This window comes from Nyctereutes procyonoides, unplaced genomic scaffold (assembly GCF_905146905.1).
Source record: "Nyctereutes procyonoides isolate TBG_1078 unplaced genomic scaffold, NYPRO_anot_genome, whole genome shotgun sequence".
NCBI classification, from domain to species: domain Eukaryota; kingdom Metazoa; phylum Chordata; class Mammalia; order Carnivora; family Canidae; genus Nyctereutes; species Nyctereutes procyonoides.
This window is the reverse complement of record NW_026575051.1, coordinates 22,683,084-22,971,441: the sequence shown is the minus strand read 5'-3', so window position 1 is coordinate 22,971,441 and position 288,358 is coordinate 22,683,084. Positions and strand designations below refer to the sequence as shown.

At 36.2% G+C, this 288,358-nt stretch overlaps 1 protein-coding gene across 5 annotated transcripts; it reads left to right on the top strand.

Moving 5' to 3' along the window:
- Nucleotides 1-50,336: 50,336 nt before the first annotated feature.
- On the top strand, nt 50,337-253,635 carry HMGCLL1 (3-hydroxymethyl-3-methylglutaryl-CoA lyase like 1). Of its 5 annotated transcripts, none has more exons than XM_055330869.1 (10): nt 89,468-89,490; nt 93,659-93,753; nt 98,173-98,253; nt 98,479-98,586; nt 128,714-128,809; nt 130,755-130,903; nt 140,830-140,893; nt 142,649-142,837; nt 248,595-248,720; nt 252,335-253,635. In XM_055330869.1, exons 5-10 carry the CDS (start codon nt 128,714-128,716, stop codon nt 252,443-252,445), a joined length of 735 nt encoding a protein of 244 aa, XP_055186844.1. In that variant the 5' UTR covers nt 89,468-89,490; nt 93,659-93,753; nt 98,173-98,253; nt 98,479-98,586; the 3' UTR covers nt 252,446-253,635. The 5 variants fall into 5 exon arrangements, with proteins under 5 accessions (XP_055186841.1, XP_055186843.1, XP_055186844.1 ...); XM_055330867.1 differs by lacking the exon at nt 93,659-93,753 and adding an exon at nt 91,290-91,396 and having other exon boundaries at nt 89,474-89,490; XM_055330866.1 differs by lacking the exons at nt 89,468-89,490; nt 93,659-93,753 and adding an exon at nt 50,337-50,545.
- The last annotated feature ends 34,723 nt before the right edge of the window (nt 253,636-288,358 follow it).

The window sequence follows — 288,358 nt, the reverse complement described above, 5'->3', positions numbered from 1 at the left end:
TCAGTTAGTGTTTATAAGCTGTGCTTAGATCAGTTAACATTTATTAAGTATCTGCAAAAGGGATATTCCAGTGAGTAAGGATTGCTTGCTTTCCTTCGGTAATATCATTGTGTAAAGCCTTAGGAAAGACTTCATGCAGGTGCTATAGTTTGTGTGTAATTTTAAGAAATACAACCATTACAAATATTTAAATGTTCAGTAGAAAGGGAGGAGGAAGGAAGGCGACTGACAGAACATTAAACTATAGAAAAAAAAATAAAAAGCTAAAAGAGAGTGCATTAAATAGAGTCAGCTTTGTCCCTGACTTTCTGAAACTGTGCAGTCCTGAATGGCTTGTTAACTATGTAAGACTTACATGACTACTTACTAAATACTTGTTACTTACTAAATATTTTTTGGTCATACAGAAATGTCAGGTGCATTAATGAGACAATTCAATTCAGGAAGTAATTTTTCAGTTGACACCTTTCTAAACTGGGGGAGATCTACCCTGTATGAAAATACTAATGGGTACATTTATATTTGAAGTAAAATTGCCCCTCTGTGCCATTGGGCACTACAATACCCTATGAAAGTAGTGAATTAAAGGAATTACTAATTCTGCAGCCCTGTGGCATGTCATCAGAGAGTGATATTTCTAAAATCTAAAGGAGATTAGTGACTATTTGATCTTGCAGTTACATATAAACTGCCACATCTAGGCAGAAATGCTTTGGTAACTTTATGTTTAGAGAATACTGTAGGGTAATTTACTTCCCAGCTATATTGAAGAAGGAACAATCTATCATTAAATGAAGAAAAAAAATATGTCTGTGGAAGTTCAAGATAATTCACTGTTATACAAGGAAATTAACATCTCAGAAAATGTGAAGAATTTAAATATGTAAGTAAACTAGTCAATGAAAAATTATACTTCGTGTACACCTCTTGAACAGAAAAAGGAAAAACATGATAGATATTTAAAAGGTCTGGAAAAATCACCTATTTCTAATTGCATTTCCTTCCTCTTCAATTACTAGACAACTACCAATTAAACAATTATGCTAGCTATTTTCTTCAGCATTCATTTTGACATCTAAGGCATATGTTTCTGATTCTATCTCTGTAGAGTAGATTGCCATGGGGTGGAGGGAGGGAGAAGAAGAAGGAAGATGCATGCAGCAGGGGTGAAGGTGGGGTGAAGGGAAGAGAAAGGATGGGAGGAAAGGGGAAGGAAAGGGGAGAAATGGGTAAAGAGAGAGAAGGGAAAGGAAGGAACAGAAGGAGAGAAAGAGAGGAAATAAATTTGCTTTTACAATCCTGTGAGTCATAGAGGCTATAGTTGAAGCAATATCCAATGAAGTGATAAACTGCTTAAGTTAGGGGCTATGTCATATAATTCTATTATAGTATTCATTTAACAAATAATCATTTGTGCTTCCTTGCCTTTTTATCCCATATCTTCTCTCTCAAGGAATGACATCCCTATCCACTCAATTAAATAAGCCAGAAATCTAGAATAAAACTTTGATCTCTCTCTCTCTCTCACACAACCTATATACACCCATGTGTGATTGATTATTTCTTCCAAATATCCTTTGCATTTGTCCACTTCTCTTCATTTCTCCTGGCATCACTAAAGATCAAACTCCCATTAACTTCTCTTGTTCCATTGCATATATTCATATTCTATAGCTGGGTTATCGTGAATAATTCTGCAATGAATATGGGAATGCAAATATCTCTTCAAAATTCTGATTTCATTTCTTTTGTGTGTATACCCATAAGTGAGATTGCTGAATCATATGGTAGTTCAACTTTTAAATTTTTAACACAAATATATACTTTTCTCCATAATGGCTGTACCAATTTATAATTCCACCAGCAGTGTACAGTGGCTTCCCTTTTTACCACATCCTCATCAATGCTTATCATTTTTCTTTTGAGTAATAGTCATTCCAACAGATGTGAGGTATTGTCTCATTGTGGTTTGATTTGCATTTTTCTGATCATTAGTGACACTGTATAACTTATCATATACCTGTTGGCCTTCTGTGTGTCTTGTTTGAGAAATGTCTATTCAAGTCCTTTGCCCATTTTTAAGTCAGGTTGTTTTATTACTATTGAGCTATTTAACTTCTTTGTATATTTTGGAAATTAAACTCTTGTCAGATACATGATTTGCAAATATTTTCTCCCGTTCTCTGGGTTGTCTCTTAACTCTGTTAATTGTTTCCTTTGCTGTGCAGCAGTTTTAGTTGGTGCAATTCCACTTGTCTATTTTTCTTTTTGTTGTCTGTGCTTTAGGGGTCATTTCCAAAAAATCATTGCCCAGAGAAATGTCAAGGAACTTTTCCCCTATATTTTCCTGTAGTGATTTTATAGTTTCAGGTCCTGTATTTAAGTCTTTAATCCATTTTGAATTAGTTTTTGTAAATGATGTGAGATAAAGATCCAATTTCATTCTTCTGCATGTGGATATTCACTTACTTGGGATTTATTAGTATGTGAATAGGAATTGAAATCAAGAGTGTATATCAGATTAAGAAGATTAAGAAGAAATGATGTCTAGAACTGAACTAAGTCACAGCAAATTTTAAAGAGGGTAACAGGAGTTAAACCAGGAGAGGTTGATATTATAGGAACAGATTGTTCTGAAAAGAGGAAACTGTTAAAATTTCAAATGTAGTTGAGAGGTCACCTAACATAAGAATGAAGAGCAATTCAATAATGTAGCAAAATAGGTTGTTGATAACTTTGTTAAGAGCATATTGTGGATAAGTATTAGTAATTCTTCAAGTAGCAGATTTCAGTGAATTGAAGAAGAAATTGAGGTGAGTGGAAAAAGCATCATGATATATTTCTTTCAATATGTTAGAGTGATACTTATAAGGAAACTAGAGTGATACTTGTAAGGAAACTTGAAGTCTAGGGAAGAAATTATCAGTCTATCAACATAGGGATCATTTATCTATGTTGGTGTAAAAATACTGCAGTTTATGTTAATGTTGGTGGGAAGAAGCTAGTAGAAATAGACTGTAAAGGAGAAAAAACATGGGTGAAGGGATTTAGCTTAGAATGAGAAATTTTCTCTAATCATAACTGGAATAAGGTGAAGAAATGCATACTCATTAAAGTAAATGTACAGGTTTTGTGGGCAAATTGTTTCAACCTCTGATTAGTAAATTAATTTTTTTTCTGATAAGTAGGAGAAAAGTATAATAACATAATGAAATACATGGAAAGTAAAAGTACATTGATAAAAGTATCATATGTTGAAAAGATATGTCTTTTCATATGTCATAAGAATTGAAAAGATAGATTAGAGAAATATAGAAATATCATTTAGCACAATTGATAACTCAATTTAGGCTGGAGAATTTAAATTTATAATATACTTAATCTATGTGGTTTTGAAAATTTCTCTAAAAACTGCTCAGCGGTTGTGTGCAGGTGCAAAAAAGAACCATTTGATTCAAGGTTGGGATTTGTATATTGGACAAATTGCGAGGTCATAAAATGCCTGATTTATGAGGACAAGAAGAGTTGCTGTAATTAACCATAGAGTCTGAAGTTGATATTGTAGGAAGTGAATCCTGAGCTGAGTTGACAGAGAGGAAGAAATTTGATATATTAAAATATTTGACATCATAAAGAATTTTAAAACAAAATTATATGAGCAAGCCAGAGGATGGGAAGTTGTGATGTTCAAATTATGTGTTTAAATTTAATATTTCAGAGATGGAGCTGTCCTGGGTATGGTCAAGATTTCTGGCAATGTGAAAATCAGAGAACTAGGAAGCTCTGCTGTTGGGCGTATCATCTTCATTGACATTGAAATTACCTAGTGGTGATAGAACATCACTAGATATAATTTCTTCCCATCCCTTCCTTTTCCTTCCCTTCTCCTCCCCTCCCTTCCTTTCTCTCTTCCTCTCTCTCTCTCTCTTCTTTCTTTCTTTCTTTCTTTCTTTCTTTCTTTCTTTCTTTCTTTCTTTCTTTCTTCTTTTCTTTCTTTCACACAGGGATGGGAAAGTGATGGTATAGAATGAACTTCAAAAATCAAGTTGGATATGGATATCATTCTTTCCCCTAGAATCATGAATTTTCCTTTACAAGAGACTTGTCGAAAAAATGGAGATTTTTAGAAAAATGCCACAGTTACTTAAAGTAAGCAAAAAAAAAATAGGAATGTGCTAGTTGTTTTATTAGATAAGCAAAAATAATAAATTTGCATGCAAATAAATGGAAAAAACTACTTAAGAATATATGTGTAAAATCTGTCCTGAAATGTTACAATCCAAGATCTACTTTTAATTTTTGTCCCCATAGCCATGTGCTCATGGGGCTATTTCCTTGCTTTCAGGATAGTTATAGAATGTTTAGAAAGAAAGACAAGATATTTTCTGCTCTCCTAAATAAGCAGAGATTCCAGAAATGACTGATTTGAATATGATTTCTAAAGGCCATGAGACTCTCCTAATGATCATCTTGTGAGTTTGAGTTCAGTTAAGACAGAAGCAATGACAAACTGCAGACCATGGTTGTCTTTGACAAACCTAATTGCAGACACACCTGCTGAACCACATTCAAGAATCCCTCACACAAACACTTAATACCTGTTTTCTATTTGGTGAAGAACATCATATTTTTTATTCTTACAACAGCTTATTCACTTAAATTACCTTTTCTTGATTTTTTTCTGTGTAATGGACTGCAATGTCTAAATTTTCTGTAATTTTGCAACACTTGCTTTTCACTCATATTCAATGTCAAGTCATTATAGATTCAAAGTCAGTTATTTATTTATTTATTTATTTATTTATTTATTTATTTATTTACCTTCAAATGCCTACCAGGTCTCCACTGAGTTTTAGTATATGTGCTACCATAGCAAGCACATGGTCTCCCCTGAATTTTGACAATGATGTCTTAATATTGTTATGACAACATGGAAGACTTCTTCTCTAGAAGAGATTTCATAAGAGAAAGAAGAAAGTCACACATAGTGAATGCTCTGTTAGAAGCACCAGAAACCTGACTGATCAAAAATTTATGCAGGTTGACCCATAGTTTTATATAACCTATCATTAACCAATTAATTAAGAAAGCTATATATTTTCCTTGTTCTGATAGTTTTCTTTTCTTAAGAAAATGATAGTGGAATGCGAAAGCAATTTATTTTTTTGCACAATTACAAAGGATTACTTTAGTCATCATGATAGAAACGTAATTGCAAGTGAAACAAATTCTTTTTTTCTTTTTAGAAAAATCATATTTACCATTTGGTAGTTTTTAAGTTATAGAATTGTCCATATTTATTATAATAGGTTAAGTTATACAAAGTTGTACAAACATACATTTAGCCATCTCTCCCCTTCCTCTCTAATCTCTACCCCAGTTCTATTTTTCTTAAGTAATCAATATTAACCACAGAGGTTATATCTATTATTTCATTCTCCTTGATCAGAAAATCATATGCTTTATGACTGTGCAAATAGCATATATTATACACAGGTATATGAAACATTTCATCATTTATTATTATTTATAGGTATTACCTTTAGCATATATATTACTCTGCCACTTGCTTTTCACTCAATATATTGATCCTTCCTGTATATCAATAGATCTAACTTTATTGTTTTGGTATTCTAATTTATTAATGCATATAGGCATACAAAAGTAATTATACGTAAGGGTTTATACCATATGTGCCAGCTTTAGAAACATATTTAGTCTTTCTCTTTATTCTTTGCTTCCCCTTTCCTTCCTATTTTTCTCAATAACTTAAAATGTATACCACTATGAATTTATAGATTTTTTGCTGTTTGTTAACCCAAAACTTCTCATGTTTTTTTTTCTTTCTCTTCTTTTTTTCTACTCAATTATATCTTATGAATATGAATCTCTAAATAAATTGGCATAGCTCTAGTTTATTTTTATTTTAATTTATTTTTATTTTTTTAATTTTTAAAAGATTTTATTTATTTATTCCTCAGAGACACAGAGAGAAGCAGAGACAAACAGAGGGAAAAGCAGACTCCATGCAGGGAGCCCAATGTGGAATTTGATCCATGGACCAGGATCACGTTCTGAGTCAAAGGCAGACGCTCAACCACTGAGCCACCCAGGTGTCCCTTATTTTTATTGTTTTTAAAGATTTTATTTATTTATTTGAGAGAAAGAGAAAGAGTGAGAGAGAGATATCAGCAGCAGCAGGCAAGGGCAGAGGGAGAAGCAGACTCCCAACTGAGCAGGGAGCCCAACGTGGGACTCATTCCCAGGACCCACGGATCATGACCTGAGTCAAAGGCAAACGCTTAGCCAACTGAGACACCCAGGTGCCCTCTAATTTATTTTTAATAGCTTTGTGATATTTCATGATGTAGATATTCTTTAATTCTTTCAACCATTCCTCCACTAATAAGAATTCATTTATTCTTAAATCTTGCTTTAGAGACACAAGGGTGGCTCAGCGGTTGAGCATTTGCCTTTGGCTCAGGGTATGATTCCAGAGTCCCAGGACCAAGTGCCACATCAGACTTCCTGCATGGAGCCTGCTTCTCCCTCTGCCTATGTTCTGCCTCTTTCTCTCTCTCTGTGTCTCTCATGAATAAATAAATTAAATATTTTTTTAAAAAAAGTCTTGCTTTACAAACAATGATATAATAGCCTTCTTTAACATTACTTAACTCTGCTTTTAAAAAAAATCTTGTTCGTGTAATCATAACTTTGCATTATAATTCCCATTATACAACCAAAAGGTAAACAAAGTTCATTTCATGGAAGTAAATTTTTAAAGTATTTCATTCAATAATGTATGCAATAGAAAATGTAAATTATGTGACATGATATATAACATTGTGAAATAGATAATGCATAATGCATACATAATTTACACATATGATGTGATAAACGCTTGAAGAGTAGCATGTGCCTACCCTGGTGATACAAATCACCAAAGCATTGGAAAATTCTTTTCAGTCCCAATTGCAGTTTATGCCTTTCTTTCTTCCACCTCCTTATAGTGCCAGTGATAGATATAATCTTGACTGCAAAGTTTTTCATTTTTATTAATTTTTTATCTTTAAATAGAACAAGATTCATAGTTTCATATACAAGAATCATGCTCTATGTACTCTTCCATGCCTTGCCTTTTTGTTACACATTGCATTTATACAATTCATGTTGATAGGCAAATCTGTAGTTTATTAGTTTTTGGTATGGGGCATAGTGTTCCATTGAGTAATAATGTATGATAAGTCGACTCACTCTCCTGTTGATGCAAATTTATATTCTTTACTATTTATATGTACCAAACAGTGAAGTTGCCTGACTGTATGATGTGAGCATCTTCAGCTTTGGGAGATATTGTGTGATTTCTCTTCTTCCTTCTCCATCATGACTGTTGTCATTGTTTCCCTTTAACCTGGCTTAGACACCTGGTGAAGGAATACTAGAAGAAAACAGAGAGCAGGAAAGATTTCATGATTATCTTCAGCTGCTCTGAATTTGTGCCTTCACAATTCCTTTGATGTCTTAATATTAAAACATTTAAACCACTCTTAAAAATGAGTCTGAATAAAACAACAACAATAACAACAAAACAAGTTTGAATTCTATGGGCTTATGTGTGGAAAGCAGTAGAGCTGAGTTTGACTCCTGCTCTGCCAGTCTTTGCTGTGTGTTCTTGCAAGGGGTTATTGATCTCCATTAGCCTATCAGTAAATTAGGAAAATATAATTGTGCCTGTCTCCTCCAGTAGAACTTTAGCTCCACAAAACAACAAAGAAATAAACCAGAAATATGAGTATTGGTTCACCACTATATCTTTGGTGTCTAGAATAGTGTTTTCGTGTTGTAGATATTCAAAAAATATTTACAGAATGAATTAAATAATTAAATGATATAGCAACTGGAAAGATCTAAACAAGGTGCCTGGCACAGAGTAAATGCATATTAAATGTTTGCTGGTAAGTCATCGTCCTGCTGGTGGTAGCAGTAGTAGTGGTAGTAGTAAAAATATCATCAGTAAAAGTAGTGCTGGTGGTAGTGCTGATGTTAATGAAAGTGATGTTGCTATTAATAATAATAGTAACTAACAGTTACTGAAATTGTGCTATATTCACACACATGAATTATTTAATTTGATCACTGAACAATTTTTGCACTAAGTATAATTTTCTTTTCAGGAATAAGAAAATTGAAGCAAAGAAAGGTTAAATAAGTACTATTAATTAGAATTTATAGAGTGATTACATATTAACTGAAAAAACTGATCTATCCAGCACATTGGTGGTGTGGTTGGCTCACTGTCTGACTCTTGATTTCAGCTCAGGTAATGGTCTCAGAGTCATGAGATCAAGCCCAGCATCAGGCTCCATGCTCAGTATGGAGTCTGCTTCAGATTCTTTCTGTCTCCCTCTGCGTCCACTTGCATTTTCTCTCTCTCTCATTCAAATAAATAAATAAAATCTTAAAAAACAAAAAACAAAACTGGTCTTTCAGGTGTATATATTGTCATTCTCCGGCCTTTCATTGGATTGCTAGAAAACAGATTTAACATCGTAGTTTACCTTAACAATATTTAGGACCATATGGCATAAATTTAATGTTGATTATGCTCCTGGCTTTGTTCCCCTGTTCTTACTTTCCATTTATCCTAATTTCCTCAGCTATTTAACTTATCTCTTTCATTATATATATTTTTGAAAGCCACCAAGCTACCTAAAATGAAACAAAGTCAAAGACATATCAAAATAAATTTTTCTCTTGTTCTGTTTCCTGTTATTTGCACAGGATTCCAGCAGGTTAGGCAGGCTTATCATCTACATTTTACAAATGAAGAAATTGAGTTTTCAAGGAGTTAGTGTGACTTTCACAAGATAATAAAGAGTGAAAATGAAAAACAAAATGAAAATGAAAAATCCTACAGGTAGCCCAATTCAGGACTTGATCCCAGGACCCTGTGATCACAACCAGAGCCAAAGGCAGATGTTCAACCACTGAGCCATGCAGGAGTCCCTCTAAATTACTTTTTGTTTCTAATTTCTAATATCACCTTGCCTTACTCTGATGTTTTTGTCTGTAGTCCTAGCAAAAATGTGGTAAATTATCAAGAATGCAGTAGTGACATAATTCTATCAGTTTTAAGCATTGAGTTCTAGGGTCAAAGTTATATAGAGGGTGTTTAAAGTAAGCTTTATAGTCTTAGCATTTGGCAGTAGTATGGATAAAACAAATTATGCTTTGCAGACTTAAGCCACTGTACACTCTTCCCTATATGCCTTTTCACTGTCCTTTTTCTTGCATTCATAGTCACTGTCATGACAAATGATTTAGTCCCAATCTCTACTAGACGTTTATGTCAATTATGCCATGTGTGCACATCATACACATACATCAAATCACAGAAGAAAGACAAAGGGACATACGTATCTTTTTGATATTCTTTCTGAGAATTCATTATTCTAATACGAATATGGGAAGCTATATGACCAGATGTGGTCTCTCTTCAGGGGTTGTACACTAGTTCTTTGGTTGAAACATCTAAATTAATACTAACAAAATAGAAGAAATTTCTGTTATGTATACTTTGAAAAGATAATTATCTAGTTTTATTTTTTAATTGACTTTTAAAGGCCAATTTTCAGAAATAACTTTATTGTCACACTTCAACTTTCAAGGAACAATTGAATCAGGGTTTTAAAGTTTGTATCACTGCAGGAAACTCCGTATATCATCCTTCACCCAACGTGGGTCTGTCAAAAGTAAATAATGTTATGGGGGACACTTTTTAGGCCACTTCTTTTACAAAGCTGGTTTCCTTTTATTACATTTGTTAAATTCTTATTACTTTGGTCTTTAAACTTTTTTCCTTATTATTGTCCAGATTTTAAAAATGACACTATTCTGTCTGTAATCATAATGAGAAAAATACATGGGGGACCTGGTGTGAATGCAAGGCACCTCCTTTGTTTGAACTCTCTAGACACATATTACTCATATGTTAGTTTAACACATCCCTACAGGCAACAACTCATTGCTTAAAGTTAAGACATATGAATCCTTACACGAAGCCATAAGCTATTTAGCTTACCAGCAATTGAATTTAAAAGATTTAGGTTGTGAGTACAGCTGTAACACTGGAAACAAAGCATTTATAGTAATAGGGACATATGGAAATATGAATGAGCTACTACTGGCACAGCCAGGAAACTGAGACCCTTTGTTCTTAGTGAGAACATGTTACTGTACATTTTTCTCATTATTTTTATTATCCTTTAAAATTCCACAAAGTTCTAAGTTCACGATTTCTATCTGGATGTTTATGTAAATCCAGTGCATAAGATTTACATAATTTTTTTGACACATCAGCTTTTAAAAATGCTTAAACATGTTTATTTTTTAATTTAATATGTTTTTGATCACTCTCCACTTATAGTCCCCTTGAGATATCCTAGGTCTTACCAGAGTGTGAGTGGGTTCTGTGTGATGTCCTGAATCACATTACTGATGTGTTGTGAAAATGAAATAAGTATCCTAAAGGCCAGTGCTGTACTTGACCATGAGATCTGCATTCTCAGTGCTTCAGAGTGGAGTCATTGTTCTATCCAGGGGTGCAATACACTGTTAAAGGACTTCTGATCACCTCTTATAGACCCCTGTTTGATCAGTTGTAGGCAACGGTAGCAAACAAGCTGGGTTCCCACTGTAGCTTCTGTAATCAGTTCTCTTGACTGCCAGCAATTCTCCAGAACTCTACTTGTCTGATTCTGTTAGTTTGTCTTAATTAAATATCGCCATTTCTTGTGTTCAGCAATGGCCAAGATCAATAAAGCTAGGACAAAGAGTTGGGTTTTTATCAGTTTCTGTCCTAGCTCTTGAACTCTCTTTATTCTTCCCCCGCCCCCTTCCTCTAGTGATATAGCAAAGAAGAAATCCTGCTGTAGATGCCTAGAAAAAAAAAAAATCAACATGATGTGCCTTCTCCATAAACTTAAGCAAAAGTGAAAACTGACTCTCTGTAGGGATGACATCTAAGTGACAACCAGCATACCAGCATGCATTTTGGGAAAGAAGTATATAGTCATAGTAACTTGATACAGTAATCAATTCAACCACAGAGAATTGAATATAATACAATATATGAAATTTAGTTCTTTGTTTTCAGCTGTATATTCCACTAAAATGAAGAGATCTTTTTCTCACCCAGTACTCTTGGCTGGGCCTCAGGTCTGCATCTCTAACTTGACAGTCTCTCGCTCTGCGATGTTTCAGACTAATTGGTTGGCTCTACCTCGTCAACATTTCCCTTAGTTATATAATTATGTATGATTCAAAGCTGGGTCTCAGTTGTCTGTTTACTTTACTATTAGACATGGACAGAGAGATAAACTTTACTAGAAAAAAGTTCTGTGTATATTTCCATTTTTCTATTTTTGTTGTCATGGGCATATAATTTTTTTCTGTAAATCACTCATAGGTCTTGAGAATGACATGGAAACACATCTATTAGAATAAGATTAATATTGTCTATCCAGACAATATAGTTTTAAGTGTTTTGTCTAGGTCACTTTATTTCCAGTTTGTAGGTACATCCAACTCTCAGGGAAGTTTTGAGTTTTTATATTCAGAGGTGGATTAACTTGGAGACTCAGAATGTATATGCCTTAAAAGATAATAAACTGTCTCAGTTATTTTTAGAATATTTAGAAATCCTCATCTTCAATTTGCCTATGTAGAATGAATCTTTCCACCTTCACATTAAGTAGTGTTTGATTTTATTCACAAAAGACCCAATTAGGTGGTGAGCAAGAGAAGTAAAACATATTCCAGGGACTAAAATTCTCCTCTAAGGACTTTTCCCTTTCCAGGATATGAATAATGTACCACATATGGATGAGTAATTTATTCAGTGTGCCATGAGGCTTTTCATTATTTCAACCAAATAAGGTTTTAGAATTTGGGAATGGTATCAACAGATTGATCTACTTGGAAAAGATATGTGACATGTTTACATCCATCATCAGGGGCATTCAACTGCAGGAATGTTGGGAAGAAGCATTTTGGTCATTTTAGAAATGTCATTTATTACTTCTGGCTCTATGGATTAAGATGTTCCATATCATTTCTCCAATTTCTCTTTGTCTTCAATTCCTGCTGGGTTCAGAGTAGTAATCTTAAAGGCAAAGTGCTAAAGTCAAGTAGCAAAAGCTTACTCAAACATTCTGAGGTTTCAGACACAAAGTTTCTCTTTTGTGTCTCTTTCCTTTTCATTATTTCTGCGACCCTTGTTAGAGGTGGCTAAGCAGAAGTTTTACAAGCAAACATTATACACACATGTATATGCGTACACACAAGCACATTTTCAGCAAAGTTCTAAATCTATCAATTTTGTTAATATCTGTCTTCCTACTCTCAACTGCTAGATGACACTTTGAATCAAGGGCACCATTTGGAATCACTTCTATTCTCGACACATTTACTTTGCTTTCTATCCTTGAGATGGTGCTTTGGTGTTATTTTTACAATTTCACATTTCAGCTAATAAAGAGGGTAAAAGTATGATCAGATATGTTCAAATATGATTGTTTAAAAGGTGTGAAAGCATTGACGATAATAAGATATGAGAATATATAATTGATTTGAGTGGAATATTTGCTAAAAGGCTGAAGCGGTTCTTAAAATGAGATGTGTTGATAAGTACAAATTTATTCAGAAACTATTGCCATCACCTGAGGAAATTAGCTCTAACAGAAAACTTTTTTTTTTTTTGGCATTTTTACCTCTCCTCAATATCATCACCAAGTTTTGGCACAAATATAACTTCAATGTCTTTTAGGTTTGTACAGTCTTCTTCACTTCTTACTGTCCACTGTTTATTCATTTTTGAGCTTTCTGAAGATTTTTGTTGGCATACATTTTTAATCTTTTTAGTCTCTTCTGCTCACCAACATTGACTTTCTAAAACATTATTTGCTTAATTCACTTTATCTTGCTGGAAAACCAACCATTGTTCCCTGATGCCTACTGTGTCAAGGCTGAATTTCTCACATTAACTTTAATGTGTTTGTTTGTATGTTTTGGGGTTTTGTTTGGTTTGGTTTTGGTTTTGCATGCTATAATTCCCCTATATCTGAGGAACTAAGGTTTTCTGACCTTATTTTCTATTTTTTCATACATCTACTTTCTACTGGCATTAATTTGTTTTCTCCATTGTTCCATGAATACAGCATTCTCATTTCAATCTTTATTCCTGAATTATGGTACTTTATTTACTTGAAATACTCTCTTTGCCTATTCAAGCACACCCTTCTTTTGAGGCTACTGAACATATATAATAGCTCTTCCATGAGCTATTAATGACTAGACCAATAAATATTGGCTTACTCCTTTTTTTTTTTATTCCTGTAACTCCAGGACACAATTGACCATACATTAGACAATAGGCATTTTCAAGTTTATATTTGTGGTTTTGACCTTTGCAAGATCAGAAAAATCCATGTAATTTCTCTATGTAATTTGGTGAGGCATAAATTTGAATCACATCACACATGCCTTGAGGCTAGTTTAGGCTAATGAGTCACTTGCTAGTGAGCAAATTAGCCAGCACTGTAGTCCCCTGCTTTGCATTCACATTTGCAGTCTTTTGTAAAGTTCTACAATTTATTTGTATGTGAAAAATAACATCTACCACAAATACACATCCTTGCCATTATGGCAAGCCAAACAGGATGCTAGATGACTCTCAGAGATGTCAAGAGCCTGTGTGGTTTCCTCATTGCTTCATGTATTGCTATGTGGTCTTCCCAGCTAGTCAGTAAAATTCACAGAACTATGAGATTCTCTATTCTAAAAATTTTCTAGCAGAGCCCAAAGAAGAGTGTGTTTATGCCTTTACTCAATCAAGGTATATGATGGTCTATCAAGTATCCTGTTACCGTGAATTTTTACTACCTCTCAGGAGCTCACTCTCCATTAGAATATGAAATATGCTATAATATAAATGTGTATAAAAGTCATTGTCTCTCAAATGATGTGAGGATAAGTTCCTTAAGAAGATGAGTACTTCCAAAAAAGTTGAACAATATGAATTTGATTATAAAAGTCTAAAAACCAAGAAATTCAGTAGGTCAAATCAAAATGCTAGGCATGCTCAGTTTTGATATTTTTATATACAAGAATAACAAATTTTGAACTATAAATAAATTATATGACACATAACTTTGTATAAAATGTAAATATAATTATTATTCATTAACAATCAACTATAACAAAAACATATTAAAATGTGTTCATTCAGTTAGTAAAAATGCCATACCATGCATAGATTATTTTAGCTTATTTTGATTAGTTATATCATTCTCCATTTTCTCTCATCAGAATTCTTAAAAATAACTGACTAAAACTTTAGTTCATTTTGAATTGCAATTGTATGTTTCTACTAATGTGATATGTGAACTAAGTAGAAATGGTCCTCTAGGCTTTTTTTTTTTTTTTTTTTTTTTTTATGATAGCTACAGAGAGAGAGAGAGAGAGGCAGAGACACAGGCAGAGGGAGAAGCAGGCTCCATGCACCAGGAGCCCGACGTGGGATTCGATCCCGGGCCTCCAGGATCACGCCCTGGGCCAAAGGCAGGCGCCAAATCGCTGCGCCACCCAAGGAACCCTCTTCTAGGCTTTTTAAAAAATATTTTATTTTAAGTACATCCTTTAATCTTCATCTTGGCTCAAAGGTTGTTAGGCTTTCATTGTTTTGTTTTGTTTTATCTGGGGGCCTCTGCAAAGTATTGATTTGTTTTACTTGTGGCTTCAGTTAAAAATTTTAAAAACAAATAAAACCTCAATGCTTTGGAAACACAAGAGTTCATAGAGGCTAATCTCAGTGCACCTGCCAGGAGTATGTTAAAATAGGTAAGGCTAATAGAATACCTTTCCTTAAAGTGTTCTGCTTTTTTCCTTTATGCTCTTCAGAGCTTCCAAATTACACAGTCAGCATCAGACCTGACATAGAAGGGTGTGGTCTGTAAACATCATTATACCAAACTTAATTTATATATATTTTAAAATGTGTTCATTTATTTGTCATGCTATATTTAGAGTACATGAATCAAACCCAAAGTGAATTGTAAGGTGGTGCCCAGTAATGGTACAGAGGAGATCAATAAATTGGTACATTTTTAAATTAATAAAACAATTTTTTTGAAGGAGAGAGAGAACATTCATGAATGAGAAGGGGCAGAGAGAGAATCTTTTTAAGATTGATTGATTTTAGTTTTTTATTTGAGAGAGTACTCACCTGTGCAGGGAGAGGGACAAAGGAAGAGGGGAGAGAGAATCTCAAGCAGACTCTCCTCTCCAATCAGCATGAAACTGGGTGCCAGGCTCAATCCCACAACCCTGAGATCATGACTTCAGCCCAAATCAAGAGTTGGACACTGAACTGACTGAGCCATGCAGGCACACCTAAAATAACTGTTCTGTTATTGGGGATTTAATAGGTAGTGCATGGTGATGAGGAGTTGAGGAGGAGTGGGCACCAAGCAGGTTCCAGGGTCCCTGCAACAGCATTGCTTCTGAAAGGCTGTCCCAACAGCCTTTATGGCTTTTTTTTTAAGATTTTAAAAATTTATTTATTTATTTATTTATTTGAAAGAGAGAGAGAGAGAGAGCAAGCACACAAGTGGGGGGTGGGGAAGAGGGAAAGAATCCCAAGCTGACTCTACGCCCAGCACAGAGCCTAAGGCGGGGCTGCATTTTATGACCCTGAGATCATGACCCCAGCAAAACCAAGAGTCAGGCTCTCAACTGAGCCACCCAAGCATCCCCCAATATCTTGGCCTTTGTCAGACAACCATGATCTTTGTGTCCTTATAGTATTATTTTTTTTTCCTGGGAAAAATGCTCATGGTTACAATGGTATGAATAATTCATTATAAAGTATCTATTAACTCTAGGATTTGAGGAGGAATCAAATGCATGTAATTGGCCAAATTTAAACACAGATAGCTTACAGAAACTCCCACTCTTTCAATTTTGTTTTGAATTTGAAATATGTGAAAAGATATTAGAATCAGTAGCCTTATTAGCTCCTCAGAGGTAGAATTGACATTTTGTGTCAGATATAAAATCATTTTTTGGAGATACCATTTTATAGGAAGTGTGCATTTTAATGCATTTGAGCACAATCATTTTATACTAAAATATTTTTCATTATGAAAGCTATGTGTATTCAACCTCATACTACATGAATACAGAAGCGAGCATGAAAGTTATTATGCCGCTCTACATGTTCTAAATGCACCCAATATTCTGCCAATTTCATCTTCTTGCCACATTCCTCTTCACATCCTCCATCCTCCTATCACACTTTAGTCAGCTTGCTCTGGAGCCTGCTGATGGTCTCCCTCATCCTGGAACCCACTGTTTTCCACCACTTCCTAGAACCTGTATTTTCCCCTTTTTTTGCTTTATCTTCTCTTTGGAGGAAACACCTCGTCTCATAATTTCCTGAGAAAGGTTGCATGGGCAGTAAAAACTTTAAAAGTTTGCATGCCTGATGTCATTAGCTTCTCACACTTGACATAAATTCACTGGGTGTATCATTCTATTTTAGAATTATGTACCTTTAGCATTTTAAAGGGGTTTAGCCTTTGGTGCTTTTTAATTTTCAATGATCTTTAGCTTTTTAATCTCCAGTAAATTAGAAAAACAACTTTTCTAAAATTACAAAAAAGATAGCTAAAAAATTACTGATTTAGCAGTTCTACTACATTCTTACTCCAGATACTTTGCATATGAATTTTTCTCCTTTCTTCTCTGTATTTCTACACAGTCTTTATTTCTAGAATTGTAAGGTTTCAAATTATATGCCCTATGTCTGTCTTTTCAAAATTATTGTACTGTAATCTGGAATATTAATGTGCTTAATTTATAAAAACAAAACTTAAATCATTTCTTTTATAATTTATTCTTTGTTTCCTTTACTTAAATGTGTATTACTCATATTTAAATTCCTAAACTGATTCATATTTTGTTATCCTTTTCCTCCTATTTTCTTTATTTGCCTCATTATTTTTTATTCTGGCAGATTTTCTCAATTTTTCATCCAGTGTTTCTACTCAGTTCTCTGTTTTTGCTCTCATATTTTATATTTCCAATAGCACCATTTTGTTCTTAAAGATTCTGTTTTTATAAACTTACCTTCTTGTTGTATGGTGAGATACCATCTTCCATCTCTCCAAAGACATTAAATAAGCTTCCATGATGCTTTATTCTTTTATCTTCACTGGTTTTGTTTTCTTTTTATTTTTGGGAAAAAAAGTATCTGTTTTGGTCTCAGTTTTCTAATCAAGTGTTTTCTTCATGTGTGGGTTAGGACTGTACTTGACTTTCCTTTTACTAGTTAAGAATTTATCTTAAAGCTGGTAGGAAGTTTCAGGTTCAAAAGTGGGTCTTATTTCATAGTAGGTGTTATAATAGCTTGGTCAGCTAGTGTACCAGTTAGTTTTGCTGTGAAACTAATCAACCTCAAAATGTGTAACTTAAATTAAACTAATAAGCATTTATTTAACTCATGAGTCTGTGGTTTAGGTGGAGTCTAAACTGGCCCAGCTGATCTCTCTGGGCAAGCACATGCTTTTTTTTTGTTTTGTTTTGTTTTGTTTTAAAGATTTTATTTATTTATTTTTGGAGACCGGCAGAGACATAGGCAGAGAGAGAAGCAGGCTCTCTACAGGTAGCCTGATGTAGGACTTGGGATCATGACCTAAGCCAAAGGCAGATGCTCAACCACCGAGCCACCCGGGTCCCCAAGCTCATGCTTTTTTGACTAAGTTCTATGTTGACTGGCTCCTGAATGACCTAGGATCTCATTTGGGGTGGTTGGTGGGCTGTTGGCTGGGTTATGTCTGTTCTCTTCCTCTCATCTTCTAGCAGACTAGAATGAACTGGTTCACAGGAGGTCTCAGGATTCTCAGTATACCAAGAGAGCATGATCAATGTAAAAATAAAAAGAATAAGTTGCTACTTTTATAGTCTATAACAGAATGGTTCTCAGCTGTTTTGTTGGGTATTTTCAAATCTCAAATTCTATAAATCTTTTCTTTTAAAATTTTATCCAGAAATACATTTTCAAGGGAATATAAGTCTAACTGCTGTTGTTTCAAGTAGGAGGATGGGCTGAAAGGTTCTTAGCAGTTACTATGCTAGTTTTTTCTTAAATTTCCTATCATTTTGATACCTGTCACTCATTTTTGGCTACTGATATTGAATCAAGAAATTCTCTGGTTTAGCCTTCTCAGAGAGTAAGCTTTCACTCTTTTGTCAGTGTGGTGGTTAAGGAGTTGTCTGCTGGTATAGTCGATAGACAAATACTTAACTGGAGAAAAAAATATATCTATGTTGCAGTAGTTAAGGCCAGCAATGAAGTGCCTTTTAAGCAGGACTTGCCTGGTACTATTATTTGGAAATAGTCTATGGATAAATCCTTCCCTGATATACAAATTTCAAATTTTGTACAGTCCATTAACCAAACATTAATGTTAATATGTGTTAAATATAAGACATTCCACAAGTCTTGCCATCATTAGTACAGTAGATCGGGTAATTGAGTTGGGAAATCTTTTTTCTTTTCTTTCTTCTTCCTTCTCCTTCTCCTTCTCCTTGTCCTTCTTCTTCTTCTTTTCTTCTTCTTCCTTTTTAGGTGGGGAGGTACAGAGGAAGAGGGAGAGAATCTTAAGCAGGCCTCACACCCATTATGGAGCCTGACATGGTGCTCACTCTCCCAACCCTGAGAGCATGACCTGAGCTGAAATCAAGAGTCGGACGCTTAACCATTTGAGCCACCCAGGAGCCCCTAAAATCTTTTTAAGATTTCTTCCAAATGTTCCCTCTCTACTTGTATGCAAAGTATGCAAAGTTTCCAGAGGTACCAGATGCTTTATTAGTTTTTGCAGTTCTGCTCCAAATGTTGGCTTTGGATTTACTTTTCACTGGTATGGTGAGGCAGTAATCCTTCATCTGTATGCTTTACAGATTTCAAAACTTTGTTGTTATCATCTTCTTTCTTGTTTTTGTGGGTTTAACTATTTTGTAGTTTTTTTAGGAGGGAGTGGAGGAGATAGACATGTTTTTTTTTTCTTTTACAATTATGCAATAACCAAACATTTACATAAAACCTGCTGTTAGAAAACCACCATCTGTTTACTCCAAAAGCCAATCCAATATGAAATATGGTCTCGGTAAATAGCAAGGAAATATCATTTCACCATTATTATTTGTATTAGTAAGTTTATTCATTAGAATGTGGCATAGATGTGTGGGGATATTTGTTGCTGTTGCTTAGATTGAAGGATATTGTTTTTCTAATTATACATATTCTTTAAGATTTATAGTTATAATTTTAAGATTAAGTGTTAGAAAGTTATAGTCTTAGTAATCTATAGAATTGGAAAATAGTAAAAATCCAAACTTTCTTTAGACCAAGATGGTTTAACAACAACAACAACAAAAATATAAAATCCATAGATATCTCCAAATCTCAAATCAATCAAAAGAAAGAACTTTAACAAACTAGAAATATTATTAGATTGCACGTGATTAGAGTTAGTTCATTTATAAAATATTTTTAAATTATGGTGTCTTAGGGATGCCTGTGTGACTCAGTGATTGAGTATCTGTCTTTGGCTCAGGGCATGATCCTGGAGTTCCAAGATCAAGTCCCACATTGGGCTCCTTGCAGGAAGCCTGCTTCTCCCTTTGTCTGTGTGTCTCTCTCTCTTCCTCACTCTGTCTCTCTCTCCCTCCCTCCCTCTCTCTCTGTGTCTCTCATGAATAAATAAATAAAATTTTTTTAAAAAAAATCATGGTGTCTTAGCCAACTTGGGCTGCTATAACAAAATAACATAGATGGGGTGGCTTAAGAACAGATATTTAGGGCTGTCTGGGTGGCTCAGTGGTTTAGTGCCACCTTCAGCCCAGGATGTGATCCTGGGAGACCTGGGATCAAGTCCCACACTGGGCTCCCTGCATGGAGCCTGCTTCTTCCTCTGCCTGTGTCTCTACCTGTCTCTCTCTCTGTGTGTGTCTCTCATGAATAAATAAATAAAATCTTAAAAAAAAAGACAACAGACACTTATTTTTCATAGTTCTTAAAGCTGGTACATCCAAGATCAAGGTGCCAGCAATTTTGCTGTCTGGTGAAGGCCATTTTTCTGGTTTGCTGACAGCTGCCTTCTTGACAGGTACTAGGTATATATCAGAAAGAAGGAGAGAGAAAGAGATAGAGGGGAGAAAATATCTTGTCTCTTCTTTTAAGGGCACTAATTGCATCACATATATAATTTTAAAAAATAGCATAGAGGATTGTGGATATTTGAAAAACTCTGACTTGCTAAAGTCAATATTTATCAATACTTGCTATTTGTCAGAATATAATATCTTTCTGTTCACTAAAATAGAAACCTTAGTACTTTTTGCCCTGCTTAAATACAACTTTAAGAAGCAGATTTATATATAATACTCTGGGGTTTCCCAGAGTATGAGTTTTAGAATGATTTTAGGTGAGACTGTAAAGGAGACAGTTATTTTTCTTTAGTTTATACACAGGCATTGAATTTTTTAAAAATAGTAAAAGAGGATTTATCTTACCATGATGAATTTTTTTCTTTATTTCAGTGCTATTACTTTGACTGGTCTTCCTCAGTGTCCTAAAATAAGCTTTCTTCAGTCTGAGATAGCTTGCTGTCCTCTTTTTTTTTTAATGAATTAATTTTTATTGGTGTTCAATTTACCAACATACAGAATAACACCCAGTGCTCATCCCGTCAAGTGTCCCCCTCAGTGCCCATCACCCATTCACCCCCACCCCCCGCCCTCCTCCCCTTCCACCAACCCTAGCTGTCCTCTTTTAAAAATGCTTTTTCATTTTTAGTGCCTTTATCTAAAGAATGTTTGACTCTGTAGTAGAAATGCCTAAGTGTCATTAGGGTTTCCTGTCAGTCTGGAATGGGACAAGGGAGAAGCTAAATATTCACAAGCTTCTCTGGAGCCCCTGACTTATTCATCAGTAGACTTAGAATTTATCTCTGACAGAGAGACAAGTGCAGGGTGTTGACTTTTTTTAAAGATGATATATGTAACTGTACATGTAATGGTATCCCGTTAAGGAAATATTACAAGATATGCTATATAATAAGTCTTTTGAAGGAAGATCAGAAGTTAAGTAGTAGCAGTAGATTCTGGTTGACCCAGGAAATGTGTGTAGAGTGGGACAAATTCAGTGTAGTAATTGAGAAAACTGGGGAGAATGCCAAGACTCATATCCTCATATGTTTACTAAAATAAAGTAAATTAATGTGTACTGTGAAGATAGAAAATGGTCTTGGTCTAGCAGGAAGAGGGACTAGTATTAGCTGGATTTTAAAAAGCAAGTACTTTCTAAATGTCGTATTTCATAGGAGAGTAGAAGTCTGAATTAGAGGGGCAGGAAGGTTTACTTTCTCTTCATCTCCCAAATATTTAATGGCAGAAGTAGAAATAGATTTCAAAGAATCTTATCTCTGCAGGTTAGGTACTGAAAAAAAGCAGATTTTTGAGGTAGAGTTTGGCATGCAGGATATGCCATGAGAAAGGGAAAGAAAGCAAACAGAAGTAGAGGAAAAAGTCAGATGTAGTGACAGTCACAGCTGACCGCACAGGGAGTTCTGGTACTAGAGTGACCTTTGACACTCTCCCCAAATGGGCTGAGATGCTAGGCCTTTATATTCAGTTATTTGACATAGAAAAATAGATCATCTTTTTTAGGATGCTGGTTAAAAACTTAGAAAAATTTGTGTTAAGTTTCTTTTTCTAAATGTGAGGTGGTCCATTAGAGACATAAAATATAAAAATAATTTTTCTACATAATTTTAATGGATTATTTGTTACAATAATGGAGATACGTTACATGTATGAAAAAACCCCACCTAGATATCTCTATTTTGTTCTATTTGTAATATCCTTCAGCCATGAGACACCTGGGCAGCTCAGTGGTTGAGCATCTGCCTTTGGCTCAGGTCTTGATCCCAGGTCCTGGGATTGAGTCCTGCATCAGGCTCCCGGTAGGGAGCCTGCTTCTCCCTCTGCTTATGTCTCTGCCTTTCTCTGTGTGTCTCTAATGAATAAATGACTAAAATCTTTGAAAAACAATCCTCCAAACAAAGCTTTAATTGGAGAGATAAACTTCATTCAGTAGCTTGAATTCTAGTTTCTTATTTCCCCTACTCCTCTCTTAGCTTACCATTAAACCTGGGCTTTACAGAGCAGTGAAATATTCAAAAAAAGCAGCAATAGAAGTACATGGAAAGATGATTTTTGTCCTAGATGACTAGCCCTTCAATAACCTAACCTTTTCAATCTCCCTAACAAGAAAATTATAAAATGAAGACTTGATATCATCTCATCTATTTCAAAAAAGTAAACAGTAAAAGTGGAGCTGCCTTGTTATTTTGCTAGAGGAAAATTGCAAAGTACATATGATATTGATGAAAACATAATCCTAAGGTTTATATAATAGGAATGATTTATGAAAAAAAACAATAGTACAACATTTGGAATGGATTTTTTAAGTCAGGGGCTTGGGGAAGTGATTCAGAGGATTACTTCAGTGGTAACCTGGATCACTCATTACTGTAGAAACTGGCACTGTAGAGAATTGATAAGGAGATCATTTATCTTAAAAGATTTACTGTTACAGTTGATGGGAAGATTTACAATTAAAGAGTGATTGTGACTTTTCTAAATCAAGATAGGATAATAAGTCTCTAGGATAGAATATGAAACTGAAGCAAAATTAATGATCAAATAAAAATAAGCCTATCCATTTCAATATGAATTTTTCCCAATACCAATAAAAAAATGTACAAGGATGTTTATTGAACTATTATATTGAATAATTAGACACATATAGCGTAGACACAAATGTATTTTATAATTATGCAGATACAGTGTTCTCTGTTAAGTTCTCTGAGAAGTGGACCCTGAGATTAAGTTTGGTACATACAACGTCTACTAGTAAGTGCCCTTGTGACCAATATCTGTGGAAGGAAAAGAAAAGAAGCAAGATTGGGTGGAGGGGGTGGTCAAGGTGCAATATAAGCCTGACGATAGCTTCTGGAGCTAATATGGCCAGCTAGATATGACCCATCTTGGATGAGATGGCCAAATCTTTTAACTCCATCCCCATTGGCCACTCCATGTAAGCTGCCCAGGGGAGGTGGGGGTCAGCTCTCTGCAGCTAAGGCAGTCTTTGCAAGCACTGCCAGCTGAAGGCTTTTTATCAACAGCATTTCTAGCAGCAGAAGCTATAAACTCTTCATTGGGAGACTTTGGATGGCAGATCTCCTTGTCTACCTCATAACATAGCATTTTATGAGTTTAAATGTCAACACACTAAATAATATAAGCCACAGTACATGATCTTTGGCCTATTGATCTCCATGACCTTTAGTTTCTTCATTTTTTAAAATGGTCATGTCTAAACTAGGATTGTTGAAAACTAATACATGTAAAAGGCTGAGAATATTCAGTGTTACTGTAGTGCCCACTGCATGAATATTCATGATCATAAAACAGTAATATAAACCCCTGCATTTGGAGAGGATAAAATCTTCATAGCTTCCTAATAATTGCTCTGTACATTTAGGTTTTCTGCTGATTGGAATGTTTTCAAGGAAAATATTTCATTTATCATTAATTCAAAAACTGAAAAAAAGAAAAACCCTTAAAACTGCAAGCTTTAGATGCCAGTAGCCCTTGGAAGCTTCATTGGTTTTTCATCATGTTTTCAATATGTCCCTCTGGTATAAGTATCACTATTTCTCCACTAATATTTTTAAAGTTCCTTTGTCTTAATCAAAAGCTATAGGAAACTAATTGCACGATCTTTGAAAATGGAATTTTAAAATTATAAAATATAAACCTAGAAAACCTGAGCAACACAGAAGTTAATTGAAACTAATCTAGAAATATAAACTCCATCTTAAGCCTTAAAATGTAGCTAGTTACATGTGTTTGCCACATCCTTTGGCAGAGGTAGGAGGGGTTTGTTTTGTTTCAAAATAACTAAAGAAGTTAAAGAATGTGTATGATATTCTTTTCCTCCAACTAATTTATATGTAATATTTGTTTTCTGATGAATTGACTTAAAGGTTCCTATTTCAGGGCTTCTCTGTCAGTAGAAAACTTGGCAAAGAGCCCTGCAGATCAAACATTCGTGGGTGGAGGAGCCTGCAGCAACTGGGCCAACTCTCTGCTATCCTCAAGTTTTCTTCTCCTTTAAAAAAAAAAAATGGGAGGAAGGAAAATGTTGGATGAGACAATTTTATGAATGACCTTTCTCCTCACCAAATTCTCTAGACACTCAACAAACTACTTCTCTGTGGGAATAGATATCAAATCAATATAACTTTTGTATGCACTTATGGAACAAAATCAACTTACTTCTTTTTATTGAATGTTTTCACTGAGAAAACAATCTGACCCTGATATGTGATAGGAGCAGGAGGCTTCTTATGCTTCAGCTCTTTAGTTTACCCCATGAGGGAAAAGTAGGACATTCTTGCTGGAGGAATCATAAATTACAAAAGCAATTACTGATTTTTAAAAATAAATTTCAGAGACACATAAACATGCTATATAACTTTTGATTTTTTGAAGTTAAGCAAGCTCGTGTCCTAATAACTTTCAGACTAGTGAGATGTAACAAAAGATTAAAGTTAATAATGGGCCATAGGAAGGATACTACCAGTTTTTCTGCAAAAAAGATCTTTTGTGGTGACACAAATTTGAATAAACTTGGTGGCATGGGCATTTTCTGTCCCCTAAATCATGAAGTGAATAAAGAAAGTACTGAGCGACTGAGAAGAGTCTATAATTCAGAAACTGTGCATTGCTGTGTTGAGTAAACCTGAGATATTATATCAGCTAAAATATCCAACTATCATACTTCTCCCAAATTGAGCAATGAGAATCCCTGATATGAATAGATATGCATGGGTAGCATGAGCACTCACAATTATCTCTTTATACTGGACTGATTGATTGATTGATTTAAGATTTACTTATTTATTGAGAGAGAGAGAGAGAGAGAGAGAGAGAGAGAGAAAGAGGAAGGGCAGAGGGAGAGGGAGAAGCAGACTCCCCGCTTAGCATGGCGCCTGACTCTAGGCTCCACCCCAGGACCCCGAGATCATGACCTGAGCCAAAATCCAGAGTTGGCTGCTCGACTGACTGAGCCACCCAGGAGTCCCTCTTTATACTATATATAAAAATAGAGTTTATTAACTAGAAATAAACCTAAAATAAATTATAACTTAAATAAACTTTAAGTAAAGCAGTTCAAAGGACAGTCCGAGTATGTGAAACTGGCAACTAGGAATGAGTTAGGGACATGATTTCAACACTATATAGGGAAAGTATAAAACTTTTCTTAGTTATATAATCCTTGTCTTCGGGATTTGTTTTTTGTTTGTTTTTTTGTGTTTTTTTTATTTGTTTTTTGTTTTGTTTTGTTTTTATTTTTAGGATTTGTCTTAAGATTAGCACGGGTTGAGAACCAGTTTTATCCAGGTGCCTAGAAAGAAAACAGTTATCCAAAGAAGTATTAGAGTGGAGAGTCATTAATTCTTAAACTATTTCTTCATTTCCTCTGAAGTCAGTAATTTTCAGTTTGGTTTTTAGACCAGCAGTATCACCATTACTTGGAAATTTGTAAAAATGCAAATTCTCAAGTGCACCCCAGACTTAAAAACTTGGGATGGGACCCATCAATCTGTGCTTTAGCAGGTCCTCCACGTGCTTCTGATTCAGGCTAAAGATTGGGAACCATTGTTTCAGAGGAAATTAAATACCTTTTTAAAGAATGTTATTCTACTAAATTATTTGCATGGCTTAATTTTTCATGTTTGTATTTCAGATCAAATGTATTTTAGATATTAGCTGACTCCTTCCCAACTGATTTCATCATGTGGTAATGCCAATAGTTCAATTCTTCAGGATCATTTCCTAAACCAAATATAAGTATTTGCTTGTTTGGTCAATTGTTGAATTTTTTTTAACTTGCTTTTATATAGAAAGAGTGCAAAATGTAAACACCAAAGTACTGATACTACTTATTGAAACAGAACTCTCATAATTTTATGTAAGTGAAATAAAACTGAGATTAAGTGCACCAGAAATGACAGATTTTTAGCCTCTCTTGGATGCTGATGGGGCTTAATCTTATTGATTTTGCATTTAATCATGGAAGAAAATACAAACAAGTTAAGACAATGCACAAAATGCCAGAAATGTATCATCAAAGATTATGATTTAAAAGAAATATAATTTCAGGTTGTGTAAAATTATTTTGGCTTTTTGGGAATGGAAATACTCATAACATATATAGAAAAATCTTATTTTCCTTAAAATTTTAGTTACTGATTCTTTTCATATGCATGTGAACAAATGTAATACATGATCTCAAACTAAGATCTATGAAACTTCTTTTGGTATCAGAGAGTCAAATACAAAAGGCCATTCTATACTATTCCATGCTCTGCAGACTTACTTTTTGCTGATTTCATTATTTAATAAAGGACACCCTTTCCAGGTAATTTTTGTGTATTTTATTTAGCAAGCCAACATATCTAGAGACAAATGAAATGTTTCTCCAGAGATGATGTAGATATTTTATTAATAAAATATTATTTATATTTATCCTATCTTAAAATGGAGAACCTTTCTTTAAAAAAAAAGATTTTATTTATTCATGAGAGACACAGAGAGAGGCAGAAACATAGACAGTGGGAGAAGCAGGCTCTTCGCAGGGAGCTAGATGCGGGATTCCATCCCCCACCATGATCATGTCCTGAGCCAAAAGCAGATGCTCAACCACTGAGCCACCCAACTAGTCCTTAAAAATGGAGAACCATTCATGGAAGGTATAAGGAAAGATCTATAAAGGGAAAAGATTAGAATTGGATTAATCTAGTTTGAACAATATATGTGGGAAAATAATTACTAAATGAATGACAAATATAATAAGCTTAAATCATATTACTTATGGTTTAAGAATTATTTATTTATTTTAGAGAACACACGCAAGTGCATATGTGAGCTGGGGGAGGGGCAGAGGGAGAGGGAGACAAACAGATTCCTGCTGAGTGGAGAGCATGGACATGGAACCAACAAGGGACTCAATCCCAGGACACTGAGATCATGACTTGAGCTGAAATCAAGAGTCAGACACTTACTGTTTGAGCCACCCAGGTGCCCCATATTACTTATGACTTAAATATCTACATTACTTTAGTCTTTATCTAACACAGGAAATTAATAATAAAAAATTAATTAAGAAATTTGGTCAAAATCAGTGATTTATAGCCAACTTGATTTTCTTAAACGTTAATATAGGGCACCTGGGTGGCTCAATGGTTAAACATTTGCCTTTGACTTAGGGCATGATCCCAGGGTCCTGGGATCAAGTTCTGCATCGGGCTCCCTGCATGGAACCTGCTTCTCCCTCTGCCTATGTCTCTGCCTGCCTCTCTGTGTCTCTCATGAATCAATAAGTAAAATCTTAGAAAAAAAACATTAATTTATATCCAATTCATCTTTTAATCAAGGACATCTTACAATGAACAAATGTGCTGACTTGCTAAGAAAAGAAAACAATTTTAGAGCTGCATTGCTTGAATTCCTGTGTGGTAGATTTATTGCAAAAATGGCCATGAATCTCCATTTATTCATATATTTATCCTGTTTTACAATGTAATTCAGTATGTTGAAGGAGTAAAGTCTATATCCTTACTCTTTGAGCTTGTATCAAACTTAGGACTTGGTTTGGCCAATACAATGCAGTAAAATTCATAATGTGTCAGTTAAGAGACCTTGAGTTTCCACTGTTTCTCTTTGAAACCTTTGCAGCTACTGAGTACAAGTCAAGGCTGTGCTACAGAATGAGGAGAGTCATGTGTCCCAGCCATCCCAATAGCTTCAGTCAACAGTTAGTAACCCACTAACTAGACAAATGAGTGAGGCCATCCTCTAACAGCCAGGCCTTAGCCTTCCCATCAACTGCATATAGATACTGGAGAAAGCCCACCTTAGATTAGCCAAATCTGGCCAAGATCAATAGCACCATCCAACTGACCTACAAACTCACAAGTCACAACACAATTCACACTCACAAACGCATGGCACTGAGGTTTTGCTATTTGTGGCCATTTGTGTTGCCAGATTTAGCTAATAAAAATACAAGATGCTCACTTAAATATTGAATTTTTTCTAATTAGCTTTGTATATTGCATTGAGATAAAAGAAAATTTGTATGAGGCATATCTATACTAAAATTATTTCTTATTTATCTGTAATAAATTTTAAGCATTTGAATTACACACTACTTTCTTCAACTATGTTTCCCTGATGAGTTGGCTTTATTTAACAGTTTCTTGATTTGCATAATTTGCTTATCAGATTCCATTGAAACCCAGCTTCTACAATCATTGTAGCCCACTTCTTTGTTCTTTGGTCCATTGAACGCTCATTAACAGGAAAATACACTGAGCATTAGCATTATATACTGGTATACGGAACACTTGCTAGCATAAAGTTAACTCAGAATTGACTTTCAATTTGATTTGTTGAAGCACATACTATTTTTTTTAGTGAAATACACTTGACACACAATGTTACATTAGCTTCAAGTATACATAAGGATTCAACCAGTTTATACATTATGCAATGCTCACCACAATTGTAGATACTTTATGACACCCAGTACTATTTTAATAGCATAACTTGCTTTTGCCTTTTTCAGGATTGTGTTGCATCTCTTGATCAGTAACTTTTTAAAATGTTGTCTGTTAACAAAAAAAGAGAACATTGTTATCAACTTTTATTCCATTCTTCTTCAACACTACACATGATTTCCTATTCTCATCCTGGAAAAAAACATTTACTAACATCCATATAGAAGAATCAAATTCTTTAAGGGGTGAAGTCTATTTTTAAAAATAGTCACAACAAGTACCTTAACCATTATACACTTCAAATCAGAATTTATTTTCTGATTTATAAGTGATGTCTCTTTTAAGAAGAGCCTTGATCCCAACAGAATACATTTTTCACTGATTCTTTCTTTAATGCATTTGAAAAGTTCCTTGAAGGGAGGGAGGTTTTCAAGAACACTGTTAATTCTTTCAATTTGCATAATCCTACAGTTAAAGAGAAAGTATAGGCTTCATTTAATGTCAACAAGAATTGGGGGGTCTTTTTCAGAGCTTCAACTAAAACAGATTTCAGAGCTTCAACTAAATTGAGGATTCTCTCAACTGTATTTGTTAAAGAGAGCCACTTGGTTTTTGTTTTGTTTTGTTTTTAAAGATTTTATTTATTTATACATGAGAAACACAGAGAGAGAGACACAGACACAGGCAGAGGGAGAAGCAGGCTCCATGCATGGAGCCCGATGTGAGATTCGATCTCTGTTCTCCAGGATCACGCCCTGGGCTGAAGGGCAGCGCTAAACTGCTGAGCCACTGAGGCTGCCCATCCACTTGGGTTTTGAATGTGAAGGAAATTAATACCGAATGTCAAAATAATCACAAAAATTCTTTAATCTTTCAGTCTGAATAGGACAAATGAAATAAAAGAATAATTTTATAACATTTATGACAATTGAATGGACATCCGATGATGCTTGAGGAGCATTATCAGAATATGGGCAAGACAGCCAATACCTTCCATAACACCATTCATGCTTTGTTTCAACTTCAAGTAAACACGGTCTTCACCTTTATGCAAACATTTACCAAATTTATATTTGCATGGCCTCCATTAGAAGAGTACTTTTTTCTCCATTAACTACTAAATAAGAGGATTTGCAAAATTTTCTATTATTTCTCAAGTTCCATTTTATAAGCAAGACATTTTTACCAAAATAATATTGAATTGGAAAAGGGGAAATTTTTGTCAGCATTGTGATTGCTTATCTGTGGTTTATGCAAGTTACGGTCTAAAAAGTGAGACATTTATATTTTTATAATCTCTGTAGTAGTAAATGGAGTTAGTACTTTTAAAAATTACTGCACTAGATTTTGTTCTGGCACTTGAAAATTGGCCTGCAATTTTGGAATCAGAAAATACTTCCGATAGGAGTATGTTCAGTCCTTTGAGCTGAAAAAGACTAATGAAAGTATTCAGTATGTTTTCTTTATCTAAATTTCTCTTCATATGATATTTGTTATTTATCTCTCCTTTTGGTCCTAGTTAAAGATTTTAGCTGGAAAATGTTGTTTTGTATCTGATTTTCCATCATTGTCAATATTGAATTAACAAATTAATATTGCTCAAAGAGCTTCAAGAGTTCTTTTTCTTTGTTTAATAAGTGTCCACTATTCAGAAAATGTATCACAAAATTTACTCTTTTATTTTGGGGTACAAATATATACAAATAAAAAATAAATAACTGAGGTCTTGGCCTTAGTGCCATCTTCCTAGAAACCTTGGCACCAGGAAAGCCAAGTGGAGGAAGAAGTGGATGTGCAGGCTGAAGCAAAAAATGAATGAGGCTGAGGTCCAAGTAAACTGCTAACTTGTGTACCCAGGGAAGCCATAGAAGCAAAGCAGCACTATGGAAACCTGGAGGCCAGGGATGACTCTCCAGAACATTCCTACTTTCTAGAACTTGTGTCAATGGATTGCAAGGACCACCTTTGAGATATACTTTGCTCATACCAAAATAGTCCCTTTTGGTCCTTTGCCCTGGACCTGTGACTTTTGGGATTAATTCTGTTTTCATTTGTGGCTGACTGTAACAGATGTATCATACATCTTCTCTTCTGCTATCTTAGCTGAAGAAAACAAGATAGATAATAGAAACCACTGCAAGAATCTAAAAGATTCCATTTGATAATCTCACAAGCACACCAGTGGGTCTGTTATTTCACAAGTACAAACTCATAACTAAATAATCAGAGTTTGAATCATTGGAAGAGTTGCAAACTACCAATAAGTGACTTTGATATCTGGTGAAAAAATGGTTAACTTCCAATTTGCCTGCAAAAGAGAGCTGTATTTTAAGATATGAATACAACGCTAGAGTTAACCTTCCATGAGGTTTAGGAAAGCCTGGAGTTCAAGAACTAATGAACTTCCAGAAGCAGATCTGTTTTCCAACAGACTTTCAGGTATGTTAGTGTGGGTCTTAGAAGTAAGGCTGCTGTTGACTGACTGGCTGACTTCCAAATTCACCACAATGAGGCACTGGCTGATTGACTGCTGTCTAGACTGGTCACTGATGAAGCTGCTGACTTTCAAAGGTGTAAGGTCATCATTCATTTGCTAATTTTCCAAAGTGAGACTGTTGTTGATGAGCTGATTTCAGAGCATGTGTATGGATTTGAAATCATCTCCACTTAATAATGGTGGTTACTTATCACAATTTAGAACTCTGGCCAAAACAGTCTTTTTCTTTCTCTTCTATGAAATAAAAAAAATAAGTACTTTTAATTCTCCGCCCTTCCTGTTCAATTTCCCTTAGTCAAAACTGAAGCAAAAACCATGAGGAAAGGTATGGCTTATTAGGGAAGGTATGGCTTAAGCTAATGTTGGGACTTAATTTATTTAAGCACCAGTTTCTGTAGCAGAAAAATAGGTCTGACATATTTTTGTCGTTTTTTGATGAAAGCTAAAGGTCATTTATTTTTTTATTTTTTTAATAATAAATTTAGTTTTTATTAGTGTTCAATTAGCCAACATACAGAATAACACCCAGTGCTCATCCCGTCAAGTGCCCCCCTCAGTGCCCGTCACCCATTCACCCCCACCCCCCGCCCCTAGTTCATTTTCCAGAATTAGGAGTCTTTATGTTCTGTCTCCCTTTCTGATATTTCCTACCCATTTCTTCTCCCTTCCCTTCTATTCCCTTTCACTATTATTTATATTCCTCAAATGAATGAGAACACATAATGTTTGTCCTTCTCCAATTGACTTATTTCACTCAGGCTAAAGGACATTTAAAGTATCCTATCAGGATGCCTGGGTGGCTTAGTGGTTGAGCATCTGCCTTTGGCTCAGGCCATGATCCCGGGGTCCTGGGATCAGTTCCCTCATCAGGATCTCTGGTAGGGAGCCTGCTTCTCCCTCTGCCTATGTCTCTGCCTTTCTCTGTGTGTCTCTCATGAATAAATAAAATCTTTAAAGAAAAATAAAGTATCCTATCAAAGTTACTGCAGGACACGGAGCAAAATCATTAAACACAGGACATGTTCGATGTATATAGGGCACTTGGCAACCATAATGACAGTAGATAAGAGACTCTTCTACTGCAAAAGTGGGGTTTTGTTTTTGTTTTGGGATAGTGTTTATTTATTTGTCTTTAGCCCTTAATTTGAACACATCAGTGATGAGGACCTTACATGTGCTGAATATGTGCAGATTGGCTGACCATGCCCTTTTTTTGTGGGAAACCTACCCTTCAGTACACTGAACCTTTGTTTTCACCCACTGATCCAAATCTTAATCTTTGTAATCATGCAGAACCAGTCTAATCCTTCTTCCACAATGGATTTCCTCAAACATTTTCTTTTAGTCATCATGCCCCTTTCTGAGTTTAGTCTTATTAAGGTGAAATACTCAGATACTAAGCTCCATTTCTTTGTCTTCCAAAGCTAAGTCTCAAAAAAAAAAAAAAGTTTAAAAATGATTTTTATGAAGTTGTGCTGGCCATAACAATTAACATTTCTATTTTCTTTACTTACAAATTGTCCTATTTATAATTTCAGCGAGGATCTCACCCAGAATATTTTAAGCTCTTTATTTTGAAAATAATTACTTCATTTCACCATTGTCATTGGTAGTTCCTTTATTCCATTTCTCAAAGATAAAGGAATAAATGCAGAGAGTTTTTATTATTATTTATTATTATTATTTTTAAATTCCATAGACTCCAGACATATAATTATCTGGGCCATGAGCCCTGAGCTCTTACAACTTCTTCCTTTTACAACTTCTTAATATATCTTGTATTTCAGCTCCCTCTTAACAACTTCTGTATCCTTTTCAATGGCAGTTTTGAAAATCTGGGATTAATTCTTACATAAGTACTGTTTTGTTATGGAAGAAACTAAGTCTTCGTAGATAGAAGGAGGCTGTAAATCATATTTAAACATTTATTTTACTATGCCATTAGTACTATTGTGATGAAAGGGAAAGTCTTATAGAGGCATTATATTTTGAAGTTTATAAAAGTATGTATAATTACAAGTTTTTTAAAAGAATTTCTTTATTAAAGTATTATTAACTTTATTGACATGATGTTTGTAATGAAAGCCAAAAGTCACAACGTTCATGTTAGGGTCCAAAGAAGATCTTACTTTATTCATAACATCTAAGTGCTGCACCTTGATCTTGAGATAAAATTCAAATGAAATGTGGAAAAGCAAATGATACCCGCATTTTGTTGCTGATCAAGAATCATTGCATTTCACACATAACATTTTACTTTTTTACATATGATATGTTATTTTTCATTTACCTGATAGTATATAATTAAAATATTTTTCCATGTTGATAAGCCAACAACTGGCTTTAGTTACAAGCTAAGTGTATTTTAGTATTTGTCATTGATTTTCAATATCTACATAGTAAATAGAATTGTCATAGCTGTGTTAAATGCTTAACTTGGCAGACAGTAATTTAAAATTCAGCATCTGGTGATATAAACTTCATGATCTAATTGCTAACAACATATTTGAAAGAAAAAAATTAAGTATGTATGTAATTTAAATATATAGTGAAAGTATTTGAGATTTTACAATGCAAACCTATGAAATTCGTAAACTTAGTTTTTTATTCGTACTTTTATTAGAGACTTTGAGTTATATCTGAGTTTTCTTTAATCGTGGTTTTAAATCAAAATCGCACATAAGTTCTCAATAAAAAAAAGTTCTCACTATGTATTCTACTAGCTATTGATGTGTAAGAGACCACCTTGAACTTAGAGTTATGAGCAACAACTATTAGTCACTGATTCTATGGGTCAGGAATTAGGAAATGTCACAATGGCACAGAGGACAAATATTCCCTGCTCTACCTTGTCTGGAGCCTTAGCTGGGAAGACTCCGCAATGTCTGTGGCCTTGAGTAACTGGAGCTGCAGTGCATCTGCACCGGATCTGTTGACTGGATCACCTACACATGACCTCTCCTTGTGATACGGATTCCTTGGAGCATGGTGGCTGGGTTCTGAAAGGATGTGTCCCAAGAGAGGCCTCCAAAGACTGAGTGATAGAAACAAATGAGTGAAAGAATGAAAACTGCGTGGCCTTTTCTGACCTATTCTCAGAAGTCACAACATTTCACTTCCATTGGGTTTTCTGGTTAAAAAATAGTTAAGTAATACTGGCTCTCAGTCAAGGTGAGATGACATAGACACTACCTCTCAAGGTTGGGTTATTAAAGAACTCATGGACAGTGGATCTTAAAACCACTGTACAGTTTGAGTAATATGGGATGCTACAGCAACATGTTCATTTTTTTTAATTTTGAAATATCTAATATTATCTTTGTCACAAACAAATTCTAATCATTGACATCCAATAATTCCCACCTTCTGGGGTTTACATCTCTGAGTAATATTCTTTTCTGTGAGTGTGGACAGATTGTGAACTTGCTTTTAACTGATAAAATAAGGTGACGGAATGTCATTCTTGCAATTATATCACATGAGGTGCTATCTTAGCCGACTGGAGCTAGAGATTCTCCTGTGGGTTCAACGAAGAATGTAGCTATGCTAGAGAAGTACCCACATGGCAAAGAGCTATGGGTGGTCTCTAGGACCTGAAAGCAGACTCCAGCTTGTAGCCAGCAAAAAGTCAGGATTTACAATCATATGGCCACAGAGAGATGGATTCTACCAACAACTCAGGTGAACTTGGGAGTGAATTCTTCCCCTGCTGAGCCTCTTCTTGAGAATATTGTCCATTTCTTTTGATTACAGCCTTGTGAAGCCCTGAGGAGAGAGGACTCTGTTAAGTTATGTCCAGCTTTTTTTCACATGGAGCGATGAGATAATAAATGTGTGTTGCTTTAAGCTGCTTAGTTTGTGGGAATTTGTTACACAGTGACAAAACACCAATACAATCTTATTGTAGGTTCCCAAGTGTGCTGTGGTTTTAATCATATAGAGTGATCACATGATTTTATTGTCCAAACTGAGACTCTTTTGAATTTGAAAAGTGCACAAAAGTAATTGAAATTATGCAAATTCTGAAATATTTATTTATTGACAATATATTAGTGTACCTATAAAATAGCTCTCTTTTTTTTTTTAAATATTTTTTTAAATTTTTATTTATTTATGATAGTCACAGAGAGACAAAGCGAGAGAGGCAGAGACATAGGCAGAGGGAGAAGCAGGCTCCATGCACCAGGAGCCCGATGTGGGATTCGATCCCGGTTCTCCAGGATCGCGCCCTGGGCCAAAGGCAGGCGCCAAACCACTGCGCCACCCAGGGATCCCTAAAATAGCTCTCTTAAACAATATTTTTAGTTTTCTTTCTTTAAAAAATAAAAATATATACCTATATAATAATAGACTTATTGCAGTAATTATCTGAACATTAAAAAAAGCATTACATTTATTCATGAACTTAATCCATTTGTTAGTCATATCTTTCTCTAATAGCAGATCACTGATATATTCTAAAATTTGTGTGGGAATATGCTTTTTCAACGTAGACTTAACATAAAAATTTTCCATAATATTTCTATTTTCTCTCCTGAAGTTATATACTTTATTTAACAAAACTGAAATTTTATAGCTGTATTGGACTCTTTCCTATGGGTGTTTTTAATTGAGAAAATATTTTTATATAATTGCTGAGTTTCCTGGTAAGCTGAGAAAAAAAAATCTAAATAGAAGATACCTCTACTCATATATGTGTGTGTATATTTCTTTTTCTTTTCTTTTCTTTTCTTTTCTTTTCTTTCTTTCTTTTTTTTTTTTTTTGAGAGAGAGCATTCATACAAGTAGGAGTAGAGGGGTAGAGAGAGAGAGAATCTTACGTAGGCTCCATGCTCCCAGTAGAGCCCAATGCAGAGCTTGATCTCATGTGCTGAGATCACCAAATGAGCCAAAATCAAGAGTCAGATGCTTAACCGGCTGAGCCACCCAGATGCCCCTCAATTCCTATATTTCATTCAATATTTTAACCCAAGTAGCTACACTGTCTTTTAAATTGCATTTAGAAATTTCTGCTTTGACAAAAACATTTGCAAGATAAAATTCATCAAGCAAATGGTCTCTATGAATATTTGCTCTTCTATTCAAATTCAATATTTATTTCAATATAAATATCAGTATCCTATTTAATACCTATTTTGTTGAATATTTTTCAAATAAGATATTGTGAAAGTATAAACCTTCTTATTTAATTTCATTCCCATACAGAATATGAATTTATCCAAGAACACATAAGATTTTTATTAAAAGATTCTTCCCCAAATTCAAGATATCACAAAACTCAATTATATAATTCAGACTTAAATCTTATGTATCATTTAATTTCGCTATTTAGTTTGAAGTAGTAAAGATAAAAATTAAAGACTTCTCTTTGAAAACCTTGTTTTCTATAATTACAATTTGCTAAAATTTTCAAAAATTGAAGTCTTGGGCATTCTATTAATTGAACATATATATTAAAGATTTCTAACTCTTTTTGAATAAAATGCCATCACAATTTAGAGGAATCTTATACAAAAAAACGTTTAGTACATATTAGAAACTCAGATTCATTTACAAAGTTGTTCACAATGGCCCTAATATTCTTAAATAGGATCAAGGATAATCGGCGAAGAAGGAATATTATACCATTAAGCTATAGTATTTTTTTCAACATCAGTTCATCACAAAAGATTGTAGTTCAATGAAATATTATTCCCTGATATGTGTAAATTTTGGCATCCAGATCTTCTATTTTGATTAAATCAGCAGAATATTTCCCCAGTTGGTTACATTCATGAATTATTTTTGCATCACAGCCAATCCCAAGTACATTTTTTTCTTTATAGTTTTTTTTAGTAGGAGCATTGCTCTTATTACGTTGGTATGTTACACCAAAGTTTGCATTTGTATTATAACAATAATGACAAAAAATTACCTTCAATTTTGAGCTTTGAACTTACAGTAGCATTCACAGTCAAGTCCAATCTTTTACCTTGGCAGAATACAATTCAACAGCTTTACTTTGATTCCCCAAACAAAACCTTTCTGGTAATTAGCTAAGGTGCTTGTCTACTGAAATCTCTGAACACAATGTAATAAGCAACTATTACTTAGAAGTTCTCTTTCTTATAAAATATATTAGCAGCCCTATCTTTACAATTCACATGTGCACATGCATGTGCACACACACAAATACACAAAAACAAAAACACCAAAATCTTAGAAAGTAAATAGGAAGATTAAGTTAGAATAGTTACCTAACCAAATGAAAAGTCATGCTTTATAAATATATAACCCACCTCTGCCTGTACATGTGGTTAGAGGTTGTCTTTGGGTATAGTCTTCTTAAAATGCTGATGCTTCTGTTGTAGATTTGTCTTTTGATTTTAATGTGATCAGTACAATTCCCAGGGTAGATGGTAAATACTGAAACACATTTTGTTTAAATTACAAGTGCATCATCAACTTTCTTGAGAAATGGAATTTCGGAACTTATTACTCTAAATGCACATTTCTGTTTTCTCATGAGATTGCTATCAAAAGATTTTATTACAAAATAAAAAGTACTAGTATAAGTAAAAATCCAACAAACCATTGTGGATTTATTTTGTATAGTAAAATCTTTAAAAACTCCACAATATCCAGAGCATTCACTACGCTCTACTCTGTGGCAGGACTGCTCAGTTTCTATTCATGTATGTTTAGCTTATGATTCCCAATATTTCCCTCTGGCCCAGAGGATCAGTATTATGTCAGCCTCAGATATCTCACAGGACTAGGAAGGGGGCACGGGACACCTAACCAGCTGGTAAGACCAATGGACAAGAGGGGCTGAGGGGTAGATTTCTTTTCTATCATCACCCAAGATCACATGGAATGAGTTGTCCCTAGCTGCTTCTCACAAAGCACATTTTATTTGATCAGCTGGCATCCTGCATATTGCCCTTGAAAAGGAGATAGTAGTTATATGTTGCATCTGGCAAAGATCAAATAAAGGAACAGTCTTGTTGCTGGTCCTCTTAGAGATTTAACCACGTGTTAAAGTGAGAACTCCATTCTCAGAACAAATGTCTCTCACACTCTGCAAGATGAGATTGTGGCAGAAGCTTAAGGACTACATAACTCATCTTGGCTTATTCTAATGCAATTATTAAATAAAACTCTTAATTAAGGGATTCCCTAGGTGGCTCATTGGTTTAGCGCCTGCCTTCTGCCCAGAACGTGATCCTGCAGTCCCAGGATCAAGTCCCACATCAGGCTCCCTGCATGGAGCCTGCTTCTCCCTCTGCTTGTGTCTCTGCCTCTCTCTCTCTCTCTCTCTCTCTCTCTCTCCCTCTCGGATAAATAAATAAAATCTTTAAAAAAAAAACAACTCTTAATTAAAAATGAGAAATTCAGGAAATCCTAAATAGCATGGATACCAGGACTAGTATAACCTGGGACTGACCCTAGCAAACTGGAAAACCTGTCTCACTGTTTATTTGACTGGTTATTTGACCTGTCACATGACTCTGACAGGTCATGTGATAGAGAGGACCCAGATATTTGAGCTAATGAGATGGGAATAAAGAAAAAAATTAACTAAGTAATAATTTAGAATTATTTAATTCAAAACTATTTTTATAATTATTAATTCATTTCTTCATAAAATAAAATTCTTATCCTCTGCTGCCAAGAAATTTTTTATAGATGGTACAATTTTTAAGAGACCAAGTACATTTTTCCTACTGTGTGTGAGATAGATATTCTAATTTAATTACTTTATCTACTAAAATGATTATTAATACAATATGTAGTGATAATTCCCCCAGTTTAGGAGGGCAGTATACATAAGTGATTCCACTAAAGCTTTGGTGCCAAACTGTTAGGGTTTATAAAACAACTAAGTCATTTCTTATCTATGTGAACTTTGGTCAAGTTCTTTAACTTGGTCATGTTCTCTATGGTTCTAATTCTTTGCTTCCACATGGGGATATTAAAGATACCTACTTAAAGGGGTTGTTATGAGGACTGAATGAGTTAATACATGAAGAACTGTTAATATAGTGTGTGGCACATAGAGATCAATTAGTAAATGCAAGTATAGGTTGTTATTATTGCAAACAACTTTCCTAGAATCTTGGAAGGAGATAATACATATCATGTATTTAATATTATATATATTAACCATGCTTTATTAGATATAAAACTGATTATTAAACTCTATTCCTTATAACATTTTATAGTCAGCATGAAACAAAATAAGGTCTTAGATCAAGAAAGAAATCCTACTTTTTGAAGACCGTACTTACAAAGGCAAAAATCTTTAAAAAGTATGCTGTATGATAGTTTTTATTTTGTGTGAAAATATCAGTTCTGCCACACATGTTAAGATAGAAAAGTGGCAAAAGAAATCTAAGTTTTTCAGGCTCTTATTTGTAAGAAGATAATATTTGAATGCTAAGAGATATAGGATTTCTAAACTAATTTTAATGATTTTGTTTTGAACTAATGATAATACAAATATATAGATCCTCTTAATATTTGAATGATTATAAAGTAAGAAAACATGTAGACAGCTTTAGGATATTTATGGGTCTCATACTCCTAATTATGGTTCTGTCAGGATATGATCCCAGGAATCTAATTCCTTGGACTGAGCTTTAAATCCCTGCCTGGGAAATCTGGTCTTTGATGGAATTTCAACAACTCAATGAACAGGACTAAGGGGATGAGGGAACCTACTTATTGGGAGAGGTTTTACATTCGTAGGAAGTCTATTTTCCATGGGTTAAAAGTTTGAAATCATGGGGAAAAAAATGTAAACCAGAAATGATCCATGATTTTGACAGATTCCATTCTTGCTTAGTGTGATTTCAGCAATGCAGCTATAGCCTGATGATAAAAACTGTGTGCTTTGAAATCAGACTGCTTGGGTTTGAATTCCAGCTGTCTTACTGACTAGCCATGTGATATCATGTGACTTAGTTAATTTCTCTGTGTTCACATTGGCTTATCTGTCAAGTAAGAATTACAGAACCTTTCTCATTAACTACATAATGTGTACTTAAAGTACTTAGGATAGTTCTTGTCACATGATTAACTCACTGCCATCATCATCATTTATACCAGTGATTCTCAACCACTGGTGGGTTTTGCCTCCCAAGGGACTTCAGTGGTACCTGGAGATAATTTTGGTTGTCATGACTTAGGGGAGGCTACTGACATCTTTTGGGTTAGAGCACAGGATTCTGCTAAAATTCCTACAATGCACAGGACAGCCCCCACACAAAGAATTAGCAGGCCCAAAATATCAATAGTGCTGAGGTAGAGAAACACCAATTTAAGCTATTCTGTTGCTGGAAACGAAGTTTAAAGGCAAACATTTTTAAAATGTTGCAAATAATGCTGATTAATCCTAACATTAACTCTGTATTTTCTAAGTTTCTGTTATGCAAACTGTGAGTTATCAAGAATCAGAAATCTCTATGGAGTGGCAAAAGTTTCTGAGGAAATAAAACATATAAGGTGACAAGTGTGTTCCTACAACATAGAGTAAGAAGGTGAAACAGAAGATGCTGGAGGAAAACTAATGGGAGCAGGGACTGAGAAGGACGAAGGGAATCTCAAGAACGTGATTTTAGGGATCCTGTTCTCTTTCTCACTCCCATCTGGGGCTCTCATGGGTCTATAACTTTTTTAGTTAATTTCAAACTTTAAAATAGTTAATGAAAAGTTATCCAAACATTATGAATCAGTTTTTGAAAGTTGCAAAAAATAATATTGCATTATAGGATAGCCATAGATCATTGCCTTCAAAATTCATATAATATTCCATATCGAAGCATTTCCATTTGTGAGCTTAGTGGAGATTTGAGGCTGGAAAAATGCAAAGCATTGAATTATTATTTTACACTTATTATTTTACACTGTTATGATTTTTTACCCTTACAATTTTTTTTTTATGATAGTCACAGAGAGAGAGACACAGGCAGAGACACAGGCAGAGGGAGAAGCAGGCTCCATGCACCGGGAGCCCGACGTGGGATTCGATCCCGGGTCTCCAGGATCGCGCCCGGGGCCAAAGGCAGGCGCCAAACCGCTGCGCCACCCAGGGATCCCTCACCCTTATAATTTTTAACTAAAATGTTCTTGGAGTGATGGCATTCTAGTTAGAAAGGGATTCCATTATCCAATTAGTGATGAACTCTTCAGAGAATTCTACTTCCAGGAGAACACTGGGAAACTGTTGGCATGACAACTACTTTTCCATGATGGAAAAAACTTCCTTAAGTAGTAGAGTAGAACTTCATTAGTTCAGGAAAAAAAAATACCATATGATATTTGGAGAAATAGACTAATGAGTATTCCAGGTGACAGAGAAGGAAAAAATGAAAAGTAAAAAATCATCAAGAATTTAAAAATTATAATTCTTATTATATAGATATTTTGATAAACTTATAGCATAGACATAAGTTTATGGCTTAAATAACTTCTAAAAAGAGAAATATCACCACCACCACACGGGGTCATCAAGATGAAGTATCCATCTACAAATTTTCTTGAGTACTTAGAGCTTCGTCTTAAATCCTCAAATAAGACAGAGAATATATAGATACTGGAGTTGAAGAGAGTTCTTTAATCTTATGTTAACCTTACGGAAAGTACTTTTAATGTCATTAAGCCTGAAAGGTCCTCACATTTCCTACTTAAGACAAAATTGGATTGTATTTGGAACAATACAATGTTCCATGTATTCTCCATGTATTGTGGAAATCTCATAGAATGCAGAATCAGAAGACTGAGCTCTAAAGCAAACAGTATAACCTCTCTGAGCAAAGCTTTCCTTTCCTACAAAGTGTTATGAGGAACAAATGGCTGTGTGTATGAATAATGTCTGTCCATCATTTATTCTTGAAAACCATGACATGAAAAGAGACATGAAAAGAGACACAATTTTGAATCTCTCACATTTCCTTTTGAATTTGCTATAGTTGCTCAAGATCTCTGAGCCTCAGTTACTGCAGCTGTTAAATGGAGATGAGAATTCATACACATAGTTAAAATAACCAGTGGAGTGCTTAATAGGTCTTGTCACTTAATAAATACAACCTTTCCTCCCCCCTGCTCACAAGAACAGGTATGACACACTTACAAAATCTAAAGTTATATATAAAAGTCTGATTTGCAAAATAAATACTTTAAAGTTAGTCTCTTGAACACCTCCAGTGGATTTGTGTGTTTATGTTCATCTCTGTCAAAACTGAAAAGGATCATTATATTTGTAATTTCCACAGTGAAATAATCACGAACATAAAAATATCATTAGATCAGGTGCTTTTATGAACTTTTTAATTTGAGGTTATTTCCATGTCTTGATAGTTCTTGGTAGTAATGTAGTTCATTATCAGTTGATCTTTCTCTTCCCATCCTGCTGCTTCTCTTCATCATGGTGGGCTTGGTCTGTCTAATCCTCTCAAATGTGCCCTCCTTCCTGGTGCCTTTTCTTATGTTCCTAACTGAAAATGGAGTGTGCTCTGCTCCTATGTTCTCAACTTATATTATCATTTGGCACTTATTATAGATATTTAGTGACATATTTCACTAGAAAATTAGAAGTCTCTTTGTTTTATTTTTATTTTATTTTTTATTTTTTTAAAAGATAGATACTAACTTTTTTATTTTTATTTATTTTTTTAAATTTATTTATTCAGAGAGAGAGGGGCAGAGACACAGGCAGAGGGAGAAATAGGCTCCATGCAGGGAGTCTGACGTGGGACTCAATCCTGGGTCTCCAGGATCACACCCCGGGCTGCCGGGCTGCAGGTGGCGCTAAACCACTGCACCACCAGGGCTGCCCTCTAACTTTTTTTAAAGAAGATTTTATTTATTCATGAGATAGAGAGAGAGAGAGAGAGAGAGAGAGAGAGAGAGAGAAGAGGCAGAGGGAGACACAGGCTCCATAGAAGGAGACTGATGTGGGACTCGATCCCGGATCCTGGTTATCACACCCTGAGCCAAAGGCAGATGCTCAACTGCTGAGCCACCCAGGCATCCTGAAGTCTCTTTGTTTTAAAGACTGTTGATCATTACTCCCCCACACAGTAGTATAGTGCCCTATACTTATTATACATTAAATACTCAATGCACATTTAATGAACATGGAAATTATGCTATAATGTTTTTTAATCTAGAGTCTATAACTGTGGCATTTAGTGTTTTACATTCATGTAATTAAAATGCATCTGTTACCAATATCTTAGATATTATATATGTATAATTTTAATTTTTTTCTTTGAATGTCACCACTAGAATGGGAGACCCTTAAAGTCATAAGGGTATGTCTTACATGTTTGTTCATATTTATTTTCCCATTTACTGGGCATCAAAAAAAATCTTTTTAGTGAATTAAACTAATGTTCTATAGAAGTCATTAAATTTAGATTTATAGATTCCCTCTAACTGGAGCAATATCACATATATACATTCTTAACAGTGAATTTGATTTGATTTTAAAAGAGGAGAAAAGGTAGAAACTAAAGATTATTGAACACCTACTATGTGTAAAGCAAAATACCAAGTGCTTTGTACTTGTAATTGATATCAATTTGCTTTCTCATTCAATAGTGCTTGATATAGATTCAAAGGATGATAAGTAAGTGTTCATGGGTAAGAGTTAATATAGTTCACCTATTAAGGTCACATTTACTATAAACCATCAAAATATATCAACTGATTGATAAAAACGTTTTCCAAATAGAGTCTGAGTTTGTAGTTAATGTAATGGAAAAATACTTTTATATCTATTGACAAAAATTATGTGCACTGCAGCCATCTAATCAACTGATAATAATGAACAGTCAATGTCTGTACCTTTTATTTTACAATATAGCTTGCAATGCTAATGCTTTTGGATCCTTCTGAATTAGTGAAAGAAGAAGTAGACTCCTACATCTGGAGAAATGTAGTTTGCAGCTTTGTTCTGATTTTTGTATCTAGTGCCAGGTATCCATCACCTGGGTGGGGTATTATTTTGGTAAAACAGATCTCATTACTTACTCTCAAAAAAATGCTCTATTTCAGAACAATGCTATTGTTAATGGAACTTTGATTTTAGGGACCAAATGCCAAGAATGTTTTTAAACACACTGTTATCCTTCCCATCAATTTAGATCAGCCAGACAAAACATATGTGAGAAGTTATCTAAATTTTTCAGCAATAAAACCGAGATGATGAAAGCTTTGCTTCCCCTTAGGTATCATCCAGTATTGGTAACCAAGTTGTTTTCATTCTTTCTTTTTTATTGTTTAAGGCTGGAGCACATTAGTCTTGTGATACTTGCCAAAGTTCTACAGCATCATTGTTTGAGACTCACCATATGTGTCTTTGATCTCTGCCCAGTAGGTACCTTGGCTACATGCCAGTTTGGCACTTATTACTATTACTATTTTGATTTTTTTACGTGCTTCTGATTTTATCCATGCTGTCATCATACAAACCCTTAAATAGCCATCTTTGGGGCAAAAGGAACTCACAAAATAACCTGTTTTAACTGGACTTTTCTTCCCCAAGAACTTACCACTTGAGAGGATTGATAATGGTCAGTCTACTTAGTTTTGGGTTGACTGGTCTCTGGAACACAAACCCATTCCCATTCTGTTTTTGAGAGGCTTTGTTTAAGATACAGACAATGCACAACTATGTAATTTATTATTGTCATTTTATACGGAGAAGATATAGGGAGCAGGATGGGAGAGGGTATAGATAACATATGACTTATGCCTAGCTTTCTTTCTTGTAGATTAGTCAAAATATCAGAACTCTACAGTAAGTTTCTCAGTTTCTCCAAGTAAAACTTAGTGTTCAGTTCAGTTTGCCATCTCCCAGATTCTAATTTTACTTACCAAGAGGTGATAGGAACTTTGGGGACTGAAAAGTATGTACAAACACAGTAATCATTAAAAAAGCTTCAAGTTAGAATTCTATTTAATATGGAGGACAAAGCTGATGTGAGAGATGACTGTCCCTCCCCTCAGACACTGATATCAAGGATGTACCCAGGGTCTAAATATTGCCAAGAAACCCACAAGGGTGTACAGGTCTTTATAGCCAGAGGCTGGGGCTCTTATCACATGGGAATGGGATATCCAGTGACCATCTGAGAAAGGGAGCTAATGGAACCAAGGTCATGAGTCATTTGGTCTCCAAAGGCAGTTCCATGTATACAAGATGGAAAAGGCTCACCTGACTATGTGAGTGGGAAATGAAATCCCTGCACGAAAACTGAAGCCAAATTCCATTGTGCGTGCTTTTAAGTTCCAGGTTCATAATATCCTTGTGGATATTAAGCTAAGATACTAACAACAAAAAAAAATCCTAGAGCTGTACACCAAACTTATTGGAAACCCCAACCAAGCCAAAGTGTAGCCATCCTTTTGGGATGTACTAATAGCCTATACAGGATTCCCATAGGGAGCAAAAAAAAAAGCCTTGGGATGCCTGGGTGGCTCAGTTGGTTAAGTATCTGCCGTAGGTTAGATCATAATCCCAGGGTCTTGGTATCAAGCCCCATGAGCCCCACGTTGGGCTCCCAGCTCAGCAGAGAACCTGCTTCCCCACCCCCTCTCTCTCTGCCACTCCCCCTGCTTGTGCTCTCTCTCTCTCCTAAATAAATGAAATCTTGAAAAAAAAAAAAAAAGCCTTCACCAAGGATAAACTTATAATAGTAAATTACTAACCATATGAGTAAACACTGTATACATGAAACCAATTTTGTTTAAAAACATAAATAGAAATTAGGGATGCCTGGATGGCTCAGTGGTTGAGCGTGTGCCTTCAATTCAGGGCACAATCCTGGAGCCCTGAGATTGAGTCCCACAAGGGGTTCCCTGCATGGAGCCTGCTTCTCCCTCTGCCTGTGTCTCTGCCTCTCTCTCTCTCTCTCTCTCTCTCTGTGTCTCTCATGAATAAATAAATAAAATATTAAAAAAAGAAATTGACAGAAATACAGCATCATAGATTTCTATTGCTGCACTGTTTTTGGAAGATTAATTAGACAATTATTTACACAAACATTCATATCATATTCTCGCTATTTCCCTTTCAAAAATAAATATGACTTTACTGTAGAAGATTATTAAAATTATTTTGATCATATATATGCATATATGAATATCACATAGCCATTAGCATCATAGTTTGAAAGAATTTAATTCAATGTTATATGAAAAGGGCAGAATAGGAAGCCGAGGTAGGAAAAATTTATTTTCTCTTTGAGAGAAAATGTTAAGGGATCCCTGGGTGGCGCAGCGGTTTGGCGCCTGCCTTTGGCCCGGGGCGCGATCCTGGAGACCTGGGATCGAATCCCACATCGGGCTCCCGGTGCATGGAGCCTGTTTTTTGCTCTGCCTGTGTCTCTGCCTCTCTCTCTCTCTCTCTCTCTCTCTCTCTCTCTCTGTGACTATCATAAATAAATAAAAATTTAAAAAAAGAGAGAAAATGTTAAAATATTTCTTGCATTAGACTGATGGCTGATTTCATTGATATCTTCATGTATCTTTTGTATTTCCCAAAGTGTGTGTATTATGGAACAAGATTCAAATGATAGTACAGCATGGGAGAGCCCTGAAATTTTAAGAACTGCAAATACTTTGATATCTGTGGAGTTAAGAAGTTTGGAAAACCAGCAGGAGATGAGATTGGAATAACTATCTTCAAGAAAAACTGAGTGTCTCATTTTAATAAACTTCTCTGCAAAGGTTATAAGAAATCTCTAAGAATTTTAAGCTTAGAAATATTGATCAGGTACATATTTTCAAAAATTGCTCAGGCTGTACAGTGTGATTTTTGAATACAAAATAAAAAAAACAAGAGCACTGTGGTAGTAATAGCTAAATTTTATTGGGTGCCTACTATGTGCCAGAGACCAAGTGTTGATCACTTTTTATATTCTAGCTCATTTAATCTTTACAATAGCTCTGTCAGGTAGGAAACTTTATCATAATCGCCCTACACATAAAGAAACAGGCTAAAGAGCTTGCTGAAGACCATTCAGTTTGCAACTGGTGGAACCAGGCTACCATCTCAGGTAATCTAAAACCAGTTCTTGGGGTCTCCCTCACTGTGCTACGGTGGTGCCTTTCAAAGAGAAATGTGGCAGAGAGAAGTCAATAGGAGAGCAGAGAGAGACAATAGGTCCAAGATGGCAGTTAACTTCTCTTTTTGGGAGACTGGAATTTTGGTAGGAGCTTAAGGAGGGAAGGGAGTCAAGAACAATTCAGGAAAGACAGATACATGTGAAGGTTTTTTTTTTTAAGATTTTATTTATTTATTCATGAGATATACAGAGAGAGGCAGAGACATAGGCAGAGGGAGAAGCAGGGACCTGCATGGAACCTGATGTGGGACTGGATCCTGAACCCCGGGATCACACCCTGAGCTGAAGGCAGATACTCAACAGTTGAACCACCCAGGCGTTCCATGTGAAGGTTTTCTATTCTTTCTCTCTCTTTTTTTTAAAGATTTTATTTATTTATTCATGAGATTCACAGAGAGAGATGTAGAGACATAGGCAGAGGGAGAAGCAGGATGAGGCAAGGAGCCTGATGAGGGACTCAATCCCAGGACGGGGATCATGCCCTGAGCCGAATGCAGACACTCAACCGCTGAGCCACCCAGGTGTCCTTTCTTTTCTTTTCTTTTTTTTTTTTTTTAAGACCATGTGAAGGTTTTGAATGAAAAGTTACTTATATTCACTGAAGACAACAGGAAATTTAATTCCTTTTAATTTGCAATGATTTTTTGTATCTTCTTATATGTGAATGATTGAAATGCAATGAAAGAGAAATAGCTTAGTCCTGATGCATAATGATAGAACAGAGTGCAGATCATAATATGCAACACACATGGTGATTTTTAACAAGTATTTCCTATGCTGCTCTGATGAAGCCAAGTTTCTTAGCTTGCATACAGGGGTAGAAAGAGCTACATTGTCACCACACTAATTGTATCTATTCTCATTTCATTTAGAGCTTTCTTAATTTGCATTAACAGGAATACATATTGAAATTTCATTCTGATCATGAAAAGAAAAATGCACGCTAACTTAACATTAAATTTTCAGCATTTATAATTAACTTTAACATCAAACCTTACCTTCTAGCAAAAGCCCATCTATTTTACCTCCCTTTCATTTGATAGATTAAACATTCTTAAGATATTTAGTCCTTATTAGTGCTAATGACTTTGGTAGTTACATGAATTATAGTTTAAATTTTTGATACAGCTTTTTCCATATGAAAGGCATTAAGTAAGCCTGTGTCAACAAATATTTTCCTTTTTATAAGGCTTTTCTGAAAAAACAAAACACTATATTACTATGGTGAACTAATTGGGAAATGACATTTTCTGAAGAACTTTCCTATTTAGCAAACTATTAAGCAGTAAAGTTCACTTCTAGGTGTCTTTCATAGCAAATGAACATACAGTATCTGGCTTAGAAGTCATAATCTTCAAAAGTTTAGGCTTCACTATTAATTGTCAAAACTATTTCAAATTTTGAAGGACTGACTCCATTCTGAAGATCACCTTGTTTACTGTCGTTCAAATTGGTCCTTTTAAATTCTTTCAAAAACTCTGTTCTCTGTTAGAGTATTACAGCAGGGAGGGGGAAAAAAAGTAATAGGCATTGGTGCTACCTGAATGCATTACAGTTGTGGAGGAAAAATAATTGACAGTCGAGCTCTGCTAAAAACAAAACAGAGTGGATTTAACCCTAGGAATACACACCTATAAAATAGTCACCTTCAGGTAAATCATAATTGGGATTTTGTGTGTGTGCTTTGGGAGTTTTAAAGACATCCAATAATTGCATGACTTCACTTTGGTAGGGCTCAGGACACGTTCTCCAAGTTAACGCTCCTTGGTCAAAGCTGTGAGATCTATGATCCCCTTATCCTCTTTGTCCTTTCCAGTGCTGTTCCACTAGGATCTATATGATATCTCCCTCCTTCTTTGCCTTTTTCTGTCCTTAACTGCTTTGTTTCTATGGCCAGTGGAAGTCTCACCAGTCTCCCAAGTAGTAATGATTGCTTCCTTAATCTGAGTGTTAAATTACTTCTAAGTATGTTTGTACTATGTTTTACAAGATAATCTTTGGATCCTTTCATCTGGTTGTGCAACATCAGCCAGCTTCTGATTTCTATTTGCTGCAGGGACCAGTAGGGCTGACTGGTATGCCTGGCCATGCATGCTTGGCTGCTCAAGACTCTTCTTGACGAATATCTATTCAGTTGGAAGCTGCTGCACCCACTCTGAGAAGTTTTAGAGTGGGTCCAGGTGATGTAAATACGCCTGTGAAGGAGAGGAGGTAGGGAAAAAAAGGTCTGTTCCAGGGCCATCTTCCCAATCCCCTCCACTCCAAAGATTACTCCTATTCTAATGCCCTAAGGATTTATGTAGCACTTTTAGTTCCAATGAATTTAGCCTTTTTTTTTTTAGGGCTTCAACAATTTTGAGTCGGGCATCTCTTAAGCAACTCAGTCCCAGTTCAGTGCTTAACCTGTAGTACCGACTTACTGACAATTTACTGGCTTACCGAGTTATCTGTCACATCTCTCCCGTTGCAGCACTCTCTATATTTATTTTCCTCTTTGTTAGGGCTGTATTTTACCCTTGCAGACGGGCTCAAGATGGTTTAAAATCGAGCTGATCGTCATCAATCACCTACGCGAGTGAGTCCAACGCTGGACAAACCCTACACTAAGCATGAAATCCTGCAGCTGGAAAGGAGCAAACTCACCGGCACAAAAACGCACGCGCCCTTCCTTTTATTTGCACCCTCTTTTCCGCTTAGGCTCTGACCCAGGTGAGAAGTCGGTCAGTGGGGCGTGTGCGGATAGCCCCGCACGCCCAGCGCAGCGAGGAAGAGGCGCCACACCTGAGCATCCGTGGGCTCCGTTCCGCTTCTCCGCGCTCCGGGCGCCGCAGGTGCTCCCCGCGCTCCCTGCCCGGGCGCGGCCGCCGCCGCCGCCGCCGCCGCCGCCGCCGCCCGCTCCCCACCCTGTCGCGGCGCCGACGCAGTGCGCGGAGCGGGGCTGGTGCTCGCCGCCTGCGCCCGGAGGGGCGCGCTCCGGGCCGGCGCAGCTCGCTCCGCGTCCCTCTCCTCCCGGCTCCCGGCTCCCGGCTCCCGGCGCCCTGCGAACGCCGCCTGCGGTCGCGGGCCGCGCCATGGGGACTGTGCCATCTGCGGTGAAGCACTGCCTCAGCTACCAGCAGCTGCTCCGGGAGCATCTCTGGATCGGGGATTCGGTGGCGGGGGCGCTCGACACTGCGCAGGTACCACCTCGCGGCCCAGGGCGTCCCCATCCTTTTGCGCACAGCCGGCTGCTGCTGCTCTCTCTCCGGGTTATGTCATCCACCGCACCCCGGGCCCTCCCTGCGGCACTTCTGTCTGGCGAGGCCTCACCTCTTAAAAGGTGCCCCCTCGTCTCTGTGCTGTGAACACGTAGACCCGCCTCAATAGCTCAGACCCAGCAGAATCTCTACCTGTGACAGCCTTTTGCAGGACGCCTGGAGGAAACGATTTCTTCTGCTTTTCTCTTGGAGGGGCTGCAGTATACTCTATGCCTGACTGTAGGCATTCCTCCAGGGATAGTGCCTTTATTATCTTTATTTTATCCTCCCTGTACCGTGTAACAAAGAGGACAATGGGTGGCAGGAAAAGGCGTGACGCCGATGTATAAGGCTAGGAAAAACACCGTAGGTGACATTATCTAGCATATCCTTAGTTATTCCTAATGTATTTATGCTTCGACGCACTTGAACAAGCTTGGGGGGGGGTTGTAAGGAACAGCAATTTCGAACCAAAATTTATTCCCGTGTGATTCCTGAATGCCCATTTTAAGACAATAGGCAACTTAATTGTCTACGTGTTTGCAGTTTAATGCATCTCAAACCAATGGCAGGTAAATGAAAAAAGAAACTTGCTTTTCCTTTCAAAGAGCTCAGAATTAAAGATTTCACCAAATAGGAACAGTGGTTATTGTTATGTGAACATTAAAGCATGGAAAAAGGAAGGGGCAGTCTAAGGGTTTGACTCTTTTTATTTTTGCTGGATGCCAAATGTTTATCCGTGATTCATCTCGTGAACAGAATAATGACTTGTGTTAATTATACTATTTCAGTGGGTAAACATAATTTGACTACGTGGCTTTAAGTCAACTATTTTAATACTAGGTATCCATTTTCCTGTAGTTTTACATTTAGTGTATTCTCAGTTTATGAACGTGTGAAATTGTGATCTTTGTTCTGCAAATCAGAATTCAGCATTTGTGGAATTCTTTCAAAATCAGTCAGAAGATACATTTGCAGGATGCGTGGGTGGCTCAGTGGTTTGAGCCTCTCCTTTTGGCTCAGGGCGTGATCCTGTGGTCCTGGGATGGAGTTCCTCATGGGGCTCCCCACAGGGAGCCTGCTTCTCCCTGTGCCTATGTCTCTGCCTCTTTATCTCTATGGCTCTCATGAGTAAATAAATAAAATCTTAAAAATACATTGTTTCTCATTACTTAAAAGATAGCCATGGTCATCTGGCTCAAAGCCTGTTGCTGAGAACGCATGAGAGGGAAAGTTCTCATATGTTCACATGTCTATTTATTTTTTCTACGTTCTAATTTGACTTTTTGCTCTTACAACTTTTTTTTTTCATAGTTTGTTATAGAATCAGGAACCCTCTTTTTATTCCCTGACTCTGAGACTCCATGATGTTGCTGTATTAACATTGTTTTTCTCTCTCTCATATTCTGATTTTTGGACTGTGAGGGCATTGATGGAAGCTAGGCTGCTCTGTGAGGATGTCTACTTTGCCCTGCTAAGATGTGGAAGCAAAGTAATAAAAAATGACTAGGAGTGTGAGAAATAGCTATTCCTTCACTAAATATTGCCATTTTATCCCCTGACTTCTTTGCCTGGAAAACTCTTACTCATTTTTCAAACACGGCTTAAATGTCACTTCTTTTTACCAACTCTGCCCTACCCAGAGTTAATGCCCACATTTCTGTGCTTCCATGGCATTTTATGCATAATTCTGTCTCAGTCCCAATCTTGTTGAATGGTAATTTTTTATATCTTGTCTTATTTGAACTCTGTATCATTGACTTCTGACATTGACTCATTGAAATTGGCCTTCCTTGACTTCCATTAAACAACACTTGTAACTGCTTTAAGCCGTACCTCTCTGGATCCTTGGTCTGGAACCAGACTGACTCAGTGGCCTATCCCTGTCTGGTTAATGACCAGGTTCCTTGTGACTTCCTATCCACACTCAGGGTTTCAGTTGCTATTTATATATATGCGTTCTCTGGGTTTATATTCCTATCTCCCTCTTAGGCTCCAGTTTTATCATTCAGCTGCTCACTGGACATTATCACTTTGGATATTTCGAAAGCAATTCAAACTCAACATTTCCAAAATTGGATTCGCTTTCTCCTTCCTTCAACTCCAGACCTTCTCCAGTATTTCTTGTCACAGGAATACCATCACAATCTGTTCAGTTCTATATGCCACAAGGCAGGAGCTCCTCAGGAGGCAGCAGCTCTTCATTTCCTATTTTCATTTAATTTCATCCAAAGTGTCACTAAGTTCTGCAATTTTACCTCTTGAATTTCTCTCAAATCCATCAATTTCTCCAACTTTATTGCTACTACCAATTTTAAAATGGTACTGTCTCTTGAGGACTACTAAACAATTGGAGCCCTTCAACCCAGGGTTATATAATTAGTTGGGACATAGTCTGCATTTTGAATGGATCCCTGCCGTTGCCGTGTTCCCCCTCTCCCCCTCACTTTACAGCTTTGTACTCCTTTCCACTACTTTCAGGAATGAATACCAAAGGTTTCAATGTGTCTCTGAAGCTTCAAAGGGTGTATTTACTGCATTTCTCTGCAACATCAACCTAAGATATTTTCTTATTCTTGCAACAGTGGCCCTCTTTGAATTCTTTGTAATGTTTCTTCTTTCTCTTTGTTTTCCCCTCTGCTGGGAAGATTATTTTTTAACGAATTAACTTCTGTTCTCCCTGTGGATCTCAACACAAATGTTACTTTCTCATAAAAATCTTTCCTAGACTCTTAAGGCAAGCAACTCCTGTTATCCTAAATGGCTCAATGAACAATTCATTATATATAATATGAATTATATATTTATATTTGTGATTATTTGTTGTGTAGTTCTCTACCAGAATCTAAGCATCATAAAAGTAAGGGAAAGATCTACCATTCTTAGCAACTAACAGAATGTCTGGTTAGTTTTTCATGGCCAGTAAATACTTTCTGAATGAACGAATTAACTAATGTTTATCTGCTGTTTATGAGACCATGAAATTCTTTGTAGCATTTGCCAAATTAGTGATTGGTACATTGTGGTACAATAATAAATAGTAGTTAAATGAATCCTAATGTGATGAGAATGAATACTTGAGATCAATACAGTTTGGTCTTAGTGATAGAAGATGGATATTGTTAACTCTCTTACCTTTTCATCTCACAGGAGCTAGTTAGGCTTTGATGGGAAGAAGAGCTAAAAATAGTTTTTTTTGGGGGGGGTGATGAGATAGCATGGTGCTTAACCAATTACTGTAAAATCTGGCAGAAAGAATCATGAGAAGGACCCCTGGGATTTGAAACAATTTGGTAACCATTGGGGAAGATAGAATATTACATTTTGAAAGAATCCTGTGCTAGATAATGGAAGATTGGAAACTTAGATCTTTTTCTGCTACCACTTCATTGTGTGAGTTTGTGTAGGCAATATCCTGACTATATCTTAAAATTTTAGTCTACAGGTGAGGTAATAATGTATCCCTGATAAATAATTAGGTTGAAAAATAAATACTGGGCATGTGTATATGTAAATATTCATATATTTGAAGTTTAACAATTTATTATCCAATACACAATGGATCAGTATGAATACAAGGTGTACAGTACTACAGCTCCACTGATTAAATTCTTTGAGTCTCTAATTTTTTGCTAATAACACTGATTTTGCAGAAGATTTTATTTTTTTGCAGGAGGTTAAAATTGATGATCATCCTATAGTTCAAGCTATCTCTTAAGCCTATTTTATTTTCCATTTGTCTCTTTTAAAATGCATATGAAGAAGCTGGTTAAATTGGTATGTTTAAGATTTTGATTAAACGTAAGGTAACTAGTAAAGCAATCTCTTTTTGATTTCCAAGTGCTGTTTAGGCAATAGCTAATTTTTTTCATATATTAATACCCTGTTGTGACAATAAAATTCTCCAGGGTCTAAATTCTAAATCAAATAATATTTTAAATGCAGTGATGTATAAAAGCAAAATTATAAATGGACATTAAAATTATAGTACACTATATCTGAATCCTTTAAGTTATATTTGCCTTCAAAAAAATACTATTCAGAAAAAGTATTTGATGTTAAAAGTTCTCAGGAATCTAACCTAAATATATTTCTGCATAAATTTAATAAGAGGATAATGTGACTATATACTTTTTAGTTTGCAGTTATGCAGTTGTTAGTACATTTACTAAATAGGATGACTGGGGAGGAATTTTTAGAAAAGAACCAAGGTACCATCTCACTTTTTTTTTTTAATTCGTCTCAAGTGTACTTTTTTCTCTATTATTCTCCTCCACTTTTACTCCTTTTATAGCTTCTTTTGTAATGGCATATTTTTATTATTCACTTCCCCCCGCCATAGCTTGTTAATTATATACCATTTTACTGCACTCTTGGTTGTTATTCTTTAAGATGTCAACATATGACCTGGACTTATTAAAATATGTAAATTGGTACTTTTGCAACTTATTAAACATACAAATATAGTATTTTAGCCTCATTACTGACTTCTACTTTTTATATTGTATATGTTAATTTTGTTATATTTGTAATATGTATGTAAACAGTTAATATACTTTTTATGTTTAGAATATATTTCTTTGCTCTTCATTCTTTTATCTCCATTTTTCCATCTGAAATTCTTGTCCTTTAGCTAGTAGTTCTTTTACTATATTCTTTAGGGAAAATCTGATGATTTTTCAGTTTTGTTTGAAATTACATTGATTTTGATACATATATGCATATAATAAACATAAATATAAGTTAATATTGACCATAGATATACATTCCATATAAGGAATTAAAATGCATGACAACAGCACAAAATATAGATTTCTCAATAGATACAATGGAAGCAAGAGACAATGAAGCACTGGTCTTATTTTTGCCTCTTTAATGGTAATGAGTCTTCTCTTTGGTTTCCAGGAGTATGACTATGATGTATCTAGATTTAACTTTCTTTGCATTTGCCAATAGTTTGTAGTATTTTTCGGATCTATGGCTTGATGCTTTATTGGTTTTCATAGGTTTTGGAAAAATTTCAACCATTTCTCCATAAGTATTGCTTCTTTCTCTCTTAATCTCTCCATTTGAATTTATAATTTGAAAAATCTTAGAACTTTCCCTATGCTCCATCTATTTCTTACACTCATTTTTGTGTTTTTCATATTTTTTCTCCATCAGTCTGAATATTTTCTTCTCACTTGTATTCCATTTCACTAATTCTCTCTTCAGTTGTAATTTGCTGTTAATCTAATTTATTGTGTTTCATTTTATATTTTTGAGTTAATGCATTTCTATGTAATTTATAAAGCCATTTTTTGTTCTTTGCCATGATTTTTCATCTTGTCATGAATTCTTGAATGTTAGAGTTATTTTAAGTTCCATGTCTGATAACTCCAATGTTTGTATCTCTAGTTGGTCTGATTTATATATTTTTTGTCTTGGAATGCTTATTGATTTTTGAATGTTCAACACCTGAAATGAAAATTATAGACATAATTTGAAAGTCCTCAAAATAGCCTTCTCCATAAAGGATTCTTTTTCCCCCTATTTACTCATTTCACCTTGTTTGCCCCTCCGCCTACTTCTGGCAACAAACAATCTGTTCTCTGTATCTATGAGTATTTTTTTTATTCCATGTATAAATGATACTTTACTGTATTTGTCTTTCTCTGCCTGGCTTATTTCACTTAGGATAATGCCCTCAATATCTATACACCTTGTCACAAATTGCAGGATTTTTTTTTTATGGCTGAAAAATAAACCTGCGTATATATACTACATCTTATTATTCATCTATTGATGGACACTTAAGTTGGCTATAGTAAATGATGCTGCAGTGAACATGGAGCTGCAGGTACCTTTTCAATATAGTGATTCCCTTTCCTTTGGATACTTAGAGGTAGAATTGCTGGATCTATTTTTAATTTTTAGAGGACCTTTCATACTGTTCCAAGGGGCTGCACCGATTTACATTCCCACCAATAGTACAGTTGGGTTATCCACCCCCCATACCATCCTTTTTAACACTTCTTAGATTTTTGAAAGTAACCATTCTAACAGGTATGAAATGGAGAAAGGGTTATCTTTAGCTTTTAGCAAGTATAAGCATATCTTACCTTAAGCCAATCAGATGTTTAGCTGATTTGAGTCAGGGCCTACTTTATTTGTAAGGATTTGTCTTTTTTTCTTCATCCTTACTTCTATTTTGTCACTATTCAGGGGTCCTAACTAAAAAGCCTACGGTATTTACCAGAGTGTTTCCTCCTAGGTGGGCCTAGAAATCAAAGTATTTTCTCCACAGCCCCTAAGAATTCTAGAAGCTCTGATGATCTTCTCAACTGTTGATGTAGAATTGGCAGATGTTTTAAGAAGTCATGGCAGGGTGGTTCTTACCATTTTGCTTTTCTTATGCATGGCATATTGGCCACTTAAGTACTCACTACCTTGGCCACTCTCTAAGGCTGTCAAACAAAAGTTTTCATTAATGTTTTGTCCAGATTTTCTGGTTCTCAGAAATTCACTGAACAAACTAGTTCAAATATTAATTTAGCATATTACAAACATTTTGAGACAGTTACATTCTAGATAGATAATACGCAAACTCTTTAGAGGAACTATTTATTTTCCCAGCTTTATAAGATATAATTAACATATAATGTATAATTTTATGGTATACAGATTTGATACACTTAATTATTGCACAGTGAATACCGTGTTAGCTTTAGCTAACACTTGAATCACATCACAGAATTATGATTTTTTTTGTGGTGAGAATATCTATGATCTACATTTATAGCAAATTTCAAGTATATAATATAGTATTAATCATCACTTTGCTATACATTAGATTTTTAGAACTTATTTATCTTATAATGGAAAGTTTGCATGGAGTAATAATTTAAAGCTCAAATACAGAATTAAAAGATTGGCTGCTTCATGAGAAAGTGATACTTCATGGAAAAACAGACTATCCCAGTGGTTTTCACTATAAATAAAAATTATGAAAGAGAAAAAATATTTTAAGAAATAAGAAAAATTATGGCTTTAGAGAGGCAGTATAACTACTCCTTCCGTGTGACATAGTTCAGTAAAATTTGTTGAATGAACCAATGATTAAATGCATAGTCCCTTCATAATATGTCTTTATTGATAGAAGTTTATCCCAGATCTTTTTTTTTTTTTCGGACATGAAGTTGGTGAACAAATTTTATTATTGTCATTAACTTTTTAATATTTTACATTGCCTTATTTCATTACTGGTTCATTCTTTCTTTTTTTGTTGATTTGTAAGCCTTTGTAGAAGTCTACATATTTTATCAGTTTATTTGAAAAGGATTTTGTAGGTTTCTTGATCCTCTTGCCTATATGTGTATGTTTGTATCTTTGTGCATATGTATGACATACTAGCAACTGATTTCTATTTTTTGAAAAAAAATTGTATCTTCCTGTTTTCTGAATTTACATTTTAATTTTCTTTTTTTTTACATTTTAATTTTCTTGATTTGAACATTTAGCTCATATTATTTTAGTCTTTTTTAAAAAAATAAGTGCTTTAAGACAGTTCACATATGTGAACTAATATGTTTATATGATTGTGTCTATCCTTAATTAGGTGGATTTACCTTTAATTATGTGTGATTATGTATAACTATTGATATGTTTATTTTCTGCCATATCTAATAGCCTCACTCACCATTTTATACTTATTTTTGAGGCTATTTGTACTTCTTGGTATTTTTTTATATTTAAATTGATATGCTTGTTTGGAACAAACGATGTATTTCACAGAGTGAACTCATTCATCTTGAAGAAAGTCTGTTTCATTATTATTACACCATGGGTCCTCCACATGTTACTAGGTATATTGCCACTGTCAAGACTCTCTTTGTTAACAAAAAATATCTGACAGGTAGGTGGAAGTAGAATTCCAGAGACTTGTAGTACTGATGAAGCCAGAGATTATAGTCATGGGCACAACGAAGTTAGAAAGTTGAAAATATTTGTGGTCAGAATCTTAAACAGTGAGCAGTCACAAGCAATAATAAGCCCTTTTGTATAACCATGTGAATTAATGGTTCAGCTAAAGTAAGATTCAGTAAATTTCAGTGGAAGTTGAATATCGGATAGAAGGTTCACCATGACATTAAGTACACTGCAGAGTAATGTCAAAATTTCGGGTTAAGAAAACAATGGCAAACTAAGTTCTAATGGTTTTGATGTATAAGGGATATAAGTCCTCAGAAAGGGCTAAAGGACTGTATGGCCAAATCACATGGATCTCAGAGGAGCAAGAATTATTGTACAAATAAAGAGTGACAGTTTTCAGGAAGTAATAGAAACTGCAGATGCCATCTGTACTTCTGGTCATTAAGCAAGGTTATAGAAAACTGAGCAACCTCTACAACCTCTACATGGAGAGTTACCAGTCCAGTGCTTTCCATAAGGGTGATCAAGGCTTGATTTAAGGCCAGAAGATGATGGGAATGTTCAGGAAAAGGGTTGTGAATGTCATGGAGCTTGTGACTACAGGTTGAGTTTCCAAATGGAAAAATAAAGAACTTGAATCTTTATATAACTAGAAAGGCAGAGAACTACATGAGGTTCTATAGAGGAAATAGATGGTTGTTGGGAATAATATATAGGGAAATGACTAAAGAAAACAGGATTGTGAAGTAAGGTGGGTTACCTAGTGTTTGATCCTCAACAGTCTTGTAATGGATGTGGTTCTCTTTGGGTATCTCTGTATCAGCTAAGTCTTCAATTTACTGCATTTCAAGAGCATCCCTCTCTCTCAAGCATGTAGACTCCGTATCTTGGAGTCTCCTTTAATTTGAATTGACTTATATGTGCTTTTGAAAAAAGAAAAAAGAGAGAAAGCTTTTTGTCCAGGTTGTTCACATGTTGATTTCCAAAGAGAAATGCCAGAAATGTGAATGCAGAGACCAAGAGCAGAAACCCTGATGGTTGTGGCTTGGTCTCTGTACCATTTGGAAGAATGCTCCCATGTACTTCATCCTATGCATACTGCATCTAAGATGCAGACTTTTTATAACCTTTTTTCCTATTTTTATAAACCAATTAAGATACATTATTTTGTATGAGTTCTCTATTCAGAGTACTTTTATGGTTCGGTAGCTATCACTGTGGAGAGTTCAATATGTACTAGACACTGCCTAACTGTTTTATGTATAGTAACTCATTTAATCCAACAACCCACTTTATAAACTGAATAATGGGGATGCAGAAAGGTAAAATAATTTGTTCATGGTCCACAGATAATGAATAGCAGACTCAGAAATAAATTCAGGCAGCTTCTAGTTTCAGAGCCCCCAATTTTTACTACTATATCAGTGTTTCTTCAACTTTTCTGGTGATAAGAATCATTTGAGGTGTTTATTAAATGTACCAGAAATTCTGATTCAGTAGCTCGGAGATGGAGCAAAACTATCACTTTTTTTACTTTTTTTTTTTTTTTTTGCTTTGTTTTTGAAAATCCAGTGCTGAGACTGCCACCCCTCTATCCCTGTATCTGCTTTCAGAGGGTCTGCTGTCATATCATGTTTTCTCTAGTCTATCTTTCCAGAGCTCCTGGCTGCTGTCCAGGAAAGACTCCTATGAGTTTCAACTTCCCTTCTGTCCTCTTTGAGGTTGAGACTAGAGTTCTGCCTGGAATAGAATTGCATTGGATACAAAAGGAAAAACAACTTGGTTTCCAATAAATTTCCTGTTCCCTTCAATCTCCAATACTTTCTGTCCTTGGATTTCTGTTGGCTCCTGTATTTCTTGCTTTCTCTTATTCCAGCTGGCTTTCACATCCTTCCCTCCCCCACTCTGTGTTCTTGTTTTTTTCATTAGCTGTGAGCTCCTCCAAGTCTTTTGGCCTTCTTTATGCTTATTCACTCTGTGCTGTAACTTTCCCTGACCCTTTCTTCTCTCCTTGCCTATCCCCTTCCAAGTTTAGCTTTTATTTTTGTTTTTTATTTTTCCTCATCAACTAAGGGGTTAGACAGAACCATGACTTTATGGGTCACTGTCATGGAACAGATCATAGTAAGAGAGAAAGCAGAATCATATATTTGGGGAATATTGTTATTAACAGAAATTCTGATTTGAAAGTGATTGTCCAGACTGCTTGAAGCCCTAATAATAAAAGCAACATATAGAATCCCAGTGTTCTCCTGCCGGTCTCTCTTGTTGGTCTAAGTGGGAGATGCAAATCGGCTGTTACACAGGTGAACAGAATTTAACCTCTGGAAATATTTTCTTTGGTCAAGTCTATACTTAAAAGATAAGTACATAGAAATGCAGGACTTGGACTCTTTTATTGTATACTTAGCTGCCTCTGGCATGCAGATTATCCTCCTGTGCCAGTGGATATTTGATTTTTGTTACTCTTGATGGACAATTATGTGGGGATGCTTTAAAGAGACCGAGGACATTTTTCAACATTGGCATATTTTCAACAATGTATACCCTGTTCATAATTACTCAGCAGGCAGGAGTTATGTTTAAATTACCAGAAGTTTGCCATCTTCCCCTTTGGATGATCTTCCTTTTCTGAGTGATCAGAATTCATTCCTAAATGAACACTCAGGTGTTGTTTCATTTCTTCTACATCTGACCAATTTGGGGCCAAATTTTATGTTCTGTTCTTCAGAAAATAATTTTGGTTGGCAGATCTTGCTCCCAAAACATTCATTCTAAAATCAGACTTTATATAAAGACTTTTATGTGAAGATAATTGAGACCATTATTCAAGTTTATAGATGTTTATATTTTTAGATTTTCTTCTTTATATGAAGGCCTAGCAATAATGTAAAGGAAGGCCAAGTAGTGGGAAGGCTCTCTGAAAAATACAAAATGTAAACAAAAACTGCTATTTCTACATAGTGATGAAGGGACCAGAGTTGTTCCCAGCAGGATTTTGATAAGAGGAAATGATATTTCCTTCCTTGGTTTAGAGAGAAGAAGGGCTGTGCTCTGGCTCTCTGATGCTGGCAAGGTGCTAAGGAGCATGGTGGGCAAGAAGGGGAGATGGAACCACTAGAGCTTCTGTCCCAATGGCACTATTCAGCCATATTTTCATTTTTCATTGCTGTCTCCTGAAAGCTCATTTCTTTATCCTGCTTTTTATTTGAATCCTGCTTTTTACTGCATTCCTTCTTTGTGACTTGGTTAAAAACATAAACCTGTAAATACATTTTAATGCAGTGCTGGGGGAGTCTGTGAGGATGATAATAGTCTTTGTGTTGGAGGTAGATTTGAGGTCAAATGGGATTTGGATAGATTTCTGGTCAGAATAAGATGATTGAAGATTTATGGGAAGAATTAATAAAATCATGGAGAGTTATTCATTTAGTTGTGAATATTTCTGTGTCTGAGTATATACATGTCAACCTACATCTGTATCCTCTATTTGGTCTCTTGTCTCTTACATGGAAAAAGAATTTAAAGGCCGTAATCTTAAAAATTGCCTTTTTAGTTTTTTTTTTTTATGTTTGATTTGAAGATGGATGCTTATGTTTTGCAAGTGGTGAATCTCATGAGTATTTCGCTTATCTACCCCTCCCACCCACCCCCACTGCCAGCCCCATTCCCTGTATAGTGCTTGGAAGTTCCATCTTCCGCATTGAAGTAGTTTCCTACCAAATATGTTTGAAAAGATTGAAGTATCTCTATATTTAATACATGATATTTTTAGTGCTAGATTGAGATCTTCTCAGGAGACGAAACTATATTTTATTTACCTTTCTGTTATCCAGGAGACCTACATACTCAGGTCTTTTAAAAATATTTATAGAGCTAAATTGTTTCTATGTGTTAAATACAGCAAGCATCCACAGTACAAACTTCAGGTACTTTCAGCCAAATTAACGGACTTTATGATTGGCAAAAGCAGTATCAAAAATATTATTTTTGTAAACTAGAGTTAGTTTTAGCTGTACTGTATTATTTTTCATATTGGACTCTAATGTCAATTTTTAAATTCAGGTGCTATTTTTTTTTTCTTTCCTGGCTATGAAGGTAGAATCTAGCTTTTCAGTCACTTCCCATATCTCTGTTTTTACTGAGTTAATTCACACGGTGTACAATATGCATCTTCTCAGGACTCTGTTTTATGGAAGAAGTAGTAGAAACATTGAGGGGTATAATAATAATACCCTCAGGGTAAAGCAGCTTCTCTATTGCAGTGTCTAAGCCATGGTCTCTGGTTTTGGATTCAGTGTTTGGGCTGAATATCCCACTGATAGTAAGCGCATCAAATGTCACCTTATGCTCGTTAACTTTCCAAGTCACGCTTCCTTGGATTTGTGAAGTAGGGAAATGCAGATGTCAGGAAACTTCGACTACATAAAAACGCCTTCAATATAAGTTTCACTCTATGAAATCAGCATTTCATAAAGTCTTTTTGGTGAACTTTATTAACAAGCAATGGGATCTAGGAAGCTTGGCAAACAAGGAGGCAGGAAACCCCAAAGAGAACATGTCTGTCAGACGTCTTTCCTTCTGGGGCTTGCTTCCAAATGTTTTTGGATCTTGAAGGAAGTGGAGTGGCTCTCTGCCACCACTCTCATACATCTGTAACCCACTGAGTGTACAGAGTCTGGCATTCACTTTTTAAATTCTTTCCTCAATCTGTATTTATTTCACTGTGAAATAGAAGCTGATCACATAGGTTGATGTTGAAGTCAAAATATGAATCTTATTTTACTTAGGCACAATTTCTACTTTCTGAGAATTTTGATTTAAGGACTGAGAATTCTCAGATTTTTAAAAATGCTGTGGCACCATTCAGATCTTGCATTTTATAGAAATCTGTGGACCTGGTCAAACATAAAAGTTGAGGGCAATTTGGAGTTCTGTTTTCCTAGGTTTTAGGGCTGTGTTTAAAAGACCTGTGGAGTAACAGATGTAGTTATTCAGAGTTTGACTCATGAATGTCTGCTATCACTTAGTCCCCATTCCCTTATGACATGATTTTAATATTTAATATAATTCTGCTAAATGTATGCTCTAGAAAATATTGAAAGAAAGAACTTGAGCTAAGGGAGATGGAACATAAGCCTCTGTAAATACTCATCTCTAGAGAGGTAGATCTCTTAAATATCTATTTGCCTTTAAAGAATGTACATATATACTGACCTTTTGATGAGAAAGGAATAGTGATAACTTGTTAAATAGAATGTATATAATTTGTCTTAATCAAAAATTATTATTTAGGGGCAATAGTATTATTTTAGCCTTCCTGCTCTCAATTTACAACTGATTTACCAAATAGGACAAATGAGAGAATAGAAGAGATACAAAATGCTACATCAACTGTTAATAGAGTATTATTAACAAGAACTTGGGAATTAACACAGCACTGATATTTTTTTAAATATTTATTTGACACAGAGAAAGAGAGAGCACAAGCAATGGGAGCGGAAGAGGGAGTAGCAGGCTCAGCAGGGAGCCTGACATGGAGCTCCATCCCAGGACCCCTGGTTCATGACCTGAGCTGAAGGCAGATGCTTAACCAGCTGAGCCACCCAAGTACCCCTCACACAGCATCAGTATCAGCAGCCACTCTTTACCAGATGGCCAACTTATTCCAGTGACTTTGCTAAGGGCATTATTTAACTTCTTAACTCTTAGATTTGTGTGAAAAAGATCCCATTATATTCACTTTTAATAGGAGTTGAGGGAGGCTCAGAGTTAATAAAAATCTCTGCAGACCACATAACTAGGAGAGACAATGGACTTGAATCCATACAGGTCCCAAAGCCAATATTTTTCGTGCTATATCCTGTCAGTCTATTGACCAGTACAGACTTCAATTATAAGAAAATTGTTTGTACTCATTTACTATAACTTCTTTTCATTTAACATAATCAGTAAGGTTCTAGATTAATCTATCACTTTAAGGAAGGAAACTGCAGTTGGTTACAAATGACTTGGGATGATTATAGCTCATCTTCCCTCATTAGTTCATTTTGAGATCCAGTATTTAAAAACCGAGGTGGATGAAGCTGAATGAATCATTCTTATTTCAGAGAGAAGTTATTCAGATTCTTTAAAATGATGCCATTGTTCTTGGTAAATCTTTCACAGCCTTCCCCTTTTGCTCTGTACCTAACAGCAGCCCTTCATTTACTGCTGGTTTTATAGGATATTTCTGAGAAATCTATCCCTTCTTAGTTTTTCAATAGCTAGATTAAAGTTGGGGCAAGTACAGGGCACCTGGGCGGCTTAGTGGTTGGGTGGCTTAGTGGTTGAGCACCTGCCTTTGGCTCAGGTTGTGATCCCAGAGTCTTGGGATTGAATCCCGCATCAGTCTCCCTTCACGGAGTCTGCTTCTTCCTCGGCCTATGTTGCTCCCTGTCTTTCTGTGTCTCTCATGAATAAATAAATTTAAAAGTATTAAAAAAAAAAACTTAGGCAAGTACAATTGACTTAAAGTCATACCAAAAAGGTCTGATTTATATAAAATGCATCATATCCATACCAAATATTATGTATGTAGACTTCACACACCTGAAAGTTCCTGGCTAAGTTCTGTTGGAAAAATCTATTTCTTTCAACTACTGCGTCTTTATTCTTTTTTCTAAGTGGTCATCCAAAATTGTAGTGTGTAGAGGAAAACCACACTATAATAAAATAAATGGAACAAAAAAAAAAAAAAACTTGGTCACATAAAATGTGCTGATGTTCTATTGTGAGGATAATAAAAACTCATTAGTAAGACCTGAGCTGTTTGAAGCATAGAAAGCAAGAATTTTCTGTTTGATACAGAAAGTCAAAAAGTAAAGATAATGAAACAAATTGTATATAATTAATCATTGAATAAAAAAAGGTATTGGATGGGGATCCCTGGGTGGCTCAGTGGTTTGGTGCCTGCCTTTGGCCTAGGGCGTGGTCCTGGAGTCCTGGGATTGGGTCCCGCATTCGGGCTCCCTGCATAGAGCCTGCTTCTCCCTCAGCCTGTGTCTCTGCCTCTCTCTCTCTGTGTGTGTCCCTCATGAATAAATAAATAAAAATCTTAAAAAAAAAAAAAAGCTAATGGGTGAGAAAGAAAAAATAATCACATAACCACAAGGCAGTTGTTCTAGCCCTACAAGGTATCCCTAAGAGAAAATCTTCAAGATGTTTCCATTTGAGAAATAAATGAGAAACCAGTCACATTATGACTGAACATTTGAGTTGAATTTACACCATCACAGATTCACTTTCATGTTGCTTTGCTGTTTTCCCATTTCTGCTTAGCAGTTCTAAGAAACAACGCTGAAGTAGAGAAAGTTGAGGTGGCCTCTTGCTGTAGTTCCTCCTTTTTTCTTGCCACTGGGGCTGACTTTGTTCTTTGGGAGGATCAAGCTGTGTGGCTGCCCGATCCAACCCAGAGGACGCCTCAAGCCTCTTGACTTTTCTTTTTTTAAAAGATTTTATTTATTTATTCATGAGAGAGACACAGAGGGAGGCGGAGCTATAGGCAGAGGAAGAAGCAGGCTCCTTGCAGGGCCTGATACAGGACTTGACCCCAGACTCTGGGATCACAACCTGAGCCAAAGGCAGATGCTCAACCACAGAGCCACCCAGGTGCCCCAAGCCCCATGACTTTTGACACGACTTTTCTTTTACTAATGAAAGCAAAAGCAAGAGAGGAGTAGCAGCTTCTTTTTAAACTGTTGTTAAAGGGAAATAAAAATGATTCTTGTTATGAATTTTGTATGAACTCCTGATAACTAGTTTTGATGAAACCACAGGCAAAACTTGGTATCAGATTAATTAATTACTCAAACTCCATGTACTAACTTTCTCCTGTTTTCATATTCCTAATGTAGTTGGAGAACTTATCCATTAACTAATAGGAATAGGAGGAAGTAAATGCCAAGGAATAATAAAAATAGGCTGAGACATGCTAGACAATAGATACATCATTAATTTCTAGGAAGAAATCCTGCGTGTGAAAAATTAAATTTGTGCCTAATCATTAGTAACATATACAATTCTCATAGATGATAAAGACCACAGGAGTTGAAAACCAAAAAACAAAGCATATTCTTACATACTTTTGTTATTTGTATTACTATTGTGGCAGAGTATAATTATATTTGGATTGTAGGGTATGTGTTTTATTTTTCACATTTTGGCCTTAACATCCCTATAAGCACATATTAACACTTTATCAACCCTACTTGATACTTTATAATTAAACATTGGATACTTTCCAAGTGCTGACACATTTTAGTTGCTCTAATTTTCATCTGGACAAACATTTATAGCTCATAATCTTGTTTCCGTGATTATGTTTATCATCATGTGCAGGCATATATACCTACTCACTGAAAGTCACCCCATCCATGTCCAAATGTGTTTATGAGTATGAATGTCCATCTTCATGTATGTAGGTTTAGGTCTATGAATATATGTAAGTTCATATTTATTACTGTTGGGTAAATGATAGTATATCAAAGCATGGTGGGATCCCTGGGTGGCGCAGCGGTTTGCGCCTGCCTTTGGCCCAGGGCGCGATCCTGGAGACCCGGGATCAAATCCCACATCGGGCTCCCGGTGCATGGAGCCTGCTTCTCCCTCTGCCTATGTCTCTGCCTCTCTCTCTCTCTCTCTGTGACTATCATAAAAAAAAAAAAAAAAAAACATGTTTTTTTTTTTTTTTTTTTTTGGAGTCAGAACACTCAGGGGAAATGATGAGCCGGGCAAAGAGAAATTAGGAGCTGGAGCAATTGAAATGTTGTGTCTGAGATTGATAGAAGAAAAACTGGGAGAGACTACTGAAAAGTGGGCATCTAAAAGAAGAAATCGATTTATTTTTTATTTTTTTAAAGATTTTATTTATGTATTCATGAGAGACAGAGAGAGAGAGAGAGAGAGAGAGAGAGAGAGAGGCAGAGACACAGGCAGAGGGAGAAGCAGGCTCCGTGCAGGGAGCCTGACGTGGGACTCGATCCCGGAACTCCAGGATCATGCCCCGGGTCGAAGGCGGCGCTAAACCGCTGAGCCACCCAGGGATCCCCAAGAAATCAATTTATATAGAATCTTCCACAGTGCCTCACATTTATCCCCCCTGCCTTATAGTTGATTGCTTGAGTTATTCTACTGACATCTTCTAGTGTCCTTGATATTTCACTATATTATTTCAAACTTGAACCACTATGAGTTATTACATCTGGTATTATGTCACTTTGGACAGTAGGATCTATTCTTGCCACACCAAACCTGTGTAAGTCAACCATTGATGTTCCAACTTTTTCCTTCCTCAAGGACTGTAAAGAGGCCCTAGAAGCCAGATGGCCTGGTGGTGGGGGCAGCAGATCCTGAGGCCTTTCCTGAGCAACCATCTCCCATTCTCTCAAGCTGTTCAACATTAACGTAATGACTACGTATGTTTCTTCTCGTGTGCTCTAATATACATAGATGTTACAAATATTGGTATTTCTAAATACCACCAAAAATTTAATGGGAGGTAGAAAAATGTTCAAATGACTTGAAAACTTTATAAAGAGAGTTTGTGGAATTGTTTGAGATTCTGCTTTTATGGTTTAAAATTTCATCTGTTAATTACTCTAGCATATGCTGGAAGACTAGTTTGAAATGGTCCTGATGAGGAAAGATAAATAATTTTCATTTAGACATGAAATAATGGTATTTGAAAAGAGAAAGTTAGGAAGTGCTATTCATGCTGTGAAATTAGAATGGAGATCAATATAAAGATTGTGATTTTCATTTTTATTTTTACATTATATTGGCAGAGGGATTTTATTGACTTTGTAGTTGATAGTGATGGGTTCTTAAATGTAATCGTATAGCTTTTCTTTTAAGTTGGCTTAAACAAGACTCCTGGTTCTCAAATTGTGGTCCTTGGATCAATAGTATCACCATTATCTGTGAGCTGGTTAGAAATGCAAATTCATGGACCCAGCTTAACCTAATGAATAATGATCTCTGGAGATGGGCCCAAGAAACTGTGTTTTAATAAGCTCTACAGGGGATTTGTATGCACATTAAAATTTGAGAAATACTGATCTAAAGGAATTGCCCATGACTAAAAGCCATTATGATCTATACAGGAAACAGCTGGAATGATGAGGCTTGAGCTTTGTCTTAGTCTTGTATTATAAGGACCTTACTTCCAAAAAGAATCTCCATTAACTGAGGTTGTAAAACAAATAGGATCAAAGTTTTAAAAATGATTTTATAAGAATACAGTTTAATTATATTCAAAGTTATTAATATGAGAGTCCTAACAATAATTTTAATAAACACTGAATACTTTTAGTTTAGAATAAGTGGTTTATTGGCATACTTGTTCCCTGAATAAATTGAATAAATAATGCTGCTGAAATAAACTAGTTATGTGTAGAATAAAATTAAACTTTATTGAGCAACCTGATAAATTTTGTTAGAGATTGAGTTTCCAAATAGAAGCTTAGTTTGCTTAGCTGGAAGGAATAAAGACTAATTAGTCATTGCATGTAACCTGTTTGTTAACTGTTCCTCTGAGGGGAAATTGAAAATCAGCCTTTATGGTTTATTTTTTTAATGGAAATTGAAAAAAAGAATATTGATTTACTGCCTAAAATGGCTGATAAAGTTTGCATCCAACTTTAGTAGAGCTGTGCACAAAGTTTTTTCTTTGTTTTGATGTTTTAGTCTGCAGATGTTAGCTGTTTTTGTGAGGAAATAATGGTGTTAGCTATGAGTTTTCTTGGAAAGAAAGAGCTTAAAAGCTTTAGAGTGCTGGAATCACAGTCTGCACAGCCAGATGAACATGGATGGAATGTTAGGTGAAGCCCATGGGGAGTCATTCCACAGCAGCATCTGGAAGGAAACAATAAGTGACTGCAGGGTTTACTTTTCAGGCAAATGATTAAGAAGTGATTAAATGAAGGTGTTAGGATGTGAGGGAGGGAAGGAAGCACTGAAGGTGTATATATAATATGGAACGGAGGGATTATGGAGAAGACTTAACAGAATGGACCATAGATCACAGCTGAACTTATAAAAAGCTGGAATTGGAATTTGAACAGACTAGCTTATAGGTATCACATGAAACAGAACGTGAGATTCACATAATACAGAACATACTCAAACATATTTTTTTTGAAATAGTAAAGGACAGTGATGATGTCTAGTTATTCAGAGCCACTGGAAATCATTTCTTAGAGTTGGAAAGACATCCTGCATTATACCTTTAGAGTCTTACTCTGATTACATTGGCCCTACTTTAAAGTCCTAAGAGAGCTCTGGATTTTGTAAATAGAAATCCAAGGCTTTGATCAAGTAAGTGGTTGTGCTTTAGCAGTTTGATACCACCTTGTTCATAATACATAATGACAGTGTTGCTTTAAATTGCTTTCTACAGAAATTTTTTACTCTTTTCGTAAATGATCAGATCTTCCATTCCTTTTCTCTTAGTGGCTATTTTCCACTCTAAACTGTGAATGAATGAATGAATGAATTGTTGAATAAAGGAAGGAAGGAATATAAAATCTCTATGTTTAGATGTATAGAGGTAGGAAAAATCCAGCCCCCCCCCCCCCGGTTCTTTGGGCTGGTCTATTAGTTAAATGAAAGAAAATAATTTCATTAAAGGAGTCCCACAAAAACATAAGTAGCTCAAGGATAGTCCAGCAGTCGAGGCTTATACAACATCCCAAACCAAGGAGAAAGGAAATAGGGATCTGGAGCTTCAAAGAAGGGAAAGACAATTATTAGGAAGATGGGAAGAGCAAAAGTTTGGTAAATGTCGTGCTACACAGAAACAGTGGGACACAGGAATTTGGACAAACAGGCTCCGCAGAGCTCCCCCTAGCTTACCACACCTAACCTATAATTCTTAACAGTTATCTCTGGTGATAGCTCTCTTCCTGGACCAGGTCTGAATCTAAATTCTTAAAGGCAGTTAATGGGGAAGTAAAAAAGCTCTTTGAGTCTTTTGGGTCTTGATTGTCTTCAGCTCAAAATAATCTATATGCCAAAGTGACAAATTTTGGGGAGACTCATTCTGAACCCCCTTCAGTCTCACCTATAAAATTTTGCTAAGAAGTTTGACAGTCCAGAATTTGAGTTGGTAGATTATTCCATTTCCCTAAACTAGTCTCTTACTCCTGAGAATAGATGTGTTCAGTTAGATAATTGTGTCTCATTTCAGGAGGTGGTGATGCAGATGGACTCCCAAAGTTAAGTTTATGGTGCAATCAGGTTTCATTCATTCATTCATTTATTTATTCATTTTAAAGATTTTATATATTCATGAGAGACACAGAGAGGCAGAGACAAAGGCAGAGGGAGAAGCAGGCTCCCTGCATCCCTGATGCTGGGCTTGATCCAGGACCCTGGGATCACAACCTGAGCTAAAGGCAGACATTCAACTACTGAGCTACCCAGGTGCCCCTGTTAGATTTTTAATAAGAGACATTCTTATGGAAACAAAAGAAAAAAATGGTTAATGATTAGACTATAATCCCAGTTTCTGAGCTCTGAAGGCAGCTAGTCAAGAAAATTTCTAGATGTCTGGCTTGAAGCATCCTCAGATGGAGTGAGGGCAGGGAGAAGCACTCTGATAGACATTCCTGGTTTATAGTTTGAATGTCTTGGTGATCTTTCTAGGTGCTCACCCAGCAACTGATATGATTATTGTCTATACGTGAACTGTTGTGTTTTCTCTGAAGTTCATAGCAAATTGTCCAACTCTAGCTTGTATGGCTTAGGGAAAAGGACAATTTTAGTTGTTAATGATTCCAAGTCAGATAGGACAATTTTAAGTTTGGAGAATTTTAGCCACATACTGAAAAAAAAATTGGAAGATTTTAGGATTCTAGTCCAATTTATAGATAGAAAACAAAACCTTGGACAATTAACAGCACTAGAATTTGATATTCACAAAGGTTTATATTATTAAAACATAATTTTCTCTATAATCCCTATTTTAATCAAAGTAATAAGGTAAACAGACTAATTTGTTCACAGATAAAATCTAGTGTCAATAAATTTAACCTAATTATTTACATAATTATAGCAAAAGTAGTGATTGATCATATAGGCTCTTTTAAATCTGCTTTTCTGGAATTTTTTTCTTTGAGAGAGAGCACATGCATGCCAGGAGTGGGATAAGGAGAGAGAATGTTAAGCAAGATACACACTCAGGGCAGAGCCCAAGGTGGGGCACAGTCTCATGACCCTGAGATCATGGCCTGAGCCCAAATCAAGAGTTGGTTACTCAACTGACTGGGCTGCCTAGGCACCTTCCAATTTTGATGGAACTTTTTATAAAACAATCTCAGATTGAACTCTAAAAGCCTCTTGACATAAGGATGTCAAGCCAGTGACTTGCCATTAGACGTCACCAGCAATACCTATAGTTTCAAGTTAATTTTTCTCTTAAGGTCTACCAAATATACTGAGGTTTCTATACCTGCCAGAAAGTAACCTCATTCACCTGGCAAGGCTGATGGGAACCCTATGAGCAAGGTGCCAGGCTGATTTTTCCAAGGGATTTTTATTAGCTTCATGGAGTCAATCTTAGTTCCTTAAAGCTATCTGGTCACATCTGAGTTTGTGCACATCATTCTCCAAATATGATATTCCAATCAAAGCTTTGGTGACATAACCTACGTTTCAGATTGTGTCCTGTTACAAGATGAAGAGATTCTTACTGAACTTAGGCAAATAACTATATTGCCATGAAAATAAGAATACTCCCAGAGGGTTTTCAAATTCTGGAGGGATCAGGCAAGGAGAAAAAGATAGATGTTTTATCTTTGCTTATTAAGATATATTCTGCTAAATTATTCTAAGTCACAGCTTAAGAGAACAGATTTTCTTATGTTTGGAAAACATGTGATTAAAGAACTGGTAATATTTTAAACAAAAAGTCATAAAAATTAAAATCCTCCTCATCAGTTCCTCAAGCCCATGTAATCAATTTGTGTTGATTTTGATCTTTTGCTAGCAGTGTTATGAAGTCATCAGTTTTCCCCCATGGAGTTCTGTAATTGCTTACTTCAGTGGTATGATTTGAAATTTAACAAAACTGTATTTTAGAGTACTTATCAGAATCCTTTCATAAATTTCTTTGAAGCTGAAACACTTTTGGAGAAATACTTCAACAACATAAAAACAATAACCTTAAGTGACAAAGGCTTAAAAATGGCAATGGCTAAAGGTCAGATGAGAGTTCATTATAATGCAGTTGACAAGGAATTTGGTTATTTCTGTGACACACACAATATTTTACGATAATCAGAATTACAAATGATAACATTGTAATGAGGATACACCAAATTTCTAGGAATGTTTTACAATTTCTGGAATACTTATAAATACCTACAAAGACAACATAAAAAAGGCAGCTTACTATTACTATTCTTTTGACAATGGTTCCCATGTAATTTAATATATGAAGCTTAATTAGTTTAACATCTTTTTTTTTTTTTTCTTTAAGGAGCAGGAATGTCTTTCGAGACATTCCAGGGACCCTCTGAAAAATCTCAAAGTTGGTTCAAGGTCAAAGATATCATTTAGAACTTGATTTTGGGGAAATTTGTCAAAAATTTCAAAAGATTTTAAAACAGTCAAAGGGGATCATACAGAGGTCACTGTGAAACCATACTTAGTTATCTATTTAGCCATAGTGACAAAGACTTCAAAGGCAAATACATAAAATAGTTGTTTAAAAAAAAAAAACCTAAAACAAAATCCACAAAACTTTGTTTTTTTAATAGAGAAAACTCAGTTTTCTTGGGTAATCAAAGACTTGATAACAGAAAGCTATTTTTTATAAGACAAATTGTCAAAATTTTTGTTTTCTAGGTATATTAAAGGTAAAGAAGATCCTTTTACACTGTCTTCTCAAGGTCAGGCCAGTAGTTCAAGAAAACTGTCTTCTTAGTAGATGAAAGAAAATTAAATTCCAGTTTTACATAAGTATACTGTTGATAATAAAGCTTATTTTAAAAGTACTTATAGTAAAAATTCAATTTTAGCGGCTTGATTACATAGGTAAAATTTAAGTCCTTTTTAAAATTAATTTTGGCGGTACCATCCAGAGTTAGAAGATACCACACATCAACAATACACATATATAGACAGTCATGATCATAAAGACAAGCACAGACCTCATAGTTTCCATTCTAAAATTTTAACCATGAAATAGATATTTGTGCAGAAGGCACATGAGGCGACTTTTTTTTTTAATATTTCTAAGGTTCAAATAAACTTTTCTCTTTCTTTTGATTAAAAAAACATACCTTTCTGAAGTTGGCATTTTAAAGTAATGACCTAATTAAGAATTCCCAGGGAAGGTGAGGGAAAACATTTACATTTCAAAGGCACAGTGAAAGAATGCAAGTTCCTCTTAGAAGGACTCTTACTCCCTTAAGGCCAGAATTTTTACAATACTTAGAAGTCTTTTGAGATATATAGGGGAGGTTTTGGGATTAGTGAGAAAAGGATAAGTGGCCTGTGTGTTGTGCCTGGAGCTGCATTTCTGGTTTTTCAAAGATTTTTTAGATAAGGACAGTTGCTTTTAATTCCTCAAAGAACTGGGGAATATTCTGGATAATAAAGATTTGACCTATCCATCAACCTACATTGGAATGTTTTCCTTTTCCTCTGGACACATTAACTTAGAGCAGAAGGTCTAAAAAGAATACTAGGCTATGAATATCAGCTTCCAATGTGACCAAGACTTCTAATCAGAGTTATTAAGTCCTTTCAAATATCTTGTCATATTTCAGCTGGGACAAATGGTAAATATTTCTGGTAGTACTAAACAACTCTGTGGACCCAAGAGGTGTCCTTAAGGAAGGTGCAGAAGATATCGTCATAAGATCTGGAATCATTCATAAGGATAACCAAAAGAAAGAACTGACAACCTGCATAGTCCAGGCAGATGGAAAGCCAACCCAGATTCTTAGGGCACAAAATGGGACAAACAAGAAGGCAATACCTACCTCTGAGACAGAAAGGATCAATAACCAATAGGTCTGGATTTGGAAAGGAAGAGATGTCCTATTTTATTTTCCTCTCTTGACTCTGGGCCCTATAGACAGAGATGCAAAATCGCTGAATCTGGCAAGAATCTTTGCTTGTAGCTGGCTTCTGCCAGTTTTCCTAAGGTCCCCTCAGCAGATTCCAATATCTGCCAGAATTTGGCAAGATTTTTCATTAATTTTAATTTCCCTTAGCTATTTAAGTTAGCAACTTACCAGAAAATTCCTCAGAGTCTCGTCAACCCCAGGAGGTTAGGAAAGTCTGTATAAAACATTCAACAACTCTCCTTTCTGAATTCACAATTCAGCCTTAGACCCATTCACTGTAGGGTGAAAACTTCCACTACTGCTTCTATTAACCTCTGTACATTCACTTCTAGCTGATACATTTCCTTATTTGCAGGAGGGTCTGGGAATTTTCTGAGGAGATGGGGTAGTTTTTAAAGAAGGGAAATTAACATCGGGTTAATGTGGACCCTCATTTTTATTATAAGTCTAATTTCTGTTCTTAAGAGCATCCCTAAGATTAGCCATTATAATCCTCTGTGTCCTCTTTTTAATTTGGTCTTTCCATACCTTTCCATAGGTATCAATAAGACAATTACTTAGGATGAGTACTCTTAAAATGTTTTTCTTTCAAATATAGCAAATTCAAAGGATCCATCATGTGGCCATTGAGGAGTAGGATCTTATATTCTTAATAGTGACTCGAACCAATAAGCTTTTCTGCAAAAGCCATCCGAAATGAGAGTACAAAAGATGTAGCCCTCACAAAAATCCAGAAAGTTCATTTCCAGGGTTAGTCTAAGAAAGCAAAAAACCTTTGTTGTCACACTGGTTAGAAAGGTATAGTGCAAGTGGTCTATAGTGTCTCATAAGAATGTGAGTTGCCTCCAGTCATAGTCCTGCTAATCTGTGACCCTGGGCAGGTGCTTCTGGAATAGGACTTTGCCAGCACTAACAACACACTGAAGATTGAGATGACCAAGATCCTTTATGGACTGAGACCTTTTATGACAAACTCCCCCTGAGAGCTGGCACAATTGGACCAAGGGAATGCCACCTCACCCTGGACCCAGTCCAGCTCAGGTTGGACTAAGTCTTGTTTTTCTTATCAGATCCACATCCAATTTGGCTCTTCTGGATTCACACTGATACATATATCTTTTGGTTGGTGGAGATTAGCAAGAATATTCTCTGGTTTTAAAGCCAAGCTCTCAGGACATAAAACAAAATGACTATCTCTGGGAGAAAGGAATCAATAGAAAATAAGAAAACTCATACCAAATTTTGACAGTTATTATACCTAAGAAACTAGTTTAAACAGTATTTTTTTCCTGGTAATCCAAATTTAAAAAAGGAAAAAGGACTCTTACTACTCTTGTTCCCATTAGACCCTGCAGGTAGAGATTGGGGAGACTGACATGGGAAGAATTCTTACCTCTGCTGGTGTTTGTCAGAAGTCCTAGGATCTCTCAGCTACAAAAGTCCCAGAATGAACAGTGTCTAGCCTGCTGAAGGTCACTTGTAGGCACAGAAAAATTTTTCATTCTCTTTCTAGGTATTTTTTTGGGGGGGTGGGTTTAGGAAGGATAGGACTGGTGTATTAATTAAACTGATCAGAGACAGATTAATAGGAGAAAAATTTAATTTCAAAGACACAAGAGGCTCAGAGACAGGCAATTAGTTTTATATGTCATCCTGAGACCAACAGAAGAGGGTAGGGGTCTGAAGTTTCAAAGGGAAGAAAGATAATTCACAGGAAGCTGGGAGTAACAAAAGGTTGGTAAACAAATGTTTGTCATGACATGCAGAGATAGTAGGATATAGATATTTGAATGAACAGGTCCTGCCAAGCTCTCTTCAGTTTACCATTCCTAGCTTATACTCTTCATAGTTAATCTCTGATAATAGCTTCCTTCTAGACCAGGACCTCTATGTGAATTCTTAGAAGCAGTTAACAGGGAGGTAAAAAGCTCTGTCTTTAAGGGCCTTGATTGTCTTCAGCTCAAAATAATCTGTATGCTGCATTTTGGGGAAGCTTGTTCTGAACCCCTTCTGATGGTAGGGGATGGTTTATTTTTCCACAAAAGGCTCATATTTATCATTAAAAACAAAAATCGAGTTCATTTCTGAATAGGGTTGGTTCCATTACTAGGTGAAAGGTCTGGGAGTATTTGCCTACCCAAAATTTATTCGGGGTTATCTCAGGGTAAAGATGGAACATTGATAACCAAGATCATAGTCCTGACAGATTCCATGGTCAGGAATCTCACTTTTAGTGAGATTTTGAATGTTGGGATAGTTCTAGGATGGTGGATCCATTGCAAGATAGAAATTTTTTTTAAAAAATCAAGAAGCAGGTTTGGAGGAAGTAGTGTTGAGGACAAGTCTTTTTTTCATTGCCAGTTCTGTTTATAGAAACATAGGCACTGGAAAAGGCTCACTTTATAGGACAGTCCAGGTATTGGGATTAAAGCATTCTTGATGGAATGGCTTTGCTTATTTGTGATTATTCTTGGTTATCATAGTAACATAGACTGAAAGTGATAGGGGCAGAGACAGGGATCTTACCTGTCACTATGAAAACTTTATTATGATAGGGGTAGAAGGGATATATAGTGAAATTAAGTCTGTATTCCTTCAAAGTAAATTAATGTAGGAAATTTAAGTGAGATGATCAAGTAACTTATGATCCATAGTTGAGTACAATGAGGGTAAAAGGGAGTAATTTTAATTACCCTAGGACAACAGGTATAAACCAGGACCACTTCAAACAAAAAGGAATGTAATGGCTACCTTATATTTCAGAGTGTCTTATTGTAGTCATCCATCAATAACCCTTCAAGCTTTTTAACAGTCCTGACTTTAAGAAAATTTCATCCTCATATTCCACCTATTTCTGTTAATTCTTGTGTTAAATAAAAATTACAGAAACCCTGTTCTTTGTAAGGTCATCCTCTACCTATTACATTGTAAAATTGACCCTTTTTACTTTTTTTTTTTTTTTGTCTGTTTAAATGAAGTCTGAAACAGAACTGAGTTTTCTGGGTAGGTTCTTCCTGAATTCTGGAAAGGCAGGGTGTTTTAGATTGACCCCAGCAGGTTAAACTTTTGTCTAAGTATCCTATTGCTCACTTGTTCAGCTTGAGAGTAGGACTCTGTGGAATGAATTAGGCGTAGTCTTAAGTACATGGAGCACATTTAAGTACTGTGTGCTTACCAGCTGTACTCTATTTAGGCAACATAATTTATTGAGTATTCCCCCTACTTCCCAATATATGGAGAACATTTAAGCAGGGCTAGATTTCGGCGTACATGGAATGAACAAATACACACATGATGTGATTTAAGAAGGATCAGAAATTCAGCCGCCACAGACCACCCCTCACTAGCCGGCTCACATTTCCAACATTAGAGATACCTCTGGGGTTTAAGACAGAGTGTCTCTAAAATGAAATTGGCCACCTGGAAAGGAAAGTGTAATAAAGCCGGTAGCAAACCTCATCAGTTGCATTCAGAGCCCCAAGGAAACAAAACATAAGTTTTAATTAGAATTAGGGCCAGGAAAAGTCAGTATGTTAGAAAGCAGAGACAGGTGGGAAGTCAGAGAGAGAAGCAGTCTAGAAATTACTGAATGCAGGGCTGGGGTTGCTGTGGACAAGTGTCCTCAGGAAGCAGGAGGTACAGCCAGGCAACCTAATGGAGTTCTGCTCCAGTGTGGCTTGAGGTTTGAAGCTCCAGACAGGGCAGCACTGGAGTTCACAGTGAAGGTGGGAAGGAGTTAAATGAGGAAGCAGATTTTGAAAGACTGGGAATAAGTCTTTACCTTGGTGCCCTCTATACTGTCAAACCCTTTATTTTCCTTCATTACTTGTTTTTACTTTTTGCTCATTCTTCTCCACTTAACACAGTCCTTCTAGCTCTTCCTATAACAGTTAACACACCGGATACATTTCCCCCCAGTCAACTCGGAGAATGTGGCACAAGCTGTTAGAAGGCCCTTTCACAAGACCTCTGTATAACTTGGCTTTCAGTCCCATCACCTCCTTCTATTCTTTTCTCAAAGTACACCTTCTTATGTAAACTTGCAACCTGTCTCCTGTCCTCCAAATTCCTCTTCCATTTCCCTCATTGATTTCTTTGTAATACTCATATTTATTTATTTTATTTTATTTTTTGCTGTTGTCTGCAAACTCCATGAAGGAGTCTTTTGCCTCTTGTGTTCACTGCAGTATGTATGCCATGCCTTATCCGATGAATGGGTAAAAGAAAGTCCAGCTTACTAGTCACAGAATGCTATAGAGCCCTTGGTAATTGATGCTGATAGCAATGATCACAATTCTTCTACTTTAATATAGGGGCCCCTCCCCCCAAAGATTCTGCATACCTGCATACTGGTAGGTGTTTAGACCCTCAGGGTCAAGACTGGATTTATCTTGGTCTCTATAATAGCCACTAATACCAGTAGAAAATTTCAACTCTATCCCACCCTGCTCAGGAGAATCTGTACAACAGAAACATGTATATTCCTTTAGACCACAGGACATTCTAAGAATAGCAGTGGTCCAGATGTGTGACCTAACTTCGTTTAGTTGAAGCTTCTTTACCACATGCAACTTCTATTGTGTTTTTGAAAGCTTTCCTTAGACAGTTCATGTGCAAATAATGATTCCAGTTGTCATCCAAAGACTAGAAGAAAGCACTACATACAGTGAATTTTTGTTGGTTTTCTAAGCCATAATGAGTGTGAACACCCTTTATTATATGACGAACTTGTATAAACTCTGATTTAATAAATCCTATCCATTTATTTATTCCATAAGTGTTTACTGAGCATGTTCCATGTGCCAGACTCAGTTCAGAGAGCTGGGATACAGCAGTGAACTTAAATGAGTCCATACGCTCAAGGGACTCTTAGTCTAATGGGAAGACAGACCATAGATAATTAAATAGATATACACACAATATGCTAGGTGGTGATGAATACTAGAAGAATAATAAAGATTAAGGGCAATAACATGGTGAAGAAGACTTTAGTTGTTGTTGTTGTTGTTGTTTCCCATATTGGCTTTATAAAGAATAGAGACATGAAAAAAGAGGAAGTGAGTCACAGAGCTACATGGGGGGAAGAGCAGTCCAGCAGGGGAAGTGTTCAAGAGATTGCAAGGAATTCATAGTGGTTGGAGCAGGAGTGAAGGAGGAATGGTGGAGGAGCTCAGGAAAGTAATAAGGTACAACATCTTGGAGGCCTCAAAAGCCATGGTAAAAACTTTGAATTTTTCTCTAAGGGAAATGGGAAATCATGGAGGTTATTGAACCCGAGGAATTATGTGATAGGTGTTATGTTTTAAACAAGTTAGTAAGGTTGCTGTCTTCCAGAGGGGGTGGCAAGAGTAGATGTGAAGAGGCAGCCTACAGTGCTCTTCCAGTAATCCAGGTGAGAGATGATTATTTCAAAGATAGAATATGGTTTGCTGACTGACCTGATAGAGGGCACATGAAGAAGAGAGGAATCAAGGATGAGTCCACGTGCAGGCTTTAGCTGTTACCTTAATGTATTGGAGTCACTATAATAGAATACTATAAACTGGGGGGCTTATACACAACTAATTTATTTCTCAGTTCTTGATAATGGGAGTTCCCAACATCAGGGGGCTGGCTGATTCAGTGTCTGGCGAGAATTTACTTCCTTCTTGTGTCCTCACATGGTGGAAGTATAGTGGGAGCTCTTCAGGGTCTTTTTTATAAGGGCACTAATCTCATTCATGAGGTCTCCACTGTTATGACATAATCATCTCCCAGAAGCCCTGCCTCCAAGTATTATCACATTGAGGATTGGGTTTCAACAATCACATTGAGAATTTGTGAGGGCACACATGTTCAGTCTTACAGAAGCAGTTTAAAAAGAAAAATGTGTCATTTACTGAGATGTGGAAGCCTTTAGGAGGACAGATTGTAGAGGAACAAAGAAGTCTCAGTTTTAGACATAACCACCCTTAGGGTCCTGCTCTGGACTCCATGCCTCAAAGGGTCACGTGCATTGGTTTAACTTTTTCGAAATTATCTAAGCCTCCTTCCACTGTTTTGAGTGTTTCAGTATATTTTATTCTCTATATATTTTAAATATCGCAAATGATGAGATTTCTGAAAATTCTGATAAATTTTGCAGTCAGGAAGCTTTTGTATTCCATTTCCTATAGTGGCAGTTATAATAATCAGTGTACTCTGAGAGTGATGACAAAATGAGTAACTGGGTTGCTTGAAAGCATTATGAGCCTATGCTCAAGAGTATGGGTCAGTTTCATTCTGATCCAATGACTCAATGCATCTGATGCTGCATTACACAAAAAGATCTACATTGTTCTTCTTGTTGTTGTCATTCTCCTTTTTAAAAAAATTTTAGATCCTCCGTACCTTCCTTTGATGTTGAAAGGAAGAAAAAAATTAAAATCTAGCTTGTGGAGAGGATTATGGGCCTTTTTTTGTTACTCTTGCCTTGAGCATATGATGCCAATCAGAGTTATTAATTATTTAATTTGCTTTTTAAATTCATATTTTTTTTCCAGGAGAAAATTTCCAACAAGTAAGTAACTGTGACTCTTATGTTCATTTATGGCATTCTTCAGCCAGATTTTGAATATGAGCTCTTATTTACCCTCTTAATTGAGTGCCCTTCTGTTGCCTCTCAAAGGTTCAAACTGAGGTTGACATTGCCAAGTGGAACAGGATGGGTGGAGTCGATGGTGTCAGCACTGGAGGTGGATAAAATTGTTGGCAGGCTCCAGAATAGGATAATGTCTCCAAAGTGTTCTGAGCTCCTTGTTGAAAGACCTTGAATAATTTCCATGTATTATTTTGATTGTGGCTAGAATTACAGTAGCTCTGCTATTTACAATGATTCCTTTCATTGTAAATTTTAAACAAATTGGTATATTTTAAAGTGTTAGTGGAATAATTTTAAGCTATTCTTTTAAAATATTCATGTCTTTGTGTTAGTCTTAAAGGCACATGATAAACATTGATCAAGTATTAACTCTTCACCAAGTTAAATGCTTTATATTCATATTCAATCTTCACAATATACTTATAAACCAAGGACTGCTTGGCTCAGAGGAGAGTCACATTCCCACTTTAAAAAGAGGATAATGAGGAATAGTAATCAAATTATTTCCTCAAGTTTGTGCATCCAAATATGTAGTAGAGCTAGGTTTGTGCATCAAATACCTGGTAGAGCCAGGTCTTTTGTCTCCAGAGTTTCACTACCACATAAGATGGCCCTTGCACTGTGCTTTTTAAAAGCCTCCTAGGATTTGCTTTAGTAGTAGTATTAGAAACAAAGGTACTAGAATAATGATTTATTTTAGGAAAGTTTTAACTAGGGTAAAACCACGAGAATTGATTTCTATATCCAAATGGCTTTCTTTGACCAATTTCTAGCATAAGCTACCCAGTTAGAATTAAGTCAATGAACAAAACATGACTGCGTGTGCCTTTTATTTGTCTAATGGCCATTATGTGTACAGTATGGAGCACGGCTTTCCCATAAATCTTCATAGCTGTTATGATCTTTATTTCACGTGTTTTCTCAATGCTTTGCAATGCTTTGTTTTATTATTTTTTAATCAAACTATTGTTGACACACATTATGTTAGTATCAGGTGTACAACCTAGTGATTCAACAAATCTATATACATTATGCTGTGCTCACCACAAGTGTAGCTCCCATCTGTCACCATACAACACTATTAACGATACCATTGACTATATTCCCTTTGCTGCACTTTTCCCTTTCACCTATTTGTTCCATAACTGGACGCCTGTAACATCCCACTTGCCTTCACCCATTTTGCCCATCCTCACACCTCCTTCCCCTCTGGCAACCATCAGTTTGTTCTCTGTATTTAGGAGTCTGTTTCTGCTTTTTGTCTGTTATTTAGATTCTGCATATGGGTGAAATTGCATAATATTTGCCTTTCTCTGACTTATTTCACTTAGCATAATATCCTCTAGGTCTATCCTTGTTGTTCCAAATGGTAAGATCTTCTCCTTTCTATGGCAGAGTTATATTTCTGTTTGCGTATGTGTGTACCACATCTTTATCCATTTGTCCACTGAGCGACACTTATGTTGCTTCCATATCTTGGCCACTGTAAATAATGTTGCAGTAAACAGAAAGATGCTTATATCTCTTTGAGTTAATATTTTCATTTTCTTTGGGTAAATACCCTGAAGTATTACTGGCCCATGTGGTATTTCTGACTTTTTGAGGAACCTTTATACTGTTCACAGTGGCTGTGCCAGTTTACATTCCACCAACAGTGCATGGGGGTTCCTTTTCTCCCCATATCCTTGCCATCACATGTTATTCTTGACTTTTTCATTATAGTGCTTCTAACAGGTATAAGGAGATACCTCATTGTGGTTTCATTTGTGTTTCCCCGATGATAGTAATACTAAGCACCATTTCATGTATCTGTTGGCCATTGTCTGTTTTCTTTGGAAAAATGTCTATTCAGGTCCTCTGCCCATTTTTAATTGGATTATTACTACTTTTGGTGTTGAGGTTTATAAGTTCTATATTTATTTTGGATATTAACCTCTTATCTCTAAATATTAAGATACATAATAATATGAAAATTAATGAAAGGAAACTCTACTAATATGGAGCTGGGAGGCCAGAAGGGGTGGCACTCATGTTCTATCACTCCTTGTCAATTGCAAACCCAACAAGACAGATTTATCTTTGTAGATTGATACTAGTTTACTAGGCCAGCAGAAGAAAGCAAGGTTTTTCTCTTCTCTCCCTCTCCTGAAACAGCCTGGCCAATGAGAGGCTATCACAGATCAGCCAGTGAAAAGCCACTGTACTTTGAACTCCTACTTTACACCAGTGGAGTTTTTGTTTATAACAGCCTCCCCAAATCACTGTGTTCCTTTATAAAGGAATATTCCTCACCTTTGTTCTCCTGACTTGCCTATGGTTTTGTTCTTAGCCTGCTTTTCCCAAATTGCTTTTCTCTGCTATTTCTGAATAAACACTTTTTTTTTTCTGGTAAAATAACTGGCAGTTTTTTTTTATTTAAGGTTAACAGTAGTAAGAACACTAACACTATACTGAACATCACAAATAGATTTTGGCCTTGTCTGTTAGGTACAATCATTAGCAATAGATAACTGGAACTGGTATCTACATAGATAGCAGATACTAAAGTAGATAGCTACATTGAGAAGGCCTAGGAACCCATACCTGGACTCAGTGTGAAAGACTGCCATGTTTTATTACTGTTTCCTGCCCTCCGTCTGAATTAGAGGAGTGGTAGTATGCTTGGCATTTTGGGTCAGTATATGCCCTATAGAGACAGGGTTTCTATTGTATTGATCAGACTTCTTGGCACTTTTAATTCTATACTGAATGTTCAGCACTTTTGTTTGTTTGTTGAGAGGTCTGAGTTAAAAAAAATCAAAGTTCCATGAATTCTATAATTTTTTAATATACTTGGAGTATCCTTTCATACTGTGAGGACTTCATTCATTGATATAGTGGATCAATGTGATGTTCTGCAGAATGTCCAGATAGTTCAGGTCCCTTTAAATACATTAGGATACATGGTAGGAGAGTTAGTATAGTCCTGAGAGAATTCTACAAATGTTTACTCTTATTTATCCCAAACAAGTGGGAGTTGTTTATGCTCTTCTATAAGGTATACAAAAGAGCACATCTGTCCAATCAATGGCTACCTACATGTACCTGAGGCAATGTTCATTTATTTTTGCAAATATATTACAACAGATACAGAAGTTACATTTGGGGATCCCTGGGTGGCGCAGCGGTTTGGCGCCTGCCTTTGGTCCAGGGCGCGATCCTGGAGACCCGGGATCGAATCCCACATCGGGCTCCCGGTGCATGGAGCCTGCTTCTCCCTCTGCCTGTGTCTCTGCCTCTCTCTCTCTGTGACTATCGTAAATAAATAAAAAAAAATTAAAAAAAAAAAAAGAAGTTACATTTGGGGTTGAGTTTGTAGAAGTCCATTGTCATCCTTCAAAATCTTATTATCCTTCTGGTTTTAGTAGAGGTGGTACTGGGGATTAAAGTGGGTTATGATGAGGCTATCACCACTGTATTCTTCCTATATTCTTTAAATATGTAAGGATGGCAATAATCTCTGCCATTTCTCCCAGTTCACCCAGTGTACTTCTTTTATTTTCCCTTTTTTTCTTTTCTTTTCTTTTCCTTTTTTTCTTTTCTTTTCTTTTCTTTTTTCTTTTTCTTTTTTCTTTCTTTCTTTTCTTTTTCTTTTCTTTTCTTTTCTTTTCTTTTCTTTTCTTTTCTTTTCTTTACTATTTTGTTATTTCAGCTGAACAGGAAATGAGAGGAGTGGACAGTTTCAGAATCTCAGAAGCTTCCACTTGCCCTTCCCTGCTCTGGTAGTATTTATATTACAGGTCAAGTGACAAAAGTGTGGAAGCTATTAAAACTACCAAATATGTCTATTTCAATTTATATATTCAGAGACTGGAAAATGGCCATAGAGGAAAAGGGTAAACAGGTTCTTGGAGGAAGACTTGTGTGCAGAAATTTGGTGCTTTTGACTTAGTACCTGTGAGAAGTGGAACAAGTAGGAGTAGGCAGAGGAGAGGTGTAACTGCAGTGTGACACCAAAGGTCTCCATCCCACCCAGGTCTCTGGGCTGGTAAGGTCCTTTGGAGTTCCATTCACTGCCTTACATCAGAGGGAGTGGGCAGTTCCTGTATTAACCACTCATTGGATGATCAGAGATCCAACTATGGGTAAGGTGGCTTTCTTTAGTTGAGGCAGTCCCTGAAAAAAGGCTAAATGAAATGTCGTCAGGTGCCAGAACTCCAGCTTCTAGGATTGTCTTGGTCCTGAAAGGGATAGCTTATGAGCACACCAAAACATGCATTAATAATAGCAAAATTTCCAAAGACCTAGATTCTACCTAATTTCACTATCTCTGTCTCTTGTTCTGCCACATATAACACTCAACAATTCATCACTCACAGATACCAAAAAACTGTTAACATGTCATGAGATAAGAGACACCATAAGTCATTAGTGTTTTATTTTCAAAGAATTTTTGGTGTATTCTCAGGGATTTCGGTTTTTGCCAATCAGAAAATACATATTGGGGATCCCTGGGTGGCTCAGCAGTTTAGTACAGTTAAACTGTAACTGTAACTAAACTAACTTTAAACTCAGCAGTTTAGCCTTCGGCCCAGGGTGTGATCCTGGGGTCCTGGAGTCCCACATCAGGCTCCCTGCATGGAGCTTACTTCTCCCTCTGCCTGTGTCTTTGCCTCTCTCTCTCTCTCTCTCTCTCTCTCTCTCTGTGTATCTAATAAATAAATAAATAATCTTTAAAAAAGAAAATACATATTACCTAGTAGAATATTTTGATAAAGGGGCTTCGTTAAGATCTGAAAATTTTTATTTAAAGTTTGAATGGATTCTCTAGTCTTCTTGTGATTAATAAAGAGTATCATAAAGCTGAGAACTCATAGGACCTCTCTGATGTGATTTCATAGTTTGCCATTGTTATACAACCAACATGGCAAAACAAAAAGTAATGTAAAGCAATGTAATTAATTGCTTTTTGCAAATGATAATGGAAACCCAAAATTAAATAACTATTTAGAACAATGAGTTGTGGCTTCTTAGCCACAACTTGCCTTAGTAATAAGGCAAGTTTCTGCAGCAAAACCACTGCTATACCAGCTTGGGTGTATGAACTTTAAAACTTTGACAAAATTATGTATTCCAATAGTTTTCCTAAACTTTGTTATAAGGTCATGCTGCTTGTATAGCTAGTTTAACATAGATAGTTGTGTATTCTATTATAAGCTACTGTTTTTAGAAATTTGTCTTCCTTTATGTTCTGTCTCCCTTTCTGATATTTCCCACACATTTCTTCTCCTAACTCTGGGAAGCGAACTAGGGGTGGTGGAAGGGGAGGAGGGCGGGGGGTGGGGGTGAATGGGTGACGGGCACTGAGGGGGCCACTTGACGGGATGAGCACTGGGTGTTATTCTGTATGTTGGCAAATTGAACACCAATAAAAAATAAATTTATTATTAAAAAAATTTAGAAAAAAAATCTGCCAATTTTAAGCAAGCTCTTTCAGAAAATAGGAAAGAGACACTTCTCAATTCATTTTATGAAGCCAGCATAACTTTGAGGGAAGGGGAGGGAAGGAAGGGAAGAAAGAAAAGGAAAGAAGAAAGAAAGAGACAGATACACTCTTTCCTCGTGGGCAAAAGCTTGGACATGCATGCCATGGAAGAGAATATCCAAATGGCCAATATGAAAAAAATGCTCAATTGGTCATTGGGAATATAAATTAAAACTGCAATAAAGTATCATTACATGTACAAGATTAGTTAAAAATTTTAAAAACACAGAAAAAAAAAGAAATTTGTCTTCCTAAAAAAATATTTCCATGATGAAACTTGGTGTATTAGATGACATATCACATTTTTTCCTGGGAGTTGAATTTTTCTAAGTGTGTATGTATTTGTGTGTACACATTTTCAATCAATCTGGCTGCTTTTTGGATTTGTAGGTGCTAAAAACAATCTTAGTGGTTAAATAATATATATATATGTAGTATATATATGTAATAATAATATATATGTAAAATATATTTTTATATATTAGCAAAGACATTAAGGAAAAGCTAACTTTCCATACTTAAAATATTGCAAGTCCAACGTTTTCTCTTGGCTTTCTAATGAACACTTTTATTACTGTTTTAAATTTTAATACTGTGATAATGATAATAGTAATGAAAAAGCTATAGATGATGTTGGCTAATTTTTCATAAAGTTTATTTTTATTAAATTGCCATAAGTGCAAGAATAAATCATTTTTTTAAAGCCATGATTTTTTTAAAAATATTTTATTTATTTATTCATGAGAGACACAGAGAGAGAGAGGCAGAGACACAGGCAGAGGGAGAAGCAGGCCCCATGCAGGGAGCCCAATGTGAGACTTGATCCCAGGACTCCAGGATCACATCCTGAGCCAAACAAAGGCAGACGCTCAACCGATGAGCCACCCAGGCATCCCAAGAATAAATCATTTCTTAAGCTAAATAATGTAAATAATAGCCACCACTTAAAGAAGCATAACTGTGTATGCAAGATCTCATGCTATATCCATACATTGAAGTTTTTCTTTTTTTAATTCTTTTAAAATCATCTTAATATATTCACTGGACAGATTATAGAATTCTCACATTAAAAAGCACTATTCTTGATTTCTTCAATTTGTTTCTCCTTATGTTTCATCTCACTTTTATTTCTATTGATTTCCATTCATGTTTCATGAACTTAATTATGTTAATATTCTGTATTTTCAATCATACAGTAATTTATAATAGTTATGATTTTATATTAATTTATAATAGTTATGATTTTATTAAGGCATTATAATGAATGCCTATTAAACATGTATGTATATATTTATTGCTCCAGACACTTTTATTTATTTATTTTTAAAGATTTATTTGAGAGAGAGAGTGAAAGCAGGGGAAGGGGCAGAGGAAGAGAAAGAGAACCTACAAGCAGACTCCCTACTGAGTACAGAGCCTGATTCAGGGCTCCATCCCAGGACCCTGAGATCATGACCTGAGCCAAAACCAAGAGTCGGCCACTTAACTGACTGAGTCACCCAGGTGCTCTACTCAAGACACTTTATTTTTAAATTTAATTTTATTTAAATTCAATTAATTAACATGTATATAATTTGTTTCAAAGATAGAGCTTAGTGACTCATCAGTTATGTATCACACCCAGTGCTCATTACATTATGTGCCCTCCTTAATGCCCATTACCTAATTAAGCCATCCCCCAACCTGCCTCCCTTCCAGCAACTCTGTTTGTTTCCCATAGTTAGGAGTCTCTTATGGTTTGTCTCTCTGATTTCATCTTATTTTTCTGTCCCTCCCCTGTGCTTATTTTGTTTCTTAAATTCCACACATGAATGAAATCATATGATAATTGTCTCTGACTGACGTATTTTGCTTGGCATAGTATCCTCTAGTTCCATCCACATCATTGCAAATGGAAAGATTTCATCTTTTTGATGGCTGAGTAATATTCCATCACACACACATACCATCTTTATCCATTCCTTTGTCGATGGACATCTGGGTCCTTTCCATAATTTGGCTATTATGGACATTGCTGCTATAAACAGTGGGGTGTGGGTGCCCCTTCAGATCACTGTTTTTATCCTTTGGGTAAATAACTAGTAGTGTAATCACTGGTGGTAGGGTCAAGACACTTTTAAAAATGGAATTTATTTAACAGGGAAATGAACTTTAGTGATGCAAGTGTTAGGAGCCTCATTCAAAAACAAATATTTTTTTAAGATTTTGTTGAGAGAGAGAGCATGAGCAAAGGTGGGAGGGGAGAGAGGAAAGCAGGCTCCCCACTGAGCAGGGAGTCCAGTGCAGGACTCTACCTTCTGGGGATCATGACCTAAGCCAAAGGCAGTCACTTAACTAAGCCACCCAGCCACCCCCCATTTTAAAATTTTTAATAAATTTAGATATTATGCTGTCCATCATTCTATATTTCAATCTGCTGTATTGGCAGATAGTCTTGCATAATATTCTGCTTTTTTTAACTGCTCATATTTAAGTGCTCATAAAATTTACATATTCCCAGAAGGAATTCATATTTAATTATGCTTTATATCTACAGTGACACCCAGCATTAGTTTTCCATTTAGTACCTAGAACAAATATTAGTATGCATACATAGAGAAGAGTGTTCACATTTTTAGAGCTTGTTTTTAATCTCTGTTAAACATTGACCCAATACAATTGGGAACAAAGTCCTGTACACATTCCCCTTTTCCTTTTGGTTGTCAAAAATTATTAAAAGGTAAGTGGATACCTTCTTTACCTTTAGATTTTGTAAATTAAGATATATTGTTCATAAAATTTGAAGTGACTTAATAGTACATTACAAACTTATTTTTACCTCATTACAAGTAAATTCTTAAACTGCCAGAGATTGCTTTTGAGTCAGCTTTGGGACATGGATATTCTGAAAGAAGGGTTTCAAATATCAGCTTTGTTGATTCATACCTTCATCCTAGAAAGGCACTGGAGAGAAAAATGTCTTTAGATTGCTCCAGAGGGCCAAGGTTTCTGTACATATCTATTCAATCAGTGATACTGCTTTATGTGTTTCTGACTATGTTACGTTAAAAGGGAAATCTCTAAGAACAAATATGAGAATGTGGGGGTTTTAATGTTACTCCAAAATGGACTTTGTGCATATTTAAGATGAGATGAGAAAACTAGATTCTTTTGGAAAAGTGGACAATTAATGCTCCCTTAAAAAGTTCAGTTTAGTTTCAGAAGAAAATCCTACAACTTCTTGATTCAGACTTCTCATCTGTGTAGTGGGAGCATTTGATTTGGCTGGCATAGCAGTTCTCCATGGGAAGAATACTGGCTATGAAACAGGATATGTCAATATTATAAAAACTTTATTTACACATAAAATTACTCCTCAGGAAATGAAGTGAGTGGAACATATAAAAATCTGTCAGGAAATTTCTACGGTGTTTTCTCAGAGGGGAGAAAAAAGCAGTATTTGTAGAGTGAATAGTAAGGAATCATCTCTCACCATCAGGGAGGTTGATTGTATATACAGAAGCCACCCAGATATATTTTATGTATAAATATAAAAAATAAATGCATGCACACACCCCATTAAGATTTCAGAGAAACTCCCATCAAAATATGCCTTTCATTTAATTTTATGTAAGATTGAAAATATGAGTAAAGCAGCCCATTTATGTTCTGCATAAAAGAATGGTTCATTATTTCTCAACCTTAAGCTCAATAGTTTGTGGTATATTTAATCTCATCCTAAAGAAAACTAGAAAAGGAGCCAGAGAACTTAGTTGGGTAACCTTAGAAAGTCACTTAATCTCTCTTTCAGTTCTGCCTACCTCAAAGGGTAGCTTCACAGATGAAATGTAGATAGAAAAGTGCTTTGGAATAATACAGCAACGTGTAAATGCAAGATAGTATTGCTTTTGTTTTTCTATGAAAGTGAACCATTAGAAATCTGATACCAAATGTGGGCATACATTCAGCCATATAACATGGCTTTTTGAAAGCCTTGTTCTGGATAATACAGCTTTTGTTTTTCACTAGTATCCTCCACTACTCCACATTCAACAGGATACACTGAGCTCAGTAACATAGAGCTTTTAATGCTATAAAAATAAATTCAGACTTTAGACCTGTTCAAAGACTATGTTGCTAACTTCTGCACACTTAAAAAAAAACACCTCAATTCCTTAGAACTATAAGTCTATAACTCATTCATCAACTCTCATAAATTCACTGTAAAGAAAAAATTGCCATGGCTACACTGCCTCCCCTCCATCCCCCCTGAAGGTAGCATGCAGAGCCCTATCCCACTAAAGTATAAGCTTGTTATGGGCAGGGGTTTGTTTGTTTTATTGATTCATTTCTATATATCCAATAACTATAATAATATTGCTGATATATATTGAATAAATGGAGGGCCCACCTTTTCTAAATTTTAGATGTAAGCTTATTAATCCATTCATTTATTTAACGGACAATATTCAAGTATTTAGTATGTGTCCATTCTGATGACTCTGAAGGGATCTTTGGTTTTGTTTTTGTTTTAAGTAGGCTCCACACCCAGCGTGGAGCCCAACATGGGGCTTGAACTCACAACTTTGAGATCAAGACCTGTCCTGAGATCAAGAGTTGGATGCTTAACTGATGGAGCCACCCAGGTGCCCCTGATGACTTTGAAGGTTTATAATAAAAAATGCAAAATAGGCAAAGTGGTAATTTAAAGACCTATTTTAAGATAAGTCTCTCTGGGATCATAGAAATGAAATTCATGAATTCTATTTGGGGAGGTCATAAGAGTCTTGAGTAGATGACTAATTGAATCTTAGATAATAAGAGTTTTTGTTGCTGAGTATTAATTGAGGTAATAAAGATGTTGAGCAGTAATTCTTTATGGATCTCTTGCATTTCTATGACTTATTAGCAAGGCATTGATTAATTTTCTTTGGAAATATCTTTTCAAGGTGTTTGTCTAGTAAGCAACTTGGGAAATAGAGCAAAGGGCAGGCATGCTAACTGCCCATTATGAAATACTCAGGTTCCCCAAGCACAGCTCCTGTCATACTCAGAGAACCAGTGTGAAGAAATGTTGTTGCTCTGACTACTGCTATTAATGTGAACAATAAAGCCTTTGTCTCTGATTCAAGAGCTGCATATCTTCTGCCAGCACCCATAATCTGTGGCAGGGTTGCTTATGAGCTAGAATGTAGGGTAAAATCTTAGTCCTTCACAGGTTGTGACAGATTGTTAATAAGAATGGTATAGAGAGGAAGGCACGACTTCCTGAAAAAGGAAGAATGAGAACTTTTCTGATGGATTAAAGGGATTTGAAGGAAGTCACTGGAAATTGTTAACAGACATATTGACCAGATTTTATAGTCAATTGAGCAAAATATGGTCTGTTTTATTGTCTGTTAATGATAAGAAATTGGGAAGATGGTGGCTGTCTGGTATAAAGGAAGCAGATTCAAGGGCTGAGTAGTGTCTTGGTTATGCTAACTTTCCTAGGGACGGGGGAGCCTCCTTGGCCGTCTGGCAGTCAGCCTCAGGTCCACCTATTGTAACAACTAGCACTAAGATCAACACTATGTGGGATGAAGGTTTTCTTCCTTCTTTCTGTCAACAGTTAGTAGGAGTATAGAAGGAATAAATTTGGCCAATGTTACAGAAAGAACCCAGGTTAATCATAAAAAACTTTAGTTCAGTTGGGAGTTGAGGGGGTGGGGTAAGTAATGCTTGTGATAGAGGAATAGCAGTAACCGGACCTTCTTACAGCTTAGCATGTCCTGCTGTCTGTCTGCCAAAGTTAGATATAATTGGAGATGACAGCAAAAGGTCTCTAAGTCTGTGAATCCTGGCTGCTATACAGAAACTTTGGCCCTCTTGGGGAGATTTGGCTGGGATAGACAAACTCCTGTGAGGAGCCATAGATGAGTCAGTCATTGACTAGTATGGAGGATCAAACTGCCCCAGGTTGTGTTTATAGTGCCGAAAGGCAACATAGAGGAGAATGAGAAGGGAGCCAAAGAATTCTAAATGAATTTTATAGACAGCCTTGCCACTTTGTAAAACTCCCTTAGCCAATATCTTGTGACTGGATGAGGACTTAGAGATGTTATCTTGATGATGGATCATGTGCAAGTCCAGCCCACGTCAGCCAGAGGGAACAAACCCCATTATCCTGCTGGAAACCAATGCAATTATGGATGCTGGGTTCAGGGGTTCCCTAGGTTAAAATCAGCAGTGATAGTAATAATGATTTTTATGTGTAACATAGGGTTTTGTATGGTTTCCAGATATTGCAAGTTCATCTGATTGAGCTGGTAAGGAGCTACTATGCTACCCAAAATTGGGAGGAAATGTGCCTTATTGATATAGAACTGATCTCTCCCTCTGTGCCCCCAGATCATTCCCAACCTTCTTCTTCTATCTGCTTTAAGAAAAAAGATGGGTTTTAGTGCATAGTTTCCCATACATACTGAGAAACTTTGGGGAGAGGGAATACTCAAATGTTTATGGCTATCATATAAAGGCATCAAAGTCACCATCCTATTCAGTACCATGACAGTAGGGAGTCTTGTTTCAACTGATGGGGTTTGGGCAGTGTTCACATTGGGAAAAGAGAACCCAAGTAACCTTTTGGGCCAATTCAGTGTACTGTTGTCGATTACACATCTGAACATATAGCAATAATTGATGAGTGATATGACTGTAATTGTTGGTCCTGTAAGTGCCAGAGGGGATCATCTCAAATAGGAAGAACTGCATGTCCCTATGATGGTGATTTTACAAATTGGAACTTTTAACACAGTCAGGCAGCCTCCACCTGGAGGTGCTGGTTAGGATTTTGGACCTCTCCCTGCCCTGACATAGCTACCAGTTATCTTTTGAAAATCAGGTATTCTCTTGCTGTTGAATTTTAGTTGAAACTGGACACCTGAGCAGCGGAGGCCTTGAGAAACAGGCTTCTCTGGCCTGTTTCCATTTTGGGAGTTCAGCCTGGACCCTGACTAACAAGGTAGTACAATCTCAACAGGTCTCACTAATCAAATCGAAATGGCATATTCAAGAAAGCAGTCAGCCTGTCCCCAGTGCAGTCTCAGCTTTGCACAAAAAAAGTAGCAGCTGCCCTCTGCTGCCCACCCCACTGCCTGAAGCAGAGTTACTAATTCAATTCAATGGTGCCCTCCTATTCACAGTGCTTTTCCTGATGCCTTCGCCTGGCTGGCTGATGTTTTGGCTAGGCCAAAACCTGATGATGTCCACAGGGCTGCTGCAGTTGTAAAGTCTCTGTAGGAGCTGTACAGAACTAAAAATGGGTGTGGTCATGTTACCCACTCAGGAGCACTAAAGACTATTAATTTTTTTTTTTTTTTACTTTGGGGTTATGGTCAGTGCCCTAGCTTACTTGTCTGCCATTTGAACATCTACAGATTGATAAATCAAAGACATATGTTTGTGTGCTCTGCCTGTGGGTGTTAGGGATTAGGGAGCTAGCACAAATCCTGATCCTCTAGCTACTGCTATTGGTGTTATAAGCCTTTTTTCTCTCACCCAGAAATCTTGTGCCTTCCACCAGCATCTTTGGCAGGCCTTGCTAGTTAGCTTACAACTGCCCCATTCTTCATAATTGGTAACTATAAGGATATACTTCTAATGTAAATGGTGTAAGAGAGTTGACACTTATTTTGTCTATATAAAGCATAAATTAACTGCTTCTTATTGGCTTGGGATTCTTATTTAAGCAGTGATTCAGAGATGGAGGCTCCTTCAATTTTTTTTTTTTGTCTTTGTCAGCTTTTAAGTTTGCCATATCCCTCTGCATTAAGCTGGCCAAAGGGGAAGGAGCATGGAGGGATAGGCATGGAATATTTCCATGGGCCAACCCTAAAAATAGTACATATCATTCATCTTTATATTCCATTGGTTGGAATTTGTTCTGAAATAATTCTTATGTAGGGGAGAAATGCAGTCCAGGCCTACGCCCATGAAGAAGAGAAATGGGTTTGGTGGAAAGTCTTTCCTAAGGACAGAAGGAATTTCCAAACCAACAGAAACTTCATGTGTACAGACATGAAGGTGTGGAAGACATGATTTTGTCATGGCTAAATTCAGAGAATGCATGAAAGAGTGTGGTAGAAGATGAGAGGCTTGTCATGAATCATTTCACTTTAAGCTGATAGATCTCTCTGAAGGTCTGTTGGATGCTGAAAGATTTTAATCCTGGAAAATCAAGATTAGCAAGACTTTTTAGGGAAGTTATAGCAACAGAAAGGCTGAGAAAAAAAATGACAATTTTAATGAAGCCAGTGAGAGAAAAGTTTCACTAATATAATCAACAGGTAATTATTGAGCACAGTCTAAGTATTACGCATTGTGCTTGGTGGTGGGTGTATGCCAAAGTCAAACCAGTAATAAATGGACCACTTAGATACAAATGGTAAGAGAGAAGGTAAAGAATAGCATGTTCTGGAGAAATACCTGCGGAAAGGCATGCGGTAGGGAAAGTAATGAGATAGGTTTTGAATCACTGACTTCTATGTACTTGAATAGCATTTAGGTGAAATTTTTTTGTAGGCATTGTTGATGTATTGCTGCAGCTCCTTAGAGAAATCAATACAGAGATAGTAATCCCTAGAAAAAGACTGGAAATCACCAAGAGAGGGCTCTCACATCATATATATTCATGTATGTGTTGATTGATTTGATTTGCTGTTAACAAGGGGAACTTGTTAACTCTTTGAGCTTACTGAACACACTTTAACTTTCTTATTTCTCAGATGCATGGCAGAGGGAATAGAGACACAGACCTAGAAAGACAAAAGAATAGTATTATATTCAAGAAGAAATCTAAAATAATATCATGTGAGCACATATATTGCTTTTGTTATAATAAGAAAGTCTGCATTGTGTGAATGGAGGTCTCAGTCCTTGGGTTCCCCATGAGATTTGCTAGGGGATCTGTGCTGGATAGACCTCCAGAAGGAAAGTAGTAAGCACAAAGCAGTTAATTAAAGCACAGTTACACTCCCAAGGTAGGAGAGTGGGCAGGTTCCCCCACTTGGAAGCGCCCCCAGGTTGTTCTTGGATTGGATATTATTGGGTCTCTCTGGTCTGAGAGGGGCTGTGAAGTGCTGTGGGGTGGTCTCCAATGGGGGCTGCTTCCAATCAAATGGGGAACTCCTCCCACAGGTTGGGAGGGGGGATTTTTAATCCTTGGAGGTTTGTACTAGGAACCATTCTGCCAGTTTTTTCCATCCTGCAGGGCTCTACCCACAATGCAAATACATTTTAATGAGTATAGAGGATACCCTGGGGCAGGGGTGGAAGAGGAGAGGGCATGTTCCACACCTGTGGCTCTTTGGTCTGTCAGCCTTAAGGTCTCAGAAGCCACAAAGTCAGGATGTTGTGCTTCCAGGCATTTATTGTGCAGCTTCTTTGTCACCCTCCCTGCCTCCAGTTCATGTCTCTCTCATTCCCCTTCAATGATTGGGACTCTGCCTCCAGATGTTCTCTCCAGCACTCATATCTAGCTTCTGCCTAACACTTTGAGACGGCTGAATTTGGTTGCAGTTCACACTTTAGTTTTTCTAGTTTATTTCTACAACAATGTTGCAGAGGAGGGTTTTAAATTCTTTAATTGAATTCAGCATATTGTTATACCTTAAAAAAACACTGTGTTCTTTGTGTACTTAAAACATTGCTGTTGAATAAAGAAGTGCTCTTCCTCCATGAATGCTCCAAGCCAATTGCTTTTGCAAGCGTAGTTTCAAGAAGCAATCAGTGATAATGAAAAAACATGGTTTAAGATTGGCCAGTTGTGTCTTTGTTTCTGCAGTCCCAGGACTAGAGTTAATAGGAAAGAAGAGTGAACTTTCATTTACTCTACCTTCCCATGCTGTCTCTATCATTTAGTGCCTGGTTGAAACCATGGCTTCTGTAGATGAGATGGTTTCTTGATTGCCATCCCAAACTGAGTTTAAAGCCAAGGAACCCCAGGCTGCTTCTTAATCCTGCACCCTTCCAGCTGCACGGATTACAACCTACTCAGAAGATGTAGAGATGAGAATTATTTTCCTTTTTGGTTAATTTTTGCTTGTTGCCCAATTTCATGGTAGTGCTGAGGTTGGTGTGTAAACATTGTAGCAGGGACCATCCTGGTTCTTTTCTTGAGTTAGCACTGAATGCCAATAAAACCTCATATTGCCTATGGACCCTAAAAGGGCCAGGGAACATTTTTCTGTGTCATAGAAACAGACTGTGTCCTGCATCCAAACCAGCCACTTCCCCAGTATTTGTTGATGTTTGCTACAAGGAGAGAGTGAGACATTACACATTGGTTAGCCCACATTCATCATCCCTGTAGAAAGGCAAGATGAGAACAGCTCTGAAGTACAGGTCCTGCTGATTTTGATTGAGATTATTCTAATTTTAACTGCAATACAATGTTTAGAAAGGCTGTTCTTATTCTTCCTGTTTTAAACTAATGTCTTTCTAAATATGATGTGTCCATAATTCTTGGTTTAGAGCCAGAGGTTCCAGAGTCCAAACCTTCTGCTGTTCCAGATTTTAGCAAAAGATAGAGTATTAACAATGGGCTGACAGCTAGGTGTTCCCAGTGGAATATTGAGAGTTTCAGTCCCAATGGAGGGGCTGTGTCCTTCAGTAAGCTGTGTCTAGGTGCTGGTTGTGCTGTGTGACACAAAATAAATAGTATATCTTTTTCTCCGGCCTCAGCTGTTTGGGCACAGGCCAGAAAACCAAAGTCACATTACTCAAGTTCAGGGTATAGAGTGTGGCATCTTTGTCATGACTGTGCTCAATAGAAGTCTGTTAATACAAAGATGTAATTTTATTTCTATTTTTTAAGATTTATTTAGTTAGAGTGAGAGAGTGAAATCAAGAAAGAGAGCAAGTGAGCATAAGCAAGAGAGGCAGAGGGAGAGAGATTGCCAAGCAGACTTTGTGCTGAGCATGGAGCCAAATGCAGGGCTTGATCTCAAGACCTGAGATCATGACCTGAGCCAAAATCAAGAGTAGGACACTAACTGACTGAGCCACCCAAGTGCCCCAAAAGATACAATTTTTAAATGAATTCTAACAATAGCAAATTTGCCATCACATGTACAGTTACTCAACAAGTTTGCACTTTAGGTCATACATGGTATCTTTCCCATAGTTATGGTTTTAAAATTAATCTTTTCAATTTTAATCATAATCAGATTAAATATCATTAAACTAGAAGAAAAAATGACATCATGTTGCCAGTAATATAAACTTAGTATTTGAATTATAGCATTGTATTGATTTCTTACCATTTTAGCTTTCTGGGGTGAGAAATTTACTTAACAAAGTATAAATGTTTGACTTTTTAAATAATCAAGTTTGATGTTCTAATAGCTAACCTGTTTTTCTTGCCTTGTATTTTCCATTTCAGGAAACATCTCAGTTACCTGGACTCCCTGAGTATGTTAAAATAGTAGAAGTTGGACCTAGGGATGGATTACAGAATGAAAAGGTAGTTTGATATTAGTTTTATATAGTTTATTTTGAATGGTAAATCAAAATATTTATTAATATCCTAAAGACTTATATGGGTTTCATGGTTTACATGATTGTTCTCAATTGGTATTAAATTCATGCATCTTAAATACAATTTGCTTTTGTTGAGAAGTAATTTTCTACTTATGTTCAACGGACTCTATATAAATTACTTATAAAATAATGTTTAATGCTTTCATAGGTTATAGTTCCTACAGATATAAAAATTGAATTTATCAATCAACTTTCCCAAACTGGCTTGTCCGTAATAGAAGTGACCAGCTTTGTGTCCTCCAAATGGGTACCACAGGTATGTAAATCCATAATTCCCTCACTGATATTTAATTCAACTTTTCCAAGGTTTAGCGAATGCTCTGATGTAAATTGTGATATTAACCTGATATAATTACTAATTTACTATCTTTTTACAAAATATTAGCCCATGCATTGAGACATGATTAAAGAAAAATCCCTATCATGAAATATCTTCTATCTATTAAGTTTTAAAAAGTTTTTTGGATCTCTGTCCTAAGCCTGAGTATATGGTTCAATATATTGAGTCAATAAGTCACTTAAATAGCAATTTAGGAGCATCCCATCCATTTATTATTTTACTGACTTGATGAATAATCTGAATATCTTCAGGTGCTTTAGCTTTTTTTTTAGAATGAAGTATTGATAAGTGGCCTGATGATTCCTTCCCCATGTAATCTCATATTAATCAGAAATGTAGATATGAAAAAAAAGAAATGTAGATATGTACTCTTTGCCCTTTTAGGGGGGTGAGCAGGGAGGAGCTAAAAGAGAGCTTTCTTTTTTTTCTTAAAGATTTTATTTATTTATTCATGAGAGACAGAGAGAGAGAGAGAGAGAGAGAGGCAGAGAGAGAAGCAGGCTCCATGCAGGGAGCTCATTGTGGGACTCAATCCTGAGACTCCGGGATCATGCCCTAGGCCAAAGATAGGCACCCAACTGCTGAGCCACCCAGGAATCCCAAAGAGAGACAATCTTAAGCAGGCTTTATACTCAGCATGGGGCCTGACACAGTGCTTGACCTCATGACCCTGTGATCCAAAACCAAGAGTCAGGTGCTTCACTGATTACTTTCTCATCTCATTCCCTTGGTTCTATTATTCTCTAAAATCCTCCTTCATTTACTTACCCAATTGCTTTTTGTCTATCATTTCCCTACAAATTTAGGGTTCCCCTAAGATTCTGCCCTCAGTAATTTTCTCTGTGCTCTCTTCTTTGTGTGTCTTTCCACCAGCACTAGTCACTTTAAAAGGATGACAACTCTATATTTCTGGTCCTGCTTTTTCTTATAAGCTTCAACTAGATGTGCCACCAGTACCTCAAACTCAGTTGAGTCAAAATCAAACTTCTTTCTGACCATCCTGCTTTATGTAAATAGCTCGTCAGTTGTCTATGGAGTCCTGGACCTCAGTACTCAAAGGTCTCTCTTTCATATCTAGTCAGTTACACAAAAATTATTTTTCCTTAGCATAGCCTATGTTTCTCTCTTGGTAACATTAGTAATCCACGCTCTTATTAACCAATTATTGTGGTAGTCACTTAAGTGATATTTGTAAGCATTATTTCTCCTTTCCTTATATTGCTTCTAAAATCTTCTAAGTTCTTTATTTTTATTATTTTTAAAATATTTTATTTATTTATTTATTTATTTATTTATTTATTTATTTATTTATTTAAGAGAGAGAGAAAGAGAAAGAGCCAGCCCAAGTGGAAGAAGGGGCAGAGGTAGAGGGGGTGAAGTAGATTTCCTGCTGAGCACAGTGCCCAATGCCAGTCTTGATCCCAGGACCTTGAAGTCACGACCTGAGCCAAAGGCAGGTGCTTAACTGACTGAGCCACCCAGGCACCCCTCTAAGTTCTTTAGAGATTCCTTTCTCCCCATTAAAAAAAGTCTGGAAACTAGTCTGGTATTTCAGGTCCTCTATACCTTAGCCCTTTTCCTTTCCTGCCTTAACTCCATTTCTCTACTTCATTTTGCTAAATGGTCTGCCAAACCAAATTCCCTCTTCTTCCCTCATTATAAGTCCTGCCTCTGTATCTAAATAGCACCTTATCTAATCTTACTTATGTATATCTCAATTGCTACACTGCTCTGTCAAAATAAGATGATGCAAAAAGGCTTAAAACAATAAAGCCTTTTCAATTGCAAGACCTTAGAAGCACCAGAAGCCACAATAGAATTAACAGTAATGCATCACTTTTCACAGAGGCAGTTTTCAAATATCAACGTTACTTTTATTTTTTCAAAAACAAAAATGTAACTTTTCTTCATCTCAGTTGTCACTGTTTATAATCATATATGTTTTGGTAAACATTTCTTAAATTACCTGCTTCCTTGACTATAAGAATGATGGAGGTAGCATCCGTGTCTGTCTTGTTCATCACTGTGCTCCTCACTTAGTGTCTAGTAAGTAGGTGCTTAATAAGTTGTTGTGAAATGAATAATGAACCAATCAGCCTGAAACAATAATAATGCACACCTTCAGTTTTGGGGGATGGACAACTGACTCTTTTGTTCATATATTTGGTCCTGTGTAATGAAGGCCACAAATCTTTTCCTTAGGAAGGCACGATAGCCTTATGAGACCGGACATATTTCCTGGATATTACCATTTTATAAAATGGCTACCTATTGTTATTTTATTAGCCATCATTAATTTTAAGGGAATGTGAGACCCTTTTTATCATATTTGTCTCCATGAAATTGCTTCTATTTGATTCATTTAGTGCTCATTTCAAAAATTTGATTACTGTTGGAGAGAAACTGGAAAGGTAGGTATAACTTGAGGGTAACGGCAGGAAAAAGGAGAGGTCTTGGTCATATTAATTGATGATTAATCAAAGTTGTATTTCAGATATTATATTTTACTAGATCCTCTTCAAGATATTTTTATTTTCCAATGTTTTTGTAAAGCTTCCTACAAAATATTCTTCTTTGCTAAAATGATGCCCCTTGTCACATTCTATTATACAACACTGGAAATTATTTGATAGATTATTCTTGAAACTAATCTAGGACATATTCAATGACATTTAGAAAGATGAGGCTGGAACCCTCCCTGGAGGGCCATACTTCCTGTTTCTAGTTAAGAGAAGAGATGGTTAAAGCAAAAGGGAAGGCAGTCCCTCTGTATGCAATAATAGGAAAATGCTTTCTGGCCTCACATTAAGTAGATATGTAATGAGACAATAAAGTAAGATGATTTATTCTGGGCCTGGTATGGAGGTGAATTCAGGACTTAACCTATTGAGATTTAATGAACATTTCCTAGACTCAAAGTATTATTGAATAAATGATGGAATTCCCCACGTAGCTCCTGAGGACAGCTGTGGTGAGGTGGAAATACCTTTGGTTCTATGTTTCTGTCTACATTCTGCCCTGAACTTGAGTAAGTGATTTAACCACCTTGAACCTTGTAAGTCCCAGCAGTGCTGCCTATAGCATGAGGATGTTTAGGGCAATAAGGCCCATGAACAGATCCCTGCATGTGAATGCCCAGAGTACAGAGCACCTGACCCTTGACTAGTACCCCATAGTGTTATCTGAGTGAATGCTTAACCAGCAGATAGGCTGACTGACTGACCCTGGACTCCATACAAGTAACTTCCTTCTTTATCATGGAAAGCCTTTTTCTTAAAGGCTTTTTCTTAAAATGTGTTTAAATATTGGATCAGGTAGGCCCAATCTGAATAACTGAAGATACTTATCCTTCAAATACTGAAGAATATGTTACATACTTTTACTTTTCATGTGGTTATATGTGTTCCAAACAAACAAACAAACAAACAAAAAAAGTGTTTTAAATAAATCACAAATCTATAAAAAAAAAAAGGCGGTGTGCCTGAATCAAAGATAGTATCAGATTGATTCTTCCAAAGTTGTACCAGTCACTTATTACATAACATATCAAGGGATTTTTTCAAAGGACAATATTGAGAATATCCCATTTTTGCAATTTGAATTTCCATAGTTGTGTCTGTGTTGTAGATTTCACTGAGCTTGCCTGAGCAGAGCAGTTTTTATTGTTGTGGTTAGAGATTATCTCATCATGTAATTCTGCTTTCATTTTTTTTATGCTCATAAAATGTTACATCAGCAGAACTAATTCATAATGTTAATTTCTCTTTTGAAATTTTACATCATAATAACTCATTTTTGAATAAAATGTCATGACATCAGACTACTCTAATGTCTGAAATGTGACAGAACAAGTTTAGTGCAACAGCTTACATGTGATTGAAGTAATTTCTACTTGTTTTAAAGACTGTGAGTTTGGCTCTAAATCAGTCTTCTATTAATTCTTTGCGAATTCTTCCATTTCTTTCCCTTAAACATAGGTCATGGGAATAGTCTTCTAGTTTATGTTTAGTTTGCTGCTTGTTCACTTATTCTTTTTTTAGCATTTTAAAGCGTTTTTACAGTTGCCTCCCACTGTTTTGTTTGGCAGCAGCTTTCTAAAGCAGCTAGAAGAAAAGTTCCACAGTAGCAGGGTGCCATATAAAACAGGATCCCACTCCTATGATCTAAATGGCCAGAGATGATAAAATACCTGCCATTAATAAAAACATGTTCTTTACAACTTATCTGGAAAAAAGATTTCCTAAGAGTGACATATAATATACGAACATTTGAAATGAATCCAGATAGCCCCTCACTTTCTATGGAATGAACAATAACAGCAGAAAGAAAACATGTTTATAGAGACAAATAGACCTACTGCAATTTTGGAATGCGGCTCTTAGTACTAACCTATTTATTTTTTTAAAGAAATTTTTAAAATTTTGTTTATTTTTTCATGAGGGGCAGAGACTTAGGCAGAGGGAGAAGCAGGCTCCTTATAGGGAGCCTGATGTGGGACTTGATCCCCGGACCCGGGATTATGCCCTGAGCCAAAGGCAGATGCTCAACAGCTGAACCTCCCAGGCGCTCCTAGTACTAAGCTATTTAAATCATTATAAATACAATAATTTCCAAAAGTGAACTAGCATTTTACATTCATCGTATTTACCGATTTGGTTTTAAACATTTTAATTCACATGAGTGATTAAAGTGAACATCAATCACTTACTGAAAAATAAGACTACATTAACCTATACACAGCGCTGTATGTCTATATAGGTCATATGCAAAGTCTCAGCAAATGCTTCCTTTTAAGTTAATTTTGAACTGTTGAAACCAGTGGGTACCAAGTCATGACACAGAAATAGATTTTCTATGTAATTTCTATGTAATAGTAGAAAGAAGTATACAGAAAAGACTATTACACTCACAAATCAGTTGAACAATTAAAAATATTGCCATAGTGCAACGTGAGCAGTAAGGAATGTATAAACTTTTCCCTGCCCTCCTTTTAGTGTGTAATAGAGGCCTTTTTTAGTAATGAAAACAGTTATTGGATTGAAATTCCAAATTCAAATTTACATTGATGAGATGCAGGAGGCTGTAGCTTCTGAGTGTCCTCCTGCTTCTCTTTCTGGCTCTGTTCTTGTTAAAAGGATGAGTGTGTGTGGAGAAGAAGCAAGGAAGAGTGTAAGTTAGCAGAGATGTCCAGTATGTAAGTGAGAGTGTGTGTGCGCGCACACACGCCTATGTGCACATGCCTGTCTGTGCATGTGACAGAGAGAGAGGGAGAGAAAGAGGTTGAGAGAGCATATGCCCACACACAGAGAACACCCAAATTATTTTGTTTATGAGGCAAGATAACTGACGGTAATTTCATTATCTGGGAAGTGATCCCGTGAAAGTCTCATTCATTATATCCCAGATGAATTGGCTCCTCCTATCTCCCCAAAAAGGATGCAGGAGAAATTTACCAAGACCACAGTTCCTGTTTCATGACAACAGGAGTCCTTTTACCCCTGGCTAGTTGGGGAGGAACAGCTGAATGAGGATCAGAATTTAACCCTGACTCTCTACAATGGAGTTTGCCTTAGTGTGCTCAGTGCTCAATTCTCTGTTTAGGACACTCTTTTCGGCTACACACGAAGGTTGACTTTCAATTAATTGCTCTCCTACTCCATAACTTTAGGCCTTCCATATACCATTTCTAAAGCAGAGATGTGTCTGTGTTAATTATCATAGTCAGCATTAGGTACCAGGCAATTGGGATCAATAGACTAGTCACTGGTGATGCCTCCATTTCCTTTTCATATCTCCTGAATTGTAGTCTAGTTGTACACACTAGTGCTGCTTCCTTATAAAAAGGATTCTATCAAAGTTTTTGTTTGTTTTTGAGAGAGAAAGATAGTGTGCACACACATGGGGGGAGGGCAGAGGGATAGACTCCTAAGCAGGCTCCTCCTTCAGCCCAAAGCCCCCCACAGAGCTCCATCCCACAACTCTGAAACCCCCAACCCCAGCTGAAATCAGGAGTTCCCACATCTAACCTACTGGACCATTCAGATGTCCCCAGAAAAGTTGAAAGTTCCATTTTTTTTTTAAAAAGTAAGAGTTTCTAACTCTACTAGACCTTTTTTTTCCAACTTATTTGAGCATATTGAATTTCTTACATGTCAAATAATAATTGCTCAATATTTGTTCAGTATATGATCTCAGAAAAGAGATAGACACAAAGTTCTTTAGTAGATGAGCCCTGATAATTATTCAAAGTAAATGGGGATAAAATTATGAAAGCCATATCAACATAGATAAAATATGTTACCTCTTCATGAGAATAAAAAGCAAGCATATAATATTTTCTACCTCATTTTTTCCTCATCATATAATGAAATAAACCACAGCCTCTTCAGATTGTTTCAGTATGTCCAGTGTTTTTCCATTGATTGTGTAACATGTGGCAAATATTCTATATGTATGTGCATATGTGTATTCACATATGTGAACCCGGCAGTTGCCATATGCCCCTGAAAGCTAGTAAAATGAATGGTTCTTTTGATTATCTGCATAACAAATAATACCCAAATTCAGTCTCCTGAAACAGTAATAACCATTGCTTTTGCTTATGGTTTCTATCAAGATTTTTGACATGGCTCAGTGGGGGCACTTCTGGCTAGAGGTGGCTAGAGGTTTTCCAGAAATGGTGGTCAGAGCTGGAATAGCAGCCACTGTGAGGCTGGGGCAGGTGAGGACTGGTTGGATACCTCTTTTTCCATGTGTTCTTAGAACTTCCCTATGCGTTCTCTCTGTATAGGCTATTTTGGATTTCTTTATAGCATGGCAGCCTAAGACATTTAAAATGGTGGCTTAGAGTTGCAAAGGTGAGTGCTCCAAGAGGCAGGCAAAAATGGTGTGCCTTTTATAACCAAGTCTTATAAATTTTATGGTATTATTTTTCCATAATATATTAGCTGAGGTAACTACAAAGCCATCCAGTTTCAAAGGGAAGAGATAGATGTCCCCTCTTGATTGAGGAGTGGTCTTCTAGAGGAGTATATGAGAGGGTAACTAACATTGGAGCTGTTTTTATAATCTGTGACACTTGTATTTTTAAAAATGATACAATAATTTAGTTTCTTGTTATTTCTTACTAATAATTAAAGAAGAAATATAGGTCATAGAAAAGCAGATTCTGCATTCTAGAATTCCTAAATTCCAAAAAAGTAAATATTTTAGCACTGTTAGGACTGCTAACATTTACCTCACTCCTACCTACTCCCTTTATAAAATTGTTGCACTTCAAATGGGTTTCAGATTGGTATTTGAGTGGGAGAGGATTGTTGCCTAGACAAATAAGAGATGAAGGGGAGAAAGCTGCCTTCACAGCCCTCTCAACATCTTTTTCCTCCTCACCTCTGGTTAAGGCAGAAATGTTGTAGAAGCTGTTGAAACAGAGTCTTAGGCCTTTGTCTTCATAACCACTGCTACTCTGGAGTGAAGCCAGCTTTTCCCCATGTCTCATTTTCTAAACATGCACCCAAGTAAAAGAGGAGGCCTTGGGAGAAGAGAATCATGTCCTGCTGGAAGATGGGGACAGAAAAATACAAGAAAAAGCCAGAAAGCAAGAGGTAAAAGTTAGAGACTTGTAATTGGTCTCCATATCCCCAAATCCCTGCCATCCATCTGAAGATGGTGAGCACACACAGCTGCAGGAGCACACACACCTTCACTGTAGAATATATTATTTCTATATAACCAGAAGCTGTGCCTTCCATGTTTAGACCCGCTCAGTAGAATTGAACTTCTGGATTGACATGTTTTCAGATAGTCTCTTTTAACCTATCTGGCCTGTCCAATATGTATACATGGTTCAGTTCAATGTGTTATTTAGGTAATGTCTGCTTCCTTTTGAGAGAGTAAAGAGTGGAAAGTCCTTTAAAAAAATGTAGCAAATAATGTATTCTAGAAATGGAAAGTAGCAATTAGATTTTTGTTGCTCTTTGTGAGCAGGAAACATCCTGCATCATTTTAAGTTACTGTATTAAAATATTTCTCTAGATTTGCAGCAAAACTTCTCCTTTTAAATAAGAGTAATCACATGTATTTATAATGCTATATAGTAGGCTCTCTACAATATGGTGGTGAGTTTGATTTATATACTATACAAGTTTTGCTTCTAAAATAGTGGGTATTACTTACTATAGCTTTACCAATAGTGATGATGTAAATTTTTTGCATTTCTCTGATCAAGGGGGAGAGCTTTGCTTAATCAATCTCTATGTTTTTAAGCAGTGATTAACCTGAACTAAAATATTTTGAAGTAGTTTTTAAAATATTGTACAGTTAGATCAATACTGTTCTTACATGAGGCAAGCAACTTGTGTAAAGCACAGTCAAAATTTTCAAAGCATAAAGCAAATTTTTAAAACACTTTGTCTCAGAAAAGAACGTGGAAATATAAAAATGGGTGTTTCAGTTATAATAGGGACACTACTGCTTTTTTTTTTCTTGTTGAACTGGCTTAAGGTTATACTTTGCAATAAAATTGGAAAAAATACGAGTTGCTAACATTGTACATATTACTCAGCGTTCAACACCAACTTATTCTGTAGCTAAGATGTAGTTTCACTACTGTATCCAAAGCAAAAGCAAACCTTATAGTTAAGAGCAATAATGTCAGCAATTCTGCTTAGATTTCCTTATTTTTTCATGCTGAAGGTATAATTCAATGTTTTTGGACTTTTTTTCCTCGTGAGGCCAAAAACTGTTACTATACTCAAAGATTTATTAAGCTCAGCATGTACTGATTTTATGATTACTTAATTTTATCAACTGCATTTTGACTAACAAATTGTTTTTTTTGTTCTTATGTTTATAAAAGCAACCATAACCAAATGTTTAAATACTTTATCTCACCTTTATTCACTTATATTAAATTTATTGTATTTATCATATTTTCTCTAAGTTTTCCCATGAAAGAAACAGTTGTTCAAAGCCAATTTTTGTATCTGATTAAACCAATCTTAAAATCTGGTCTTGTGGAAGATCTATATGCATTGATGGTTGAAAGGTCTGGATATAATATAATTGTATAAAAGCTGAATAGAGGTACATTTTAGCAGAGGAAAGACTTGAGTCTGACTTTTTAATGCTCTTTTTTTGCATTACTCTGATTAGTTTGTTGATCAACATGTCAGTTTTGTGTTAGTGTAAACTCATTCCATTGGTGTCTTCTGACTAAACCACTTAAATGCCATCTGCTGTAAGAGAAGCAGAGTATGCTAAGGAACTAAATTTTTTTTCAAAAATTGATGATCCCTGTACACTGAGCATGGAAAATGAAAATATTATAACAATCATTTTTAAATAGAATGATTGAAAAGACTTATTTTGCTAACATGTTTATAAAGAATTATGATTTCTAGTTAATTTTTAAAAAGTGAAGTTTCTTTTTGTCTAATTTTTAGGTGTACATGTGTGAATGTACACACACACACATATACACATGCTCTGATCTAAAATGCCTGGTTAAATTTTTGGAAAGCTTTTTAGGAGTAATAGACAGTAACAGAGAAGTAGGTAAGTATGAATAGTAAAGTTAACATTATATCCCAAAAATCACATTAAACAATAGATAAATTTTATATTTGAAAACGTACACACTGAGATATGTATGCTAGTGTTTCACTTCTTCCACATCTGATAAAATTAGAGGACTATAAAGTTGTATTTTCATATAGTATACCTGTCAATCAAAAGCATATTTTATAAATTATTGATTTTATTATGCTTTAAACATTTTTACCCAAATTCACTTACCTTGAATAGTCCATTTATAAAATTAAGTCTGATCATAATTACACTTTAGAAAAGAATGTTTTATGCCATCTATGAATTTTGGATATTTATTCATTGTTACACATATAGAACACTATTTGAAGAATGCTGTTCACTTTATAAAGGTCTTGGACAACTTCTGGTTGGTGACTGCAAAGGTTATAGTTTTCATTGTTCTAGGTATTCACATTCATGTTTGCCTTTTAAACTGCATATTTAAGTACTTTTTGAAATACCAACATGTCAAAGCTGGTTCATGCCAGTAACTTTAGAACACTAATACAACTTACTCCTAGCTTTCATGTACTTCTGTGATGTGAGACACATTAATAAATTATAACACTACTCTTAGTTAAGATTGATGAATTTTGTATTGAATTCAGCTTATAGTATGTAGTAAGAAATGCATTTCTTAGTAACCCCCAAATAGTTTTAGTTTTCTCCAAGCTCTTAGGTTTTTATGACATTATTACATCTACTGTTTAGATATAACATACACATTTTCTGATGGAATGATAGAAAATCTGAGACCTGACTTTTACTCATTTATGATATGATTGGCAAAGTATGTTTTTATCCCTCTATGGCTTGGATCCTTTCCATTTATTCATTCAGCCATTCATTGCTTTTATTGTATCTATTAAAAACTGCAGTGAGATCTTCATTGAGCTCAAAGCTCAGTGCATTCAAACACCATTGAATAATGGGTATTTGCTTACAATAACCATGATATTGACATAATGAGGCAATTGTAAAATGAAAATGGTTAGTGGGAATGAAATCACTAAAAACAAAACTTAGAGGCTTTAAAATCAAGTGAATATCTGTAAATTATTTATAATAATACAGAACCTGGTAACCAGAACACGTTAAGCAGTTTACCATTGGTCACTCTGTCCAATGTTTTAAAATTCTGCATTCTGTATTGTTCACAAGAAGAAATCTCCAGATCCACCTAATGGCCAAATCATTGTATCAACATCATACAACTTTCACAGTGATGGCGTTGCTTGTCACAGTAATGAGATTGTTTTGCTACAACCCATATTGCCAGTGAAATATGGCTTACCAATCTAGGCTTACCCTCTTATCAGTGTGACTATCCATTGTGCATGGAGGTGGCTTATAGAAAGAAGTGGAGGTAGAGAAGGAAACTCCTTTTAGTTAGTATAGAATAAGTAAAATTAGATACAGCATTTTAAAAATGACTTCTTCCATGCATGGAAAATAGCAATGTTGACATTGTTATTATCAAACACAAAGGCATGATATATGAGAGACAATACAGTTGAATGGAAAGAAAATTATATACTGGGAGCTTTGAGACATTTTGCTCCTACTTCAGAGTGGTGTAGGGACCATGATTGTTTTGACACAGGAAGACCAGGAGGGTGGTCACAAAGGCATTGACCTGAACAAAGAATAACTGATATATATTTGTTATGTTTACCTTAAGACACAGGGAAACATTATTGAATATAATAGCTGGTCTTTCTATCTGAAACACAGGTCTTCCAGTCTAAAATATACAAATCCATTGGGCAGATACGGTTAATTTTATAACTTAAAAATGAATATTTGTAGACATTAATGAATTATGATTAAAATGTCCTTCCTGAATTTGCATAAGCATAGGAGTCAAATGTTACTTGTTTTGTTCACTCTTGAGAAGCATGTGTGTTCCATACAATACAGGGCAGTACAAAAGTCCTTAGAATACAAAGGTAATGTTGAATAAGGAAGTACAGGAAATTATACACCATACCAAATTAGTTTTAAGGCTTTTGGACTTAAGAAGTTTTTTAAGTGTGGTGTCAGACCATTTTAGTAGTGTAGCCAAAGCAAGGTATTGAGTAGGGGGAAGAAAAAAAAAGTAGATGTTCAATTTTCCAGAGATTTCCTGTGTTTATTATTATAAGACTGTGATTTATTAAAACTGTCTTAATTCTTCAAGCAGACCAAGATTTCCTGTGTGCTACTGAGGCTAAGATATATGGGGTTTGTGCAAAGAGTCTGTGAATGAGACAGGGTTATAGTACCCAGGCTACAATCCTATTCATGGTTGGGTAGAGCATTTTCACCCAGAATTGTCAAGAAGAGCTCTAGTCTCTCATTTTTTCTTATTACTGAAATTATGAAAGTATTACCTTTAAGAGGAGTTACTGCTCAAATTGAGTTTTGAGTTATAGTGTCTAAAACCACATTACATTTTTATAGTAATCGATGGCATGTGTTGAAGGAATTGTACATTCTGTATTGAATACTTTTCTGCTATACTCCTGCATGTAGAAAGTAATACCATTGGTTATGTCTCATCTGGCTAGTGGAAATGGCAGGGAAATGCCTTCTGACATTTCCTGCTTATTTTGAACTTATGTAAATGTTGTTTTGGGTGATGCATGGTGGTGGTGGGGCAAACAAAAACCAGAAAGTACTTCAAAAATATATATTTTTAAGTGATTCAGCAGACTATATTATCAAGCGGGGAAAAAATGAGGGTATAAGTCCATGAATTTAAGTGCATTTCCTGGAAGAATTTTACAATGGTTTGTTAAGCAGAGAATTTATAAACATAGATAGACTCAGAAATATGGATGTATCAAGAATAAGACATTCCAAACTACTTTCCTGATAGATTTTTTTTTTCTGGAGTGGTAAGGAAAAGGAATACTATAGATGCCATGAATGTGTATTTCAGGAAGATCCTTAACTGTCTTGATATTGTTAAGAGCATAATAAGAAAATTCACCAAGATTCTAAATTTCCAAACTTCTGTTGTTTTAATCCATGGAATTTTTTTCACCCTGGATAAGACATTATTTGGAACTTCAGTATGTGCTACAGATAGAATAACTACCTTAAAAATATTTGTATAGATCCCTCCAAAATCCTGGGAGGTGCTCTAACAATGTACTCACCTCGTCATATATTTCAGTGAAATTTACAAAAGTTAGATATTTTTGCATTGTTCTTAAAGAACCTTCCTCTCATATTGCAGTTGTTTTAGATCCACATAACCTGCATTTACCTCTGAATAAAAATAAAATGAATCTTCTTTATTAAAGCAGGGGTGAGAGTCTCAAATACACTGATTTCTCTTCCCTTTAATGGAAGCCAGCAAAAGCCTTTGTAACTGAGTCAGCTGTGTTTCAATATTGTTGATGTCTAGCATCTCCTGAGAAGTTTTGAGACTACAGATTGCTAGGTGCTACAGGAGAGCAGAACCAGAATCTGTACAGATGGGTGTAAGTAATCTGTATTTTTTTATGATACCCTAAATAGCTCTGATCATGAATCAAGTTTAGGAGACACTGGTTTAGAAAATTAAACCATGTGTCACTACCCAAATTATTTAGCTTGAAGATGGGATCTTTCTAGGAGCTTCTCCCTTGACATGACACATGAAATCTTCAGCAGGACTAATATAAAGATACAGACAATAGAAGATATAGTGAGTATGTTTATCAGAGTTATTAGAGAATGTGCTTTATAGTCAGATAGTCCCATCCAGACTCTCTCTCTGTCACTAGCTGGGTAATCTTCCTCATCTTTGATACCTCCAGTCATCTTCTACAGAAATTATCCCTCTTATTGGGGTTGTTAAAAATGTTTAAATTAAGGAATTCAACACATACAGACCTAACATATAGACTGGCATAGAGCAAATGTTTGTTTTTATCATTATCACCATCACTAGCAGTAAAATCTTAGAAGAATTAGTAGAGAAAACAAAAAATCATGGTCCCAGATGGGTTGAATTAAAACAGAATAAAGGGCAAGGATGAGAAATTTCAGTTAACTTCAACAACCATTTATTAAATGCTTCTTTTATTCAAATTCTTCAAGGAGCTAATACTTTGGGGAGAGAGAGACACAGGACAGTATACAAAATATGATGAGAGCAATGTTAGGCACATACATAACTATGGAGATAATAGAGACATGTGAATCAAACCGGTGGTTGAGAATGTCTTAGGAGTTTTTGAGCTGAATATAGGATGAATTAAATGAACTTAGATGAAAAATGAAGAAATAATTTTCAGGCAGATGGAATGGTACATGCAAAGGATCAGAGATGCAAAGCAGCTTGACATAGTATTGCAAACATTTTGCTATGGCTAGAGGAAGTTTGGGAGCACTTCAACAAGAACTAGATGGACTATTAAGGAAAAATAGGACTCTGGAGTTCTCAAAACATCCAAGGGCTTAGCTACAAACTAGTCTGGAATCTCAACAGTGGGGGGAGGAGAATAGGGGTCCATCCAAGGAATGAGTGATATAATGCTGTCCTCCTAGGTATATTGTGTTTATGGGTGTCTGATATAAGATGATACCAGTTTGCTGGAGTCTAATAAGTTAGGGTGGTGTGATCTAACCACAGCACTCTGGACAATGGTGATGCTCATGCAGAGCAATAGAAAAATCTTATTCCATTGGGTCTATATGAGTTGAAGGAGAAACTTAATCTAAAACTTTTATTCTTCACTCCAGGATGGAGTTTCAGACTCTTCTAGACCATGCATATATACATTCAGAATGTCAAAATGATTAAGTCCTTCCAGTCTTCATTTGTGTATCATAGAAAAGGCTAAAAGGGACCTAATTTGTATCCTACTATAGGAGTTTGAAAAATCACTTTCCTTACCTCTCCAAGTGTCTTATACCCTACATGTGTTTTAAAGTATCTTGTTCTCTAAATGATTCTTTCTTTATGCTTTTTAGGTTCTGAATATATTTAGTCCCCTGATTCCATATCACAGTGGGTACCCGGCTTGCACCACCAAAGATCAAATATATGGGTCAGGGTAAGGGAAGAATCCATGTGACAATGACAGAGCTTTCTTTCAATGATGACGGGTCATGGAAAATGCTCTGACTCAACTTTTACTCTGTTTAGGATCTTTTTTTTTTTTTTTTTTTTTTTACTTCCGTGGAAGTTGTCAATGTTAATCCTGCTACCCAAAGAACCCATACTGTTATAGTCTCTTCTTCTCCTCTTGGTAACTTAACTTCCTACTGATGCTTGTGAAGAGCTGTCAAGTTTAACTTTGTTGCCTCTGTCAAGGTCCCTCATCACAAACTTTTGAATAAGAATATGCAGTTTTCCAGTGAGCTAACATTAGGCATGTATGGCTCGGTTGCCTTCCTCTTCAAGGATTGTATTTTTGGTAAGGTGCCATGTATGGTTTGATCCCTGAGGTGATTCAGTTTTGAGGGTAGTTGGCCAGCCCCTAGGTCTCATAACTCCAAATGAAGTAATAGTTGTACTGTTGCTAACTGATAATATTTGGACAGTTCAGTGTTATCTTTCTGTTGCTGAGATTTGGGAATCACTAGGGGACAGAAGCTAACCATGTCTAGGGAACTTCCAATTTTGAAGCTATCAGCTGGAGGACTCTCATTAAGAAGAGAGAGTGTATAATGTTAAGTATAAAATTAGGTAGTAAAATTTATTAACAATTGATTTTGAATGAGCAAAAAACCTCATGAAATTTTAAAAGTTTGAGTATTGGGATCCCTGGGTGGTGCAGCGGTTTAGCTGGAGACCCGGGATTGAATCCCACGTTGGGCTCCCGGTGCATGGAGCCTGCTTCTCCCTCTGCCCATGTCTCTGCCTCTCTCTCTCTCTCTGTGTGTGTGTGACTATCATAAATAAAAATAAAAAAAGTTTCAAGTATCAAAGATACCTTGAAATTAAGGAAAAGTATTTTAAGTATTAAGGGTCTGAGGTTCCATCATAATACTCTTTTTTATGGGAAGGAAACTTAACATGAGATCTACCTTCATAACAAATTTTTCTGGGCACCATACAGTATCACTAAATATAGGTAGAATGTTGTACAATACATTGAGAACTTAGCCATCTTGCATAACTGAAACTGTACCCATTGAATAATGACTCCCCATTTCTCTCTTCCCTTCAGCCTCTCACAATCACCATTGTACTCTCTGCTTCTATGAGTTTGACTATATTATTGATACCTCATATACATGGAATTATTCAGTATTTATCATTCTACATTTGGCTTCATTTAACATAACATACTCAAGGTTCATCTGTGTTGTTGCATTTGGCAGAATTTTCTTTAAGGCTGATGATGTTTTGTCCTAGGTTGATGCCACATTTTCTTATCCATTTGTTCAACAATGGAGATTTAGATTATTTCCACATTTTGAATATTGTGACTAATGCTGCTCTGACTTGGCCATGCAGATATCTGTTTGAGATTATGATTTTAATTCTTATGTATAAATACCTAGAGGTAGGATAGCTAGAACATATGATATTTATATTTTTAATCTTTTGAAGAACTTCCACACTATTTTCCATATGGCTGTGCCATTTTGCATTTCCACCAACAATAAATAAGAGTTCCATTTTCTCCACATCCTTGCTATTTTCTATATTTTTGATACTAGCCATACTAACAAGTATAAGGTAATATCTTATTGTGGTTTTGATTTGTGTTTCCTGATAATTAGTGATGCTGAGCATTTTTTCATGTCTTTTGGCCATTTGTATGTCTTCTTTGGGGATATGTCTATTCTTTGCCCGTTTTTAATTAGGTGGTTATTTTTGCTATATGGTTATCAGTATTCTTTATATATATTGAGTATTAACCTCTTATCTGATGTATGGTTTGTAAATATTTTCTTCCAATTTGTAGGTTGCCTTTTTCACTCTGTTTGCTGTGCAGAAGCTTTTTTACTTTGGTGTAGTCTCACTTCTCTGTTTTTACTTTTTTTGGCTTTTTGGTGTCATATACAATAAGTCATTGCCAAAATCAGTGCTATGAACCTTTTTACTTGTCCCCGCCCCAGGGGTTTTACAGTTCCAGGTCTTAAATTTTAGACCATTTTGGGTTCATTTTTCTGTACGCTCTAGGATCAGGATCCAATTTCATTCTTTTATATGTTGGTATCTAGTTTTTCTAGCACCATTTGTTGAAGAGAATGCTTTTTCTCCATTGTGTATTTTTGGTACCCATGTCAAAGATCAATTGAACATATAAGTATCAGTTTATTTCTGAGCTTTCTATTCTGTTCCATTGGTGTATATGTCTGTCTTCATATTGTTTTAATTACTGTAGCTTTGAAATATATTTTGAAATTAGGAAGTGTATCCATCTTTATTCTTTCTCAAGATTAATTTGGCTATTTGGGCTTCCTTGTGATTTCATATGAATGTTAGGATTATTTTCCTATTTTGGTTAAAAATGCCATTGAGATTTTGATAGGGATTGCATGTTTAATTTAGAGATCACTTTGCATAGTGTGGACATTTACACAGAACAAAATTTTGGAATCCATGAACATGGGATGTCTTTCTGCTTGTTTCTAGCTTCTTTAATTTCCTTCATCAATGTTTTATTGTTTTCATGTACAGTTCTTCCACCTCCTCGGTTAACTTAGTTCCTAAGTATATTATTATTTTTGATATTATTGTAAATGAGATTGTCTTAATTTCCTCTTCAGATGATTTGTTGTTAATGTATAGAAATGTAACTGATTTTTAAAACTTTTTAATTTAAATTCTATTTAGTTACATATAATTTATTACTGGCTTCAGGGGTAGGATTTAGTGATTCATTAGTTGCATATAACACCCAGTGCTCATTACATCAAGTGCCCTCCTTAATGCCCATGACCCATTACCGCATCCCCCACCCATCTCCCCTCCAGCAACCCTCACTTTGTTTCCTAATGTTAAGAGTATCTTAGTATTTGCCTCCGTCTCTGTTTTTATCTTATTTTATTTTTCCTTCTCTTCCTCTGTGTTCATCTGTTTTGTTTCTTAATTTCCACATATGGCTGAGATCATGTGGTATTTGTCTTTTTCTGACCGACTTATTTCACTTAGCCTAATACCCTCTAGTTCCATCGATGTTGTTGCGAATGGCAAGATTTCATTGTTTTGACGGCTAAGTAATATTTCACCCTATGTATATATCATATATTCTTTACCTATTCATCTATCCATGGACTCTTTCCATATTTGGCCTATTGCAGACATTGCTGCTATAAACATTGGGGTGCATGTGACCCTTTGAATCACTGTATTTGTAAACTTTGAAGAAATATTTACTAGTACAATTGCTGGGTTGTAGGGTAGTTCTATTTTTAACTTTTTTGAAGAACTTCCATATTGTTTTCCACAGTGGCTGTACCAGTTAGCATTTCCACCAACAAGGTAATAAAGTTCCCCTTTCTCCACATCCTTGCCAACATCTGCTGTTTTCTGAGTTAATTTTAGCCATTTTGACTGGTGTAAGATTGTATCTCATTGTGGTTGTGATCTGTATTTCCCTGATGCTGAGTGATGTGGAGAATTTTTTCCTGTGTTTGTTGGCCATTTGAGTGTCTTCTTTGGAGAAATATCTGTTCATGTCTCCTGTCCATTCCTTGATTTAATTATTTGTTCTTTGGGCATTGAATTTGATAAGCTATTTTATAGATTTTGGATACTAGACCTTTATCTGGTAAGTCACTTCTAAATATCTTCTCCCATTATGTAGGTGGTCTTTTAGTTTTGTTGACTGTTTCCTTTGCTGTGAAAAAGCTTTTTATCTTGATGAAGTCCCAGCAGTTTTTGCTTTTGTTTCTCTTGATTTTGGAGATGTGTCTAGGAAGAATTTGCTGTAGCAGAGGTCAAAGATGTTGCTGCCTGTGTTCTTCTCTAGGATTTTAATGGATTTCTGCCACACAATTAGGTCTTTCATTAATTTTGAGTGTATTTTTATATATGTTGGAAGAAAGTGGTCCGGTTTCATTCTCCTACATGTGGCTGTCTAATTTTCCCAACTCCATTTGTTGAAGATACTGTCTTCCCCCCCCCCCATGGGGTATTCTTTCCTGCTTTGTCAAAGATTAGTTAACCATGGAGTTGAGGGTCCATTTCTGAGTTCTCCATTTGTTTCATTGATCTATGTGTCTGTTTTTGTGCAACTGATTTTTGTATCCTGCAAGTTTACTATTTTTTTTTTAGTTCTAAGAGGTTTTTTATTTTTGTTTACATGGTGCCTTAGAATTCTCTACATTTAAGATCATGTCATCTGTAGGACCCCTGGGTGTCTTAGTCAGTTAAGCATCTTACTTGATTTTGGCTCAGGTCATAATCTTAGGGTCACAAAATTGAGCCCTGTGTTGGGCTCCATGCTCAGCACAGAATCTACTCAAAATTCTCCCTCTCCCTCTCTTTCTGCCCCTCATCCTTCTGTCTGTCTGTCTCTCAAATAAATAAATATATAAATATTTAAAAGATCATGTCATCTGTGAACAGAGATAATTTTACTTCGTTCTTTCCTTTGCATGCCTTTAATTCCTTTTCTTGCCTAATTGCTTTGGTCAGGACTTTTTTTTTTTTTTTTGATTAGGACTTCTAATTTTTGGCAAATAGAAATAGAAAGAGTGGGCATCCTGTTTATTCCTGATATCAGAGGAAAAGTTTTTCACTATTGAGTACAATGATAGCTATGGGCTTTATGTATGGTCCTCATTATGTCAGGGTAATTTTACTCTATTCCTGAAGTCTTATTTGTTTGAGTATTTTTATCATGAAACAGTGTTTAATTTTGTCAAATGCCTTTTTGATGAAGCTTTTTTTGGTCAATTTTTGACATATATTTAGATGATCATGTGGCTTTTATCCTTGGTTCTGTCACTGTAGTGTATCACACTAATTTCCTTGTGCCTGTTGAGTCTTTCTTGTATCCTAGGGATAAATACCATTCGGTCATGGTGTATGATTCTTTATATATTCTGGTTGGTTTGCTAGTATTTTGTGGAGGGTTTTTTCCTCTGTATTCATTAGGAATATTGGCCTGTACTTTTCTTGTAGTGTCCTGTTAGTTTTGGTATCAGGGTCTTATAGACCAGTTCCTAATGCATCGTCTTAAAAAATGAATTTGGAAGTATTCCCTCCTCTTTCATGTTTTGGAAGAATTGGAAGAAGGATTGATGTTAAGACTTCTTTTTTTTTTTTTTTTTTTTTTTTTTTTTTTTTTTTATAAATTAATTTTTATTGGTGTTCAATTTACCAACATACAGAATAACACCCAGTGCTCATCCCGTCAAGTGTACCCCCCAGTGCCCGTCACCCATTCACCCCCACCCCCCACCCTCCTCCCCCTCCACCACCCCTAGTTCATTTCCCAGAGTTAGAAGTCTTTATGTTCTGTCTCCCTTTCTGATATTTCTCACACATTTCTTCTCCCTTCCCTTATATTCCCTTTCGCTATTATTCATATTCCCCAAATGAATGAGAACATACACCGTTTGTCCTTCTCCGGTTACTGTGGCCAAGTTCAAAAAGGGTGTTGCCTGAGTTCTCCTCTGGGATTTTGATGGAATCTTGTCTCACATTTAGATCTTTCATCTATTTTGAGTTTATCTTTGTGTATGGTGCAAGAGAGTGGTCCAGTTTCATTCTTCTGCATGTGGATGTCCAATTTTCCCAGCACCATTTATTGAAGAGACTGTCTTTCTTCTAGTGGATCGTCTTTCCTCCTTTATCGCATATTAGTTGAGCATAAAGTTCAGGGTCCACTTCTGGGTTCTCTGTTCTGTTCCATTGATCTATATGTCTGTTTTTGTGCCAGTACCACACTGCCTTGATGAACACAGCTTTGTAGTACAACCTGAAATCTGGCATTGCGATGCCCCCAGATATGGTTTTCTTTTTTTAAAATTCCCCTGGCTGTTTGGGGTCTTTTCTGATTCCACACAAATCTTAAAATAATTTGTTCTAAGTCTCTGAAGAAAGTCCATGGTATTTTGATAGGGATTGCATTATACGTGTAAATTGCCCTGGGTAACATTGACATTTTCACAATATTAATTCTGCCAATCCATGAGCATGGAATATTTTTCCATCTCTTTGTGTCTTCCTCAATTTCTTTCAGAAGTGTTCTGTAGTTTTTAGGGTATATTTTGAGAACCATTTGAATGGTAAATGGTTCTCCAACCTTTTATTTTCAGGTTGTAGGTGTCCTTCTGTCTAAAATGAGTCTCTTGTAGACAGCAAATAGATGGGTCCTGTTTTTTTATCCAGTCTGAAACTCTGCGCCTTTTGATGGGGTCATTAAGCCCATTCACGTTCAGAGTTACTTGAACTTCTTCTTAAAGGGGAGTTTTAAGAGTCCCCCTTAAAATTTCTTGCAGAGCTGGTTTGGAGGTCACATATTCTTTCAGTTCCTGCCTGTCTTGGAAGCTCTTTATCTCTCCTTCCATTTTGAATGAGAGCCTTGCTGGATAAAGTATTCTTGGTTGCATGTTCTTCTCATTTAGGACCCTGAATATATCCTGCCAGCCCTTTCTGGCCTGCCAGGTCTCTGTGGAGAGGTCTGCTGTTACCCTAATATTCCTCCCCATGAAAGTCAGGGACTTCTTGTCTCTTGCTGCTTTAAGGATCTTCTCTTTATCTTTGGAATTTGGAAGCTTCACTATTAGATGTCGAGGTGTTGAACGGTTTTTATTGATTTTAGGGGGGGATCTCTCTATTTCCTGGATCTGAATGCCTGTTTCCCTTCCCAGATTGGGAAAGTTTTCAGCTAGGATTTGTTCAAATACATATTCTGGCCCTCTGTCCCTTTCGGCGCCCTCGGGAACCCCAATTAAACGTAGGTTTTTCTGCCTCAGGCTGTCGTTTATTTGCCTTAATCTGTCTTCATGGTCCTTCAATTGTTTATCTCTTTTTTCCTCAGTTTCCCTCTTTGCCATTAACTTGTCTTCTATGTCACTCACTCGTTCTTCCACCTCGTTAACCCTCGTCGTTAGGACTTCTAGTTTGGATTGCATCTCATTCAATTGATTTTTAATTTCTGCCTGATTGGATCTAAATTCTGCAGTCATGAAGTCTCGTGAGGCCTTAATGCTTTTTTCTAGAGCCACCAGTAGCTGTAGAATAGTGCTTCTGAATTGGCTTTCTGACATTGAAGTGTAATCCAGATTTTGTAACTCTGTGGGAGAGAGGGCTGTTTCTGATTCTTTCTTTTGAGTTGAGGTTTTCCTTCTAGTCATTTTGCTCAGTGCAGAGTGGCCAGAAACAAGTTGTATTGGAACACGGGGGAGTATCACTGGCCCCTCTAGCTGGTCTTCTGGGGGAGGGGCCTGTTGCGTTGATTTTCAGGTGTTAGCACTTGGGGGAGCTGCTCTGCCCCTGCCTGCTGCAGGGCTCTGCGGGGGTTGTTTACCCCGCCAGGCCCCAGGAGGAACAGCCGCAGTTGCTATTGCAACTCTGGAAGCCTGGATTCAGCCTCCGCAGGAACTATGGGGCTCGGGGCTCTCGGCTCTCCGTCCGCAGGGCCTGGAGGCTCCGGGGCGGGGCCGCTGATCTGCTCAGCTCGGGGCAGGAGCGTCCTCGCTGTCTCGGGCCCTCCCGGCCTCTGCCTGTCCCGGGGGAGGCCGGATCCTGGGCTGTGTCCCGGCGCCCTGTGCTCCGGGGCCTGCGCTGTTGGATTCGCGCTCCCGCCCTGCAGCTCCCTCCCTGGAGCCGCTCCCGAGCCCCTCCGAGCTGCTCCGGTCGGTCCCTCCGTGCGCGCTGCAGCCCTTAGGGAGCTCGGCGCACTCTCCTGCGCTCGCAGGTGTCTGTTAGTGTCCCCGGGAGCCCGAGGGCATCCCCGCTCTCCTGGGTCCTGCTCCAACTCCCTGCGAGCCCCTTTCCGCCCGCCCGGGAAGGTTGGTGCAGCTCCTGCTCCTCCGGGACGGGGCTCTCCTGTCCTGGGGACACTCGCCCCGGCCTCAGCCCGGCTCCTCGCGGGGCCCCTCCCCCTCGGAGGCCTTTTGTTCCTTTATTTCTTTTTCCCCGTCTTCCTACCTTGATAGAAGCGTGAACTCTTCTCACTGTAGCATTCCAGCTGGTCTCTCTTTAAATCTCAGGCCGAATTCGTAGATTTTCAGGATGATTTGAAGGTTATCTAGGTAATTTGGTGGGGACAGGTGATTTGGGGACCCTGCTCTTCCGCCATCTTGCCCCTCCCCCGATGTTAAGACTTCTTAAATGTTTGGTTGAACTCATCTAGTCCTAGACTTTTCTTTGTTCAGTTTTAAATTACTGATTCAGTCTCATTGCTAGTTGTAGTCCTGTTTTGATTTTCCATTTCTTCTTTTTTTCTACATTTTCTAGTTCTTAATTAGCCTCTTTCATATAATAGCACCTTATAATATTTTCTGTGAGAAGCTAGAAAGATGATTCAGTCTTTTGTGGTGTCAAGGTCTTGATTTTGTTTTTTTAAATATATTTTTGACAGGTTAGTAAAGTGTATTTCAGTATAATCATTTTTTGGTAATGTCTTGTTACATTGTATCTAACACTTTGTGATGTGTAGCCTTATATGCATATATTTCAGAAGAATTACTATAGTTTTGTGCTTTTCACAGTGAAGAATTTTGATAGATATTCTGTGATTTTTGTAAAAGATAAAAACTAAAATATGAATTATGTACTTATAATTTTATATACTGTATATTGAGTATATTTCTGATAAGAAAGGACTTCCACTTAATTTGACACTGATGAAAACTGAATCATTCACTTACAATTTTACACATATAATGTTTAACAGAATTTTCTATAGACTAGCTTCTGACAGTATACATTTTGAAACTTGTTTCTTCTCAAATAATTACATATTTTTGGTGCCAGATATTGCAGAACATGGTGAATATGGACTCTGCTCAACTCTAGGGTAACAATTTCATTAGGAGGTATAATTGAGTACTATATGTTATACAATGTGTTTTTAGTATTTTAAATATATAAGGACAATATTCTTGAGGAGCAGAACAGTCATGAGCTCTCTCTAGTGGGAAAATTTGTGCCTGAATTCATACATAAAGAACTATAATGTAAGAACTTAAAGGAATCAAATGCTGTTCCAATCTTTATATACATTACTTGAAGTCATTATAGGAGACCCACTGTATAGATGAAAGCAGCATTTTGTGTAATTGTCTTTTTGTTTTCTCATACTTCTTCACTGCTCAAGAGCAGTAAAACATCTTACCACCAAAACATATTTCTCACACTCAGCCTGTTTTCTTCCAACTTTATTGCTAATTTGATTATTTAGATTTTCTACCAATCTTGTCCTCTTGTTCCTAGCACTTCTCAGTTTTCCTCATAATATTCTATAAGAAGAAATCATGTGCAACAGTCTTGTTAGAGTGAAATGGAGGAAAAATTTGAGTTCTTTAGTCGGTGGTTGGAGTGAAGGAAGGGGCAATAGGTAATGCTCACCCATTGATGATGCTTGACTTGGTCATATTAGCTATAACAGGGCAGAGAGAAAAGGAGTAAAAGTAGAGTTCCATATTTAGGTTGTAAGATCCAGTTGTAAGAGGTGGTCAAGTAATATAATTTGGCAGATACCACTTTACAGATATCACCATGAAGATGGAACCTCTTAATACTTTTTCCTTCATTTTAATTTTAGATTCTACTCTAAACACGTTTGCCATTTAAGAACACAGTGCTAGCTTGAATTCTTAATATTTCCATCCATAAAAACAGTACAATCTCCTTACCTTAAACAGAGCCACAGAGATGCATTGAATAATTTCCATGGTGATGCAAAACAATTCAAATCCTCCTATCTATTTTGCAGTCTTGTTAGTGACTAAATTCCTATTGAGTTAAAATAATAAATGTAGCTTTTATATGTCATCAATGTGTGTGAGATTTCCATATAAAATTTTATAAAGCAACTCTGGAACTTAATGGCATTTACCATGTATGATCTTTGTAATTGCATTTGTTCTGGAAAAAGGAAAAAAAAATTAGTCTTAAGTGAATAGGAATCAATTCGTCTACAAAAAATAGAACCTCTCAGTTTTTTCTGCACTTCTATCTATAGTTAACTATAAATATGTATTTCACTTTATTGAACATCTCAGACAACATATATTCAGTTGGAACTGAACAAAGTTTACTTAGTGAATATTCTGTTTTCTCTGACAACAGTTATTTGGGAGAGAGATAAATAGTAATAGATATTTTTACTTTCATTAGACTTAAGAGTGAAAGAATTGTGTGATTTTAAAAAAAGATTCTATAAAATATTTCTCCAATAATTATCTGAAGAATTTTAATAAAAAAAGTATGTTTTAAGTTTAGGCTTATCAAACCCTTCCTTTTCAGTACATAAAAGTTCAATTTATCATAGAAAATATATGGACATATATGTGAATAATCTTGTTCTATGAATATTTTTAAATAGTTTCAGGCTCTATGAATAGTTTTGCTTCAGTAAACTTTTATGAATAATTTGCTCTGTTAAAAAACTGGCCCTTGAGTTATTTACATTTAGCCTAGACAAGATTTAGTTTAAATATTTGTCATTATTCTAGTTTACCAAAAAAAAATAAAAATGTTTTTTTCTCTTGCTCCATAAAACTGCAGATCACATGACATTTGTATTTTGTGGTTTGTTATATACATATGTACACACATATCTTTTCCCACTGTTCTGTGTATTATATATGTATGAACTGTGTCTGCTTCATTTTTCTATGCATGTTAAATATGTAGTAAGTGTATAAAATATTGAATCAGTATTCAAACACCGAAGTCAAATTTTAAAATGATTTTCTTTTTTTTTTTCTTTTTTTTTATTTTATAAATTAATTTTTATTGGTGTTCAATTTACCAACATACAGAATAACACCCAGTGCTCATCCCGTCAAGTGTCCCCCTCCGTGCCCGTCACCCATTCACCCCCACCCCCCGCCCTCCTCCCCTTCCACCACCCCTAGTTTGTTTCCCAGAGTTAGGAGTCTTTATGTTCTGTGTCCCTTTCTGATATCTCCCACACATTTCTTCTCCCTTCCCTTATATTCCCCTTCACTATTATTCATATTCCCCAAATGAGTGAGAACATACACTGTTTGTCCTTCTTCGATTGACTTACTTCACTCAGCATAATACCCTCCAGTTCCATCCACGTTGAAGCAAATGGTGGGTATTTGTTGTTTCTAATGGCTGAGTAATATTCCATTGTATACATAAACCACATCTTCTTTATCCATTCATCTTTCGATGGACACCGAGGCTCCTTCCACAGTTTGGCTATTGTGGACATGGCTGCTAGAAACATCGGGGTGCAGGTGCCCCGGCGTTTCATTGCATCTGAATCTTCGGGGTAAATCCCTAACAGTGCAATTGCTGGGTCGTAACGCAGGCCCCTAAAATGATTTTCTTAAGGTCTTAGGACACTTTAAAATTAACTTTGGTATCCTGGTATCCTATCAATGTAAATTAATAATTTGTGTACAAAATATAATTGAAACTTGTTTTTTCTCTCATTAAATTTATGAGAAACCCTTTATCATTGTTTATGATTTGTACATTATCTTGAAATCCCAATAAACTCAGGAAATTTGAATGAGGATATTATTATTTAGAAGAGATTATAGTATTCAGATAATGGCAAAATATTAGTAAAATGTCTAAATATATAATGTGGAGTATCTAAGTCTAATTACTCCATGACAATAGCAAATAAAGTCTCTAAACTATATGACTGTTACACTCTAAACTTTATGACCTTTTGCATATCTTTAATACCCTTGTAAATTGTTACACAAATATTATTACTTGAATCCATATATAAATGTGGATTCCTAAGATTGATTAGCCATCATACAGCTGGTTGTGTTGACCTGATAGACATAGGTATTGCCATTTCCAGACTGTGGCCAGATAATACCAAAGTATATTATCAACCAAATTATGGAGATTTTTATGATCTTAAATGAAAAGTCAAAGCAAAATCTTTAAAGTGTGTTAAATCAAACCAGATGTAGAAGGGTTTCATTAAAATGAGAAAATGGTGCTATAAAGGAATATTTCCATTATTTGAATAATAGCTTAAACTTCAGACATTTAAAATAACATCAAGATTGAAGTATAGCATAAGCTTCCTAAGAGGAAAAGAAAAAAGCAAGAATTTTATACCTTTAATTTAAATCTGTTCTATTTTATTCATTGTAATAAAATTATATCCTATCATGATCTTCTAAACCTCTTTACATAACTGTCTTTATTGACCAAATTTAGACAGAATGCTACTTTTTAAATGGCCTCATTACAATGACTATTTTTTAAAGATTTTATTTATTTATTCATGATAGACACAGAGAGAGGGAGGGAGACAGAGGCACAGGCAGGGGGAGAAGCAGGCTCCATGCAGGGAGCCTGAAGTGGGACTTCATCCTGGGACTCCAGGATCACTCCCTGGGCACTTAAACCGCTGAGCCACCCAGGCTGCCCCACTATGACTATTTTAAAAAACAAAAAAGCACTCATTTGTTGGATTCAAATTCATATATTTATCATAATTTTACTAAGGTGTCTTTAATGATTATCAAAGTTCAGCTTTCATACTTGGGAATTTGATTACTATTATTTCTATTCATTTTTTTCGTTTTACTGATTGAAACATCTATTAAATTGTTATTTCATTCATTCAGATTTTTGTTAATTTATATGTATAATGAAATAATTAAAAAAAATAAAAAATAAAAAGAAATAATAGAATTCAGGTAAATATGCTGGCTGTTGTCTGGTGGCCTTAGTTTCTTTGCACATGGATTGCTGCACATGGCCTCTCCGCAGAAGCTAATTTTTCTCACCGAATGTTAGCTTATTTCCTTGCAGTGGTTTCACCCAAAGAAACAAACCATATGGGAGCTGTATCCTTTTCCATGTCCTGGGCTCTCAGGTCACATGTTGTTATTTTTGCTATACTCTATTGCTTAGAGCAATCACAAGTCTGCCTAGGTTTAAGTGGGAGGTAAACACAGTTCACCTCTTGATAGGGACTGTTGAGCTTCTAGAAGAGCATTTGGGATTAGAAATACTGGTATGGCCACTTTTAAAATTTTATTTTATTTTATTTATTTTAAAGATATATTTATTTGTTAGAGAGTGAGTTGGGGGGAGGGGCAAAGGGAGAGAATCTCAAGCAGACTCCCCACTGAGTGTAGAGCCCAACCCAGGGTTTAATCTCAAAACCCTGAGATTATGCCCTCAGTTTAAATCAAGAGCTGGCTACTTAATGACTGAGTCACCCAGGTGCTCCTGTCTTTTTAAATGTTTATATGCTGTAGTCATGTTCTTTGTATCCCATACTTAACAATTTTCCTAGACTGTTATAGGCCCTACCAACTTTTCCTTATTCTGAATTCCTTTAACTTGTGCTCACATTTATAACCAGTATATTCCTTTGAATTGTTAAGTTTCCATGTGCATCTCCCCAACCATATTGCAAATTATTTAGTGCAAGGACTTTAGTTTCCTATATTTATATTTGTCACAAGGTCAAGCATAGGGTTTTGGACACAAAAGGTGCTTACTAAACATCTGGCTTCAAATCAAATAGACTTAAAATTAGAGACTTGGCTTCTATGCATTATAGATGAACACAGTGATTAGTCTTTGTACAAAATGCATATATCAAGTAGCAGATAGTAAATGTGATCCTGAAGAAATAAGCAAAAATCATATTTTAGAAATAAATGTGTTTGGATTGACTGAAATCTGGAGGCTTAAATGTCAATAAGTTATGATGGCAGTCAACTTTTTTTGCATCTTAAATATATAATTTTAAATTTAAAATGTACTAAAAACTCATTTAATCCATATCCATTGAAAGTATTAAATTTGACTGGCATTTCACTGAAAATAATACCAATAGACTAAAAACAGTAAATATTGTAATATTTCACATTTTTAAAAAGTGTATATTAAGAAAAGCATTTGTACTTCAACTCATTTTTATTTCATTTTAAAATTAAAAATAATATTTATTGTAACAAACCACAATGTATAGAGAAAAAAACGTCTTTCCTCATCCACTCCCATATTGAAGATACAGACTTTGGTTTGGTGCATGTTTTTATAGCTTTCTCCATGATCATTTTGTAGACTTTTCATTGTTTATATATTATTCCTTTTACTTGTTTTTCCTGCCATAATTCATTATTCTTAAATATATAAAGCTCATGGTTATGTCAGTGGTAATTTATGTGATGATTACGAGATTTGATCATCAGTTTTTTTGGTCTAGGAGGCTAAATTAAAGACTTTGTGGCAAACAGATTTGATATTTTAATTTAAATTCGATTTTTAAAGATTCATAGTAAATACAGAAAAATAAAGGCTTGGAAGGATGGGTTAAATTTTCTTTTTTTTCTTTTTTTTTTTTTAAATTTTTACTTATTTATGATAGTCGCACACAGAGAGAGAGAGGCAGAGACACAGGCAGAGGGAGAAGCAGGCTCCATGCACCGGGAGCCCGACGTGGGACTCGATCCCGGGTCTCCAGGATCGCGCCCTGGGCCAAAGGCAGGCGCCAAACCGCTGCGCCACCCAGGGATCCCAAATTTTCTTAATATGTACTCCGTTGTATGCATTTGTTTGCATTATGAGAACAAATAGTAATCTAATGATAGTAATGTGTAGGACACTATGACTATTACTAAAACATTTATGCTAACCAAACAATATAGTAGGATCCCAGTCTTGTTAAATTATTCAAACAGATGTGTGATTTTTTTTTACTAAACAATGTAAAATTTCATACATTGAAAATTATCTGAACATAAAATTTTCATACGGAAGGAAAATGCATAGCATACTGTCTTTAAAATTCTCCCCCAGCTAAGGGTGCCAGGGTGGCTCAGACAGTTGAACATTGGCTCTTGGTTTCTGCTCAGGTCATGATTTCAGGGTCCTGAGATTGAGCCATGCATCGGGTTCCATGCTCAGCTGAAAGTCTGTCCTAGACTCTCTCTCCCTCCCTCTCTCTCTCTGTCCCTCACCGTGCTTTGTGTTCTCTCTGTCCCTCTTTCAAATAAACAAATAAATAAATCAATAAAATCTTAAAAAAAAAAACCTTTTTCCCTAATCATAAGGATATTTTATTTGAAGCTTGGGCTGTGAAATGAAAGGAAGAGACTAAAGATGAGTGAAGTGAAAATAGTAAAGTTAAAAATTGCTGACTATTTGTAATCAGTCATTTAACCAGATCCTGTTATGTGAATAAATTAAACTCAGATCTAGTTTTTAATGTATTTGTGACTTTAAGAACTACTTATCTTTAGCTATGTTGGCATAGCTTGTTTTTCTGACATTAATTTATAAAATATAATTGTGTGTGTAATTATAACCTTCCTAAAAGCTAAACACATGCTCAATAAATATTTAAGGTTAAATAAATATTATGTATTTCAGATGGCTGATCACACTGAAGTGATGAAAGGCATTCATCAATACCCAGGAGTTCGATATCCTGTCCTTACTCCTAATCTTCAGGGTTTTCACCGTGCTGTAAGCATGCTACTAATTATTTTTAAATCAGTCTGCTTCTTATTGTTTTAAGGATCTTTACAAAGTTAAAACAGTATTATTAGATGTACCTCCCTTCTTACTCTGTATTAAATGCTATTCTCATATACACACATGAATACATGGCGATCGATAACCTCAGGATCTTGTTAGGGAATGAACTGTTCCACATAAATGGCCTTTCCAGTTTAATGATTCAGGAATCAAAACACAAAAATACAGTTATCCATTTTGATGAAATTCTTTTGAAAGCATAATTTTTTGCTTCCCTCTTTAGTAAGGAATATAGAATTTAACTTAAACATTTCTTAGTATATTATAATTATTAATAGAGTGGATCATTTCTGTCAACTTTTTTGGATCAGCTTTCTGATTCTGTTCCTTCCCTCTAGGTGAAACTAATTACTGTCATTAGCAGCTGCCTATCACAATTTTCCTGTTCCTCTCCTGGTTGGTTTCTTCCAGTCCTATGTGACTTAAGAATTTATATGCAAAAAGTTTTAATAATGACATATACAAGAAGAATCAGGGCAATTTTAAGTAAAGGTTTGAAGTATTATGCTTTCATGGCTTTACTGTAAAAGTTTTGCAGCAGCTATTTCTGGTGTTCATGAATATTTTTCACTTTTGTCATTGGGACTGTGCTACATAAAGTAAAAGTTGTGGGTACTAGTTGATATATCACCCATTGTGTATCTTGTTAAAACCATTATTCTTTTGTTTATTAAAGAAAGTAAGAGGCATTTAAAAAATTATAAATATTGCTATCGTTGGTCTTAAGAGAGTAAGGAATGTCTCCACCTTGAAAAAGACATCAAAACTGAGGGCCCACTCTCCTGCTAGCTTGGAAGTGCAGATAATGGAGTGCAACAAGTGCCTTGGGAGTCAGGCACACCTGTGCTCAAAGCATGACTTCAGAACTTTTAGTAGCTTTGGGACCTTGTGCTTGCGATTTAGCCACTTTGAGCCACAGTTTTCTCATCTATAAAATGGGAAAAGTGGAACTTGGCTTATAAGATTGTGGGTTAGAAATAGAGTACACAAAGTACTACCAACAGGACTAACACATAATAAGTGTTCAAATAAGTAGAATTTTAATTTTAGAAGCTAAAAATTCACTTAGAAGACTAGAGGCAGATATATTTTTTTAAAATGTTGGAGAGAAAAAATGACAGATTATTTCTTCTTAATATATTAAGAGAGTATCAGAAAGAGAGGAGAATCTTCCACAGTAACAGAGATACATTAATAGAAACTCTTTAAAAATCCAGCTGGAAAATGAGAAAACTTGGTATTTGAAAATAAGTCACTAGAGAAGCCTGGAGCAAGGACAAAAAAAGGCAAAAGGGAAAATGATTAGGTTAATATTTTGGATTTAAAGACTGGCAAGGGGATGGTTATAGCAGTCCAGGTATGAAACAATGGGAGCTAGGTTAAGAGAGAGGAAGAAAATTCTGGGCAAAGTCTAAAGGATGAATCGGAAAAACATTTTTCTGTGAGGTTATAGGAAGAGGAGAAGAACAGAAAGCATTTACTAGCCTCTATTTTAATAATAATTGGTCTAAAAATAATGGTTCACATAGATATTAAAATTTTTTATTGGGATGCTAGTATTTTCCATAATTACAGTTAAAATATTTCTGGAGCTTACACATAATTTAGGAAACGTGAAATTAAATTGGAATGCCATCACTGTGTTTTCTGTGCCTCAGATTTATGGGTGTTGCATTTGGAGAATTACTTTGTTATCACCAAATATTTTTAAATTTGAAAAGAGCAGATACGACAGGATGAGCAGACTCTAATTTTAAATTCTAAGGCAAATATTAACACAAGGATGCCTCTATCCAGTGGTTAATATTTCTTCTATTGCCATCATTTAAATTTTTGAAATTACTAGGTTTTGGCTTTATATTCTCTTTTTCAGGTTGCTGCTGGAGCTACTGAGATATCAGTTTTTGGTGCTGCATCTGAATCCTTCAGCAAGAAGAATATTAACTGTTCTATTGAAGAAAGTATGGAGAAATTTGAGGAGGTCGTTAAGTCTGCAAGGCACATGAATATTCCAACACGAGGGTATTTATGAAATCCCATAAATGCTCTTTAGTTAATAACTTTTGTGTAAGCTCATTTATGAACCATGTAGTCATTATTTTACCACTCATTATATATGTAGGGTATCTTTTGTACCTTGTATGATCAGGGCCACCACTGTAGGATAATACATCTTGTGTATCTCACTCAATAATTATTAGTTTATCTAGCTTTGAAGTGTATAATTCAGCTAAGGTCAGGGGCAAACATGACATTGCAAACCTGACATTGCATGCAAACTTGACATTGTTACTCATGTTATTAATACTTATTCAAATGCAGCCATCTATTGATCTCAGCCTACTGTGGGTTGATAAATTTATATAAACTCATAGTAGTGTTTGGGAAGGAATCCTCTAATGTGGTTTCCACAGCTTTAACTTTTTTTAAAAGAACCATGACTTTTTCTTCAAATACTACATTATGTCGAACTTCAATAGCATACCTAAAACATAAAATTGAGCCTTTGAGCTGCCCTGGGAAATTTGGCTCATCATTTCACCCATTCAACCTCCCCTTCAACAGCCAGCTTCCTTGTTTTCCCTTTATGACCCTAAAGCAAAGGTAAATGAGGGAGGAGAAGAGAGAGACTTGTTTTGATTCTTGCCTATTTCCCGAACCAGCAGTTGCAGCATGCACTGCAAATAGGCTCTACTCCCAGGCCTATGCTCTGTAAAATGTGTAATAAATTTTTACTTAAGAAACAATTTGTTTCTAAGATATTAGCTAATTGTCTGTTGCTTTTTATAACTATAGAGATATGATAATCTTACCGTCTTAACAAATTAAAATGCTTCTCCTAAGAGAAGCCTGAGAGCTGTAATTGGATTTAGGTACAGGTTGTACTTCTTTGATTGAGGTGAGCAAAATTCATAGTGGTAAGGGAAAGTTCAGCGGTTAATGAAAAGGCAACACCCAATTTTGAGTGACAGTATGAGAATAGGGTTAGAATCCACTCAAGGTCATTTGGAGAGCAAATGGAGTTAGACCACACCACAGGTAGCTATCTCCTTGGTTGGCTTACTTTTGTACCTTCTTTTTCCTCTTTCCATAGTAAGAGTTTCCAGAATTAGTTTTTAAAGATACAAAATTGTTTTTGTAATTGAAATATACACATATCATGGAAAGCACATACAAGAAAAATTTTAAAGTGTGCAACTCACACTTCAAATAGGAAGTTTTTTGTTTTTCAAATGGGAAGGTGTTTTTAGTGTTAAAAGATGGATGTCAACATAAGTTGTATAATATATTTTATTATCTTCGTTTTTCTCATATACAGTAGGACAGGTAATGTGTTAAAGCTAATAGAAACCCTAAATCTTCTTGAATACTGATTGTTGAACAATTAACATTGTCCCATCAGCAAAAAAACTTCTAGCCATGCTACAAACTTAAAAAATTTGCCAGGCCTTGGTAGGGAGGTCACAGAGTGCAAGTTGGATGAGAAGTGGCCCACAGTCTAATGCAATTAGCAGAGTATATTGGAAACTTGCTATAGAGCTCAACAATACACAAATTTATGTTTTCCACTGCAGATTTTGCTCCTTTGGAGCACAACTCAGATTTTCTTCAACACTATTCATTTTTAGAAATATGCCTTTCTGGATGTGAGTTTGTTATTTGTGCAGTTGAGAATTATCTTTCTCCTCCCCCAAACTTTTATAGAGTTTAATTTTTACTAACAGTCAAGATTTTATATGCTCATTATTAAAAGTCATAGGTCATTAGTAATCATTTAAGAGTCATGCTCAACTAGTGGAAACCAAAGTAGATGCTTCAGCATGTCTTACTATGGCAACATGGCAACAGCTGTATCAACATGTACTTGATCACCATCCAGAAAATTTATGTCATCAGCTGTCAGATTTAAAGGCCATAAGGCAATACACATTTTATAAATGCTCACTAAAACAGTTTAAATTTTTATAAAAATAGGTAACTTTCATAGGGTCTAAATAGCAGCTTTTGTTAAAGTTATAAAGGCTATTGTTGAATTCCCCCCTCCCTGAAACACACATATACACATGCATGTGTACACATTTTTTACATGTGCTCAGGACTTTACATAACATCTGGGACACATTGGGAAAACATACCATGCTAAATCATTGACATAAACTGCAAAGTCAGCTAACTACTGCTGAATATACATTATATATGAATGAGCAATGAAATGTCTACATTTTAGACTTCAGCTTTTAAATGTGTAATTCATATGATATATGTTCAAATGTGTAGGTTATTTTTCTATTATCTAAATTTTTAAAAAGTTAAAAAGGCAAAGAAAAATGTCTGTGATAAATGTAATTGTTTTCTCTATTTTTATCAATGCATTTGTTGAAATAATTATCTCTTGGTTTGTCAAGATCCTTTCAAAATTGAAATGCCTCAAGATATGATGTAGTACCCTAATATGTAAGTCATTTAGTTTTATTCCTTCTTGTCTAAGTATCAACTTACCTTGAATGAAGTCACGAGAATCACATACTCACTCTCTCTGTGATAATATTAGTTTTAAAAAAGGAAATTATCACTAAGGAGCTATTATTAATTTTACTATTAAAATGCTTATACGTAGGGGGATCCCTGGGTGGCGCAGCGGTTTGGCGCCTGCCTTTGGCCCAGGGCGCGATCCTGGAGACCCGGGATCGAATCCCACGTTGGGCTCCCGGTGCATGGAGCCTGCTTCTCCCTCTGCCTGTGTCTCTGCCTCTCTCTCTCTCTCTCTCTCTCTCTGTGTGACTATCATAAATAAATTAAAAAAATTTAAAAAAATAAAAAATAAAAAAATAAAATGCTTATACATATATTACAAATTCACAAAGTCAGCAGTTGTGTGTATCAAAGCAAAACTTTTTTACATAATTACATCTTAGGCCTCTCCTATAAAATCGCTTAAAATGAGTTGATCCATAATTATTCTGAAAGTCTGAGTCTACTGAAAGTTGATAGAATTGTATTTGTAACATTTTTTCCCTAGAAGTCAAACAAAATTATCCATCCATTGTTAAAAAAAAATTACACAATTCAAAATTATTTAACTGTGAACTGTGCTGAATTTTTTAAATTCCAGAAAAAAGGTGCAAAATAATGAGAACAAAGAATAAAGGACAAATTAGTAGTTAAATGAATATAGATAATTGTATATATCTATATGTTTATTTTGGAGAGAAAAACAAAAGCAATTTTAGGAAGTGATAATGTTTTACTTTTCAAGTTAGTGTTTTTGTTTTCTTTGGGTAAATAGTAGTGGAATCACTGGATGGTATAAAATTACTATTTAATTTTTGAGGAACCTCCACTTTGTTTTCCACAGGGCCTGCCAATTTACATTCCCACCAATGCACAAGGGTACTTTTTTTTCCTACATCAGTGCTAACACTTGCTATTTCTTAAATCTTTTTGATATTAGCTATTCCAAAAGGTATGAGGTGATAGATAAGTCCTTGTGGTTTGATTTACATTTCCAATATGATTCATGACGTTGAACATCTTTTCATTGTCTCTTGGTCATATATCTTTTTTGGAAAGGTGTATTCAAGTCCTTTCCCCATTTTTTAATTGGATTATTATTATTATTTTTACATTGAGTTGTATAAGTTCTTTATATATTTTGGATATTAGCTCCTTATCCATTATATCATTTGCAAAAATTTTCCCCCATTTTATAGGTTGCCTTTTTATTTTGTTGATGGCTTCCTTCAGTGTGCAAAAGCTTTTTGTGTCGGTAGAATCTCAATAGTTCATTTTTACTTTTTTTTTTTTACAGTGCATATTTTTTTGCATCTCTTGTTCTTAGTGCCTAATTTCTTATCCAAGACCAATAAAAATCCAATCTGGCTTGAAGACTTTTTTAAAAAAGATTATTTATTTATTTATTTATTCAGAGAGAGAGACAGACGTGGGACTCAATCCCAGGTCTCCAGGTCGCACCCCAAGCTTAGGCAGCACTAAACCACTATGCCACTGGGGCTGTCCTGGCTGGAGGACTTCTGAATAAGAGTATATAATGTGTATCACTGACCAACTTCTTTAATGAAACCCTCTTGATGCTAGGAAATTATTGTGCTTAATGATTTTTTGACTAGCTGCTAGCTCTGTATAATTTCTAGGCTCTAAAATGGCAATCTTTCTAACTGCTGTGAAGTAAGGTCACTTCTTTCCCCTCAAAGTCATCATTTTTCACTGGTTTTCCCTTTGAGAGATAATTTTAACACAAACCCATTTATTCAAGAACTTGCATCCTGCTTATTTGTTAGCCAAACCATTTTGCCCCTGTTGTATTTCTATTCTTTTTTGTCAAAATACATGTTGTTACAGATTCTGATCCTGATCCTGAAGGTAGTAGCAATATTATTGAGTGTGATAGTGAGCTTCCCCAGTTAATACACAGTGATCAGCAGTTAGTGTTTCTCATAACTAATGTAGCAAATAACTTCCATTGGATGATCTACCCCAATGGAATTCAGTTGCATGTATAGCACCATCTTCTAAGTGGACAGTTTATTGGTCAAGTTCCTTTCCAGCCTCTGTTAAACTGAGGCCTTTGTGTTGGCCTGGAAGAAAAATTAGAAGAGCAATTCAAAGCATCATTTACCAAACACGGTACATAAAACTCTAAAAATGAGACATCTGTTAAAGCTATTTTCTGTCATACATATGGTTTGAGGGTTTATACTTTTTTTTTAGCCTTACATATTATTCTGGCACTGCTGTGTATCCGAATAACACATACCCAGCAATAGTTAATATGTGTAAGCTGTATTCGTACAATCATATCTCAACAGCTTTCATACAGAGCCTTTGAGTAAAGAATGTGTTTTTTTCATTTCTCATTAAATTAGCATTGTAAAGCAAAAAAGAGCATCTTAGCAGAATTGTTCCTTGAGACTAAAGAACAGTCTTTATTTCTTATATCATCTGAAGCATTAAGTGTTCAACAGGCTATCAACAATCAACTTTTGGTTGACTTATTAATAATGGAATGTTATTTTGTATTGTTTATAAGTGGATGTACTCTGCATGACTGCATCAAAACAGCTCCTACATTTAAATATCTTAATTATGTTTAATTGACATCACATGTCATCTCCTTGCTCTTGGCATTTCATTTCTCTTCTGAGGATAGCAGTGGTTGATTGTTTCCATTTAAAGTTTTTGCAACATTTATTCCAGGCTTTTCCTCATCCTTTTGGGTTTTTTTGGCAAAATTATTAAAGTATGTAGGGTAATTGGAAAGGTAGGGTTGGGTAAGGCCTCACTGTAGGTACTTTTTTGACTCAGTTTCACCAGGTAAGTTGTTAAAGACTTGAATGCCTGTTTCTCTTTTATCATGATTTTGCACAATACCGATAAATGGCCTTAACAAGCACAAATAAAAATAAAACAATTCACATTTCTATCTGCAGAGTTTATTGTAACCCATGCTTTGAATTTTATCATGATGAGCTTCAATATAGTTAGTGAATCCTTTATTATTTTGTCATCCTATATAATGTTTAAAATATCATTCTAAGTCTGAACTCATATGCTATCCTCTCTGGCTACAGGATTTAGAACATTAATGGTCTGAACGAGGCTATCCATTTAGAGTAAAGATTAGGAATTTTGTAGAAAATTATTCAGATGATGAAAATGGGACCTTAATACATATGTGCATTAGTTCATTCAAGAAATATTGACTGTTTTATGTAATGTACTGTCTAATGATACCGTGTGGAATATGAAAATGAAAAAGTGGCCAAACTTTGAAGAGTTTCCAGCAGACTGAAGAATAATATTATATAGAAATATTATTATATAGTCAAAAAAAACAAATACGTTAAGAAAAAAATCTTATTCAGGTTTAAAGTAATACTGTACTAAATTTCTCTGGGGCGATTTGGAGAAACGTAATGCAGAAGGTGTCAATAAAATGAATTCATTAAAGATAGGTAAATATATGGAAGCATAATCAGAAATAATGGCCTTTTCAGGTGGGGCAGGAAATCTACAAAGAACAAAGGCATAGTGAAGAGAAATCTCAAGAAATGTTTAAGTAACAGGAAAAGGTTTACTTTCATTGGAATGGGAGTTTTTGAAGCTGTGTAATGGGAAAGAGGTAGTAAGTTATGCTGAAGTTTCACAAATTGCTAAACTTGAACACCAAACTTATTTGGTAGACAATGATAAGCAACTAAAGATTCTCAGAGTATAAACCCTTGTAATTAGATCTATGCCGTAGTCATATTATTTTGTCAGTAGTTACTAGTGTACAAATGAGTGGTGTGACACCAGAGGCAAGTAAATCCCTTAGGAGATGTATGCAGCTGTCCTGAAGAAAATACTCAGAGACCATTCTGTAGTCTTTGGGTGGGGGTGGGGGGCACTACAAGTGGTCACATGCTAGCTGGAGCCAAAGAACCAACCAACCCAGTTACTGAATATGTTCTCAAATATCAGTTTTAAGTGATTTGGCAGAACAGATTCTGAAAATTGCTATTATTTTTTTTAAATGGCAAATGCAGGGGAAACAGGAATGAGCACCATTTTGGACAGAGTAAACTTAATATGGCATGTGAATGTGTCAGGAAATCAGTTTGTAATGTTCGTGAGATTTGGAGTTATTCCTGGAATTATCTATCTATGTAATGATGAAAGCCAGAGACTGTGGAGGACTGAGTTGATGCAGAGGCTCCCTTTTGTTCCCATTACTAGCACATAAATATAACCACTTTTAAAACATATAGCCAAACTCAGAAAAGAAAGTCCTCAGATTTCATCAAAGAAAGTGTGGTAAGCATGCAGGTTGATGCCACTAGCAAATGGGGTATCTATTTCAGATGTAACTCCTAGTGTCTTGAAAATGGAATTTTAATGTATATAAGAGGAAAAGATAGATACTCTACTAAAGTATGGATTTGAAAGTGATTATTCTTGGAGCTAGGAATCACCTCCTTGCAAATGCAAAGTCAGTAGAACTTGTGGAGTATTCTGAAAAACCAAATTAAGTAATTCAAGTAGAAATTTGTCCAAGAACTGGTAAAGTCCACAGGGAAAGGGTAAAAAGAAGTCAGATCTTGTTTACAGAAACATTTGAATAACTCAAGACTCTCATGGAACACCTACAGAAACTAAAATAACTATAAAAAAGCACAGTAAAAATTATATACTACATGATGATACAAAGTACCCTAAGAAAAAAGCAAAAAGAAAAAGCAGGAAAACTTTAACAGAAAATAAGGAAATAGAATAATCTGAATAGAAGATGATAAAATAACCCTTCAAAATATAGAGGCAAAGGAAGAACATAGAAGAACAAATCTTTACAAAAAATAATGAAGCTTTTGCATAAAGAAACTTTTCTTGAAATGAAAAATACATTTATTAAATAAAAATGATGATTGCATTGAGCAGCAAATCACAAACAGTTGAAATGGGTATCAGTGACTAGAAGTAGGATTTAAGGAAATTGCAATAATAAAACATAGAAAATTTTAATAGAACTTTTGAAAGTGAGGTTAAGAACGAATGCCTAAGAAAATTTTCAGAAAGAGAAAAAAGGGAAATTAGATATGAGAGGCTTGATTAACCACTACCTTGAGGATTTTCTAGATTTGAAGAAAAACATCAATGTAAATATTAAAGAAGTATAACAACTCCTGACATTCTCATGGTAAAATGTAGAATATTAGATACAAACAGAGAATCCTAAGGGTAATAGAGAACAAATTACTATAAAATTGGTATAAGGCAGTACCATTAGATAGCAAAATTCTCATCAGCAAAACTGAGAGCAGAGATGGTAAAATATGTTTAAAATGGCAGAATGACTGTTAACCTAGAATTTTATACCTAGCCAAACTACTATACAGTAGTGAGGGTGAGATAAAATCATTTGCTGACAAAATAGTCTGCAAGACTCAGCCATTACTGAAAGAAATATCGAAGGATGTAGTTCTATAAAAAATATGTTAAGCCAAAAGTAAGAAACTGGATAAAAAAAAAGAAAAGAAAAAGAAATGGAGAGGTTGTAGTATGGGGTTTCAGCAGAGTATGAAATAATTTCAGATATGTCTGTGAGAAATTTAACCACCAGCCAATCAAAAATAGATAAAAGGGGCTATGGCATAGTAGTGAGGAGATACTTTAGACTAGATACTCTCAAATCTATGTATTATCCCTAGTTACACACGGGATTAGAAGGAAAACTTGAGTGAATGAAAATGCATGTGGATTTTAGTTAAAGTCACAGCACAAAATGATATCATTCCCAGATAAGTTGGGAATGAGAAGTTTGTTTGCTTTTATTGTTTTGCACTTGTTTTTTAGGATTTTTTTTTCATTTTTAGGGAAATAACATGTAAATATATGGCTTTAATTTTCTATTTAATCACATATTTTGGGTTTAGAAAAAAGGTGATTATACACATGTGTACACACACACAATTTATCTATGATCATTGTATCCAAATTGAAAATATGTGTTCTACCAACCTCAGCCATCTTTTCCAAGTGTTAGATATACGTAACATTTCCTTTCCACTTGTGTTGATTAAATTTATACAGATTAGTCAAACAAAATTATAGTAACTATTAGAGCAGAGAAATAGATTTCCTCTCCAGCATAACTTCTAAATTTTAATTGAATTAGCCTCTTACTCCTCTGTCCTCATCACCACTACCTACTAATTTATTAAATTGATTATTTTAATTTCAAAATAAAACTTTTATTCACATTTTGATACTTTTGAAATTAGATTACATGTTGAAATCAATAGGTATGGGTTGAATCATTGAATATATAGTTTATTTTTTTACTCCAAAATCTTTTATGAAATTCATAGCATATCCTATAATGGACAGCATCTTAGAATCATGGAAATACAGTCTTATGGTCTGTCTTGTTTTGTCTCCACTTTTCCTCTGACAACCACTTCCAGAGTTCTCTAAGAGTTAACATTTCTGGAAAACTACTCTGATCTTGTCAGTACATTACCTAATAATTTTGAGTGATCTCAAAGTTCAGACTCCTTGGCGTGGCATTCAAGGGCCTTATTATCTAAAGCCTATGATATTCTGGCTCAGAGAATTGGATCTCCAGCCTCATTTCCTACCACCCCTCTCTCATGTGAATTGCTTCATCCCTGACAATCAACCACATGATGCATTATTTTAATACAAGTGTTGTAAAATCTCCGAGGAAAGTTTAATAAAATGAGATTGGTGTTGAACTGAAAATAGCTAAAACAGGCTTTTTCTAAAGCTTAATACTTTAAGATGGAAAAGTAGCATTATTTCAGGAAAGGCTTGACTTTTATATTAAATTGTCGAAGAAGCTTATGGAATATCTTTATTTGGAGTCTTTTAAACATAGACTAAAACTCTTCTGTTTGGGATGATTTAGGTATACCCATGAGAGATAAACAAGATGAACTTTGAGGCTGTGGCCAGGTTTAGGAGTTTGGGGGTGATTAATGACTGTATCTAAATGAGGCCAAAAGATCCAGATGGGAGTGAAGAGAAATTCAGTTAGTCATCTACATGTTATCTCTCTATGATTCCAGAGACCTGGATATTTGACAGTTGGATGTATGTACTTATTTAAATAAAACTATGTAGTTTGGTGGTATTTTATTGCTTTGAATGTTCATGTGTTACTATAGTATAAAAAACTCCACAAGATAAACATCTGTTATGTTATTCTCTTCAGCCATCAAATAACATACATCAAATTGTAATTACTAGATAAAAATGTGAGTTAAATTGAAAATATTCCAAAATGGCTTTTATTAGTTCTGAGAATAATGGATTAGTGTAAAATACATTTTGATGACTTTTTAGCAATTTCTTTATTTTTATAAAGTGCAAATTGAGAAATGATTTATCCATCATCTATATATTTATATGACTCTGTGTTTTAAACTTAGGTATGTGTCTTGTGCCCTGGGCTGTCCATACGAAGGAAACATCACACCACAAAAAGTGACAGAAGTAAGATACGCCTGGTTTCCTAGTTCTTAGTAAAATGATGTATATTATTTTTAAAAGGGGCCTATTTTCCTTACTGTTATTGCATCTGCACAGCAAAATTGAAGGAGAACCATGAAATGGAAGACAAGTTTGATCAAGTTATTAACTAATTAACTGTTTATAGCTCTTGAAAGTTAAGTAACATTTGAGTCTTATCATTTGGGTGCTCAAGGTAAAGGAATAAAAACACCTGTTTCATTTTTTCCTGGGTAGAACTCAGGGAGTGACCTTTCCACGGTCCATCAGAATGTGAGGGCACTTGCCGCACACACACTTAAACTTCACTTTGGTAGCCCAGCTAGGGTCGCCTTGTTTTTGTCCTGCACACTTTGGCACTTGTATCAGAGTATACACCACTTTTGCTGGACACGGTTTCTGTGACCTTGAGATCCTATAGCTCTTACTGCTGAGATTCAAGTTCCTTTATTAGCAGTTGTGCGGGAAATTGATTATAGTCACTAAAGACCTGCTTATTGACATTCACTTTCTATTTCCTTTTCCTACTTATTAATTGATACCAATGAATACAAGATACTCAGTCTTTGACACTATAATAGGCTCTCCAGAACTCATTTGTATATGAAATATTAATTTGTATCTGTTGTTCTTTTCATATATTTTGTAATGTGGTACTGAAGTAGTGAAGATTGCATTGTTAGAAAAATCAAAATTTAGGAAGGATAAACTTTCAGTTTGGCTAAAGCCATTCCTCTTTTGTACTTTCATTTGAACTTTTGAAATTTACTGTAGATTTTTTTTCAAATGAGTGCTATCCCATAGTCTATTTTTTAAGAGAGACCTTTGCACACAGAGGTCTATAATATAAAATAAAGAAGCTTCAATGTTGTAGTCCTTCACCTGCATGGGACTCTTCTAAGACTTTGTTATTAATTTACATTCATAATTGCATATACTTTTCTTAACACTTCCAACATGTCCTTACTAGCATCATCATTAGTGTAATTCTAAAAACATTAATAATGCTTAGAAAGAAAATATGCTAAGTAAGAGTGTTTGTTGTCTATATTTTACAGAAGAGAGACCAGAGCTTTAAAAGGTAATTCTACCCAGTATCACATTACTAGCATGAGTGGCAGCTGAGATTTAAATCCAGGCTTGTCTGATTCCAGAACTCATGTCTTTGTTAACATACCATGCTTCTTCCTTGCAAAGTCCTATTGCTCTTTCAAAGGGACATTAGTAACCTAGCTTAAAGGGAACTTACAGTTTACTTTGCACAAGTACATCCATTTATGAGCCAGAAAAACTAAGTTAGAAATATATAGTAACTACCAATCACAGAAATACTTATTTACAGAGCTGGAACTAGTATTGATATCTCTTGAACTCTAATCCAGCACCTTGAGAAATACTACTTCCAAAGCAAATTTGTAATGCTTCTGTTTGATTAAAGGGTTGAGAAAGGAAGCCTCTCATAATTGAAATTGTAGCTTATAATTTCATAATTGAACAGTGTAGATATTTATGACTCTAAGGCAAACTTTAGAAAAAATATAGTCATATCTTTATAACTTTTATATAATATTTAGGATTTAATAAACAAGGAAAAGGACCAGAAAACTAAAATATAAGGTTTTCCATGAATACAAAACTAATCTTAGTTGTGACTTTTACTTCTAGGTTATTGCTAAGAAATAACAGGGTTTGAATCTGTTCATTTACATTATTTTACTAACTCCCAACTTTTCCTGACAGGTATCTAAGAAACTGTATGGCATGGGCTGTTATGAGATTTCTCTCGGAGACACCACTGGAGTGGGAACTCCAGGAAGCATGAAGAGAATGTTGGAGAGTGTCATGAAGGAAATCCCATCTAGTGCTCTTGCTGTTCATTGCCATGACACATATGGACAAGCCTTAGCAAATATCCTTACGGCCCTTCAGGTATTTTGTATTATTTGTGTATGTGTATAAAATGGATATCCTTACTTATAAATGTTAAGAGCTTTAGTGGGAAAATATTTATAAATTGCTATGAATATAATGTTTAACAGTGCCTACCACATGACAAGCACTCAGGAAATTTCTGTAAATTACACACTTCTTTTTAGGGCAATTATGTCTCCTATTACTATTAATTTGATTTGATAAAATTTGTTCTTTTTTACTGAAGGGTAGTTGACATACAATATTATACTAGTTTTAGGTGCAACATAGTAATTCAATAATTATATACATTAAGAAAAGATCACCACAGTAAGTGTAGTTCTTCTTGGTCACCATATAAACTTACAGCAATATGGACTATGTTCCACATGCTTTTCATGATTATGACTTTGTTTTGTAACTGGAAGTTTGTACTTCTTAATACCATTCATCTATTTTATCCATTTCCCCTATCCTCCTTCCTTCTGGCAACCAGTATTTATGAGTCTATTTGTGTTTTTTCTTTGCTTGTTTGTTTTGGTTTTTAAATTCTGCTTATAAGAGAAATCATATAGTATATGTCTTTTCCTGTCTGGCTTGTTTACAGACATGTATTATTATACACACAGCATTTGTCTTTTTTATCTGGCTTATTTGCAACATCTATGTTGTTGTGAGTGGCAAGATTTCGTTTCTTTTTATGGCTGAATAATACTGCCTTGTGTATATATGTACCACATCTTCTTTATCCTTTCATCTATTGATGGACATATAAGTTGATTTCAGGGCAGCCCAGGTGGCTCAGTGGTTTAGCGCCGCCTTCAGCCCAGGGTGTGATCCTGGAGACTCGGGATCCAGTCCCACGTCGGGCTCCCTGCATGGAGCCTGCTTCTCCCTCTGCCTGTGTCTCTGCCTCTCTCTCTCTCCCTATCTTGTGTCTCTCATGAATTAAAAAAAAAAAAAAGTTGATTTCATATCTTGGTTATTGTAAATAATGTTGCCACGGAATGGATAGGTGCCTATATCTTTTTAAATTAGTGGTTTTGTTTTCTTCCAATAAATGCCCAGAAGTTGAAATACTGGGTTGTATGGTATTTCTATTTTTAATTTTCTGAGGAAATTATATACCGTTTTCCACTGCGGCTGCCCCAATTTACATTTTAACCAACAGTGCACTAGAGTTACTATTTTTCCACATCCTCACTAGCACTTATTATTTCTTGTCTTTTTGATACTAGCCATTCTGACAGGTGTGAGCCAATATCTCATTGTGGTTTTGATTTGTATTTCCCTGATGATGAGTCATACTGAGTATCTTTTCATATGTCTGTTGACCATCTGTATGTCTCCTTTAAAAATACGTGTCTAGGGATGCCTGGGTGGCTCAGCAGTTGAGCGTCTGCCTTTGGCTCAGGGTGTGATGCTGGAGTTCCAGGATCGAGTCTTGCATTGGGCTCCCTGCTTGCTTCTCCCTCTGCCTATGTCTCTGCCTCTCTCTCTCTCTCTCTCTCTCTCTGTCCATCATGAATAAATAAATAAAATTAAAAATAACAACATAAAAATGCATGTCTATTCAGGTCCCCTTCCTATTTTTAATTGGACTTTTCTTGGTGTTAAATTGTGTAAGTTCTTAATATATTTTGGACGTTATCCCCTTATTGGATACATCATTTGCAGATACCTTCTCCCATTTGGTAGGATGCCTTTTTGTTTTGTTGGTTTCCTTCACTGTGCAAAAGCTTTTTATGGTGGTGTGATCCTAATAGTTTAATTTTGCTTTTGTTCCCTGTCCCTGAGAAGATGAGTATAGAAAAATATTGCTAAGCCCAGTGTCTAAGAGATTACTGCCTGTGTTTCATATTAAGAGTTTCATGGTTCCAGGCTTCATATTTCTGTTTTTAATCCGTTCAAATTTATTTTTGTGCATGGTGTAAGAAAGTGGTCCAGTTCCATTCTTCTGCATGTAGCTGTCCAGTTTTCCTAGCACCTAAATAGACAGTCTTTTCCCATTGTATATTCTTGACTTCTTCTTGTGGATATTCTGATGTCCTTTGTCACAGATGAACTTAACCATCTCTGGGTTTATTTTAGGCTCTCTGTCCTGTTCTTTTGATCTATTTGTTTGTTTCTGTGCCAGAACCATTCTGTTCTGATTAGTTTAGCTTTGTAGTATATTTTGGAATCTGGGATTGTGAGACCTCTAGCTTTGTTCTTCTTTCTCAATATTGTTTTGGCTATTCAGGGTATTTTGTACTTCCCTACCAATTTTACAATTGTTTGTTCTAGTTATGTGAAAAAAATGCTGTTGGTACTTTGAAAGGATTGCGTTAAATCTGTAGATTATTATGGTTTGTATGAGCATTTTAATGATGTTAATTCTTCCAATCCATGAGCATGATGTAGCTTTCCATTTCTTTTTGTCGTCTTCAATTTCTTTCATCAATGTCTTATGGATTTCAAACCACAAGTTTTTCCTGCTTGGTTAAATTTATCCCTAGGTATCTTACTTTTATTGATGCAGTTGTAAATGAAGATTGGCCTTTTTCTTTCTTTCACTTTGTTATTACTGTATAGAAATGCAACAGATTTTTCTTTATTCATTTTGTATCCTGCAACATTGCTTAATTCATTTTGTGGTTCTAACAGCATTTTTGGTGTACTCTTTAGAGTCTTATCTATAGTATCATGTCATTTGCAAATAGTGAGAGTTATACTTCTTCTATAACAATTTGGATTTTTTTTTTGTCTGATTGCTGAAGCTAACTGGCAAGATTGGATATCCTTGTCTCATTCCTGATCTGAGAGGAAAAGCTTTCTGCTTTTTACCATCAAATATTATAACTGCGTTTGTCATACGTGGCCTTTAATATGTTCCATTTAAACCCACTTTTTTGAAGAGTTTTTATTAAGTGATGTTGAATTTTGTCAAGTGTTTTATCTGCATCTATTGAGATAAGATTTTTATTCTTCATTTTATTAACATAGTATATCATGTATATTGATTTGTGAATATTGAATCATCCTTGCATCCCTGTAATAAATCCCCCTTGATTATGGTGAATTATCCTTAATGTATTATTGATTTTGTTTGATAATATTTTGTTGATGATTTTGCATCTATGTTCATCAGAGACATTAGCATGTAATTTCCTTTTTAAATAGTGTCTTTGTTTTTTGTATCATGGTAATGATGGTTTTGTAGAATGAATTAGGAAGCTTTCCCTCCTCTTTAATTTTTTTGGGATAGTTTGAGAAAGATCGATATTAACTCTTCTTAAAATATTTGGTAGAAATAACCTGTGAAGCCATCAGGTTCTGGACTTCTGTTTGTTGGGAATTTTTTGATTTTTGATTCAATTTCTTTTTTTTTAAACTATTTTTTTAATTTTTTTATTTATTTATGATAGTCAGAGAGAGAGAGAGAGAGAGAGGCAGAGACACAGGCAGAGGGAGAAGCAGGCTCCATGCACCGGGAGCCCGACGTGGGACTCGATCCAGGTCTCCAGGATCGCGCCCTGGGCCAAAGGCAGGCGCCAAACCGCTGCGCCACCCAGGGATCCCTGATTTTTTATTCAATTTCATGGATCAGTCTTTTCAGATTTTCCATTTTCCTGTTTCAGTCTTGGAAGAGTATATATTTCTAGGAATTAATCCATTTCTTTTGGGGTGTCCAAATTGAGATGTATAATTTATCATAGTAGTCTCTTACAATTCTTTGTATTCCTGTGGTGTTGGTTGTTATTTCTCTTCTTTTGTTTCTGATTTCATTTGTGTCCCCTCTCTCTCTCTCTTTTTTTTTTTTTGTAACGAATCTGGCTTTCAATTTTGTTTACCTTTTCAAAGACACCGATCTTAATTTCACTGATCTTTTCTACTGTATTTTTAGAATTTATGTCATTTATTTCATTCTGATCTTTATTACTTCCTTCTACTAACTTAGGGGTTTGTTTGTTCTTTTTCTGGGTTCTTTAGGCATAATGTTATATTGTTGAGATTTTTTCCTGTTTCTTGAGATAGGTCTTTTTCTCTATAAAATTTCCTCTTAGAACTGCTTTTGCTATGTCCCAAAGATTTTGAAGTAATGTGTTTCTGTTTTCATTTGTCTCCATGTACTGTTTGATTTGCTATTTAATTTCTTTGGAGACACACTCACTGTTTACAAACATGTTGTTTAGTCTCCACTTGTCTGTTTTTTTTTCTTTTTTTTTTCTTGTAATTTCTAGCTTCTTTCTGTCATGTTTGGGAAAGATCCTTGATATGATGTAAGTCGTCTTAAATTTACTGAGACATGGTTTATGTCCTAACATGGGATCTCTTCTGAAGAATTTTCCATCTACACTTGAAGGAATGTGTATTCTACTGTTTTGGGATGGAATTTTTGTATATATCTATTAAGTCCATCTGGTCTAATGTATGTTTAAAACAAGCATTTCTTTATTGATTTTCTTCTGGATGATCTACCCATTGATGTAAATGGGGTGTTCCATTTCCCTACTATCATTTAATAACTGTCAATTCCTCCCTTTATGTCTGTTAATAATTTGCTTTATATATTTAGTTGCTTCTGTGTTTGGGTGCATAGTTATTTATAATTGTTATATCCTATTGTTGGCTTGATCTTTCTTTCATTATGTAATGTCCATTTTGTCTCTTGTTACAATATTTGTTCTAAAGTCTATTTTGTGTTATGTAATATTGCTGTCCTAACTTTTTTATTTCCATTTTTCATGGTATATCTTTTCCATCCCTTCACTTTTCATCTATATATATCTTTAGGTCTGAAGGTAGTCTCTTATAGGCAGCTATATAGATGGTCTTGCTTTTTTTTTAATTCATTCAGTCACCCTATATCTTTTGAATAGGAGCATTTAGGGCATTAACATTTAATTATTGATAGGTTTATATCTATTGCCATTTTGTTAAGTGTTCTCTGGTTGTTTTTGTAGTTCTTTGTTTCTTCTCTTGCTCTCTTCCCTTTTGATTAGTGACTTTCTTTAGGACTGCTTGAATACCTTTGTCTTTAATTTTTGTATAGGTATTATCAGTTTGGACTGTGTTTACCATGAGGTTCATATGTAACATCCTAAGTGTATAACAATTAATACTAAGCTGATGGTGGCTTGAGTTAGAACAATGTAAAAGAACTACATTTTTATTCCTCCTCTCCATGTTTTATGTATATGAGATAGAAAATGTCTATTTTCTCTGTGTTTGTGAATGCTTTGATTGATCAATTTACTACCATTGAATGTTTGTATATTTGCTTTTACTAGTCAATGTTTTTCCATTAATAATTTTCTTCTAGTTATTGTCTTTTCCATTTATCACTTTTCATAAAGCTGGTTTAGTGGTGATGAACTTCTTTAACTTTTGTTCATATGGGAAACTCTTTATCTCTCCTTCAATTTGAATAACCTTGCCATATAGAGCATTCTTAGTTGTACATTTTTTTTCCTTTTAGCACTGAGTATATCACGCCACTCTCTTCTGGCTTGCAAAGTTTTTGCTGAAAAATCAATTGCCTGACAGCCTTATGGAGTTTCCCTTGCATGTAATTAGTTGCATTTCTCTTGGTGCTTTTAAGATTTTTCTCATTATATTTACTTATTCTGTGTCTTGGTATGGACCTATTTGAATTCATCCTGTTACTGGCTCTTTGTGCTTCCTGGACCTGGCTGTCATTTTCATTCCCCAGCTTAGGGAAATTTTCAGTTATTTCTTCAGGTAATTTTTCTGTGCCTTTCTCTGTCACTTCGTACTCTGGGATCCCTATAATGTGAATACTAGTACATTTGATGTTGTCTCAGAGTTTCCCTAACCTAACCTTGTTTTTTTGTTTTTTAAACAAAATATTCTTTTTGTTGTCTTGGGTACTTTCCATTACCCTTTCTTCCAGATGCCTGATCCATTCTTTTGCATCTCCTAATCTACTGTTGATAGTGCATTTTTCATTTCAGTTATTTTATTATTCAGCTTTAACTGGTTCTTTTTTTTTTAAATTCTTTTGTTGTCTGTTGTTGTTGTTGTTGAAGTTCTCACTGACTTCATCTACTCTTCTTTCAAGTCCAGTGGGCATCTTTATAATAATCATTTTGAAATCTTTGTCAGGTAGATTATTTAACTCTATTTCATTTAGTTGTTTTGTTTTGTTTTGTTTTGGAAGCTTTGTCTTATTCTTTTGCTTGAAGCATATTCATTACCTTCTAATTGTGTTTGACTTTCTGGTTTGTTACTATGAATTGGGTGAAACAGCTATTTGTCCCAGTCTTGAAGGAGTGGCCTTATATAGGAACATCCTCTTTGTAGACTGCATGTGTCTGGAAGCTTTGACTATCTGGCTGGAGTCAGGGTAGAATTGGGTAGGGTGCCTTACACAGGAGGTTCACTGGCAGCATTGGTACAGGCAGGAGATATTTTGAGTTGTTTTGTGACCAGGATGCCTTGGCAAAATGACTGGGGCTGCAGTGGGTATATGCTGGGAGTGTCATATTGTATGCTATACGGGAGCATCCTTGGTGGGACAGCTATAGCTGGGGTAGCATTAGCTGGGGGGCTTTGCTGGAGGAGCTATATTATGGGGACTGCTAGAGTTGGTGTGGGATCAGGGCTCACTGAGGAAGCAAATTGACTAGAGTGCCTGGGTCCTGCTCTCATCTGAGCTATCATTCTGGAGAGGGAATGGAAACAATGGTGCTCCCCAACACCCCCAATCCCAGAGAGAGAGCTGCAGGAGTTCCCCCATTTGATTGATACTCTAGAATTAGTAAGTAGGCTTCCCTAACTTAAAGTCTAAGGGCCCTTCAAACTACTGCTTTTTTGCCACACTGCAGGTCAAACAAATCTCTGCACAGCCCCAGCCCTATCCTTCCTTCTGCAGTTCATAGGATTGGGGTGAGAATTCCATTGCTACCCTGTCTGCATCTCCCCTGCCTTTCTTCATATGGTCTCTTCATCCTTTGGTGTGCAAAAGCAGTTCATTTTGTCCACAGTTCCTCTTCAGGAGGAATTGCTCCATATATAAGTGTAGATTCCATGTTTCTGTGGGAGGAGGCAAGCCCAGAGTCATCTTAAACCACCATCTTGAGTCCCTCAGTCCTTCATTTATTCATTTTAAAGTATCAGTCCTCTTAGGGCTATGTCTGCTTTTACTAACCCTTACATGCTCTCAGCCATAAAATTTAGTAGACTAAAGTATAATAGCATTTTGAGGAGTAAAAAATATAGAGTGTTCTATTATGATCATGTAACTAATGCTTTTGTTGATAATTTGGTGCTCTATTAGAGGATATAGTGTTAAAATATTCTACATTTTGTTTAGCATGTTTTTCTGATGTTACAGGCATCCTTTTGGAAGAACCCCTGGTTTTTATCAAGTATATTCTTTTAGAAGACATCTGGAAAGTTAGATGATTGAAAATTACATATTAAATTCTAATTCTAATAACTTTATTATTTCGAATTGTTAACGCAATACATACAAAAAGTATTTTAAGGATATGTCTTAAAATTAGTGTTAGTTTGTTAAAATCAGCTAAAAATAGGTTTGTGTGATTTTTTTAGAACCCAAGATTTTGACAACTAAAGATAAGACTGACTCAAAACTTTCTTGTGAGTCTGAAAATCAATATGTAAAGCTTTATGTCATAGACTTCAAGTGTACAGTTGTTTGGCAGAAGTTAAAAAACAATGTGAAGATCAAGCCCTACAAAGGGCTTATTTTGACTTTGTAGCATATGTGCACAAATCTTTAGTTATCCTCTGGAATAGGATATGAATGAGAACAGAAAATGATATCCCATGGATTTTTGGGCGTGGGAATTTTTACAATTTTCCATTCCTAGGTATTCTGGTTTCTAAAACAATAGAGAACTAGGTATCACTTCAGGATTCCGTGTTTAGGTACAACTGTAACTTATTAAGTGTTCCTGACCAGCAGGTTCCTGAAGACCTCTGTCTCCCACTGCCCACCCCTCATTTATACATATGAGTATTCCTTTTTTCAATTTATTTCTTTCTTTCTCCTCTCCTCCTCCTCTCACTTCTCTCCTTCCCTTCCCCTTCTTTTTGTCATTCCTTTATATGGGTGTATCTTCTATATGGTAACACTTTGAGTAGTATTTAATTTGCATAGCATTTTTACTATATAATGAATGACAATTTAGTTATTTGTGACTCGGAGGCATAATGCAAAATATGTGCACCCAAACTTCTGCTTCTGGAAACTTCCTCTTGAAAATGCCAAAATTCAAAATCCTTCTGATACCCTATTATAATTCTAATGGTTAACAATGCTTATTTGAGGAAATGACATTTAAAATTAGATATAAAGCATGAAAACTAACCCATAAAGGTGTGTGCATGCACATGCCAGTGTGTGAAAAGAGAAGTTCAAGCAGATGAAACACCACTTGGGCAAAAGGCATTGTGAGAGAGGAGAATTATGTCCTAGGAACTGAAAGAAGACAAATATATTCAAAAAAGAAGCTAAGCTTTTTGACATATGGTGAATTAGCTGAATTGGAAAGAGATGAGGACCAAGATTTGAGGGCATTTTCTCATCCTGCAACAGCCATATAAATGGTCAGGAAAAAACCCCAGGCCCAAACAAGATGGGGAACATGGATGAGAACCTGTATGAGGTGGAGACCCCTCCAAAAATGCCAGGCCCTCAAAAGGAAAACCAGCAAAAATTCACCTCACAAGGGGAGAAAGCAAGAGTATTCATTATGGCTTTGGCTATGTATAGAGGTAAAACACCTAGTCTCTCTTTATACTTCATAACAACCTTTTGTCAGCTCCTCATGTAGATGCAGCATTCAAATTCATATCAGCTGCATAATGAAAGACCCAGGAAGATAAATTATTTTTAAGTGGTTGTGGGGTAGTGGCATCTTCAGATGCCAGGAATCATATAAATATTTTTTGAAAGAACACACCTTTAACATAAGATGAGCTATTTGGGGTATGTGTGTATATGTTGTGTGTTAGAGAAGGGAAGGGACAAAGGGGTGGGTATTCTTGTCAAATCATGTGGCAGTTAGTAGAAAATGTATCTACAGTTGTCTATAACTGTGTTTTCTGTTCTTGTACTGTGTGCACTGGCATCAGGTATAATGGGAGGTGGGACAGCAGAATGGAGGCAGGGGGCCCGGGAAAGCAGTAGTGTACTTAGTAGTGTACTTCCAGCTCGTCTTTACATTGCCCCAGAGCGTAATTTGTAGTCACCATATAAATAGGTAGAAAAGAGGTAACAGTGGCTTTACATGATGTAAAGCAGGAAGGCTAGTTTAAGTGAACAAGTGAAGAAGTGACCGAAAAGCAGAGGCCTGCTGAGGAAGCTAAAAGTTGTTCCTAAGTTCTTTGGTCTTTTTTGTCACCCCCTTTTGTATAGTTTTGAAAGTCAGTGACAACATCAGAAAGAAATACTGCTGCTTTCTCTGAAACTGAGTGTAGCTGGGACAATCTTTAATGTTTTGGAACTTGTATGTTCATAAACCTAGCTGGATATGGCACTGGACTGTCCCTGCAAATGCACATGTACTAATCCCCAGCAACACTGAACAGACTGAATTCTCCAGGGTCCTTCTCCTTTTCTAGTCTCCCATCCCCTCCCCAATAACAACGGCCACAACAACAAAATAACCAGTTTTACCTTTAGTGGAGGAAAAAATAAATGTCTTGGAAAAAATGGCTGGTGTTTAAATAGAGGGAAAATCAGAGAAAGTTCCGCTTCGTCATGGACAGAGCTAACCTTGGCTTTGGGAAGCAGTGGCCATACTTCATTTTTTAAATTGGAATCTTTGAAGTGGCTTCTAGTAAAATTGGTGGTGGATGTGGTGTGGATATCATTTGCTTTAATTTAGGGCTTGAGAAACAGTTTACAGCGCTCTAAACTGGAAGTTAATATTAAGTCAAGGAGACATATAATAAGTGGAAACTTGGCCACAATGGTAGGAAACAAATGAGAGTTATAAATGGAACATCCCCCCTCAGTCTGGAAAGCACATACTAATCGTGTAGTAGAGATCTTTCTTGGGCTCCCAGGTTTTGTATGTTTTTATTATATGGCTTATTCAACTGTACATAATTGTATGGAAGTCAAGAATTCATAATTATCAGATATTTAATGTAGAGAAATAATTTTGAGACTATAGCTTTAAGTGTAGGATATTTATAACCACTCAAAACTGAAAGAGCAAGAAAAGGAGGTGACAAAACATACATCTTAGTAATGTAAGAAACGTACATGAAACAATATACTTATTTAATTTTTTATGTAAGAAATTGAGTTTCACCCTTCTCATGTTCCCAAGTTACCTGAGTAAAACACTAGTGAACAAATCATTTCATCTGTTTAATACCAGACAATTGCATAACTTATTTTTTTACTCAAAAGATTTGTCTTCATAACCAGGTAAAAATGGAGTAAAACAAATATCCAGTACCACAAATCACAGTACATGTTGATTGATAGGATGGAGACAAAACAAAATAGGCAATATTTAGCTTTCTCCTTAAGAAAGCTACCTTGTGACTTTTTTCTTTCTTAAATTTAACAGACTTTTAGTTTTTGTGCCTTTCTTAATAACGTTTTCCATATGTTTAGTATTCTCTTTTAGAAAAAAACAAATTATTTTCCTAATGTTTTATATCAAAGCATTCATTTTTATATTGCCTTTTACTAAACCATACTTAAATGCTACCAAACAGCAAATGTTTTTATGTAATTTATTTTTGAGGTTCACAAGGAGGATTTTTCAAAATTCCGTTCACTAGTCAGAGTTGTCTCCATTCTCAGTTCTGCATCTGTAGAATGCATACAATGATGTCTCCCTCCTTAAATTATGCAAAATTGAGATGAGATATAAAGTTCCTAGAATGATTGCCTTGGTAACATTGCATTTAGTACTATTATTACAGTCATTACAATTAAAACTACTAATGACAGTAATAATAACATTACTCAATTTATTTGTGAGTAGACCCAGGAGATATAAAGAGTTTACATGCATTAGATGTTGTTTGTTATTTTTAACATCAATAAAGATCTAAATAGAAATCAATGAGCATGAAAGAAAACAAAAAGGTGAAAACTGAATGCCCTTACAGAAGTTTTACCAAACATATCAATATAATCAATATTTATCAGACACTTGTAGATGTTAGATTCAGATGTTAAAGTCTGAGCAGTACTGCTGTAAAGAAGATTGTTTTAGTCTAACTTTGTATTTTCAAAACTTTATGACTGTAATTTTTTTCTACACAATTAACTTTCTCCAGCATGGTATTGTGTTGGAAAATCCTCTTACTGTAAAGTGGGATAATGTGTACATTATAAAAAAAAAGTGAGAGAGAAAAGAGGACAAGAAGTTCAGCAGAAATTTAGTATTGTCCAGATTTCAGGTGTGTACAGCTGGGGCTCCTGAGCCATAAAAGTCTTTGTGAAAAAAATGACAAAGTACCTTTCTGGTTTTTTTCAAGTGTTTGGATTACTTGCTTATATCAGTGATGAAAAACAATTGAATATTTGAATAACGTTGCTTTCTTTGATTTATCTCCAATATTCTTTTATTAAATAAACTTCTCTCTGGTTTTAGCAATAAGTGATCAGTTTTTTGTTTTCAGAGATAATTTTTACTGATTTCAACAAATGCACAGGTTTTTAAAAGAGGTAGAAAAGCTTCTTAGCTAGGTGGCATTTTAAACTGGCATTCAATTAATTAGCATATAAAATACATGAAATTCTATTGTCATATGCTAAAAATTAAAGTTTTTAATCTTTATACAATGGATTATGCTTAGATCATAAGGTTGAAGCTTACTCAAAAGGAGAGCATGTCCAAAAATGCTATGCCTCTCCCAGAGCAATGCATCCATACTGATTAAATAGGAAAACATTATAAAAATTATGAGGGTTTTTTTTTCCAACATAGAGAAGGTTCTATGAGAACCTGAATGCTGAATTAATCAGAATATTTTGTTTTCTCTTTAATTGTGGTTTAATTATGCAAAAAAACCCTTGTTTTCCCAACTATAATCAGAACCTTTATTTTATAGTTGATTGACCCTCTGGGATAAAGGGATATATATATATATATATATATATATATATATATATATATGGGGAAGACTATTTACACCTTGTGATCTCTATTCCCACCAGTCAGAGCTTTCAGGATCCAGGAAAATCCCTAATACATAGTAAACAAACCATCTTTTTTGGAGTAGGTTGGAGATGCAGTCCTGGAGATCAAATGTGAACAGAAAAGTAGAATCAAGAACCATGTAGCTCAGAGTGGAGACTGGACCTGCTTGATGTCTTTTCACTTCCTGTGAGCCTGAATGTTGTGCTGTTTGCTTCATTTTCTTGAAATTACCTAGTATTCTCCCAGTGGGTACGCTTTTTTGTTTTTGTTTTTGTTTTTTGTTTTTTTAAGATTTGCAAGGAACATTATGCTAAGACCCTGAGTTTTCCATTATCTATAAAATATGATAATGAGAACCTTTCATATTTTTCTAGATTCCCATTTCCTTATATGCAAGATATCACCCTGGAAGATAAATCAAAGAATATGTTCATATCTCTTTCATGACATTTTTTATCAATTCATAACAGACATAATCAAAGTATCTTCTTTGCTCTTCTTAGAAATTTTAATTTTATTAGCATGACCATATTATTCCAAAGATTAGATTAATCAATGTTTCTTTGTCTTTACCTCTCAGTGTACCAACTAAGACAGAAATCCTGGCCCGAAGCTCTTATATCATTTTCTTTGCATACAATCAAGTTTTGAATCAGGAAGGTAGACTCACCTTGGTAATTTATTTTTTACTGGTTTTTAAAAAATAACCATTTTAAATTTAAAATGAATCCTTGTTGTTATCACACTCAGGAAAAAGATAACATTTACTCATACAATTATTTCCTTCCCACTTTAGTCTTTCTTCTCTTTAGTACTTAACTTTGGCTTTTATATTATTGGTGGCTGTTTGGGCCAGGATATGATATGATTCTTCCCTTGGCATAAGAGATGGAAATTTCAAAACTCACTATCTTTTCAAACACCTCTCTTATTTATTCTGTAAATGTCTCATCTTATTGTTTTAATCTTGTGTTCAAGATCTTGTTTTCAACCAAGAACTCATCACATCTCTCTCAACACATATGGTTTTAATTTGGCAATCTTGTTGTTTTGCCCTCTTTGTATAAAAACACAGATTTTCATTTTCTATTTTTTTCCAAGTTTTTTTCCTCAAACTTTTTTTGTCTCTTGGAAGTTCATATTTACCAGGAAACTTTATATACACAAATAATCTTGCCACTCAATACAATGTGGGAACACTCATTTTCTTTTAGAATATTGGTTTGAAATTGATCAGTATAGTATTAATACAAAGTATTATTCTCTTGACTAGTTTTTTGGCTTACTGTAATGTAACCAGTTGATGGTTATATGCCTAGCACTAAAAACAAAAACAAGCACACAGAAAATTGGAACCACTGATAACCCTAATAGCCAAAGTAAAAAATCCCTCAGCTTTATTATTTGAACAATTTTCTGATATGTTGCCAGATATTTCTAGTTCTGGGCTTGAACTAGGTGGTAGTAATAATATATGTTACTAATGTAGCTGTTAGATCACATTGGCTGATTTTTATAAAACTACTTCTTAACTGTAGCATACCAAACTTGCTTATAGTATTCTTTGTAAAAGTTAGATTCAAGAATAGTTAGTAGAGAAAGAGAAACTTAATAAATGCATGTCAAGGGATGCCTGGATAGCTCAGTGGTTGAGCTCCTGCCTTTGGCTCAGGTTGTGATCCTGGGGTCCTGGGTTTGAGTCCTGATCAGGCTTACCACAGAGAGTCTTTTTCCTTCTGCCTATGTCTCTGCCTCTCTTTCTGTGTCTTTCAGAGTATATAAATAAAATCTTAAAAAAAAAGTGTATGTCAAATGCGGAATCCCAAACTGGAAGATATACAAAGTCTTTTTCCCTTTTATAAATTTCTTTAATAGAGAGCAGAACATAAAATAGAAATTATGCCTATCAATTGAGACCATTAAGAATTATAATTTATTTATGCTCTTTTAACCAAAAATTTGTCTTCCTTCCATGGGACAGTTTCTCTGCTATTAGGTATGATAGATAAAAAGAAACAGATGAAATATTATCACTTTACTTAATAATATTTTCATTTCTCAAAATATTAAAATCATGTCAAATTGCTTAAGTAATGTTATTTTCACCTAGGTTACAAATTTAAATTCTGTGAACTTAAATTTTTAAAAATTGGTGTCAATTATAAAAACTAAAAATCAGGTTATGGATGTACATTTCTAAAGACTTCTCTAGTAAAATATTTTGTAATAATTGTCTTTTGTGGTTTTATTGAGATATAATTAAAATCACTGTGAGTTTCAGGTTTACAGCATAATGATAACACATTTATTGTGAAATTATTACCATGATAGGCTTAGTTAGCATCCATCATCTCATGTAGATACAATAAAAAGAAAAAGCAAATAAGGATACAAAACTTTTCCTTGTTAAAAGAACTCAGGATTTACTCTAACATTTCAATGTATCATACAGCAATGGCAACTATAGTCATCATGTTGTACATTTCAAATGTTTATCTTATAACTGGAAATTGGTACCACTGGTACGTTTTGACCACTTTATTCCAATTCCTCGTTCCTCTACTATGGCTTCTGGTAACAAAAAATAGGATCTTTTTTTCTTAGTTTGGTGGGATGTTTTGTTTTGTTCTTTAGAGTCCACATATAAATCATACAGTGTTTGTCTTTGACTTATTTCATTTAACATCGTGCTCTCAAGGTCCATCCATGTTGGCACAACTGGCAGGATTTCCTCATTTTTTATGACTGAGTATTGGATATATAATACCACAACTACTTCCATTTACCTGTCAGTGGACACTTACATTGTTTTGATGTCTTGACTATTATAAGCCACAGTGAACAATGAATGCACATAAGTTTTCAAGATATTGTTGTAGGCTTCTTTTGGAAATATTCCTAAGAGCGAAATTTCTGGGCAATACAGTATATTTTTGAGGATTATAATATTGTTTTCCATAGTAGCTGTACTTGTTTACAATCCCACCAACAGTACATAAAGGTTTCCATTCTGGGACGCTTGGGTGGCTCAGTGGTTGAGTGTCTTCGTTTGGCTTAGGGCGTGATCCTGGAGTCTCGGGATCAAGTCCCACATCCGGCTTCCTGCATAGAGCCTACTTCTCCCTCTGCCTTTCTCTGCCTCTCTCATGAATAAATAAATAAATCTTAAAAAAAAAGGTTTCCATTCCTTCTTGTTCTTGCCAGCACTTGTTATCTCTTGTCTTTTAATAATGGGCATTGTACAGTGTGAGGTAATAACTCATTGTCATCCTTCCTTCATTTCTTTAGGATAGATTAGTTTAGAAATATTGGCTGACACTTTTATCTTTTTTTTTTAACATTGTATTTATTCATGAGAGACATAGGCAGAGGGAGAAGCAGGCTCCATGCAGGGAGTCCACTGTGGGACTTGATCTCAGAGTTCTGGGATCACAATCTGAGCTAAAGGAAGATGGTCAACCACTGAGCCACCCTGGTGCCCCATATATATATATTTGAGAGAGAGAACACAAGTGGGAGAGGCAGAGGGAGAAGGAGAGAGAATACAAAGCTGACTCCATCCTGAGCACAGAACTTGACATTGGGCTCAAACTCCTCATGACCGTGGAATCACTACCTGAGCCCAAACCAAGAGTGAGATGCTTAAATGACTGCACCACCCAGGCACCCTGGCATTTTTTAATTTAAGTATTTGAGCATATTATTTCATTCTCTCTGGCCTGAAAATTTCTATTGAGAAGTCCACTTCTATTAAGAAGTCTTATGTGTGTTCCCCTGCATAGACTTCTCTATTTTTTCTTGCTAATTTTAATACTCTTTTTTGTCTCTGACTTGTTTTTTTTTAAATAGTTGACACAAAATGTTACATTAGATATAAGATCCTACTATAACACCATTGACTATATTCCCTATGCTGTACCTTTTGTCCCTGTGACTTATTCATTCCATTGCTGTGACTCTGTATCTCCCATTCCCATTCACTGATTTTGCCCATCCTCCTACACCCCTCCCCTCTGGGAACCATCAGCTTATTCTTTGAGTCTGTTTCTGTGTTAGATTTTTAAAATTTTCTGCATATAGATGAAATATTGTATTTGATCTTGACTTATTAAATTTAACATAATTCCCTCTAGGGGCATCCATGTTGTTGCAAATGGCAAGATGTTATCAATTTTTATGGCTGAATAATATTCCATTGTGTATATAATTACTTCCTTTTTATCTCTTCATCTATTGGCACTTTGCTTCCATATCTTACTGTTATAGATAAAAATGCAGGGATCATTAGAGTGCATATATAGCTGGTAATACCCAGTGGAATTACTGGATTATATAGTATTTCTATTTTCATCTTTTTGAGGAAACTCCATACTGTTTTCCACAGTGGTTGCACCAGTTTACATCCTCAACAACATTTCACAAGTGTTCCTTTCTCTTCACATCCTCACCAACACTTATTTTTTGTCCTTTTTTATTCTAGCCATTCTGACTAATGTGAAGTCATAGCTCATTGTGATTTTGATTTGTTCTTACCTGATGATTAGTAATATTGAGCATCTTTTCTTTCATGTGACTGCTGGCTAGGTTTATGTCTTCTTTGGAAAAAATCTCTATCCAACTTATCTGTCCATTTTTAATGGATTATTGGTTTTGAGTATTATATGTTATTTTAGATATTAACTCCTTACCAGATATATCATTTGTGAATATATTCTCCCATTCATTAGGTTGCCTTATTGTTTTGTTGATGGTTTCCTTTGCTGTGCAAAAGCTTTTTCAATTTGGTCTAGTCCCAATAATTTATTGTCTTTTGTTTCTTTTGCTTGAGGAGACATATAGAAAAATATGACAAGCCCAGTATCAGAGAAACTACTCCCTATGTTGTCTTGAGGATTTTTTTATGTTTTCAGGTCTCACATTGAGGTCTTTAATCCATTTTGAGTTTATCTTTTTGCATGATATGTGAAAGTGGTCCAGTTTTGTTTTGTTTTGTTTTTGCATGAGGATATCTAGTTTTCTCAGGACCACTTATTGAGGAGACTGTCCTTTCCCATTGTACATTCTTGCCTCCTTTGTTATAGATTAATTGATTATATAAGAGTTGCTTTATTTCAAGGCTCTCTATTCAGTTTCCCTGATCTGTAGGTCTATTTTTGTGCCAGTATCATACTGTTTTGATTTCTATAGCTTTGTAGTATATCTTGAAATCTGAGTTCGTGATGCCTCCAGTTTTTTTGTTCTTTCTCAACATTGTTTTGGATATTTGGGGTTTTGTGTGGTTCCATACAAATTTTAGTATTACTCTAGTTCTGTGAAAAATGCTGTTGGTATTTTGATAAGGATTGCATTGAATCTGTAAATTGCATTGGGTAGTGTGGACATTTAACAATATTAATTCTTCTAATCCATGAACGTGGAAAATCTCCATATTTGTACAATCTTTAATTTCTTTTATCAAAATTTTATAGTGTTTAGAGTATAGATCTTTTACCTCCTTGGTCAAGTTTATTCCTAGTTTTTTTTTTTTAACTTTTTTTTGGTGGTTTGTATTAGAATTGTCTTCTTAATTTCTCTTTCTACTATTTCATTATTAGTGTATAGAAAAAGAAAAACTTTGCATATTAGTTTTGTATGCAACTACTGAATTCATTTATTCTTATAGTTTTTTGGTGGAGTATTTAGGATTTTCTATGTATAGTATCATGTCATCAACAAATAGTAACAGTTGAACTTACTTGCCAACTTGAATGCCTTTTTCCCTTGTCTGATTGCTATGTCCAGAACTTCCAGGACCATGTTGAGAAAAGTAGAGAGTGGGTATCCATGTTTTGTTACTGATCTTGAGGAAAAGCTCTCATTTTTTAACCACTGAGTATAATGTTTGCTGTGTTTTTTTCATGTATGGCCTTTATTATGTTAAGGTATGTGTCCTCTAAACCCCGTTTGTTAAGAGGTTATATCGTGACCTGATGTTAAATTTTGTCAAATGCTTTTTCTGTATATATTGAGATGGTCATTTCATTGATATTCTTCCTTTTGTTAATATCTGTCACCTTGATTGATTTGCAAATATCGAACCATCCTTGCATCCCTGGAATAAATTTCACTTGACTGTAGTGAATAGTACTTTTAACATATTGTTGAGTATGATTTGATAATATTTTGTTGAGGATTTTGCATCTGTTTTCATCAGGAATATTAGCCAGTAGTTTTCTATTTTGTAGTCTTCATCTGTTTTTGGTATCAGGGTAATTATGGCTTTACAGAATATATTTGGAAGATATCTTCCTCTTTTATTTTTTGGAAATATTGGAGGAGAACAAGTATTAACTGTCCTTTAAATGTTTGATAAAAATTCACCTTTGAATTTATCTGGTTCTGGACTTTGCTTGTTTGGAGGTTTTTGATTATTGATTCAGTTTTGTTGTACTAACTGCTCTGTTCAGAATTTTTATTTCTTAAGTTTTGGAAGACTAGATGTTTCTAAAAATCTATCCATTTCTCTTAGGTTATCCAATGTGTTGACATATGATTTTTAATAGTATGATTTTATAATCCTCTGTATTTCTGTGGTTTCAGTTTTTCTTTCTTATTTCTGATTTTATTCATTTGGATTCTATCTTTTTTTCTTGATTGGTCTGGCTAAAGATTTATCAGTATTGTTTCTCTTTTCAAAGAACTAGTTCTTGGTTTTATCAGTGTTTTCTATTGTGTTTTTTTTTTTGTCTTTGTTTCATTTGTTTATTCTGTGATCTCTATTATTTCCTTCTTTGTACTAACCTTAGGCTTTTTATGTTTTTCTAATTCCTTTAGTCATAAATTTAAATTGCTTATTTGTAATTTTTCTTGTTTCTTCAGGTAGGCCTGTATTGCTATAAACTACCTTCTTAAAACTGCTTTTGCTGCATTCCAAAGATTTTGGGCCACTGTCTTTTCATTTGTCTCCATGTATTTTTTTTCATTTTTCTACTTAATTTATTCATTTATTCATTGGATGTTTAGTACCATGTTGTTTAGCTTCCATGTGTTAGTGTTTTTTCCAGTTTTTTTTTCCTTGTGATAGATTTCTAGTTTCATACCATTGTGGTTCATATGATGCATGTGGATCATATAATGCATATGATCTAAATCTTAAACTTAGTGAGACTTGTTCTATGGCTTAGCATGTAATCTAAATTGGAGAATGTTCCATGTGTATTTGAAAGAATGTGTATTCTGCTGTTTTTGTATGGAATGTTCTCTATTTTTCTGTTAAGTCCATCTCTGCTAATGTGCCATTTAAAGACACTGTTTCTTTATTGATTTTTTTTCTGGATTATCTATCCATTGATATAAGTAGGGTGTTAAAGTCCCCTATTATTGGATTATCATCAACTTCTCCCTTTATGTCTATTAATATTTGCTTTATGTATTTAGGTGCTCTGTTGTTGGGTGCATAGATATTTACATTATTGTAACCATTTTGGATTGATCCCTTCTGTGTCTCATTGCAGTCTTTATTTTAAAGCCTGTTTTGTGCATTTGAAGTATTGCTATGTTGGTGTTTTCCCCCTTTCCATTTGTATGGAATATCTTTTTTTATCCTTGACTTTCAGTCTGTTAGTGTCTTTAGGTCTGAAGTGACTCTCTTGTAGGAAGCAAATAGATCTTTTTTTTTTTTAACTCCATCCTTCCACCCTGTCTTTTAATTGGACCATTTACACTATTTACATTTAGAGTAATCATTGATGGTATGTACTTATTGCCATTTTGTTAATTGTTTTCTGGTGGTTTTTGTAGTTATTTTCTATTCTACTCTTGACCTCCTTCCTTGTTATTGATGACTTTCTGTAGTGTTATTCCTGGCTTTCTCCTTATTTTTTGTGTATCTACTATAGGTTTTAGGTTTGTGATTATCATGAGGTTCATATATTGCATACTAAGTATATAGCAATTGATAGCAGTTTATATTGTTGATGGTCACTTAGTTTCAAGCATATTCTAAAAGAACTTTTTTTGCTACCTGCCCATGTTTTATGCATATGTTGTCATATTTTACATCTGTTTTTCATAATTTTCTACTAATTATGTTATTTTCTTTTCCAGTTAAAGAAGTCCCTTTAGCATTCCTGGAAGGCTGGTTTAGTAGTGACAAATTCCTTTAACTTTTGTTTGGGAACTATATCTCCGTTCAATTCTGAATGATAACCTTGCCAGTTAGATATTGTTGTTTGTAGTTTTTTCTCCTTTCAGCCCTTTGAATATATCATGCCACTCTCTCTTGCCTGCAAAGTTTCTATTGAAAAGTCAGCTGAGGGACGCCAAGTCCCACATTGGGCTCCTTGCAGGGAGCCTGCTTCTCCCTCTGCCTGTACCTCTGCCTCTCATGAGTAAATAAAATCTTTAAAAAAAAAAAAGTCAGCTGATAACCTTATGGAATTTCCTTTGTACTTTGTTTCTCTTATGTTGCTTTTAAAATTTTTTGTCTTTAACCTTTGACATTTTAGTCATTATGTGTTGTCCTATGGGCCTCCTCGAATTAATCTTGTTTGGAACTCTCTGTACTACTTGAACATGGTTGTCTATTTCCTTCCCCAGGGTGGGGAAGTTTTCAGCTATTTTTTTTTCAAATAAGTTCTACCCCTTTCTTCCTCTTATCTCCTTCTGAGACTCCTATAATGTTTCTGTGATTGATATTGATAGAGATCAACCCTTAAGCTGTCCTCATTTTTTAAAATCATCTTCCAGCTCAACTGATCTGTCTCCTGTATATACTCATCTGGTGATTTCCTTGTTTTTCAATTCTTAGGTGGTTCTTTTCTGTATTTTATGTTGATTCTGTATTTTCTTTTTGTTGAAGTTCTCAGTGGGTTCTCCCACTTTCCTCTCCATTCTGCTGAGCCTCTTTATGTTCATTATTTTAAAATCTTTATCAGACATATTGCCTATCTCCATTTTACTTAGTTCTTTTTTTCTCAGGTTTTGTCCTGTTCTTTCATCTGGGCATATTTTTCTGTTTTGCTTATGTTTCTGTGAATTACAACAGGTACTTAACCAAAACTTGAAGGAATGGCCTTATATATGGTCATCCCCAGTGTAGACAGTTTGTCTGGTTGACACTGGCTGGCTAGAATTGTACCTAGTTCCAAGGCACTCTGTGCTTGGGCTACCATTGTGACATGATCACAGCTGAATTGGGTATGGCTTGTGGGGCAGTCACCAGACTCTCTATGCAAATAGAACTCTGGTTGGGTAGCGAAAGCTGAAGTGGGGGTAAGCTGGTGTATCTGTGTGCTCTCTTCAGCAAGTGTATCTTGGCAGGACTGTTCAAGCTAAAGTAGGTCAAGCTGGGATGTCCTAGAGTTCTCAGACAGGGATGACCTAATGAGGGCCTAAAATCAAGGTGGGCACAAGCTAAGGGTTCTCAGGGTACCTTGGTTGTGTGAGGAGACATGAACCTACAAGTCTTGGAGCACTGTACACCAGAAGTACCTTAGCAACCTATCTGGAGCCAAAGTACTATGAGCTTGGAGTTTGCTAGTGTGCTTTATGCCAATATTTTCTTGGTGGCATAGATGGAGCTATAGTGAGTGCTAGACATCATGTGCCATGCTTGGGCCAACTCGGTCTGGTGTGGACTAGGGGCTCAGGGCTCACTGAGACAGTAGGCTAGCTTGGGTGCCAAAACTCTGTCCATATCTACTACGTCATTGTGGAGAGGGATCTTAAACCATGGTTGCTCACTAGCCCCTTAAATTCAGAGGGTTTCAGTAGCTCCTTGCATTTGGAAGGATTCTAGTGCTAGTCCCATTATATTATAGTTTCTCTTTTAAACCATGTTTTTTTCTATTTTTCCTGTGCCCCAGTGTGTCTAGGCCTGGTATGGGCTAGAGGCCCAGGACTCACTGACGTCACTGGTCAGCTATGACACCTGGAACCTTGCTCCCTTCTGTGCTATTAAGCTATGGAGGGAACTTGAACCATGGATCTCACCAACCCATCAGACCCAGAGAGAGGTCTAGTAGTTCCTCTGCTATTTAGCAGGGTTCTACTGGCTGCCAGTAGGTTCTACTTGGCTGATTCCTTTATATTACAGTAGCTTTTTTCAACTGATTTTTTTTCTGTGTCCTAGAGCAGAGAAATCTGCTCAATTTCTCTCAACCATCCCTCCCCATCGTAGTTTGCAGTGTTGCAGAATACAGTTCCATTCATTAGCATGCATCCATCTTTCTTTCTCTAGGTGGTCTTTATCTTTTACTGTGTAGAAGTTATTCAGTCAGCACTCCCTTCTTCAGGAGGCATTACATTATACATTTAGATTTGCTGTATCCATGGAGGAGGTGAGTTCATTGTCTTATCTTACCATCTTAGACTGGGATTCCCCTCTCTTTGACTTTTATATGAGATTTTTTTTAAAATATTTATTTATTTATTTATTTATTTATTTATTCATTCATTCATTCATTCATTCATTCATTCATGATAGACATAGAGAGAGGCAGAGACACAAGAGGAGGGAGAAGCAGGCTCCATGCCGGGAGCCCGACGCGGGACTCAATCCCAGGACTCCAGGATCGCACCCTGGGCCAAACGCAGGTGCTAAACCGCTGAGCCACCCAGGCATCCCCTCTCTTTGACTTTTATTTATTTTATTAATAATAAATTTATTTTTTATTGGTGTTCAATTTGCCAACATACAGAATAACACCCAGTGCTCTTCCCGTCAAGTGCCCCCCTCAGTGCCTGGCACCCATTCACCCCCAACCCCCCCCCCCCGCCCTCCTGCCCTTCCTACACCCCTAGTTCGTTTCCCAGAGTTAGGAGTCCTTATGTTCTGTCTCCCTTTCTGATATTTCCTACCCACTTCTTATCCCTTCCCTTCTATTCCCTTTCACTATTATTTATATTTCCCAAATGAATGAGAACATATGTTTGTCCTTCTCCAATTGACTGATTTAACTCAGCATAATACCCTCCAGTTCCATCCACGTTGAAGTAAATGGTGGGTATTTGTCATTTCTAACGGCTGAGTAATATTCCATTGTATACATAAACCACATCTTCTTTATCCATTCATCTTTCGATGGACACCGAGGCTCCTTCCACAGTTTGACTATTGTGGACATTGCTGCTAGAAACATCGGGGTGCAGGTGTCCCGGCGTTTCATTGCGTCTGTATCTTTGGGGTAAATCCCTAACAGTGCAATTGCTGGGTCGTAGGGCAGGTCTATTTTTAACTCTTTGAGGAACCTCCACACAGTTTTCCAGAGTGGCTACACCAGTTCACATTCCCACCAACAGTGTAAGAAGGTTCCCTTTTCTCCACATCCTCTCCAACATTTGTGGTTTCCGGCCTTGTTAATTTTCCCCATTTTCACTGGTGTGAGGTGGTATCTCATTGTGGTTTTGATTTGTATTTCCCCGATGGCAAGTGATGCAGAGCATTTTCTCATGTGCATGTTGGCCATGTCTATGTCTTCCTCTGTGAGATTTCTGTTCATGTCTTTGGCCCATTTCATGATTGGATTGTTTGTTTCTTTGGTGTTGAGTTTAAGAAGTTCTTTATAGATCTTGGAAACTAGCCCTTTACCTGATATGTCATTTGCAAATTTCTTCTCCCATTCTGTAGGTTGTCTTTTAGTTTTGTTGACTGTATCCTTTGCTGTGCAAAAGCTTCTTATCTTGATGAAGTCCCAATAGTTCATTTTTGCTTTTGTTTCTTTTGCCTTCGTGGATGTATCTTGCAAGAAGTTACTGTGGCTGAGTTCAAAAAGGGTGTTGCCTGGGTTCTCCTCTAGGATTTGATGGAATCTTGTCTCACATTTATTTAATTTCTTTTTGTCTCACATTTAGATCGTTCATCCATTTTGAGTTTATCTTTGTGTAGTGCAAGGGAGTGGTCTAGATTCATTCTTCTGCACGTGGATGTCCAATTTTCCCAGCACCATTTATTGAAGAGACTGTCTTCCAGTGGATAGTCTTTCCTCCTTAATCGAATATTAGTTGACCATAAAGTTCAGGGTCCACTTCTGGATTCTCTATTCTGTTCCATTGATCTATGTGTCTGTTTTTGTGCCAGTACCACACTGCCTTGATGACCACAGCTTTGTAGTACCACCTGTAGTACAAATCTGGCATTGTGATGCCCCCAGCTATGGTTTTCTTTTTTAAAATTCCCCTGGCTATTCAGGATCTTTTCTGATTCCACACAAATCTTAAAATAATTTGTTCCAACTCCCTGAAGAAAGTCCATGGTATTTTGATAGGGATTGCATTAAATGTGTAAATTGGCCTGGGTAACATTGACATTTTCACAATATTAATTCTGCCAATCCATGAGCATGGAATATTTTTCCATCTCTTTGTGTCTTCCTCAATTTCTTTCAGAAGTGTTCTATAGTTTTTAGGGTATAGATCCTTTACCTCCTGGTTAGGTTTATTCCTAGGTATCTGATGCTTTTGGGTGCAATTGTAAATGGGATGGTCTCCTTAATTTCTCTTTCTTCATTCTCATTGTTAGTGTATAGAAATGCCACTGATTTCTGGGCATTGATTTTGTATCCTGCCATGCTACCAAATTGCTGTATGAGTTCTAGCAATCTTGGGGTGGAGGCTTTTGGGTTTTTCTATGTAGAGTATCATGTCATCGGCGAAGAGGGAGAGTTTGACTTCTTCTTTGCCAATTTGAATGCCTTTAATGTCTTTTTGTTGTCTGATTGCTGAGGCTAGGACTTCCAGTACTATGTTGAAGAGCAGTGGTGAGAGTGGACATCCCTGTCTTGTTCCTGATCTTAGGGGAAAGGCTCCCAGTGCTTCCCCACTGAGAATGATATTTGCTGTGGGCTTTTCGTAGATGGCTTTTAAGATGTTGAGGAATGTTCCCTCTATCCCTACACTCTGAAGAGTTTTGATCAGGAATGGATGCTGTATTTTGTCAAATGCTTTCTCTGCATCTAATGAGAGGATCATATGGTTCTTGGTTTTTCTCTTGCTGATATGATGAATTACATTGATTTTTTTATGAGTGTTGAACCAGTCTTGTGTCCCAGGAATAAATCCTACTTGATCATGGTGAATAATTTTCTTAATGTACTCTTGGATCCTATTGGCTAGTATCTTGTTGAGAATTTTTGCATCCATGTTCATCAGGGATATTGGTCTGTAATTCTCCTTTTTGGTGGGGTCTTTGTCTGGTTTTGGAATTAAGGTGATGCTGGCCTCATAGAAAGAGATGGAGTACTTCCAAATTCGTTCTATCTTTCCAAACAGCTTTAGTAGAATAGGTATGGTTTCTTCTTTAAACGTTTGATAGAATTCCCCTGGGAAGCCATCTGGCCCTGGACTCTTGTGTCTTGGGAGGTTTTTGATGACCGCTTCAATTTCCTCCCTGGTTACTGGCCTGTTCAGGTTTTCTATTTCTTCCTGTTCCAGTTTTGGTAGTTTGTGGCTTTCCAGGAATTCGTCCATTTCTTCTAGATTGCCTAATTTACTGGTGTAGCTGTTCATAATGTTTTTAAAATCGTTTGTATTTCCTTGGTGTTGGTAGTGATCTCTCCTTTCTCATTCATGATTTTATTAATTTGAGTCTTCTCTCTCTTCTTTTTAATAAGGCTGGCTAATGGTTTATCTATCTTATTAATTCTTTCAAAGAACCAACCCCTGATTTTGTTGATCTGTTCCACAGTTCTGGTCTCGATTTTGTTGGGTTCTGCTCGCATCTTTATTAACTCTCTTCTTCTGCTGGGTGTAGGATCTATTTGCTGTTTTTTCTCTAGCTCCTTTATGTGTAAGGTTAGCTTTTGTATTTGAGTTCTTTCCAGTTTTTGAATGGATGCTTGTATTGTGATGTATTTCCCCCTCAGGACTGCTTTTGCTGTATCCCAAAGATTTTGAACAGTTGTATCTTCATTCTCATTAGTTTCCATGAATCTTTTTAATTTTTCCTTAATTGCTGGTTGACCCTTTCGTCTTTTAGCAGGATGGTCCTTAACCTCCATGTGTTTGAGGTCCTTCCAAACTTCTTGTTGTGATTTAGTTCTAATTTCAAGGCATTATGGTCTGAGAATATGCAGGGGACGATCCCAATCTTTTGGTATCGGTTCAGACCCGATTTGTGACCCAGTATGTGATCTATTCTGGAGAAAGTTCCATGTGCACTTGAGAAGAATGTGTATTCAGTTGAGTTTGGATGTAAAGTTCTGTCGATATATGTGAAATCCATCTGGTCCAGTGTATCATTTAAAGCTCTCATTTCTTTGGAGATGGTGTGTTTAGAAGACCTATCGAGTATAGAAAGCACTAGATTGAAGTCACCAAGTATAAGTGTATTATTATCTAAGTATGTCTTAACTTTGGTTATTAATTGATTGATATATTTGGCAGCTCCCACATTCGGAGCATATATATTAAGGATTGGTAAAGGATCTATCCAACAAGATGACTTAAGTATGATATAGTGTCCCTCTTCATCTCTCACTACAGTCTTCAGGGTAAATTTTAGTTTAACTGATATAAGGATGGCTACCCCTGCTTTCTTTTGAGGACCATTTAAATGGTAAATGGTTCTCCAACCTTTTATTTTCAGGCTGTACGTGTCCTTCTGTCTAAAATGAGTCTCTTGTAGACAGCAAATAGATGGGTCCTGCTTTTTTTATCCAGTCTGACACCCTGCGCCTTTTAATGGGGTCATTAAGCCCATTCATGTTCAGAGTTACTATTGAAAGATACGAGTTTAGTGTCATCATGATATCTATTCAGTCCTTGTGTTTGTGGATTGTTCCACTGAACTTCTTCTTAAAGGGGAATTTTAAGAGTCCCCCTTAAAATTTCTTGCAGAGCTGGTTTGGAGGTCACATATTCTTTCAGTTCCTGCCTGTCTTGGAAGCTCTTTATCTCTCCTTCCATTTTGAATGAGAGCCTTGCTGGAAAAAGTATTCTTGGTTGCATGTTCTTCTCATTTAGGACCCTGAATATATCCTGCCAGCCCTTTCTGGCCTGCCACGTCTCTGTGGAGAGGTCTGCTGTTACCCTAATACTCCTCCCCATAAAAGTCAGGGATTTCTTGTCTCTTGCTGCTTTAAGGATCTTCTCTTTATCTTTGGAATTTGCAAGCTTTACTATTAAATGTCGAGGTGTTGAACGGTTTTTATTGATTTTAGGGGGGGATCTCTCTATTTCCTGGATCTGAATGCCTGTTTCCCTTCCCAGATTAGGAAAGTTTTCGGCTATGATTTGTTCAAATACATATTCTGGCCCTCTGTCCCTTTCGGCGCCCTCGGGGACCCCAATTAAACGTAGGTTTTTCTTCCTCAGGCTGTCGTTTATTTCCCTTAATCTGTCTTCATGGTCTTTTAATTGTTTCTCTTTTTTCCTCAGTTTCCCTCTTTGCCATTAACTTGTCTTCTATGTCGTTCTTCCACCTCGTTAACCCTCATCGTTAGGACTTCTAGTTTGGATTGCATCTCATTCAATTGATTTTTAATTTCTGCCTGATTAGATCTAAATTCTGCAGTCATGAAGTCTCTTGAGTCCTTTATGCTTTTTTCTGGAGCCACCAGTATCTGTATAATAGTGCTTCTGAATTGGCTTTCTGACATTGAATTGTAATCCAGATTTTGTAACTCTGTGGGAGAGAGGGCTGTTTCTGATTCTTTCTTTTGAGGTGAGGTTTTCCTTCTAGTCATTTTGCTCAGTGCAGAGTGGCCAAAAACAAGTTGTATTGGGAAAAGGAGAAAAAGAGAGGAGAGAAAGAAGGAGAGAAGAGAAAGAGAAAAAGAGAAAAGGAAGAAAAAAAGAAAAGAAGAAGAAAAAGAAAGAAATGAAAAAAAGGGTGGGGGAAGCAATCAGAAATCAAAATGAAAAAAGAAAAAAAAGAAAACAAAAAACACGGGGGAGTATCTTCTGATTCTGTAGACTTTAAGTCCCTTGAGTTCCCCTGGAACTTGTCCGTCTAGCTGGTCTTCTGGGGGAGGGGCCTGTTGTGCTGATTTTCAGGTGTTAGCACTTGGGGGAGCTGCTCTGCCCCTGCCTGCTGCAGGACTCAGCGGGGGTTGTTTACCCCGTGAGGCCCCAGGAGGAATAGCCCCAGTGGCGGGGCCAGCTCTGGAGCCCTGGAGTCAGCCCCCGCAGTAACTCCAGAACTCTCCATCTGCAGGGCCTGGAGGCTCCGGGGCGGGGCCGCTGATCTGCTCAGCTCGGGGCAGGAGCGTCCTCGCTGTCCTGGGCCCTCCCGGCCTCTGCCTGTCCCGGGGGAGGCCGGATCCTGGGCTGTGTCCCGGCGCCCTGTGCTCCGGGGCCTGCGCTGGTGGATTCGCGCTCCCGCCCCGCAGCCCCCTCCGCGGAGCCGCCGCCCGAGCCCCTCCGAGCTGCTCCGGCCCCGCCGTGCGCGCTGCAGCCCTTAGGGAGCTCGGCGCACTCTCCCGGGGCGCAGGTGTCTGTTAGTGTCCACGGGAGCCCGAGGGCATCCCCGCCCTCCTGGGTCCTGCTCCAACTCCCTGCGGGCCCCTTTCCGCCCGCCCGGGAAGGTTGGTGCAGCTCCTGCTCCTCCGGGACGGGGCTCTCCTGTCCTGGGGACACTCGCCCCGGCCTCAGCCCGGCTCCTCGCGGGGCCCCTCCCCCTTGGAGGCCTTTTGTTCCTTTATCTCTTTTTCCCCCTCTTCCTACCTGGATAGAAGCGCGAACTCTTCTCACTGTAGTGTTCCAGGTGGTCTCTCTTTAAATCTCAGGCCGAATTCGTAGATTTTCAGGATGATTTGAAGGTTATCTAGGTACTTTGGTGGGGACAGTTGACTTGGGGACCCTACTCTTCCACCATCTTCCACTCTCCTCCTCTTTGACTTTTAGTAACTTATATCTGCATGTAACATTATTTGAACTCAAAGTATTTGGGTCTCATGAGCGTCTTTGATGTGGATGTCTACTTTTCTTCCCATGTTTGGGAAGTTTTCAACCCATATTGTTTTTTTATTATATTTATTTGACACAGAGAGTACACAAGCAGGAGAGCAGCAGGGAGAGGAAAGTGAAGACTTCCTGCTGAGCAGGGAGATTAATGCAAGGCTCTACCCTAGGACCTGAGATCATGACCTGGGCTGAAGGCAGACATGTAAAGTGCGGAGCCACCTAGGTGCCCCTCAACCAATATTATTTTTTTATAAAGTTTTTTTTAATTTATTTATGATAGAGAAGGAGAGAGAGAGAGAGGCAGAGACACAGGCAGAGGGAGAAGCAGGCTCCATGCACCCAGAGCCCGACCTGGGACTCCATCCCGGGTCTCCAGGATCGTGCCCTGGGCCAAAGGCAGGCGCCAAACCGCTGCACCACCCAGGAATCCCCAACCAATATTATTTTAAAGATATTTTTGTCCTTTTGTCTTTCTCATCTCCTTCTGGAATTCCCATGAGAATATGGTTCTTCTTTTTTTTTTTTTTTTCATTGTATCTCATAAGTTTTTTTGGCTTTCTTCACCCTTTGATTTTGTTTCTTTGGATAATTTCAAACATCTTATCATACAAGTTGTAGATTATTTCATCTGCATGGTTGAGTCTGATTTTGTAATGTTCTTTGGAATTCACTTATAGTTTAGCTTGTTTGGTTTCGTAGTTTCCATTTAACTTCTCATTTTGTTCATGCATCATTTTCCTAATTTTGTTTTGTTGTCTTCTGCTCTTATAGTTCACTAAACTCCTTCAGGAGGACTATTCTGAATTATCAGATGGTTCATAGATTTCCATTTCTTTACAGTTATTGAAGCTTTATTAATTTCCTCTCCAGTGTCCTATTTATTTGATTTTTCTTAATCCTTGAGTCTGTATGTTATTATCTGCACATTTGAGTAAGCAGTCTTCTCTTTCAAACTTTGCAGATTTGCTTTGTAGGAGATAGTCCTTCACCAGTCAGTTCAGTTTGAGTTTCTGTACATGTCCACTGGTAATATTCTTGGGCAGGTGGGACCTACCATTAGGATCTATTTTGGAAAAAGCAACTATTTGAGGTAAGGATTGGGGGGATGCCACAGTTTGGGAACAGCTGGAAACTACTTCTGGCTTGTTTCCACATACAAATGATTTTGTAGAATGGGCTCTAGCTATGGTTGCCAGGATTCTCTGCTCAGGCTTACTAAATAGTTGTGATTGACTACTATATTTATCAGTAGCTGGGGATATGGATTAGCTTCTCTGCCCTGACAGGGCTCTTTGTGGTCTTAGAGGACCCATGTTCCATGTTCCCTGACCCAGTAGGGCCACTGGCTTTACATTGTTGGTGATGAGCTCTGTCTGCTGTCAACTCAAGCATTGGTCTGTTACACAATATTCAAGTATTCTTATCAGCCTTTCTGCTCAGATGGGGTGAGGATCCACGCTCTATAGTGGGTAGGGCTATGACAGTTCTCCTGCCTGGGGAGAACAGGTAGGGCAAAGTCAGGAGCTACACCCAGCAATGGGCGATGCTATGAATTAATTCTCTGTCTGGATGGAACAAGGGAACCAACCCTTCATGCTTGGTAGCGGTTTTGCTCTGAAAGTGATTGGCAGCATATATATCTATAGATATATAGAGATATGTAATTTGAACAGCAAAGTGCTCTAAGTAGTGAGAAGAATGTATGCAAGAGTAAGTTTGGTTACTGTTTGACCTTGGAGAGTTTCCTGTATGAGCAGAGGGAATTTCAGGTAAGTGTCACAGGAACCAAAGGGTGACAATGTGTGCACCAAACATGAAAAAGCTATTTATTTTGTTATTCTTTTACTGGCAATGGACAACTATTTGATGTTTGCAAATCAGGACAAATTGATTAATGCCTTGCTACAGGAAGTTCACTCAAAATTTGATGTGGAAGATGAGCGGTTTTGATTTGGGGTGATGCAGAGATAAAAAGGCAAAATTAGGAACACCTGGGTGGCTCAGCAGTTGAGCAACTGACTTTGGCTCAGGGCATGATCCCAGGATCGAGTCCCACATCGGGCTCCTTACAGGGTGTCTGCTTCTCCCTCTGCTTGTGTCTCTGCCCCTCTCTCTCTCTCTCTCTCTCTCTCTCTGAGTCTCTCATGAATAAATAAAATATTTTAAAAAAAAGGCAAAATTACAAAGACCAGAGACACAAACACTAGGGTAAAGCATATTACAATAGTCCCTTTCTGGTGATAAATGATTAGAGGGAAAACAGAATGAAGGACACATATGAAAAATGTTATTTCAAAGCAGACTCCATGGGACTAGGAAGTGCTCATTTATTTATTTATATTTGAGTATGTATAGATGAGGGTGGTTTAGGGAATCAGTTAATGACTCCCAAGACTGTGGGTTTAGAAAACAGGTGATTAGGATATTTTATCTTTTCAAGATATGGTGAACTTTATATGAAGAAATGCTGCAATCTGTTGATGATAGCAATCCACATTTCATGAATCTATGTTCGACATGACCATAGCAAAATAATTCCTCTGGGCTGCCTCAATCCATAAGGCAAATGGATTTCTGAAAGGCCTGTCTGCCAAATAATTTAACAGTGCAGTCAAAACCAAATTCTACATTTATTATCTTACTGTTTAAAGCAGTTTTAAAGGGGCATATTAGTTTTTTCTAGCTTTATTGAGATATGATTTAAATACATCACTATGAGCTTCAGATGTAAAGCATAAAGGTTTGGCTGCATATTTTGTGAAGTGATATAAGTTCAGTTAATAGCTATAAGTTTAGTTAACATCTCATATACACAATAAGAAATGGAAATGGAATTTTTTTTTCTTTTTAAGGAGAACTAAGGATTTACTCTTAACAATTTTCATATATGTTATACAACAGTGGCATTATAATTACTATGTCATATATTATATCACTAGTACTTATCTTCTGGCAGTTGGTGTCTTTGCCCACCTTGCTCCAGAGCCTTCTGTCCACCTTCCACATCTGGTAACCAAATATTTGATCTCTCTAGGGTATTTTTATGTGCGTGCTTTAAATTTAGATTCTAGATTTAAATGATACAGTTCAGTATTTGCCTTTGTCTAACTTAATTCACTTGGCATAATTTCTTCAAGGTCCATCTATGTTATTGCAAGTGGCATAATTTTTTTTTATTGCTGAGTAGTATTCCATTGTGTGTAGATACCCAAACTCTTTATCCATTCAACCATGAATGTGCACTGAGGTTGTTTTCATGTCTTGACTATTATAAATGCTTCATTGAACATGAGGTACAGATCCATTTTTGAGTTAATGTTTCCATGTCCTTTTGATATATTCCCAGAAGTGAAATTGTTGGATCATATGGCAGTTCTATTCGTAGTTTTTGTTTGTTTTATGAGCCTCCATACTGTTATCCTTTGTGGCTGCACCAGTTTGTAATCCCACCAACAGTACACAAGGTCTCACCTTTTTTTCACATTTTCACCAGAATTTTAACATTTCATGCCCTTTCAATAGTAACCATTCTAATAGGCATGAGGTAATATACCATTGTGGTTTTAATTTGAGTTTCCCTACTGATGAATGATGTTAAAATCTTTTCATGTGCTTCTGGGCTATTTGCATCATGTCTTTAGAAAATTTTCCACTCAGACATTTTTCCATGCCCAGCATGGAGCCTAACACTAGGCTTGAACTCACAACCTCAAAATCAAGACCTGAACTGAGATCAAGAGTCAGAAGCCTAACTGACTGAGCCACCCCAGTGCCCTCTGTTGCCCATTTTTTATTGGATTTTTATTTTTTGGTTATTGATCTCTTATCACACATGTTTTGCAAACTTTTTCTCATTCTGTACATTTTTCATGTTAATGATGGTTTCCTTTTGCTACACAGAAGGTTTTTAGTTTCACATAGTCCCACTTACTTCTTGTTATTTATACTTCTGGTGTCATAGCCAATTATCATCACCAGACTTATGTCAAGGAGTTTTTACTGTTTCCTTCTGGAAGTTTCATGATCTTACATGTTGGACAGTAACTCATTTCACAACTTTTGTGAGTAGTATAAAATAGGAGTCTACTTACATTCTTTTACATGTAAATATCCAGTTTTCTCCCCATCATTTATTGAAGACTATCTTCTCTCTATTAAGTATTGTTGAATAACCTGCCAAATTTTAAATGTATTGCTTGAGGTTATTTCTGGGCTTTTGATTCTGTTGCATTGATCCTTTTAAATATTAGTACCATACTGTTTGGTTACCATAGCTTTGTAAAATAGTTTGAAATTAGAAGTTTGATGCCTCCTACTTTGTTCTCCTTTCTCAGGATTGCTTTGGCAATCTGAATCTTTTGTGGTTCCATATACATTTAAGGATTGTTTTTTCTCTACCTATGAATCTTAATAGAGATTGCATCAGCTCTATAAATGGCTCTTAGTACTATTGATATTTTAATAATATCCTTCCAGTTTCTTTCATCAATGTCTTCAGGGTAGAGATCTTTTATCTTCTTGCTTTATTTTTCAGATAATTCATCGATTAGATCTAATAGTTTTGTGGTTGAGTCTTTAGGATTTTCAGTATGGTAATCCATGTCATTTGTAAACAGAGACCATTTTACTTCTTCCTTTTTAATTCTAATTGCTTTATTCCTTTTTATTGCCTGATTGCTCTTGCAAGGACTTCCAGTACTATATTAAATAGGAGTGGGGAGAGTGGGCAGTCTTGCCTTAGTCCTGATTTTAAGGAAAAGCTTTCAACCTTTCTCCCCTGAGTACAATATTAACTGGGGGCTTATCACACATGGACTTTCTTGTGTGGTGACCCATTCCTTCTATATGTATTTTATTATTATAAATGAATGCTCATCAGACACTTTTCCTGCATCAATTGAGATGATAATGAGATTCTTTCATTAAAGTGATGTAATTAATGTAGATGTTGAACCACCTTTGCATCCCAGGGGTAATACACACTTGATTGTGGCAAATGATCTTGTTAATGGGCTGCTCAATTCAATTTTGGTATTTTATATATATATATATATATTCTATATATAGAATAGAATATATTCTCTATATATTCATCTATATTCATCAAGAATGCTTGTGTGTAGTTTTCTAGTGGTGTCTTTTTCTGGCAATTTTCAGGGTAATATTGGCCTTGTAAAATGAATGGGACTGTTCCCTGATGTTTGAGAAGGACTAGTATTAAATTTTAAAGTATTTGGTAAATTTCACTATTGAAGACATCTCCTGGGCTTTTTTCTGTTGGTAGATTTTTTAATTTCTTGTTAATTCAGCTTTGGTAGGTTATAGGTTTCTAAAAATTCTTCCATTGATTCTACTTTTTCCAGTTTGTTAGCATATAGTTGATCATAGTAGCCTCTTATTCTATTTCTTTGATATCAGTCGTAAGGTTTTCTTTTTCATTTTTTTCTCCTTAGTCTAGATAAAGCTCCCTGAATTTTTTCTTTTTAAGATAAGCATCCATTGCTATGAACTTGCTTCTTAGAAATGGTTTTGTTGCATCCACAGTTTTGGTATGTTGTGTTTCCATTTTTGTTTATATTTTGTTCCAATGATTGTTTGGGAATGTGTTAGCTTATATTCACTTATGAATTCTCCTGTACTGAGTTCTAATTTCATACTGTTGTAGTCAGAGAAGATAAATAGTATGATTTCAGTCTTCTTAAATTTGCTGAGAAATTCTACCCTAGAAAATGTTCCACATGCATTGAGAAGAATATGTGCTCTGTTGTTGTTGGATAAAAGGCTCTCTATATATTCTTAGGTTCATATAGTCTATAGTGTTGCTCAAATCCTTGGTTTTCTTGATTCTCCTCTGGAATATTTATCCATTGTTGAAGCAGGGGTATTAAAGTCCCTATTATTTCATTGCTGTTTTTCTCCTTCTATTAGTTTTTGCTTCTTTAAAGATTTATTTATTTTAGAGAGCAAGCATAAGTGGGGGAAAGGGCAGAGGGAAAGAATCCCAAGCAGACTCCCCACTGAGCATGGAGCCCAACACAGGGCTCCATCTCACAACCTTGAGGTCATGACTTGAGCCAAAACCAAGAGTTGGACACTTAATCTATTGAGACACCCAGGCACCCAAGTTTTTACTTTATGTATCTACTTGTGGGAATTATTTCTATCATTATATAATGACCTTTGTCTAAATACCTGATTTTTTTAAATTTTTACTTACCATTTGCTTTGCTTGAAATATCTTTTTCCATATATTCACTCTCAGTTTATGTGTCTTTAAATGCTAATGGAAAAAAACCAAACCAAAACAAAACAAAACAAAAACAACAAAAATAAATAAATAAATGCTAATGGAGGGATCCCTGGGTGGCTCAGTGGTTTAGGGCCTGCCTTTGGCCCAGGGCCTGATCCTGAAGACCCGGGATCGAGTCCCACGTCGGGCTCCCTGTATGGAGCCTGATTCTCCCTCTGCCTGTCTGTCTGTCTGTCTGTCTCTCTCTCTCTGGTGAATAAATAAATAAAATCTTAAAAAAAAAGGCTAATGGAGGTCTCATATAGGTATCATATGATGTATCTTATTTTTATTTTAATCCATTCAGCTATTTTATGTCTTTCATTTGGAGGATTTCATCCATTTTTATTTAAAATAATTACGGGGGTGCCTAAGTGGCTGTCAATTAAGTATCTGCCTTTGACCTGCCAAGGTCCTGGGATTAAGTCCTGCATTGGGCTTTTTGCTCAGCAGGGAGCCTGTTTCTTCCTCTCCTTCTGCTTATCCTCATTCTCTCTGTCAAATAAAATCTTAAATGTGGTCAAGTCTGCTTTTGAAGCTATTAGAAGTTATGGAATTCTTAGTTCTGAGACCTTATCGTTTCTATTACTCGTTTTCCTAATTTTTATTATTTGTACACATATTTGTATAGTTCACTAAACTTCTTTAAAGTATTATTCTGAATTATTTGACAATTTATAGATATAAATTTCATTAGTTATTATGCTTTATTAATTTCTTTTGATGGTCATCTTTACCTGATTTTTTTTGTGGTCCCTGATCCCTTATGTTGGTATCTTTGGAAAAGCAGGCTTTTTATTAAAATGCAAACTTTGCATGTTTGCTTTGTCATAAATAGTCCAGCCTACTCTGGGTTCTTGAAGTGTCTGCTGGTAATGTCCTTGGCCATGGAGGCCTCCTGTTAGTGTTTATTTTTCGCAAGTCAGTTGTTCAAGCTTGCAATCAGTAGTTGGAGTTGTACTATTGGGTAAATGAAGTTGGATTGGACATTTGGCTTGGTTCCCTGCCCCAATGAGTCTAAAGGATGGACTGGTGTGGTGGGTTCTCTAGTATCCAGTCACAACCATCCGGTAATTTGACCGTAGTCAACTTTTTTCCCCTGCCATGGTGGGGCAACAAGACAAGAATATTACTAGTTTGTGCAGCTTCTAGGTGCCCTTATCCTCCCTTCTGGTCAGTTGGGGCTCAGTTTGGCTGTAGCAGGTTTGGCCATTACTTAGCTCCTTGGCTTGGGTGGCTCAGCGGTTGATCATCTGCCTTCTGCTCAGGGCAGGATCCTGGAGTCCCAGGATCAAGTCCCACATCAAGCTCTCTGCATGGAGCCTGCATCTCTGCCTCTCTCCCTATGTCTCTCATAAATAAATAAATAAATAAAATCTTATTTAAAAAAGAATCAGGCAAACGTGAGTCCATTGATTTCCCTGGTCAGAATGCACCATTAACTTGGTTCTGCAGTTAGCTAGTTGGGATACAGCCTAAATGAGCTTACTCTGCCAAGATTGGAGTATAGACTATTACAAGCTACTACGGCTTTCTCCATCATAGGCAGCAACCCCTCAATCGATATAGTGACAAGACCCCAGGAGGATGTCACCCAGGCAGATATCACCACTAGGCTTCCCCCCACCCCCACCCCAGGAGGGACCTTCTTCCTCAGGGGAGAACTCTCAGCATGGTGCTGCCCCTACCTAGGAGAGGGGCAATGCAGTCAGCAGGAAGCTGCTTTTCTTGCCTTTCAAATGAAGCTTGGTCTCTTTGATGCATGAGGGTGCTTCAGCCTCATTCCTCTGTTCTAGGATTGGATTAGGGGGTGTCTTGTCCATGAATAGCTATTCTTGTGAGGGAGAGCAAAGTCAGGAACAGCTGATATTGCCATCTGGATGATGTCATTCCTCCTATAGATGGGGTTTTGACACCTAAAAAAATTGATTTCTAAATATTTGGAAACTATAGCTAAGTACAAAGAAAAAATTCTGCACTTACAGTCTCACCATGTAGGGGAAATTACCATTAATTATTAAAATAGGTCATTCTCAATCATACGGTATACACACACACACACACACACATAATGTTTTTGATAGTATATTAAGCTAAAAAACTTGTACCTCCTGATACCTATACCATGCTTACACCTACTTATAGGAAATTATGAGTAAGAATTAGTTTTGGGTGAGAAGTAAATTTGGAAGTAATTAGCTATAGTTAATATTTAAATCAAGGGGATGCATTAAGTAGTGAAGAAATGAAGACAAAAACAGGAACACCAAAGTATTTCATCAGTAGGAGATCAAAGGGGATAATGAATAAACTGAGAAATAGTCTCATAGGGTAGGAGAAAATGAAAGCAGTCTTGAATTCTAGACTCTCAAGGAAGAAGTATATCAAGGAGGAAGAAGTAATCAACTATGTTAAATACTAGATAAAGTAAGATGATCACATATTTATAACATTTTCTTCTCAATAGCTTCTGCCTTTGGAACTGTGTTTAGAACCTTTAAATGATAAAACTTGCTAACCTGTCTTGTCTTTGGCTTCATTTCTTATATTCTAATCTTTAATCCAACTGTACTGTATTTTTCTTTATGGTACAAGATAATAATTTTTGTATGTAATTTCTTCTTTCTTCTCCAATAGAATATGTTAAGCTATGACACATGCTATATTTTTATACCTCTTTGGGTTTTTCCTCACATGAGGCTTACCAAGATTAGATCAGTTGCCCGAAGCCACCTACTTGAAAGGTAGTAGAATTTCTTGTTTCTGTCACATTGGTCTATTTATTTCATGCAAGTGTCCCACTTTAAATTAATGTTACTTCATATTAGAGATTTAATTAATAGGGCATGACCTCTGTATTAGTCTGTCAAACCCTTATTTTTAAATACTTGTCTCATTTAATTTTAACTAAACTGACCCTCTAAATATCCATTAAATGTGTACATTAGTATTCTTAAGTCAATCCTCTCCGTCTCTCCATTCAATAAATTGGTATATTTTATATTTATTATTTATATAAAAATGAAATTTGTTTTTTTAATGGCTGTATAGTTTTGCATTAAATGGAATCTTAATGATTTTTTTCTAAGATTTTATTTATCCATGAGAGACAGAGAGAAGCAGGCTCCATGCAAGGAGCCTGATGTGGGACTTGATCCCTTGACTCCAGGATCACACCCTGAGCCAAAGGCAGACGTTCAACTGCTGAGCCACTGAGGTGCCCCTGAAATTTGTTTTTAATCTGTAGATGGCTTACAAATATAGATTTCTAACTCTGGATGAGATTTTAATATATGCTTCTGTTTTTCCTCCTGATTTTATATTGCTTCTTCCTTTTATTTTATCAATCCTTTTTTCCCTTAAGCTCATTTCATCATTAATTTCTTGGGGGAAAAAGTTTCCTTACAGGATATGGAAAATGTTTACAACATTAATTTCCTGAGGTAAAAAGTTGAGGTTTGAAAAGGATGCTTTGAGAATTAGATTCCTTTTACTTTGATCTCATAACTCTAGATAACTAAATAAAGCTCATATTTCTAAGTAAAATGTTTTCAGTTCAGTAAACATTCTTAAAGGAAACATTTGCTTCAATAACCAAAACCCACTGTTTCCAATGAAGGTCTAAATTAAAAGAATACTGTTTCTATTCTGTAAGGAAAGAAAATCCTATTTATTTTCCTACATAGACATTTTGGAACACTTCCCCTTGAAAATACACAAGACTTTATGGATAACAGACTTCTAAGTGAAATATTTTAGTATTCAGATCAGCTGTAAGAAGGCCAACAGTTATCCATAGTGTGTCTACCAAATATATATATATAGCTTTCTGAATTTGATCTTAGTTTATTTTTGACTCACTTGCTTAAATATAAAGGCACAAGACTTTTCAAGAATTAAAAATCTCTAGAGTTTGTGAGACTATGTTAATTCAAAACAATTGTGATTTAGAAATGTTAATATGTTTGCCAATGTGATAATGTTGTTTGCTTATTAAAAATCATGGTATTTACTGCAGGGTTAATATAAAAATGGTGAGTTCCTGTCTGAAATTCCAGGTGAGTGGGTTCATTTGTGGTATGGGTAGGAAGATGTTACTAAATTATGGAGAATTTAAAGAAAAAAAAAAGGTGGAGGCAACATTAGGGGAGAGGCAGATGAAGAGTAAGTAGCCCCTCTTGGCCATTTGGGCTGAAAAGTAAACTGAAAAGACATTTGTAAGGAAATATCTATGGTAAATGTGCAAGATTGAAGGGAACAGTGATACACATAAAGTTAGATGAACAGATAAATATATTGACTACTTACCTTCTTAAATTTTGAAAAGGCACATGAAAATCTTGCTATAGATTTTAATGCAGTGCTAACTTGTTTTTTTTAATAAATTAATTTTTTATTGGTGTTCAATTTACCAACATACAAAATAACACCCAGTGCTTATCCCGTCAAGTGTCCCCCTCAGTGCCCGTCACCCATTCACCCCCACCCCCCGCCCTCCTCCCCTTCCACCACCCCTAGTTCATTTCCCAGAGTTAGGAGTCTTCCATGTTCTGTCTCCCTTTCTCATATTTCCCACACATTTCTTCTCCCTTCCCTTATATTCCCTTTCATTATTATTTATATTCCCCAAATGAATGAGAACATACACTGTTTGTCCTTCTCCGATTGACTCACTTCACTCAGCATAATACCCTCCAGTTCCATCCACGTTGAAGCAAATGGTGGGTATTTGTCGTTTCTAATGGCTGAGTAATATTCCATTGTTTACATAAACCACATCTTCTTTATCCAAGCGCTAACTTGTTTATCAAAATAACTTTAATTGGCTGGAACTAAGTTACAGGTAACCTCTTGAAAAGGAGTGCCCTAAAATCTGGCTTGCATCTTGTATCCCACTTACTTGTTTTTACCCCTGTAAGGATTATATATCATTTTGGGACCCTTTACTAATCCAGGATTAAAATGGAATCAGTGGTTTTTAGTAAGTACAGAATCCTAAATCAGATTAATTGGAATTGGAGTTTAAAATGAACCCTGTTGAACTGTGGTCAGCTAAAGTGAATAAAAGTAGATCTACACGTGTACTTTTATAATTATCTCTGTATATTGTTATAACCTTCAGGCTTTTACACAAATGGTAATTTTTTTCAATTAAAAAGAAATCCTTAAGTATCTTCAAGTGAATTTTCTACATTATACTGACATCCTCTACTAATACAAAACTGGGGGTGGGGAACCAACATGGATATAAAGTGTAAGATTATATGAGGATCACTTGTGGTTACATAAATGAAAAGGTTAGGATGAGAGAGGCAGGAGATTTGTAATTTTATATTCACTGAAAACGGGTTCAGGAAATTTATAAAGCTCCATATTTCAACACATGTGCAGCACCTAACTGTAATGTAAGGAAAAGTATGCTATTTCAAGCTTGTAATAGAACAACAGGGGTGGCAAATTGTTCTCAGCAGACAGTAGAGGCTCCCACAGAGAATGTAGAAAGGCTGGTAAAGAGGTTTATAAAGCCCAAGTCTGCAGAGGATGACCCCCACATCCATAAACTCAGTGTTGTGAGCTTTAATATGGGAGAATGGACTGTATGATTTTGAGATTCTTTTCAGTCTAGTTTAAGGTCGAAGACACTTAAGACCTGAAGACATTTCAGACCCATTGTCTTCCAATTAAAAAAAAAAAAACTTTGTAAGAAAAATTGGTAAAGAATACATTTCTAGAAGGTTTCTCCCCCAATGTATTAATATTATATTTATCATGAAAAGAAACTGAAGTGAAAATCTCTATCAGTATAGTTCTATGTGAGAATAACCTGAAAAAGAGTTGGTTTACAGGGTTAACATCACTGAGGTGGTAACATAATTCTACTTGTGAGAAAAAGCGAAATCAGGAATAACATAACTACTCTTCATGGACAAGACTCTCCTGAGGGAATTGTAGAACACAGGAAAAAGGCTGAAGTACCACCTTGCCCCTGAGAAACCAAGGCAGATTACCTTAGAAGGGTAAGATGAACAGAGACATGATAAGCATATTTCCCTTTTCTTCCGCTATACAGCACCATGCAATATGTCTACCCTTAGCCTCCCACTCCTCCAGTGGGAAGAAAGTGCCCAGGTGTCACATCCAATCACCTCTCTCCCAGCATTGTGGGTGCATCTACTCTGACTTTACCTCACAGAGCTCACAGGGATGATGCAGGGCTCAACCATTGTGAATCTAATTATATCCAAGAAAGAAGAAAGGGCTTCCAACAAACAGTACTTGAACCTTAGTAGAATGAGTTTCTATCCACATAGTATCCACATAGTCCAAATACTAGTCCCATCTAGCAATTTTGTTCATCTGCAGATCCAGGTTGGTGGTATACTCTAACCAGAGACCACAGTGGGCTGGAGGTCTGCCTAATTTGAGCTCCAAAATGAAGAATTTTTCTTGCCCTGGAGCCTAGTCTACCGATGCCTGCACAGAAGAGCTGAGTCATAACTCCACCAGCTCCTGATTATGCTCTCTACTTGGGAGGGGTTAGAAATCATATTCAGGAAATTTTGAGAATCTGAAGTAGGCCATCACAGACCACCTATTATGGAGAGTAACAAAGTACTATTTGAAAGGAAGAATGAGAATGCCTGAAAACTGTAAGCAGGCAGGTGGACAGAGCTACTTGCAAGCAAAACCAGGGTCTCTCTTCTTGGGTACATGTGCTTGTGTCAAGACCACAAATGTATGTGGGTCACAGCAAAGGCAATTCCAACAGGGAAGTTCATAATGGTAAATATTCCAATAAATAGGGAATAAAGAGACAATTCCATAGATCTTTTCTATTAAGAGCTGGTTCTTTGAAAAGATTAATAAATTGGCAGACTTTTAGCTGGACTGAAAATCAGAAATGAAAAAGATGTTAGCCACCAATATCACAAAAACACAAAGGATTAAAGACTACTATGAACAATTACATACCAAAAAATTGGACAACTTGGAAGAAATAAATTCCTAAAGATATATAACCTACCAAGACTTAATCACAATGAACTAGAAAATCTGAACAGACCGGTTACTAGTAAGTAGATTGAACCAGTAATTAGAAACCTCCCAACAAACGAAAGTCTGGAAATAGACTATTTTACTGGCAAATTTTACAAAACATTGAAATAAGAATTGATACTAGCCCTTCTCAAACTCTTCCCAAAACTATAAAAAGAGAATGCTTCTAAATTCATCATATGAGGCCAGCAGTATTCTGATATAAAGCCAGATTAGGAGGCCACTAGAAAAGAAAATTATAGGCCACATTCACGATAAACTTAAATGCAAAAATCCTTAACAAAGTATTACCAAGCCACATTTAACAGCATATTAAAAGGATCATATACCAGGGCACCTGGGTGGCTCAGTGGTTGAGCATCTGCTTTGATTCAGGTCGTAATCCCAGAGTCCTGGGATTGAGTCCCACCTGCTTCTCCCTCTGCCTATGTTGCTGCCTCTCTTTGTGTCTCTCATGAATAAATAAATAAAATATTTTTTAAAAAACAATCATATACCTATTCAAGTGGGACTTATCCCAGGGATGCAAGGATTCAACTTTATAAATCAATCAACATGTGATATACCATGTTAACAAAAAGAATGATAAAAACCCTATCATCTCAGTAGATGCAGAAAAAGCATTTAACAAAACTTCACATCTATTTACAATAATAATTCTCAACAAAGCATGTATAGAGGAAAGAGCACGCAACAAAGGCCAGAAATAGCAAGCCTGCAGCTCCCATTATACTCAGTTATGAAAAGTTAAAAGCTTTTTCTCTAGGATCAGGAACAAGAAAAAGATAACTCTTTCCATTTTTATTTAGCATAGTACTGGATGTCCTTGCCAGTGTAGTAAGGCAAGAAAAAGAAATAAAAGGGATCCAAAGTGGAAAGGAAGAAGAGAAAGTGTCACTATTTGTAGATGACATACCACATATTGAAAACCCTAAAGACTCAACAAAAACAAAACTGTTAGGAATAATAAACAAATTAAGTTGCAGGAATGAATTTAACCAATGAAGTTAAAGGCTTATACACTAAAATCTGTAAGATACTGATTAAAGAAATTGAAGATACATATAATTGGAAAGACTCCACATTCATGGATTGGAAAACTTAATATTGTTAAAATGTCCATATTACCCACATCCTCAGACTCACTGTAATCCCTATCAAAATGGCAATGGCATTTTACACAGAAGAGTTTTAAAATTTGTATAGAACCACAACTAGTGAAGTCACTGTGGATAACAATATGGAGGTTCCTCATAAAGTTAAAAAGAGAACTACCCTATAATCCAGCAATCACACTACTGTGTATTTGCCCCAAGAATACAAGAACACTAATTCAAAGGGATACATGCATCCGTATGTTTATAGCAGCACTATTTACAATAGCCAAGATAGGGAAGCAGCCCAATGTCCACTGATTGATGAATGGATAAAGGAGATATATACATATGTCTACACACATAGACACACAGGAATACTATTCAACCATAAAGAATAGAATTCCACTATTTTCAATGACATGAATGGAGCCAGACGATCGATCGATTGATCTATCTATCTATCTATCTATCTATCTATCTATCTATCTATAGCATTATAATGCTAAGTGAAATAAGTCAGAGAAAGAAAAGTACCATATGATTTCACTTATATGTGGAATTTAAGAAACAAATGAACTAATTGGGAAAGAGAGAGAGAAACTAAAATATAGACTTTTAATTATAATTACTCTCAAAATAAAGAGAACTGATGGTTACCAGAGGGAGAGTGGATAGGGGAATGAGTTAAATAGGTTAAGGAGTGCACTTGCATTGAGTGATATATGGAACTGTTGAAACACTATATTGTACACCTGAAACCAGTGTAACACATGCAGTTAAAAAAGGCCCAAATAGACCAAGTAATATTGAGAAAGAAGAACAAAGGCAGAGGCATAATACTCTGTTATTTCAAACTCTATTATAAACCTACTGTAATTAAAATAATGGTACATGCATAAAAACAGATGCATAGATCAATGAAACAGAAGAGCATCCAGAAATAAACCCACAAATACAGGGTCAATTAATTTATGACAGAGGAGCCAAACATATACAACAGGGAAAGGACAGTCTTTACAATAAATGGTGTTGGGAAAATTAGATAGCTATATGCCACAGAATGAAATGAAATTAGAATCTTTATCAAACACAAGTATTAATTCAAAATATATTAAAGACTTAGGCAATGAAGAAAATTTAGGCAATTATCTTCTTGATATGAGTCTTGGCTATGATTTTTTGAATCTGACAGCAAAATGAAAACAACAAAGCAAAAATAAGTGGGACTGCATTACACTAAAAAGCTTCTACAGAGCAAAGAAATTTGTCAACCAAATAAAAAGAGAGCCTGTTGAGTAGAGAAAATATTTACAAGTCACATACTGGACAAAGGGCTAATATACAATATACGTAACACATGTCTCAAGAAAAAAATCAGATTAAACAATGGGCAAAAGATCTGAATAGACATTTTTTCCATAGAAGACACATAGATGGTTACAAGGTAAATGAAGAGATGTTCACCATCACTGAGGGAAATGCTAATCAAACCAGAATGGGATATCTACTCAGACCTATTAGCATGGCTATTATTAAAAGGAAAGAAGTGATGAGGGTGTGAAGAAAAGAGAATCCTCATTCACTGTCGGTGGTAAAATAATTTCAGTACATCCATTATAGAAATGGTATGGAGGTACTTCAACAAACTGAAAAACGGAACTGCCATATAATCCAGCAATTCCACTTTGAAGTCGAAGCTGTCCAAAGAAAACAAAAATACTAACTTGAAAAAATGATGTATGTTCACTGTATCATTATTTATAAGAGTCATATAAGGAAACAACCTATGTGCCCACTGATGAATTGATAACGATGTTACATATACAATAAATATTATTTAGCCATAAAAAATGAAATGAAATTGTGCCATTTACAGCATGTGTAGATTTCGAGGGCTTTCAGATGATGGAAGTCCAGTAGAGATAAATACTGTATGATCTCTCTTATATGTAGAAAGCTCTCAGATAAAGAGAATATATTGGTGGTTATTGGGGAGTTACTGAACTATTTTGGTTTTGTGTTTTAAATGTAAAGAATCATTTATAATAAAAATATGGTAACTTTAATCCTTTTCAAAAATATTTTTATAGAAAATTTCAACAAAAAGCATTAGTGGCCTTGAAGCCACTTTTTCTATTGTACCCAGGTTGAAAAGTGAACTTTTACCCCACTTATTACTAAATACAGCCTTCAGCCCTTCCAAACAGGGAACTATACCAGAGCACATAGAAAGCTGTGGAGCCCATGCAACACCCCTGCTTACAGGGGCACTTAACCAGAGAACACTGCTTGGGGTCTTCCCTACCTGCAGAGCAAAACTGGTGGCCTCACTCAACTAGGGAATTAAATGTACACTTTTGCCTGAGTAGAGCCCCCAAACACCAACTCATACAGGCTCTAAGTCTTCTCTTGCTGCCTTCCCCATGCAGGGAAACTAACTCATAGCATCACATAATACTGACTATATTACCCAGTCATGACCACCTAATAAATCTGACCAAAGAATTAAGGTAACTGATGAACCCATTCTACAGACTCATTTGGGTATGGAACCAAGCCAGCAGTCCTATCCACGTGTCTTGGCATACTTATCCCCAACCTCAAGCATGACCATTTGACTTGTCCCAAAAGAGACAATAGTAGTAGGTATCATCTGGCCATGGATATTAAAATCAGACATATTCAGAACCAAAACTGAGCAAACTGTTAGAGAACTGTCTCTGACAAAGAGAATCTGACAAGTCTGGAAGAGGAGACCACTTAGATGCTCAAACAACATAAGGAATGAAGGGTCATGAAAAATGAGATAACTATGACATAGAGGAAATTTAAAAAAACTCTAATAGCTGATCCTAAAGAAATGGAGATCTGTGAATTCTCGATTTAGAATAATCCTCTTAAACATTTGTGAACTACAAGAACACAAACTTTATTAGGAAAACAATGCATAAACAAAATGAGAAGTTTAAGGAATTATCCATACATGTACACAAAAACCTAGAGCTAAGAAATACAATAAATGAACTAATTTATTCCTTAGAGATCATGCAGAAGAAAGAATTGGTGACCTGAAAGGACATTTGAAATTATCCAGTCATCAGAGAATAAAAAGAAAAAAAAGAAAAGTGAGAAAAGCCTAGAGGCTTATGAACACAATGAAAAGAAACAATATTTGCATTATAGGAATTTCAGGAGGTGAAGAGAAAGACAAAAGACAGAAAGTGTATTTAAACAATATTGACTGAAAACTTCTCAAACCTGGGAAGGGAAATAGATATCCAGATTCAAGAAGCCCAAAGGACTCCAAAAGGAGTAGCCTGAATAGGGGTACATCAAGACATAATTTGTCAAATATCAAAAAGAATTTTAAAATAGCAAGAGATCAAAGAAAAGAGGTACATTATGAGGGAACCCTCATAAGACTGTCAACAGATTTCTCAACAGAAAATTTTCAAGTCAGGGGAGAATGAGATGATATATTCAAAATATTCAAAGAAAAAAATCAACCAAGAATTCTATACATCGGAAAGCTTTCTTTCAGAATTAAGGAGGGAAAAATGGCTCTATCAACAAAACAAAACAAGTTGAGTTAATTCATCACTTCTAGTCTTGCCTACAAGAAAAGCTATAGAGTTGAGCAGAAATAAAAAGGAAGCTAATTATGTCCTAAAAACATCAGAAGACAATATAAAAGTTAGTGGTAATGGAAATATGTAGTCAAAGTTGGATTCTGTACTATGGTAATGGTGGTATATAATTCAGTTACAACTATTTAAATAAAGTTTAAAAAATGTAGTTATGGTTGTTTTTACTACAATAATATATTATTAGTTACATAATATAAAATATGTAAATTCTAACATCATTAACCTAAAAATGTGAGGAAAGGAGAAATAAAAGTGAAAAGTATAATAATTTCATTGCCATTAAGTTATTATTAGTTTAAAATAGAGGGTTATAGTTTTTTTTTTGAGGGTTATAGTTTTAAGATATTTTATGTAAGCCTCTTTGTAACCACAGAAAAATCTGTAGTAATCACACAAAAGAACATGATAAGGAAATCAAAGCATACTGATACCACAAGAAATCAAAACACAAGAAAAGATAAGTGGGATAAGAAAAAGGATAAGAAAAAGGAACAATGGATTCACAAAAGAAAACAGTAAATGTTATAATAAATCCTTACTTTCAGTAATTACTTTAAACCTAAATGTATTAAAATTTTCAATCAAAAGGTATAGAGTGGCTAAATGGAAAACAAAACAAGATCCTACAATACACTGCCTAAAAGAGACTCCTTTTAGCCTTAAAAGCAAACATAGACTGAGATCAAAATAATGGAAAATCTCATTTCAATGGTAACCACACAAAAAGCAGAGGGAGCTATAGCTGTATTAGACAAAATATGCCTTAAAATAGTAAAAAGTTACAATAAAGGCCATTATATAATGCCTTTATAAAGGGGGTCAAGAAGATTTAACAAAATATTTATGTGCCCAACATCACAGCATTTAAGTATATAAGACATAAAATAAGGGAGCTAAAGGAAAAATTGCATAATAGTTGGAGACTTTAATAACCCACTCTCAATAATGAATATTATATTCAGAAAGATAATCAATAAGGGAACAGCAGTTTGAACAACACTAGAGACCAAATGGACCTAATAGACATATACAGAACATATATCTGGTTACAAGACCCTATAGACATGTCGCCGAGATATTTTAAGTTTGGTTCCAGATCACCACAATAAAGTGATTATTGCAAAAATGAGTCAAATGAATTTTTTTTAATTTACGAGTGCATATGAAAGTCATGCTTACACAATGGTGTAGTCTAATAAATGTTCAATGACATGTCTAAAAAATGTATACATCTTAATTTAAAAATACTTTATTGCTAAAAAATACTAAGCATCATCTGAGCTTTCATGGAGTCTTAATCACTGATGACAGGTCACCATAACAAAGTATTGATGAGAAAGTTAAAATATTGAAAGAATTACCAAAATATATCATAGAGATACCAAATGAGCACATGCTTTTGAAAGAAAAAAAAATGATGCCAGCAGTCTTATTTGACTCAGGGTTAACACAAACCTTTAATTTGGAAAACAAAACAAAACAAAACAAAACACACCTGTGAAAGACAATAAAGTAAAGCTCAATAAAACAAGGTATGCCTATATACATTTTTCTTAAGTTCACATCACAGATTTACTAGGAGTGTCCATATGTTAGGCCACCAAACAAGTCTCAGCAAATTCAGGAAGACAGAAACCATACCAAGCATCTTTTCTGACCACAGTATAGAACTGGAAATCAGTAAAAAGAGCAAAACTAGGTATTTCAATATCGCTTGTGTATTAAATAACTTTCTCTTACACAACCAATGGATAATAGAGGAAATGAAAGAGTAAATAAAGAAGTATATTGAAACAAAAATGGAAGCACCACCTACCAGCATTTATAGGATACAACAAAGCAGTTCCAAGAGGAAAGTTCCCAGCAATAAACACCTTAATTAAGTGGCAAGAAAGATCCCAAGTAAACAACCTAATCCTATCCCTTAAAAAGTAGAACAAATTGAGCTCAAAGTTACCATAATGAAAGAAAAAAAAAATCAAGATTGAAGCAGATATAAATGGAGAACAGGAAAACAATAGAAAATATTGACCAAATCAAAAATCAGTTCCTTGAAAATATAAACTTGACAAACTTTTATCTAGACTATTCAAGGAGAAAATAGAACCCATAACGAAATTTTAAATGAGAATGGAGACCTTACAACAGCTAACATAAAAAATATACAGGCTACTATCATTAACATATGCCAAAAACCTGGACAACCTAGCAGAAATGTAAAATTCTTAGAAATATACAGCCTACAAGAATGAATTGGAAAGACATTTAAAAATTGAGTAAGAAACTGAGTTGCTAGTAAGGAGATTGAATCAATTATCAGAAACCTCTCAACAAGGGAAAGCCCAAGATCAGAGGGCTTCATTGATTGATGAATTTTATCAGATAACTATATAAGAATTTATACCAGTCCTCAAAACGTTAACTGATAAGCAGGTAATGTTTCTAATCTCATAAGGCCAGAGTTTCCTTGATTTCAAAGCTAGCAAAGGACACTACTAGAAAACCGGATAACTGCAGACCAATATTCCTGATATATATGGATATAAAATACTAATACATTGAAATCAGTGGATTAAAGGGTCACTTACCATAACCAAGTGGGTATAATTTTGGGATACAAGGATGGTTCAACAACCACAAATTAATCAACAGGATACATTAATAAAATAAAAAAAAATTAGGGGTGCCTGGGTGGCTCAGTTGGTTAAGCATCTAAGGCTCAGGTCATGATCCTAGGGTTTTGGGATCAAGCCCCACATCAGGCTCCCTGCTCAGTGGGGAGTCTGCTTCTCCCTCTGCTTGCTGTCTCTCTCAAATGATTAAGTAAAATCTTTAAAAAAAATAAAAATTAGAATTGTATGGTAATTACAAGAGAAATTAAAATAGTATTTGACAATATTAGACATCCATTCATGATTAAAATACTTAATGAATTAGGATATAAAGAACAAATATCAATGTAGTAATGGTCATGTATGACATGCCCCCAGATAGCATACTCAACAGAGAAGAGTTAAAAACTTTTCTTCTAAGACAGGAACAGAACAAGGGTTCCTACTCACCACTCCTATTCAACATAGTATTGGAAGTCCTTGCCAGAGCAATTAGTCAAGAAAAATACATAAAATTCATGAGAAGTAGAAAAGAAAAGAAATTGTTTCTATTCGTGACATGATTTTATATGCTGAAAATCCCAAAACTCCACAAAAAATTAACATAGAAAGATCAGTAGCATTTGTATACACTAATAACAAATTATCTGAAAAAGAAATAGAGAATATGATTCCATTTACAATAGCATCAGAAAGAATAAATACTTGGGCATAAAGTTAAGGAGGTAAAAAGATCTCCACTCTTAAAACCAAAATACATTGATGAATGAAAGCAATGACACATGAATGGAAATGTATCCTATGTTCATGGGCTAGAAAAAAAATTGTTAAAATGTCAATATTACCAAAAGCCATCTATAGATTCAGTGCAATGCCTATCAGGATCTTAATTGTATTTGTTTTCTTTTACAAAAGTAGAAAGACCTATCCTAAAATTTTGAACCACAAAATTCAATTTTTCCAAAGCAATCCTAAAAAGAAAACCAGAACAGGAGACATCATACTTCCTGATTTCAAACTATACAACAAAGCCGTAGATCAAAATGGTGTGGTACTAAATACTTAGAAAAAAATCTTAACCAGGAAGGTAAAAGATCTGTACTCTAAAAACTCAAACATTGATAAAAGAAATTGAAGACAAAACAGACAAATGTCAAGATATCATTAAAAATGTCCAAACTACCCAAAACAATCTACAAGTTCAGTGCAATCCTTTTCCAAATTCCAATAGTACTTTTTGTAGCACTAGAATAATAGCAAAATTAATATGGAACAACAAAAGGTCCCAAATAGCCAAAGAAAACTTCAGAAAGAAGAACAAGGCTGAAGATATCACAATGCCAGATTTGAAAATAAACTACAAAGCTGTAGTAATCAAAAAAGTATGCTGCTGGCACGAAAGCGGACACATAGATTAGTGGGACAAAATAGCCCAGAAATAAACTCACACTTTCATGATCTATTAATCTACAACAAAGATGTCAAAAATATAAAATAGGGAAAGGAAAGTCTCTGTAATAAATGGTGCTGGAAAAACTGAGTATATACAAAAAGAATGAAATTGGATCATTTCCCCACACTGCACACAAAAACTAACTCAAAATGGATTTGAGACCTAAATTTGAGACCTGAAGTCATACAACTCCTAGAAGAAAACAAAGGCCATTTTCTCTTTGACATCAGCATTAACATTTTTCTAAGTATGTCTCCTAAGGCAAAGGAAATAAAACCAAAAATAAATCATCAGGACTATGACAACATAAAAAGCTTTGCACAGTGAAAGAAATCATAAACATTGATAAGGCAATGTATTGAATGGGAGAAGTCATTCATAAATATTTGATAAAGGACTAACATCTAAAATAAAGAACTTATACAAGTCAAAACCAAGTAATAATAACCCAATTGAAAAAATGGGCAGAGGATCTGAATAGACCTTTTTCAAAGAAGACATAGAGATGGTCAACAGACACATGAAAAGATCTCAACATGGCTAATCATCTGGGAAATGCAAGTCAAAATCACAGTGAGGTATCACCTTAGATCTGTCAGAATGGATAGAATAAAAAAGAAATAAGTGTGAGAATGTGGAGACAAAAGAGCTCTCATACACTGTTGGTGGGAATAAAAATTAGTGCAACTGTGGTGGAAAAAATTATGGAGGTTGTTCAAAGATATAAAGTAGAAATGCCATTTCATCCAGTAATTCCACTATTTACCTAAATAAAATGAGAACACTAATTTTAGAAGATACATGCACCCTATGTTTGAGCATCATTATTTACAATAACAAACATATGGGACCAACCCAAGTGTTCTTCCATAGATGAATGAATAAAGAAACTGTGGAATATTATTCAGCCATTAAAAAGAATGAAGTCTATTTACAACAACATGGATGGGCCTAGGAGGGCATTATATGAAGAGAAATAAGTCAGACAAAGACCTATACCATCTGATTTCACTAATATATGGAATCTAAAAAACAAAACAAAAATCAGAAACGGACTCCTAAATAGAACTGATGATTTTGAGAGGAGACAGGGGTGAGGAATGGACAAAATAGGTTAAGGGGAATGGGAGATACAAGCTTACAGTCATGGAATGAGTAAGTGATGGGGATAAAAGTCACAACATAGGGAATATAGTCAATGATACTGCAATAGCCTTGTGATAGATGGTAGCTACAGTTGTGGTGAGCATAATGTATAAAGTTGTCAGGTCACTGTTGTATACCTGAAACTAATGTAACATTGTCAATCATACTTCAATTAAAAGAAATAAATGCAATAAAGGCAAAAGGAAAAGTACTAGCATGAAAAAAGATGTATAGATCAATGGAAAATAATTGAGAGCCCCAAAAGAAATCCACGAAATGTGTTCTACTAATATTTGACCAGAAACCAAGAAAATTCTATGGTGAAAAGATAGCCTCTGAAATGAATGGTACTGGGACAACTGGATATTCACATGTAAAAGAATGAAACTAAACACTTATCAACACTACTCACAACAGGAGGAACTCAAAATGGATTAAGGACTGAAATGTAAGATCTGAAACCATAAAACATCTGGGGAAAAACAGGAAAGAAAGCTCCTTAATACAGATCTTGGCAGTGATATTTTGGATAGCATACCTAAAGCACAAGCAACAAAATAAAAAATAAACAAGCAGGATTATATCAAACTGAAAAGTGTCTGCACAGCACAAAAACTATTGACAAAGTAAAAGACAACCTATTGAATGGGAAAAAATTGCAAAACGTATCTGATAAGGAGTTCATAAAGAACTCCCACAATAGCAAATAGCAGTTCAATAGTAAAATACAATCCAATTTAAAAATGGGCAGTATACCTGAACAGACATTTTTCCAAAGACAATATGCAAATGCCAACAGACGCATGAAAAGATATTCAACATCACTAATCATTAGGGAAATACAAATGTAAACTACAATGAGATATTACCTTATGCTTGTTAGAATAGACATCATCAAAAGGATGAGAGATAACCAATGCCGTTGGGATGTGGAGAAAAGAAAACCCTTTTACCCTGTTGCTGAGATTGTAAAAATTGGTACAGTCACTATGGAAAAAAGACTGGATATTCTCAAAAAGTTAAAAATAGAACTACTTTGTGATCTAGCACTTCCACTTCTGAGAATATATTCAAAGAAATGAAAATAGTAATATGAAATATATAAACTACTCATTCAATGAAGTTCTATTTCTTTCAATTTCCGATAATTTATATCATTCTATGAATTTTCCTTTCATCTAACTTTTCAAGCATGTTGGAATAAACTTCTCATCTGCACCCCCAACGTGCACAGCAATAGCATCCACCATAGTCATGATATGAAAACAATTTAAGTGTTCATCAACAGATGAGTGGATAAAGTTGTGAAACATACAGTGTGGAATATTATCCAGCCATAAAAAAAGAAGTTTGTCCATGTGACAACATAGATGGACCTTGAGTATACTAAGTGAAATAAGGCAGAGAAAGAGAATACTGTATAACCTCACTTATATGTGGAATCTAAAAACAAACCTACAGAAAAAATAAAATCAAGCTCATAAATAGAAGGTCAGTTTTGTGTTTTTCAGAAGTGAAAGAAAAGGAAAAGAAAAATTGGGAAAATATCTTCAAAATCTGTAAATTTCAAATTATAAGATAAATACTGGTGATGTATAGCATGAGACCTATAGTTGACAACGTTTATAAATATACAGCAGAGTTAAGAATAAAACTTTAAGGTTCTTATCACAAGAAAAGTTTTATTCTTTTTTTGCTTTTCCTAATTTATCTATATGAGATGATGGATGCTAATCACTCCCAATATATGTAAGTCAAGCCATTATGCTTTACACCTTAAACTTATGCAGTCATGTATATTAATTACATCTTTAAAAAACTGGAAAAAGTAGTTTAGTGATAATTAAGATGCCATTTAAAATGCAAATTTTCACTCCACATAAGACAAGGATACTGACCTGCAGTGGTGCCTCACTAATGATTTAAGAGTTTAGCTACATAATTAAAATCTGAATAAGCAAAATGTTTAAACATCTGTGTGATTACTAACCTAGATTCATATCTGTTTTTGTATTTCCTCTAAATAATATCTTCAAGAACTATTTTTGTTACCTGCAATATTTTGGTAGTAACTCTCATTTTTAAACACATATTTGTTCTTTTATAATCCATTAACCCAAAGATGTTACTGCTCTGTAAATTCTTAAGACTTCACTCTATCATGTCTCACAGATAAATCCCTAAGTTCATTCATATCTATTCCTTTTTCATTTGTTCTTTTACTTCTCTCCTATGTTAAATTCATCTGGAAGTGTTGTAATGTTTCTCCTAAGGTCTATAAATAGTTTATTACTTTTCTGTGAAACTTTGAATGGCTTTATGAACTTCTTCACATTATTTCACTTTGATGTCATAAGGAGAGATGAAAAGATGGAAAGACTGTACAGTGTTATGGTAAACAAAACATAAGAAAATGTTATGCCGACATATTTGAAAAATTAGGTGAAGAGAAAATTTGTAGAATGTTATAAATGATCAAAAATTGAGAAAAGAAATAGATCTGCACTGAAATAGTAGTTTACGTTTTTTCCACAATGAAGGCAACAGACCCAGTTGCTTTTATAGGTGAGTTATATTGAACATAAAGGAAGTAGTTTCTGTATTACACAAACATTTTCAGACAAACTGAAATACAGAACCTATCCCATTTTATATGTAATATACTTCTGGTTCCCAAATCAATCAAGGACAGCATATAAAAGGACAACTATAGCCACTCTCACTCATGAATATTGATGCCATATCCTAAATAATTAGTAAACCAAATACAGTAATGTATAAAAAGATAACTCATTGACTAAGGACTTGTTTTATTCCAAGGATTAAAATTAGGTTAAATATTATATATTAGGAATCACTATTTTAAAAGTTTTTTTAAAAAAGACAAAACATGAGAGACTCCAAATTCTGGGAAATTAACAAAGGGGTAGTGGTAGGGGAGGTGGGTGAGAGGATGGGGTAACTGGGTGACAGGCACTGAGAAGGGCACTTGATGGGATGAGCACTGGGTATTATACTATATGTTGGCAAATCGAACTTTAATAATGAAAAGATACATTGTTATCTCAGTGTATAATGTGTCTATACCATACATTTGGTACTCAGTGTTTCTCACTATTCAATTTTTTTCACTTGCCTAAAATTTAAAAACCAGTCCTTTTTTTTTTAAGATTTTATTTATTTATTCATGAAAGAGACAGAGACATAGGCAAAGAGAGAAGCAGGCTCCTAGAGTGGAGCCTAATGTGGGACTCAATCCCAGGACTCCAGGACCATATCCTGAACTAAAGGCAGAGTTCACCTGCTGAGCCACCCAGGTGTCCCTTAAAAACAAGTCTTAAACACTAGGGGAGCAAATTCTTAAGTTGCAACAGGAGCAGCTAAGGTTGTTGAAGGCCCAGTATAATATTAGATATGCAATTCCACTATTCTCCTCCCAAATCATTTCATGAATCCAGTATAACCCTGTCAGTGAATCCTACAAGAATATTACAATAAAGAAAAATCACAGTCAAATCTATTTCATGACATCCTAAATAAAATCCTTTGAATGTAATCTACTGACATAAAAAAAAAAACACTAATCTATTTGGAAAGGAGGTCATAAAATCTTCATTATTTCAGATGTTATCATTGCATATTCAAAATCTTAAAAGAATTTTTAGATAAGTTATTAAAATCAGTAATTAAATTTGGGAAGACTGCAGAACACAAACATAATATACAAAAATCAACGTTATTCCTATATATACCAATAACTAATACTTCATTACAAAATGAAATTTCCCATTGTAATTGTAGTATTATTAAAATATCAAATAAGGCATAAATCTAACCACAGATGTGTACTATTGCTTTGTAGAAGGGAACATAATATTTTATGGAAAGAGATTTTAAACATTGAGAGATAAATTTCTGGCATGAAATATTTAGTACTATACAAATGCTGTTTTTCACCAAATTGATCTATACATTCAATGCAAGCCCAATACAATTTTCAGCAGGGATTTTTTTGTATTGGGCGGGGGAGGGGGGAGTTGTGGAAATTTACAAGTATATTTCTAAAATTGATGCTGGCCTGCAGATCTAAAACAGTCAAGGTAATCTAAAAGAATTTCAAATCTGAGTAATATCAGATTACTATTATTATAAAGATAAAAATCAAGAAGATAGCAAAGTAATAATGCAAGGATAGACATATGAACCAAAAACAAAAAGACAAAATAGAAAGCTGAAATAGAGACTCAAATACATACAGTTATTTGATTTGTAATAAAAAGCATCAATAGAGTTTATTGGGAAAAGCATGATCTTTTCAATAAATGGTGCTTGTTCAATTGGATAACCACATAGAAAAAAATCTTAACCCTTTCCTCCTACTATACATAGAACCAGGTCCTGAAGGCTTCTAAATCTAAGTGTGGAAGTAAATAATATAAGAGAAAATAAAGAGTTAACAAAATAGAAAAAGATCAATAAATCGACTATACTGAAATTAGAATTTTCTGTCCATAAAAAGATATTATACAACCATAGTATCAGTTCCACACATAAAGAGATTGGAATCATCACCCTCATCCTTAAAATGAGAAAAAAAATCTAACAAATTAAATGAATTTTCTTGGACCCATCAGGGAACTGAGATTTCAGGCAAGTTTCCATCCTGAAATATGGAGATAGCCAAATCCACAGATGCACAACTGAGATCTCCTTACCTGTTAGAAATACTTAAATGATACTTTTGACAAACTGCTGGAGACTAAGCATGGATAAACAGAATGGGGAGAAACTCCTAGAGCCATTCTCAAAGGAGTCATCACAGTTTCTTGAGCTTTACCTCAAGAAACCCGACCAAGTTCTGATAGGAGCTGAGAAAGATCTTCCTGTGGTTTGGCAAGAAGAGAGGAAGAATATTCACTATGCAATATTACCAGAGCATTCTCCTTTCAAAGGCCTTTTCTCTAGGGAAAAAGACTTTGCCAGATCCTTATCCTAGCTGAGGAAAGATATCCATGCCCCTCCAGTCCCTGCCAGACTTCATGTCTTACTAACGAGGTAGGGGGAAAAAAAAGTGATACTATTGGAGAAACACTTGTGAAGGTCACCTCCTAAGACACAGGCTCACTAAAAGTCTAAGAATCTTTTTTTTTAAAGATTATTTATGAGAGATACAGAGAGAGAGGTAGAGACACAGGCAGAGGGAGAAGTAGGCTTCCTGCAGGAGCCCAATGTGGGACTCTATCCCACAACCCCAGGATCATGCCTTGAGCGGAAGGCAGACGTTCAACCACTGAGACACCCAGGTGTCCCAAAAGTCTGAGAATCTTATAAAATGCCTCCTCTTCACCTACACCTTACAACACCAATAAGTCCTCAGCATAATAGCACTGAATTAAAGTTGAAAGGGCTACAAGATATAAACTCTAAGGAGGAGTACTTAGGGAATCCCACATAATGAGGTAATGCAAAATCAAGGAAACTAGAGAAATTTGAAGCCTCTGGTTATTACAGCTAGAACAAGCATTAAAACAGCCAAACTCCTAGCTAGACTAACTAATTCTCACACATGTTCAGCCTATTTACCTTAGCTTCTGTCATCAGATACAACATGTCTGGCTTTCAATAAACAACTAAAAATCACAAGATAAGCCAAAAACCAAGAAGGAAACAAAAAACAAAAGCATCAAGAGACAAAATATCAGAATCAGATTCAGATATAACACAGATGTTACAATTTTCAGACAAGGAATTTAAAGTAACTATAAGTACAATGTTAAGAGCTTTAATGGCAAATGCAGAAACATGCAAAAAAAAAAGATGTGAATATAGCAGAGAGATGGAAAATCTAAGAAGGAATTAAAAGGAAATTCTAGGGGAGTAAGAAGTAACAGAAATGAAGACTGCCTCTGATGGACTCATCAGTAGACTGCACATAGCCAAGGAGAGAATCAGTGAGCTTAAAAATGTCAAAAGAAACTTCATAAAAGTGAAATGCAAAGAGAAAAATAATGGAAAAAATAAAAACAGACTATACAACAACTATGGCATTATTTTAAAAGGTGTAACATATGTGTTATTGGAATACCAGAAGGAGAAGAAGAAGAGAACAGAGTAGAAGAAATATCTGAAGCAATCTGAAGATATTTCAAAATTAATGTCAGGCATCATACCACAGATCCAAGAAACTTGGAGACAACAAGCAGGATAAATATAAAAGTAACTACACCTAGGCATATCATTATCAAATTGCAGAAAACTAAAGACAGAGAAAAAAGAAGCCAGAGGAAAATAAACATCTTAGTTGTATGGAAACATAAGAATTACATTGGATTCTTCATTAGAAATCATGCCAGCAACAGGAAAGTAGGGTGAAATACTTAAAATATCTAAAGAAAAAAACCATAATTCTAGCATTCTATATTCAAAAGAGTTACTCTTCAGAAGTGTTGGAGAAACAATGGCTTTTTCAGACAAAAACTAATGGATTTCATTGTTTTTCAGACAAAAACAATGGCTTTTTCAGACAAAAACTAATGATTTCAATAAATTGCCTTACTAGAAATGATAAAGACATTTGTCATAGATAGGGAAAATTATGTATGTCAGAAAAATCAGATGCATAAGAAAGGAAGAGCAGAGGGGCACCTGGGTGGCTCAGTAGTTGAGCGTCTGCCTTTGGTTCACATAGTGATCCCAGGGTCCTGGGATCAAGTCCCACATCAGGCTCCTCACAGAGAGCCTGCCTCTCCCTCTGCCCATGTCATTGCCCCCCACCCCACCCTCTCTGACTCTATTGAATAAATAAATAAAATCTTCTTTAAAAAAGAGCAGAGATGTAATAAATGAAAGTAAAATGCAATCTTTTATTCAAAATACTCTTAATACATCTAGTAAACTGTTTGTTCAAAGTAATAATAGCCACAAAACATGCAGTAATTTTAGCCTAAGGATAAATGAAATGAATGACAGCAATGTTAGAAGGGATGGGAGGAAGGAATTGGGGATACTCTCTTATAAGGTACCAGCACTATACATGAAATGCTATCGAATTATTTGAAGGTGAATAAAGTTAAGAAATGTGTATTGGAAAGTCTAGGGAAATCACTAAAAGCTTTTTAAAAGAATTATAACCAATATACTAAGATACAATAGTCATAGAAAATCCTCAGTTAAAACCAGAGAAGGCTGAAAAAGATGGAAAAAAATTCTTTAAAAATGCAACAAATAGAACACATTTACAAACATGGTGGATATTAATCCACCTATAATCTCTAATCATTTCAAATGTACATGTATATATATATTTTATATACACTGTATATACATTAATACATATAGTATAAATGCACCAATTTGAAGACAGAGATTGTCAGAATGGATAAAAACTTAAACCAAACTATTTGTTGTCTACCAGAAATCCTTTTTAAATATGAAGACTCATATATACATACCATAATAATACCAATCAAATGAGAAGTAGGGTAGCAATATTAATTTCAGACAAAGCAGACATCACAATGAGGAAAATTACAAGGAATAAATAAGCATATTAATAATGACAAAAGGATAATTATCCAAGAAGAAATAACAATTGTAAATATATATGCATCTAACAGGACAGCATCAAAACTTGAGGCAAGACTGACAGAAGTGAAACAAGAAATATATAAGTTCCCTCTTATATTTGGAGGCTTTGACATACTTCTTTCAGTAATTGATAGCTCAAGGAAGTAGAAAATCAGTAAGGATAGAGTTGATCTGGACAGCACTATCAACCAATTTATTCTAATGGACATTTGTAGGATATTCCACCCCAAAACAACAGGATGCATACTAATAAAATATGTTAGTAATAGGAGTAATTGGCTATGATAATTTGGTACAGTTAATATGGTAATTCTTGGTACTGTATTCACATTTTTTCAGAAAATCTAAAGCTTCCAAAATATTAAGATTATTAAAACAGAAGGATATGCATTATGAAAGTAAAATTTTAAAAAAGCCATGATGTGGGGAAAGATAGTTGCAGTTCATATATTTGATGAAGGAATAGTAATACTGACTACATGTAGCACTCCTACTAATCTATGAAAAAATAAAGATTAAAAGCCCAAGAGATACTGAAAAAATGAGGTGAAGAAACATTTTTACAACAGAGCTTATACTAATGGTCATTAAGCTATGAAGAGTTCAACTCCATTAATCATCAGAGAAATGTAAATTAAAGCAATAGTGAGATACCACTGGGTAGCCACAAGAATTGCTAAAATTATAGTCTGGTAAGTATTGGCAAGACTTTTGAACAGATGGCACTTTTATACAGTGCTGGGGGGAGTTTAAATTGATACCATCACTTTTTAACATATGCATACTTTAAAACTCAGCAATTTCATTCCTAAATATATACCAACAGAAATGTATACACTTACTCACCAAAAAAAAATGTTCAAGAATTTTCACACTAATACTCTTTGTAATAGCTCAAAATTGGAAGTAACTCAAATGTACGTCAGCAAGAGAACTTATGTAAAATGGTGGTATCTACATTTATCATTAATGAGAATTAATAAAACACTACTACATGCAACATATTTGAATTTCAAGAAAACTTGTTGAGCAAGGGAAGACAGACATGATAAAGCATATATTGTATTACATTTAATAACATTCAAAGCATAACAAAACTCATCCATAGTGATGGATGTTAAGATGGGAATAGTATAATGTGGGAGGGGGAGTTTCAGAGGGGCATCTTGGACTGGTAATATTCTATTTTCTGATGTGGGTAAGCTTATGAACACTCACTGATATGTACACTTATGATTTGTGCTCTTCTCTATATGTATGTTATACAGGAAGAGTTTCCTTAAAAAAAAAAAAGCAAAATGAAAGAAACAAGTAAGAACTGGTCAAAGGACTCCATTAGGCATTATACACAAAAAGGAATACAAATGCCACATAAACATAAAATATGTATTCAACCATGTTTTTAGTTAGAAAAAAGCAAATGAAAATAAATTCCGTTTTATGCTGCCAAATATCTCAAAGTCAGATATTCCAGGGTTGGATATACAGAATATCCAGCTCTGGTAATGGTGTCAGTTTACAGAAAGTCTCATACTGCTAATCAAAATATGTGGTGATACAACTACTTTTGAATAAATTGGCTCTTTATAGTAATTTTGAGCATATAGCCTGTGATACAGTTCATTCCCAAGATATATACTTAGGAAATCTCTTGTACATATATAGGAGGAGACACAGCAAAAACAGTTTGTAGCAAGCTGGTAATTAAAACTAAATCTGCCCCAATTTACATCTCAAATGAATTGAATAAAGTAGGACATATTCACATAATAAAATACTTTGTGATAAGGAATATCTAGAGCTATGTGTAATCACAGGATTCATCTCAAAAAAAAAAAAAAAAAACTAATAGGGATCCCTGGGTGGCGCAGCGGTTTGGCGCCTGCCTTTGGCCCAGGGCGCGATCCTGGAGATCCGGAATCGAATCCCACGTCGGGCTCCCGGTGCATGGAGCCTGCTTCTCCCTCTGCCTGTGTCTCTGCCTCTCTCTCTCTCTCTCTCTATGTGACTATCATAAATAAAAAAAAATTAAAAAAAAACTAATAATGGGTATAGAAAAACTATTGAATATCTAAAGTAATATTTCAGGTATATGAAGTTCAAAAATAGACAAAATTAGTAATCATATTATATTGCAACACTATAAAAATTCTGCAAATTCTTTTGAGCATGTACATACCTTATGATGCAGCAATTCATTCTGAGATATATACTTAGGAAATATCTTGCACATATAGCAGGAGACACAGCAAAAGAGTTTGTAGCAAATTTAATAAAAACTGAATTTTCTGTAGGAGGAGGGACATGTAATCAAAGATAATTCTCAAAGGGAATTCAAAACTATTGGTGATGCTCTCTTTCTTAAACTGTGCAGTAAGAAGTATGTCCATTTTATTTTGTTTTAAACTGTATGACTACTTTAAATATGCTTTTTACATTAACAATGACAAATTAAAAGTTAAAGAAAGAATGAAATATGTTAGTATAACCACATTTGGACTTTTGGCCATAAAATCCTGAACCAAAGCTAGCAATGAAAATTAAAAAAAAACATTATTGTGTTAACTCCTACAGTTATTTTACAAAGTGTCCATCCACTATCTTTTTGCCCATGGTCATTTGAGAACACAGTAGAGGGATCTATAGGGTAAATCACCAGGACTTAGTTACCCAACAAAAAATGTGGCTGGTAAAATTATTCTCTACTGATGTTCCTGAAACCAGAGACCAGAAATGCACAGTGGAAATAAGACCCTTTACTTTTCTTGTGCCAACACAAACAACAATTATAGATTCATGTGAAAAAAGTTATAAGAAATATTGCTTGGTTTCAGTGGTTCGAACAAGTCAGCAGATTCTGTAACTGTGGCAGACTGGACCCAAAAACCTTACAGTCTTTAGCAAGGAATGGCTCTTAGACATTTAACTGATCCCTGATAAAACAACCCTGGGGTCATGAGAAGGCTACTCTGCCAATTTCATTTCACTGTGGGACCCACTGACATCTGGTTCAGCTGCGGAAGCTGGAAAACTTCTTTAAAATTCTCTTGACAGTAAAAATGGACATGTGGAAAACATTCTAATCTGTTAATCTATGGTGCTCCTGAAAAAAGGGACATTTGGCTTTATACTTCATGATAATAAATATGAAACCTCTAGATCTAGCTCTAAATAACTTAATGGCATTTGAGTAAAGAATAGAACTTTGATTTCCCAAATGTGCCAAAAGATGAATATGCACGTGCATCACCCCATGATGGAAGAAGCCCCTGGATCCTTAGTTTACACTTGGGTTTAGTGTTTTGTCCCCCTTTATTCTGGTTCCATTTGGCCAAGGAAAGTAGCAAACAGTAGCAAGTGGTTTTTCCTCCCTTTCTATCATTCCCTCTCTCTAGCACTTCTGCTCTTGCAGCAAATATTTCAAAAAAATCAAAGGAACGAAACAATATGACTATTTTTTGTATATACAGTTCCATGTTTTCAATAGCTAACCTTTAGGATCACTGCATAAACATCTGTCTTCAAGATCAATAGAATGTAGAAGCTGCCTATCTTTCAGTGTCTACAAGGTGTACAGAACAGTTCCTCTTTTCAGTGTATATATATATATATATATATATATGCGCTTATTTTTAAATTTTTGTTTTTATTGAATTTTGATTTGCCAACATATAACACCCAGTGCTTATCCCATCAGGTGCCCTCCTCAGTGCCTGTCACCCAGTCACCCCATTCCCCCCACCTTACCTTCCAAAACCCTTTGTTTCCCAGAATTAGGAATCTCTCATGGTTTGTCTCCAGCTCTAATTTTTCCCACTCAGTTCCCCTTCTTTTCCTTATAATCCCTTCCACTATTTATATTCCCCATATGAATGAAACCATATGATTGCTCTTCTCCAATTGACTTACTTCACTCAGCATAATACCCTCCAGTTCCATCCATGTCGAAGCAAATGGTGGGTATTCATCCTTTCTGATGGCTGAGTAATATTCCACATCTTTATCCATTCATCTGTCAGAGGACACTGTGGCTCCTTCCACAGTTTGGCTATTGTGGACATTGCTGCTATGAACATTGGGGTGCAGGTGTCTCGGTCTTTCACTACATCTGTATCTTTAGGGTAAATCCCCAGTAGTGCACTTGCTGGGTCATCATAGGGTAGCTCTATTTTTAACTCTTTGAGGAACCTCCATACTTTTTTCCAGAGTGGTTGTACCAGTTCACATTCCCACCAACAGAAGAGGGTTCCCCTTTCTCCACATCTTCTCCAACGTTTGTTTTCTGTCTTGTTAATTTTCGCCATTCTTACCGGTGTGAGGTGGTATCTCATCGTGTGTGTGTGTGTGTGTGTGTGTGTGTGTGTGTGTGTGTGTGTTTAAAGATTTTATTTGGGATCCCTGGGTGGCGCAGCGGTTTGGCGCCTGCCTTTGGCCCGGGGCGCGATCCTGGAGACCCGGGATCGAATCCCACATCGGGCTCCCGGTGCATGGAGCCTGCTTCTCCCTCTGCCTGTGTCTCTGCCTGCCCCTCTCTCTCTCTCTCTCTCTCTCTCTCTCTCATGAATAAAGATTAAAAAAGATTTTATTTATTTATTCATGAGAAACAGAGAGACAGAGAAGTAGAGACACAGGCAGAGGGAGAAGCAGGCTCCATGCAGAGAGCCCAACTTCGGACTTGATTCTGGGTCTCCAGGATCATGTGCTGGGCCAAAGGTGGCGCTAAACTGCTGAGCCACCCAGGCTGCCCCTCATTGTGGTTTTGATTTGTATTTTCCTGATTCCAAGTCATGTGGAGCATTTTCTCACGTGCTTGTTGGCCATGTGTAGGTCTTCTCTGATGAAATTTCTGTTCATGTCTTCTACCCATTTTATGATTGTTTTGTTTCTTTGCTGTTGAGTTTAATGAGTTCTTTATAGATCTTGGAAACTAGCCCTTTATCTGATAGGTCATTTGCAAATATCTTCTCCCATTCTGTAGGTTGTCTTTTAGTATTGTTGACTGTTTCTTTTGCTGTGCAGAAGCTTTTTATCTTGATTAAGTCCCAATAGTTAAGTTTTGCTTTTGTTTCCCTTGCCTTCGTAGATGTATTTTTCAAGAAGTTGCTGTGGCCAAGTTCAAAAAGGGTGTTGCCTGTGTTCTCCTTTAGGATTTTGGTGGATTCTCGTCTCAATTTAGATCTTTCATCCATTTTGAATTTATCTTTGTGTATGGTGCAAGAGAGTGGTCTAGTTTCATTCTTCTGCACGTGGCTGTCCAATTTTCCCAACACCATTTATGGAAGAGACTGTCCTTTTTCCAGTGGATATTCTTTCCTGCTTTGTCGAATAGTAGTTGACCACAGAGTTGAGATTTGTCCCAATTTCAAAATACTATTCTAAAGGCTGCTGTGGGGCTGGAGCCAAGATCCATCCTTCTCTGGGCCTCAGTGTCCCCATCCATGAAACACTGGCCTTGTTTCCCAATTTTGAAGAAGCAGATATAACTACAGAGCAGACTTTTCAAACACTCTAGCCACAGAATATCAGTGTAATGAAAGGATACTGAAGCATTTCACTGACGCGTGCATTCATGAATTCTCCATGGTGAAGAACTAGGACTTTAAAACCAGGCACCTTAGATTCAAATCCTGGCTCTGCCATCCAACACCTGTGTGACCTCAACTTTAAAACAAGGATACTAACAGTACTTATCTCATAGGATTATTTTTAGAATTGAATGAGCTTATAAAGTACTTAGAGTGCTTGGGACAGAATAAGTGTGATAGGTGTTAACTTCCATCTATCCACCTACCTGCTTATCCACTAACCCATTCATCGACACATCCACTCAACACTTAGGGAATATTTTTAAAGTCAATAAAACTAAGTTTAAAAATTAAAAAAAAAGATCATAAAATGAATTAGAGATTGAAACTCATAAAATGAATTAGAGAATAAAGGAAATATGCACAATTAAATATAGGTCTATAAATACATGCTACTCAAGAGGTTTGCTTTCTCTATCCTCAAACATCGTGTGTGGTCCCTAATCAAAATAAATATGCCAATACACAAAAAAATAGAACATTTAAAGATAAGGAACAGCCATTACTTCCGGTAAGCCAACTCATTTTTTCCCTGATTTTATTTATACCATCTTAGTTCCTAAATGGGGGACTATAGAACAGTAGTTACAAGCAGGGCTTCTAGAATATAAATGTTTAGACTCCAATTTTGGCTCTGGCTTAGGGAACATTACTTTACTTCCCTATATCCCATGTTTCTTTGCCTATAAATTTGGGATATTAATAGTATCTACTCATGAGCAGGTGTGAGGATTAAATAAATGTGGGTACATATTAATCACTAGAAGTGTTATCTTTTCTCACTCTTCATATTTGCTTCATTTCTCACCTAACAGACAGTCTAGCCTTTGTACCAGAATCAGGAATATCATTCAATCATTCCACATTTACACTGGGAAGTTGGCATCTTCTCTAAATCTTTTTCTGAGATAGGGAACTAACTGGGTATGGCAACATTGTATCATAAAAGAATTTTTGTGTGTTCCTCAGGAATTCATCAAACATCTATTGAGTACTGTCTATAAGATACTGTCAGAGAAATTAAGAAAATTCCATTAAAACATCACCAGAAAGAACTCCTAAGAATAAACAATCTTGGAGGTAAAAAAAATCTATATTTTGAAAAATATAAAACATTGATGAAAGAAATTGAAGATGACACAAATGGAAAGCTATTCTGTGTTCATGGATTGGCAGAATTAAAATCATTAAAATGTCCTTACTACCCAAAGCAGTCTACAGGTTAATGCAATCCCCATCAAAATACCAACAGAATTTTTCACGGACCTGGAACAAATAATACTAAAATTTGTATGGAAGCACAGAAGACCCCAAAATCACCAAAATAATCTGATAAGAACAAAGCTGGAGATATCACAATGTCAGATTCCAAGATTTACCTCAAAACTATAGTAAGCAAAATAGTATGGTACTGGCACAAAAACAGATGCATAGATTAATGAGACAATGAGATGCTTGGCTGGCTTAGTGGTTGAGCATCTGCCTTTGGCTCAGAGCATGATCTGGAGTCCTGGGATCGAGTTTCAGTTTGGGCTTCCCACGAGGAGCCTGCCTCTTGCTATATGTCTCTGCTTCTCTCTGTGTGCATCTCCCATAAATAAGTAAAATCTTTTTAAAAAAAGATTAATGGACAAAGCACCCAGAAATAAATGCACACTCATATGGTCAATTGATCTGCAATAAAGGAGGCAAGAACATGCAATGGGGGAAAAGACTGTCTCTGCAATAACTAGTATAGGGAAAACTGGAGACTTACATGAAAAAGAATGAAACTGGACCACTTTCTCATACCACACACAAAAATAAACTCAAAATGGACTCAAGTCCTAAATATCCTACATGAAACCATAAAAATCCTCAAAAAAAAAAAAAAAGAAAACCCATAGTAATCTCTTTGAAATCAGCCTTAACATTTTTCTAGATGTGTCTCCTCAGGTAAGGGAAACAAAAGATAAACTAGTGGGACTACACCAAAATGAAAACCTTTCACACAGTAAAAGAAACCATCAAAAAATTATATGGCTACCTACTGAATGGGAGAGAATATTCACAAATTACATATCTGATAAGGAGTTAGTATCCAAAATATTTAAGAATTTATACAACACCAAAACAAACACTGAATAATCCAAATAAAAATTGGCAAAGGAGCTGAATATACCTTTTTCAAAGAATACATTGGCAAATAGACACATGAAAAGATGCTCAATGTGACTAATCATCAGGCAAATGCATATCAAAGTGAAAATAACACATCACCTTATACCTGTCAGAATAACTAAAATAAAAAAGACAAAAAATAACAAGAGTTGGTGAGTCTATAGAGTAAAAAGAACTCTCACATACACTGTTGGTGGGAATTTAAATTGGTGCAAGCAGTGTGGAAAACAGTATGGGGATTTCTTAAAGAAAATAAAAATGGAAATACCAAATGATACAGTAATTCCACTACTGGTTATTTACCTAAAGGGAAAAAACCACCAATTTGAAATGATATATGAAGTCCCATGTTTATCATAGTATTATTTAAAATAGTCAAGATATGGAAGCAACCCAAGTATCCATCAATAGACGAATGGAAAGAAGATGTGGCATATATACAGAATGGAATATTACTCAGACATCCAAAAAGAATGAGATCTTGCTATTTGCAACAACATGGATGGGATTTGTAAGGTTTTATGCTAATTTAAATAAGTCAGAGACAAATACCATATGATTTTACTTACATACACAAATGAAAAACAACCCAAAAATCAGTCTCTTAAATACAGAGGACTGGTGGTTACCAGAAGGTAGGTGAGCGGATGGATGAAAGAGATAAAGGAGATTAAGAGGCACATAATTTCAGTTATAAAATAAATAAGTCATGGAAATGAAAAGTACAGTATAAGGAATACAGTCAATACTGTTGTTATAAGGAGGAGGGGCAAGAGGGCGGAAGAGTAGGGTCTCCAAGTCACCAGTCCCCACCAAATTACCTGGATAACCTTCAAATCATCCTAAAAATATAATTCAAATCATCCTGAAAATCTACAAATTCTGCCTGAGATTTAAAGAAATAACAGCTGGAACACTACAGTGAGAAGAGTTCGCGCTTCTATCCAGGTAGGAAGACGGGGAAAAAGAAATAAAGGAACAAAAGGCCTCCGAGGGGGAGGGGCCCCGCGAGGAGCCGGGCTGAGGCCGGGGCGAGTGTCCCCAGGACAGGAGAGCCCCGTCCCGGAGGAGCAGGAGCTGCACCAACCTTCCCGGGGGGAAAGGGGCCCGCAGGGAGTTGGAGCAGGACCCAGGAGGGCGGGGATGCCCTCGGGCTCCCGGGGACACTAACAGACACCTGCGCCCCGGGAGAGTGCGCCGAGCTCCCTAAGGGCTGCAGCGCGCACGGCGGGGCCGGAGCAGCTCGGAGGGGCTCGGGCGGCGGCTCCGCGGAGGGGGCTGCGGGGCGGGAGCGCGAATCCACCAGCGCAGGCCCCGGAGCACAGGGCGCCGGGACACAGCCCAGGATCCGGCCTCCCCCGGGACAGGCAGAGGCCGGGAGGGCCCAGGACAGCGAGGACGCTCCTGCCCCGAGCTGAGCAGATCAGCGGCCCCGCCCCGGAGCCTCCAGGCCCTGCAGAACGAGAGCTCCGGAGTTCCTGCGGGGGCTGAATCCAGGCTTCCAGAGCTGGCCCTGCCACTGGGGTTGTTCCTCCTGGGGCCTCACGGGGTAGACACCCCCCACTGAGTCCTGCAGCAGGCAGGGGCAGAGCAGCTCCCCCAAGTGCTAACACCAGAAAATCAGCACAACAGGCCCCTCCCCCAGAAGACCGACTAGATGGACAAGTTCCAGGGGACCTCAAGGGACTTAAAGTCTACAGAATCAGAAGATACTCCCCCGTGGTTTTTTTTTTTTTTCTTTTTGATTTCTGTTTGCTTCCCCCACCCTTTTTTTCCTTTCTTTTTCTTCTTCTTTTTTCTTTTTTTTCTTCCTTTTCTCTTTTTCTCTTTCTTTTCTCTCCTTCTTTCTCTCCTCTCTTTTTCTCCTTTCCCCAATACAACTTGTTTTTGGCCACTCTGCACTGAGCAAAATGACTGGAAGAAAAACCTCACCTCAAAAGAAAGAATCAGAAACAGCCCTCTCTCCCACAGAGTTACAAAATCTGGATTACAATTCAACGTCAGAAAGCCAATTCAGAAGCACTATTCTACAGCTACTGGTGGCTCTAGAAAAAAGCATTAAGGACTCACGAGACTTCAAAACTGCAGAATTTAGATCCAATCAGGCAGAAATTAAAAATCAATTGAATGAGATGCAATCCAAACTAGAAGTCCTAACCACGAGGGTTAACGAGGTGGAAGAACGAGTGAGTGACATAGAAGACAAGTTAATGGCAAAGAGGGAAACTGAGGAAAAAAGAGACAATTAAAAGACCATGAAGACAGATTAAGGGAAATAAATGACAGCCTAAGGAAGAAAAACCTATGTTTAATCGGGATTCCCGAGGGTGCCGAAGGGCCAGAGGGCCAGAATATGTATTTGAAAAATCCTAGATGAAAACTTTCCTAATCTGGGAAGGGAAACAGGCATTCAGATCCAGGAAATAGAGAGATCCCCCCTAAAATCAATAAAAACCGTTCAACACCTCGACATTTAATAGTTAAGCTTGCAAATTCTAAGGATAAGGAGAAGATCCTTAAAGCAGCAAGAGACAAGAAATCCCTGACTTTTATGGGGAGGAATATTAGGGTAACAGCAGACCTCCCCACAGAGACGTGGCAGGCCAGAAAGGGCTGGCAGGATATATTCAGGGTCCTAAATGAGAAGAACATGCAACCAAGAATACTTTATCCAGCAAGGCTTTCATTCAGAATAGAAGGAGAGATAAAGAGCTTCCAAGACAGGCGGGAACTGAAAGAATATGTGACCTCCAAACCAGCTCTGCAAGAAATTTTAAGGGGGACTCTTTAAATTCCCCTTTAAGAAGTTCAGTGGAGGGATCCCTGGGTGGCACAGCGGTTTGGCGCCTCCTTTTGGCCCAGGGCGCGATCCTGGAGACCCGGGATCGAATCCCACGTCGGGCTCCCGGTGCATGGAGCCTGCTTCTCCCTCTGCCTGTGTCTCTGCCTCTCTCTCTCTGTGACTATCATAAATAAGTAATAAAAATAAAAAAATAAAAAAAAGAAGTTCAGTGGAGCAATCCACAAAAACAAGGACTGAATAGATATCATGATGACAATAAACTTGTATCTTTCAATAGTAACTCTGAACATGAATGGGCTTAATGACCCCATCAAAAGGCGCAGGGTTTCAGACTGGATAAAAAAGCAGGACCCATCTATTTGCTGTCTACAAGAGACTCATTTTATTTTATTTTATTTTATTTGAGACTCATTTTAGACAGAAGGACACCTACAGCCTGAAAATAAAAGGTTGGAGAACCATTTACCATTTAAATGGTCCTCAAAAGAAAGCAGGGGTAGCCGTCCTTATATCAGATAAACTAAAATTTACCCTGAAGACTGTAGTGAGAGATGAAGAGGGACACTATATCATACTTAAGTCATCTTGTTGGATAGATCCTTTACCAATCCTCAATATATATGCTCCGAATGTGGGAGCTGCCAAATATATCAATCAATAACCAAAGTTAAGACATACTTAGATAATAATACACTTATACTTGGTGACTTCAATCTAGCTCTTTCTACCCTCGATAGGTCTTCTAAGCACAACATCTCCAAAGAAACGAGAGCTTTAAATGATACACTGGACCAGATGGATTTCACAGATATCTACAGAACTTTACATCCAAACTCAACTGAATACACATTCTTCTCAAGTGCACATGGAACTTTCTCCAGAATAAACCACATACTGGGTCACAAATCAGGTGTGAACCAATAGCAAAAGATTGAGATCGTTCCCTGCATGTTCCTAGACCATAATGCCTTGAAATTAGAACTAAATCACAACAAGAAGTTTGGAAGGACTTCAAACACGTAGAGGTTAAGGACCATCCTGCTAAAAGATGAAAGAGTCAACCAGGAAATTAAGGAAGAATTAAAAAGATTCATGGAAACTAATGAGAATGAAGATACAACTGTTCAAAATCTTTGGGATACAGCAAAAGCAGTCCTGAGGGGGAAATACATCGCAATACAAGCATCCATTCAAAAACTGGAAACAACTCAACTACAAAACTAACCTTACACATAAAGGAGCTAGAGAAAAAACAGCAAATAGATCCTATACCCAGCAGAAGAGAGTTAATAAAGATTCGAGCAGAACTCAACAAAATCGAGACCAGAACTGTGGAACAGATCAACAAAACCAGGAGTTGGTTCTTTGAAAGAATTAATAAGATAGATAAACCATTAGCCAGCCTTATTAAAAAGAAGAGAGAGAAGACTCAAATTAATAAAATCATGAATGAGAAAGGAGAGATCACTACCAACATCAAGGAAATACAAACGATTTTAAAAACATATTATGAACAGCTATACGCCAATAAATTAGGCAATCTAGAAGAAATGGATGTATTTCTGGAAAGCCACAAACTACCAAAACTGGAACAGGAAGAAATAGAAAACCTGAACAGGCCAATAACCAGGGAGGAAATTGAAGCAGTCATCAAAAACCTCCCAAGACGCAAGAGTCCAGGGCCAGATGGCTTCCCAGAGGAATTCTATCAAACGTTTAAAGAAGAAACCATACCTATTCTACTAAAGCTGTTTGGAAAGATAGAAAGAGATGGAATACTTCCAAACTCATTCTATGAGGCCAGCATCACCTTAATTCCAAAACCAGACAAAGACCCCACCAAAAAGGAGAATTACAGACCAATATCCCTGATGAACATGGATGCAAAAATTCTCAAGAAGATACTAGCCAATAGGATCCAACAACACATTAAGAAAATTATTCACCATGACCAAGTAGGATTTATCCCTAGGACACAAGGCTGGTTCAACTTTGTAAAACAATCAATGTGATTCATCATATCAGTAAGAGAAAAACCAAGAACCATATGATCCTCTCATTAGATGCAGAGAAAGCATTTGACAAAATACAGCATCCATTCCTGATCAAAACTCTTCAGAGTGTAGGGATAGAGGGAACATTCCTCAACATCTTAAAAGCCATCTACGAAAAGCCCACAGCAAATATCATTCTCAATGGGGAAGCACTGGGAGCCTTTCCCCTAAGATCAGGAACAAGACAGGGATGTCCACTCTCACCACTGCTATTCAACATAGTACTGGAAGTCCTAGCCTCAGCAATCAGACAACAAAAAGACATTAAAGCATTCAAATTGGCAAAGAAGTCAAACTCTCCCTCTTCGCTGATGACATGATACTCTACATAGAAAACCCAAAAGCCTCCACCCCAAGATTGCTAGAACTCATACAGCAATTTGGTAGCATGGCAGGATACAAAATCAATGCCCAGAAATCAGTGGCATTTCTATACACTTAAAATGAGACTGAAGAAAGAGAATTTAAGGAGTCAATCCCATTTACAATTGCACCCAAAAGCATAAGATACCTAGGAATAAACCTAACCAAAGAGGTAAAGGATCTATACCCTAAAAACTATAGAACACTTCTGAAAGAAATTGAGGAAGACACAAAGAGATGGAAAAATATTCCATGCTCATGGATTGGCAGAATTAATGTTGTGAAAATGTCAATGTTACCCAGGGCAATTTACACGTTTAATGCAATCCTATCAAAATACCATGGGCTTTCTTCAGGGAGTTGGAACAAATTATTTTAAGATTCGTGTGGAATCAGAAAAGACCCCGAATAGCCAGGGGAATTTTAAAAAAAGAAAACCATAGCTGGGGGCATCACAATGCCAGATTTCAGGTTGTACTACAAAGCTGTGGTCATCAAGACAGTGTGGTACTGGCACAAAAACAGACATATAGATCAATGGAACAGAATAGAGAATCCAGAAGTGGACCCTCAGCTTTATGGTCAACTAATACTCGACAAAGGAGGAAAGACGATCCACTGGAAGAAAGACAGTCTCTTCAATAAATGGTGCTGGGAAAATTGGACATCCACATGCAGAAGAATGAAACTAGACCACTCTCTTGCACCATACACAAAGATAAACTCCAAATGGATGAAAGATCTAAATGTGAGACAAGATTCCATCAAAATCCTAGAGGAGAACACAGGCAACACCCTTTGTGAACTCGGCCACATTAACTTCTTGCAAGATACATCCACGAAGGCAAAAGAAACAAAAGCAAAAAGGAACTATTGGGACTTCATCAAGATAAGAAGCTTTGCACAGCAAAGGATACAGTCAACAAAACTAAAAAAACCTACAGAATGGGAGAAGATATTTCCAAATGATGTATCAGATAAAGGGCTAGTTTCCAAGATCTATAAAGAACTTCTTAAACTCAACACCAAAGAAACAAACAATCCAATCATGAAATGGGCAAAAGACATGAAGAGAAATCTCACAGAGGAAGACATAGCCATGGCCAACAGGCACATGAGAAAATGCTCTGCATCACTTGCCATCAGGGAAATACAAATCAAAACCACAATGAGATACCACCTCACACCAGTGAGAATGGGGAAAATTAACAAGGCAGGAAACCACAAATGTTGGAGAGAATGTGGAGAAAGGGGACCCTCTTACACTGTTGGTGGGAATGTGAACTGGTGCAGCCACTCTGGAAAACTGTGTGGAGGTTCCTCAAAGAGTTAAAAATAGACCTGCCCTACGACTCAGCAATTGCACTGCTGGGGATTTACCCCAAAGATTCAGATGCAATGAAACGCCGGGACACCTGCACCCCGATGTGTCTAGCAGCAATGTCCACAATAGCCAAACTGTGGAAGGAGCCTCGGTGTCCATCGAAAGATGAACGGATAAAGAAGATGTGGTCTATGTATACAATGGGGTATTACTCAGCCATTAGAAACGACAAATACCCACCATTTGCTTCAACGTGGATGGAACTGGAGGGTATTATGCTGAGTGAAGTAAGTCAATCGGAGAAGGACAAACAGTGTATGTTCTCATTCATTTGGGGAATATAAATAATAGTGAAAGGGAATATAAGGGAAGGGAGAAGAAATGTGTGGGAAATATCAGAAAGGGAGACAAACATAAAGACTCCTAACTCTGGGAAATGAACTAGGGGTGGTGGAAGGGGAGAAGGGCGGGGGGTGGGGGTGAATGGGTGACCGGCACTGAGGGGGGCACTTGACGGGATGAGCACTGGGTGTTATTCTGTATGTTGGCAAATTGAACACCAATAAAAAATAAATTTATTATTAAAAAAATAAAATAATGTTGTTATAATATTAAATAGTGATAGAGGGTGACTATACCTACTGGATGAGTACTGAGTAATGTACAGAATTTGAATCAATAAGGTTATACCCCTGAAACTAATATAAAAATTGTATGTTGTGTACTTTAAGAAATGATATTGTACTTTACTAGGTGGTAAAATTGGTTATCTAAATTGTGTATGTATCTGTGAGATATTAGATCATTCATTTTTCAATATATTCAAAATCATTAAACTTGAATCCATTGTTACCTTATAAAGTACACTGTTAGACATAAGAACTCACATTCTTAAAGTTTTTAGTGCCTCCATGGCACCCTTAATTTTTCAAAATACATCCCAAACCCCTTGTTGGACTGCCCTAGGCCTATTACTATAGCCCTATCGTTTGCCACACTCCTCTTCACTCAAATCCCCTGGAATGGAGGCCTTCACATGGGCAGGCTGTTCTTTATGGTACACTTTTTCTCCTTTCTATCTCTGTACAATCTCCATTTGTCTTTTAAGTCACACTTTACAAAGACTTCCTTAACAGATGTTTCTGGACTGTGCTCCTCTGCCATATGGCATATCTCCAGTTTTGTTGCTGTTTACACAATATTTCCACAGGCTTATTTCTTTTTAATTTCATCTTGAGGTATAAATGATAATGATACACACACACACAAACACACACACACGATGGTGCTTTGATGTATATATACATTGTGAAAGGATTCAGCACTTTACTCATTATCAGTTTTTGTTTTAAAGATTCTACATATAAGTTATACATTTGTCTTTCTCCATCTTATTTATTTCACTTAGCATAATGACCTGAAGGTCCATCCACATTGTTGGGAATAGGAGTATTTTCTTCTTTCTCCTGGCTGAAGAATATTTCATTGCATATATATGCCACATTTTCTTTATTCATCAATCAATTCATGGACATTTAGTTTGTTTCCATATCTTTTGTGAATAATGGGTGTTCAATAACATTAATCATCAGGAAAGTGCAAATCAAGATGACAATGAGCTATAACCACACATCTGTTAGAATGGACCAACAAAAAAGACAAAAGGTAATAAATGCGGATGAAGATTTGGAACAAAGGAAACTCTAGTACTGTTGGTAGGAATGCAAATTGGTTTAGCTTCTGTGGAAAACAGTATGAAGGTACCTCAAAAAATTGAAAGTAGAACTAGCATATGATCCAATAATCCTGCTTCTGGGTATATATCTAAAGGAAAGGAAAATAGGGTATTGAAGACATATCTATACCCCTATGTTTATTTCAGCACTATCCACTGCTTATTTACACGTCAGTGTTCCACTTATTAGTGAGGAAAAAGACTGTGTGTGTCATGGTTAGTCAAAGTTCTAGCACAGTGTCTTACACCTAGTATATACTTAATGTGCAATACCTATCTTCAAAGTGACTAAATATTGCTAAAAATATACTGTTTAAATAGGAATACTCTATTTCTTACATCGATGATAAGGAATTTTTTTACTTGATATCTTTGTGGAAAAGTAGGACTACTTTGATACCACAGAACCTAAGGATACAAAAAGAACAGAACACCTTTACTTAATGGGGGAATACATGGGGAGTCTCTGAAATGATTAAAATGTTTAAAAATTCAGAAGTTGATTTTGTTTGTTTGTGTAGATCTGCTGATTTTCCTTAAGTGTGCTCTGGTTGAATTATGTAATTCAGTTTTAGTTGGTGTTAGATGTAAGGTGGAGCAGGAATTCATTAATATCCATTCAGGTAGCATGGCAACTTAATACTAGATGTCTATACGGGAAGAAATCTGAAATGACTCTTGGTTGAAACATTTGCAGAAAAAATATATGAAAAAAATGTTCACAAAGAGAAAACATTTATATATCTGTATATAATATATATGTATTGTATATATGTATACATATATATTAGATAGATATAATATAGGCATTTATTTGAACTACAGGCATGGAAGTCAATAAGATAATGCTTTTTACATGTATGTTGGAACTTCTTAAAATGAGATCTTTATTAGGTGAAGCCATAACTTTATTCCAAAAACATCATTTCTTAGAAGAAGCAACCTTTCAGTTGAGGAATAATTACTTTATGTATAGGCAAATTTTCATGCAGAATGGACATTGTGGTGAGAAAATGGAAATTACAAACAGTATGAGGAAATCTACAAGAAGTTTTATGTCATTGGAATATGAACGTCAAGATAACAGTAACAAAGAAAACAGTCATGTAAATATAATGTAAGACAATGATGAAAGATAAGGCTTGACAGCATATCCCGATGCCAAAACATGAAGGGTCTCACTAACAGTGGTAAGAATCTTCTATTTCATCCAGTAGGTGATGGAGAGCCACAAAAGATTTTAAGCAGGGAAATGATATTAGAACTTTATATTTGTATTTTAGAAAAATCTTTCTGAAAAAAAAAGAAAAATCTTTCTGGCAGATCTATAGAGAATTGATTTAAGAAATATAGGACAAGGCAGATCAGGTTATAGTCTCTTGCAGTGAACCAAGCAAGAGATACTTTATGTATAGAGCATATACCATACAGAGTAGGAGAAGAAGGCTATTGGAAACTTTTTTTAGGAGCTACGATTAGTAGGACCTTATGACTGGCTGCATATGGAAGGCAAGAAAGAGAGAGAAAGGGGAGAGGGAGATATGTAGCTGATTCCCATAGGTTTTGCAGGAGTGACTGGATGGTCAATGATCAAAGCACTGTCCTGTAGATACATTTAACCTGCTATTGCTGTTCTACAGATCAGAGAACAGTTGTGCCTGAACTATGAGAGAGGCACTGGAAACAGAAGAGTTAAAGCACAAGAGTCATTTCAGTTTGTCAGATTAACTCACGAAGTAGAACTTCTTTTATTTCTTATGACACTTAATGACAAAGTTCTTGTTCTTGATTTCACACCTCATTTCCTTGAGCTACCACTATTTTCAAGGTTCATCCCTCATAAGCTTCCTACAAAACTGTTTCCCTCTGCTTGGCTAGTGATATTGCCTCTTGATTAATCAAAATAATTTAATCCATCAGACATAATTCTGTTCAAATTTCTGCCCCATTAACCACAAAGGTGTATGGAGTGGGGTTCTGGGACTTGATACTAAGCCTCAGAAGATCTACAAATAGATTCTAAACTCAAAAATCATATGGTCTGGCAAACTTTCATCCAGCTTTTATTTTCACCTTAATATATCTTGGGAAAATTATTCACTTTGCTAAAAAAAGAAAACCACAGGCCCAAAATGGCATCACTTAGGTTAAGGCCTCAAGTCAGTAAATCAAGATTTAATACCTAACTTAACTGCAGTTTCAATCCCTAAGGAATGTAACCTTTAACCGTCAACATGGGAATTTCCTGGTCAGCACTAGGAAATTTACTCATAGACCCCTTGTATTCTCCTTAGGAGGGCAACCTTGCTTAAAACTATGGATTCTTTGCTAGTAATTTCATTTTTTCTGTTCCCTCTCTACCTTTAAAAGCTTTTTCGTTTCTGTAGCCCTTTGGAGTTCCCCTCTACTTGCTAGATGGGTTGCTGCTTCATTCATTAATTAGTAAAGCCAGTTGGATCTTTAAAGCTTACTCTGTTGAATTTTTGTTATTTAACAACTTCCATTACTAATGGCAGTACACAGTAGATTAAGTGCAGTAGTTTGGGAGCCAGACCAACCTTAAAATGTACACGACATACAAACAAATATAAAGAAAAAAAACTTAAAAAGTATTTTAACTGCACATATTTTAAGCTGTTAAAAAATTTAATCTAGTAAGAATGAATACAACATGACCCACTGGTATGAACTGAATATTTGTGCCCCCACCGCAGCCAAGTCATATGTTGAAATCCTAAAGCCCATGTTATATTTTTAGGAGACAGGAACTTTTGGGAGGTAATTAGCTTATAAAATATAACCCTCATGAGTAGGACTAGGCTCTTAGGAGAGGAAATGATTTCTCTCTTGATCATGAAAGAATACATGAAGACAGCCATCTGCAAATCAGAAAAAGGGAACTCACTAGACATCAGATCTGTTGGCACCTTGATGCTGATTTCCCAGCCTCCAGAATTATGAGAAAAAAATGGCTGTTTTGTGAGTCACACTGTTTATAGTATTCTAATAGCCCAAACTGACATTCATACCAGGAATGAATGAAAGATCAGTTAAATATCAGGAAATTGCTATAATCATAATATTAATCGATTAGAAGAGAAAACCATTTCTTAAGGAATGCAGAAAGCAATTGATAAATACCTGTTCTTGATAAAACCTCTTTAAAGTATATGGGAAACTTCCTGAAGCTCATGAATATTATCTATGAAAACCTTACAATGAATATTATACTAAATGGTTTTTTAATTGAGTCTTTTCTAAAACAAGGTATCTAGGGACACCTGGGTGGCTCAGCGGTTGAGCATCTGCCTTCTGCTCAGGTCATGATCCTGGAGTTTCGGGATCGAGTCTCACATCGGGGTCCCCGCAGGGAGCCTGTTTCTTCCTCTGCCTATGTCTCTGCCTCTGTGTCTCCCATGAATAAATAAATATAGTAATAAGAGTATTCAGCAAAGTTTCAGGCTGAAAAATATTCTAAGTAACAGTGACCCTACACAGAATAGTTACCAATCAATATATAAAAATTTCAAAAAAAAAATTCAGCTTAGCAACAGAGAAACTAGAGAGTATAAGAAGAAACCAAGTATGTGTTAAAACCAAATATATACTAAACCTTTAACATAAAAACTATACATACTGAAAATTCAAGAAATACAAAGAAATCAGGATAAATAGCTACATATATGACATTCACAGATATCTTAAAGATGGCAAATGCCCAATATTGATTTATAAAGTTTATATTCTTTGAAATGATCCTAACAACTCTGCTTATGAAACTTAAAAACAAAATCTATAAATGTCATGTGTGATATACCCAAACAACATCATGCTCAATGGTGAAAAGTTGAAAGCTTTTCCTCTAAGATCAGAAACATGACAGGGGTGCCCCCTCTTACCACTTCTATTCAACATCATTATAGAAGTCCTAGTCAGAGCAATCAGACAAGAAATAAAAGACATCAAAGAAAGAAGCAAACCTGTCTTTGTTAATAGATGATACCGTTTTATATAACTAAAAATCCTAAACTCTTCCAAAACACTGCTAGGATTAATCAAAGAATTTAGTAAAGTTGAATATACAAAAATCAATAAATAACAATTGGGTTTCTATACACTAACAACAAAACATCTGAAAAATAAAGAAAACAATCCCATTCATAGTATCATCAAAGACAATAAAACACTTGGAATAACTGTAACCAAGGAGATAGTAGATTGCTAAGATTTTGACGAAGGAAATTGAACACAAATGGAAAGATATCCTGTGTTAATGGATTGGAAGAATTAATATTGTTACAACGTCCATATTACCCAAACCCATCTACAAATTCAATGCAACCCCTATCAAAGTTCCAGTGGCGTTTATTATTCACAGAGATTAAAAAAAAATCCTAAAAAGGCCCCAAATAACCAAAGCAGTCTTGAGAAGCAAGAACAAAGCTGGAGGCATCATGCTTTTCTTATTTCAAACTCAAATATACAGCTATACTACAAAGCTAACCAGAATGTTTCTGGCATAAAAATAGACACATAGACCAATGGAACAGAATTGAGAGCTCAGAAATAAATTCTCGCATATGTGTTCAACTAATATTTGCAAGGGAGCCAAGAATTTTCAATGGGGAAAGGATAGTCTCTTCAGTAAATGGTGTCGGGAACTGATAATCACATGCAGAAGAATGAAATTGGACTTCTATCTTACACCACTCACCAAAATTAACTTGAAATGGATGAAACTCTTAGAAGACCTAAAACCATAAAACTTCTAGAGGAAAACATAGGGAAAATACTCCTTCACATTGGTCTTGGAAGCTGTTTCCTGGATATGACATCAAAAGAATAAGCTACAAAATGAAAAATAAACTAAAAGAGGCTATGTGTGACTACATCAAACTAAACGGCTTCTGCACATCAAAAGAAACAATCAGGAAAATAAAAGACAATCTGTGGAATGGGAGAAAGTATTCTCAAGTCACATATCTGATAAGGGATTGATATCTAAAATATATGAAGAACTCCTACAACTCAATAGCAAACAAACAACCTAATTAAAAATGGGCAAAAGGGGCACCTGAATGGCTCAGTCAGTTAAGCATCTGCCTTGAGTTCAGGTCTTGAATCCGGGGTCCTGGGATGAAACCCCACGGAAGGCTCCCTGCTCAGCTTCTCCCTTTCCCTTTGCCCCTAGCTCATGCTCTCTCTCTCTCACTCTATCTCAAATAAAATCTTTAAAAATGACAAAAGAACTGAACAGATATTTTTCCAAAGAAGACATACAGATGGCCAACAGATACATAGAAAGGTGCTCAACATCATTTATCCTCAGGCAAATGCAAATCAAAACCACAAGATATTACCTCATACCAGTTAGAATGGCTGTCATCAATGCCCAGCCAGCTGGTGAGCCAGGTGGGCAAGAAACTACTGCACCTGGCTTACAGCAAGCCCAGTGGTCTCAGAGGGGCACTGCTGGATAATTTGTGTACAGCAGGGCAAAAGCTGCCATTGCACTTGCCAGCTGACCTTCAACCTCAGCCTGGTGACGAACTTCCAGCTGACACTCATGCTGTGTCTGAATATATGCCTGTAGACCAAGATCCAAGGTCTACTCAGCTCTACCATCATTCCTTTCACCTCTGGCTTCAACCAATCCCTGACCCTAAGCACAGGCTTCCAAATCATCAAGAAAAATCTGTACAGCTCCCAAGAGCTATTCACTGAGGAGTGTTGAGCTTCGGCCTGAGGACCTACTCTACGCTATGGCAGAGACAACTGAATTTTGAGGGTGGTCATTGGCAGGTAGGAGCTGAGGGACTAATGCCTATTGTTAGGAAATGGACAACAGCCACCTAAGGGAAGAAAGATTGAGGTAGGAGGGAACATTGTATTTCTTAGGAAGCTCACTGGGGTATACAGGTGGATCCCAGTTGGAGGCACATGCTCCTCAGTACTATAGCATGAAACAAAATCGTAGGGGCCAACCAGGCCTCTGGCTGGGTGTGTCTGTAGCACGTGCCTTAATTTTTTTTTCGTTAGTGACAATTAAGACAACAGTAGTGTGACAGAGCCAGGTGAGCAGCTGGGCTGTACAGGCCTATGCAAGTATGTATGCTCAATGGCAGAGGCCCTGGAGAGATAGGGAAGGCAGAGAGGTGGTTTGTGTATCTCATGGTCTTAAGGGAACCAATGTGTTTCTTCTGTTTTTGTAGTTTTTGTTTTTTTTTTTTGTTTGTTTGTTTGCATTTTTGTTGTCGTTGTTGTCTTTGTTTGGCTTTGTTTTGATCAGAGCTTCACTACTGACCTGTCCTAGGCAGCTATCTTAGGGACGCATGAATGTAAGAGTAGAAAGGGGTGGATGTTGGGATCACTTAAGGATCTTTGATATCTGAAATTACACCTGAGAGCTGCCTTTGGCCTGTCCCCAATCCAAAGAGTTGAGGTGTGAGTGGAATGTGTCTGATTGGGGTGAGGGCTGGAACTCCTCCCCACCAAAGAGTGCCATCTGGGTCTTCCATTTAGAATGCTTTATATGAAGATGCTCTCTATTCGTAATATACTTGATGTTCAAGTCAAGTATTAAGACCTATGCAGTATTTTTTTCTTTTCTAATAAAAAAAAACGTTAAAAAAAAGACATATCTGTACCCGACATTCATTCCAGCATTATTTACAAGAGTCAAGATAAAGAGACAACCTAAGTGCCCTTTGATGGATGAAGATGTGATGTGAACACACACACACACACACACACACTCATCCATGGGAAAGGAAATCTTCTCATTTATGACAACTTAGATGCACTTTGAGGGCATTATATGAAGTGAGATAATTTAGAGAAAGACAAATTCTGTATGATATCACTTATATGTGAAACCTAATAAGGCTGTTCTGAGAGAAACAGAACAGATAGTTACCAAGGACTGGCAGGTAGAGGAAATGGGGAGATACTGGTCAAATGTCAGAAACTTTCAGTTATAAAATTAATAAGTTCTGGAGATCTTATGCACAGCACAGTGACTATAGCTAATAATACTATATTATACAATTGAACGTTTTTAATTGAATAGATCTTAAATATTCTCACCACAGAAAAAGAAATGGTAACTTTATAACCAGGTAGAGGTATTGGCTAATGCTGTGGTGGTAATTATTTTGCAATACGTAAGAAATTGACATGTTGTATACCTTAAACTTACATAATGTTACATATCAATTACCTTTCAATAAAGCCCATAAGAAAAAGCAAAGCAAATAGAAGAATATAAGGCAGAATAAACAAGAAAAAGTTTTAAAATAAGAGAGCCTGCCTTATGAAGTTCCAATCAGGAAAGATTTCCTTATGACAAAGCAGCCTCCAGGACTGATTTCATGAGGAGCTTAGGCATATTTACAACACCTGGGGAAATGTTGAATACCTAATCCTAAAAGGCTAAAAAGTAGGAGAGGGTGTTGATTTTACCTGTGGAGATCCACACAGAGGAAACTTTATTTTACTATTAATCCTCACTAAGTTGTTAATCTGTGTGAATTTGAGTCACAATTAGAATTGAAATTCGGGCTTAGCTTTAGCCATATTTTTTGTGTTTGGAGAACTTTGTTTTAGGTTAAATTTACTTGAGAAGTCCTTTAGATGTGTATCCAAGTGGGTATATAGAGGCCTGGTAGTAGAGTGCTTTCTTAAACAAAAAATTAAGTCACTAACTCACATTTTCAGTGTTACAGCCTCAAAATTTAATATCATAGATATAACTTTTTCAATTCCTGTCACACATTAGCAATTAACAATTTCTCTTGGAATTGAACATTAATATTGTTCACAGTTACTGTTTCTAGAAATGTGTATCTTGACAGAAGTTTTAATCCTATATAATTATACAAGAGTCTCATTACCAGTATAATATTTAAAGTAGATAAAAAAGGAATAAAATTATAATCAAGACATTTTAGTCTGAAAAGTATTATTTGGTTCCTGATTTCCACCTGTTTTGTATTCTCATTTTTTAAAAAATGATCCTGTACAGAGTATGGCCCTGGAGGTGAGACTCAAGACAATCAAAAAAGTTCGGAAATATTTTATACTAAAAGCATGCCCCGTGTGTTCTCTCAGGAAAGCAAAAGTATATGGAGTAGAAAAATGAACAGCCCACTCAGAAACAGAACAAAAGACAAAGCTCACTTTCTTTCAGTGATGATTCCATCTGTAGAGGTGCCAAAGGGTTACAACATTTAGGGAACAAAAGTAGATACTTTGTTTGAGATACTAGAAAATCTGCAGTTGACCTACAATTTCAAACCAAAATTTTTATGTTTCCATTGTTATATTTGGAAATACTTGAATCAGAATATATGTTATTATCTTGTAGCAGCACTGAAAACTTGTATGTTCCAGTATAACTTTTCTGGAACCTTCTCTTTAATAGTCCTAAAGCAAGGAAAATAATGCATAGCAGTAGACACAAGTTAAATTATGAACTTGATTTTTCATTTGCTTTAAAATAGTTACAGAATTTTTTTACATTACAAAGGCCATTTTTTCCACATATCTCTCTCTTCTCAGGCAAAGGCTGTATAGACTCAACATCCCAACCCTAACATAATTTCTTTGTGAATATTGGTAAACATATTGTTCCACATGGGAAGAGATTCTTTATACCTTCCATGCACAATTTTCCTCCTTAAACCATGTTTTAATTGTGATGGAGTCATTGTTAGGCATATACGTTTTGCACTTAACTACTTCTGAGAAATCTATTGGCTAAAATACACAGCAGCAATATGAGATCTGAGCATTTGAGGCATGCCTTTAACAAAGGAAGTTTGTATAATTAGTTTGGTCTTAGGTGATATTCAAAATAATCCTTAGACCATTTTACAGGAGCTTATCCAAGCAGAGCTAAAGATGACTGGCATTTTCAGTAACTATTTGCATTCTCTATTTTAGATCAATTTAAAGAATTTATAAGATTTTATTGGCAAAATATTATGGATTGTATTTTGAAACGTGAATAAATAAATATCTAGATGAAATTAAAATCATATAGTTGTTATTCCAGATACAGAAGTTGAAGACAGCTATGTGTGGCAAAGAGGAGAGCTCTTGTAGTCAGGAGGTGAGCAAGGGTGGGCAGGGAGAAGAAAGCTACGAGGCAGTATAATTGAGGAGGAGAACAAAACCTAGAAATTTAAGAGGTGAGCATACGTGGTTAGCATGGGAAGAACGGAAATAATTTTGGATGTGATTCCAACAGATAAATTTTCACCTGAAAGTTTTGAGGAAGGCAAGTTCCCAAGAGAGCAGATGGCCTCTTTTGAAAAAAAGAAGTAACTCCTGTTTTAGAAAAAAAGTAAGCATAGAGAAGTAAAGCAGTTATTCTTATTACATATTTTTTAAAAATTCTAAGGTATTTTCATATAGTCTTATTTGTTGACTCTAATTTCAACAGAGATTTATTTCTATTAGTTATACCACAAAGGTCCTATAATCACATGCATATATTGCATATGTGATAGGGCTAATGAGTGTCTTGATTTGTTTGTCATTCATATGGATCGCAATGAATCACTCAAACCTTCTGCCATATTAGTAAAGTCATTTACATTCTTAATTAGCTTTGCTACTATTTAACATTCCTCTAAGTTATAAGTAGGATGACTTCATTACTAATGTGTTTTAGGGTAGTTTTGCAAGGCTATGTATTTTGCAGCATCTTGAGTGGCATTATTGGCTATCTTGAGTACTTATTTAATTTATTTAAACCCAGAGTCCAATCAAGTACATGTACATTTAAAATATAAAATATTTTGTAGGATGTTGGTCTACTTTTATGGTGGTTGGTATTTTTTGAAGTTCTTCTGATCAAATGATGTTTACCATCTCTTATTGAAAAGGTGGTTTTAATTTTAAATAAAGTACCAAAATAAGTTTTCATTAAGTGAATGTACTAGTCAAAGTTACATGAAGGAAGAAATTATATTCTTGTTCTTACAATGTGCCAAGTATTCTACTCAACAATATATTTCAAAAGTAGCAAATCTTTGCCTATTTGATTCCCTCCCCCCTCCCCCCACCATTGATTACCAGGCATTGACACACTAGCTACACCTTTTCCAAAGCAGTACTATTTGGAAGGTACAGTATTATTTGGAGAATATGATTTGCCTTTTTTTCTAAACTTTCAAAATATTGTACATGTGTCGCTCACAGTTGGAGATTTGTGAAAGCCAAGGAATGTGTTCCACATGTTTCTTTTTTTGACTCGCCAAAAAACAATTTACTCTCAGAAAAATCTTTACTACCTTACAGAATGTCTAGATGACTAAAAAATACAATGGGTCATTATTCTTAAAGATGTTTATACCTCTTGCCAACAAAGAACCACAGAATAATTTTACAAATTAGATTTGTTTTTTTTTCTTTTTTTCCATATTTGAGTCACAGAGTTAAATGATTTTGGTTCCAAGTCCTGTAGCAGCACCCTAAGGGCAAAAGTCTTAATAAAACACATTAAATTGTTTCTCATGAGGAGATATTATAACTTATATTTTATGTCTCATAGAGATTTCCTACTTAATGTTACTTGGTCAGATAAGTGTTTAAATGTTGCTAGTGTTTTAATAATAAGAAATGGTGACATTAAAACTTATCTTCATACTAAATTTCATAAGTTCCTGGGTTACAAAATACTGACTGACAGAAAAATGTGCAGATACATTGGCTACACAGCATACTAGTAACAACAGAATATGTTTCCTCACTTGGATAAAAGTGACAAGCGAATTCAATACATTTCTTTTAGAAAACTGTTCTGCCCATGGATCAGATCAATATATATTCACTTTTGAATGTGTGTCTTTTGTTGTGTGTTTTTTTTTTTCCTAGCCAAAGGACATAATGTTCCTGGAAGAATCCATGGCTTACAATTGGAACTATGACTTAAAAAAAAGATATATATATATATATATATAAATATATATATATATATATATATAGAGAGAGAGAGAGAGAGAGAGAAGCATGATTTACAGTATAATAAACATGTTCTCTTAATGTTAAAAATGTATTTTTAATTGTTATGTATTTTATCAGTAGAATATATTAGAAGCACAAAATAGGTTCCTTGATTCATCTAACACTTATAGACTGCCTGTCTACCATGTGCAAACCTGTGCTATAAATGTATGACATTTGGCAGGTGTAATATTAGCACCCTGAATGACATTTTATTGAAGCTTTATAGGAAGCTCTTAAGCATCTCTCATTTCCTTTATAGTTAGGAGAGTAACCATGTTCTCTATCCTTCCTCCTTTTTAGAAAAGAGTATCTTTCTTTACTCTCCAAGTAAGACTTCAAAGGGGAATATTTTAACAATTCACTTTTCAAATATGGAAAGTGAGACCCATAGAAGTAAAGTAACACTTCCAAAGTCAAATACCTAATTACTGAAGAACTAAAAGCAAAACCAAAGGCCATGTATATCATGTTCCCCTAAACCTTGTCTGGTGTGAAACAATGTTTATAAATATGTGGTTGATAGAAGGAACAAAAACTTGGGTAAAATTAATTTTGAGTGCTTTTTCTGACTCACAATTGTTATTTGTCTCTGGCAAAGTGAAAATGAGTTATTTGTGTACATAAATAATTCACCTTTGAGTTAAAATCAACTTGAAAGTCATATTTTTGGTTTTTACATATATTGCAATAAGCAACTAGCACATTTTGCATAGATAACTATACAGTGCTGTAATTCATTTTGTATAAAGTTTTGGATTTCTCTTATACTTAGTGAGATACGATGATTGGAAGAATTCCACGTCTGTAAAATTTCAAATACAGCTTTACTTTAGAGAAACATGCATGCATTTGTTAGATGGCTTACAAACTTTTGATATAAATTCCTTCTGGACATGTGAGATGATGTGAGTAATTGATACAAGACTAGGCACTGGCCTGAAATACTGAACAAGAACACACATATTTCTATTAAGAAATATAATAGTACTTACAGATGTCTTATGGACATTAGCTGTAAAGAAGATTCTGAGAGTTCTAAAATTACACATGAATTATGTGATATGGCTGAAATATATATACACACATTCCCACCAATAGCTCCGTATAGACATGCAGATCTACTTCTATATGTATATACAGCTATCTTAAACATATTCAATAATGTAGCATCTGACTGAAAGTTAAAAAGTATTTGTGTCCGTACATATCATGATCTTAAAAAACCCATTCTACTAACCATCTAGGTTTATAATACTGCATCTAGCCTTTATCTTTGCTCCCATAGTGAGTTGTACGTACATGGAAACCACTTAATATGTTTAAATAAATAGTAAATGAATAGTATTTTGGATACTTCTACAAAATTCTGCTACATAGTGGAAGGAATTGAGCGAATGTAAAATGTCAATAAACAGGAAACTGTCATTAACAAGTTCAGTCATTGGTGTTGTTTTTAGTTCTTTTTAAGACTCTTTCCAAGTGCCATACTCTGTAAAATCATCCTACTCTTCAAGGCCATATTCATGTCATTTCCCTCATGCAACCTGCTCTAATTACCTGGGCCTGAAATAACTTCCTTCCTCCTTGAACTATTTTCCTAACTGACCTGCATTAGTGCTTCTCACAGTTTTCTGTGTTTTCACGTAGACATCATAGCTTTCCCACTAGATTATAAGTTTTTTCTATCAAAGACTGTGTCTTAAATATACTAGAATGCTAAGCCTTTTGTAAGTGTATGCTTGGTAAATATTGGTTGAATGATTTATTCTTTAGCTTACATAATGCTGAATATGTTCCTAAGAGCTATCATTTCATAGTAATTTTGACAGATGAGGTCTCCCTATGAAATCAGAACTTGTTGAACTAATAGACATTTATGAAATTTGTATTATATTGTCTAGTAAGAAACCAAATCTCCTATGCTCAATTACAGAAGACCTTGGTTCAAGTAAACATGTTTTATTTGACAGGAAAGCATAAACATGACTTCAGTTAATTTGTTAATAGCTTCATGAGCTTTGGCCTGTGACACCTCCCTAGTCTACTGTAGTTTCCAAATCCAAAACACTGTGGCCTATCAAACAGCAAAATGTTTCATGATATGGGTAAAAGTACAATGCCCCGAGAAGTTTTTCCATTCTATGGCTACCACTGAAAAAATCTGATTGAGACTCCAGTCTGCTACACTAATGATACTGACCTTATCAAAATACACTTGTCCACAAGATCTGGCCCTGCAACACATCTGTCTCACACTGTCTCCCTGGTTCCAGCCACTGCAGCCATCATGGTCTTTTTACTGCTCTCAACACACCAAGCATCATCCCTTTTCAAGGCATTTGTCCTGACTTTATTTTGCCTTAAATTATTTCACATATGTACTTAAGTTCACTTTCCTACTTTCAAGCAATTTCCTTAGAAGAATGGAGTAAATTGGCATCTCCTCCTTGTCACTTGTTTCCTACATTATTTTTGTCATTTATCCATCTCAAGTGTTTTTCTCCTCCACCAGAGAGTTGGCTCTGTAAGGGCACAAATTTTGTACATGTTATTTTCTGTGACTATACCTGGAGTCCCGAACCACATAGGAACTCCTCAAATGTCTGTGCACTGGTGGGATGAATAGTTGTCACTACTGAGCATTAAATGATCTTTTAACTTTTCTAAAAACAGACATGAAGAGTTACAAGAGTGCTAACATTCATTTTTTTAGGATACTGAAATTTAAATAGAATATACCAAGTGGCTTCTACCGAAGGAATTTGGTGAAACTTTCAAGGGATCCTTGTTTGATGTATGAAAGTAACAGCTTCCTCCAAGAAACTGTTCCCCATGAGTTCAGCCATGTACTTCTTGTGAGAGTGTAGAAATTGCAGCACTTTCCCTACACACACACACACACATCATATACCAACACCCCTAAGTATATGTTACAGTGAACTCATGATCCTAGTATAAGAAATCTTTGTGCTCTAATACACTTGGCTTTGTAGCCAGTCCACAAATGGACACTTTACCTAAGGTGGCTCAATAAAGACCCCTTTCCCAGTATTGTCCTGGCTGGAGCTCATGAAAAAGTACTCACTTTTCTTATATAAAAATCCTGTGACCTTTGGCATAATAGACATGGAAAAATAAAGCCAACAGAAAAAACAAAATGATTGGGGGTGGGTGTTGGTAAGACGGGGGGGTGGTGGGGGGAAGATGGGAGGGTGAAGAGAGAAGGAAGGAGAGAGGGAAGAGACAGAGAGAAACAGAAAGGTTCCTGTCTTTCCCAAGATTAGCTCCAAACTCTTTCTACGATGCACGTAAGTGAACCAATAGGTTTCCTCTAGTTTTTTCCCTAGTTCAACCTAATCATCCTGATTAATACAGGATATAGCATAGTAAAATTAATGAACAATTATCTCCAGCAGGAGTTTTTAAGATACATGTGGGGGGAAAAATCCTCTAGTATGACTGACTTCTTAGTGTTTTACAATAACTATCAATAAATGCAAGAAAATAACCTTAAAATGGGATCCAGGGAAGCTACCTCCGCAAGTGTCTGAGCTGATAAGATACTGGTATATGTCTTTCTGATAAACTAAACTGATATGAGGCTAGAATTCAAATACTTAGAAGAGGAGGGACTGTATACTCTAAAAGATTTTTAAAAATATTTTCTCAATTTGCCTTTGGTAGGAGCTAGATAGAAGCAAATTCAGACTGAACTCCATAAAAGGAATACTTGGATCTTTCAGGGTCCAGCCAGAAAGCAGGAACCATGTAAGTGAATCCAGGAAATTGTGCACAGGTGACAGGGGAACCATAAAACTGAACATTAGGCAGCAAAGCAACCAGCAGTGAGTAGGGCCTGGGTTGAGGCAGGTGACCAGGTGCCTAAGGCACACCATTTAGGGGGCACTCATTCTCAGGTGCTGATTGTACTTGCTCTACCCTGAGAGCGAGTGCCTCCTTATAGTTTGCCCCTCAGTGTTCTCACTTTAAGGAGGCACTCCTGAGATTAGTAGGAACGGGAAAAGGAAACCACCACTGTAACATCAGTGAGGCCCCTTGGCTAGACAAAGAAAGAAGACACTGTTACAGGAACCCACCATCCAGAGTCACCAAAAGGAAGATGGGACTGTCCATGGCCAACATTTAGAGCCACTGAAGAAACAGGCTATGCTAGAAATACCACCTGAAACAGAAAGGGGAGGGGGGAATATTCTGGAGTCTCCCTCCAACAAAGCTTTCTGTTGGCTGAACCAGTTGGAATCTAGTTCATAGAGGAGTTGGGGGAATGTAGACTGCACAAGTCAGTCCCCTGTGTTAAGGAAAAGAAAAGGAACAGACCAAACCTCACAGAGCAAGCAGGCATTTGACCATCACAGGGCCATGCACTTTGGAAATCAGATGCAGGTGGCAGCTTTCTTGTTGTTGTGAACCTTGAGGAATCTTACTTTATTCTTGCCCAAACAGGATATTTGGCCCTGTCAATCTGTTTTTTCCATGGTTAACATTGTATTTTCCTACATATTTCATAGGTGATTTCTTTTTCTCTGAATGTTATCTAACCAAGTGAGGGAATAGTACTTGGACTCAGATCTAAAAATTCCTACCTGCTTCTCTATTTTCACTTTCAACTAAGGGTGGCATTGAGTTCTAAGTGCTTGGAAGTATTAAAGTTAAAACAAATCCTAAAATATGCTGTAAGTCATATGGAAGCTTTTGTAATTCTAGTGGTATTTGGCAGCCTTGCTGCAAATACCAAATATGTGTGGGCTTGACACCCTTCAGGAGAGTCTTCAACAAATTTTTTCCTTAAACTATGTTTTATAGGTCTTTTTCTTGGCTATTGGCAGTGGACTCCACAGTTATATGCCATCTAGAAGATTACTGTATGTGGCCTTCCCAAGAAGTCACTGTGTCTTTGCTTAGAATTTGCCTGTTGTGTTCAGATGCCAAGAAATGGCCCTACCACAGAAATGTTACCTCAAATCACAATAGCAGCAGCACTTAATATTTTTATGTTGTCTATGTATGTAACTTTATGACAAAATTAGATGTTATTGAGCAAGCTAAGCTAAACGTACATTTGCAGAAAGACTTAAGATTGGGTAAAATTCCTAGAGGCCAAAGCCAAGGGATTCTTTCTATGATCTTTAGATGGCCTTTTAATAGTTTCAGTGGCAGAGAGAATTATTTTGAGAGCTAACCACTTAAGTTTAGGCAGCATTAAATGGCTACAGAGTTATCTCTCATAATCAAGCAAAATCTACCTCTGTAGACTCTACTTTTTTTTTTAAAGATTTTACTTACTTATTCATGAGAGATAGAGAGAGAGAGAGAGAGAGAGAGAGAGAGAGAGAAGCAGGCAGAGACACGGGCAGAGGGAGAAGCAGGCTCCATGCAGGGAGCCTGATGTGGGACTCGATCCTGGGCCTCCAGGATCAGGCCCTGGGCTGAAGGCAGCGCTAAACCACTTAGCCACCCCGGCTTCCCTATGTCTACATTCTTGACCACATAATGATCTTGCACTTTGCAACTGCAACTATTATCTACCACTGAGTCTTACCCAAAATAAATACCTACAATTGCATCAACCATTGATTATATCATAGTTTCTAGATGTGGTTTGCTCCAAACCTGCTTTACCTCCTATATATTGAAATGTAATTATATTTTTGTTTTTCTGCCTTCTTTGAGTTAACTGGTCTCAACTGGAGGAAAATCTATTTTGATTTCATGTATACTCAGCTTTCTCTCAGTTATTCACTGCTTAGAAAAATTAACACCATTATGACCATAAATATCTTGTGGATATTCTGATCAGTTGTGTCTTTAGAGTAAGCAAGATTTCTGGTAAATCATTTATAAACCAGATTGTGTGCACCTGAGTGGCTCAGTCAGTTGAGCATCCTACTCTTGATTTTGGCTTAGGTCATGATCTCAGGTCTGTGAGATCAAGTCCTGTATTGGGCTCCGTACTGGACATCCCTCTCCCTGGCCTCTCAAAGGAAGGAAATCAAATTGAACTTGAACTATCTGAAATGAACAATAAGGACAGAGTGGTAATATATAGTGATTAAATATTATGAAATGTTTTAAGTTTTCTATGTAAGTGACAGTATTCAGTTTAATGAACACTCCAGTTTAAATGCCAGTTTACCTCCTAATAAATGGCTGAATACATATGTTAATCAGCTTAGTCATTTCCTCTTAAAACTCAATGTCTCCTTTCCTTTGCTTTTTGACTCTTGTTCCTATGAGGTAAGTTTGAAGGGAGTTTGAGTATCCATCCACCACTGGCCAGGGGTTACCTTGTGTGATGGCATTCCTCGTCCTCCCTTCTCTCCTTGATGCTTCTCTCCAGCCTGTTCAGCCTTCACCCTTGTGGTAGTACCCTAACCATGACAAATGGATATTGGCCCATATGCTGCTCCTTCCTGGTCTTGATTCTAGTTATCTCAGGCCCACCTGTGCTCTCTCCATTCTAGTGTGAGGCTACCTTGGGTTCCACTTGACAGGTTCCTCATTTCAGTTTTGCTGTCCTGGCATCTCAGTTAGCTGGTTGGGGAGCTTTTGAGTCTTATACTTCCTCTAGCATACCAGTCCCCTGTATTGTAGGGCTCCCCTAAACCCATCTGGAATTTCTATCACCCCAACCATACTCTTTGTATTCAGCAGAGAGGAAGAGCCTTCAACTTAGGGACCCAGGAAGCATGTTGTCACAGCTTTTTAAATTATTTCACTGCCCAATGGAAGCCAGTTCTTTGGATTACAAGAATGTTTAACCATGAATTTGAACATTACCAAAGCTGTACATTACCCCAGATATAAATGAGCAAAAGCAAATAGGTATGCAATGAAAGATTATATAAATATATATATAGGGATCCCTGGGTGGCGCAGAGGTTTGGCGCCTGCCTTTGGCCCAGGGCGCGATCCTGGAGACCCGGGATCGAATCCCACATCGGGCTCCCGGTGCAGGGAGCCTGCTTCTCCCTCTGCCTATGTCTCTGCCTCTCTCTCTCTCTGTGTGTGACTATGATAAAAAAAAAATCTCTAGATATTAAAAAAGAAAAATATATATATATATATTTATATATATATATATAAGATTTTATTTATTTATTCATGAGAGACAGAGAGAGAGAGGCAAAGAAACAGGCAGAGGGAGAAGCAGGCTCCATGCAGGGAGCCCGATGCAGGATTATATCCTGGATCTCCAGGATCACACCCTGGGCTGCAGGCGGTGCTAAACTACTGCGCCACCAGGGCTGCCCTGAAAGATTAGGAATGAAAACTAGTTTTGAACAAGCAGGGATGCTTTAAGGAATGACATGTTAAATATCCAGTTTTTTACATCTATAATGATTTCCAAGACAGCAACTTCTACCTTTCATTAGAGTTGATTTTCTATCCCATTCCAGTTAATGGATCATCTTAGTTACTAAGCTAGAAATCACTGCTTTTGTCAATGACACCTCTTACTTCCAGTATTATACATTCATTTGACATGATTTTACCTCATAAATGTCAAATTTGTTCTTTAACACAAATCCTTTTCCCCTTCTGCTTCATTTTAAATACTCATCACCAGTGACTTCATCCATTGCACTAATTTTCTAACAAGTACTTCTACTTACATATTCTCAACCTCCTATCCATCTCAATGATTGCTCCCCTGATAACAAAATTTGAGTAAAACAAATGCTGATGATGTCATGATTATTCATGAACCTTAAGTAGCTCTTTATTTCTTAGGGAAGAAAGCTCATCCCCCAGAGAAAGGCATTTAGGACCTATCATGATCTGGAGCTGTACTCCTTCCACACCTCAACAGCCCCTACAATAGAAATCTCATTAAAGTATTCTCAGTACATCCTTGGCCTGTACATCATAGGTGCCTTTTCTCAAGCTGTTCCCTCTCTGTAGAACATCTTTTCCCTCACCATCCCCCAGTTGTCAACATCCTTCAAGGCCCAAAGCAGAGCCAAACTATTCATCAACCTTTTCACCCTGCCCCTCCTCCTTCCATGCTCCCCTACAAAATATAGAAACCATCTCACTGGTGTTTCTGAATAGCTCTGTTTGTAATTCTCATAATAGCTACCACACTCTACTTTGTATTATCGTTCTCTATACTTATGAATATCTTCCCTGCCAGGTCATTAACTTAATGATGTGTTAGTTATTACTCTTTGTTTCCAAGTAACAGTAGCCAACTCCTGCTACTTTAAGCAAAAAGGAGACTTTGTTATGAGGATACAGCGATGTCTCATGGAAACCTTTTAGAGAGGTATACACACAAGTTGAGAGCAGAGATTTGGAGACTTTTCCACCTGATCCTGCATCTCAGCTTACATCACTTACTAAATATGTAACACCAAGCATGATCATATTAAATGTCCTGTGTCTCAGTTTTCTCATTTATAAAATGAGGATGGTAATAGTACCTACTTCCTAGGATTACTGCGTTTTTTAAGGGACTTGGAATAGTTCTAATTAAATGTTATTTCAAAAACCAAGGTAGGACAGAAATGAAGCTGGACCTAAGACTGAGAGGCTATCTGGAATTCAGGTGACATTTCCAATTCAACGATGCTTCCTTTTCCCTCTTACTGCAGACTGAACTTCTTTACTTCCCATTGCTCATGGAAAAAGTTGCTTGCCCATACCTCATATGCTATACATCTCACTATATTTGTTTCTGTTCTAAATTCCTGGGGAGGAGACTGATTGACCCAAATTAGGCCCATCAACTGTACCAAGCATTTATAAGGAGTCACTGAACAAACAAGTTCTAGGAACCCATCTTTATGGGAAGGCAGAATGAAGAGAAGGAGATTTAGGGAGCAAGTAGGTAGTGATCCACTGAACTGTTTCATTTACTTTAGAATCCTCCTTATGGAATTCTGTGTTTCCAATTGAATTGTATCAAGTTCATTTATTACCATGTATGGTTATACTTGCACCCAGGTCTTGATATTGCATGCATTGTTATTTTAGGCACAATATTTGCTCAATTCTTTCAGAAATATTTGAGTAATAACTCATTATGTTCTGAGTGCTATGCCACCTACTGAGCCTATAATGGAGATAGAGGAACGTTCTTGCCCTTATATAGTTTGTATATATTACCTGCTGTTTTGGCTCCCTCCTCCTACCAAAATTTGGTCCTCCCATTATCCCAAGCCCTCCCTGGTTTATGAGTATTGGTAACAATGTAACACCTAATTCTTATCAGCATCACTGTGCTCTCATTCTATAGTTTTTTTTTTTTTACCTAATATTTAGTTGCACATTTACACTATTACATAGGCCTCCCACTAACATTCATTTAGAACTGGAAGTTGTTTACCTCCTACCAGTCAAATTCCAAAAACATGAAGGCCTAAATTCTAGATCCATCTCTGGAACAATGACCTCTGTGACTAGGAACTTTAGGGCTTAGATCCCTTTGAATCAATCAATCATAAGGAAAACTGACTAAATTAGTTATAAAAATCTGGAATTTTTAGATGCTTATTAAAAACTTACTTCTATGTGTATAGGTACTTTTTTTTATTATTTACATGGTGTCATTTATTTACTGTCCCCTTTCTTCCTCCTCCTCATTATACACCCACCTCTTTGTGCACACATCAAAATGTGTGGTAAGAGCAGGGTAGGGCAGAGTCCAAAAGAAGCTCTAGTATCAGGGAGCTAGAAATACTATAATTTATTTCTGATATCTCAGCAGATTAACTCAATTACTGTGTTTCTAGGAGTATCGATCATTTATTTCCCTGAAAACTTCGGGGTCTGTGTTCCTTCGACATATCTCTGTACCTCTGTTCATCTTCCCCCCTCACTCTACCTCAAAGGACAGGTTTTTCCACTAATTTCTAAGCTCAACACCATGTTTCTACCCTAATCCCAAACTTATCCACACCCTCTAAGGCTTTATCTCTGTGAATTTTCTCTTCTATGTATGGTATCATTCTTTACTTCCACTTACTTACCTCTGTCCTTTAAGGCTTCCAAGTTACAGGTCTCAATATTCTCCATCTCTCTCCATTCATATACCCCCAATTATGCCCTGATTTTCTTCTTTATTATCACATGTCTTCTGTCTCTATATCCTTGACATATACTTGTTAAAGCCAACATTTGCTGAGTGTTATGTGCCAATCTATGAGATAAGCATTTTTCATGGAAGATCCCACTGAGTCCTCAACAAGCCCATGACTGTGTACTATTATAGTCATCTTACATTTGGTGCATCAGAGAAGTAACATCAACATCACACAACTAACAAGTATAGAACAGGTTTACGTACAAGTCTCCCTAAACTGATTTTTTTTTAAGTACTAGACTATATGTCCTCCGTTTTTCAATTGTCACCTCTCTCCTGTCCTGTCTCTAATGAAACCATTTAAAAATTTGTCAATTTCATAAATCCAGTAGATTTTTCTTGGTTCTTATTTTCCTTAAGTAGGTGAAGCATTCATCACTGTGGTATAAGTATTTAGAGAAACTTTAAGATTCTTGGGTTTCTCAGTCAGTGAAGTGTATGATTCTTGGTCTTTGCTAGGATCATGATTTCAAGGTCATGAGATCTAGCCCCAGTCAGACTCCACCCTGAGCTTGGAGCCTGCTTGAAATTCTCTCTCTCCCTCCGCCCCCCCAAGACCCTTTGCTTACTTTCTTCTCAGGAAAAGGAAAAAAAAAAGCATTTAGAGAAACTTCCTATTCTGGCTTGTGACATTGGACCTCCTCCTGAACTCCTTGTCTCTTTCACTAACTAATCTTCCTTCTTCTACCTCGAAAAGGCATACTACCTCTAAAAGGTGAGTGTTAACTAAATAGTAGGATGTGAATCTCTAATATTCTGATTCCTGTTGAGCTTCTTCAGAGAATTCAAAGTGGAGTAAATAAAAATAATTTTTTAAACTTTAATTGCTCTAAAAGATAACTACCTGAAGCAAATAGAGGAGCACCATATTATGGGTATGCAAATGTATTATGGGAATATCAAAGTAAAGGTAAGGAAATTACAGCACAAAGGGTGGTTGCATGGAATTGAGAAGATCCTGCTGTAAGGTCTTTCCCTACATGTGGTGTGGATAGTTGAAAGTAGACTTTTACGGTTTATATTGTAAACCATAGGGTAACTACAACAATTTGAAGAGGTAAAAATATTAAGTCAGTAAAAGAGATAAAATGGAGTCATAAAAAATAACAGAAGGTAGAAAAGAAAAACAAAACAGATGGAATAGAAAATAGTTGGAAAATGGTAGATTTTAATCTATCCCATCAGTTGGTATATTAATTCTAACTGGCTGATATAACTGCACACCCCAAAATGGGTAATGGCTCTAACACATGGATGTTTGTTCCTCACCAAACATGCTTTTCTCAGTGATCTCTCCTCCAGGGGGTAACTCATGGACTCAGGCTCCTCCCATTTTTTTTTTTTTGTCTCACCATTCCCTAAGGCCTTACTGTAATCTGCATTTGACTATTGACAGAATTTCTGAAAAGACTTATCCCTAGAAATGTCCTGCATCACTTTGCTTGCACATCATTGGTTAACCTACAGTCACATAACAACACTTAATTTAAAGGGCATTTGGTTATGACACCTAGCAGAGTCCCAGAAGAGGAGGAAAGAAATTTTTGGTAAAGAGTTAGCATTATCTGCCACAGATGAACAGGTAAATGAAAACAATTATTTTCACACTTTATTATGCTTTAAAGTCATCTTAGAATATGAAACAATGGACTTTACAAGAACAAAAAGTCAGTTTTCTGGAGATAGACAATAGAAATCTGCCTTTTAAACTAGGACTTTAGGTAATTCTGATACTCAGGTGGTCCCATTCTGATCAACACTGTGCAAGGCAGGATGGAACCACTGTGATGACTGGACAGGGATATACTGACACATGAGAACCAGTTCTTTCCTAGACGAAACAGAGTCTCTTTCCACTCAAGTATGTTCTGAGGAACAGCAGCTTCTGCATAATTCAGGAGTTGTTAGAAATTCAGAAGCTCAGGTCCCACCTCAGACATCATAAATGTTTGTTCATTTGTTTTGGGTTTCTTTTAGATTTTACATATAAGTGAAATAATATGTTTTTTTTTCCTTTCTCTGTCCCATTTATTTCCTTTAGTACAATACCCTCTAAGTCAGGCATTGTAAGTGGAATCTTATGCTCATTCAAGTTTGAGGTGAACTGGCTTAATTATTTTGTGCCACTAGGGTGGCGGGAATAGGTGGCTACTGAAGTGCAGTATAGAAGCAATATCCACTCAAGAACAGGCAATGGTAGAGGATTCCTATAGCAATCATCTCTATAATTTGGACTGAAACCAATAAATGAAAAAATAGAACCTGAAGGAGGCCAATATAGTTTTGGGGTTTTGTTGTAGCAGAAGAAGGGGATGACAATGAAACAAATACACGTTACATGTGTGGTATATATTTATTAGAAATGATCAAAAATTCCAATGATACCGAGCATGATAGCATGCTCGGTATCATTGGAACACGAATGATACCAAGCATGGATGGTATCCTCTCCTATCTTCCAGTTTCTTATAATCACTTTTCTATACCATTAAAAATTTTCTATTCACTGAAAATATTTAATGGTTTCCCAATAGCTCATCTTATGTAATTTGTTAACTATTTCCTTATTACTGGATATTTAACTTATGGCCTTTTTTCTCCTGTTACAAATCATGGTACAAAGAATACCTTATCCTTGAACATGAATCTATATTAACATTTCTGGCTATTTTCTTGGGCTAGCTTCCTAGGGAAAAAAAAAAAAAAGCCCTGGGACAATGATCATTTACTTTCTCAAGTCTGTTATTACTACGTTATGTAGACTTTTCAGAAAGTTGAAAAAAGGATCTTAAAAAAAGGAAGGTTTAAAAAAAGGGAGGTTTTTGGGGATCCCTGGGTGGCGCAGCGGTTTGGCGCCTGCCTTTGGCCCAGGGTGCAATCCTGGAGACCGGGGATCGAATCCCACGTCGGGCTCCCAGTGCATGGAGCCTGCTTCTCCCTCTACCTATGTCTCTGCCTCTCTCTCTCTCTCTCTCTCTCTCTCTCTCTCTCTCTGACTATCGTAAATAAAAAAAAAAAGGAAGGTTTTTGATATGTTAGTGTTCTCTTTCTCAGTCACAACTGCCCCTTCTGATGTTATTACATGGATTAAATGAAACAATGCATGGAAAATGTAGTCATGTGCCTGGCATAGAGTGTTAATTGTTAACAATTGACAATGGACAGTATACTGCACACAGCTATCTGCATCCTTCCTCTGTCTTCTACTGTTTGAAGTAGGAAATAGTGTTTGTCTTCCTAGAACCTCAGTCACCTCATCAGTAAAATGGGCATGGGTTACTACCCATTTCACACTAACGTCGTGTGGCTTTATCATATGTAAGGCATAAGGCACAGTGTCTGTGACAAAATAAGCACTCAATAAATGTTCACTAATAGTATTTATTTTCTCTTACTTAAATTGAGAATTTTCTTATCTGTTTTCCATTTCCTTACCCACCCTTCTACACACACAGTCCCATTTCTATCTCCATTTGAAATATACTCAATGAAGGTAAGAATATAATCTATCTCCTTATGTATAGTAAGGCAAAGGAGAATGAAACATGTAGGAAAACCTATTCAAAGATGAAGAATGTTGGAGCACCTGGTTGGCTCGGTGGTTGAGCATCTGCTTTGGCTCAAGTTGCGATCCCAGAGTCCTAGGACTGAGTCCCCATATCAGGCTCCCCGCAGGAAGCCTGCTTCTCCCTCTGCCTATATGTCTTGTCTGGCTCTGTCTCTGAATAATAAATAAAATCTTAAAAAAATATGAGGGATATTACATGAAAGTTAGTAACCAATCACCATTAGCTTAATTATCCTTCAACAGCAATATATATGCCTATCATCATTTACATATCAATTTTGGCATATACTTCCCTTAATTAAAACACTGGGCTTTATTCATGTATGCTAACTGTACATTATCTGTGATTTATATAATACGTTACATCCCTAGTACACATGAATGCAAATAGTGTTATTTTTAAGGTAGTATAAATCAATATATAGTAACTATTTAGAGTTGAGAAGTAGCTCAAGGCAAGATCTGAGCTTATTACAAAGAGTGCTATGCTTCATTAATGCTATCTGGGCTGATCACTGGAAGACAAGTAGCACCTTATGCTTAATTATAGTTCTCCGTTGGAGGGTATATTGACTTAGGAATGGCTGAGGAGATAGCTACTAGAAAAGTTAGTACATTTTTAATGTTTATCCCATATGAACATTTGCCTTTTCCCCACATAACTTAAATCCAAAAATGAGTAACTTAAACCATCATATATTTTAGGTTAAATCTAACATTATAGATTTTTTTAAAAAAAGTTGATCATAGAAAGAAAGATGTCATTTCAAAACTTAACATATTAAAATTGTTTAAGTTCCTTAAGATTTTAGTATCCTCAACACCTAAAATGTTAGATTTTATTAAATATTGTGAAATCATGAAAATATAGGACATTATAACTTTTGCAAAATGATTTGACTCCTCTTAAGGATTTCTCATTTTCTTTGGGAAATAAGTTCTTACAGCATCAAGAAAAAGTCAAGATGTATTTTTCATTAGCATATCAGCATGGTCAGGTCATCTAAGCACTACACAAGATTAATACTCTGCAGAGCTCACCTAAGACTGTAGCACAAAATGATGTGCCCACTGTATATCTACAATCAATTTACCATTTTCCAGAAAAAAGAGGCTACTAATATTTTATTCATTTTTCTCAGCCCCTAAGTCCAAGCACATAAGTATAGAGCTCAAGAAGACAGAGCACATGTAACTGAACTCAACAAGTTTATCATTTCCTGGTCATAAATAGCTTTAATCATGAGCTTGGAGAAAGGTGGGAGCCAAGAATACCTCAACCCTTTGAGTTCTGGATTTTAGTTTAGGGAGAATCACTAGTTCCCTTAGCTCTCAAAGAAAATGGTTTCTAGTTTGATAATATGCTACTTCTCAGTGTCAAAATGTGTAGTAATTTTAATTCCTAAAGCTAAACTCCATGAGCTACAGGATTCTGTATATATCCCATGTCCCTGGCACATAGAATGCACTTCATAAATAGATTCAAGTCAAAGGAAGACTAATTAAAAAATATACTGAGCAACAGTTTGTATTATATACCATTAGTAAAAGTTTCCTCATTTGCAAAGAAAATATTTATTTGTATAATATAAAGTGATTTATTTACATGTTTGTTATTCTGGGGGGTTGGAACACAGTGGGGTTGTAAACTCTTGACTTTAACTTGGATTTTGAAGCTACATTGCCACCTTGTGGTTTCTCATCTAAAGATGCACTTTCCTTCAAAACAAAAAACAAATGCTTTGTTCTGCAATCTATGGTGCAAAAAACTCACTCATGCTTGCGTGTGTGAATGCACACACACGCACACATGCACACACACACACACCCTGGGAAGACACACATACCCACACCCCTGGGAATGTGAAAGCATGAAAGTAGTGGTTTCTGTTCAGAGATATGGGAAAGGGAGTATCTACAAAAAATCCTTTAATGAAGATAATCTCTTGTATGATAAAATCATCTAAGATCCCATCTATTATCTTTAAATGTCACTGTGTTTACTATATCATTTGAGTAAGTACAAAAAATGTTACTCCATTTACCATAAAAAAATCAATGAAGAGAATGTTTTCCTACTGTCAAGAACTTGTTTTCATCATAGTATGTATCATTTCTAACAGAATAGGGATGGCGATATACAGAAAATATACAGGGTAAAACCAAATTTTTATAGTTGCAGAATTTCAAAACAGCTTATTTCTTTTTTTAAAGATGTATTTGAGAGAGAGAGAGAACACTAGCAAGCTCATGTGTGGGAGGGTAGGGGGAGGACAGAAGGAGAGAGAGAATCTCAAGAAGACTCCCTGCTGAGCATGAGCCCAACTCGGGGTTCAATCCCACAACACCAACATTATGACCTGAACCTAAACGAAGAGTCAGATGCCTGACTGAGCCACCCAGATACCCCCAAAGCAGCTTATGTAAAACAAGATCATAGCTTAGTATATGGGTAATATTATCCATTAAGATTTCTAGGGAATAGAATTATACATTTAATAGAGGTCAGAATTTAGGATTTAACTACATTAAAAGTGCTTTTAAAGTAGTACTATGATTTTTTAAAAAGAGAATTTAAAAGGCACTAATATCTTAATGTTCTCCTTCACAGGTAATATATACTTTAATAAACTTCAAATTTGTGAAAAAAAATTGCTTTGAAGCCACACAGTGGGTAGAATTCATTCAACTAGTTTGGGAATAGAACTTATTGATAGAAAATCCCCAGGTCTACAGTTATTCTGATGCTAGGAAAAAGGGAAAGGGCATTTTCCAAGTAACTTTTCATTCAGATCATGTATGTATTTAAAGATTTTGTATGCAGATTGACCCTACAGTCTCACATCTTAGGAGGAGCACTCCGTTGCAAAATAATGATGTTAATCAAGAAAATCAGTCTTAGATTAATTTATGTTCATTCTTGTTTACATACTATTATTCTACTACAGGCAAAAGTTTACAACCCCCCCCTTTTTAAAACTATATATATAATTAGAATGAAAATGAATTATCTGTTTTTACACTATCCGGTAATCACTGCTGTTAACCATTTTGGTCTATCATCCAAAAAAAAATTTTTTTTTAAACCTTGTAGGAATCCCTCTTAAGTCTCAAGGGGAAATCTAGAAGAATGATTCAAAAAGCACAGTTCCTTTGGTATGAGAAAGGGACACAGGGACCAACTAAAAGAGCTGCAAAAAACAAATCTCAAACAACTGATCCACAAAATATAGAAAGTAATACTGGATTCTAAAACAAATTGGATATAAAAAAATACCTGGAGTCCCTACTGATAAAAAAAATGTTTGAATAAATCAAAGAGAACATACATACAAATCTCCCAAATGGGAGAATTCCAAATAATGTCCATAGATACTCTCTGTCTCTTAAGCATGATTTGCACATAGTGACTTTCCTCTGGAAGGTGGGGAGTGAGGACTTCCTTACTGCAGACCCCTGATAAACACTATCTCAGCCAGGTGATCAAAGTGCTTACCAGTCATAAATCCTGCTGATAGTATCTATCTTTGATACAATGTATTGAGAATGGCATTTCACCTCTGTGGTCTTCCTTGAAATATTTTAGAATTCTAGTCTAACCATTAAGAAAAACATTGGACAAACCCAGACTAAAGGCCAGACAAGAACATTAAGTTCAAAATAAGGAAACCTGAATCATGTATAGACTTTAATAATAATGTACCAATGTTTGTCCATCAGCCATGACAGATTTACCATAATCACATAAGATCACATAACAGTATAGGAAACTTGGTGTGTAATATATGGGGATGCTCTGTTTGTTTTTTTACCAGTTTTCTGATGATCTGAAACTATTCTAAAAAAGTTAATCAAAAAAGAAAAACAAAAGGAAGTGTGACCCCCCCCCCCAGATTAGCAGTGAGAGCAGCATCCATGATCTTGTGAAAGACTCAGATTCTCAAGTCTGAGCCCAGATCTCCTGAGGCTGACTCTGGAGACGTAGCCACAGTGTATGGTTCTGATCCGTGAATGTGAACAGCTCACCGAGCAGGCTACCCAAGATTTTTGCTTTCAGGTACTTCCCATTTTAGCAGAGGTCATTTTACTTTTTTCTCCAATGCCCTGGAGTTAAATAATCAGATTAGGCCTCTTGGTAGCTTCTGATTATTCAATTGTCACCTTTTATAGAGGCATGACATGCCTGCCTCTCTTCCCTAGTCTTCTCTAACCCTTTGATCTCCAGGGCCCCTTTCAGACCCCACTGTGATAATGTCTACAAGGACATCTCCAGCACATACATATCCTCTACCCTCTGATATCCCCATACACAGGGCCTATAACAATTTGCATGCTTCCAGAAACCATAAATCCCAGTGTGAATTCTCTGGAGACAGATGTGATCTTGGGCAATTTTTTTGATCCTGATGTGCTTGAGTTTCTTCATTTGTGATTTGGGGATAATAGAATATCTACCTCATGGATTTCTGGTGAAGATTGTGAGTTAATACTCATAAGATGTAAAAAAATACTCATAAGATGTTAGGAATAATATCCAACACTTAATAAAGAATCAGTAAACGTGAGATGATGTTATTGTTAGTGGTAGATGTCTTGCCTCCGGATCACCTCTTCACTTCTCCCAAAGCAGCAGGATTGGGTATGTAAGAGAACGACTCAATAAAGATTGAGTGAATTCAGTGTCAAATGAGCCCACAAAAATCCTATTTCCAAACATAGTGACCCTACTATTACCACTAGTCTTCTAAGTCACCTTGACTTTGTGTTGGGGTATTGGAAATATTTCGTGTTTATATAATAGTATTAGGATAGAACTAGAGAATTGGTTGGAAAATCTATACAACCTAGAAGTGAATTCATCTTACTTTAAGCTGGTTGTGCTGTTATCACTGAATAACACCGTTTTAATTTTGATCTAAGATTATTTTACTTCCTGAGATCCTTAGAGTTTATATTAGCCTAAAAGAGGAAAATTAGGTAGAAAAGAAATCAGCACCCAGGGGACTGTTCTAGCAGCAGGTGAGTAAGTGAGTATGTTTGGATAACAGGTTTAGATTTTGCTCATTTGCTCTTTGGAACAGGTTAAGTAGAAATTCAACAATTTACATGCCATAAATAGACAAGCCCTGAGTGTTCTGGTTTGTTTTCCAGATGGGGATTAATGTGGTGGACTCTGCAGTATCCGGATTAGGTGGCTGCCCTTATGCAAAAGGTGCTTCTGGGAATGTAGCCACTGAGGATTTGATATATATGCTTAATGGCTTGGGGCTCAACACAGTAAGTCATTTAACATATTTTAATATTCATGCATGCCTTGCAGATACAAATGGGAATGTGTCTGAGATTTGGGAAGCAATTTTGAGGTCAAAGTTTTACTACACTTTTGCTGTTTGCTAAAATGCACAGTGGGAAAATACAATAAAAACTCTTCAGGGGGCTTTATAAAGTAACTTATTGCTGTAGCTCCATCACCAATAATGCTACCATTTCACATTTTTATAGTGCTTCATGACCTCTGAAGTGTTTTTTCATGTATCATCTGATTTGATTTCACACACTGTGAGTTACAGCTTGTGTCTTTGCCATTAGGATTGTTGTTTTTGCAGTTTTGTTTTGGATGGATGTTTTCCTAGGAGGAAACAGAGATCTTGATTTTCTTGCGGTGACAACTAGAGCTTCTGGAAAAGATCCCAGGGCACAATTGGAATGGTCAGGAAATAGTAGAGCTTAATACTACTTAGCATGTGAGACACTAGAGAAAAAGAAGGGTCTCTTAAAAAAAAAGTACCTGAAAAGTCACATACTCTATAGCATCCACCTAAATTAAATTAGCACTTTGTTTTGCCACATGCTTGTTAAAATTACTTATTAGTCTTTAAGGCAGAATTTAGGGCAGATATAGAAGGCAAGAAAAAGGTTCACAAAGGACTAGAAGTTCAAAATGTTTTCTGAGATGTAAAAGCATCATCTGGATTACAAAATGGAATTTTCTGCCTCTCCCTCTCTCTCTCACATCTTTTTTCTCTCCACTTAAAGTTCTTTCAGTACCACTTGCCTGGAGTCTCCATTTCCTCATCATTTTATTTCTCACCTCTGTTCCTGGCACTTGCTTCCACCACCACTCAGATGGCCTTACTCCCCCATACTTGATTTCACCTGGAGTGAGGTGCCACCATCCCAAAAAGTCTTGTGTCTCCCTGCCTAAACCCCCAGGCTCATACCTTGGGTTCCTTACCTTAAGACTTCCATGCCAATGTGTGTGCTTCTACCTCTAAGCCTACCCTGAGGTTTTATTATGATCTTATATTTCTATGTCTAGCTTTCCCTGCCAAAGAACAATTATGGCAGCTATGCCCATTACATAGAGATGCTCATAGCATTCACCGGGGGATGGGTATCACTCAGGATAAACATTAAAAGCTATTGCCTGTCTTTCCTGGTTAGGAATAACTAATTATTTCATTTACAAAGTAGCTTAATCATTTCTGGTAGAAATGTATGGCTACGACAAAAACTGAGACAAATTAGATCTTTCCTTGGAGATTTAGATGACTAAATTGAACCTAGCCATGCTTTGATGCCTATTATATATCAGGTCATGTTCTAGAACTTGAGGGCTGAAATGCAGATAAGCCATGGCTTCACTCCTAAGAATTCAAAATTTATTTATTTATTTTTTAAGAATTCAAAATTTAAATAGAAGAGCCTAATTCAACCAGTTTCACAGGCTAACAAGCCAAGATTCTTTGTAGAATCCAGTGCTATTATGGTTTCTGTGCCGAATCACTTACCAAGAGCCACTCATTTGACTTATATTTTGGCTGTTTGTTAATACCCTTGTTGTAGCTATGTCAGCACAATTCCTTAGTTCCTTCTGAGGTATTCATCTTCCACACTGGTATGCAGCCTTCAGACTTGCCTTTAAATTCATCTTCCATGCTACCACAAGAGGATTTCATCTAAAATACAAATATGAATATGCCTTGTTTCTGCTTGGATTCTCATTTCCTGAAGAGCAAAGCTGTGTTCTGTCATCTAATATGGCCTATTCATGCCTTTCCAGGGTATCTCTGCCTGTCATTCTACAGATATAGCATGGCATTCTTCAGGTGTTTTGTATCATTCTTCTGCCTACCAAACCCCCTCGGTCCCCCTTCTCAATGGCTCATACTGCCCATATAAGACTCGGGTCAGAATTTACCCTTCCTGACACACTCCTCTCTGCTTTATTTTCCTCAGTGGATTGATTGTCTCATCCTGTGCCCTCATAATCACCTGGGTATATCTCTTTCAGTGACTTTAATTACAATACAAGACGCCCTATCAACAGGCATCCATATTGCTTATTTGACACTAAACAGCCTGAGGACAGAAACTTTATTCTACATGAGGTTCTTGAAACCCCAGAGCATATCACAGTACATGAGACATATTTAAGCACCCGATAACTGAGTCAGTAATAAATGCAATGCTATTTTATGATGATATCTGTTAGGTAAAATGATAGAGAAAGGCCAAAACGAAATTTTTGGAGAAAGTGTCAGCAAATTCCAATGCATACTTATTATCAATGGAATTCTTGGAAAGCACAGAACACTGGTGACTAAGATCTTTCTATAATCGTTTGCTGGGTGTAATTCAAAAATTAGAGACACATGTAGCTAATTATTCACAATACTTAAATAGCACTCCATTTAGGATGTCAACTAAAATGTGTCTAACATATTCTACCCTAAACCCATGCACAGGACAAAACAAATTATCTGGAACGAAAGCAACTGTTGGTACCTTAAGAACAACTTTATAGCAAAAAGACAATGAGAATCATTTATAAGTATCACTTTACAAAATTATTTTCTTGACCATTCTCAAGAAGAGAGAAGTGAACTACAATGGAAACATTGCTTTAAAGTTTCTAGATAGATTTGACTATATTAAAATGATGCTCTCCTTATGGTCATTGTTATAAAAAGGTCCTGTGTTTATATTTGTCTTTAAGAAAATGACAGACTTACATAAATACTAAGAACTACTTAATAGCAAGGAAACCTGAGTCTGTTCAATTTTAAGTCCACATTGTTTCTAGTCCATGTTAAGGGAAGACATAGGAGTTTATGAAATGCTACCTGAGGGCAAATCTCTGGGTAATCCACCTAATGCTCTGCCTCCCCTATATTGACAGCTGAGGTGCTGGGTGGGGACCTTTTGTTACACCAAGCCCAGGAGATGAGGAGCATGCCCCGAATTTGGCCCTCAAACCCAACCGCCTATCTGTCATTCATGGATTTACCTAAGCTTTTCTTGATCCTGTTTATGCTTTCAGACAGTACAACTTCTCAACCAAACAAGTTCCAGATGTGTACTAAATACTACTTCATTTTATTTGACCTACAACTACTACCTTCAATATCGTACCAATAGTGTTTCTGAATACTGTTAAAATTATACATTTACTTTTCCTGTATTTCTCATAGTTTTATCAAGTTGTTTCTTTATATAGTAAAAGGGTTTTTTTTCTTAAGCCCTTATCTATGAACAACTCTAAACCATTCTGATTGTAACTGCCCTCCACTGGCATTTTGTAGGTTGTTTCTAATTTTGTCATTGCCCTTTCTAGAATGTAGATACCACCATGAATTACATTGAGTTTTTTCAGGTATGGCTAGTCTATGATTTTTATATAAGAATCAGATTCAAGATATGCTCTAATAAAACATAAAAATCTAAAATGCTTATGTGATTCATGAAGAGACAAATGTTACCCTCAAGTCAACAATAAGCAACATTTTTAGTTATTTCAAATTATTAATTGACTACTAATAAAATGAAAACAAATCTGTTTTGTCTTCTTTTTCCCTAATCTACCTGGTATCCCTTCTTTCCCTTACTAGGGTGTGAATCTTAACAAAGTGATGGAAGCTGGTGACTTTATTTGCAAAGCTGTGAATAAAACCACAAATTCTAAAGTAGCACAAGCCTCCTTCAATGCTCGACTTGAATGAACTTGTGACTTAAAGCTGAGAAGACCCATTTCAGCTACAGATACTCATCTGAAAATCATTACTGTCAACCGATTCTGAAATGTGAAGTAATAGACAAGCGTGGGAAAAAATATTTTAAAGAGTATTGCTGGATAGATTACAAAATCAGTGGAATGCAATACCAATCATTGGTAAACTGCAAACTGAAGCTAAATAAGATGATTTGTAGACATGCTTTTGAACTTGGAGAAAAGTCTACTCTTTTGCCCTTATAGAAATAACTTTTTAATTTAGTAGATGTGAAAATTGACTTCAGATTTCCCTAAGTATCAAATGCTGTGTTAATACTTAATCAAGCTGGCTTAGCACAGTATACATATTGTCAGTAGTTTATGAGCTCCTGCATAGTGCACAAAGTGTGTGGCCTTGATATTATGCATTATGCCTCTGGATCTCAACTTTCCATTTGCCAAGTCAGTTAAATTATGGACCAAGCGCCAAATCTCCATCTGACCGTACATAATTTTTAGCAATAGAACTTTTATATTTCTAGTATGGCTAACATCTGTTAACTATTTCAATGACTTTATCTTGTTCCAAGAGGCTGTGGTCAATGGCAAGTTGCCATATCCTGGAAACATTACGACCTCCCATGTTTGTTATATGCATCCAGTTTACCATACTTTCTCTTTCATCAGTTTTAGTAAAAACCAGGATGATATTATTCAAATATCAAAAAATATAAGGTTTTTCATTTCATGTCTCAGTTGTAATGATAAGAATAGATTGATACATATATTATAATCCACTTTGGTAATTTTCAGATCAAATCCAAATTGCTGAAGGAAAGATCACCGTGATCCTAAGAATATTAAGGCAGTTTTTATTTCATGAAGAAAAAAAAAAAACAAAAACCTATTTTCCTTTGATTAAATCACATCATTTTTTGGTTGACTTTATGGCTATTTTTAATGTTGAAATGACTGAAATTTTATCTCTTGTAATAGAAAGCATTGCCAGAAATAACAAAAATTAATATATCAAAGTTGAGAAGAGGAGCTGGAAGACTGTTAAAAAACATTTCTGTAACCTATGCAAATCATAAGGGGACAGAATTATTAAATGTGGGTCTGAACCATCAGTTCTATTATTTATGTCGACTTCTCCAGTAATATTTGGTGATCTTATCTTTGAATAAATTTGAATATAACTTGAAATATGAAAGTGAGCATTGTGCACTTTGTATTAAATATTCATCACAACTATTGAAATAAGAAATTCCAGAAAATATGAGAAGCATTGATTACAACTAAGTTAACTTTAAAGATAGTCATAATAAGAATCACAAGGGAAGCATATTGGTAATTGACAAAACCACACTAAATTCCCACAAAAGAGGCTAACTCATCAGGTTGTGATGGGTGTTAGAACAGGAGCTTATTATCCTAAGTACTAAGTCTTTGCATTTAGGTTAGTATTGGTTGGGGGGTGGTAACAATACAGGGAGGAAACAAAATCACAGCTCGTTATGGATCTACCTGTTATATTCTCTTGTGGGTCTTTCTTCAAAAGAACACAGCCCTGTGCACTGTAGCAGTAATGGGACACCTGCCCTGGTGTGCACAGCAGGATATGTTCCCCATCTTCAGAAGAGACTGAGTTTTCCTCTCTTAGGGAACTGTGGGGTTCTTAGTTCGAGTTTCTGGAAAAGGATCTGTTGGTGCAAACTGCTTATAGGAACAGCCAGGATTTGCTGTTTTGAAATATAAACCATGGACTCTTCAGAAGGCAGAGCAAGTAATCAGAAACTCTAGGTGCAGCTTAGCACACACTTAGGCATCACACATCTTACTCTACAGATTCGTTTTTGAGAATACCTCAATGTTTCCTATTCACATTCACCACAAGAAAGTTCATGTTTTAGTTATATGTTATCCTTTCCCCACCCAAACCATCTAAATCTTTCTGCTACATTGGAGTTTTATTTCTGGTTTTGCAGGGGAAAAAAAAATCACTTAAGCACATAAAACTGCCTGAAATCCATAGGCAGAGAATCCCCCCAAAATCCACATTTCAACTAACCAGGAAACCTTGGAATCACTATAGGACTGACCCACCCAACAAACCCACATATAAACCCATACTAGAGTTAGCCTTGGGGAAAGGCTTAAGATGGCAAAGCAATTATGACCTTTACTGAAGTACTTATCTAAACAATCTTCTATGGCATCTTCCCTTAAAGAAAATATACTGTGTTCTGGAATATGTAACATTTTATCACATGTATATGCTGATGACCTATTATAGATGAAAACTAAGCTGGAGTCCTCTGAAAACTACATATTTTCTAAGTTCCAGATCCATGAAATTCACAAAGCCAATAAATGGTAACTAGGACTTTCTGAGAAAATGCAGGATGCCCTTTTATGTTATTCTGATTACTATAACATTTACTTCCTTTTTAGCTGCACTTATATGGCTATTCATTACTATATATGTGCATTCTAAGCCTCCAAAATGATCAGCTCCAGATATGAGAGTGACAGGTTATACAACATTGAATAAGTTGGCCGCAAATATCATCACTATCAAAATTGTCAAGAAGAAATAAAATGAAGGCCGGGGCACTAGGCAGAAATCTGAATTGAAATAACAGACATGTGAAGAATTGCTCTGAATACCAATAACCATTTGCAAATTGCTCTTGTGGGCTAGAAGATGTAAGTTTTGTATCATGTGGGGCAGACCAGAAGTTAAAAGAACAGTTTTGGAGACAGAAAAAAGGGAGGAAGAGACTGGACAAGGAGCAAGGCAGGGAAAAGAGGTTCAGGAATGGAGGATGGTGGGGGAGAAAGAAAGGTGGGAGAAAAGGGCAGAGAGAGGGGTGAGAAGCTATCGCCTGCCTTGAGCAGCTCCAAAGGCAGGCACATTCTGCTATTGTGGAGTCTATCAGCTGGGCTGCTATAAGTTGCACATAAAAAGCCTTAACTTGGGATGCCTCGGTGGCTCAGCAGTTGAGCATTTGCCTTTGACTCAGGGCATGATCCTGGGGTCTCGGGATCCAGTCCCACATCAGGCTCCTGCCTGCTTCTCCCTCTGTCTCTCTCTTTCTTGGTCTCTCATGAATGAATAAATAAATAAAATCTTTTTTTTTAAAGCCTTAACTTGATAGGCCTAAGCAACAAACTTCTCTTCAATATTTCAGAAATACTGCTTTTCCATCGTCACTTAGTTCAGTTGCTCAATTATATTACAAGTGACAAGATTCTTCCCACTGTCCTTTTTTTGGGGGAGGTCTTTGAATATTAGCTCATTGGCAGGCTCCCACTCCCCAGGATCACAAAAGGGTCAGTGCACCTCGCAGCCTCACATTCCACACAGTGCCCAGCAGCTGTGGAGGTTTTTATTCCAAGTGTCTTAAAAAAAAATCAATGAATATTTTCCCACCGTCATCCCAAACTTCTCATGTTTCATTGAGAAGATCATTATATGCTCCTTCCTTAAATGGTAACATAAGAGGAATAAACCAGTAGAACAGACCAACTAAGGTTACAGGTGACCTTCAAGAGATCTGTGTAACAGTGGAGAAAAAACCTGATGGGAGTACATTTTATGGTGAGATGGTGGGGGAACTGAGGCAGAGGAGTTAACCCTAAGGAAGGACCATATTTAGCTTCTCTGAGACAGGAGCAAAGGATGGAAAAAGAATAAGTTTTGAAGTTGACAGGTATGGGTTTTAAGGGCAAAGTAGATAATCATCTTTTTTCCAGGAATATAGGAAGTGAGGTCTTTGGTCATTAGTTCGGGGTGGAGTGAAGGCTTGAGAAGAATGGTATAGCTTGAAACCCACCTAGAGCTGATTAGAATTTATCTTACTCCATCCAACTTTTCCAGTGAACTGTTGAAAGCTAAAATTAAGTGTATATATCTTTACCACTCTGTTTGGCCTCCCACCTACTGAAAGCACTTCTTGGTTTCTAGGGACCACACTATGTATGTCCCACCACCTCTCTGGTCCCATGTTCTATCTCTAATTTTTTAGTCTCCTCTTTCTCTCCTTTTTGTTTAACTATAGACTCACAAATACAAATTTGCCTATATCTCTACCAGTCAAAATGTATACCACAGCCTGCAGGATTACCATTGCTTGGAACCTTTTTAGAAATTCAATATCTCAGGCTTCATCCCAGGCCAAAATCCTCAAAGAACTCATATGCTTGTTAAAGTTCGAGAAGCACTTGCCTGTTTGATACCTCTTCTTGGGTGTCTAATGGGTACCTGAAGCTTTGTGCATTCAAAATACCTGTACCAGTTACCCCTCATGCATTGTGCTGTAGCCCAATGTCTTTGCTCTTCAAACAACCCCAATCCAGACCCACCTCAGCTCCCATACCTTAATTATTTTCTCTGCCTGTAATGCTTTCCCTGGATCTTAGCCTGGCTCCTTCTTGTCATTCAGGTTCAGCATAGATATCACTTCCTTAGTAAGTCTTTGTGGACACCCCAGTCTAAAGAAAGGCCCCAGTAACTTTCTCTCATCTTGTTTAATTCTTATTATAGAATTTTTAACTCTTTGTATATTTAGTTGTTTATTGTCTTTCTTTCCCCCACAAAATATATGCCCCATGAGAACAATGGCTTTGCTACACTTTCTTTAATTTACTTCCTTAGTGCTCAGAACATAATGCTCAGCTCCTGGCACAATAGCTGTCTAGTAAATGTTACTGAGAAGGAAAAATAAAAATAGAAATGAGAGTAAATCAGACATTTGGGAACTTAAGGAAGGAAATAATTCTACTTGAACTCTGTCTTTTAAATATATTTCTTAATTTTATCCTGAGCCCTCATTCTTTAGGATTTATCTTAAAGTAGTTTGACAGCAAAGCTTATCGAAAATCCTTCAAATCTATGTTGAATGACTGAACTCAAGAGTGGATACATATATACACCAAAAAGATTAAGAAATGTTAGAGTAACTAATTTGTCAGATAAACAAATATTTTTTAAACAGTAATTAAACCATCAAAATTAGTACAAAAGTGATAATATTAAAAAAAAACCTTCCTGACATGGAAGAAAGGCATTAGCTACCTTAAGAAGTGCTTATAATTCCTCTTTACATCTCTGTACCCCCATATTGTACACATTCACACAGTCTCCTGCATGCACATAAGACCATTCCATTTGAGCCAGTAAGCTCAGTTTCATCATCTAAACTTTCTAGAACCTATTTCTTTTCCTATCCAAGGAATCAGAACAGCACTGCCTATTTACAAAACCACTGTAATACGTCATCAAGGAGAAAGCCTGTTATGCCAGCTGTCATTTGTGTGATTAAGAGACATAGAAGTTTCATAATAATTTGATATCATACTCATTAACTCAGTATTTCTTCAGTAGTTCCCATTTATAGGTATTTCACAATCCAGTCTCAGCATGGATATAACCCTCAATTCTCTATGGCTGACACATAAACTTACTCTCTGTGGCCTCAATTTGGGCTGCACATTTGATCCATCAATGGAGGAAGGATGGGAGTAGGGTGTGGATAATCATACTGATGCCTGAACTTCACCTCCAAAGATTCTGATTTTTTTGAGGTAGAGTAGAATATTAAGTACCAGGTTTGATTGAGTTTGTTTTGTTCTTAATGTGTACAAAGCAGTCTCATGTGAAGCCAGAGTTGAAATCTCTGTTCTAATATTGTGGTTTTCAAAATGTGGTTTCAGGGAGCACCTGGGTGGCTCAGTCGGTTCAATGTCCGACTCTTGACTTTGGCTCAGTTCATGATCTCAGGATTGTGAGATCAAGCCCTATGCTAGGCTCCATGTTCACTGGGGAATCTGCTTGAAGATTTCTCTCCCTTTCCTGCCCCTTCGCCAACTGACACTCACTCTTAAAAAAAAAAAAAAAAAAAAAAAAACTTAAAAATAGAATATGGTTCCAGGACAAGCAACACAGCTTGCTTTTTTCCTTAGAAGCTTTATTCAGATAAACCTGGGTCATTTGGCAGTCAGCTCACAAAATCTGGATCATTAATGTGTTTATACTCACATGAGGGACAGCAATATAATACCAATTTGTTAGAACGTGATTGGAATTTAACAGAAATGCAAATTCTTGGGCCCAAAGCCAGATCTACTGAATCAGAAGCTCTGGGTTGAGGCCCAGCAATCTGTGTTTTTACAGGCTCTCCATGGGATTCTCAGGTACACTAAAGCTTGAGAACATTGCTCTAGAGTGAATTTCTTTCCAAAACAGTGATTTACCACCTTTGTAATTAAGGGGGATAAATGGGCCAGAGTCAGTTTATTACATGTTCCACATTCATACAACAAAACATTCTTTCAAACACTCATATGACCTAGACAGCCCTACCACTTCGCATTTCCAATGTGAAAAAAGTCTTATAAAGGATAAGCAAAATATGCAACAACAAAAAAAAAAGTCAATATTGCCTGTCACATTCCTCTGCTTGACTGTATCCCAGCTCCATAAGACGCAAGCACCATGTGAATAGAGTCATCAGAATTTCTCCAGGAGACCTGGATCTGAGATAAACTCCACCGGTTTTCTCTATGTGGTATTCTTCAAGCTTATTAGTATAAAAATAAATTGAGTATTAGGGAGCACTTGGGATAGTTATAAAGGAAGACTAGAAATAATGCCTCAATTGAGGGAAGAAGACACTGTCACCAAACTACTTTGCCCAAGGAGAGAGAAGGTATAATGAACTTACTGCATATCCATCAGTCTTGAGTCTTTTCTGGCACCATCTGGTCTATTACTCAATGGTGACACAACCTTGGTCAGTTTACCTAATACCTTTAAACTTGAAACCTCAGTTCCTTCACCTGTAAAACTTCAATAGTAGTCCTTGCTTATAGAGCTCTTGGATTTCATAAAATACAAGTGTTTGGCAAAGTGCTGGACACTTAATAGTCAATAAATGTTAACTATTGTCAGTTTTACTATCCCTTTCTATGGAACTGCACTGGAGTAGAACTCTTCCTCCATTATGAGTTGTTTAGCTCTCAGGCTCTTATAAAAGATCACCCTTCATCCTATTCCATGTAAAGCATGCATTGTCTTGAAGAGCTTGCCATGAGCCCAGAAGAAATGGCTTACCATCAAACCTCAGAACTGTGTAATCTTAATTGACAGTCTTATGCTTTAGGTATTATGCTGCATCATCGAGTCATACATTCTGAATTGATTACCTTCTGTATTTCCCATAACTATAGTTTCAATAAGAACTTAAGCATGAGATGTTTACTGTGTAAACTAATTTAATGAGTAAATCTGTTCGAAAAGTATCACAATAGGCTCAGTCTCCCCGTCAGGCATCACCTAACAGCAGGAATTTTCTGCCTGCCCTAGTTGAGCCATTGCATCAAGCTTATGTGGTATATGGAAGGGCTTATACTTTCCTAGGAGTCGAGAAGAAGTATCTCAGAACTTCTGAAAACTGTCTTACCTGAACATTACTATCTCTAGCTAAGTCTTTAAGGCCCCTGTCATTGATAAAGTTAACCAATACATCACAGGTTAGCCAGACCATTACCCTGAAGCATCTGAATCTTGAAAAGATGCTCCCCAATCAGGATTTTGCAGTGGCCTATCTGTATATGAATGCCAATGTATTGGATTGTTGGGCAGACAATCAGGAAGCATTCTACAAGGCCTGCAGCATTGTTAGAAAACACTGTTTACTCTTCCTAGGAGCTTCATCTAGGTGCAACTGGATCATCTGGGAGTCAGCTGACAAAAATCAACATTCTGAATGTGTGTATATGCTAAAGAAGAAGGGAATAATTGAAATTGAAATACCAAGGACTTTTTTTTTTTTGGAGAGTAGTAATTTGAAAATATTTAGATTGTTAGATTTTGTTACTAAAAAACAATGTAGGCCCCCGAAAAAACTTCCTATCTTCTTATTTTAAAACGTTGCAAAATGACTGTTTTAGTGTACCTAACAATCTCAAAACTTTTCTTTTTGGAATGCATTTGTTAAAAACATAAAAATCTTATTCTTATAAGTATGCATAAACGACATTAGAAAAACAGCAATATTTTACTGAATTTCAAAAAAACTTTCCTACAGGACTGTTATATGGGATTTAAAACTTAAGTCATAGTTTTGTAATCATAGCCCCCAATTCACTTCTATTTAGATTAATTTATCTTTGGTAGCTTTCTTCTCCAACAGCTTTATTGACATATTATTGACATACAACGTTGTATAAGTTTAAGGTATACAATGTATTGATTTACACTGTGTAAATTTAGATATTACACAATGATTACTAGCACAGTAGTTAGCTAACACATTAATCACATCACATCATTACCAATACTCCACTGTGATAAGACTATTTAGAAGTTATTCTCTCAGCAACTGTCAAATATAATATACAGTATTATTAACCATAATCATCATACTAGAATGGTGTTTACCAGGGGCTAGGGTTGAAGAAAATGGGCAAGTTTTGGTGAAAGAGTACAAAGTTCTAGTTATCAAATGATCATGCTCCAAGGATCTACTGTCTGGCTTTTTTTTTTTTTCTAAGTCTGTAAACTCAGGTATCTTTCACATTTGTGTAAAGAAAGGCCTATCTATAGACCTGTCTTTAAACAAAAGACAAAAAATAAAATAAACAAAAAATAATATGTCTTGGGTTTGGCATCTCTAAAGGCCTTCACAGATGTTGAGGATCAGAGGAGTTTAGGTTAGAATTATGGGCAGTAAGAAGGGAGAATTATGTGATGACAAATGCTAAAAGCATGTGTGGGGGTAGATGTGTTTTTAAAGGGGTTTATACATACATGTAAAGGATGGTGGACAACACAGACATTGCTATACTCTTAATCTGCTTCTCCTCCTGGTCTTTTAGCACTTGGGTGAGTAGAAGCTATTCCCTGGACCCAGTGGACTCTAACTGTACACCATCATCATTAAATATTTTGTGTGTACAGGAAAGATTGTCCTTCAAATTGGCATTTAGGGAAGCCATGCATTCATGTCGATGATACTACCTTTTAGAATTAGATTGCATTGTGTCTTTTCCATACAAAAAAAAAAAAAAAAAAAAAAACCTAAAATTTCACTGATGTAGTCACATTGTCTCTTTATTATGCTAATATTAAGATAATATTCACCATATTTTTTTACCTTTTGCTAATAGTTAACATAATACTAACCAATCCAACCATCCACATTATTCACTAAGCCTATCCAAAAGATATTCAGTTATTTCTAAAACTTGACACAAGAGGTATTATCAATTTTCTAGTTAATTCACAAGAGTGCAAAAAATTTTCTAAAACCATTTCAGTGAGCCATAAACACATTAGCATCATTGGCAGAATATTTGAATAGGTGCCTAGAGTTGCAAGTCAGCAGTTTTGAAGGGGTATCATCTATTTCTATCTTTACATTGTTTGTTTTAGAAAAGTAATTTTTTATGTCTCAAAACTTGTATATAATATCATTTACCTAGATGAATTAGGGACAGGCTGTTAAAGATACAGGATTTTCCCAGGTGAGTGAAAATTTCCATGTTACATCCTAACTACCTAAAGAATCAAATTTCTGTAGGAAATAATTAGCACTCAGTATTTATTTGTTCTCCAGTTTTAAAAACTCACAACAAACACGACCGTTCTCAAAATGGATTTCATCTACTATTCAAGCTTACCTTTGTTATCTTCTACTACTCTACACAGTCTCCATTCAAATGCCCTCAAAACCAAACTACCCCCCAATGTCCTGCCTTTCCTCATGCTCATGGCTTGGCCTCTGCTCTCTTCTCTCCTGGGTAGCTGCTCTTCATCCAGCATATTCCCACTGGAACTTGTTTACACTTGATCACTCTTCAGTGTAATTATTTGCTATGTACCCATCTGATGGGACTATGAACTTCTGAAATCAAAGTCTGTATCATATATACTTTTATAGCCCCTGTGACTCATGATATCTAACACATTATATGTTGCATGAAAAAATGAATTGACATACCTTTACCTTAATAATATGGGGGGGGCTTATTATAAACTTCATTTATTTCTTTTAGTTCATTACTTAACAGTCCAGTTGCTATTGAGATGTATAGGGTAAAGTATAAGCCCTGCCCTCAGTATCCCAAGACTGTGTTGTTTTGGGAAACTATGCCATTATCTTCCTAATTTGGCAGAGCTCTTACTCTTATGTCACCTCTTGGCATTTTCTATTCCACCTACTATTTAAAAATCCCTGAAGATGGAGAAGCTCAGCAGAATCTCAGAAGCCAAGATATATTTAATGTTTGGAACACTTTTCCTAAAAATGCCTCACATACACGTTAGTATGGTGTTAATGAAAAGTATAGGTTCTCTTGTGGGTTAAAAAAAAACGGGGGCATTTGGTGGCTCAGTCAGTTAAGTGGCCAACTCTTGATTTTGGCCTGAGGTCAGGATCTTAGGGTCATGGGATCAGGGCCCATGTCAGATTCTGTGCTGAGCATGGAGCCTACTTGGGTTCTCTCTCCCCCTCTGCTCTTTCCCCTACTCACTCAACTCTCAAACAAAAAAGAAAGAAAGAAAGAAAGAAAGAAAGAAAGAAAGAAAGAAAGAAAGAAAGAGAAAAGAGAGAAAGAGAGAGAGAAAGAGAGAAAGAAAGAAAGAAAGAAAGAAAAGAAAGAAAGAAAGAAAGAAAGAAAGAAAGAAAGAAAGAAAGAAAGAAAGAAAGAAAGAGAAAGAAAGAAAAGAGAGAAAAGAAAGAAAAGAAAGAAAGAAAAGCACAAATGCAAATCAGGGCTCTTTCTTATAAGAATCAGAGTAGTAAATTTCATTAATTCATTTCATAAGTTTTATTGAACACATATATGAAATAAACCATTTAGCAAGTTCTGAGGTTTTAAACATGGACAAGACAGATGCAGTCCCGGTCAGTATCAATGTTACACTCTAATTCTGATAGGGTATCTCAGTGCAAATTTAGTATTCACTTTACAGGGTGGCAAATACAGATGCAATTAAGAGACTCGAAAGTGTACCTGTTGTCTTCAATAGGACCGTTCAGGTAAAAATATACATGAACCCAAGATCTAGATCTGCCATGGTAGTAGGAACCAATGACTGGGCAGTGCTACAGTAGGAAAGTATAAAGCAATTTCTAGATGAGAGTAGTCTATATCCTAGATGAATAACTCAATAAATAAAATTAAAAATATAATACATGGAATATGGGACATCGGGGTGGCTCAGGAAGTTGAGTTTCTGACTCTCGATTTCAGCTCAGGTCATGATCTTAGGGTTGTAAGATCAAGCCCCATGTTGGGCTCTGGGCTGGATGTGGAGCTTGCTTGGGATTCTCTCTCACTCCTCTTGCCTTCCCCACTCCAGCTCATGTGCATTCACTCTCAAAAAAATAAATAAAAATAAAACCGAACAAAATAGAATACAAGAAACAGAGGAATACATTAGTGACCTGGAGGATAGAGTAATGGAAAGCAACCATGCTGAACAGAGGATAGACCAACAAATACTGCATGTGGAGAACAGACTTAGAGACATCAAGCTTAGTAACATTCATATTATAGGGATCCCAGAAGGAGCAGAGAAAGGGCCACAGAAAATGTATTTGAAGAAATAAGAGCTGAAAACTTCCCTAATCTGAAGAGGGAAACAGAGATCCAGATTCAGGAGGCACAGAGATTCCCTAACAAGTTCAACCCAAGGAGGGCCACACCAAGACGTAAAATGGCAAAAAAAAGTACTAAAGAATTTTAAAGGTTGTGAGAAGACATATACATATGAAGGAAACCCCATAAGATAATAAAGTGATTTTTCAGCAGAAACTTTGCAGTTCAGAGAAGAGTGGAATGATGTATTCAAAGTAGTGAAAGTGAAAAAATCTGTAGGCAAGAACACTTTGTACAGCAAGGCTATCCATCAGAATAGAAAGAGAAAAAAAAAGAGGAAAAAAAAGAATAGAAAGAGAGATTTTCCCAAACAAAAGTTAAAATAAATCATGACCTCTAAACCAGCTATTTAAAAAATGATAAGGGAGACTAGGAATGGAAAACAAAAATCACAAGAGTTAAGAAAAATAGGAAGCACAAAATAAAAGGATATAAAAATTGTTACCAAACATCTGAAACATGAAGAGAAAATAAAGAGTTTACATTTAAGCTCAATTAGACTGATATATGCAAAAGATGTACATAAACTGAATGTGAACAAAAAAACAGTAGTAGATACGCAAAAGAAATAAGGAGTAAGGAACCCAAATATATCACTAAAGAAAACCAAAGAACCATGAAAGAGAGAAAGAGAAGATAGACCAGAGAAAAATGACAAAAACAACCACAAAACAGTAACAAAATGTCAACGAATATTTATCTATCAATAATTACTTTGAATGTAAATGGACTAAATTCTCCAGTCAAAAGACAGGGTGGCAGGAGTTTTTAAACAAACAAAAGTGTATTTTCTGCCTACAAGAGACTCATTTCTTACCTCAGGACACCTGCAGATTGCAAGTAAGAAGATGGAGTGATATTTATCAAGGAAATGGAGGTCAAAAGAAACCTAGAGTAGCAATACTCCATCAGACAAAATAGGCTTTAAAACAAAGACTACACCAAAGACAAAGAAGAATACAACATAATAATAAAGGGGACATCCAAAAAGATATAACCATTACAAATCTATATGCACCCACGTGGGAGCACCCAAATATGAAAAATGGTTAATAACAAACATAAAGGAATGAGTTGATAGCAATACAATAATAGTAGGGGATTTTAACACCCCACTTACTTTGATGGACAGATCATCCCAACAGAAAATAAGGAAACAGTGCCTTTGAATGACACACTGGACCAGAGGGATTTGACATATTCACAACATTCCATCCTAGAGCAGAATACACATTCTTTTCTATTTTTTTTATTTTTTTAAAGGGATTTTGCAGATCTGATTAAGGTTAAGGATATTTATTTATTTATTTATTTTTAATTTTTATGTATTTATGATAGTCACAGACAAAGAGAGAGAGAGGCAGAGACACAGGCAGAAGGAGAAGCAGGCTCCATGCACCGGGAGCCCAATATGGGATTCGATCCCGGGGCTCCAGGATCGTGCCCTGGGCCAAAGGCAGGCGCCAAACCGCTGCACCACCCAGGGATCCCTGTATTTTTTTTTTTATCAGAGTTTGATTTACCAACAGAGTATAACACCCAGTGCTCATCCTATCAAGTGCCCTCCTCAGTGTCCATCACCCAGTCACCCCAACCCCCCACAGACCTCCCCTTCCACTACCCCTTTTTCATTTCCCAGAGTTAGGAGTCTCTCATGCTGTGTCACTCTTTCTGATTTTTCCCACTCATTTTCTCTCCTTTCCCTATAATCCTTTTCACTATTTTTTATATTCCCTGTATGAGCGAAACCGTATGATGATTGTCCTTCTCTGATTGGCTTACTTCACTCATCATAATACCCTCCAGTTCCATCCACATGGAAGCAAGTGGTGAGTATTTGTCATTTCTAATGGCTGAGTAATATTCCATTTTATATATAGGCCACATCTTCTTTATCCATTCATCTTTCAATGGACGTCGAGGCTCTTCAACAGTTGGCTGTTATGCTGTTATGGACATTGCTGCTAGAAATATTGGGGTGCAGGTGTTCTGGTGTTTCACTGCATCTGTATCTTTGGGGTAAATCCCCAGAAGTACAATTGCTGGGTCGTAGAGTAGCTCTATTTTTAACTCTTTGAGGAACATCCACACAGTTTTCCAGAGTGGTTGTACCAGTTCATATTCCCGCCAACAGTGCAAGAGGGTTCCCTTTTCTCCACATCCTCTCTAACATTTGCTGTTTCCAGTCTTGTTAATTTTCCCCATTCTCACTGGTGTGAGGTGGTATCTCATTGTGGTTTTGATTTGTATTTCCCTGATGGCCAGTGATGCAGAGCATTTTCTCATGTGCTTCTTGGCCAGTGTAGGTCTTCTTTGGAGAAATTTCTGTTCATGTCTTTTGCCCATTTCATGATTGGATTGTTTGTTTCTTTGCTGTTGAGTTTAATAAGTTCTTTATAGATCTTGGATACTAGTCCTTTATCTGATAGGTCATTTGCAAATATCTTCTCCCATTCTATAGGTTGCCTTGTAGTTTTGTTGACTGTTTCTTTTGCTGTGCAGAAGCTTTTTATCTTGAAAAGTCCCAGTAATTAAGTTTTGCTTTTGTTTCCTTTGCCTTCATAGATGTATCTTGCAAGAAGTTGCTGTGGCCAAGTTCAAAAAGCATGTTGCCTGTGTTCTCCTCTAGGATTTTGATGGATTCTTGTCTCACGTTTAGATCTTTCATCCATTTTGAGTTTATCTTTGTCTGATGTAAGAGAATGATCTAGTTTCATTCTTCTGCATGTGGCTGTCCAATTTTCCCAGCACCATTTATTGAAGAGACTGTTCTTTTTCCAGTGGAGAGTCTTTCTTGCTTTGTCAAATATTAGTTGACCATAGAGTTGAGGGCCCATTTCTGGGTTCTCTATTCTGTTCCATTGATCTATGTGTCTTTTTGTGCCACTACCACACTATCTTGATGATAAAGCTTTGTTGTACAACTTGAAATCAGGCATTGTGATGTCCCCAGCTATGTTTTTTGTTTTCAATATTACCCTGGTTATTCGGGGAATTTTCTGTTTCTGCACAAATCTTAAGATGATTTGTTCCAACTCTCTGAAGAAAGTCCATGGTATTTTGATGGGGATTGCATTGAAGGTGTAAATTGCCCATGGTAGCATAGACATTTTCACAATATTAATTCTGCCCATCCATGAGCATGGAATATTTTTCCATCTCTTTGTGTCTTCCTCAATTTCCTTCAGAAGTGTTCTGTAGTTTTCAGGGTATAGATCCTTTACTTCTTTGGTTAAGTTTATTCCTAGGTATCTTATGCTTTTGGGTGCAATTGTAAATGGGATTGACTCCTTAATTTCTCTTTCTTCAGTCTCATTGTTAGCATATAGAAATGCCACTGACTTCTGGGCATTGATTTTATATCCTGCCACACTGCCAAACTGCTGTATGAGTTCTAGCAATCTTGGGGTGGAGTCTTTTGGGTATTCTTTGTATAGCATCATGTCATCTGAGATGGAGAGTTTGACTTCTTCTTTGCCAATTTGAATGCCTTTCATTTCTTTTTGTTGTCTGATTGCTGAGGCTAGGACTTCTAGTACTATGTTGAATAGCAGTGGTGAGAGTGGACATCCCTATCGTGTTCCTGATCTTAGGGGAAAGGCTCACAGTGTTTCCCCACTGAGAATGATATTTGCTGTGGGCTTTTCGTAGATGGCTTTTAAGATGCTGAGGAATGTTCCCTCTATCCCTACACTTTTGATCAGGAATGGATGCTGTATTTTGTCAAATGCTTTCTCTGCATCTATTGAGAGGATCATATAGTTCTTGTTTTTTCTCTTGTTGATGTGATCTATCACATTGATTGTTTTGTGAGTGTTGAACCAACCTTGCATCCTGGGGATAAATCCCACTTGGTCACTGTGGATAGATAAGAAGTGGATAAATCCCACTTCTTAATGTACTGTTGGATCCTATTGGCTAGTATCTTGTTGAGAATTTTTGCATCTGTGATCATCAGGGATATTGGTCTATAATTCTTTTCGGTGGGGTCTTTGTCTGGTTTTGGAATTAAGGTGATGCTGGCCTCATAAAACGAGTTTGGAAGTATTCTGTCCCTTTCTATCCTTTGGAACAGCTTTAGTAGAATAGATTTTGTTTCTTCTTTAAACGTTTGATAGAATTTCCCTGGGAAGCCATCTGGCCCTGGACTTGTGTCTTGGGAGGTTTTCTGATGACTGCTTCAATTTCCTCCCTGGTTATGGGCCTGTTCAGGTTTTCTATTTCTTCCTGTTCCTGTTTTGGTAATTTTTGGGTTTCCAAAAATATATCCATTTCTTCTAGATTGCCTAATTTATTGGCGTATACCTACTCATAATGTTTTAAAAATTGTTTGTATTTCCTTGGTATTGGTGGTGATCTCTCCTCTTTCATTCATGATTTTATTAATTTGAGTCTTTTTTCTTTTTAATAAGGCTGGCTAATGGTTTTTCTATCTTATTACCTCTTTCAAAGAGCCAACTCCTGGTTTTGTTGATCTGTTCTACTGTTCTTCTGGTCTCTATTTCATTGAGTTCTTCTTCAATCTTTATTATCACTCTTCTCCTTGGTGTAAGTTTTTTTCCCCCCGTTCTTTCTCCAGTTCTTTTGGGTGTGAGGTTAGCTTGTATATTTGAGTTTTTTTCCAATTTTTGGGGGGAAGCTTGTATCGTGATGTATTTCCCTCTTAGTACTGCTTTTGCTGTATCCCAAAAATTTTGAATGGTTGTATCATTATTTCATTAGTTTCCATGAATCTTTTTACTTCTTCCCAAATTTCCTCACTGACCCATTCATCTTTTAGTAGGATGCTCTTTAACCTCCATGTGTTGAGCTTCTTCCAAATTTCTTCTTGTGATTGAGTTCTAGTTTCAAAGCAATGTGGTCTGAAAATATGCAGGGGACAATCCCAATCTTTCGATATTGGTTGAGACCTTATTTGTGACCCAGTAAATGATCTATCCTGGAGAAAGTTCCATGTGCACTTGAGAAGGATGTGTATTCAGTTGCATTCAGATGCAAAGTTCTGTATATATCTGTGAAATACATCTGGCCCAGTTTATCATTTAAAGCCCTTGTTTCTCTGGTGATGTTGTGCATAGAATATCTGTCATTTGCAGAAAGTGCCATGTTGAAATCTCCTATTAGTGTATTATTATCTAAGTATCTCTTTACTTTGGCTATTGATTGATTGATCTACTTGGCAGCTCTCACATTAGGGGCATAAATATTCATGATTGTTAGATCTTGTTGGAAAGACTTTAAGTATGATATAGTGTCCCTCTTCATCTATTACTATAGTCTTTGGGACAAACTTTGATTTATCTGATATGAGGATTGCTACCCCAGCTTTCTTTTGAGAACCATTTGAAAGGTAAATGGTTCTCCAACCTTTCATTTTCAGGCTAGAAGTGTCCTTAGGTCTAAAATGAGTCTCTTGTAGACAGCAAATAGATGGGTCTTGCTTTTTTATCCAGTCCAAAACCCTGCATCTTTTGGGGGATCATTTAGGTCATTCACATTCAGAGTAATTATTGAAAGATATGAATTTAGTCTCATTGCAATACCTATTCAGTCCCTGTTTTTGTGGATTATTTGAGCTTCCTCTCTCTTTTACAAGGTCCCCCTTAATATCTATTGCAGAGCTGGTTTTGTGGTCACATATTCTTTAGTTTCTGCCTATCTTGGAAGCTCTTTATCTCTCCTTCTATTCTGAATGAGAGCCTTGCTGGATAGAGTATTCTTGGCTGCATGTTCTTCTCATTTAGTTTAGGGCCCTGAATACATCCTGCCATCCCTTTCTGGCCTGCTATGTCTCTGTGGAGAGGTCTGCTGTTAATCTAATATTTCTCCCCATGTAAGTTAGGAATCTCTTGTCTCTCGCTGCTTTAAGGATTTTATCTTTATCTTTGGAATTTTCAAGTTTCACTATTAAATGTCAAGGTGTTGAACAGTTTTTATTGATTTTTTTGGGGGGGGAACCTCTCTATCTCCTGGATCTCTCTATCTCCCTCCCCAAATTAGGGAAGTTCTGAGCTATGATTTGTTCAAATATGCTTTCTGGTCCTCTGTCCCTCTCGGTGCCCTCTGAAACCTGAATTATATGTAGATTCTTCCTTCTGAGGCTATCATTTTCCTTACCCTTTCCTCATGGTCTTTTTCCTCAACTCCCTTCCTTGCTGTAAACCTCTCTTCTATGTTGCTCACTCTTCTACCTCATTAATTCTTGTCATTAAGACCTCCAGTTTGGATTGCATCTCAACTGATTTTTAATTTTGCCCTGATTAGATCTAAATTCTGAAGTCATGAAGTCTCTTAAATCCTTTTTTTCCAGAGCCACCAGTAGCTTTATAATTGTGTTTCTCAATCGGATTTCTGACATCGAATTGTAATCCAAATTCTGTAACTCTGTGGCAGAGAGTACAGTTTCTGATTCTTTTGTGGGGAGTTCTTCCTTCTAGTCATTTTGCTCAGCACAGAGTGGCTGTATGAGTGGACTGAGTCAAGAATATCAACCATGACCTAAGTAAATTTCACCCTAGATGATTCTGACGAGGTCAGAGCCCAGAAAATGAAAACAAAGCCAGAACAAAATAAAAGTACCACTAAAGCAAAAAAAATTTAAAACAAAGTAGTAAAAAATAAAAGCCCAAGAATCCCAAAGAAGAAGAAAAGAGAGAGAGAGAGAGAGAGAGAGAGAGAGAGAAATCAGGAAAAAAAAAGAAAAAAAGGAGGGGGTGACAGGGAGATGGTGGTGGTAATGAAGTTGTAGTGGAGGGAGAATGTAGTCTACCCGAGGGATCCTAGAGGGTGATCCTCTCTTGGTTCTGAGTATATTGTTCTGCATGTTAGAAGATGCTCAGTCCCAAATTTATATAAACCAGAAATATGAGTAGAAAGCCCCACCATTGACCACCAAAACCTAAATGCGATAAAAGAGGGGGCAGAATGGAAATGAAGAGAGAATATAATCTCACAGAATGAACCAGCACGATATACAACTTGGTTCTGGGTGCATGCTGGTCAGGTTTTAGAAAGTATCAACTTCCACCATTATAAAACAAAATGAGGCAGAGAAAACAAACACAAAACAAAAAAACATATCTTGTATACCTTCCAAAATTGAGTATGTTGAAGGGAACCTAAAAGGGGAAAATATATCTAAGACCTGTAATTGTTGAAATCTAAAAGACAAAAAGGAAGAGACTTAAAAATGAAGGGGTGGTAAAATATTGTATTTAAGGTGGAAAAAGAAAAAAAATGGAAAATTTTAGTCTGATATAAAAACGAGTTGTGCTGGAAAAAGAGGGGAAAATGAAGGGGTATCCTCTGGTTCTATATACTGTAAATCCCTCGACTTCCCCTGGAGCTTTCCAGCGCTGCTGGGTCCAGAACTTGCTCTTCCCCTGTCCTTCCAGCTGGTCTTCTGGGGGAGGGGCTGCTGTGCTCTCAGGTGTGTGCACCTGGGGGAGCTGCCCCGCCCCTCGCCAGGTGCCAGGCTCAGTGGGAGCTGGTTACCCCGTGAGGCCCATGTTCCCTGGCAGCCCTGCCTCTCCCAGGCACAGTGACATCAGGAGGGACAACTCCACTGGCGGCGGCCAGCTCTCCAGCCCTGGGGTCAGCTCCCGCAGTAACTACCACAGTCTCCCAGTCTGCAATGGCCTAGGTGCTCCAGGAGTGGCAGGGGCGCTGACCTGCACAGCTTGGGGGGGCCCAGTGGCAGGAGTGTCCTCACGGTCCTGTGTCCTCCCGGCCCCTGCCTGTCCCAGGGGACCACAGGATCCTGGGCTGTGTCCCCCAGTGCTCTGGGATCTGCGGCCTGTGCTGCTGGAATCGCGCTCCTGAGGCCGTGGCTCCGGAAGGCAGCAGGGCACAGCCCCCTCTGCCCAGAGCCCCCGCCTGACCCCCGGCTTCTCCCCGAAGCCCCGCCGGGCGCTCCAGCCCTTTACCAAGCTCCATCTGCAGTGTGGGGCACTCTCCCCGAGTGTACCTCCTCTGTTAGTGACCCGGGCACCTGAGGGCCCCACCGCCCCTCCTGTGGTCCTGCCAGAGTTCCCTGCTGAGCACCTTTCCCTCAGGGAAGAATCCGGTGTGGATTTTTAAAGTTCCTGTTTCCCCAGGGCTGGGCGCTCCTGTCCTGGGGACTTTCCCTGTAGGCCTTAGCCGGCTCCTCCCGGGGCCCCTCCCCCACTGAATTTTTTTTTTTTTCCTCCTTCCTACTTTATTAGAAGTGCAAACCCTTCTCTCTGTAGCTTTCTGGTTGTTTTCTCTTTAAATCTCAGGTCGAATTTGTAGGTGTTCAGGATGATTTGGAAGTTACCTAGGTGAGTTGGTGGGGCAGGATGAGCGGAGGCCCCTGCTCGTCCTACCTCCCCCCACATTCTTTTCAAGTACACAGAGAACATTCTCCAGAACAGATCACATATTAGGTCCCAAAACAAGACTCAATAAATTCAAAAAGGTGAAGTCATACCACGCATGTTTTCTGATCACACACTTTGAAATTAGAAATCAAACACGAGAAAAAAAAATCTAGCAAAACTTCATCTTAATTTTAGATCCATTATATACTTCTATATACTTGCCTGTTTCTGTGCCAAACTTTATCTCTCTCTATCATAATGGCTCCAAATTACTTCATTTGATTTGACTCACTACCTGGCCTCAAACTCTAGCATGTGTAGATAACCATGTACCATTTTGTAAATTTACTTATTACCTGTCTTTAGTTCTTTGTTATAATGCCCAAGTTAAAGGACAGTATATACAGAATAATATAAAATTTACAACTCTGAAAGTCTAGGCCTTTGCGTACCTTATAAATTTTCATTGATTTTTCCAACCTTTAACAAGTATTTATAAATGAAGTGGAGAATAAAAACACACACACAAAAAAATGAAACCAAGGGCTGGTTCTTTATTTTTTATTATTTTTTTATTTTTTTATTTATGATAGTCACAGAGAGAGAGAGAGAGGCAGAGACACAGGCAGAGGGAGAAGCAGGCTCCATGCACCGGGAGACCGATGTGGGATTCGATCCCGGGTCTCCAGGATTGCACCCTGGGCCAAAGGCAGGCGCCAAACCGCTGTGCCACCCAGGGATCCCAAGAGCTGGTTCTTTAAAAAGATAAACTGACACACCCTCAGCTAGACATACTTGAAAATAGAAGGCTCAAATAAAAATCAGAAGCAGAGATATTACAACTGATACCAAAGCAATACAAAGCATTATAAGATAAATATATACCAATGGATAAATATATATCAATAAATTAAATGACATAAAGATAGTTAAGACCTAGACATTTTTTTAAAAGATTTTATTTATTCATGAGAGACAGAGAGAGATGCAGAGACCTAAGCAGAGGGAGAAGCAGGCTCCATGCAGGAAGCCCGATGTGGGACTCGATCCCGGGATCATGCCCTGAGCTGAAGGCAGACACTGAACCACTGAGCCACCCAGGTGTCCCCCTAGACATACAATTTTATAAGAGTATATCATGAGTATATAGGAAATCTGAATAGATTAATTAGTGATAGGGAGATTGAGCAGTAATTAAAAGCTTTCCAACAAACAAAAGTCCAGGACCAGACAGCTTCACTTGTGGATTCTACCAAACATTCAAAGATGAATTAAGAATATTAATACTTCTCAAACTCTTCCAAAAGAGAGAGAGAGAGAGAGAGAGAGAGAGAGAGAGAAGGGAGTACTTTCAAATTCATTTTCCAAGGGTGGCATTACCCTGATACCAAAACCAGAGAAGGACAACAAAAAATTACATGCCAAGATTCCTCATGAACAAAGAAACAAATATCCTTAACAAATATTGGCAAACCAAGTTTAACAATACATTAAAAGCATCATAAAATGATCAAGTGGGATTTCAGGGATGCAGGAATGATGATTCATCTGCAAGTCAATCAACATGATACATTAACAAAATGAAGGTTAAAAATCTTATGATCATCCCAAGATATGCAGGAAAAAAACATTTGACATAGTTTCATATGTATTTACAATAAAATAATAAAAAAAAATCCTTTCAACAAACTGGGCATAGAAGGAACATACTCCAACTCACTAATGGCCATATATTATAAGCTCACAACATCATATTCAGTGAAAAGGCTAAAAGCCTTTCCTCTAAGATTGGTAACAATATAAGGATGCTTACTCTGACCTTTTATCCAACATAATATTAGAAGTCCTAGCAAGAAAAATGAGGCAAGAAAAAGTATCTAAATTGGAAAGAAAGAAGACTATTACTATTTGCATATGACATGATATATAGAAAATTCTAAAGCCTCACCATAAAAACTACTGGAACTGACAAATTCAGTAAAGTTGCAGTATACAAAAATAAAAATATAGAAATCTTTTACATTTCTCTACACTAACAAGGTATGATAAAAAACTGAGAGAATTCCACTTAAAATTGCATAAACAATACTTGATATGATGAGTACTATGTATTATGTATTATGTGTAAATGACGAATCACTAAATTCTACACCTGAAACTAACATTGTACTATTAGCTAAAATTTAAATTTAAAAAATACTCCTCAGATATAAATTTAACCAAGAAGGTGAAAGACTTCTACAATGATAACTTTAAGACATTGATGAGAAATTGAAGACACAAATAAGTCTTTTGAAGATATTTATGACCATGGATTGAAAGAATGTTAAAATGTCCATAATATCCAAAGTAATGTGCAGATTCAGTGGACTCTCCATTAATTCTAATAGCATTTTTCAAGAAATGCAACATAGAAAGAAATTATGTGTATAGAACCACAAAAGATCCTGAATAGTCATAGCAATCTTGAAAGAACAAAGTTTGGGGATGTGTGGGTGGCTTAGCAGTAGGCCGCCTGCCTTTGGCTCAGGTCATGATCCTGGGATCTGGGATCGAGGCCTGCATCAGGTTTCCTGTGGGAAGCCTGCTTCTCCCTCTGCCTATGTCTCTGCCTCTCTCAGTCTGTGTCTCTCATGAATAAATACATCTTTTAAAAAAAGAAAGAACAGAGTTTGAAGTATCAGAATCTGTTCAATAAATGATGGTGGGAATACTGGACAGTTACATGCAAAAGAATGATACTGGACGACTTCCTTATACCATACACAAAAATAAAGTCAAAATGGCTTAAAAACTCAAATATGAGAGCAGAAACCATAAAATTCTCAGAAAAAAACCCTAGGCAGTAAATTCTTTGACATTGGTGTTAGTGAGGTTTTTGTTTGTTTGTTTGTTTGTTTGTTTTTTAAGATTTTACTGCAAAAGCAAAGGCAACAATGACAACTAAAAAACAGGTGGGACTACATCAAACTAGAAAGTTTCTGCAAGTCTAAGAAAATCAACAACAAAATGAAAGAACTTGATTAGAAAATATTCCCAAATCAGGTATCTGTTAAAGGTTAAAATCCAAAATAGATCAATTCCTACAACTCAATAGCAAGAAACCACACAATCTGTTTTAAAAGAGGGGAAGATCTGAATAGATACTTTTCCAAGGAAGACATACAAATAGCCAATAGGTACATGAAAAGATGCTCAACATCACTAAGCATAAGGGAAATATGAACCAAAACCATAAGGAGGTATCACCTCCTACATGTTAAAATGCTGATCATCAAAAAGTCAAGCTTTGGTGAAAATATAGAGAAAAGGCAACCATTATGCATCATTAGTGGGAATGTAAGCTAGTACAGCCACTATGGTAAACAGTATGGAGGTTCCTTAACAAACTAAAAAGAGACTTACCATATAATTAAACAATTCTATTTCTGAGTATTTGTCTGAAGGAAACAAAAACTAACTTGAAATAGGTTTATTGCAACATTATTTACAATAGCCAAGAAAGGGAAACAACCTAAGTATCCACTGACACATGAATGGATAAAGATGATATGCTTATGTGGATATGATGTAGAAATACTTGAACATATATGTATGTATGTATATATGTGTATTTATATATGTATATATGATGAAATATCATTCAGCCATAAAGCAGAATGAAATCTTGCTATTTATTACAAGGATGGCCTTTGAGGGCATTATGCTAAATGAAATAAAGAAAAAAATGTCACATGACCTCATATGTAGAATCTTGAAAGAATTAAAAAATAAAGACTAGCTCTTAGATACAGCTAACACATGGGCGATTCCCAGAAGTGAGGATGGAGGGAATAGATAGGTAAGCAAAACAGGTACAAATTTTTAGGTTTAAATCACAAAGGGGTGCCTGGGTGGATCAATCTATTAAGCTTCTGCTTTTGGCTTGGGTTGTGATCCCAGGGTCGTAAGATAGTGCCTGGCATGGGGCTCCCTGCCTCATCCTGAGTTTCCTTGTCCCTCTCCCTCTGCCCCTTCTCCCCTCTATGCGCTCACTCATTCTGTCTCTCAAAATCTAAAAAAAAAAAAAAAAAAAAAAAAAGTGAGAGATGCAGTACAACTTTGTGACTATAGTTAATGCTGTATTCTATCTTTGAAAGTTGCTAATAATCATAAAAGCCACAAGGAAAAATTTTTATAATTATGATGACAGATGTTAACTAGATTTATTGTGATAATTTTAATATATAAAATACTGAATCATTAAGTTATATACTTGGAACACATTACAGTTCAATTATACCTCAAGGATGAATACAAAGCATTTATTTTTTCAGCACCTATTGTATACTTAGGATTTTGACTGCCTGCTCGTGACAAGCATGGAGGGGTACATGGATGCGGTCACTGATCTATGCTCTATGTAATAAAATGTCTAACTCCCTTTTGGCATGTAACCATTGACAGCTTTTAAATCTCCCCCAGCCTTCCCTACCACATATGGGCAAGTTGAAAGGAAAGCCCGAGTGCACCTACCATTGTTGCTTGTGAGGAAGTTTAAACCATGCAATCACCAGCAAGTAAGTTCAAACTGTGCAAGAACTTCCACCTTGGCCCTACCTCCTAGCCAGAATAAAATCCAGGGCCAATCATCCCCTTTTTTCTTTGCACAAACCATCTTTATATCTGCTCATATATCTTCTCTGGTCTTCTCAAAAAGATTCAAGATGTGAGGAATATACCTCTTCACATTTTGGTGTATTATATAGAAGCATCCTCAGTCTCAATATTTGAACCAACTTTGGGTGGAGGGCTGTCCTGTCTATGTAAGTGACCACAACACTGTAATGCTAATATTTCTGCTTCACCATGATGAAAGTATGTTTTTTCATCTTTCTGCTGGTTTCCTCTGGTCTCAAAATAGCTTGTATAGATCCAATCTTTACATTCACATTCAAGGTCAGAAATGAGGGCAACAGCAGTCTTGCTACATCTGTCTCTTTATCAGGAAAATTCTAGTCTTCCCAGTCATTAGCCAGAAATGTGTCATCACTATACTTAGTTGTTAGAGAGTCAGGGAATTCAAGCATTTCTCTTGAGCATATTGTTACCCTAAACAAAATCATAATTTTATGTACAGAAGTGAGACTGGATCCTGGGAAAGCAACTGTCAGCCAGGCCAAATAGGGGCCAGGTTGTATGATGTGCTAGAGATGTAACTATGAGTAAAATCAGCCATAGGTCCTTATAGAACTATCTAGAGGGGGAAATCAAAGTGACAATTATACTTGTGATAAGTGCTATAAAGAAGAAACCTATCTTTTTTCTAGCTGTGTATAGAAGATATGACCTTGCCAAATGTATCCATCCATAAAACATAATTCGTGAGGTGAAGTCTAAAAAAATTATGGTGCTAAATAAAAGAGAAAAGACTATTTCATGCGAAAGGAACAGCAAGTGTAAAGATCCTTTGCAAGGAAGGGGCATGAGGCATGTGGAAAGCTCAAGGCGGCAAAGGGGAAAATGGGGGAATATGAATGTATGGACACAAGTTGGTTAATGGAGGGCTTATAAATCATATAAAAGGATTTCAGTTGGGCAGATAATTGGGAATTATATTTGTAGCCTCAAAGCTCTTTTACAGCCATGTGCTCAATGCTTAAGACACAGTAATCACTCTGCACCTATGTATTTCTTCAGTGAAAGACCGAAATTTTAAAATGACTAAATTACTAAACAAGAATTGTGTCATATAATGTCATTTCAATAAAATGTTACCAAACACCACCCAGATCCTTAATGACTAATGAAATACAAAAAAAAAAAGAGTTATAGAGTTTTCTTCTTGTTGACTAGCTATTAGGGAATATTAGGAATGAGAACAAGATATTTTAAATAAATAAATAACCTTGAGATTCTTGTAATGGGGAAAAAGGAATGGATGGTCAATTCCTTCCCCATTATTGGCCATAAAGTTGATATTCTACTGAAGGTGAGGGGCTGTAGTAATGATATCAAGAGCAAATTGTTTCTTTGGATCTGGATTCTCAGATCTGAATTAAGAGGATGAAATAGTAGAATATGTTCCAGAAAACCAATAGGGCATAATAACAAACTAGAGATGTAGAATGAAGGCTAAATAGTTAATAAACATGACTTATGTGTTGTCCTGTTTTGCCCTGGAATAAAAAAACTGAATATGAAACTATCTGAAAGCTTAGAGAATAGTAAGGAAAAATAAACCCTCCTATAATTAAATTTTATTTGACTCCATGGAATGTTTAATAGTTTTAGCATTATACTGGGCACAAGCTAGATCATTTGTAAATGGTTGGATCATTTTCAACAGAAACTGAATTCGTATTTTGAGAGGAATTTTGATAAACGCTAGTCTATATAGCCTTAAAGTGCTAAGTCTTGTTTTCTAGAAATATCATTTAAGGAAATAATTAGGTCTTTAAACGTCTTTGTAACCCTCAAAGCACTTAAAACACTGACTATAAACTGCTGATGTGGAGGTATTTACTTGATGTCATTTTTGTCAGTATCTAGGCCTTTTTTCAGGAATACTGGAATTGTTCTGAACGATAACCTGTACTAGAGGTTTTCAAATCTACAGTTCTTTGTAGAATCATGTCCATGTGAACCAATAGAAAGTACTTAGCATGGAATTAATAAGAGTTTTATTGATTCAAGGTGCTTTGCACCAGCTGTCAGACACAGACCAGACTCCTTAGCTATTCTTCACCCTGAATTCATAAAGAATAGCATCCCCACAGGACAATGTTAATTGGAAGCATATTTCCCCCCATAATGCAAACTCAGGGTCACAACAGGTAACCTGAAAGATTGTTCCACCATATGTTATCCCCAGAAAATATATTCCCCAAATATCATGATACACAAGGGGCAAAGATTACATAAGTCTTAAGATAAACTTCCCATCAAGGCAGTTTACCATAACCAAATGGTTGGGTTTCAAATGAAGGCAAGATGCAAGTTAGATTCTGTTATACATTAGGAAAAAGAAAATTATGTTATCCACCTGTTTGAGGGTCTGTTACTTTATGCTAAGCTTCACAGTGTGCTTCAAGATTTTCAAGCATGAGAATATATGGTCATATATCCTGGAAACCAGAGAATATACATCTTTTTATTATAGTAAGGTTAACTGGATAGTACCATTTTCACAGACTTTGAAAGAAGTCTATTAGTAACATAATTTTCAGTTCTCATGACAAGTCAAAGCTTTAATTAACAAAAGATACTTTCCAGTATTTATGTTTACTTATAACTACATTTGAAATTTCATGGCAACATTCAATCATTGTTAAATGTAATTTTAATTTCATGAGGAAATTTGAATCCTTCAAAAATTATAAGCTTAAATACAGAAGTTTTCAATTCTGATAGATTTCTAAATCTCTGGTATAGAATTATCTAGGTACAAGCAATTATCAAGACTAACAAATATCTACCTTCTTTTTTTTAATAAATTAATTTTTATTGGTGTTCAATTTACAAATATCTACCTTCTATGTAGTGTAGGTTAAATCATAGATCTTAGTTTGGGCAGCTGTAACGAAATACTCTATAAGCAAATTTATTTCTCACAGTTTTGAAGGCTGAAATCAGAGTTCCAGGATGGTTAAGTTTTGGTGAGAGCCCTCTTCGAGGTTGCAGCTTCTTGTATTCTCACATGGGGAAAAGAAAACTAGACAACGTGGGTCTCTCTTATTAAGACACCAGTCCCATTCATGAGGGCTCCTCCCTCATAATATCAGTTACCTTCTCAAGGCCCACCTCTCAATACCATCACATGAAGGCGGGGGATAGGATTTCAACATATGAATATTAGGAGAAATACAACCATTCAGTCCACAAATTAATACTGAAGTTGAAGTGAATGAATTTGCATGTTACTTTCTGTCAGACTCAGGACAGCAGGTGAAGAGTGTTGCCAAAATGCTTTAATGCTGCCAGGATTTGATACTAATTACATAAATACCTTTGCACATTTTGTAAATTAAGTCACTGCAGTGGACTTCTCAGCTCCAAGAAGGCAGAGTTTCTTTCACATCCAGATTCACCACAAGCACGGGTATATAATTGGGTTTCAGTATTTCTTCAATATGTTGCCCTAATATACACTTAGTGGTACCTTAAGAAATTAACCGGAGTGTGATAATGGGAAGCAAAAGTAATTTTGTACGTGAAGGGAAATGACATCTAGAAAATGAAAGCTGCCTATACAATAACACAAAATGGTTAGACACAATTACTGTGGTAATTGGTTAGACTATGAAGTTCATAGCTTATTAAAGTTCTATTTTCATACATAAAATGATGGCACCTTAAAAAAATACGAAGGCAATTCATAGATTTAACTTTAATACCTCTTTAGTTGTCATATGTAATCTATTATGTACATAATTTTTCTATTTCACAAATCTGGTTTGCCTTTTTTCAGTTATCCTAGTTGACCCCCCTTTTAATTGGTTTTCGGAACACCTATCACAAGTGTCCCCAGGCTACAGGCTAATTACTTGCCAAGGAGAGAAAAATCATTGGGTCATTCCAGGTACTTTGGCCTACTGGCGATTGGTTCCTTACACAAGAGTAGTGAGAAAACTCACTACCATCAAATTGGATTTTCCTAACACTTAACTGGTAATGTGGATCATTCAGCTTTTCATCAGTCTGTTTAAATACTCAACCCCCTCCCTATCCCAGAGAGCTTATGAAAACACACTGTACAAAAAACTTAAGCAGAGATGGCATTTGGAATCAAAAAAATCCAGTTCCAATCCCAACCCAGACCACTTTTTAAACCTGAACAAAATTCTTCAAACTCATTATTGCCTATCTACAAGAAAAACCTATATATACCCAACAGAACTCTGGTGAGTATTAAATGTGTCAGTCTTATAAGTGGAGTTCAGAATCATTAATTAAATGCTATCTATTTTGATGGGCTATCTTGTTATCCCCAAATATCTCCTGAGCTTCTCCATAGCAACAATGTACTTCCCTGTTTCACTGATTCAGACAGCCTTATGATTTGCTTTGGCCAATGAAAAATTAGCAGAAAGGACAAGTTAGATTACTCCTAGATCAACATTTTAAGACCCAAGATGTACCTTGCCATGATTTCTGATTTCCCTCTGGTGGTATTCCAGGGAGAAGCTGCTTTATCAGCCTGGACCTCCCAGTGACAGCAGCAGGGCAAGGTCAGAACTCATCTGTAATTAACTTGTAGTGTGATCAAGCAATAAACATTTGCTATTGTGATTCACTGATATTTTGTGACCACTCATTTCTTTTGAAATAATCCAGCCTATTCTGTTTTATATTCTTATTACTAGTATTATAAATAATGAAGACAAATGCTTATAGATAATGAAAATTATAAAAGTCTATGTAGTCAGGGATACTTTGTCAATGTTAGACACGAATTAAACTCAACTTTCTATCAGCCACGTTATAAAGGCAAACATTTAGATATTAGACTTAGTCTGTTATATAACAATCAATTAAGGGCAGTCAAACTGATGAGGAAGCAAAGGTCAGTTGAGGACAAAACACAGGCTGACACTCCACAACCTCCCTCCCCTCCATTCACTACTGGGTGGGATATGTGTGACAGTCCTCCAGGAAACTCCCAACTGTCTTCAAAGTTAATGCTTTGCTAGAGGGAAAAACAACAATAGCTTGACAATAGCAAGCCTCCCATATCCTGAGGGTCGTCTTTAGTATATGAAAGTCCTTTCAGGCACCTACCTTTTTCCTTACCTTCCCCTGTTTCCAGGCATACAATCAGTCATTGCTCACAACCCCAGTTAGCAGCTTTTTCTGCTAATGAGTCTTGTCCTCATGCTTTAATACAATCACCTTTTCACAAAAGACACCTCAAGAATTCTTTCTTGATCATGGGATCTGGACCTTGCCAACATTCCAAAACCACATCAAAACTCTTCTAGTTCAGAAATAGTTTCTGAATAGGAACTATGGGGACACCTGGGTGGCTCAGTGGTGGAGGATCTGCCTTAGGCTCAAAGTGTGATCCCAGGGTTCTGGGATTGAGTCCAGGATTCGGCTCCCCAGTCTGCTTCTCCCTCTGCCTAGGTCTCTGCATCTCGCTGTGTGTCTCTCATGAATAAATCAAATCTTTAAAAAAAAAAAAAAGGGAACTATGTCCCATGAATCTTCGCACACACACACGAGCACACACACACGTGCAACTGGCAAATTAAATCCAGTGTGGGAAAATTGTATGGTTTTCAGTCTTCTCTGGCCTGTGGCAATGATTATAGTTACTTGCAAAATGAGGAGACAAGTACCACCACCAAATCCTTACTCTGAATGAATCTATAAAAGCAGTCTTACAGTTTTAAATTAGGGGTGTTCCCTGCTGTAACAGTCACTCCTGTTTCCTACCTGCAGTAGAGTTAGGACAGTATAAGAAATGGAAGAGATGGTAGCAGAATCCCTACCTCCCCCAATCCCTACCTTTTCTTTCTTCACTCGGCTCTCATCTACTCTTCACATACTCTTCACATTTCCCTTGTCTTCATTTCCTCTTTCTTATTATTTTTTTTATGATAGTCACAGAGAGAGAGAGAGAGAGAGAGAGAGAGAGAGAGAGAGGCAGAGACACAGGCAGAGGGAGAAGCAGGCTCCATGCACCAGGAGCCCGATGTGGGATTCGATCCCGGGTCTCCAGGATCGCGCCCTGGGCCAAAGGCAGGCGCCAAACCGCTGCGCCACCCAGGGATCCCCCATTTCCTCTTTCTTCTATTAACTCTAGCTTTTAGTTGAACCAATGTACTAGGAACATAATGGAAAAACCTTCAGCCATCAAAAAATATTCCCTCATTTTTCTTGAATTGGGATTCTCTATAGCTCCAAACCTAATGAAGCAACAGTATTCATTACTCCTAAGATTTAGTACAGTTCTGAGAAGTTAGTTGTACAGTTAGGTAGTCAGAGCAGGGGTCTCCAACAAGAAAAAAAAATGGAGTCAGGGCAGCTAAAATAAAACAGCACCGACATCCTGTTCTGCAGCTCAGATAGGACCACACTGACATTCTGTTTTGCAGCCTTTGCAGAAATGACTTCTGCAAAATGTCCTAAAATAGGACAATTAATCACAAAGCATCACAGGAAAGGGGCAGGTAAGATCTCAGCCCCCAATGTCAGCAAAAAAGGATCACCAGCACAGACCTCATCGGTAGACAGATATGTGACTAATACCCTCATTGGCATTACTCAGCACATCCTGGTTGCTTAAGATATTTCCACCAAAGAGCTCATAAAAATTCCTAAATTTAGAAACTCGAAGGGCAACCCATTTGGGTCCTCCTCCTTCTTCCAGAGCTTTGTACTCTTGCTTAATAAATTTTGCTTTGCTGACCATCACTCTTTGTCTAGTCTACCTCTTCATTCTTCAGAGAAGTATGACCAAGAATTGCTAGCACCAAAGGGACAAAAAATCTTAGACCAAAGAAGTCTCGGTTGCATTTGAGCTCAAAAACTAGCGTTTTCAAGCACATGAAGAAACAAAAGCCAGGCCTTGTTGACAGAGTATTTTCTAAATTTTATTAACTTTCCTGTATATATCATGATCCTTTTCAGGTAGATTTGAGTGGTAGGGCTGCACTAAAAGCTGTAGCATGAGAAATATAGAGACTATGTTGCAAGATACGCCCACATTAAGACAGGAAACTTTTGACCCTGGAGAGATGAAGGGAAGAGAAAGGCAGAAGCAGGATGTTCAACTTTGGCATCCTGTCCTGATCCTTTCTTAACCACTACATCCCCCTCACACCCAACACTGACTGCTTCCACTCCCAGCTCCCCCCCCCCCACCCAGGTCACCATCCCACTCCATCCACAGTGGAACACACCATGGGTTTGGTATCAGGACAGAAATGATGAACAATGTTAACAACCATGTAAGTTTGTGGGAAAGCCAGGTTAAGAGTTCTTACTGCTTTTCTTTCAGCAAAGGTGTAATTAGTTATATTGCCAACTTGGCATGTCACTGGAACTCTAGCAGAAAGGAAGCCATGACTGAAGGAGGGATTTGAAGTTAATTCCAACAAAATACTGTATAATATGACAACGTGCAGAGAGACTAAAGGACCATTTTGCCCCTCAGAGGAATACAAGGAAGCTGAGACCCTCTCTAAGGAGCCAGAACTAATACTGCCTTCAAATAAGAAGGCTGCCTGTCCAAATGTCCCTCACATTAAGAAGTTCGATTAATAATGTTCCTATACCTTAATGCTTAGTCCCTAAATTGGAGGAACCATAACCAAAATCTGGTTAACTTTGCCAATTTTCTGAATATTTATACACAAATAGAAAAATCATCTAATAGTTATCTGTTCTTTCCTGCTAAATAATTCAAAGACTTAAGCACATAGAATCTATTTTTGGATATGATTGGAAATCAAGATTCTTGTCCCCCAGGTTTATCACGATGTAACTGACATAACATTGTATATGTTTAAGGCATAAAATGTGATGATTTGATACACTTCTTTATTGGGAAATTGCCATAGGAGGATTAGTTGACACCTGCATCATTTTGCATAATTACCATCATTTTAGGTGGTGAGAACATTTGACTACTATACTAGGAACTTTCAAGTGCATATAAAATGCAGTATTAAGATGTTCAAATAGAGGGGAAGATGGTAGTACAGAAGGATTCTGAGCTCATCTTCAGGGACACACTGAAGAAGCAACTACATATAACCTAAATCACTGTAAAAATGATCTGACATTGGCAGAGCAGGCTTTCAATAGCTATACGCATCAAGAAAAACCCACAAAACTACATCGAGGAGGAGGTACGATAGGGAACTAAGCCTCTCCCACTTGTGGGTCCCTGCTACACCAGGATATCACAGGCATTGAGGGACATCCTGAGAATTGAGGCCATCAAGCCCTAAATCAGGCAATAGCAGCTATAAAGATCTTCATTGGGAAGGTAAATGCTCAACCAAGGTTTTGAAAAAAAAAAAAAATCAGTGGCGCTTAGCTCTAGGAAAGCCAGAATGCTGCAGGAAACCAAATATCTTTTTTAGAGGACAGAGTGATAGATCGCTTTCCTGAGACTCAGCATGGAAGCAACAGTTTGGAAAGCACTTGAGGTATCTATCAAGATTCTTGGATAATTTTAAGATGTGTACCAGAGGATCAAAAATCTGCAGGAACTTTCTCTGGGAATATAGGGGCTGTCGCATACTTTTTTTTTTTTTTAAGCCTAGCAACTTGACACTTATGGCAACCAGTTCTGACCACCATCTATGTTGGTAGAATACTTACCTAGCCCAGGTGTTCATCTGGACCCACTCTGCCCAACTCATGTGCCAGAAAGTGACACTCTAAAGCAGCTCCCACTCTGCCACAACCAGCAGGTAACCTCAGCTGAGGCCAGCATGCCTTAGAGCTACTACTGTACCACCACACTGTCAAGTAGCAGCCACCAGGATCAGAACTCATCCCCCATCCCCCAACAGCTATTCCTGCCCGGTGGAGGAGAAATGGGGAGCTAGCCCCATGAACTAGCACACCCACAAACACTGCTGCCAGGCAAGCCCTGCTCTGGAATGCACCAATGGCAGTCATGATTGATCATTGCAGGCAGCCAGACTGAGGGCCAATTCCTCCCACTAAAGCACCCATAGCAGTCAAAGCCTCACCACATGAAGGCGCATTCAGCCCATGCAGGGGCTACCTCTGGAGCACCTGGTTCTGGTGACCAAGGAGGGATTGCATTTTTGGAACCTACATGATGCCTTCTATATAAGACTACTACTTTCAAGACCAGGAGACCTAGCCAAACTACCTAATAGATAGTAACAAACAGGGTCAAACAACATGAGGAGAGAAAGGAATAAAATCCAAACAAAAGAACCAAACAAAAACCCAGAAAAAGAGCTAAATGAAATGGAGACTAGAAATCCACTTGATAAAGTTTAAAATTGTCCTAAAGATGCTCACTGATCATGAAGGCAGGCAGGGTGGATGAACTCAGTGAGAACTGTCAACAGAGATAGAAAATATGGAAAAAAAAAAAAACAAGCTGACAAACACAAGATCTGAAATGAAAGATACACTAGAGGGAATCAACAACATCTTAGAAATTAAAGAACAGATCAATGATATGGAAGATGGGATAGGAGAAAGCACCCAAACTCAACAACAACAACAAAATGAGTACAGTATCAGGGACCTCTGTGACAACATCAAGCATACAAACATTTGTATTATAGGAGTCCCAGAAGGAAAAGAGACAGAAAGGGACAGAAAGCCTGTTTAAGTAATAGCTGGAAAATTCCCTATTCTGGGAAAAGAAACAGACATCAGGTACAGAAAGCACAGAGAGCTGAACAAAATGGGCCCAATTAAGTTCACACACAAACAACAACAAAAAAGCAAACAGTTACATACAAGGAAACCCCATAAGCCTATAAGGTAGTTTTTCAGCGGAAATTTTGCATGCCAGAAGGGAGAGACACGATATATTCAAAATGCTAAAAGGAAAAAAGGAACATAACCAAGAGTACTCTACTTGGTAAGGTTATCCTCCAAAATAGGAGAGATAAAAAATTTCCCAAAAAAAACTAAAGGAGTTCATCACCATTAGACTGGTCTCTTAAGAAGTATGAAGGAGTACTTAAGTGAAAAGGAAAGGCCATAACTTGGATTAATTATGAAAAGAAAAAATTTCACTGGTAAAAACAAGCATATGGTACAGGTAGCAGATTTATAAAGTGGGTATGGAGGTTAAAAGACAAAAGTAATAAAATCAATTTTATCTACAAAAATTAGTTGAGACAAAATAAGAAGAGGTAAGACATGACATCATAAGCATAAAATGCAGAGGAGGGTAAAAAATATAGAGCTTTTAGCATGCATTCAATTTTAAGTGACCATCAACTTAATATAGACTGCTATACATAGGATATGATATATGAACCTTATGGTAACCACAAACCAAAAGCCAATAATAGATCCACAAAAACTGGAGACAGTAATCCAAGCATAACACGAAAGAAAACCACAAGGGAAGAGAGCAAGAGGACAAAGAAGAACTATAAAAACAACCAGAAAACAATAAAATGGTTCTAAGTACAAACTAATCAATAATTAAATGTAAATGGTGTAAGTGCTTCAATCAAAAAAAAAAAAAAACAGGGTGACAGAATGGAATTAAAAAAATCTATATGCTATCTTGCTATCTACAAGAGAATCCCTTCAGATCTAAAGACATATATAGATCGAAATAGAAGAGATGGAAACAAATATTCTATGCAAATGGAACAGAAAAAAAGCCAGGTTATTAATATCTATATCAGACAAAATAGACTTTAAAACAAAGACTATAACAAGAGCCAAAGAAGAGCATTATGTAATGATGAAAAGATCCTTTCAAAAATAGTATGTAACAACTTTAAAAAACTGTTCATCTAATTAAAGAGCTTCTAAATGTAAAGCAAATATTGGCATAAAGGAAGATATTGACAGTAATACGGCAGTAGGGGGTTTAACACCACATTTACATCAATGGATAGATCATCGGGACAGAAATTAGAAGAGTATAGCAGCTTTGAATGACACATTAGATGGACTTTACAGATACATACAGAACATTCCATCCAAAAGCAAAATGCACACTGTTCACGTACACACGGAACATTCTCCAAGATAGATTACATGTTAAATCACAAAACAAGTCTCAATAGGAAGATCAAACTTATCAAGCATCTCTTCTGACCACAATGGCATAAGACTAGCAATCAATTACAAAAAGTGGGAAAAAAAAACCCTACAAACACGTGAAAGCTAAACAATAGGTTACTAACCAACCAACGGTCAACGAAGAAACCAAAGAGGAAATAAGAAATACCTGAAAGCCAAAG

Bases quoted from the DNA above. Each gene is read 5' to 3' on its own strand.
- HMGCLL1 (XM_055330866.1), top strand. From the start codon at position 50,438: ATGGGGACTGTGCCATCTGCGGTGAAGCACTGCCTCAGCTACCAGCAG. The intron at 98,587-128,713 runs GTATGTAAATCC...TATGTATTTCAG, and splicing joins CCTCCAAATGGGTACCACAG to ATGGCTGATCACACTGAAGT. The intron at 142,838-248,594 runs GTATTTTGTATT...TTTGTTTTCCAG, and splicing joins ATATCCTTACGGCCCTTCAG to ATGGGGATTAATGTGGTGGA.